This window comes from Perna viridis, chromosome 1 (genome assembly GCF_037379345.1).
Source record: "Perna viridis isolate PV_CMFRI_1.1 ecotype Kerala chromosome 1, ASM3737934v1, whole genome shotgun sequence".
NCBI lineage: Eukaryota > Metazoa > Mollusca > Bivalvia > Mytilida > Mytilidae > Perna > Perna viridis.
The window spans coordinates 25,524,641-25,763,687 of record NC_142445.1 but is presented as its reverse complement, the minus strand read 5'-3'; the positions used below and the strand labels follow the sequence as shown (position 1 = coordinate 25,763,687).

General features: G+C 34.7%; 5 protein-coding genes and 1 long non-coding RNA gene across 12 annotated transcripts; 2 read left to right on the top strand and 4 right to left on the bottom strand.

Moving 5' to 3' along the window:
* Positions 1–272: 272 nt before the first annotated feature.
* On the bottom strand, positions 273–6,020 carry LOC148627962 (uncharacterized). 3 transcript variants are annotated; one of them, XM_088582224.1, is made up of 3 exons: positions 5,917–6,020; positions 2,429–3,265; positions 273–692 (listed from the first exon to the last, which is right to left on the bottom strand). In XM_088582224.1, exons 2-3 carry the CDS (start codon positions 3,254–3,256, stop codon positions 471–473), a joined length of 1,050 nt encoding a protein of 349 aa, XP_088438350.1. In that variant the 5' UTR covers positions 3,257–3,265; positions 5,917–6,020; the 3' UTR covers positions 273–470. The 3 variants fall into 3 exon arrangements, with proteins under 3 accessions (XP_088438350.1, XP_088438357.1, XP_088438341.1); XM_088582231.1 differs by lacking the exon at positions 5,917–6,020 and adding an exon at positions 5,650–5,764; XM_088582215.1 differs by lacking the exon at positions 5,917–6,020 and adding an exon at positions 5,320–5,535.
* Positions 6,021–8,844: 2,824 nt separating this feature from the next.
* On the top strand, positions 8,845–25,026 carry LOC148627961 (uncharacterized). Of its 2 annotated transcripts, XM_088582297.1 has the most exons (17): positions 8,845–8,917; positions 9,671–9,757; positions 11,080–11,169; positions 11,533–11,631; positions 12,014–12,112; positions 12,613–12,714; positions 14,289–14,377; positions 14,624–14,963; positions 15,435–15,620; positions 16,135–16,421; positions 16,823–17,541; positions 18,018–18,166; positions 18,541–18,668; positions 19,528–19,613; positions 23,570–23,730; positions 24,108–24,232; positions 24,891–25,026. In XM_088582297.1, the coding sequence occupies exons 2-17, from the start codon at positions 9,713–9,715 to the stop codon at positions 24,970–24,972; spliced, it is 2,787 nt and encodes a 928-aa protein (XP_088438423.1). In that variant the 5' UTR covers positions 8,845–8,917; positions 9,671–9,712; the 3' UTR covers positions 24,973–25,026. The 2 variants fall into 2 exon arrangements, with proteins under 2 accessions (XP_088438423.1, XP_088438434.1); XM_088582308.1 differs by lacking the exon at positions 12,014–12,112.
* A 549-nt stretch (positions 25,027–25,575) lies between these two features.
* On the bottom strand, positions 25,576–34,246 carry LOC148627960 (uncharacterized). 2 transcript variants are annotated; one of them, XM_088582330.1, is made up of 3 exons: positions 34,183–34,232; positions 29,979–30,060; positions 25,576–29,364 (listed from the first exon to the last, which is right to left on the bottom strand). In XM_088582330.1, the coding sequence occupies exon 3, from the start codon at positions 29,353–29,355 to the stop codon at positions 27,316–27,318; it is 2,040 nt and encodes a 679-aa protein (XP_088438456.1). In that variant the 5' UTR covers positions 29,356–29,364; positions 29,979–30,060; positions 34,183–34,232; the 3' UTR covers positions 25,576–27,315. The 2 variants fall into 2 exon arrangements, with proteins under 2 accessions (XP_088438456.1, XP_088438446.1); XM_088582320.1 differs by lacking the exon at positions 29,979–30,060 and having other exon boundaries at positions 34,183–34,246.
* Positions 34,247–34,380: 134 nt separating this feature from the next.
* Positions 34,381–38,977, bottom strand: LOC148627959 (toll-like receptor 3). Of its 2 annotated transcripts, none has more exons than XM_088582349.1 (2): positions 38,498–38,977; positions 34,381–36,599 (listed from the first exon to the last, which is right to left on the bottom strand). In XM_088582349.1, the coding sequence occupies exons 1-2, from the start codon at positions 38,499–38,501 to the stop codon at positions 34,741–34,743; spliced, it is 1,863 nt and encodes a 620-aa protein (XP_088438475.1). In that variant the 5' UTR covers positions 38,502–38,977; the 3' UTR covers positions 34,381–34,740. The 2 variants fall into 2 exon arrangements, with proteins under 2 accessions (XP_088438475.1, XP_088438468.1); XM_088582342.1 differs by lacking the exon at positions 38,498–38,977 and adding an exon at positions 38,173–38,473.
* Positions 38,978–41,960: 2,983 nt separating this feature from the next.
* Positions 41,961–208,900, bottom strand: LOC148627958 (uncharacterized). The gene is made up of 109 exons (XM_088582284.1): positions 208,643–208,900; positions 191,898–192,302; positions 191,461–191,714; positions 190,602–190,770; positions 190,143–190,184; positions 186,422–186,559; positions 183,622–184,586; positions 182,233–183,265; positions 180,534–180,775; positions 179,987–180,170; positions 179,673–179,770; positions 178,220–178,280; positions 176,973–177,157; positions 173,589–173,808; positions 172,407–172,534; positions 171,466–171,679; positions 170,127–170,213; positions 169,416–169,573; positions 168,522–168,674; positions 167,953–168,158; positions 167,142–167,330; positions 166,459–166,654; positions 165,421–165,583; positions 164,800–165,074; positions 164,209–164,386; positions 163,602–163,745; positions 162,326–163,036; positions 158,210–161,986; positions 157,650–157,823; positions 156,906–157,058; positions 155,832–156,412; positions 154,829–155,046; positions 153,651–153,829; positions 152,505–152,653; positions 151,921–152,109; positions 151,503–151,647; positions 150,701–150,841; positions 150,209–150,373; positions 149,174–149,347; positions 148,411–148,831; positions 147,249–147,571; positions 145,488–145,694; positions 143,429–143,590; positions 142,357–142,822; positions 140,982–141,129; positions 139,890–140,057; positions 138,307–138,535; positions 136,880–137,070; positions 136,572–136,674; positions 135,701–136,129; positions 134,822–135,391; positions 134,267–134,524; positions 132,411–132,584; positions 131,146–131,309; positions 130,716–130,925; positions 125,950–126,207; positions 125,047–125,365; positions 124,207–124,590; positions 122,293–122,552; positions 120,876–121,374; positions 120,138–120,247; positions 119,480–119,638; positions 118,610–118,730; positions 117,185–118,184; positions 116,565–116,790; positions 116,033–116,252; positions 115,604–115,726; positions 114,689–114,879; positions 112,942–113,608; positions 111,946–112,138; positions 109,935–110,017; positions 109,205–109,404; positions 107,389–108,673; positions 106,291–106,983; positions 103,834–105,783; positions 102,416–102,756; positions 101,519–101,723; positions 100,483–100,666; positions 99,540–99,769; positions 95,173–99,182; positions 94,008–94,179; positions 92,928–93,161; positions 92,036–92,397; positions 91,086–91,443; positions 90,489–90,785; positions 83,907–90,131; positions 82,790–82,923; positions 81,420–81,570; positions 80,623–80,900; positions 78,591–80,193; positions 77,785–78,246; positions 77,209–77,499; positions 76,042–76,183; positions 74,777–75,438; positions 74,510–74,616; positions 72,993–73,161; positions 72,378–72,548; positions 69,443–71,185; positions 68,768–68,944; positions 67,350–67,598; positions 66,682–67,005; positions 66,344–66,457; positions 65,693–65,978; positions 64,732–64,849; positions 56,145–63,845; positions 54,337–55,457; positions 53,975–54,072; positions 52,896–53,142; positions 41,961–52,049 (listed from the first exon to the last, which is right to left on the bottom strand). The coding sequence occupies exons 3-109, from the start codon at positions 191,683–191,685 to the stop codon at positions 42,851–42,853; spliced, it is 63,738 nt and encodes a 21,245-aa protein (XP_088438410.1). The 5' UTR covers positions 191,686–191,714; positions 191,898–192,302; positions 208,643–208,900; the 3' UTR covers positions 41,961–42,850.
* Positions 208,901–212,736: 3,836 nt separating this feature from the next.
* LOC148627957 (uncharacterized) lies at positions 212,737–222,282 on the top strand. 2 transcript variants are annotated; one of them, XR_015922060.1, is made up of 6 exons: positions 212,737–212,997; positions 217,658–217,772; positions 217,965–219,708; positions 220,809–221,008; positions 221,326–221,416; positions 222,118–222,282. It is a non-coding gene; the product is annotated as an uncharacterized LOC148627957 (long non-coding RNA). The 2 variants fall into 2 exon arrangements; XR_015922062.1 differs by lacking the exon at positions 217,965–219,708 and having other exon boundaries at positions 212,775–212,997.
* The last annotated feature ends 16,765 nt before the right edge of the window (positions 222,283–239,047 follow it).

The following is a 239,047-nucleotide window of genomic DNA, read 5'->3' as shown; positions in this document are numbered from 1 at the left end:
GACCATAAAACTTCTGTAGTGATGACTTCAATCTTGTAGAAACATAACCCTGTTCCAGAAGCCTATTTGTTAGAGTTCTAGTGCGATACAAAAAGTCTGCGTAGTTTCGGCAAGCTCTGGCATAACGTAAGAGTTGTGATATGAACACTCCATACGCAGGTGCTGAAGGGATGTTGCCACAGATGAAAGGAAAGTTGACAATTCTGAATGAAAAGTCATCACGTTTGTCCTAAAGTTTGGTCAATAGTTTTCCTTTACCACAATAACAACAATTCACAATTAATGTATGTATTGTGCGATTTTACAATTTTAACAAAAATGTGAACCTAAGAAATGTGTGATCTACTTAATTCCATTCAATGTCGTTTGGAAAATTCAATTATAATTTAAACTCAATAAGTGGTACTCTCAGTTATTTTCGAAATAAAACAAATTTAGCAATTAAAAAAAGTAGAATAATTTGTGATGAGTCATCTCAAACATCCATGTCGAGCTCGACAAAGGCTGTGCGTTTGACATCTTTCACACAAATCCTTTCTATGTGGTCGATATTCTGAATCCGTTTCTATTGGGTCAGAATCACTACAGATACACTCTGGCACAGGATAACCACAGCGACTGCACTTGAGATATTCTGTTCTGTATGGAAACCTGTATATCATGCAATCTTGGCACTGCTGTCTAAAAACAACCTGAAAATTTCAGAAATTATTAACTTTGTATCCTATTATTATGTAAACGCAATATAAGTTTCTTCAACTCTTCTGACCTAGCATCCTCCCAAGTCAGGGTTTTGAGTCCACCTTCGCTCCTAGATGTTTCCACTTGTTACAGGTTTTTAGCCTTTTAAAGAAAGTATCATGGAATAACTAAGCATGTCTGTCTGTCCATACTCTATATGTTTGTATAGTACTCGAAACCGGCTCTGTAATGTTCAAGTGTGTTTTGGGCGGAATTGTGTCTTGTGGTATGAAGTTTCCTTTTTTAGTTCACCTGGCCGGCCCGTCGTCCTCGTTTACAATTGTAATTTATTCAAACATGTTATCCTCATAAACTGCAACACGAATTAGGACCAAACTTGGTTTGAATGTTTCCTTACGGTGTTCTGCATTGAACTGTTGTGGGGATTTTTTGATCCGTCGAAAATGACCGACATTACTAAAACTAGAACATAGGGGTCAGATTGAAGCTTTTTGCGTATATCTCCAAAATCATAACATTTAGTCAAATTCTGACAAGTTAAACATGTTTAGCACGATGAGAATTATCAGTGGTCAAGTTTTCGTGTAAGTTTGTTCAACAATGTTAGGATTATTTGCCTTTTCCCACCTTATTTCGCTATTTTCAATGTTATTTTCTTTTAATTTAAAATCTCTCCACTGACCCTACCTTATCAATTAGAACTAAGGTTGTCATGATATGAATGCTCCTTAGAGTGTTCTGCATAAAAATGATGACATTTGTAATGCGTCGAAAAACATGGCCGCCGTTACTAAAAATAAAACAAAGGGGTCAGTCAGAAGTTTTTCTCATACATGTATACATGTATCTCCAAAACCGTTAGGTTTAGCCAAATTCTTTCAATTGGTGAAATGATCCTCAGTATAAGGCCTACAAAAAATGCATTGGATCAAAATTGTTGGACGACTCATAGTTATCGCTATTGCCCTTGAAATGTGAAAAATGACAGTTTTCTGCCAATATCTTGAAAACTATGATAGATCGAAATGTTCAATTCATGGAACGATCCTTATGATAAGTCCTACCATAGCCTTCTTGAGTCAAAATTATTGGAACAAAAATAACCAGGTGGGCGATTCAGGCTCCTGTGAGCCTCATATATTTCTTCCTGTTTCGAGAATTGTCTTGTTCAGGGTTACAGAATTTTATTCATATAAAAACAAATTAATGTCTTTAATTAAGGGTATGAACAAAATTACCGAACTGATGAATTCAAGGAAATGGTTAAAAGGAATAGTAAAAAAGGAAAGTCCGTATAACAAATGGAAATGTCAAAACAAACAAAAAAACTGGTAAGTTGGAAACCTCTGCAATGGTCCTGACTTGGTACAGGCATTTCCGATGGAAATGGTTGTTGATAAACCAGGTTTCTTCCCACTTCTATTACGGTAACTAGAAATTATCTCTGGTGTTTAGTTTACTATGTCAACAAACAGACCGTACATGAGGTATTCGGTTGATGTTTACAAAAAACAGTAACGTTTAACACACGAATTCACCATGTTTTCAGAGTTAAAAACTGCTTTTTATATGTACTTTTCTTACTTCATTTAAAGACAAGACATGGCAATTTTCAAGTATGAAATTTCTAAATGAAACAACTAAAGATATATAATTTAATAAAATATTCTATCCTATTCACAATCTGAACACCATCGATACCATTGCATCAAACATGTGCACTTACCCTGGGAGTTCCTATAATACGCCAAATATAAGCACTTGCCCAGTCATTTCCACAGTTTCGACATTCAAAGTAACCAAAGCAGCGCTCAGTTCGCCTTTTCCGTCTTCGGCCAGTACCACCTCCTCCACCTCTGCCTCCACCACCGCCGCCGCCACCTCTGCCTCCACCACCACCACCACCACCACCACCACCAAAACCCCCTTTTCGTCTATTGCTACCTCGACCACTCCTACCACGTCCTCCACCACCTCCAATAGCATGCCTTCCATCGCCACCATTACCATTATCTAAGGTACAGGCACCACTCTCCTCCATATTTTCTCGGTAATTATCATTGTAACCATTATCCCTGTCCATTTTTTGTTCTCTATTCTGTTTCTCGCCTTTCTTCCCCTCCCCCTTCCCCTTGATTTTTTTACGTTTTTCAGCTTCACCAGAAGCTTTCTCTCCATGAAATGTTTTCATATCCGATTCGATAGATTTTATCTGTTCAGGATGATAGAATTGTTTCGGCGTTTCAGACAGTTCTGTAAATGAATTGTCTGTTTTCGGTTCAAATGGCGAACTTGCGTTCCTATCATATAGCACTGTTAAGGTTTTCCCACCTTCTTCAAGAGGTTTTTTTTTCTGTTCATGGAATGTTGAGGGAGAATATTGCGACCGACTGGACGTATTAACGTTACCGGTAGCATTGTTCTGTTCTGTGTTTGAGGAGCCCGTTTCCGATTGTATTTCCTCAACATTGTTCATCGAGTTGGATTTAGATTCAGTGGAATATCTTGTAGTTGGTTGTTGTTCCCTCTTATCCGGTGCGCTCTCTCTGTCCATTTACCCCTTCTATGGAAGAAAAAATAAGCAAGGTATGCTTTATGTATGATTCGTATCAAAACATTTTAGGTGATCTGTCAGTATAACTAAATGAAGTGTGTTTCCAATTACGATATTTCTAGGTGTATAGTATTTTGATAAAAAAGAAAGATAAAAAGATAAACTAATTTCAATTTGAAGTGCAAGTTATCGTTATGCAATTTATTTTTTATAGAGGCTTGAATTCAGTCCCAAACCCACGAGTTTTGTAGGCATTTAAAGAAATTGTGGTAATAAACGGTTATTTGTTTTGTTTTTAATTAAGCGTAATACATGGGACCTGAAGTGGTTTGAATAAAACCGAAGTCTCCTTACTTCCGTTACACAAGTGGGATTTCTCTTATCCGTTACTCCTCCTATACCACTGAGTTGAATTGAATGAAACTTTCACAGAATCTTTATTGCATGTCCCCATAATGCACATCTTATTTTAGATTTTGATCCGAATCAATATGGTTTCATAAAGCAAAACATGGACTTTGTCATTTGTGCATATGGGGACATGGAGTACCTCTTATTCGTTACTCCTCCTTTACCACTGAATTGAATTGAATGAAACTTTCACAGAATCTTTATTACATATTCCCATTGTGCCCCTTTAATTTTAGAATTTGATCCTAATTAAACTGGAAGTTTCACATAGAAAAACATGGCCTTGGTCATTTGTGCATATGGGGACATGGGATAATCTCTAATTTGTTACTCCTCCTATACCACTGAACTGAATTGATTTTTGAGCCAAATCAATATAGAGGTCGAAAAGTACATGTTATCAAACGAGCGACCGCGTTATTTGGCATTTCTTAGTTTTTCTAGTTTTAGTTAGTTGTTGTTTAATATAAGCAAATGTACTTCAATCTTTTCCAACAAAAGTGGGGTTCCGGGGTCGGAACCCTCCCCGGATCGTCAACTGCAATACCGGTTATTTCATTAAGTATCGTGTCATTCATCCGTTCTGAATGATCGAAACTTGAGTGAGTGTCGCAGATGAATTATCATAAGTTAAGCAATCTAAAATCAATCTTTAGATTCTTTGACCATCCCTCGTTTCTTTTCCAGGTACCTCATTACCCATTTTATCACCATATCAATAAATGACCTCACTTATCATTTTTTCTTGACTTATTTTAAGAAAACGTTGTATCACTCTCAAATCCAACTTTTTGGGTAGTAAAATGTAAAAAGGAATGACACCATCCCTCACTGGATGTCATGAAAATAGCATGATATCATGAGAACCACGAACCTTAAGCTATAGTCAGTATCTAGGACATTCCTTAATGAATTGTTTTCATTCACAGGGTAAATAATACATTAAATTTAGCCCTGAAACATTGCTAATTGCAACTTTATATGTATTTAACACGCAAGTGTTCCGAATAGACACCTGCTCCAAAGGGAGATAAATGTTGACAAAATGTTGGTCCGCAAGTCGGGAATATCTCAAAAATGACTACACTGACCAATCTTTTTTTTCTTCTCACATTGTTCTAGCATGAATGATCTTAACAAATTTCACTACCCATTGAAATCCTTGTTATTCTGAAATGGAGACGCGAACATCCTTGAAAACGTTTTGCTGAAAAATTTTTTTTTCAACTCAGCGGGTGTTTCTAGAAAAGCAGAGGACGCTTACCCTACAGGTGCACCTGGTCCATGCTCCCAGTTTGTAGTGGAGTCCGAGTTGCTCATCTGCTTTTGTGACCTTGTATGTATGGTTTTAGTTACTTTATGTTCTTTGTTGTGTATGTCTGTTTTCCATGTATGGTCTTTGTCCCTGGATTGCATTCTGTTGATTACCACTATAATCTTGGTACCCTTGATTACTCTTTGAAAACGTTTGCATTGATTATTAGTGCCCAGTCAATGTCGCAGCCATTTTTAACCTTTACTTTCATAATATTATGAGGCTCATCCATGAATGTACACTGGCAATTCGTTTATATATCTTTATTTCTCTCTTTACAAAAAAGTTATAACAGCACAGAAAAACACTTTGCAAACAGTAAAAAGCACAGAATTACCTTCAAAACATGACTGAAATTACATAATACACCTTCAAAACCACCAAATTCTCATTCACGACGTCGTATTACTTTCAAATCAGTGCTTCCTCAAAGCAGTTTTAGGCTAAACACTTCAAAATGGACTTCCTCGAAATACAGGAAATAAATTATGTAAAATCCGACTTTTAAAGTATATTAGACAGATTTTTTGGTCGTCAGAGAAATCCGGAAGTAAGAAATATAGTTACGATCACTGACTTGTCAAAATTCAATGCGTGGTAAACTTTTTGAAGTCAAGTGAATTAATGAAAGATTAAGATATTTATGATCAATAAAAACTAACAGTACCCATCATTGGAAATCCACAGCTTAACTTCACGGATGAGTAGACGCGGATGTTGATGACTGCCATGACAATTTTGTTATCAACAGACTCCCGTGATATCGTTCAAATGTCTGTCTCGTAATAAAGTAACACATTTTAACTGCGAATTGAAATTAAACAAATAATAAAAGAAAAACACAAACAAAAGAAAATGTTGACGTGGTATAAATATCGATCGAAAATATGAAAAACACTGTACAACCTCGAACTATATGATTATCATACTTTACCTGCAAGGTACATAAGCACAATTATTTCATATGATTTTTACATGGATTTCACACGGCTTCCACTTTTATCACATTTCGTATTTTATAGTTTTAATTTAAACAATGTATTTCTGACACACCTATATTTTGTGAAATTGCACGACTTACGTAAAACTTATCAGAATACTTGGTCAAACATCCAATAAGTATTTGCCTATTTTTTTTTTCATTTTTAAAAAGACACCCAAAACAAATACATATTAAAAAAAGCTGTTATACTTGACTCGACCACATTAAATGAAATGTATACCAAAATATTTGTAAAGTCATGATGAAGGGAACATCATTAACTGAGGGAAACATTCTTAAAATTTCTCCAGAGGAATGTATTTAAACCAATTATGGCAGCTCGTTCACCGACAGTTGACAGTCATGTTTCACGAAACACTTGAAAGAGATATGGACCTCGATCATGTCCGTAAAACATGGTATCGCATGCACAGTGAAATAAAATTTATAACAGAGTTAGCTTGAAATTCATGTGAATTGAGCCTTAACGTGGATTTCACGTTGAATCACATTAGTTTTATGTGAACAAAATTTCCAGGCGTATCAAAATCATACAATTGACTGAACTACTGATTGATCAATTATAAAAATAAAACAATTATTCTGATGAATAAACAAACGGAAACCAATTCTCCAAATTATTGGTGAGAACACCGTCAATATATCGATATGTGAAATTAAAAGATCTAGCCTTGTTAACCTTTTGTCATTTACAAGATTATGAAGGAACGCCGAAACATAAGAATTAAGAAACAGATCAGCTAGGAGAGGGGCCCAATTTGTACCCACTGGAATGCCAATACTTTGCTTAAAAATATCCATCCTAAAGTGACAGCTATGTTGTCGAGGAGAAACTCTAGCATACTGATCACCTGTTGCTCGGTATCGCAACTTCTTTTTGTTTGTGGTGGTAAAATATGTAGACCCGTAGTCTAAAACAACAAATTTCTTAGAATTACCATTCTTGCAATTAAATGCTTTGCGGATGATTTCTTTTAGACGGATAATTTCAGCGGAGGAGCGGGATTAAAGATTATTTAAAAGATTATCTAAAAGAGTGTTTTTTTTTTCGGAATCCACATAGAATTATGATTAATACCACTACGCGAGTAAACAGTTTTACAGTATTTTTGTTGTCCTTCCTTCACTGAGGACAAAGTCTTTGTGAGCCGTACAGATAGTTCTTTTGTTGAACAAGTAGATGAACCTGCTACAATGTACACATGTATACACCTTTGCTTGTACGGATTTTTATATTGCTTTGGAATCTACGTCCTTAAATACTGATTTAGGTAAATCATTTGTGAAATGTTTGAGATTTCATGTGAATGTAAAGTTGAACCAAAGACCTAAATGCTTTTACCCAAACTAATACTGGTAGTCAAATTCTGGTTTCTATTCATTTTTTTTCTCTTTATCCACTCTGATTGCGTCAATTACGATTTCAAAATTATGTTACCAGTTTACTTGAACTTCGGGCCGTGAGATATCACTTTCCGGAGATTCTCATTTTGAATAATGTTCAGATCAGGTGTAATACCACTATTAAGGGAAACCAGTCGCCTACACATACCAGAAAGTAGTCCGTAAAAAACAAAGTAGTTCTTAGGACGCATTGTATATTTTTTTGTGATTTAGCCAGTATATGCAAACTGGGTATCATCTGAAAGCTTATTATGTCAGGTACACACTGAATACAACAGTTTTGAACTCTGATGTAGAGAATAATTTGTCAGAGTCTAGATCTTAAGCTCATTGATTTGTCAAATTTCCAAAAGGAAAGTTGTATTTTTAGTACCCGTCTACTTTCACTTCACCGTTCTTTCTTAGAAGCCATTAAAGTTATGAGAGAGTCTTTAAGGGTCCCCTCTCTGATCAAACCTGTTAAAGTTCATTTTAACAAACTTTAAAAAATATTTGGACCTTGAAAATAGCTTTATTCAACATAGAAAGTAATGGGACTTTTAATAGTGGTTTTATACCATCACCATTGCTGACATGGTAAGAGAGGTTGCAAACAAAATAAGATTTGAAACAGTCACACGTCAGAGGGTTCTCAATATATGTCCTGCAACGCTTATTCATGTTTAAAAATTGATACAGGAGAATTCCAAACCCGGAACCCTCCCTCTGGATCCTACGTTGGTATGGCTGGCAATAAAATGATGCTGTTTGCATAAATCGGAACTCCTCATACTTTCTCGTTAACCTCGGATGCACTAGGCGGAACAATCTGTCCGGAATTTGACTGATCTGATTCTGAATTATAGTTAAACTGGTTGAATAATTTACCATTACTTTTTCTTAACCCCTCGCTTCGCGTCAAAATTTTTGAAAGTTGTTGTTCTTTATTTCTAGTGATTTCTAACAAATTTTAGTGCCACCTGGTGGATAGAGCTACATTGATTGGTGTATAACTACAATTCCGGCAATTAAAAAAAATTCATTCTGTATCCGAGGTTATTTTTTAGTGTAGCGGAAATGGCCGAGTAATTCCGATTTGCATATGTGACAGTCCGAGCCAAATTCATTTTCGTGTTATATACAGTAGTCGGGCTGCAGCAAAGTCTTTTTGTATGGTAGGAGCAAGCTCATTTGGCAAATACAGGCCACCTGTCAATTGATAAATCTTTAAAAATCCAAAAATTGTACCACAGTAATAAGATTTGCAGGTAATATCTAAACGAAAATGGTTAGTTGTGACAAAATCCTAAATCGTGACATGCTGGATTCGACCTTTATATTTAATCAACTTATCCAACCGTCATAATTTGTAAACTATTTTTACCACCTCGTTAAATTGTAAACAATAAGAAGCCGCTTAACACAAAGAGGTTGGAACAAATATATCACAATAAGCATTTAAATTTGGTATTGTTTGAACATTACCAGAAGATTTTTATCATAATGAATTGTGACGTCATTGACCATACCGATGGAGTACCCCGAGGAGGTTAGTATCATTTTAATTCTACCTTGTTTATGAATTTTATTTTTTTTTTAATTTTGTACGAATAATGTTTCGTTATCCAGATTTCATCTAAAGCGTGCCTCCCAAATGAAAAACAATACCATTTTATTCAAAGTGACACAATCATTACTCTCAATGAAAAAAAAAAGGTTTCATTGACGGGAAACATAAAACAGGATTTGTTTTGATTTCAATGCAGAAATTTAAACTACGGTTTCTGTGACTATTTGACACCGTCTAAAGTCAATGTAGGGTCAGTCGGGTTATCTTACTTTTTTCGCCGTCATTGCAAATTTTGGTCTTCCTTTTTTTATTTTATCAACTGTTTTCTGTACAGCAATTGCTCATCAATGTTTTTTTTGCCGACCCCCCCCCCCTCATTAAGTAGAATTAAGGTGACGGAAACTTGTGGCAAATACTGATGCAGGAATTAATTTTCCTAGGGGTAAAACTTAACAATTCCTCATATTCTTATTCTTAAAGACCAGAAGCAGACCTCCCAATGCTTTTGCAATTCTAAATACAATAAATATATTTTCAGTTGTAAATGACTGAATATACTAGGTTTGACCTCAAATGACACGAGAGTGATTAGAATCTATTTATAAAGATTTTCACAAAGATTTAAATAATTAATACGAGACATATGGCCACAACAATAATAGGGTGCAATATGGTAAGACATTTACAACAATTCTTATGATATTTACAATTTTCTTCCATGTCTAACAACAGCACATGGCCAATTCTGTATAAAACTGCAGTTTGATTACGACGATGGAGTCTGAACTGAAACAAGCAGGAGATGGCCTGAAGAAGTCAGTGAGTAACTGTAATCTTAAGGAGGTAGACCTAGGTTAAGGGACACAACCCTTACAAATCATCGGAACGTTTTATTACGCATTTTACATCAATGTCATGTAAGCATCAAAGTAACTTTGACTGATTTCATTCTGTGTCAAATGAAAGCTTGATAGCCTTTGGTGAAATTGAATATCATACAAACATATCACCGACTTCATGAATTATGTCCCTTACCCTAGGCATACCTCCTTATTAGGGTCGTTTGTTATTGCAATACGAACATTACTGAAAACGAATTTTATTTCGTTCTTATATGTGTAGACAATATTTTTCAAACTAATACTATTCTTGGCCTTAATGTAAACAAACTATATACTAGTAATCATGTTCTTTACTACATGGTATTATGACTATTCTTTGGATAAACTTGGTATAATATGACCTTGACAAATCGAAAACAAGAACTTTTATTATAAATGGAGGGCCTTATTTAGACATCGATAACAAAGAGAATATTTAGAGTAAATTCTGTTTGAAAAATAACAACACTGACATATTTGCAAAATTTCTCCCATTCAAAGACAAATGAAAGAAGTGGGCACAAACAGGATGTTTTTGCTCATTTCTCCTTCCAGATTAGGGCATGATTTATGGTTAGTCCTCCACGTGTATGCATTACATTGTCACTGTCATATCAACACTAATAAATCATTAATGCTTACCTATAACTCCATAATGTTTGCCACAATGGCTTGTACATGTATTAACTTTTGCAATAAAAATATACAGTGGATAAATACAGTGTTTTACTATTCCAATGGTTCCTAATCTAGTTTCGATGTGTAGCATTGCGATTTATTTTGAACAATCGTAGATATTTGATTTCCATTTAGTACCCTTCTTCCCATTGTGTCTTTAATGTTTATTGAATGGCGAACTCTAGTGAATACATTGGGAAGAACTCTGAACTTTTTTTTTTTTTTTGCACAGACTGCAGATGACAGTTTTATAAGTATTTTCATGTTTTTATCTGCGTTTACGTGTTGTATTAATCTATATTATAGTCATAGATCTTATTCAAAAGTTGTTTGTTTTTACATTTTTTTACATTCAGATTGCTTTAGACTTAACTTTCTCCATTTCATTATATACACTTTAATTGATTGTAATATTGCATACAACATTTGTATATTTTTTCCTACGTGAAATTTTTCTCATGTTATAAATCCCCTTGAAATAAAACCAATAAGCAAGTCCTGGATATTTCTGTATCAATATCATTTTTGGTCCTAAATTTCTATACTTTGGTATGTGAAAATAATATATGTTTTATTTCACAGCTCCTACAAGCGGCCAGAAAGTGTGATATGGGTACAATGTCTCGCCTATTGGATGAATGGAGGAATATAGACTTGTCGTTTAAAGATGAGGTGACACTCTTTCATTTGTTTTTATTTGAATATTTGTTTAGCATAATTTCCAATTTGTTTTGGGGATTCAACTTTAATATAAATTATCCAAGCGGCATATCAGTTCGAAATAAATTGACGTTAATTCCAATTAAGTCCTTTGTTGAACTCATTGGATTGAAATTTCTTTAAAATATTTTACCAGAAATAAGTACTTCCGGTTTAGAAATGGTAAATAGTAGGATAATTTCAAAACGTTTTGAATAGTATAATGGAAAGGTCAAGACAAAAGAAGAAAGTCTTACAAAATTTACTCATTGCCTTGCTATACATACAAACGGCCTTGAATGAATACGTTTGCCAACTATTAGATATTTTTTTAAGACAGGAAAGACTCTACTACACCATTGCACATCTGCAGGGGATAAAGAAAATTCACTTTTACTTCTAAAACGAGGCGCACCTACAAATCAATCCGATAATGTAAGTACACCTGGCATATTTGTTGCATGCCTTTAAGTTGTCTTCTTCACTTTACTACATGATGTAATCTTTTTGAACTTTAAGGTTAACATGAGCTTTGCCTGCTGTTTAAAACTTTTCAATTTATGGTGAATTAAATCTTTTTGAGCTCTTCTCAAGTTCTTAAATATTACTTTATACGGAATAAATGTCTTTTGAATATATGAACAGCAATATGCCAAAATGTTACAACAAATGAAAAAAAATCATTAAACTTGTAATTTCTTAGTACAAGTACTGTCATTTTCAACGACGTTTTGGTTTACAAGTGAAAGCAGCAAAATGAAATCAAATAACAAACAAATCGAACAAATCGCATATTACGAGATGAATGTTCTTATAGATGGGTTTGATGCCACTTCATTACGCAGCAAAGAAAGACTACACAGACATAGTGGAACATTTAGTTACACATGGAGCTTCTGTTAACTCTATTGAAACGGTAGGACAATCTTGCCGATGCTTTGTTTTGATAAAAGTTTACCTGACATATTTCCAGTATGTAAATGACTGGTATAACCAGCTCAAGAGGAAATTTTGTATGTTTAATGAAACTACGTAATGTAGGGAAGACATTCTGGTAGTTTCTTGCGCGGCCAAGGCATGAAAACTTTGTTTGGTGCTTATAGAAAAGCAGCTAGGTTTCACCATCTACATGTATGTGGGTCCATGTCTGGCATATCGAAATCATGATGGCTTATTTACTTTACTTCTTTTTGTGATTTCTTCGAATTTTTACATTTTGATATTATTTCTTTCGCTATTTCTTTGCTGAATCTTTCTCTCGAATTTCGGTTGCTGATCTATTCGTGCACAACTTTTCTATTACCAATTGATAAAAAACATAAACAAGTCTATGTCTTCCTTAAAAATAAAGACGCAACAAGAAGCTAGAGAAAAAAATGAACAACTATCAGCACTACATACATCTTTTTATTGCAGAAAACGGGACAAACAGCACTGCATATTACTGTGACAAAGAACTTTGTAACAACGGCTCAATTTTTGTTGTTCAGTGGATCTGATGCCTCTTTAAAAGACAAGGTATGGTCGTAGAATAATCTAATTAAAATATTTTTGTTTCACACAATTAATGAAGCATTTCTTTGTGAAATGTCGCATTACATGTTCGTTATGGTAATTGATTGACCAAAGATTGAAATCAAACCATATTATTTAATGTTTCTTTTATGTCCAGCCTTCCACGTGAGTGAGCTTATTGATAACAATGATTAACTAGTTATTCAGATATCTATCTCACGATATTTTAAACATGACACCCCAAATGCACCCAAAACAAGGCAATAGGCCAAGCAAAATACTAGCGATTTTATTTTTTATTTATAACAGTTGACCCAAGTCCTTTTTAAAGTTATTTAAACACACGAAACAAGGCCGAGAGTAACTGGAGATACGTATACTAACGGCGGTTTTTAACGTCATTGACTGCCCTGTCGAGTCTCGCACGGACTGTGGAGATACTTCTTACCTAACCTTAATTTACACCCTTATATGGTAAATGACTATGGGAACGCGTTTTAATTCGACTTGTTAACAGCAATGGTAAAACATACTTTTGAGACTAGAAAACGGAATTTGTAAACTTGATCTTCGTAGCGAATATGGTTGACATTTCAATAAATTTCGAAAGCGATGACGACTTCTCATTTCAAGTGAGTATGTTCCCTTTTATGGATTCACATATCGATATACATTGCAGATGTTTTTTAATCCAAATTTAAAATTCCAAATATTTTATTTAGTCGTGCAGAGCCTGAATATTGTCTCGGAGGAAAACCGTTGAATGAGAATATTTATACGTACGTGTGTCTTGTGTGAAGCTCGTCAAGTATCAGCATCAATTCTTTCATGTTTTGTGGGGTTTGTGTTTTAGATTTCTGTGCGTACTTTGTACGTACTTCATTTGTGTAGTGTGCAACTTGGTCTTTGCGTGTTGTGTTTCCCGACTGTCTTGGTCAAATCAAATCATGATAATCTCTATTCCTACCGTTTTCACTCTTTAAACGTAAACTTTATTTAGTCTTATACGCGATATGTAATCACGTATTATAATAAGTAAACAAGTTGCAGTGAAAAAGAATGTTTGTTGTTGGTCATTTAATTCAAACTTCTATCCTTACACAATGCCAAGTGAAAGGGCACTGACATTTTCCCATAATATGGTATTTCTTAAAGTCTATTGTAAAAGCTTACAGTTTAAGTATAAAATGTTCACAAGTATATAATAAAGTCTATCCATATTAATCGGAACAAAAGTGGATATACGTGTACAAGTATTTACACCCGGCTTTCGGAAAAATACATCTATGAAGTCCTACTCCACAAAAGCGTTACCTTGAAAATCGAATAAGTTTGTGTGCATGCTGGTGTTGCATTCATTTTTTTATTTCTATAAACAATATTTGCTTCAAAATTGGACAAATCATATTTACATTATAATGGATGACTTAGAATTCAATGATGAAGACATGGATGAGTTACTTCCGGTAAGAAATTTCCCTTTAGTTCCCGTTACTTCGAGCGGTTTAGTTCTAATTAATTCAATTTGGATAGTGCTGGCCCTAAATTTTCTCACTTAAAATTTATATATATTGCAGCAAGGAAAAACCCCGATAGCACTTTGTCGGTCGAAAGAAATGCGGAATATTTTGGCGGGATTTGCTCAGGGATCACAGGGAGGGCTTCGGTAAGTCAGTTTTCTAGTAGTGTTGCATAAGTTGATCATTATTATCATAATGTAATGCGTCAAAAACAATTTTAAATGCGAAAAATATTTTTATGCTGTAGGATATACACGTCAATCAGATTCACAAACTGATGATGATTCAAAAGCCTTACAAGTCAAATAATCAAATAGTTTTTTTAGCATTTATTCAAGTTGAACGAAACCAATGTAACCAATTTAAAGTATTAACAATAATCTCACATTTAGGGAGATACAATTGCAGACGGTTGAAATGAAAGGTGGCGCCAAAACTTACTGTGATCGCCTTGACCTCACTATCGATTATACGAATGGATCTCCTGAAGATATCTTCTCAGTTATGTGCCGAAAACAAGCGATTGACTATTCAGACGAAAACTTCGGACTGACAGACAGGGATGAAGTGTTCAGTGATGTCATAAATTACAGACTTGGGCGAAAGGGAAAGCAAACCACAGCTACCCTAACGATCCCAGTCTTTGGAGAACTCGAAGTTAAGGAAGAACTAATCTTAAAAGGAAATCGTGGTTTTACGTCTGCAACAGACTCCATGAAGAAAGACGGATCGGTAATAGATTACAAAAGTAAAACTTTAAGAAATGCCTACTGTGTAGATGTCTTGTTAAATTGTATCTCTCGACTACTTAGCAGTTTTTTCTTCGTGTTTTTTTCCTGAATATTATCCTGTTGAAGATTTAATGTGACATCTTTTCTGTGGTTTAATGTTCCCTATGGGACTTGTAAAATGTTTACTAAATATGACATTCATTGGACAGCATGGTGGACGTCTTTCAAGGTGCAGGAACTGCTCTCCTGCTGGAGCACCTGAGATATTTTTGGTGGGGTTCGTGCATTTCGTCTCGTTGATTTGTTTTATTATTCGTCTTTCTTTTTGTGGTCCTTGTCAGTTAATATGTTTTTGAATGTGTTTTGCCTATTTATTTACCCTTTATGATATCCCCCATTTTCATAGGCACTTTGGTATCTTCTATATACTTTACAAGAACATTTTAATGTATTATTGACATTTTTCTTTCAGAAATACTACTGCATTGCAACTATTGATATGTCTCTATTGGATGCGTTCGTTATAGTTAGTCGACCCGTCGTCGAAGTATTTAGTGTCGGTCCAGAACCAAAAACGATACAATCGACAGTAAAACCAGGTGTAGAACTGGTTATAAAAGATGACACATTTGAATTAGACTCCCATGTCAATGTAGAAGTAAGTTCAATGGTTACTTATTTTTTTTTCGGTTTGTTTAAATATCTGTCGAAATAATGCTGGTCATTGCTACTTGTAGACATGGCACAATGGAGCGTCTTGATGCCACTCCCCCTATTTGGCATAGGCAACCAATTTCGTATTTTCCGCCCGTTTTAGCCTTCTTTCTCTATGATTAAATTCACTCCAAATATAATTACAAATATCAAACTGCGTTTCCGAACAAAATTGGTTTTCTAGAACGTGTTTACCTTGGCCCTGTTCACAAGTACCTTTGGTGTGCGTTTTGGTGTGTTTGTCATGGGGACGGGGCAAGTAGGATGACAATTATGGTGGTTTTTTAGATTTGCCCTTTTGAAATATGTAATAATAATTCATACATTACAACGAAAATACGTTACTACTCCTACTTCATTCGCCAAAATTTGAATAAGCAAACTAAACAAAAATACTGAAAATTGCATACGTGTCATTTTAATACTGAATATTTGTACATCTTCGTTGAATTTTTCAGATTACAGACCCACCAGACCACGAACTTTTCACGTCAAACACAATGGAGGACCTTTACTCCTGTACGTGTTTTTGTTCCGTTTACTGTTCTGAACAAGCCGGACCCAAAGCAGACATATTGTACAGACTCCCGTTACCAGATGAATATGGCCAAGGTGGAGAATTATATGCCTTTGAATCGAATGTTTACGAAATAGGACAAGTGGGTGAAGCTAGCTGGACCCCACTTAATATCAAAGTGACTGTCTCTAATAAGCACGTTGAGTTTGTCTCGAGGACGTTTTCCGTGTAAGTTTTCGTACATGCAGGTTAAGACATAATGGAACATGTATACAATGCATAAGAGTAGTAATGTCCTTAATCTTGAATAATAAATGAGAGACAGATGCTTTATTATGATAGGTTATCAGGCACAGATCAAAAAGAAAGGATTGCTGGGCGTATGTCCCTCCCCTTACATTCTAAAAAATAAATAATTATGTTTAAATGAAATCTTCACTTTCCCAAACTTCACTTGGTCTTGAATTCTATTTACGACACTATAACCTTAAATCCTGGATTCTACCCTGGTTATGTTGTGAAAAAGTACATCATATATCATTTTTTTATGTTTGAATTTTCAAATTTCTTGTCTAATTGTTATACTTATTTGCATTAACACCTTCGAATAAAAGTGATTTTTTATTCAGGAAAACGTGTATCGAAACAAAGAAAGGAGTAAACCCGTCATCGTTAGCTGGTAAGGTACACTCTGCCTTTGAAAAGGCTCAGAAAAGACAATACACCGTAATGTTTCTCGTCATGTCGAAACGTATTGGTACTGGTAATACATTTACCGTGGTGGTTGAATGTGTCAAGGTAGAAAACGCAGAGAGTCGCAAGAGGTTTTGGATACAGGAAGGCTACCTCGACCAGAAACCAACCCAGTCAGCATGGTTTGACTCTTATTCTAGAAACAAGTATAGATGTAAATTGGGAAAGTCCTTAGCAAACCTTCAAGTTTCAGGAGACTCCGATGAAGTATTTTTACAGTTCCATGCTAGAAGAATCAATTATCAGTGCTTCACTCTACAAATTGCTGAGAATTTTGAGGAGGCTGCCGGTGATATACAAATATTTTCAGTGCCATTAAAAACTACGCGTGAGGAAAACAAAGACTTGTCTGTTCGCCCAGAGAAACCAGACAAATCAAAGCCTGAGAAACCTCTTGCAACGATATCGATACAGCTGTCGAAGGCAGACGTAATTACATCCAACATTCCACCACTTTCGCCGACTCTCTCCGATAGACTTTCACCTACAAAAACGAAAACTACGTTAACGACGGTCAACGTTAAACCAACCCCAACGAAGACGTCACAGAACATTAACTTTAAAGAAGAAGCTAAAGGGGATCCGAGTTGGAAAGGTAGTTATTCTAGTATGCATAAATCAGATATACTCCGAAGGCATTTATATGGTATAAACGATGTAATAATTGATAAAATATAGTCATGTATATATTTTCATACCTCGCCACATGAAGTAGCGAGGTATTTCGTAATGCCCCCCAAAAAGATGTGTGTCCGTCACACGACGGATTCAGACGATAACTAGAGAACGAATTCATGATTTTTTTAACTTTGCACAGTTAAGTACCATAAAAACAGATTAAGTTCAATTTTCAGCAAAATCCAAAATTTTCATTTTCGAGTTAAAAACATTTTGTTACCCCCTATAACCATGCATTACAGGGCGCGGTATCACTTTATGTTCCTTTTTTCCCATTTTGTAGATGCCTGAGTAAACTGCCATATGTTGTACAATATAGCTATAACAAACCAAGTTGTAGAACGTTTATTCTAAGGGACATTAATAATGTAAAGTTTTTTTGGCATTTTACAGGCTTTACAAATGATGCATTTTTACGAGGTATTTTGAACCAGTTAGACGAAGAATGGTATAGAGTCATGATTTTGAATGGTATGTCATTTCAAGACGTTGATACAGTGCTTCACATAGATGGCGCTACGCAAGACCAAAAGATATTTCATGTAAGAATCTAGGACTGTATGTTGTTCTTCTACAAGTCAATACATTCGAATTCAAACCAGCTTTTTCTTCATATAAATGCAAAAACCCTTTTTTGTACAAAAACAAAATAATTAAAAGTAAACGAATTTAGTTTGTACTGCACATGCAAATAAAACACAGTATGACCACGTGTTTGCAGCGGTACAAAATGTATGTCAATAGAAGTATTTTTTGTGTTCATAGTTCAAATTGAAATTTGAAAAATAAAATCCTTATAACAACATTTATAAAAGAATCTTTTTAGCAGACATCCATCTTGCTGAATGTTTTAACGTAATGCTACATTTGTATTTCCTTTTTTATATAAATATTTAAAAAAAGAACATTTTTGTAGTTTCTGTTACGATGGAGAGATAGCAGCCGAGCCAGAGACGACTTGGGAATGTCTAGTCTAATCACAGCTGTAACAAAAGGTGGACGTCGAGACATCTGTACTTCCATTCTTCTGGACATGAAACAGTGGTAAGTATAAACGGACCAAGGGGTCCTTAAGCTCGAAAAAATGATTCTATAGAAAAAAATGGAAATCACTAGAGTCCCCTTTTTGGAAACTACATATAGTAAGCAATTTTTACTAAAGCTGTCAACATGTGCCATATTCAGCAAGAGCCTGTGGGCACTCTTTAGCAGAATATCTGAGTTTAATACAGTGTATACCTAAAGGCCTTTCATCATCGTCGGAAACACGGTTGACTACGCTTCGGAAGTACGAATCCTAGTCAAACGTGGGTTTCCGACAATGGTCTTTCACAAGTTTTACTTCGATTTGATACATGGTTGGAGAAATAAGTATAGCACGACGTAGTAGTCATTAGAAAAAGTTACGAGTGTCTGATCCTCTCTTTTTCAGCCACTATACTAACAGTCTTTGTAAGAGCCGTAAGGGTCCCCTTTTACATAAAAGAATACAAATAAGTTTAGAATAGACTCGTTTGTGTTAATTGAGGGATAGTCTATGGGCATTTGTGAGATTTGTTTTCGAGAGGTAGCTTAATGGCTTGGGATGGAGCGAGAGAATTTTCCTCGCGAAGTGTGTATTGCTTCTCTTTTACTATTGAAAATGGATCAGACTTATGTGTTCCGTATCGACATCCTTTTGGCTTGCATGTAGAATTAGTGCTAACATAATTAAAAGTATGTACAATAAGAATACAAATTTTATTGATGCTGTTTGATTCTTGTTAACACTTTCAGATTATATATTAACTCTTATGTAGTAAGCAGCGATTAAGGTCGTTTTTGTAATTGAAAGAGAATTATCAATTTAGTAAAGTTATACTTGTTCATGGTTACATAGTACTTTCTAGTCTCTTCTATACAGGTTCATAAATGATGACAATAAGAAGTTCAAGTTCTGGCGTTGGGTGAACAAAGCTTTTACAGACTCTGACATATACAACCCTGGAGGTATGTTTGACTAGTATCTCTTAGATAACATTTACCAAACTGACAGGCAAACTATAAGCAAAAGTCAAAAGAAAATATTCAAAAGAAGGAAAGCTCATATAAAAGTATCAAGAAAAAAACAAGAAGTTTGAAACAACCTCAATGACCCTGACTTAGTACAGGCATTTCCAATGGAAATAGTGGTTTGTTCCAGGCTTAATACGGCGCTAAACCTCCCCTCCCGCTTCCATTAGTTTCCAGTATATAACAATACAAACAGGCAGCACGAAATTGCCATTGGGCAAAGTTGGTATTTAAATGCAAAGTTTGTCACCTCCTGAAGTGGTGGTGACGGAAAATCATTTCATAGCATTGAACATTCACATTTTAGAGTCGAGACGATAACACCGTCAAACTGGCGAACAAATAGCCAGCGAATAATAAGCCCGATCTAGCGAACAATAAGAAAGCGCGGGGAAACTCCAATGCCTGAAACCATATAACATAACAAACTCACAGGAATGTGCCAGTTTATTACATATCATTTATGTATCATGGAATAATTTCGTGGTAAATTTGTTGACAGTATGGTGTTTATGCACATATTTCTAATGCATTTCAAGATGCTTTATTGAAACTGAGATTGAAAAATTTTAAAAGAAAATTTTGAAAGCTATTTCTGGACTTAACATTGACGAGATCCAAAGAGGACAAAATGGCCAGCCTGCTTGTTATTATATTTTAAAAGTTATATTTTCTGAGCTAAAAGAGATTGGACAACTCGGCTCATTAAGATAAACATTAAACGTTCCTTTCATAGATGTAAGAAAGTCTGGGCTATTATATAGAGTTCAAACAAAAAATGAAACCCATCATCCAAGTCTTGCCCCCCCTAAACTCTCCTGCTATTGGAGTGGTTTTGATTACATTATTATAATAATTCATTTTTCATTGAACTTCTTGAAAATAATTAGTATTAAATACCTACAAATTTAGGTATCCTTATCATAATTTACTTGTTGGATTAATCCTTCACTAATCTAGTGTTTCGGCGGTAATTTATCAATGCTATTATTTACTAGTATGTCATTTGCATCAATTAATTTAATGCGCATATAGGCCCGCCATCATCAGGTATTGTTCTATATATTCTGAACACTCATTCTTTTAGTTTTGTTGATGTTAGCAGATCTGCTAAATGTCTCGTTAAAATGGAGAACTTTGCATTTGAAAAAAGCTGATATGTTGAATACAATGATATTTAAGTCAATAGTGTCAAACGTCTATTTTCATTGTTTATATGCTAAAAATAGTATTTTGGTTCATTGTTGTAATTATTCAAGGATGGAGAGGGGGCAATTTTCCTCTTATTGAACATGAAATAGTCCTATTATTTATTATTTTGGATCACTCCAAAGCTACGATACTCTACGAATGCAATGCATCTTGTACAACTTGCACGCGACAATAATCGGTGATATCGAAGAAAATTCAAAATTCTGAAAATTCACCTTTCTACAATTTTTATAAAAATGTAAACCAAAAGGAAAATCTAAGCACCTGTATTGTTAGATATGATTTGTCATTTTCTTATTCATGAATGCCTAAAATAGTTTTATAGTGTCGCAACATGTATGCTTTAAGTGTTATTTTTTGTTTCACACCCTGCAGACTTCATCATGACTTGTTTTCTAGGGGTAAGGATAATATTTCTAACTTTCTTTGAAGTTTCTTACATGAAAATTAGTTTTTGTCGGTTTTATGATGTAGGAAAGTGAACTATCTATATATCTTTACACCATTACCGTCATTACGAATATCTTAAATATGAGTTTTACAGTGTCGGTATGCTGTGAATGGAAACTTTAATTTGATACCGTGACCAGTTTTATAGGGGTAGGTGTAATATTTTCAACTTTCTTGGATAATTCATATATGAAAATGAGATGTTCTTTGTGTAGAATATAAAATTAATTATCTATCGAATGATATAAAATATGAAGAGTTTAGGTCATCAAGCAGTAAATTGTCGAAATTTTATGGAAAAATCGAAAACCCCATATTTAGCAATATTTGATTATTGTTTTGGGGAAGGGGTGCATGTTCTTTTTTTCCAGGCCGTATTTTATAACTTTTTGAGTTGTGTAAACCTGAGCGCATTACAGACCTGTCAATATTTATTGAGTTTGGGCCCGGCGCATTTCATTTTAATTTTTGCCTAAAAAATGTTCTTTCGTCTTTTTTTCGCAATAAAATGCATTTTACCCAAAAAATCAGTTAAGTAAAAATATCCACTGATGGTCCAGTTGATAATTATCTTCAAACGGGGCCCAGTCTATCCATTCGCCTATTTAAACTCATATTTTGCACAGAATTAACATAATTTTAAAACGAAAAAAATCAAGTCTGTCTGATCTTCTCTTCCTCTCTGTATCCGTATTTAGTACGGTCGGGAGCAGAATTATATCGTCATTTTATATGTTAGAATGGCAAATTAAAAACAAAATGGAATACTGCAATAGAGATCAACCAATAAATGAATAATCATAATTTATTTTGGTAATGTTACAGACTAAACATAATTCGATACTACAACAAAAAATATGATGCTGTAAACTTCAAGCAATATACGAATATGCATTTATTTTATAGAATACACCTCTGATTAGAGAGATTTACTAAAGAAACAAATGTTTGACTATTATGATTTTTGCCTTCGTATGAATCTAGTTTTGGGAATGCTACATACATGCATAATTGAATGTAAAAAACAATGGCTGGTATCATGAAAATGGGTGAATAATGCTTGGTGGCTTCACAACAGCTCGAAGAATGGCCATTTATTGTAACTGTAAAATGAATACAGTTTAACCCGTGAACACCTTCCTGTATTGTTCTGCTCTTTTCTTGGATATTAGTATTTCGATAAATTTTGGGAAATGCATTTTATGCATAGACAAACGTTAAAAATATAACATTACAATTATTGTTTTAAACCATTGCAATATCAATAAAACAAATTGAAAAACAAGACAACTTACTGAAATGTATATGACACTAAATAATTTATCACGAAAACAAGTAACAAATATGTATTGATAAAACGGCATAGTCCATTGTTAGTAGACTTTTTTTTTTTTTTTTTTGGTTTTTAGGTATGAAAGTTTTCCCGCGCTTTCTTCCTATTCACTGTGTTATTATTCGCTAGCTTGACCAAGCTTTTTGTTCCCTGGCTTGAGCTTGGTAAGACATTGCGCGTGCATGGTTCAAGCAATGTCTTTGAACTGAAAGCGAAAAAAATCTACTGATAGTTTTTATATCGGGGTTAAAATTTGTTTGTGCTTAATATGGAAATTACAACTTTAAACACAATAAAGATCGCTCTTTGGAACTCTTGTGTGACACAGGAAAAAATGCAAAATTTATGAAACATATGTTATCAATATGGAAATGTTTGCTTTTGTGCATATAAAATACATGAACACACAAATGCTCCAAAATACTAGTTTCATATTATTTGTGAAGTCATATAATTATCATACGAGTTTTGTTTACATTATTATGAATTAATAAGTCCTAAACATAAAATTATGCTCTACATGTTGGTCCTGAACAGTTTAGCATTTGGAACTTTTTTTCTTATTCAGTTAGATTCCTTTTACTTCAATATTTTCAAATTTTGGCAAAATCTGTAATAAAATCGTATTAATTTATTCCAATACACACGCCTATTCAGACAGAAATATTTCATATGTAAAAGTATTCCGATTAAAAGGCCGTGGTTTGAAGCTCATGACCATATTGATCAGGTGACAGGAAAACTTTGTATCCAAGATAAAATAAAAAACAATGGCATCTTTTATAACAATAAACATGGTCATATTAAATTATATTGATATCACATGGTCATATTGAATTACATGTATAATGATATCAAAGTTTAGTAAAAGTAAAATAAATGGAAAAATATCTTTCAGATTACCCTGTTCCAATGTCTGACGAGTTTTTAGTTTTAGCTACTGATGCTATAGAAAATGTCAATTATGAGGTAGCAGTATCCTTAGGATTGACGAGACCAGAGGCTAACAAGATTCAGCAAGACGAACTTCTAGCCACTGATCAGCACAAATTACTTGTGGTAATATTTTGTTACTGGTGTTTGGCATTGATAAAATTAATTCTGATCATCAATAAACTCAATAATTTGCACTTTATAATCTATAACTTGCATAATATTATTATGATATTAAAATGAGGTCATCGTGTGTATCGAACTCACACATGAGCTTTTATATTCTTACATTTTTGCTACTGCGAGCCTCGTCAAAAGAATACCAGGCACTGAAGATGATAAATTATTATTTTTCAGCAACTCTAAAATGCACTAGTATAACTGGAAGGTAATCTTGTGAAATTTTAGATATTAGCAGAAATTACAAAAATCGATTAGCACACATTACATAACATGCAACTTTTTGATGCACAGTGTTTGCAATTGGTAACTTATGTTTTAAGCTATTTGTGGAAGCAAGGGACAGAAAACCATCAAGAAGTGAAGCTCTCAGAGTTTTTATCAAAGCTATGGAAGAAGCAGAAATGCTCGAAGGAAAGAAATGGATTGTCATGGCATCGATCAACTGGTGAGCATATTATTTAACTTTTACATTATTTTGTTTAGATCATGCTTGTACAGTTGATTTGTATATGATTTTCTGTATTGTTTTCTCTGGTCAAGCTAGCTTCAAACCTATTTAAGGAGGTAGACCTATCGTAAGGGACACAACTCTCAGAAATCATTGGAACGTTTGTATTCATTATTTTACATCAATCTCATGTAAGCATCAAAGTGACTTGAACCGATTTCATTCTTTTTCAGAGAAAAGCTTGAGAGGCTTTGGTAAAATTGAATATGGTACAAACATATCACTGATTTCATGAGTTATGTCCCTTACCCTAGATCTACCTCCTTAAATATTGATATTTCATAGACGTTAGTATATTTTATATAAAAAAATCATTGTTTTAATTAATATGAGTAGAAGATTTATAGATTTTAAACAAATTGCCATTTATGTAAAATGTATCATGATTAACATTGTACGTGAGTTCTATGATTAAAACTTGTGTAAGTGTAAGGTAAAAACTAATGATTAAAGAGTTGATATAATTACAATATATCAAATATCTAAGCATTGCCCCAATAGAAGCAAAGAAATCTGTATCGGACGGACAAGGTGATTGCAATATAGCCCCACGCATTATGGTATAATACAGGCATGTTAACATTTCTATTTGTAGGCTCCAAAGCAACAAGAAAAGTGAGGACCCTTTTGTGAAGGAAGTAGAAGCTGTTCTCCGACCAATGAACTTGATTAGTTGATTTTGAAACTGATTTGTTTAAATTTTGTCAAAAATAAAAGATATACGCATTTAACTGACGCATATCTAAAAGAAATTTATTGTGCTAAATACAAAAATACCAGTCATGTAAAATATAACAAATTTCGGTACGTGTTTCATGAAGTAACCTTTCGTCAGCAGCATTAGAACCAATTATTTTTTAAGTTCACGATCCAAAAATAAAGGATATGAAAGGGGTAATCAAAATCCAAAATATTTTAAAATAGGAAGAAAGATCCAGGATTGAAAAGTTCTACCAAAGTACATGGAAGGAGCTGCATTACTGTAGCTATCATGTTTAGTACGTTTAGATCTTAGTGCTTCTGAAAATATTTGAAAATAATGATTCTATGATATACACGTATAAGTAGAAGCAGACAAGACTGAATACTCCCTAAACTGATGCTTCATTTTTTCTAAAAAGAATTCTGACATTATGTTTGTCAAAATAGATCATATATATAGAGGTCAAGGTTATATAATTTTATGATTGATTCAAGAGTGACATTTCATAACGTACTGCTGGCGTCCTAAAACTATACTGAAATACTACCACATGAAATGTCAGAGTAAACAACTGGTACTAATTGTAAACATGTATATTTATTTTAAACAATATAAACTTTTAGAAACATGATTAACTCATCAACACTGAAACTATGAAATAATATTAAATAGAAATAATTGACATAATAAAAATCTAAAATGAAAATTCAAGTTTTCAATGTTCCTTAGCAATATTCCACAAAACGGGCGAATCCAGAGATTTTGAGAAAAAGGGGGTCAAGAAAAATGTGGGTACCAAGCTATCATTTGCTCATCTGTTCCAAAATTTTGCATGAAAATAACAGTCTTCAAACAAAAGTGGTGGGACAAACCCCGGACTCCCTTGGACCCGCCACTGCAATATTTCTAGTGGAAATATCGATGATACATCTACCTTGGCCATTTCGGTTAAATTTTCTGCGGTGTAATATAAACAATCTGGTGAAAAGCTGGAGAGTTCGCCACGCCGAACCTCTCTTTTGAATAGTTACGGTCAACAATAAAAAAAGTCATGTTTAGAAGAGAAAAGTAGTAAAATAATGACTTGACTTGATTGCAAACGCTCAAGCGAAAGAGATACGAAAAATGTTCTGGATAATGTAAAAAAATCACTGCAAATGTTACGGGCGATTAAAGCTGCAGGAAAAAACCAACGAACTTACAATGTTTTTTTTTATCAATTTACCTTGATCATATTTTAACTAACTATAGCTTTTCTGCATGCATAACTGTACTTTGGAGGCAACGTTACATGCATCTTCCACTTAAATCAACAATTGTCAATTTCATGTAAAATCTATGTAGTTTTGAATACCGAATGGGTTTTGTCTTTGTTTTTGAACATTACAAAGTGAATTTGGAAGGTTTTTGACGTGCATGAATCACTCCCCGTCTGATTTTTAGAAAAAAAAATGCTACTTGATACTATCCGAGAGAACACATTTTAAAATGAAATACGCTTCCATGAATGGTGAAAAAAAGTTTTGTGTGTTCATTTGCACTTGAGTTTGCTTTTCAGTAGAGGGCTCAGTTTTCAACTTGATAGTTTCATGGCAAATATTTAGTAAGCTAACTAATCTGATGCTGATTTAACTTGAATTTCGATATTTCACAACGACTGAAAGTAAATGTCATTGCGGACAGGGAGTGTACTAATATTGATAAAAGTCCCTGATCTGGGTTAATGTTCACATTTTTAGTGAATATAATTATGTAAGCTAGGTGTGCACGCGATTTTTCAGCAATTTACGACAGGTACTTAAAATTTAATCTTGATTTCACGTAAATCAATGCAACTTGCTTTGAAACGTACAGCAAAATTGGAACATGATTATACCTGTACAATGGCATTCAAATATTAAATAGTAAACTAAACTACAATGTTACATCACACGTAGTTTAACTCCATTTCCTGAAAGCTAAATGTATATACCTTTAAATCCGAATAAAAAGGATAAAACTTTCCTGTTTTCTTCTTATATAAACAATAAAATAGGTAAGTAAAATTGTACAGCTATTTTGATTACCTTTAAAACATACTAACTACCATATCGAGTAAAGTAACCCCCCCCCAAAAAAAAAAATGGCTTTATTTGTAGCAAAATTTAGAAAGATATTACCATATAGACCACCATAGCAGTTTAATGTCTTTATTCAGCTTCCAACATATGCTGTAATAAACGGCTTTGACCTTTCATGCAAATGCGGACTTGAAAACCTTAAGGTCTTGAATTTAGCTTACATCCACACCTGTTTGATTGTCTAAAGACTAAACATTTTAACTTTCACTTGGTTTCTTCGCTTGTAGAGTACTGTCGCCATTAAAATCCGGATGACCCCTTCCGAGATCATACGTTCTACTTCTCAAGTTTCGGCGACCTCTTCTGATGAAAAATCCTATAACCAACCCGGCAAATACAGCAGCAATACTTCCAATCATGACATAAAAACCGTTTGATCCAACAAATGAATCCTGATCATCAATATCTTGAGCCTGTTCTGGTGTATTATGATTCATACCATACATAATCGTGGGGTAGACGAACATAGTTGAAGTCGGTAGGATTTCTGAAGACGCTTGGGATTCGTAAACGGTTGATGACACAATTCCTTGGTATTCGCTTGATAACAATGGAGTGCTCTTCATTACCGAAGAAGAGAAAAGTGTAGTCGTGGGTACCACAAGGCACTTTTCATCTAAGTTAAGATTTTTTAAAGGCATTCCTTTCATTTCTGGTGGTTCCTCACAATGACCGACTAGGTTTAACCTGGTACTCTGATTATTGAGTTCCATTAGTTCGCAATCACAATAAACAGGATTATTCCCCAAAGATACAAACTCCAAACGTCTGACGCCATCGAAAAGATAAGATGGTAACGTCTGAATATTATTGCCAGAAATATCCAACTTCCTTAGAAAGCGAGTGTTTCTAAACAAACCACGAGGAAGGTGTTTGAGCTTATTTCTTGCAACATTCATGTCCATTAGCCGTGATTGATTAGCTAAAGTATCCCGCGACAAGTGTACAAGTTCATTGTCACTCAACAGTATTTCGGTAAGCATGTGTTGGTACATAAGTGCATCCTTGTTGATGTTGTCAATATTGTTGTGGCTAAGATCCAATTTCTCTAGCGATTTCACACCTCCCAATGACCACTGCGTAATATTCTGTAGCTTGTTATAGCTAATGTTTAAAGCAGTTAGAGTGTTTACTGCTGGATCAAGCAATCCCCGAGGTAGATCCTCTAAATTATTGTGCGACAAGTCTAAAACTACTAACGATGAGAGCGAATGAAACGTTTCATTGTGCATGATAGCGAGATTGGTCCTGCTTAGATTTAAAAATCGCAAACTTCTAAAACCTTTCAAAAAATTTGACCCTGTTTTATATATACCACTTCCTGATAAATCGAGTGTCTCTACTTGCGATTCTGTACCAGATAGTACCAAGTCCTCAATATTGTTCAGTGATAAGAATTTCAAACTTTGTTGTTTGTCGAAAAGACTCCTCGGTAAAGATTTTACTCCATCTATAACCACAGAGTTTAAATTAACCGGCATGTCCCTGTTGTCAATTTTTCGGGCATGGAATATATACTGTGGTAGTGTATGCATATTTTTGGTCCTTATAACTAGAGATTTTAAGATGGTTAGTCCACTGAAAGTGTCTTCGTGTAGTGTAGTAACGTTTGGTACATTCAGATGAATTTCAAGTAAGGTGTCTGTCCCGAAACTAAATATCTTCGTGGGTATGGAAGTAGCAGTTGTGAATTCAAGATATAGAGTTTTTAACTTCAAAGACCTGAAAATGATTTCTGGGACTGTATGACTCTCAATAACAATTGATAGAAAGTCAAGACCTTTAAGATTATCGAAAGAATGGTCACCAAATTTATGTGATCTGATTCCATTGAGTTTTCTAAGCTGTTTTAGATGACCAAATGTTTCCTTTGTCACGTGGTCGATGATGTTGCCTTCCAACGACAGCTCGCGAAGTTCAGAAGTAGTCGAAAATGTTTTATCAGATACATGGGTGATGTTATTATAAGACAGTCTGAGATCTACTATGAAATCTTCAAATCCTAGAAGCTGTTCAATATCATCGCCATCAAGATAGTTATGTGATAAATCAAAAATCTCTACATCACGTGGCACTGTTTCCGGAATATCATACAGACTACGGTTTGAGCAATCGGCGAAACAGTAATACCTAGCTGAAATTTGTATTTTTCCACATTCACACGGTTGACAATTCGAACATTTCAAACTGAATACAACTGGGATGAGAGCTACAAAGACTACAACACAAAGGAACATGTTGATACCCTGAAAAGAGAAGAAATACATTATTTTAATTGTAGACACATTCTAATAATGGCAGAGATTGAGATATTAAAATATATGTAAATGGACTGCACGGCTCTAAAAGTATGTAAGCGAGGATCCAGATAAGGAGAAGGTGGTACATAAGATATTGTGATTTGTTCAATTTTGTCAAATTTTCCAAGAAGTGGCATTGCAACCCCGGACCTCTCGCGTTACGTTACTGCTTGAGTGTTGTAGAATCATCTCTGGTCGCGTTTTGCCGATGTAAAACATTTCCTACTGATTCAAGATGCTTACACGTGTCTACATATTACCACAAAAAAGAAACCCTACTAGTATATTTTTTTCTGGTAATTTACGATCTATTATAATTAGACATATCAATTATTCCGTTCAGTCATTACATGCAGTGACTGGATTGAGCAATTGATGAGTATTTTACAACCAGTTTCGACGACCTATAAGGTGTTAGATGTAATTATGTCGTTTCTTAAACAAAACGGACAAAGTCTAATTTTTGTTGGATTTAAAGATTCTAGTTAAAATTTGGTGGATATAGTGGATTCAAAGATTAGGGAGAATTACTGATGTGATATATTTGAAAGTAAACATGCATAAAGCTATCTCAATGTTTCAGTCTTCATCGACTTGGATTCTCTCCACACCAGGTAGCTTTTTTGCATCAAACTACGGAATCTAAAAGAACAAAAACAAAAATATAAGCATTTCCAATATCGGCCTTTTCAGTTACACTTGAACCTCTACGCATTTGTACTTCCTGTAGTAATTTGTTATGAGGTGTATGAGTTCCATATATTTTATGAAACTTACATGTAGTGTACATAATTTCTGTCACCTAAAGAGTCCTGTCATAAATCTCATTTTTATTCATTTTTGCATTTAAAAACCAAGAATTTCGATAAAAACTAATAGTTAAATATCTATAAACGTATGCACTTCCAATTTCCACAATTCAAGAATATCTAGTAAAGAAATCAATGGGTTTGCCTTTTTGGTTACCTAAAACTGTTTTTTTTAAAGAGACAATGACACAAAATTTCCAGAGTGTTAACTAATACTTAGTAATATCTCATGAATGTACTTAGTATTTAACTAATATGCACCGTACCAAAAGTTAATCCCATTTTGAAATCAAACAAAATATTGCCAGACACACAGTGTTTGTAAAAAGTAAATAGCAGCTGCTTATAAATATCAATAAAACTTCCTTAGTACAATGTAGTTGAAATTTAATTTTGCTCTGGACTTAATTACTGAAATGTTCCTGATACACTGCCTTTTAATGGGGTATCTATAAAATGCGAAACGAAATCTATAAATTTCGAAACGAAACTGAAAAATGTGAAACGAAACGGAACAGAGAAAATGAATATACGTGAATTGTAACTATATACACATATCTGCTTGAAATAAATCTTTAGATGTATACGGCGATAAAAAATCAAAAAAAAGTATTATCCAAGATTAACGTGTACATATATATATGTATGTATGTAAGTATGGACTACTCTTTTTCAAGACCATAGCAGAGTGAATGTCTTCTTCTCATTTACAGAATAAATATAATGTAGCACCCAGGACACAGCTAAAAGCCACATATTTACAACTTTAAAACCAAATATTTTTCTTTAATTACAGGTTAAAAACATGGCCACTTGCTGTCTATGGCTGGTGAGGCAGCTATGGTGTTGGTTAGCTGCCCCTTGAATGCCTCGATGGTACTAGCATGTTTGGCACTGTCTGGAAGGCTGTTCCAGTCCCTGGTGATTCTAGAAAGAACGAGAATTTGTAGGTGCCTCGGTTGGTGTGCAATTTTCTGTAGTTGCTGTTTCTTCGAGTTCTGGCACTACCTCAGTGTTGTTAGGTAGATGCAGCTGGTATATTTATCATGTCATGGTTGATTTTATACATCATGACTAGCATGGATCTTAGTCGGCATTCTTCTAGGTTTCCCATTGTAGCTCATTTAGCATTGATGTAACCTAGCCAGGAGTTCTGTCGTAGTAATTGCTCATGACGTATCTTGCTGCATTTCGTTGCACATTCCCTGGTGACTGCATGTGAGACTGTTAATAGGGATCCCAAATTGTGGCTGCATATTCAAGTTTGGGTCTAACCATGGTTCTGTAAGCAGAAGCTTTGATGTCTGGTTCAAATTCAGATATATTGCAGCGTAGGAACCATAGCCCTAATGCCATCCATAATTCTGGATGTTACATGTAAATATCCAAAACCGATGATATACAACTGACTGAGTATTCCTAGTGATGATGCCTCCTTTTTAAACTAGTACAACAAGCATATATATATATATATATATATATATATATATATATATATATATATATATATATATATATATATATATACTCGATACCATCAGAGGTTGTCCTGTTCAGTTACATATTGTGCTATTGTTCGTGCTCTAGATTTACTTACGAGGCAGTATCACTTGGTTAACGGAAGCTATATTTTTATTATAGCCAAGTTGGCCAAGTGGTCTAGAGCGTTGGACTTCGTGCAGACGGTGTTGCCATAGATGTCAGAGAAGAGAAGGGGTTCGAATCCCGCTGAGGGAATGACCAAATTTGCATCACAAATTTGCAACCTCGCATTGATTCTAGAGTTGGGGTGTAGTTTAGATATATATATCAGAATGTGACGACTCTATTCGCTACACTGCTCCATCGGATCAAATTGATACAGGTAAGATAACGTAAACTTATAGAAGGGTCTGAAAAATTCCCAACAATGTTAGAACTGTCAAATTTGCGAAGTCCAGAGCCCTAGACCACTCGGCCAGCTAGGCTATATAAAATATAGCTTTCGCTGACCGGCTCCAGGGTTCGACGTTAACTTTTATATTCACTTGTCCAGTCGGGCAAGTGACATATGTGATTCACTTGCCCGAAATATTGAAATACTTGCCCGGAACTTTGTGTCACTATATAGTGTTTACTCCCTCGACACTTGGGGAGAACTGATTAATTACAAGCCAAATAAATCGAAAAGCCGTCATATTTTTTGCGGGAATAAGGGGTAAAACAAGAAGCAAAGAAATTACAAGTATTCGTGTGAGGAGTTTTTATTTCACATCTTTAGTTTAACAAATGGACAACAATAACTATCTTCAATAGAATTTTATTTCTCTTTTTCTCTCATATTTTCGAAGTTTTCGATACAGATTTCTTACAGTTTTCCAAAGTAAGAAATACCATAAATAAATTGCGATATTCAATTGGATAACGAAAATAGATGTACAATTGGACGCATCCGATTGGTCGACATTAATATCATACGATTTATTTTTGGCAAAGGGAAAATCAGAAAACTATCCAATGATAATCTAGGTCAGCAAGGTCGGGAAGAACAGCGAACTATACAGATGTAATTTTCGATGTTTTAGAGCTGCGATGATCAGAAATAATGTAATTTGGGCACATATTTTTTTCACTTGCCCAGTCAGGCAACTTTGATGTCGTTTTTACTTGCCCCGGGCAATCGGGCAACCGTTAATGTCGAACCCTGGGCTCATTTCTCCTCGTAGAATTAATCTTGGACTGTAACTTAATACACTATGTATGGTACTACGGGACAGTTCATCTAGGTATTATTTTGTAGGATAGAGGATCAAATTAATGATGCATGTCACAACAAATCAATATTATACAACGTCTCAGAATGTGACATCTCTATTCACTACACTGCTTATTACAAAAATTATACGAAACACGTTTCAACTCTTACATGACAAAATGATGGTGACGAATGATTTTTTTTCTTCTTTTCGTTTCGTACTTTATAGTTTCGTTTCGCAATTTATATATTTCGTTTCCTTTCGCATTTTATAGGTACCCGGGGTACACGTTGTGTTTGAAAATGAAAGAATGTCCAGAAAAAAATAATTTCACAACAACAAGAATTTGTAATTAAACAAATCCACAAAAGTATATGTCACTAATAAATTAATTTAAAGCTTTCCTGAACCCTCATATTCGCAGTTTATAACATCTATAAGTACTTGAGGTCGGGATTTTTTTAACCTTCTTCCTGTATACCAGTCTCCCCTATGGTCTTTGAATATTTATCTCTTACAAAAATCAGGCCCCCAACTGCCTTGGTTTATGACAGTAAACAAGTGCCCTAATATGTTAACTTTGCCTATACGGAACTTTTTAAAGGAATGGTGTATGGAATTAAGAATCATTTATATATAATTTAGTTTTAATAACTGAAGAATGATTGTAACATATATGAAACTCATCCCATCTTCTCGGGAGACATCCGTGTATGTTTGCGTCCTTAGTGCCACAAGTTTTACATGTGCAACTTAACTCATCTGCTTAATAAAGTATAAAAACATCATAGGAAATACAAAATAAACTCTTTCTGGCTGTGTACGGACTTAGTTGCTATATCAGTAAATTCACGAAAAGGGGGTAAAAAATTTTCTTGCATATCAAGCATCTTTTTGACAATTTTTTATAGCTGCGAAATCGTACATACTGCCGGTAATATTTTTAATATTGTGTGATTTCGCAACTAGTAAATAACAAAAACATAATAGACGAGTGACCTTTTGGTCTCAAAGGCTATACATTCGCAGCTACTTTTTGCACGGTAATGAATATCAGATAATCAGTTGCAGTATGTGGCTATTGCTAAACATTCGTATATTATACAATGACAATAACGACACACGTGCCAAAAGTATCGGTCACACGTAAATCTACGAGATTCAAAGCCTTTCATCAGTAATGTTCACAAACAATGAGTTAAGAGCATTTATCTACAAACCATCATGACCTTTTACTCAACAAGTCAAGATTTTTTTCGTCTGCTTTTCTGCACCGGAAGTAATTAAGTGTGTAAATGAGAAAGGCAAACCGGTAAGAAGAAAAAAAAATCGGAATTAAATTACTTATCATTTTAAACACAACCCAGGAAATACAAAATGAACGCACCTCTTTTCTGTGTAAAAACCAGAGATTTCACTAGAAAAAAAGGTAACTATATTTTGTATATTAATTTAAATTCATATTGTTATCATTCCTTTTTGTAATGTAAGTGGAATGAAATAGTTATTTTTCGTTAATCTTTTACTTGTCCGTGTCTTCAATGATAAGCTAGTTTCATTGATAGCGGCAAAAAGTCCTTGAATGTAATAGCACTTTTTTCATCGTTTTGTTCTTTTCGTCTGACAGTTTTGTTCTTCGTTTTTCCTTAAGAATTTTTACACGGTGATTTCATATTAAACAATAAATCCTACAGTATACATAAAAATGATGTGACAAGACACGGGAGAGAAATAATCGAAGTAGGGTCACACTGGCAGTTTGTCTTCCGATGATTGCATTAAGATTCCTTATTAAAACTGAAAGAAAACGGTACTCGTTTGGGAGGAGGAAGAACATAGTCACCTCTTTGACGTAGTCTCCAAAGCATCCTACGAATCAGCATAAAAGTAGACACAATAACAGTAATCAATATTATAGTCAGAGATATATATAACAGGAAAACAAGTGTTTCGTTTTCTCTACATTCATTGTTGGTGTTTTCTTTCATAGGAACAGTGGAGTTAAAACAAGACGTAGCTTCTTCTTCCACGGGATTCTTAGTCGTAACTGCATCCAAGTTTTTTGCACATGTTTTAGGGTCCTGTTCGAAGTTACTGACAGATATCCCTTTGTACGCGGAAGGTCCACTACAAAGTCCGGTGATCTCTACGTACTTTCCAATTTGTTTTATCTGCGTGATGTTGCAATCGCAAAACAACGGATTATCTTCCAGATTTACATTTAGGAGGTGGCGTGAATGCTTGAATATGTTTCCCGGTATCTTACTAATTTTATTCTGATTAAGATTGATAGTTTTCAGAGAAAAGACGTTCTTAAATAGTGTTTCCGGTAGTAGCGTTATAGAATTTTCGGTCAATTTCAAATTGGTGAGCATGTTTAAATTTTCAAAGGCATTGTTGTCAATTGTTTCAATCATATTGAAACCAAGGTCTAGCACTTGCAGTGAACTGACGGAGCTAAAATACGACTTAGCTACGTTGGATATAATGTTATGACTTAAGTCTAGAACTTCAAGGCTATGAATGCATGATAGGAACAAACCATTCGGAAGAGATGATAATTTGTTTTTCGATAAATCAAGAAACGACAACGAGGACAGGCCATAGAAAGACATTTCTTCTAAAGTAGACAGAGAAGCATTGCTCAAGACCAGTTGCCGAAGATTACTAAGTTTTAAGTAAGTTTTGGGTGGTACCGAAAATACATTACTATCTCTAAAATCAAGACTGTCGAGCTGAGATGGTAAATTGAGAGGCGGCATATCCATAATATATTGTAACTTTGCGAGCCTTAGACTTTGTTGGTTTTTCAACAGATCTCGTGGGACGGAATGTATTCCTTTTAACGTTAGACTGTACAGATGTATCGGCATATTTTCAACAGATGGCTTGAAGAAGAGAGTGTCGGGAACCCAGCGAATGCTTTCACCATCAATATATAATGTTTTCAGCACCGACAATCCTTTGAAAATATCTCCAGGTAGTTCCAACAGGCTTGGGGCAATTATAGAGAGCGTTGTTAACGTATTTGAACCAAACTTGAATATTGAAGAAGGGAGTCGCTTCGCCGTAGTAAAACTTACACTTAGTTGAAACACTTGCAACTTGTCAAATATGTCTTTAGAAATAACATTGTTTCCATATGTAATTGAAAGAACTTCTAAGCCAACAAAACGATTACGATACGTTTTGGCGTGCATTCCAATCAGTTTTAACAAGTTTAATTTCTTGAAATCTTCTGCATCGACCGAGTTAAGTATGTTTCCCGATAAATCAAGTTCTTCTAAATCTCTAACGAAAGAGAAAATAGACGGATCTAATTGTGATATCTCATTATTAGCAAGAGACAGATAAAAGAGGCGGTCACCATATCTTTTTAAACCAACTAAATTCTGTGTGTTTCGAAGTTTATTTCCCGATAGGTCGAGGACATGAATTGTCGTTGGTAGGTTCTGTGGAATTAATGTCAAATCGAGGCTTGAGCAGTTGACCGTTTGCTCTGCTTTTCCATATTTGTCATTGTCTTGCTGGCAGAAGCACGGACCACATTTCCCATCTTTCCAACCAGATTCTATTGAAAAGGTCACTTTGAAAATGATTATCAATGAGCAAAAATGTCTCATCTTCAAACAAATATCTGCAATTTAAAATTCAGTATAAATAAGTACAACTATATTAAATGTGTTAAATTATTTTGTCCATTTACTGTTTTTATTTATTATTATTATTATTTTTATTTATTTTCTTATTTTTTCTTTGGGAGGGGGGGCAGGTTTCTGGGTTTTTTGTTGTTGTTTGTTTTTTGGTAAGTTTTTAGACTACATTGCACATGTCTAAAAGTCAATTGGTCTATATATTGTCTATAAACCCAACGTTAGGACCGCGATTACTTGGAATGTGCCGGGTACATAGCTTATGGAAGTAACAACCAGGTTGATTAAATATATACATATATAGCAAACTTCACAGAAAAACTTTCAGTCCGATTCCGTGTATAGTCAAATAACCCTCTAGGGTTATCAGTAAGGGGCCGATTGTAGGAGGGATCTGGGTGGTTAAGTTAGTGTTTCATTAAAAAAAAATCGGCGTCTATTGATCTGTTTAAGTTTCTTATTCAATTTTCGACTGGTGGCTGTCTTGGAATGGTGTCCATTCTGGATTTTTCAATATGGCAACTCAAAGCATTTGGATTTACCTGATTTGTACACAATATAAGGAAGCTGCACAATTCCCCCATTTTTTTTTTTAATTTATACCGACTTCAGACGATTGTCATCTTGGATTTCTTAACATGACAAACCACATTTTGAAATATGCAGTGGCGATGCCAAAAGTGGCACATAATGTCCTTGCATCCCTCTTTTTCGGAGGAACCTCGGATGGCACCCCCTTTTCAAAGTGTCTGGATTCGACCCGGCTGGCATTTTATATTGTTAGAAAATTATTCTTCAGCAGCAGTCAAAGCTGCTTTTTGGGAGGGAGGAATGGGGGAAATATTGAATTATTTATTTTCTGGCCATGGCTAAGTTAAAAAAAATTGTCAGCTCAATCTTGGAATAATTTTTTTTTCAAAATAATCCAAGCCCACCCCTTTTCCTCATTATAAAAAATGGCACTTAAAGTGACTATCGTACAGTTAGTTTCGTAAGTCGACAGTAAAAGTAGGTTACATCTTCGGTAAGATTTGCAGAATGTTTAAATTTCTTCATATTGGCTCTGAAATATGTCTAAAGACAGTTGTATTGCATTGGTCGAGCTGGGGCGTATACAGAAAATGAAGTACGGGTGGGCGTATCAACACTTCATATATAAAAAATACATTCTATGACACCTTTATTTATCACTCGTGTACAATAGACACAATTTTACTAGGTGCACAAATACTGCTAGAATTTTCAAGTTTTATATGATTGTCTCATAGAAATTTGTTCCAGAACGAAATTTATTCCAGAACTAGTTGCAATATCTGTTGAAATTGTCAAATTTGTGGTCGAATAACGAAAGCAAGTCACCGGAAGAAGAAAATAAATATTTAGCCTGGTCGTATTGTTTGGCATATTTGTTTTTTTCCATATTGAATCTCTTTATTTTCGTATTGCGAGTTTTTTCCCGTATCTTCCCACTTCTTGATTTTTATTGGTTCTTATCGTTCAGTATTGACAAATGCATAATACATATTTTCCACAACCGATTAATTTGTTACTGCTTACCTTTTATGACATTGAGAAATGCACCCATTATCACTGACTTCCGTATATCAATGTGAAATTCTGAATATCATGCTTTGCAAATACCTCGAGAACATTTTTACAACATGAAAGCTAGAATTTGCCCCCTCCCTGTTAATTGGATTAAAGCACAGCCAAAACTAAACCGAAACACAGCGAGAACAAGAAGTAAAAAAATAGGTAATAAAATTTACATCGGTTGACACTAAATTTCAACAAAAAAATAAAAAATAAATAAAAAAAATAAAATAAAAAAAAAATAAATAAAAACCGCATTTAAAAACAAAAATTAATAGATTATACTTACACATTGTTTATGTCTGTATGACAACTCTTTGTTTTAAAAAAAATGTTTGTTCTTCTGTCAAATGGTCTATATTTGGTTTTGTGCGACCACAGAGATCTAACAACGGAAAGGTCAAAATCAGACATGCCAGTCAAACGCACACAATCTGATTAGTCAGATGTCCCTTGTCAAACGCGGTTTAAAATATTTACACCACACAGTGACGGATCCAGGTGAGGGGTTCGATGATTGAATCTCCCCTCTTTGGAAAATTTGCTTCCTCTTACGCAAGAATGATTATGTACTAAGGCCGGTAATAATGCGTTCCAGTTCAGTTTGTTATTTTAAGCTATTTATAACATTTTTCTGTACCATATTTAAATTCAGTGGCCCTTTTCACAAAAATTTGTAAGAGTAAAATTAATCGTAAGTTATGACGTCACAATACTTTTATTTACTATGACGTCATAACTTACAACTAATTTTACTCTTACGATTTTTTTGTGAAAAGGACCACAGCACTTTTGTCACTTTTTATTTGACGAGTAATGCCAATGAACGAAGTGCAAAAGCACGCAAAGGTAAAAAAAGAAAGGGTGTTGGTAAGTATCAATCGTCTTTCTAAATAACTAAAATGTATGGGGTCGAATTTAATCGGATAAAAACAAATATGATTGAAGGATACATAGATGCAAAATGTTGATAAAACATAAAGCAAAAATGAAAAAAAAACGCTTTTGATTTGCTATATATCGTTCCTCCAGCTTATAGGCTCTGCTATACAAGAGTAAAGCTTTGAAACACCGAATATGGGAATATATTGCTAACTATACCTTGCTTTCTATGGATGAAATAAATTGCTTCACAATAATACATAATATAGCATGAACAGATTTTTAAAGAGGACTAAGTCCCAAAACGTTTTCTATATGAAATTAACCTTTCGCCGTGCTGCTCGTTTTAGGCATAAAGATCCAAGAGACACACAAGCTGGACTTGAATAACTCCAGATATTTTACAATTTTCCCTTCAATAAGTGTTGTTTTAATAACGAGAATGGATATAGCGGATTTGTTAAATGACAGCAACCCCACTGGGATGAAAAATGTCAGCCCAAGGCCACTCATGGATCTTCAATGAAGGACGAGGAAACCCTAAGACAGGCTGCAGCTGACCCCAAAACATTAAACACTGGTACAGCGAAATTGTTGCCCCCATATATACTCCAGTAACATAAAAAGTAAAATGAAAGTGGAAACGAAACAAGACATACAGAGGCCAGAAATTCCTGACTTTGGGACAGGCGCAAAAAATGCGGCGAGGTTAAAGTACTTTGGCGTGATCACTACCCTCCTTTTTTTAATTTGACCAACTGTGGTAAAAATTATACACAACTTAACACACCTAAAATCAGTTCAAAAAGGTCTGAGTCCATTGTTTAAACAGAAACAAAGAAACTGATTGTACGTTAAACAAATGCACAAACGAATGACTGCTAGTAGTTAACAGACATACCACCTTCGAACAAGTTAAAACCTACAAAAAGTTATGCCCTCACCGTATGTAATATCAATCCCTATGCTTCTCATGTGGGATTGAGAACCCAGGTACATCATAAGTTATGCAATAAGGACATAACTCGTGTCTTGCCAAAATTAGGAAATAAATCACGGATACTACATTTTATCATTGTTTTACCATGGGCTGGCTATTTAAGTCGCATTGTTTAAACCCGAGCGAAAGCGAGGGGTTAAATAACGACATAGATGGCCAGTCTGTGGTAAAACATCTTAAAAATTCGTAACGACGACGAACGCCAAGTGATGGCAATCCTTAGGGTCAGTTGAGCTACAATTAAATGCTATCTTCAATGATTTGACAACAGTATCACAACTATATTCATTACGAATTCAACGGTTTAGTATACTTATTGAGCCAATATAGAGCTTTCCGTGCTTTGTGAAGAATATTACCATAACATATAGGGTGGGAGTAAGTATTAATCGTTTATAAGTATATCTGTATTTCGGGAAAATGTTTGTGAATGTTTTATACGAGCTTGTGATATTGAAAACTTCTCGGTTATAATAGGATTTCTCTCATTAAAATCCGAAATATTGTTGCAGACACGAGCATATTGAACAAATTGTCAAGTATGTAAAATGGCAGAATGAAAAATCATCGTAAATTTTAGTGTTAATTTTACCATTATTAATAAAAACATTTTTTGTGTTTTATGAGATTATGTGAAAGTGTAGTGTATAGGGTAGAAAAATCAAAACTTAGATTCGAAAGATCTCATATGGGCATGTAATTTAATAAGCGAGTTTTCAACACTGGAAACATAGTTAATTCCACTATTTTCATAAGCGTTGTTTCAAAAAATTATAATTGGAGATTTTTATGTTATCAAGCGCACTAGTAATTAAAATAGTCTGGTTGTTGACCAATGACTTGAAAAGTGAAAATAGATATTCATTTATAAGGTCCTTTGCGAAGTTTAGGAAGCCAGTACACAGTGAGAACTTTCATGCTACTAGGCTCAGCATGAAAAGAGGTAGCAACCAGTTTGTGTTTGTTCACAATTTCACTTGCTGAAAATTTAGTCAGATGGAATGTATTAGTTGAAATTGAACTATAGCACAAATATAGAATGCAGATGTACACTCCATAACAACAATCCTACTAATGTCCAGCAGAAATTGCCAAGCAGTTTAAAGGGCATGAATCCATATGGTCATTATTTGAATAGTAAATGTCCCACAACTGTTACAAACTTTGTTGAATCAAAATTTACACATCTTCACTTTTTTCCGACGAAGTCGGTATAGTTTCGCTTTTTACCCTTTGTTCTTAAGGACGCTCTTCTACAGAAACGCAAGTCATCTGATGGCAATTCTGTTCCCGATTGGCCAAATACTGATAACTTAGTGGCGTTCAAAAGAACGGTATCGAAAATTTGAAACTCCGTTCGAAAAAACTGTATCGAAAATTTGAAATTGCGTGCCAAGTGCTATTTCCTTGAAAGAAATGTAGAAACTTAGAAATAAAATTTTACTGCATCGGCTATCTTTTTTTTTTTTTAAAGATAGTACTTGTTATTAATACAATAAACCTAATATGGAACGAACGTACCAAGGTGTGTTATCATATTATTATTGAGGTTCTTGAAAGGTCTTAAGTAAATAGTAAGCCCCATAACTCCTACAAAGCTAAACGAAAATGATAGGTTGTTTAGTACGCACATTTGCACTCCATTACATATATCCTATCAAATATGGAAATAACCCAACAAGCCGTTTCAAAAAAAAAAAAAAAAAAAAAAGAAAAAGAAAAGAAAAGACAAGTCCACAAAGTTACTGCATGTGACAGACGAACGCTGTACATTTCTATGCCCCGATGACGCTTTAACTGGGGTTTAGGGGGTGGGGCGAACAAGTCTCAAAGCCACAAGGTAGTTAAAATTAGGGCTTAAAACATAAAATATTCTATAAGTTTTTATAACATGAAAAGATATAAACAGAACAGTCATTAAGTACGAAGATAGATATAATAAAGAAAACGTTCTTACATTGTCGCGTTAGTAAAACATATATAATAAATAGAAAAAGTGATGGACGGAAATTATGGCACTTATCATTAGACTGAAAAAAAAATCACAGTAAAAAAATCAACAACGTAATTATTTCGTACAGATGAAAATTTTCATGTACAAAAAACATTCTAAATTAATTCAGGGAATTTTGTCACGAGGTCAAACAATCATTTTCAAAATTTTAGTTTTGATAAAAATAAAACTGATACTTAATGAGATGTTCCAAAAGTAAGGTTCCTATGCATAACGGTAATATTAAAGGTAAAATGATGAAAAAAAATATAAGAACATAGTAACATAAATAGAGCGTAAATCATTTTCAAATTATCTTATTCTTTAGGCATTATCATACAAAATAAAATGATATAAAAATACCGGTTGAAACTATATATCAATGTTTAAAAATAAGTATGAAAATTTATGAGAAATTAGTCTTTGAAAAAATCACCATATTTAAATGCCTGATCATAATTAATAAAATACATTAAAGGCTTAAAAATATTAATACGAATGTCTTTTTGTTGAGCTCATTTTTTTTTAAGAATTGTGATTTATGGAAATTGAATAAAGAGAGCTATGTAACGAATATAACCCAAACCTAATGACATGTGAAGGGAAAAAATCATAAACATAAAATGTATTAACTAATACAATTGAGGCTTGTTCATCAATTCCTAAACTGTCACAAATCAAATCACAAAATTAATCAATCGATCGTTTTGTTCTAAAGTATACATGTATTAAATTTGTATGTTTAATGTCATAATTAAACTCTTGTTCTACACTTCCCTGAGGTCATCTTCCCTAAGTAAAGTATCATCTGGTGGTGTTTGCATCAACAAGTCTTCTCCTTCTTTTCTTTTCGTACCAGCTGCTGCTAACATCATTGCCCCTAGTGGTCCAGGAGCTGTGGGAACAACATCAGAACTTTTCGTTGATTTGGCTTTCTTAGTTTGATTTTTGGTTTGCTGCGGCAAAGAGCCTGGCAATGGAACCAGCGGCTTTGTCTGACCTGTCAGTGGCTGAGAATGTTTATCTTTTGTCCCCATTAAATCATCCAAATCAATCAAAAGTCCAGGAGAGGGCGCCGAGTAAGATGGTGGCTTTATTATCACTTTATCTTCTTGATTAAGTAATGATTTATCTTGTGTACCTAATGTACCATGGACGGCATCGGAACTTCTTGATGAACGAGCAGAAGATTTCTTCAGTTTCTGAGGTTCACTACCACCAAAAGCGTTTCGTGGTAGGCCTGGTTTTCCATCAATTGTTGGTGGTCCATGAATTGCATTGGTAGCTCTAGACTTTCTTCCTGGATCGGATGGTTTTGATTTGAAAGTTTCCATTGATGGCACTTCAACTAGGACTGGCAATGGCTTATGATCTTTTGAGAAAACGGGTTCTGCATCTTTTAGGTCTGGCGAGTAGCCTCTGTTAACAACAGAAAAGGTAGATAACTCCTCTGGTTGGAAAGGACTGACTGTTCCGTCATCGCTGATGTTATTGTCATCTAATCCTGGAGTAACAAAAGGTGATCGTGATTTCGCCCTCGTTTCTGATGAGGCAGAATCAGGTCTTTCACTTTCATTAGGATTGTTGAATACTGGAGTGGCTGTCGGATTCTTTAAAAATGGCGCATGCGTTTTTTTACCGAAAACAGGTGTTGCATTGTCATGTCTGGTAAACGTTTTTGGTTGAGCAATTTGAACATTCACAGATTGATCGTCAATATTTGCGTCTTGCAGCCTAAAGTCAGCAGGAGCAGGATGATTTCCTTTTTTACCTTTCTTAACTTTCGGAATGATGCTTCCCAGTGTGGCCAGCAGTGATGATGTACTTCTAGGTCCACCTGATGACGGGGGTGGTGCTGGAGACGTTGGGCCAGGAGTGAATAGGGTACCGCGTGGTGGTGGTGGGGATACAAAATCGTCATCAAAGGTATCAAATAAAACTGGGAAATCCGATGCCGATAGTGCTGAACTACTTCGTCTAGACATCCCAGAATCAAGAGTACGGAAACCTGTTTCATCTCCAAATAACACATTTGCGTTGCGAGAGTTTATTCGATTTCTTGAATAAGCGACATCTGAATCTTCCTCGTACTCATAGTTGACAATAGCATCATTTTGATTGTCCTTTGTCTTTCCTGCTTTTATCCCAGGTTTACATTGTTTAAAGCAAAGGACGCCATGGAACCAGCAGCAACAACATATGATTAGTATGATGACCGGAATTATGCAACAGATTATAATGATGATCAACAAGATGCTACTTTCCGATGTTTCTTCGTCTTTGTCAGTACAGTAGTCGAAATATTCATTCAACTTACATTCATCTACATTGAAAGTTGCTTGACAGTAAAAGATAAGGTTGTGAACGATAAGTATATCAGTTGCGTTCTCTCCGATATTATCGTAATCAGCTAGACAGGCTTCAAGGAAAAATTCTGTGATATTGCTCACATCTTGACAGTACTGTTGTGTATCTGAATTATTCAGTGCTTCTATGCATTCGTCGAGGATAGTTTTATTTACCGATGCAGGCGATAAATCTTTTGGCATATACGATTTAGTAGTTGGGATATCCGACGGAATCCATAAATCGCCAGTCTCTGGTTCAGAAATTATTCCTGATATTGATTTTGTACCAGACAATGCTGAAGAATCTAGAATTGATATAAGTCCTGAACCTTCATCACACCCTATTAGCACAATAAGTTCTTTTTCTGACGCCAAATCATCCGCATATGATGCCATTTCCGCTAGCACTGTGTCCAATGATTTTGCTACCTTCCAAACTCGGACGTGATCAACTTCTAGCGGACTATTATCATTTCCTAAAATGAAAATCGATTCAATATTAAATGTGGATGATTCGTGAACTTTTTTGATGACCTTGTATTGGAGACGTCCATCTGTCATTAGGAAAAGTAACAATTCTCCGTCGGACGATTTCCAAGTCATAGCAGCGTAGATCCATGTGGTAAGTTTCAATTCTAGGGAAGTTGTCCATTTGGTTCCCCACTGTAATGTTATTTTACCGGTCTCAGCAGACAAAGTAAGGTTTTGACCATCTAACTGGTACACAATCAAAGGCTGGTGTATCAAATGAATTTGTATTCTCATCCAAAAACTGATGGTGAAAGCCGTTATGTCCTTTGTCATGTAAACACCAGAATACGTTACTGATTGCAAAGTTAAATGCAGGAGAAATCCTGCTGTCGTTAGGTTCTGCTGCCTATTTGCGTGCCAAGTATGGACCGTTGATAATGATGACCCAAATGCACTCTTTGTCCAGGAGCCAGTGTAAGATGCTGACAAGTTGTCAATTAATGAGGAGTTGGCACTGACCTTATCACTAGGAGATAACAAGTTCATCCACCATGGGTCATCCGTGTTACCTAACAACCCAGTGGCACCATGTCCACTGCTTGTTCCAATTTTAAATCTACATATCAATCCAGTATTGCTGTCCGATACCAGAACAGAAAATGAGCCGACGGTTATCCTGACATAGTTTTGAACTATCCACTTGACTTCGATATTAGAAATAGATTTGGTGACTGGATACACAAAATCGATGAGACCCCCAATATGCATTGGTTGTAAGGTATCATTGAATCTCAACACACTAACAGTTTGTGCACCACTGCTAACGGAAATTTCTTTCATCTGTCGGCAATATATATCATTACTACAAGGCCAGAATACAGCCTGAACAGACATGCCAGAAACTGAATAAACGTTGTATATTCCCGGAAGTATTAACCTATATGATGCACCACCTAATGTTGTTATGTAGGAAGCTAACATGAACCCAACAGCGTTTGACTGTCCGCTTTTGATTGCCTGGACAACGAAGTTACAATCGGCTCCGTGCCACCCTGAAGAACAATCTGTGCATGAGTAGGATGAGAGTGATATTTTGACACTTAATTGTGTTGAGAGCGATTTCCAGTAGTCCGACGCCTTCAATGTAACTCCGTTCCAGTGGGAGTTGCATTGGCATTCACCTGATGTAGAGTCGCAAGTACCATGTGCATTACATGCTCCTTGTGGTCCAAGTCTGCAAGATCCCGAACACGATGGGCCATAGTGGGAGGGATCGCAACTACAAACGCTGTTATAGACAGTACCAAAAACACATTCATTGCTACATGATCCACCATACCATGATACATATTTGTCATGAACATCGATTTGATTACAAAGAGCCTTAGCGGGCGATTCTGTCAAGTTTTTGGCATTTTGACAGTAGTCAGCAATACTCAACAATAACACTTCTGCCAAGTCAGAATTACCTGTTGTTTGAACGAGGGTAATACATTCGCCATGAAGGTCTGACAAAATATTTTCCAGTCCAGAACAACGACTGTCGAGTTCAGATGAATCCAAAAGGGCGTCACATTTAGATGTATCGACTGTTGTACTAAGTGGAGTCTTCGCTGTTATTTCCGGAAGCCTTAAATCGACCCCAGGACTCAAATCAAGGTCTGATGCAGCCCATGTTGGAGGATTAGCATAATTTACTGCAAACAGATGTTGGTTGTTCTTTAATTCCGACGCTACAAATCCAGTCCCTTCATTTAAAGACCATGCAGCATGAAGGTCAGGAGTTCTGTCTGTGACAGAGATTCTCCAATTCGTTCTTATGATAGATGGATTATTTGGTCTTGTCCATATTCTCAATTCGTCAATGTAACCATTGAATGTGCCTATAGGGAACAATGATATTACACCATCTCCAATTTGTCCAATTGTAAATGTTCCACCAGATTCAAATACATCAAAGGGACAAGCAATTTCTTTTACAGTCGTCGTGCCAGCATTTGATATTACGTACACCTCAAGCTGGTAATTTTGTTTGTTCCATACAAGATTTACTTGGTTCCATGTGTCCTGGTCTAACAGAATGTTAGTCTGGTATACTGTGTCATCTGCAATCACTACTATACCAGTTTTGTAGTTGACTATAATTATTTGATGTGTAGCAGTATGATACGTCATCATTGGTCCATTGACAGCGGTTGGTTTCACATGGAACTCAATGGCAAAGTTAGACGTTGGTAATTCTACTTTATCCACATACAATCCTGTCCCACTGAAGAGAAGACAAGCTGGTCCTGTTATTATGTACTGCCGTTCCAGCTTGGTATCAACTGTAATGTCGGTAAACACATGTTGCTGGAGGTATGCTTCGACAGCCGCTACATTTAATGTGCCCACACACGATCCTGCAGTTGTTGCATTGACAGATTTGTCACAAATACTTGTTCGTGGTACATTGCATTTGACCATTTGTATTGAGGTTTTAGTGTTACAGGATGTTAACAATCCACTGATGTATGAAGCATCATTTATAAACTTTGTATTGGGAAACGTCAGCGTCAATATTAATCCATTATCGATATAAACTAATTTAACGGACAAGTCAATGCCAATGAATGTGCATAAAATGGTGTTGGTTTGGATGATCGAAATTTCAATTTCACTTGTAATGAATTTGTCGTAGATAGTTATTTCATCTGAATTGGTATAAACTACAACTTTGTTATTTTGAAAGCTTGTCAAAGATCTTATGAAATAGAAAATTCCATTCACGTCAAGAACTAGATCTCTTAAACAATAATGCGTACGGAACGTATCGTTGCACGTTGATACATGGCCATATACTGACATTATCTGATTTGAATGGCCAAACAAGGTGTAAACATTCTTGAGGGTCAGATCGATGACAAACCCATCGAATGATATCATTTGTCCGTTTGTGGACACTTGAGCTACAAGTGTCGTCTGGTTAGCAAATTGTCCTGTCGCCATGACAACACAATCTTCCCCTTCCCATCCTGATTCGCAACTGTCACATGTTGATCCGGACCAGTGACCTTCACATTGACAGATACCGCTAGTGTCACAAACACCCTGGTTGTTGCATGGTGAAATAATTCCATTTGGACATATACTATCACAGTTTGTTCCGTAAAAACCATAGTAGCAGACACACGCTCCATTTGCTCCTTTGTAACCATATCCACAGTTATTGCAGACTTGTGAAACCCAGAACGGTATGGAAGTGTTCAGACTACACATATTGTTGTATAATGTGTCCTTTAACCCGCCAACAAGATCGCATATCGTTGTGAATGTTACCATTACCGAAACAACATCACTTATGTTTGTAGTTGAGCTGCCTATCAAAATACACTGGTTTTTGAACCAGATCTTACCATTCGGTGAAATACCGCTACATGAAGCTGACACAGCGTCGAAAAATGAGTTGCACAAATCTAGAGCACCTTGCTGAGTTTCAATGTCTGGGCTTGTTTCCTCGTTGATAACTTTCAAAGTTTTATCTGATACTTCCCAAAGAGGTGTCTGCCATGGGTGGCTAGGTAAATTCATTTTGTTGCCCATCACGTTGTCAAACGCAGTGTGTCCAACGCCCTCTGAGAACGACCAAAGAGATGTTACATTTTTTAGGAAACCGGACAATTTTACATTTAGGCTTTCGGCTTGGAATATCAAAGGGGCGGGTATTGGATCTTTCCAAACTGACACTTCTTCTATTTCTCCGTCAAACGTTTCTGTGTATGAATATTTCTCAGAATCGATTGATGGTATCCACTCTCCGAGCGATATTTTGCCTCCCTCTATAAATAAGTCAGAACAGAAGTCTTCGATTATCTGATATCGTATAGTAAGATTTGGTCCATAGTGGTAAAAATGGATTTTGTTGTTCGTTCTGTCGAATGTTGTGACAATCTGGTTCCACTGATTTTGATGAGTAGTCACATTAGTCGTTATGATCTTTGTACCGCATCGCATTATTATTGGATTTCTATTCAGTATGGAAAACGTCATGTTTTTACTGTAGGCTAGTAGGACTCCACCCTCGGTTTTAGGTTTGAAGTATAAGCTTAAACTAAAACTGTTGCTGTCCAGAGTATGGTTTTGTCTGTATGTAAGTGTATCTGTCAAAGACGACGTTTCATTGAACGATAAAGCAAATCCGGAGTCATGGCTTACATTACGTCCAAAAACTGCAAGCATTGTTTGAACTATTGGTCCATCTGCCGAACTATATGTGTTCGTAACGTACTGCATCAGGTTGTTTTGATTGTATGTAGTGTATGTTTCGCTGGTACCGCCACAATTTCCAACAATTCCAGTTGATGAGGAGCACACTGGTGATAGTATGTCCATTGATATGTCTATACCATTGTACTGGACCAAAAGTTTGATGGTACTCGATCCAACAGAAATTTCTATTTCTGTGAAAGACTTCATTTCCATTTTAAGGCCAGGTAACGTTGTAGTGGTCTCGTATTCAATCTTGACTAAATCCTTGTATACAAATGGAGGCATATCATTCTGTCCTGATGGCATGATAACAAGTTGGTTTGAAGAAGTTTTGATTGACACTCCTATTATGCAGGTACCATATATACAGCTTACTTGGAATACTTCAACTGCAAAATTGGAAGGTGAATTGAAAACTGTAAAAACTCCAGTTGCCTCATCTAAAGAAATTTGATAGCCATTGAAACCCATGTAATCACCCTTGCCGGTAACGTATGCTTTTGTCCCAAATGACGAGCCGTGGTAAAAAATTCTACAATCTGGTCCCATCAAACCTCCTGTACATGTTCCACATTCGGTATCACCATTCCAATTCCAGTTACAAGCGCACTGACCCAAGCTTGTACATTTCCCATGATTGTTACAGGGTGTGTCAGATCCTCCTGGACATATACCCGAACAGGTCGTGCCAAAATACCCAGATGTACATGAACATGACCCGTCGTTTTGCTTTTCACCAAATGAACACGTCTTAGTACATCCGCTGTTTTCACTTTCACTGCTGAGCAGACTGCTACATAAATTATTTGTTGGTGGAGAAGCAAGGTCTAAAGACAGCTTACAAATGCGCCCATAGCTCAAGATAACATTGTAAGCATTTGCTGAATCTTTGGTAGTACTGTACACTTGAAGGCAAGCTGAGTAAAATATTTGTTTTGTAGCAGTTGCCAGTCCAATACAGGATGATATAGTATTGTCCATTACTTGGCTACAAAGATTATCAGCTTCTTTTTTGACTGTTGAGCTGTCGAATTTAACGAACGTGACACCTGGATAATTATTTTTGACATAATACACATCTGAAGGAATCCACTCTGGTGGTATCCATGGTGATGAAGGTAGGTTTATGATGCTGCCTTTGAGTACGTCAGATGTAATAGACCCTTGACCTTCATCGAATTGCCAAAGGTGGTTCAGTAAGTGTTGTACATCTAGTGGGTCTATTTGAAAGATGTCCGTCACAATATTTGGCTCCAAGGATATTTTCCATACCAAGAAATTGTCAATGTATCCACTAAATGGGCGTGGAGCTGACATGACTTTACTGTTGTATGGTGGTTGCCAATGACCAATGGAAAGTGTTCCAGGATCGTTGAAAATATGAAGTGGTAATTCATAGCTTCTCCTTTCGATATATCCTACACTATTGAAGACATAGATGTCAAAATCTCCAATTTCACCATAGTACATCACTATGACTTTGTTCCATTCTCCTTTCTGAAGAGTGAGATTAGTTGAGTATGTCTGGTTTTCATATTCTATGTCAATTATTCCACTAGACACTTGGACAATGAAGAGCTTGGTGTTACTGAAGGAAAGCAGAACACCTCCATCATCAGACTTGTTGGCAATTTTAGTCAAGAATTCAAAAGTAATGTTGGGACCTACAGTTGTGTATAAGTCAACCTCTCCATATATTATAGATGAAGCAAAGTTCAAGCTGTATCCACCAACATTTTGTGTTTTGTAATAGATAAATGGGTAGTAGATGAACTCATCACAAGGTACGACAACAAATCTTGACCATTCAAAAGAATATGGCCGGGACATGTTTTTGTTTAGTGAGATGCCCCTAATTTGCAATGTGTATGCCTGGTATGTTGATTGTGGAGTCTGTGTTGGTCCTGTGTATACACATACATTTGGAGAGAAAACTTCTTTGTACAGTAATGAATTGATTTTCAATGTTGAGTTGCTGACTCCTGAACCTCCGAGTATTCCACTTGTGGTGCTGACATACTGATGACTCAATATAACTTCCATAACAAGGTATTGCCCTTGCAGCCTTACACCAACTTGAGCTTGGTCTTCAATCTTTATCTTCAATTCATCGATGTCAATCCTTTCTAAACTAAAACCCTTGAAGTACAATGGCTCATCAACTGTGGTTTCTTGGTCTTCAATGTAAACAATAGGTTTACTTGTTTTGAGTCTTGGAGTCTTGAATGTGATGGTTGAAAATCCTGCCGAAGTATCCCCAAGTCTCACCGATAAAAATGTGATGCATGTATAGTTCTGATGACACGCTACTAGTTTTCCCTGAATGGCAATGACATCACTTATGGTAAGCAATGAATACACTGCTGGTTCTCTGACGATAAAGCTCAAACCATCCAAATTTGTCATGTGACCTAATTGACTTGCCAGGGCAATGGACTGATTACCAGCGATGGTGTTTTCTGCTACAGCACAGTCAGGTCCGATCCAGCCATCAGTACAGACAGAACAATCATCTGCACCTTTTCTGTTGAGTGGACAGTCACATGATCCTGTTTGATCACATGTTCCATAGCCTGAGCATGGAGAGGCGGCTCCCCCAGGACATTCTGTGTCACATGTCGTATTCCAATATCCTTTGTTACAAACACATTCAGTGCCTCCATTTTTGGTTCCAAAATAGCAATGTGGATCACAATGGTCCCCAAACACTGAGTTGAACGCAGCATCATTTGTCATTTCAGTACATAGTGACAGTCCTGGCCAGGTGCTTAATTCAAGGATATATTGGCAATAGTCTGCATACTCCAAGATGGTATCTTCCAAGTCTTCAGGATCTTGTGCTTGTTCACATTCATACTTGTATTTCTGATTCAAACTACTTCCTGCTGGTGTACAGGTGCTGAAAATATAAGTAGTACAAATTTTAATCTTGTACAGATCCGTCCATGCGAGACCCGACAGGGTAGTTAAGGACGTTAAAACCCCTTTAGTATCTTGTACAGATTTTACAGGTTATGTACTTAATGTAAACATATGTCAGTCTTATTTGTTGGTTTGTAAGGTTGTTTAGAACTTTGTTTTGATTGCCATGTTTTCCATCTATAAATATTAAGAGAAAACAATGTAAAGGATCGAATTCTCTTAATTGGTTTTAAACATGTTTTGCCTATTACATTATATTGCTTTTCAATAAAAAAAAATCCTTATCATTATTCTAGTACTCTCTACGTGGTAATTTTGACCTTGCTCCTAATATTATGTTGTCTCATAAAAATCAGTGTATACCGAAATTTTTTGTTCCCGATTACACAAATACAAATTCGAAAATGTTAACGCAGGTTCAATATCAATGGTAAAAAAAAGTGTACAAAAATGACATAAATAACAATGAATCAATCACTCATATCATGCAAACGATCAGTTAAATGGATGAGCTATCAATGCTAATGATACACAGATTAATACCAAATTATTTTCATGAGAAGTTTCTAATTTTAACTGACAAATACTGTAACGTATTAATTTTTTGGGACATATTCGGGGGTATTAATTTTTCGCGATTTAAAAAAAATAATTAGTGTTGTATAGTGTTAAAGATAAATTTTGCAGATACAATTATTCGCAGTTTTCTGTCCACCGCGAAAAAAGCAAAATTTAGTACGTTTACAATACTTATTGAACAAATTAAATCAAAGCTTTAACGAATGTAACAAAGGGGCATCAATATTATGATAATTTTAGATACCTTGCAAAATTGCTCGAGCTGAAAACTTGTTCACAGAATGATGCAGTACTGATGGGTACATAAATGGTAGCCCTCTTCCTACGTTTTCCGATCTGTGATGAAACGAGTATATCCGACGGTGGGCTGACATCCACTGGAGACGCAACAAAGGGAATAGGAGCATCTGATAGCCTTACAACTCCTCCATTAAATGGACTAACTGGATTCCTTAAAACAATACCACTATTCTCTGCTGTCCATGTACCATCTACAATCATAAACATTTAAAATTTTATCAAATATATCACTTTTTATTAATATTACTACAACATTAAAAATATATGATAAACTTCAGAATTAAAGTTTAACTTAATGTTAGATAAATATGACTATTACAACACATCATCAAGATCTTAGCATTTACTATAGTCAAAGAACCAAAGAAAAGAACATATAATATAATTATTGGTTAAGAACTTAAAAACAAATAACTTAATTCTTCAAAGGCAAAGAATTAAGTATATTTAGAGGAAGATAAATCTGCATTTTGAAAGAGAAATCACAAGAAAACCAGTAATAAAAAAGAACATAATCCTGGGGTAACTACTAGACAACAAAAACTGATGTACACAACAAAAATGAACATGAGCTGAAATATCCGTTTTGTTTGTTTTGATACTCATGTTAAGTAGCACTCCAGCTAAGAATCATGCAAAATGTGATTCATGGGTAAAAAACCTACATATTTTTATTTTTGATATTTTGTTTGAATTTCCTTATACGTAGTGAACAGAAATTCACATTCAGTTTTTCATACATCCCGTGTTCTAAGGAGATAAAATTATATAGAATGCACTGTAGATTTCAAAATTAAGGGAGATAAATGACACTCAAATACAATAGAATCTACTGTATTTTCAATGTCGATTATCTCCTAAGAGTAGGCAGATTTGAATGAATAATTACATCTTTCATAGTATAGACCCATAAAACAACTTAATTACAAAAATAAAAATGTGTAGCCTTTTTTGGGGCGTATCACATTTTTCAGATTTTGCATGATTCTTACAAAGACAGCTACTTAAGTTCAAATGAAGTACCTAATTCCTCATTGAAGGTCCAGAGAGAGGACAACCCTTCATCATCAACAGTGTAGGTTCTATTCCAATGGTTTTTTATCTCCATTAAACCAAGGTACCTAAACAAAATATTACATAATTTCAGTAAGGAAAATTTGTTTCATTGACAAGCATTTAAAAGTTATCAGATTACAAAACTTCCAAGTTAAAATATAAATTCTATAACAATAAATAAAAATGAATATAAAGTAATATGCTTATTTGGTATGATTAATTCCTTAACATCTTTATATTTTAAAAGCGGCATATATAATACGTACCTTATTGATGTCATGTGTCCCTAATTTATTTGATAAGCAATATTAACCATATATAGAGCTCACCTGTTCCAAATTCTGAGTTCATCGATACATCCTTCAAATCCTTCATTCAATGGTTGATCTCCAGACCCACCTGGTGGCGGCTGCCATTTGCCTAACGCCAATCGTCCTTTACCACTGAATGGATGCGTACCATCAAGTTCTACCAGCTCTCGCCTGTACGTTCCAGAGTTATTAAAGACATAAACATAAAGATAGGTGCCTCCATCATAGATCAAACCTACTTGACTCCACTTATCGTTTTCCAGAATTAGACCGAGGTTAAAGGTTAACTCTCCATAGGTTATGACAAGCTTTCCATTCATGTTCTTCACGGCAAATGTCTTCACACTAGTGTATGACAATATGGTACCAAGACATCTGTCTTCATGGCAAGTCTTGACGAAAAACTCTATTGAAACATAATCGCTGTTGAAAATTTGTACTTGTTCAGTGATCATAGATGCATCATCATTGCAAACAGCATTACCCGGTCCTATCCCTGCTACAGATGTTTCATCTACCCCAGATTCTTCCAAAATAGAACTTCCAGGGGGCAGAGTGTTAGGATTGAATATATTTGTCACAGTGTCAGAGGCTTCAGTTGTAGTAGCAAATGTTCTTGAACCTGTCAAATCGATGCTACTATCATTCAAATAATTCATTGTTGTAGTTGGTGTCATTACTGTAGTTGGTGTCATTGTTGTAGTTGGTGTCATTGTTGTACTGGTGGTTGTTAGATCCATTGAACAAGGCATTGTAGGAGTATAAGATGAGCAGTCTTTACATCCTCCACATATTCCTCGGATAGGAGGAGAACTGCAACAAAAATCAGTTCCAATTTTAACTCTTACGACTGCTATAAACTTATCAAAGCGCACGTGTCGCCTAATTCGAACAACAAATCCTAATTCGTTCATGATGTATCTTGTAACTCTCTCCGAAGGTCTGTGAAGTTGGATTTTGCATCCACCTTCAACCTCTATTCTCTTACGTCTTTCTAGAGTAACTTGGACCTCTTTGCCATCAACCCAGATGGTGTCATTATGAGAGAGGTAGGTAACAGTTGTCTTGTGTATCTTGATAGACACAGCATCCATGCATACACTCTGTCCTCTTCGCCATTTACAAGATACTTGTCTTACCTTCAAAGAAGAATATGAACATGTCACAAGGCAGGCATTTTAACACATAAAACTTGATTTCATCTTAGTTGTTAAGTGTCAGTTCATGTAAGAATCACGCAGTCAGTGAAACATGGTATGAAAAATCCCATCATTTTGACAGTGTAATTTGACTATTTGCACCATCAGAATCAAGAAAACAGACAAGATTTTCCATATCATGTTGGGTCATTGACTTACAATTTCATTGAAATGCACTGAAAATGAACATTTCAACAGCAGATAAATCTGTCAAATACCTAATTTTTTTCTAAAATTCTACTGAAAAGTCAGTGATGCAGAGATCAAATAATGGTCTTTTCTAATAGAGGAAGTATCCTTGAGTGATATTACATTGTCAGATTGGCGGGGCTTTGACATGCATGTTTCTGATTTTTTCCATTTTGCCTCATTCTTACAAACACTTACACTTAAATGTTATAAATAAAAGTATACTTAACAGGGAAAGAGCCTTTTCTAGTGTGATTTAGGTACAATTTATCAGTGAAAAAGTATTAAAACTATTTTTTTATGTTATTGTCCATGGTAGAATTATACAAAAATTTAAAACTTAAGATTTTCAAAAGTTTGTTCTATAATTATTTGCATAGTTGAATAACTAAAAGTAAAATATTATATTGCTTTGCAATCTAAATAAGTCCTACCTACCTCTACTTTGAGGTTATTAAGCTCAGTCAGTAAGTAATTTCCTGGTTCTGCATAGCTAAATCTGTGTCCAGTAAAGTTGCCATAATTCCCATGTTTTCTTGCAAAGCATCCCATTGGTGCATTTGAAGGAAGTTCTGGTTCTGCTACATTACAATCAGTGCCAATATATCCCGTTGTACATGTTCCACAATTGTCATCTCCATTCCAGTTCTCTAGACATGAACATTTACCAGTATCCCTCTGACAAGTGCCATGACCGTTGCATGGATTAGATGCTCCACCTGGACAAACCTGGTCGCATTTCTCTCCCCAGTAACCACTATAACATTGACAATATGATGATTCTAGAATGAATTTTCCAAAAATACATTTAGCAGTGCAGTCTTGTCCTTTCCACACTGGGAATGTTCTAGTTTCGAAGTCATTACAAAGCGACTGATATGGCGGTGAGATGTCTTTCTCCACTTCACACATTGATCCAAATGCAATAGTGCTATCCATGCTAAAGTCCATTGTTCCTGTGACTGAAATGTCTTCAATGCACGCCATGATGTAAAATGATGAACTGACAGCCAGATCGTTGCACTTGCTAGAAATCGCAGAGCTGTTTAGCAGACTGTTGCATTTACTGTTTATTTCGGGTTCTGGGATACCAATGTTGACATCAATCTTTGGAGTGTTAGTTCTTGTATCAGGAAGATCAGTTGGTATCCATGTGCATCCCTTGTCGGATATTGTCAGTTTGTAGTTGTTAACTATGTCAGTTGATATTTTGCCGTTACCAACTTCTAAGTTCCAACCAGCTGCTAAGCCTGTTGTTATCTGTAAAATACTGGTTTTCCAATGGATAAATATTTGTGTTGGAATACAAGGTCTGTTCCATACAAGTACACGATCAATGACACCGATAAATATTCCAGGTGGAATGTCTCCTCCGCCTACAATTGGCGGCTGCCACTCTCCAACAACAAGAGTTCCTCTCGGTGGAAAAGCACCAATACCAAGATAAACTGATGTGAACTCAGTGATATCATTGCCATAAATGTAGTGGAAAGTTATCCAACCAGATAAGCTGTTGTAAACCAGTGTTATTTGTGTCCATTGATTAAGTCGAACTTGAATGCCAGTAGATACAACATATGATCCTAGAGACACCAAAAACTTTCCGTTTACTATGCAGACAGCAGTAGTGCTTCTCCAGCTGTATGACAAGACTGTGCCACCATCTCCCTTGCCATCTAGACTAGTAATTTTCAATCTAGTTTCAATTGTAGTTGATTCTCCGAGAAAGCCTTGCTCCCACGGAACTGTCTGAATCCATCCTGTATTGATAGCAACTCCTGTTGAAGGATTGAAGGTTGTTGCAATCTCGTTAAATATGCTCGATGTATATGTCTTGTGCCATATACTAGCATACTGCAGTATTGATGTTCCTGAAATAACATGACTGGCGCAGACACTAGCTAGACCTTCATATCGGATTAAGCATGGATAATCGTTGGAACTGCAAAAATGTGACTTTATAATACACCCACCCACAAGTCCTTCTGAGGCAGAACAATAAGCTGTGGTTATAGATAGCCTGATGTTGATGTAATCCTCCTGTACGTATACAATTAACTCAAATCCTGTTTTGTATATTTTGTACACCGAACTGTCTAATGGTCCCATCTGGAAGCTACTCCCAAGGTTGGCCACTGTTTCCAAGGATGTTACCTGACCATCTATTTCTACATGACCACCATTGATAGTACTGACTGTAACAATTTTTGAATCTATCTTTAAAGCTACTTCCTTGGCACATGTTTTGAAATATCGACAAGCTCCTGTTAGAATTTGAAGATTTATATTGCCCATTTGGTAAAATGTATGAATACCATGTTCTGGAAATCTAAAGCTTGCCCCATCTATGGTGGTTATATGCCCATTGCCAGAAAAGCCACAGAAATAGTTGGAAATACCTGGTAAAACTGGTTGAACTGTAACTGAACATTCTTCTCCATACCATCCAGGAGCACATGATGTGCAATTCGGAGCCGCCCAGTTCATTTGACATTTACAATCACCAGTAAACTGGTCACATTCTCCATGCCCGTTGCACATATTGTGAGTACCACCATGACATCTCTTGTTACAGGAAGGTCCCCAGTATCCTGTTTCACATGTACAAGAGTTTGATCCAATAGATTTATGAAAATCACATCTCTGTGAGCAATCATTACCAACCCATCCAGGATAGACAAGGGAGGCAAAATCATTACAGTAGTTTTTTCCGGGCCAGGCTGCTGTCCATTTAGATTTTACAAACAGATCTGCCAGGTTTATGACAATAGTCAGAGACATGTCAATTTTACCAGAGCTAGCAATATCACTTGTACACACAGCAAAGTAGAAGTTCAATGTTCCAGAACTTGGTCCTGTAGTTTTCCCAAGAACAGATTGGAAAATTAATGTTCTACATTTGGTATCCGCCTCTTGTTGTTTAGATAAGTCAGTATAGGTATGGAAATATGGCACTGTTGGTGAATTAATCTGAAGACTTGACACTCGCCATTTTATTTTCTGTCTTAGAACTCCATAATCAACTACTTCAATGTGGTGTTTACCTACCACATCATAGATAAGTGATGATCCATAATTATCAAACTTCCAATAGATTGCAAGAGAAGTAGTGGTCGTTTCAACTCGCTTCATCTGGTATTTGAGAACGTCATTGTACGACAAAGCTTTCTGCCACACTCGGACTTCGTCAATATCTCCAGTATAATATTTGTGGTATGCTTCATTATCGGATGGAAGAGGGGGCTGCGGTGGTTGACCAAAACCAAAGTAACCATAGGCCACGAACATGTCCTGATGATTTATGGTAAATGATATGAAGTTAAAGCTTCCAGTTTCTTTGAACATGTAGAAAACCATTTGTGATGATACGTGGCGCCATACAAGAGTTACATGATGCCACTTCTCAAGCGTTGCATTAATCCCTGTGTTATAAATGTTTTGACCGATTTTCAGTTTCAATGTGTTTTCTAAGTAAACAATGAAGGACAGCTTTGTATTGTAAGACATTATCACGCCTGTATTATCACCAGGTCTGAAGAAAAACTCAACAGAGAAGTCGTTTCCACTTCGGATAATGCCTGGAAGAAAATCGGTAGTTAAGACTGAGTCTTGAAAGTAAATGCAAAAGCCTGCTGTAGAGACTTGTCTCATTTCCATCAACTCATTGTTAGTGAACATCAATGTAAACAAACTGTCAGGTTCGGTGACAACCCAAGTATTTGAGTATGTGTCTGTGCTGGTTACAGATGGGTCACATGGGCCACAGAGGTAATCCTGTGTCTTACAGAATGGTGTTTCAGTTAGGACAATTATATTCAGTTGTTGCTCAAGTGATCTGACTGATATTGTTAGGTGGTTGCTAGACTTGGTTGTTATTTCGAATTCTGATGTGGTTGGATGATAAACAACTATGTCGGTCAGATGCCTTTCTAATTCTCCATCAAATGTGAATGGCTGTCCGTCAATCCAAATTAAGGTGTCTTGATTTGAATGATATCGTGCTCTGACAACGACAGTATTTGACTTGTACTTGATAGATACAGCTGCAATGCAAATCGAATCATCATAGCAGTAAGTATTTCTGATTTGAACTTCTGGGTATATGCTTGTGTCTGATGATTTGAAGATGTAAAACTCCCCTGTCTGTAAGAAGTTAAACTGTAACTCATTAAATGTGCGCAAATGACTGTTCCCAAATAGTGCACATGTGTAATTCTGTAAATTTGGAGTACCAGTTGGTGGGATTACATCTGGTATAATAACATCACAGTCATTTCCTGTCCATGGCTCAAGACATGTCGCACAGTCAGTTGTATTCGAGTATGACGGATAACAATAACATTCCCCAGTGGCTTTCACACAAAGTCCATTATTATTGCAAGGTGAAATTGTACCACCTGTACAAACGCCACTACAGTCATCGCCCCAGTAACCATGGTTACAATCACAAACCAAATCGTTGTTGATATGTCCATGTTTACATAAATGTGAACACAGCAGATTAAAGAATGGATTGGTACTGTCGGTACATAGTGATGGTCTAGGTGATATTGGTGGGTTGGCTATTTTTTCACAATATTCTATATATGAGTACACACTAAAAATATAGGCTTTCTCACTTGATGATGCAATAATATCTGCAATGCACGACTCATAATGGTACTGCAAGACTGCATCGCCAAGTTGTCCACAGACAGATGACAGAGCAGAGTCGAGCAAGTGTTCTTTACATATTTTTTTAGCAGTTGTTGTCAAGGTGTCGTTTGGTTTTGCTTTTGGTGATTCTCCATCGGTAACTACATCTGACTGCCACCAATATACATCATCGGATGGTAGAATAAGCTGATATTCTCCAATCACATCTCGAGCAACAAAGCCATGACCTTTGGTGAATATCCATAATGATGTCAAGTCTGTAAATTTCTTCGACAATAATCTTTTAGATGTAAACAGTATCTCATAAACATCTAGGGCAACTTTCCATGTTTCAATTTCAGCTATTTTACCATTGAAATGCTTGAATGATATAGGAGCATTGTCCTTCCAGTCACCAATTTTCAGAAAGCCACTGTTCTTGAGTGCTGTAGTTTGAACTGTCAACTGGTGCCACCATTGCATGCCAGATGATGTAAAAATGTAGATCTTCAAAGTTCTAGTGGCATGAGCAAATGACAGAGAAATTTGGTACCAGATATCAACTTCAGCTGCATAACCAGTATCTATCTTTTCATCACCCCAAAGTACATGTACCGTGCCATTTAAGTAAATGGATACTGAGGTTCCCTTGTAATATGCCATTATTAACCCTTCGTCTGATGTGGCAGCAAATTTGACTTGTATAGTTGCATCCCCAGATGATCCAAACAGATTTTCAAGCTGTGATGTATATGCTCCAGTCCCGTTGAATGCAAGGACATAGGTTTCTCCATTGACACTTTGCGGTTCTTCGATGCCACCAAACACATACTTAAAGCCAGACCCGACACTTGAATCAATCCTCCAATAGTCTGCATAGCGTGTGTTGATGATCTCCTTTGTGATGTCAGTCATTGCTACTGTAGATCCTGCTCCTATGGCAAAGTCATTGTTCTTGTTGCTATCACAAATACCACAGAGACCAGACATACCTGAAGTACATTGTGTTAGTGTTGCATATACTTCAAGAACTGAACTGTGATAGACGATTGTAATAACATTAGATCCATATTCTAAGTTGACTGACGTTTCCCCATTTTGGACTACCTTGACAGTTGATGTCAAACTGTGGTTGCTATCCAGAGTTATTTCTTGGTTGTTATGAAGCATAAGTACACCACTTTGTCCTGGTACTGCTGATACTATTGTAAAGTTTTCACCCTGAGTATGGATCCAAACTTGATTCACACATGATGCTCCATCTTGACCACATGGAATCTGTCTTATGTAGACAGCGACTGTGGTATCTTTGACAAAGACGAACTCTCCATTGGCTGTAAAATCGAACGTTTGACCATCAAACAAAGTATAATGGCCGTAGCCAAAGGCTGAACATACTTTAGCTGCAATACCTGATGATGGAATAACTGCTTGACTGACTGAGCAATCTTTTCCATACCATCCTGTTGCACAATTTTCACAATTACTACCAGTAAAATTTGGTAGACATTCACATGTACCATTAGAGTGGCAGGTTCCTCCACCACATGGCAAACCAGCAGAGTATGGACATATATTTTGACATGAAGTACCCCAAAATCCATCATGACAGTCACAGATTGTGTTCCAATCACCAGAGACACAGGATGTAGAGCAGGAATTTCCAGTCCACCTTGGAAACTGTCTAGTTTGGAAAGAATCACACCATGTCCTGGCTGGCCATGTAATAATTGATCTATCGGTTGAGCAGTGGTCTGATAATGTGATGATTGGTTCCATCGTCCAATCTTTGTCTGTCATGACATGGCCGTTGAAAACACACTGCTTGTACAAATAAAATTGAACTTGCAAACCATAACTTGAGCAAGAGTTATTGTATGCTGCAGACATAATTGTTGACAGGCATATGTCCTTTATGTCATTGTTCTTATCACTTATACTTCTGAAGATGTTGTAAATCTGCTTGTCTAGGGATGTCAAGGTGTAGTCTACCAAGTTCCATTTTGGATGCAGCCAAGGTGTTCCTACCATTGTAATTTTCAAGCCACCAATAGAGTCAACTAGTTGTCGACCATATCCTAGATTGAAGTTCCAATGGTTTACTAAACCTGTGTATGAATTTGTCAAATGAATGAAGGCATAAGTCCTTATTTGGTTCAATGTCAGCTGTTTCTTCCAGATTCTGAAGTCATCAAAAGTCCCAATAAAACCCCAATTCACTCCATCTCTTTCACTTATTGGATAATTCCACTGACCAATCATAAATGTTCCTCCAGGTTTAAATGGATTGGGGTCTGAAGCTGGAAAAACATGGACATCAGTGTTGATTTGTAAACTTTCCTGAATAAGATACAGGTTGATAATTCTAGTGTCTAGTCTCCATACAAAGGCAAAGTGGTACCATGTGTCTTTTTCAACTGTTAAAGATGCAAATGATATTTTCTTGTCCTGGTAATAGAGTGTCATTTTGCTGTCACAGATCACAGTGGTAAAAACAAGGTTGTCATTTTTATATGACCAGATTGTATAGCATCCTGGGCTTACAACTGATGATTTGAACTTTAGTTCTACTGTGGTGACAAATTCAGTGAATGTTGATATCGGTTCTGTGAGGCAATTTGAACCATTGGTAAAGAGACCAAAACCTCCACTGTTTTTGATAGATACTAGTCCATGAAATATTGAGTTTGACTCTAAAACAAGCCAGGACTGACCAAAGATATCATGAATAGAGTCTGTGTTCAGTGTTACAGTACTATTTAGAACTACACCCGTCTCTGTCTTGAAATCATCTTCATGGTTCAGATTACAACTGCTGAGTAAACCTGTTGTAGTACCACAGAAAGTTGAAACTGTTCCAATAAACACATCGAGGTGGTTCTCAAACAGATAGATATCCACTGTCAGATCACTTCCTACTATTTGGTAATGGTAACTGGAGACTTGTTTACATGTGACTCCAGAAACAGTGAATCCTGACCCAATTACAATCTTGTTTCCATCATACCAGGTAGAGACCACTTCATCTAACACAGATATCACTAGCTTGTGACTGTCGATCTGTATACCAACAGCTGCAGTTCCAACACTGGCGTAGTATTGTGACATGAGAACCTGAAGTATGTGAATTTTGATCTGAATTCCAGATAGCAGCTGGCCTGATACCAGCAAGTGTTCTCCAGGATAGTGATAGTTGTACGCAGCACCATCAAAAGTAATGAAGTGACCACTGTGGTAGCATTTTCCTTGGAACTTGTCTCCAGCTTTATTGTCATTGTTTACATGAACCACTGAGCAATCTTTTCCAAACCACCCCGCCTTACATTGCTCACAATTAGTTATTACTTCTGGACCAGCATAACAGGAGCAGGTACCAGCAGCAGGATCACAGACTCCATTGCCATAGCAAGCATTGTTAGCCCCACCTGGACATATGTTCTGGCATTCTGATCCCCAGTATCCTTCCTTGCACTTACAGTAACCAGTCTGGTCATTCAAAACAGGCTGAAAATAAAATTGATCTTTCTCATTATACTGTATATGGGAATAAAAAGTAGAGAATAACATACTTGCAATTTTTTTCCATTCAAATAAGTTTTGGTACTAACAGCATATGACCTTCAGCCCCCCAAAAAACCTGTTTTGTTTTATAAAATTGTTCTGGGTTGTTTTGCATTATAACTCTCTTTTTTTTCAAAATCCTCTGAGTAAACATACTTAATATTACTGGCATGCAGGGGCGTATTCAGAAACTTTGAAAAGGAGGGGTGACATCTGGGGTTCCTCAGAAAAAGAAGGGTGCTAAGACATTATTTGCCATTTTTTGCCAATTTTACACATGAAAATGACAAATTTTCAAATAAAAATGGGGTGCATCCCTCCTCTGGATCTGCCATTGGGCATGTGTCTGTTAATTGTGGCCGTTTTGTAGGACCAATTTATACCTTTCTAGTAAGCACATTTTGTTTAGTTCCAAATTTTTCTATGAATAGTGATTTTTCAATTGAGTTTTAGCGTTTAGTGGGTAATTTTGGCGGGTGAAAAATTAGGCAATTTTAAGGAAAAAGGTGAATGAAAAATTTTATCATTTCTTATTCTGGCGGATGCATAGTGGTATACTAGGTAACTAAGCTCAGAGTATGCAAATATTGGCGCCCAGTGAAAATTACGCCCTATACAGTATTTGTAGACAAGCCTGTCAAAACTAAACCTGGAATGAACAATTATCTGCCTAAAACAGACAACTTATGAAGTCCCTTCATATCAAATTCGATGCATTTTGAACTTGCGTAACCTGAACACCTGCCTAAGCTGAACAAATCTTTCAGTACAGAAAGGGTTTTATTTCAACAGGTTTGATTGTTCAGACAACACACCTTAAATTACATACCACAATAGGAACAGAGGGACACTTCATGGCAGGTGAAAGAGTAGCTGAAGCTGATATTATGGTGTTTGCATATGAGGAAGAGACAACCCATCTCACTATGGCAGTTCCTGACTCAGACCTACAAAATATAGAAAATGATTTATCAAAATGATCTATAGACATACTTATCTTTCTTGTACCCATTAAAACACACACACAAAAAAAAAAACATAAATGATTGTTCAAAGGGAACGCTTCACACTGCCATTTATTTTCTCATGGCAAACTCGTAATTTCTCTTATCATCAAATCGAGAGTTTGTTTACAAAACAGTAAAATCCATATTTGAAAAAAGAAAAAAAAAACATCTGTGAATGTGCAATTTATACCATGAATAATAGGATAATTAATTGGAAAGAGTGAATAACCAAAATATGATCACGAATGCCGAAGAATGCCTACATTTAACGAGTGTGCAGAACAAGTTCCGTGCAAGAGTTAATTGTTAATGTGTTCTTGGCACGAGATCATATTTTGGTAATTCACGATAACCAATTGATTATCCTATTTAATATATAGATTTCCTCCATTATTTATTGTTATTTTCAACACAAATTAAAAATTTTGTGAACGACGGATTGATATTCGTGTTGTGACGTTTTGGCAGGAGAAAGCACGAGAGTGAAATTATAGAATTTATTTCACAGTGTGAATTATAAAAAAAATTACACTGGGAACAATCTGTAAATCACTGCAATCTATATAATGAATTTACTTATCTACTTTAATTTAATGTATAAACGAATGTTGCATTAGAATAAGTAATATTCAATGCAGGTTTCAGTTTATTTATTGGTTACAAATGTATTCTTACATGAAACAAATTATTTAAAATAAGTTATGACATTGTCAATGTACTTTTGAAGTCCACTGAAATAAACATAATGACTCAGCAAAAACAGAGTAAATCGTGACTACTTACTTGACTGAGAGAGCATATCCTGTCCATCCTGAAGTGAACTTGGTGGGAGGGTATACTGAAGAACTAGACTGTGACACATAGTTCTCATAGGATGATGTAAGGTAAATATTGTGATCATTGGTGTTGTTGTACCCAAACCAAGCAGTATAGTTTCCATCAGATTCCTCAGTATAGCAGCGGAAAACTGGTTTAATGGGCTCTGTTTCACCAGTTCCGTCATTCTTGTCAGCATATTCACCTTGTCCGTTAGTACAGGGGATGGTACAATGTCCAGGTCCAACAAAGTCTACAATCAAATGATTTATTTTTTAGCACCTAAGAAAATAAACATAAATTAACTAAAAAAAAAACTGAAAAATAATGTCACAGCAAAGATTTCTGCAGGCAGTGGTCAAGTTTGAACTAATTCAACCTCAATGAACAAATGATCTTTTCCATTAATTTTCTCCTTAGCAATGTCAATCATATCATAATAAAACATCTACTTGTGGATCAATAAACAATGACAACATTTTGGAGATTGTATATTTCTCATTACAGATTTAAATAGTGAAAGAAAATGGTGTTGACGAAAAAAGCAGGATTTTATTAAAAGAAAACAATGTTGAAAAAAAGGATTTTATTACTACATTGGCAAACGTAAAAACTTACCTGGTGTACAGACAGTACAAGAAGGAAGATCCCATCCTGACACACACTCATCACAGGCACTACCAGTCCAGTGTCCATTTATATCATCATCATGGCACTGACATACATCTCCACCTGTAATCAAAGTTAATTTGGTCATTCAAAAATTTCACTAACATAGATATTTTTTTTTAAATTTCGTATTCATTTGGAAAGATTCAATGCCTTCTTCTACCTATATTTACATCAAAACTGTCTATAATTTTAATATGGTGTAAGTTTACTTATAAATAATATTGAAATGACAATAAGTAACTTTTCATTGTTTCCAAGACCATATAGAAAACTGATTATCATACCTAATTCTGTTGGATCTCCATGTATACAAAGCACACTACAAGTAGTATTATATCCAATGTAACCTGTTTCACATCTTTCACAACTAGTTCCCTCAAAGTGTGGTAGACAGTTATCACAGGCCATTCCACCAAATCCATGATCACAAAGACAGGCTGGGGCACTAGCTCCAGTGGCAAGGAGACACTGGCCATTTCCACTACATTTTGGAGTACCCGGGCAAATGAAATCTGAGCAGTCGTCACCATCAAATCCTCCATTACATACACATACTGAAGCATTGCCCTTCCTTACACACAGCCCATACGTACTACAGTCTGGTTCTCCTGCAAAAAAAAAATATGATTAACAGTGACTTTTCTTTGGTGGACAAGTTAACTAAGTTCAGTAATGTTATTTGTAGGTGCACTAAAATTGCTAACCAATTCACATCAAAACCTTAATTCTTACCAAATGAATTTCTGACAGAAGCACAATTGCAGACAACTAAATATTATTGTGAGACTTCCCACTTCAGAATGTGTTACTTATACAACTTTCTAGCAAAGTTAATATGTTAATCAAATAAAACTCTAATATGTATTCCTAAAGAACAATAATATAATTAAAATACATGTATAAACAACACTCAGATCATGTTCCTATTTTTTTTTAAATCATTAAATCCTACCTGGACAGTCTAGAAGTTCACAGTTATCTCCCTTGAAGCCTGGTTCACAGATACATGTCTCATTTGTACATTGTCCATGGTTGGAACACAGAGTTTGACAGCCAGAATCAGAGTAACATGTATCACACAGGCAGTTGGAGGAGAAAGGAGGATACTCTATACCATGGACACAGTCATAGTTACATGAGGGTCCCATAGAGTCAGTACAGTTAACACATGTGGGGTTACCATTCAGTAAGATACATTCTCCTGAAAAAAGTTAAAAAATGGCTGTGAATGGCTTATTATTTTACTAGATTAAAAAGTACACTACTACGCATAAACTAAATGATTCTTTAAAAAAATCAAGTGCTGTTCACAATGTTGTGGGTGGGAATCAATTTTCATGTTATATAAGTATTAAAATATAGAGGTCACACAGTATGCTATATGTTGCTTTCATTCGAGTATCTTAAGGAAGATTTGGTTTCAAATTTTATTCATAGTTCATTAAACTGAACCAAAAACACCACAAAAATTTTTACCAAAGAACTATAGTGCCTTTTTAGTGTTCATTTCTAGCATATTTTTCTCTCTTTTTAAAGCATTGAAAACTAATTCTATCATGTTTACATTTTATCATTGTAGGATTAAACAGCTATTTTGGGTTGTTCATGCATGTATGAATGGATCTCGGAGCTTCCAATCTCAATGAACAGCCGAAGGCAGTTCATGTCATGTTTGGGAGTGGAGAGATCCATTCATACATGCATGAACAACCAAAAATAGATGTTTAATCCTTATAATTCTATCCCAACATTTGGGATTTTTTTTTTTGGAAATGTGTTAAATCAGTAAATGTATTTATTAAATCTAGTTCTGGGACATTAATTTTAAGGTGAATTTACTGGTACATGCAGTTAGATTTTAAGTTTCTTTCCCAGAGCTAAAAATTACTCTCTGTAAACAAACTTGACTGGTAAAATCAATGTGGATGTAATAAACTATTCTTACAGCTATGTTATGCTGTGTATATAGTTCATTGCAAAACTCTTTCGAACTACATGGCCGCCATATTGATTTCAGGTTGAAAGGCGTTCATGCATGTATGAATGATCTGGCCAAGTTCATGCAAGTATGAACTTTCTGGCAAAGACATTCTCGACCAATCAAAAATGTCTATAAGCGTGATGAATCTCATGATTAGAATTAATTTAAATGGGAGCTAAATGTTGAATGTACAAATCCCTCAGTTCAATTATCTCCCTTTTGAGACTTCAAACAGTAATCATATGCACATCTACATACTGGTATAATACACAACTGCTACTTAATTTTAAAATAATTTGACCAATGAACAAAAGATAATTGTAGTATAGGGCCCCTCTTACAAGTCATTGTATAATTGACAGTTATCTGCTGAATTAGTATATTTTTACCTTTGTTACTACAGTCAGGATCTCCAGGACAGTCCGGTAGTTCACATCCATCACCCTGCCAGCCATAGAAACAGTCACATTTCTGATCAGCAAGAATGCAGGTTCCCTGTCCACTACAACTTCCTTTCTCTGGATGGTCTGGGTCACCAGGACAACCTCTCTCACTACAATCATCTCCTGAAACAATGAAAGATAATTAAAAAATCAAAATATTGACTTCAGTGTAAAAATCATGACCTTTTCCTAATCTGACTTGCGAAAAAAAAAAAAAAAATAAAAGGTAACATTATGTGCAGGTTGTTATTTTTGTGATTCAATTTTGGCAATATTTGCATTAAATCATCCATTTTTAGAACTTAATCACAACATCTTGTATTCACAAAAAAAAAAAAAACCCAAAAAAAACCAAAAACAAACAATATACAAAACAAAACACTAAAACCTCTTATTTTGCTTATACTGTACCATCCTAATGCTGCAATGGATTGTTTCAGTTAGTTCAATCATGAATTATTTAAGGGTTTGTAAATACTCTGAAAGACCCATATTTTGCTGGCCATGTAATGTGATTTTAATTGCTGTTCTCTCGAACAACAAAATAAAAAAAGACTAAAACAAATCTTTATCACATTTCTACATTCAATGACTTCGACAAATTTAATAAAGATGACTTACCCCACCATGCTACATCACAAACACATGTATTGTTATCACAACTTCCATGTCCACCACACAGAGAGTCACATCCAGTTCCTGAATAACATGAATCACACTGACAGGTAAAGTCTGGCTGTGGAGTACCAAACACACAAGGGAGTTCACAGGAATACCCAGTCCAGTTACCATTACATTCACATGTTGGGTAGACTGTGGCAGCACTGCAGTTTCCCCGATTGTTACAGTCTGGATCACCAGGACAGTCAGGAATGCTACAGTCATCACCAAACCATCCTGGGTTGCAGAAACATTCTTTGGTCACAACATTACAAGATCCATGTCCAGTACAAAGGGATCCAACTCCCAGGCATAGATGGTCTTCACATCTATCTCCCCAGTGACCTGGTTCACAAATACATGTGTTGTTGTCACATGTGCCAAAGCCACTACAGATGATATCACAGGAGTCACCTGAAGCACATGTGCTGTCACAGACACAGATTCCACTATCCATAGGCTCCTGGATGCCATTACAAACTTCATTACAGGATTCTCCCATCCAACCCTTCTCACAGCTGGTACATCTTGGTCTTGCTAGCGATACATTGCAGTATCCCCTGAAGTTACAATTATCAAGACAGTCAGATTGCTCACATCCATCACCCTTCCAACCTTCATAGCAGATACATTTACCCTGAGCACACTGACCATTGCCACTGCAATCAGTTCCATACCCAGGACATCCAGGTTGTTCACAGTAGTCACCCCGACCTCCATTGAATCCACAGTCACAGACATCACTAGTACAGTTGCCAGTTCCAGAACATTCTAGTTGACAAGTGTAGTCATTGTAGCAAGCATCACATTCACAAGTTCCATTGTTTACAGAGCCATGTTCACAGAAATGCTGACACATATAGCCAAAATATGAAGAGTGACACCTACAAGTTGGTTCATCATCCTCCACCACACAACTTCCATGACCATTACAGTCTGATGGACATTTAGGAACATGACAACCATTTCCTTCCCATCCTTCTTGACAGATGCACTGTCCTTTGGCAGCAATACAACTACCATGACCTGAACAATCTTCATTGTAACCAGGGCAACCACTTTTCTCACACCAGTCACCACGGTAACCATTGAAACCACAGTCACAAGTGTTGTTTTGGCAAGTACCATGACTGTTGCAGAGGGCATCACATTCTACACCACTGTAGCAAGGGTCACACATACAGTTCCAGTTACCATCAAGACTTCTCATGCCAATGCCATGAATACATCTGTATTCACAGGAATCACCGATGTAGGGGTACTGACAATCCAAACATCTGGGATTTCCTCCTTCAGGTCCAATAGCACATGTAGCATTGACACCATTGCAGTCTGGAGTTCCGGGGCAGTCAGGGATGTCACATGCTATACCTGTCCAGTAGAGGTCACACTCACAAGTTTCTGTTGCAAGATTACAAGTTCCATGACCAGCACACCTCTCTGGCCATCCTGGACAGCTGGGTTCATCACATCTCTCGCCCTCATATGTTCCATAATAGTTACAATCACACTTCCCATCATCATTACATGATCCATGACCATTACATTCAAGATGACAGCTTATTCCTGTGAAGCATGGAGGATCACAGATACAGAATCCATCAACATTAGTGCCATTCATACAGGCAATCTGACAATATTCTCCTGACCAGTCATCATTACAGCCACATTTGCCACCATCAGTACAGTTACCATGGTCTGGGCCTGGAAAAATGTTAAACAATAAATCTCTGAGTAATGGCTAAGCGTTAAAAACAGTACAACCCTGTTCCTTTTTCCTTTGATGCAGGGGTATAAAAAGTATGATAGAAAAAAGGACAGATATGGTGAAATGCAACAAATACACATGCATATAACCTAAGTACAAAATAGTAAATACTTTCTGAGATCACCAAAAGGCCTTCAACAAGTATAAACACACCTTTAAGTAAGCCCTGAAGGACACTGAGAACAAAATAAATAAAATCCATGGTGACAGAACAATGACAAATTCTTCAAAATCAGAAGTATATGACACTTTTTCCTTTTTATTGTTGATTTACACGGAACTAAAATTCTCATTTGTGTTGTAAATTTCTTGAACCAGTTTATATAGTAAACTTTGAACTGATTTCATACAGGTTAAATCTGATAACTGTTGAGGTCTATATCTTATTGTTCATGTAACAATAAACAGGTTTTAGGTTTCTTTTTAATTTATTTTCACATTGAGATAATTGAATCATTTGTGAGCAGCCTTTTCCAAAGCAAGACTGATGATATATTTGAACCACAGGCTTACTGTCATATAATTGTAACTACATAAATATCTTAAAAAAAATATGCATAAACAATAAGTAATTTAAAAAATTCTAGTTAGGTTACAAATTACATAAGTATGAACTTATGACAACATATACTGCTGGGAAATGGCTAAGTTTAAAAATTAAAATTTAATGTTAGTCAGATTTGTCCATAATAAGAAGGGCACATCTTCAATTTAGTTATACAAGAATTGTGCAAAGTTTAAATAATATTGGTTTAATACTTCTTGAGTAAAAGACCACACTAAGTAGGTACCCCCGCTTTCAATCATGATATAAAGAAAATAAACAAAGTCCTGGGTAAACAGGAATTTGTCAAATTTTTCCCAAAATGAATCCCACCATATGGCATACCTACAGGGAGAATGTGTTGAAATTTCAAGCTGCTGTGATGAGTAGTTACTGGGAAAATTGTGACCAAAAAAAATGTTACCCATGGAAAGCGACAATGGTAAAACAGCATACCATCTCTCCTTTGGAGCAGGTACGTTAAAAGGAGTTTTCCTCTCTTATTCATACACTAAACAACAGTAACACAGCCAACTGAACATTTGCCATCATCATATTTCATATCCAAACTCAACTCAACTCACCACTACATTCAGGAGTACCAGGACAACTTGGGGTTCCACAATCATCTCCTTTCCATCCAGGTTCACAAGTACACAATCCCAGGGCAGAGTTACAGCTACCATGTCCATTACAGGCCCCATCTTCTCCAGGACATCCTGATTCTTGACATTTATCTCCCACCCAGCTGTTTCCTGTAAATAGAAAGAGAAAATATTGGCTATGTTACAACCTGGAGAGAAGTGTTCATTTCACTTGTCTGAAGTGGGCCAATTTCAGGTAATTAACATCTTTTGTAAGAATTGATCATTCGAAGAAACAAGATAAGAATAAAACCTTTTACTTATTTTTTTCACTTTCTGCTCTCTAAGTAATAAAGAATAAAAAAAAAAGATAAAATTTGCCTATTGGTAAATCATCAATGCAGGGGGGATAACTCTGTCCAAAACACATTTTTCTAATAGTCTATCTTAAAGTTGTCCTGACTTAATGTAAATTTCAAACAGTGGTCTGTTTAAACTGGGAGGACTGCACTGAGTTGAAAAAAAATAATATATACAAGTGCACTCTATATGTAAAAATAGTTATTTTTATTCAAATTTTACTACATTTAATAACAATTTTACATTAATACTCACCAGGCTCTGTGGTGAAGCAGTCACAAGTTTCGTTGACACAAAGTCCATGGTCAGAACACTCCAGTTCACATCCTGCTCCAGTGAAACATGGATTACAGTGACAGAAATCATTGGCAGAGTTTACGTAACCATGGACACAAGGCTTGCTACAATCCTCGCTGTACCATCCCTATCATTAATAAAATTTTAAATGCAATTCTTGAGAACAAATATGTCGGCAAAGGGGTATAAGTGAAAAAACCAGTAAAGAGGTTCCAAGTCAACCACCAGATGATGCTACAAAATGCAATTCTTGAGAACAGATATAATGACAAAGGGGTATTAGTGAAAAAAACCAGTTAAGAGGTTCCAAGTCAACCATCATATGATGCCATATTAAGCCAATATCCAACATGTTACACTAATGTATTACAAGTATTTTTAATATTCTTGCTTATCATCATTTTAAGGGGAATCAAAGATGATTAATAGGATAATTTATTGGAAACATGAATAACTAAAATATTAACATGAGTGACAAAGAATGCCTAGATTTAACAAGTGTGCAGAACTTGTTTCGTGCACAAGTTCAATCCTCAAGCATTCTTGGCAAGAGTGATAATATTTCAGTTATTCACGACAACCAATTGATTATCCTATTTATTAAATATATTTTCTTCATAATTTATTGATATTTTCAATATGAATTTTACATTCTACCATTGGCCGATTGATATCAAAGTTGTGACATTTTTTCGGGAGAAAGTGCGAGAGTGAAATTACTGAATTTATTTCACAGTGTGAATTATTGAAATTTATTATACAGATAGGAGTGTTTTATCAAATGTTCCCAGTGAAAAAAATTTCGCTAATTCACACTGTAAAATAAATTCGGTAATTTCACTCTCAGACTTCCTCTTGCCAAAACTTTGAAATCAATCCACCGTTCACAAAATTTGAAATTTATGTTGAAAACAGCAACAAATAATCGGGAAATCTAAAAAAAATAAATAAGAAAATCAAGAACAAGTTCCATACACTCGTTAAATCTATGTGTTCTTCGGCACTCATGATCATATTTTAGTTATTCACTCATGCCAAGAATGCAGTAAGATTTAACTTGTGCGCGGAACAAGTTCTGCACACTTGTTAAATCTATGCAATCTTCGGCACTCGTGATCATATTTTGGTTATTCACTCCTTCCAATTAATTATCCTATTATTATTACACTAGGAACATTCCGTAAAACACTGCTATCTATATAGTGATATTTTAGATTGGATTATTTAAGTGATCATTTTCAGCTTCTACACTTGTTACTTCAAGCTCTTTTCTTCACTTGGTTTTTCTTCTTGATTTTATTGTTCCCATCTGTCCAAAAATGACTAAAATCTATTCAAATTATATTATATGTTGTTCATTATTGTGTTTAGTACCAAGTAATTTTCCAATAAAGTGGATACTGTTTATTAACTTCTATTATTAAACCCTATTAATTATCAATGCCTTCTCCATCTAGCAATTGATGCATACTTACAGGTTTACAGTCACATACTGGTATGTCTCTCCCTGTACCATTACAGATACCATTACCTACACATCCACCAGGGCAGTCTGGTATGTCACAGGCATCTCCTGTCCAACCTGCAAAAACACATTAAATCAAATTTGTGGTTTATCAAGCCTTTGAAAACCACGAAAAAATTATATCCCACCAACAATGACACTTTCACACTATGTGTTTTAGAATGTGATGAATATTTCACTTAAATTAGATATTTTCAGTAGCTTTGTACAATCTTACCTGGTATACATGTACATTGTTGTAGAGCAGTATTGCAGGTTCCATGTTGAGAGCAATCCTCTGTATCTCCTGGGCAACTCTGGACCTCACATTTAGATCCTCGCCAGGCTACATCACAAACACATGCATCATTAACACACTTCCCATGTCCATTACACTGTGCATTACAGCCAAGACCATTGTAACATGGGTGACATTGGCACTGTCCACTGTTAGGAGGTACCTGTGTACCATTCACACAAAGGTCATCACAAGCAGGTCCCATCCATCCAGGGATACAGTCCAGACAGATTGGGGGATCATGGGTAGAATTACAGGTTCCCCTGTTGTTGCAGTTCGGTTCACCAGGACAGTCAGGGATTTCACATCCTGAACCAGTCCATCCAGGGAAGCAGTCACAGTTGTGAGTGACAGAGTTACAGATTCCATGTTTGCTGCAGCTTTCCCCGATACCAGGACAACCAGGAGTGTCACATAGGTCTCCCCACCAGTTGACGTCACATTTACATTTCCCTCCAACAATTTTACCATGGTCAGAACATTCCGAGTCACAGTTGATTCCAGCCCAGCCAGGATGACATGTACAGTTGTTGACACCTGGGATGGTATCGCCATTAACACATGGTTCTTCACAGGCATGTCCATACCAGTCAGAATTACACCTTTAAAAATATAATGTATGTATTAAATAAAGCTTGGTTTATAGACACTCATCAGCAATATAAGAAGAAAAAATAGATAGGTCAGTATGCTTGTTTTTGAGATATAAGCATTTAAAATAGATTTCTCTATGTTTTTAGTACTGATTTTGTCTTAGTAGGTTTGATCTATTAAAAACAATGAAGAACAAGGATTTCATAAAAACTTCCCAAATATAGGTATGTTTAATAAAATTATGAAAAGAAAAGTGGGGGTTGCTAGGCAAAAAATATTAATGCTATACAATGGATAAAACCAGAGGAGTCCAAAAATCGCACAAAAATGTCTGAACATGACCAGCAAAAATCCTTAATATCAATATACATTTCTACAATGAATAATCACACACTTGTTCTACAAACTGTTCATATGACCAAATGATTAACGTAATTCATTTTTGAATTGAATAAAATGGAGCAGAATTTCAAGGACTAAAGCCACAATTTCAAACATGCAGTAATTTTAATTTTACATTTAATTTTGCAATAAACTTACACTGCTGTTTACAACTTAAATAAAATAATTTTCTTCAAAATACTTCAAAGAGTGATCATTAAAAATATTACCTGCAGACAGGTGGGTCTTCACCATCATCACACATACCATGATCATTACAGTCTGGGGTTCCAGCACAATCAGGATACTCACATCCAATCCCGGTCCACCCAGGTCTACATGTACATGTATGAGTAGCACTCTCACAACCACCTAGAAAAAGAACAAAGGTACTTAAAAAAGACTACCCATCATAGTTCTATAATCTGGGTATAGGCTACAGAATAATACATTAATTAAATTTGACCACTTGAAAAAAAAAAAAAAACCTTCGTCACTAACTGTAGACTTTCTTAATTTTGCTTTGATCATTTACCTATTAAGTACAGCCCTACCTTAAAACTCGGCAGAAGCATATAATTAGTGATTCAGGCATTTCTTAATATGATGAATAACCCCCTGGCTGGTTTTTAGACAGAACCATACTTAAAATGTTATTGAAATTGTAATAATCAACAATTTTTTGCATGATTTAGAACTCTAACAAATAGGCTTCTGGAACAGGGTTATGTTGCTACAAGATTGAAATCATCACTACATAAGTTTTATGGTTGTCATCATGAACTTGTGGATCGTTATGGTGTATCCATCTGCACCACGAAAACTGATTTATTCAACGGGTCATAGTTTTCCTTTCCTCGTTTGTCTACCCTGGACTTTTTATGAGCAACTCAGTGGGTGTTTCTAGAAAAGCAGAGGACGCTTAACCTACCGGTGCACCTGGTCCATGCTCCCATGAAGTTCGAGTTGCTCATTTGCTTTTGTTACTTTGTTAGTTACTTTATGTTCTTTGTTGTATATGTCTGTTGTCCATGTCTGGTCTTTGTCCCTGGATTACATTCTTTTGAATACCGCTATAACCTTGGTTTCCTTGATTACTCTCTTACTCATTAAATCTTAGAACTATCATTAAATTCCAATATTATTGAGGAATAACAGTTTATTTATTTTTTTTAATATTCTCAATGCTCATATTGCACTTGAAAATAATCCTGTACCACTTGATATAGGTGATCTCCTCATTGACAAAAAAGTAATTACAGTCATTCATAAATAAAATAGATTTTCATATCAATAAAATTGATGGTGACCTTTTGTCCTAATTTTTTTTTCAGGATATATCTTTCGGTCTTATTTTTTATTTAGTACTAAACATTATTATTGAAATCCTATTATACCTCTGTCAGAACAGTCTAGATTGAAGAGACCTGGACAACCTGGTATATCACATAGATCTCCCTTCCATCCTGTTACATAGTCGCATTTACATTTTCCACTTTCAATTTTACCATGCTCAGAACATTCAGAGTTACAGCCAAGTCCAGCAAAACCTGGATCACATTCACAGAGTCCAGAGTTGATAGGTGTCTCTGTTCCATTAACACAAGGGTCGTTACAGGCAGGTCCCATCCAATTACCAGTACAGTTTTGACAAAGTGGTGGGTCAAAGTTCCATTCATCACAAACCCCTAAAGTAAAGAAATATATCTATCTATTATTGTATAAATTTAAATATGAAAAAACGAAGCAAAAATGTGTAGCCCAAATTTCTGTTATGAGGGCCAATAAGAACGAGCGAATGATTTAATGTTACAGATTTTTAGATTTTCACACTAACATTTCAACTATTAGCAAGTAGATTTTTTTGTTTTTAACCCTCTTAATGCCACATTTTTTCCACCGGTTAGCGATGTATTTGTTTTGAATTCTTCATATATATTTTACCCATTGCAAACAATACTAATGCTACAAACCTCTATCATGACAGTTTGGTTCACCAGGACAGTCAGCAACATGGCATGCCACACCCATCCAACCAGCAAAGCACTCGCACATCATTTCTTCACTGTTACAATCACCATGGCCACTACACTCAATGTCAGTTGTAGGGTGACGAGGACATCCTGGCACTTCACAGTAAGTACCACTCCATCCCACCAAAGGATCACAGAAACACTTGTAGGCACTGTCACAAACACCATTTCCTGAACATTGAATGTTACATCCATCTCCATGGTAACAAGTCGTATTACATACACATTGTGTATTGTTTGCATTTGGGGCTCCATGAATACATGGGTCATTACATGCTGGTCCATACCAGCCAACATCACAGTTCATGCATTTTGGTGGAGAATATGTTGGATCGCAGTAACCTTGGTCATGACAGTTGGGTTCTCCTGGACAATCTGGGTCACCACATCCAGTCAGTTCATCTTAAATAACAATAATCAACTTTTTAGTGATGTTTGAAGACTTTCAAACATGTTCAAAATGAAATAAACAAAATTAGAGATTTCATTTTCTTTCAAGTTTTTAATGCCAATTACATTATATTTTTTGTACAATTGCTTACTTTGTCTTTTCAACAATCCTTTTTCAATCAAGTATCATTTTGTAGACATAAATCATGCTTTAAAATCTCTTCTTTAATTATTCTTTATCTGCATCATGTATCAATTCATTTTCCCATTGGTAGCAACAACCACAAAAAATCCCTTGGGTAAAATAACAATATCTTTTGATATAATTTGATATGCTTTCTAACTTTAAGATTTACCTGCCCATCCAGGTTCACAGTAACATTTCCCACTACCAGCCATACAGATACCATGGCCAGAACACTCATCAGATGTTTTAGATGGGCATCCAGGACGGGTACATTTATCTTCTTGCCAATTATCTGTACAGGTACATGTCCCAAGGGAGTTACAACTACCATGATCATTACATTCTGATTCACAGAACCTTCCAAGATGGCAGTCATCACATTGACATTCACCTCCTACACATTGACCTTGGCCATTGCATGTCTTTGAACAGTCATCTCCATGGTAACAGGGGTCACAAATACAGGTGCCTATAGATGTACAAGTCCCATGTCCGGAACAGGTTGTGTTGGCATGACATTGGCTGTCACATCTATGACCGACATAGTTACTATCACACTGACATGTGCCCCATTGAGAACATGTGCCATGGCCAGAACAGGTTGTAGTTGGATCACAATAATATTGACAATCACTGCCAACAAAACCAGAATTACATGTGCATGATCCTGATAAGAAAGTTCCACGACCATTGCAAAGGTTGGCACTAGCTTCACATAATGTACCGCTACTTCCATCTGTTGCTGGACTTATTCCATTTCCTCCAGATACAGACCGTTGGAATTTCAGAACCTTATGTGTATAGTTACCAGTGAAAGTCCTAATCCTACCCCCACCACCACCAGCCCTGTAATGCCTACGACAACAGTCAACGAAATAACAAGAACATGCACTTTCTGTTCCAGCACCATCACCTCCATCTGCATTTAAAATTCCCCATCCTTCAATAATTTCACTGTCCATCCACACAGAACCACCACTTCCTGCTCCTCCTGCTCCAGACCCTATACCTTTCATGTGAACCTGACCTTCCAAAAACATAGCATTTGAAGATACAACTCTGAATGCTGAACCTCCTGAGCCTGCATTACCATGTCTACAACTACCACCACCACTACCAGCAGTCCATGGAAGACATTTGTCATCATAAGTTGAGGAACTTCCAGTACAATAACTGCCGCATGAATTGTATCCATTTCCACCATGGCCTCCATGAGCAGCTCCACCCCCTGCATCATTACTGCATGTAGTACCTGCACCTGGTCCAGTTGCCTTTTCATACCCTTTTCCATCTCCAGTTATTATTCCAGCTTTTTCAACATCCATAATCCAGCTAACCAGAGACCCTGAATATGTAACCTCCACTGTACTGCTGTGCTGAACATGGAAATATTGAGTAAAAACATCAAGTCCTTCACTGGTAGTGTAATCATCATCAATCAGCTGAATTTTTCCTTGGTTCAGAACTGTCATGGTAGACAGATGGTATTTGCCGGGCAAAGGTGTGCCGATGTTGCCCATTGCAGAACCAGAATAATATAAGGCTGTTGTTCCTCTTGTGTACAAATGCTCCAGACCATACACATCTCCTTTAATGGTCATCACTTGTTCAACGTAGCTAGTAGGTGGGAAAATGACCTTTGACCCTTCTACTGTGTAAATGTTAGATCCTAGCCCATCACGAAGGCGATTATCGGCAATGTATAATGTGATACCATTACTAATGTAGAGCAGACCATTGGCTTCATGAATGTGGTCATAGTATATTGGAGTCTGTAAATACAAAAACTAAACATCATCAAGTTATGAAATGGAAAATATGTTGTAAAACTGGCACGTAATTAAATGATATTAATACGTCATGGCTAGCTGAACTAGAAAAAATGAAAAAAGCCCACTTTTATATACCCCCTCAACACCCCAGTTACATTATGGTAAAAATATATTAAAACAAAGCTGTGAAACGTTGATTCAATCTGAAATTAAATTCAACAATATGGCATTTTTAAGTTTCTGTCAAAATATCAAGTGGCTGTGATCACTACTTATAGTAAAAATTGTAAAGAAAAAGTTGTGGAGGGACAAAAGATAATTAGACAATTAGATGGACAGATAACAGTAATCACTAGATACATTTTGTCTAACCTACCACAAAACTAAACAGTTCGTTACCTATCAAGAAGAACTTGTTTTTGTTTTTACCTGTGTTGGAGCTGCACATGCCCTGTTGTTCAGGTGTATATTGTCAAGGTATACATTGTCTATATTTGTTCTGAATGAACATGTGTTGATGCTGCCTCTGTTCAGGTTGTCTATCCATAGCTCTCGCCATTCATCATCTCCTACGGTTAATTGAACATATACAGTGCCAGGACCACCAGGGTATGAGCCTCCCCCACCCGTCGCTATGACGTTTCCATTGAATAACATGTATTCTGATAGGTAGATTGATATTCTGCCTCCTGATCCTGCACCGTTTGCTGAAAAGTCAAATACCGTACGTTTCAGCATAATATAGTTGAAACTTAAAATGAGGGTCTGCCACAAGTAATGATAACTTAGATGACCTTCTCCCCCAAAACTTATTTATGATGTTATGCTAAGGATAACTTCACTCAATATATTCAATAAAATCTTTTTGTAGTGAAATAATGGGATGGTTAAAAAATTAATCAAAGTTGAATTCTATTGATTTTTTTTTAATACAGATCACTATATAACTAACCATCTAATTCTACTCTCCAGTTTTCAAACCTCTTTTATTTACATATTGGTTCTATAATCCTGAAAGGGGCATACTTTATATTTACAATATTTGGATATTTGATAAAAAGTTTATTCTAAGGTGAACTTGTTTATAACTAGCAATAACAAAGACATTAGTATTTACAGTACTTCATTTAGTTAATAAAATATCATAACATCAAATAATTTTATTTTTTTTTTGAAACAGTGAATATATTGACAAAAAAAGTAAAAACATTTGATCTCCTCCTTACATGAATGGCTTATGCCTCCATTAGCTGATGCTGTTCCATAACCTTTAAGATTTCCCAAGGTCATCATAATACTACCACCACTACCAGAACCACCATGGTAGGATGTCCCACTCAATCCTGTAGTTTTTATTGTACCATCAAGGCGTAATTCCTGTAATGTACAAATATATATCTTACAAAATACTATTTGGTCTCAGTCTTGTATTCTTTGCCCCCATAGGCTTCTATAGTATACCTTAAATTTTCATGATTTTTTAAAAAAATAGACAGGAGTTTTAATCTAACTCTTGACCATGTTTTTCAAATAAGGAAATGTCAAAAATAATTTTTAGGTCCATTTTAGAAAAAAAAGGGACAAACTTTGGTACACCAGGACAGGTCAAACTAAAAATAGACTTTTTTCTACTTTCACTTTTATTTTGAGTTCATAAAGTAGACCCCTTTTCTGAAGCATTATTTTTCATGAAAATACTGTTTCTTCTCAAAAACAATTTTTTTTTGTGTCATAGATTGATATTTACCCTGTACTTGTGATGACAAATGATAGTCATTTGGCAAGAAACAAAAACAGGAAAAGGCAAAAAAGAGGGCGCTATATTTTTTAGCTGCATGTTTTGACGTACATCCGCTCAGGAATATGTAATACAAGACTGATACCATTTAAGTTAGTAGACCTAGGGTAAGGGACACAACTCTTACAAATCATTGGAACGTTTGTATTTACCATTTTATACCAATCTAATGTAAGCATCAAAGTAGCCCGGACTGGTTTCATTCTGCTTCAAAGGGAAACTTGAAAGGCTTTGATGAAATTTTATATGATACAAACATTATAACTGATTTGAAGAGTTATGTCCCTTATGCCAGGTCTACCTTCTTAATTATCAAAATAACAAAGGTTAAGGAGGTAGACCTAGGGTAAGGGAAACAACTCATAAAAATCACTGGAACGTTTGTATTCAGCATTTTACATCAATCTTATGTAAGCATCTAATTAACTTGGATTCATTTTATTGTGCTTCAAATGAAAGCTTGAGAGGCTTAGGTGAAATTGTGTATGATGCAAACATATCACTGATTTCATGAGTTATGTCCCTTACCCTAGGTCTACCTCCTTAAAATAAAATTAAAATTAGAACATGTTAGTGAAAATGAACATAATATGGTCATTTCAAAACCAGATAAATGTTGCTGTTATCTTATCAATTACCCGGTAGGTAATAATTTTTAGCATAGTTCTCAGTAATATACTGAATAAAAGCATTTGTTTCTACATCTTGCTTCAGTGATTTTTTTTTTTAATCTTAATTGATAATTCATCAAAAAACAGCTTGAAGAAATGCAATGGCCAAACCATAAACCATAATCACCTCTGCAACGTTGATTGTAACATGACTGCCACCAGAGCCACCATACGATCCCCCACCTCCACTGCCTGGTTCTGTAGCCGACATAACACTGCCGTACTGACTTCCTGCTGTAGCACTGTCATGCCCATGGCCCCCTGTATGGTCAACAAAAACTGACAGTAGGTCAAGTGTTTCTCAAATATGCATGTTACAATTCAACTAAAACGTTATGCTGGTCATTTCCATGTGGACAACTTTTTTCCATTATGCTATGTGTAACTTCACCAAATTTTTTGTTGTCCTGTTGCATTCTATTCTATGTTTTGTCCCTTTGTTTGACTCATATTAATTCTGATATTTCTAGCCACAATAGTTCTAAGTCATCTCATTAAGTAGGATATAATTGAATTTATTTAGATCAGTCATGTGATCAGTTGCAGTATATATTTTTTTGCATGGCTTTGCAGTATCTGTAGATTTTAAATCTGTCTTAGTGAAACATATTATATAGTAAGCTTCCTTAGAATAATTTTTTTTCTACAGAAATGTATTGAATTAATATTTCATTTTTATATCAAAAGAAATAAATACAAATTGATTTCATTTACCTTATCCAAAATACAATCCCCAATTTATGCAGTAAGTTAACATGGGAGAGCAACTAAAATTGCTAAAAAGCTATGCCTCATCTATATGAAGCCACACACCAAATTTAAAATCAATCAATTCGGAACCAAGATTTTTGTGACGAAAAATTTCTCTATCATTCCATACAGTGAAAAATGGCTAAGACCCAGGAAACAGGATGTTGATATTGGTGAGCAACATATGCCCCATCTATATGAAGCCACACTCCAAATGTGAAACTAATCCATCCATTGGGATCCGAGATAATTGAGATGAAAATTTTACGGGACAGACAGAATGAAGGACAGACAAGGTAATTCCAATATACTACCTACTTGTTAAATAGGGTTATAACATGCCTTAAACAGACATTATATGTAGTCCCATCATACAATAAAAAATATATTGTGAACCTTTGTAAAGCAAATACCTGTCTTGACTAAACAAATCCATCAGTTCAAAAGGGTTGGTTTCGACAAGTTTTTATTGGATCAAAATAATTAGAACATACCTGCACTGCCATGTCCTGCTCCTGAAGCCCAGTCTGTTGAGTCACTACCTGTTCCTTGACCTTGACCTTTAGGATATCCATGTCCATCTCCTTGTACAGTTCCACCGTATTCAACAGTCATCCTAGTTGAATTCAACTTGACCTTTAAACTGTCAGTTTCCACAGTGCCACCATTTTTCACAGTAAATTTTCCTCCTGTTATGGTAGGGAAGAGAGGATCCATGGTAACCGTGATTAGACCTTTGTTATTAACAGTAATTGTTCCTATGGTTACAACCCCTGGAGTATAAGGATGTACTGATTTGTCTGTATACCACATGACCAATGATCTCAATTCACCTGTGTGAGCATGTTCAGAGAGAATAAGTTCTGCATTTCTCTCTATACAGATATTTTCTACTCCAACAAGTCTACCACTAAGAATGAACTTTTCAGTGGTAAGAATAAATTCAGTTGGTAATACAAGTTCTCCACCCACATCAACATGGAGACCACATGGAGCATCAAGGTAGGTGTGGGTTGATTCAACAAAGTGAACAATGACTTGTTGTCTGGACTGCACTCTGACCATTCCCTTTTTGTTCCCAGTAAGCTCATGAATCAAAACTGTCACATTATCTACACCATGTGGATGGTAGAAATGAATATATGAGTAGCCCTCTACTTCAACTTCATTGAATTCATAATAAATACTATTGTTTTCCATCACCATGGCTGGATTTATGGTGTTCAATGCTCCATTGTCCACAAGTAGTTTAGAATGTTCTGGTTCAATCATTGTCCTGTTGAGTCTGGGGTTGTATTTCAGTTCTCTGTACTGTGGTCCTCTCTGTGACTCATACTTGTAGATAGTACCTGGACCTCCAACTGATGACCCTGTACCACCATGTGATAGATACCTGCCTCCATACAAATTGAAAAATCCAACATGTAATGCAATACGGCCTCCACTACCTCCACCTCCTGAGCCAAAACCTTTCCCACCATTTACATTGATAGTTCCATGACCAGAAATGTTGTATGCTGTGATGAATATGCTCCCTCCACTACCGCCACCAGCAGAAGAGCTGGTAGCACTTGAACCCCCTGAACTGATCTCACCATCAATGTGGATATTTCTACCAACCATCATTTTGAGGAAACCTCCACCTGATCCACTGTTAGATCCAGCTCCTCCACTGCCAAGGTCCATAGGTGAAAACACAGATCCATATGGGTGAGAGTCATCAGACCCTCCTCCAACACCTCCATAACTACCGCCAGCATAGCCACTACCTACTCCTGGCCCTGTACTTGGGCCATGGCCTCTACCATCAAGGTTCAATTCTCCCTCTGGTTCAATGTCAAAGGCCCCTAGATCCATGTAACCATGATTCATAAGTACTGTTCCTTGGTATTTTACCTCCATAAAGGATGCTGTAATAGTGAAATCTGTCAAAATTTTTCTGAACTCTAAAGTTCCAAGTTTCTTGATGTTGATGGTTGGTAGTGCGAAATCGCCTTCCTCTGAGACAAAAACATATGTTCCATTATCAAGTAGTGCAGTTTGAGAGGTTGATGATACACTGACAACAGTGCCATCCTCAATGTAGAAATGGTGGACCCCTGTCATCAATCCATCTATTATTGTATTGATGCCCTGCATGTGAACTTCTGTTGGGAACACAATTTCACTTCCATAGTCAATAATGTAGCTCACTGGTGCCTCAGTGACATTTCTGATAGATTCAACATATTCAACAATCGCTTTTTGGTGACTTCTTAGATGCAGCTGTCCTGTACGATCACCAATAAACCTATGGATAATGATTTGAACAGGTTTATTAGGATGGTAAATTATTACTCTTGCAAATCCTGCTATTTCAACCTCATCAAATTCATAGTCAGTTGTTTCATTTACCATAATTACTGTTGGGACAGAGACCAAGTTACCATCATTGTCAATGTGAAGATAACGGTGATCAACTTGAAGGTAGGTATTATTTGTACCTTTCATGTACTTCAGTATTCTGTACTCTAAAGGTCTGAAGTTGTTTTCGACAAAAGTAGTTCCAGCTGCTCCACCATGAGTCAGTTCTGCTGCACTGCCACCATCACCACCATGGTTGGTGAACTTTCCTCCATAGCTGTACCTGTATCTACAGTGAACACCAATTCTGCCTCCTGAACCCCCTCCACCTGTTGAACCAGAACCATTTCCTCCTCTAACATTGATTTCCCCATGTCCTGTAAAGTTTGTGGTAAACATGTTGATACTTCCACCACTACCACCACCACTGTTGCCAGATTGCCCATTATTGCCTTGTAGAGCAAGTAAACCATTCAGTTCCATCCTTTGACTGATATTCCATAGAAGCAGCCCACCTCCATTGCCACCTACTCCACTCCCATTACCTCCACCACTGCCAAATATTGCAGGGTCATATACTGAATTGTAAGGTTCTGTTGGTAAGGATGGATTGGACCCACCACCATAACCACCATGGCTAGCACCATAACCTTGGCTACTTATAGTTCTTCCTGCACCTAATCCTTCCTCTGGCTTATGTCCATGACCATTCAGATGTAAAATTCCCCGACTCTCAATCCAAGCATAAGATGAATCTATGATGGCATCATTCATATACAGGTTGGCACCATACTTTACCCTAGTTTCACTGTTCCAAATGTGCATAGCTTTGGTGATTTTCAAAAAGCCAACAGTTCCTCCATTCTTAACTGTAAATGTGTCCCAAGCAAAGTTTCCTTCCTCTTTCACATTGTAGTATGTGCCATTTTCAACCAGTGCAGTGTATGCAGTTGAGTGGAATTCAATGTCTGTGGCATCTTCAACAAATAAATTGGCCACACCAGTTATCAAACCAGCAAATGTACTATCTGCTCCAAGCAAGTGGGTTTCTGCAGGCAAGTAAATCTCACCACCAGCTCTCAAGTCAAAACCACAAGGTGCTTCAGTTCTGTTGAATATAGCCTCTGTGATTTCAACAACCACATGTTGATCATTCTGAATTATTAGTACTCCGGTCTTGTCACCAATGAATCTTAGAATATCCACATCAACTCTGGTAGCATTGCTAGGATGGTAAATTTTAAGTCTAGTACTTCCTGTGAGCTCTGTTTCATTAAACACATAGTTGTATTTGTAATTCTCCATAATCAATGTTTCTGCTGGACTATACTTCCCACGATTGTCTGTATGCAAGTATTTATGATCAACATCAAAATAGGTCATGTTGTAAACTGAATTATATTTTTTCTTTCTGTAAGCAAGTGGTCGAGTATTCTCCTGTATGAATGTTGTTCCTGAAGCACCTACTTTAGCAGACTCGAATGTCCCACCACCATTTCCACCATAGTTATGGTATGTTCCTCCAAATGAATATCTCCATTCACAGTGAACACCAACTCTACCCCCAGAACCACCATAGCCATCACCAACACCATTACCACCAGCAACGTAGATGTCCCCATGTCCTGACATGTTAAGGGCAGTTATCAACAAACTACCTCCACTACCCCCACCAGCATGGCTTGACTGACCATCACCACCATTCAAAGTCAAGATTCCATTCAGTTCAAGAAGATCTCCAATTTCCCACACCAAGAATCCCCCTCCAGTCCCACCTGTACCCCCACCATTACCTCCACCACTGCCTGTGTACTCCATTGTGGGATAGGCTGTGCCATTTCCAGGTTTAAAGACAGAATTGTAAGGAACTCCACCAAAATCTGGGGATGGCCCACCACCCCAACCCCCATGACCTGCTCCACAACCCTTCCCTGAAACTGTCCAACCAGCACCACGACCGCTTTCAGCTGGATTACCAACAGCATCAAGGTTTAACTTTCCTTCAGCTTCCACACTACCATAGCTAGACCTAATAAGGGCAAGGTTCATCAACAGAAGCCCTTCATACTTGACATAGAATTTTGCAACTGTTATTGACAATGGATTAGTAATTTGAATAAAGTTAGCTATTGAATTTCTCATCACTTTCAAAATGGCCCACTCAAAATTTCCTTCTGTAGTCATTCTGTATCTTGTACCATTGGTAAGGAGAGCAGTATGGCCAGTAGAGAAGAATAAAACATCTGCACCTCTACGGATCAACAACTCTTCAATGCCTGTGATCAGACCGGCAAACCAATTTCTTCGACCAACCAGGTTTACAATTTCTGGGAACTGAACTTCAGACTTGGCATCAATTTTGAAACTGACAGGAGCATAAGTTTCATTTGAAACAGATTCGAATACTTCAACATAAAGGATTTGTTTCTGCCTTACATGAATCAATCCAGTCAAGTCACCCTGCATTTCATGGACAATAACTTCAACACCTTCACCAGACGGTGGGTAGTCAAAGATTACATTAGCATGGCCTCGAAGATCCATTTCATCAAAAGCATAATTAGTGGTAGCCCCTTCAGTAACACTTGAATACAGCCAAGGTTCTCCATGATTAACATAAAGATGTTTGTCAGTATGGTTGTTGTCAATCAAAATTCTACGATGATTACCAACCCTATTGGTCTCATTCAGTACTTTGTCATATTTGATATCCTCATAGTCTGGTCCCCTGTTTGTTTCTTCAATATACACAGTACCAGCAGCACCTGACTCCATTCCTCCTGATCCATGACCACCATAAGCATTCAAAAGGCCAGCAAATCTTCTGTCAAAGTGAATGAGAATGCCAATTCTACCTCCACTACCTCCTCCTCCCTTTCCTGTGCTTGATCCATTTCCTCCACTACAATCAACATGACCATATCCAGTGAAGTTTAGAGTCTCAATAACAATAGCACCACCGCTGCCACCACCAGCATTCAGACCTTGCCCATTCTCTCCCTGCATGGTTACCTCACCATCAATCCACAGATGAGTTCCGACCCTCCATACAAGATAACCTCCACCTCTGCCTCCTCTCCCTTTACCATTACCACCACCACTTCCTTCATGTTTAGGTACATAGACAGAATCATAGGGAATGCCACCAGTGTTTGGTTTGGGAGCTCCACCATGTCCACCATGGGCTGCTCCATAACCCAATGGTCCCTCTGTTGTTCCGTTTCCAGGTCCTGTTTCAGATCCATATCCCATGTAGTCTAGGTACAGAAAACCTTCACTTTCTACTACACCCTCTGCTGAGAAGATGGTACCATCAGTCATATAAACTCTGCCCTGGAACATAATATGGAACTTGATCAGCTGCAACACTAAATTTGCCTCTGTTTCTGTAAACCTAGCAACAGATCCTCTCTGGACTGTGAATATAGTCAGGCTGATGTTGCCTGGTTTTGTCATGTGTATGTATGATCCATTTTCTCTCAGTGCTGTTTGAGAAGTAGAATAAAATTCTACATCAGCACCCTCAGCAATGGTAAGATTTTGTACATTTGTCATTAGACCATGGAGTTCACTTCTGGTTCCTAGCATAATGACTGTGGATGGTAGGACAATTTCTGTTCCTTTCTCAACTTTATAGCTTACTGGAGCTACTGTATACCCTGTTGTAGATTCTTTGTATTCTACATGAATGACTTGTCCTTCCAATATATGCATCAGCCCAGTCCTATCTCCACTGAATTTATGTACCACAAGTTCTGATGATGATCCATATATCTGTAGCACAGCATGGTTGTTAGCCTCTAACTCATCAAACTCAAAGTCATGAATTCCATCATCAGTCATTATAATGGTTGGAGCTTTGTGATTTCTGTTGTCATTGTCAATGTACAACTTGACAAAACCATCTTTGTAAACTAGGCCTTCTGTTGTATTAACAAGTTCCTTTGCATTTAGACCTTGACTGTTGGAGTCGGTAAAATAGATAGTTCCTGCTGCACCATTTTTGTCATCATCAGTTCTTCCTGAACCACCATGGCCACCATAAGTCTTGTATTCTCCAGTATACTCTCTGAACCATGAAACGTGAGCAGCTATCCTGCCTCCACCTCCACCATGTCCAAGGTTGTGCCCATAGCCACCCTCTGTGGTTGCTAGACCATGTCCAGAGAAGTTTACAGCCACAATGTGAATGCTCCCACCGCTGCCACCACCACTGTTGTCATTTGTGGCATTGTTACCCAGACTCATCAGAATTCCATCCAGGTGAAGGTATCTAGCTACATCTATGTCAATAACACCTCCTCCTTGGCCTCCTGAGTTACCGCCTCCTTTACTGCCAGGATGTACAGGTTTCTTGTAGGATCCATAGCAACTGCCTGTATAAACAGAAGAGCAAAATTTTGCAAGTACCTTAAATGAAGAAGCATAAAACAAGAGAGTATGTAATTTAAAAAAAATCTTTAGGTTTTCAAATCTTTCAAATCGTCTAAAGTAATCAATTCAAACAGACTTTGTTTATCAAAGCTAAATTATGAAAATATTTTACCATATTCATTTTCCTCTATACTACAAACCAATTTGTTTTGACAGATACCTTTTTGTACTTGTTGAATATTGTCCAAGTTCATAGGCCCCTAAAGTTCATAAAAAAACTAGATTTGTGCTTACACCAGTAGTCATAAATAAGCTCAATCCTCTACAATTATTTTGTTTCCTCCTTTCCTTTTACATACTTGTAGAATAGTTAGTTTGAACATGACCACCACCATATCCACCATGGCTGCCTCCAACTCCTGCTCCACTACTGTCCACCACTCCATCCCCTGGTGATGCCCATACAACACTCCTTCCTGTTGTATTCAGTTTAGCCTCTCCTTCCATGTGTAATTTACCAGCTGCTATAGTGATGTTATCAGCAGTGATGTGGGAATCATACCTCATCATTAAATCAGAGACCTCTAGATCCAGGACTGTCTCATGGATGATTTCTGCCTTGGCTTCCATTGATAGATGACCAAATCCAAGGGTACCTAAAAGCAATATCCATATTTAACACCTAAAAAGCTATTACTGAAGTTCATGACAATCATTTTGTCATCTGATATATAATCCTGGTAAAATCTTTTAACGACACATAGCACAAATCATTTCTATCACAGGAATGGCTTTAAAAATATGAAGCATGTTACATTTAAAAAATAGAATATTTTTAATGCATTAGAAACATTGTAGACTTTCACAAAAGCTGAGAATAACAATAATACTTTTGAAGCCTCTATTGTAAGCTAGAAATGATTCCTCTCTGAAATACTTAAATCAATGAATTGTACCTCCAGGCAAGGTAACATACTGGCTTCCCATCCATCGACTGTTTGTAGCTGTCTCAGCTATATAAACAACCCTAGACTCATCCAGAGTCAGATTCATTACACCAGCAATGTGCCCATCCAGATCAAGAACCGGTATCTCATTTCCAATTAGTCTGAAGTCAGCTGATGCCCACAATTCACCTCCATACCTCACTATAAAGTTACATGGTGGGGAAGATCTCAAAACACCAAATTTATCAAACTCTACATAGAATTTCTGAAGATTCTGGATGTGGAGGTATCCAGACTTGTCTCCAAGGACAAGTCCAAGGTTTATCATATCTATAGTATCTCCTCCATCAGCTATTTCTAACATGACCTGTTGGAACACAAATTACAAAGTTAGAAATGAAGTATTTTTGATACCGCTATTCAAGTACACAATTCTTATACAAATGGTCCTATACTAACAGCCTCAAATTTATAACATCTCCTTGTAAATGGTAATCTGTACCTTTTTTCTTTAATCTTGTTGCCAGATATTTAAAAATATCCATCAAAACATTGGGAGTGATCGTGATATCACCAGGCCTTTGAATGAAAATGAAGTCACAAATCAATAGTTTGTGGTTGCACTACTTGATTTTTTGCTTTAAAATTTAAATAAAAGATTACCTATAAACAGAATAATACTAAATTTCAATTTTGAAATTTTTGAAAAGTCCCAAATGATATTGTCGTTAACAAAATTGAAAGTAACTATAATTCTATATTTACATGCATGACTTTAAGCCTAACACTTCACTTAATGTCTGTTCAGTGTTGATTTCTTATCAATTGTATAATTCAAAATTGGTAATTCTATTTTAAATGACACAATTCGTTCTAATATAGCTCTTGAAGTAACTATTTTCTAAGGCCATACGAATAAATCTGCTGATGATCAAATAATTTTGTTTTATTAACTCTACCTTATTGTTAAGCATCAGATGGTCAAAATTAAGATCAGCATCATTATCAATATCATCACCATTGGCAACTATCCTTGGATTTCTTTCATTCACAATCACAGGTTTTGGAGGGAACAAGTCCTTCCCGTCAAGGTATAGTCTACTCTGGTATGTAAAGAGGCCTGTTTTGTCCTCAACAAACACAGTCCCAGGACCACCCCTGTCTCCAGAAGTGGAGCCCTTTTCTCCATAAGCTAGTAATTGACCTCCATATTCATTGTCAAGTGAACTGTGAACAGCAATTCTACCTCCTGCTCCTCCTCCTGATGTATCATGTCCTTTACCACCAATAGCTGATAGTTTACCATGTCCTCTGAATGAACCTTAAAAAAACATATGTTACTGCTACATCAGTCTACCTTGTATATATTAAATTGCTTTAAATAAGTTTTGTTTTCTTTCATGTCAGTTTTGCATAACTATGAAAGCATACATTTCAAAAAACAAAAAATACATGATTACTTTTATCCTATGAATCTTTTTTACCACTAAAACTTTTTCATAAAGACACAATTTCAATGATTATAATTGTTATCAGCTGCATGATTTTTTTAAACACGCTTAGATATCATTTCAAGGTATGAAAACTTTAAGCACATTCTGAAATTCTTGTTTTACCAGCAAGTTATGATCTGTATAAAAATTCTCAGTTATTACAAGAGTTTCAATCAGCATTGGTTAGGCAATGTAACTTAACTTATCAAAGCCAAAATTTTTTTTTACCATTTCCAGATGACTTCAATGACATTTATTTCAACCATCATATAAATGCTTGCCAAATATAAAATAATACAAATAAGACAAAATATCATTGCAATTACAGCAAAAATAATGTAGGCAGAAATTTCAATACCTGTAATAATGCAGATGGAGCCACCACTACCACCACCAGCACCATTACTGGCATCTCCTCCATCAGCTTCAATTTTACCATCTGTAATCATTACAGCTCCCACTGTAATGTAAGCCTTGCCACCACCTCTACCTCCTGGATCACCACTAGTACTACTTCCTCCCTGACTTCCTGTCTCATTTGGTTTATACAATGATCCATAGGCGGCTCCACCATTACTTGATTGTCCTGGGGCTGTGAATGCAACCCATTTTTAATTTTCAAATTATTCACAATCAAATTTAGATAAAAATCCTCTATTTCAAATATAAATAACGATATCAAAAGGCAATTCAATATTGCTATTGTATCTCACAACTCCGAGGATAATGTAATCCATACTGAGGGTATTCTTTAAATACACTTCTTCCTTCTTTATTTCATTCTTTAAATCCATCTGCACCATGAAAACTGATTTATTCAACGGAGCATAGTTTTCCTTTCCTCGTTTGTCTACCCTGGACTTGACTTTTTATGAGCAACTCGGCAGGTGTTTCTAGAAAAGCAGCAGATGCTTACCCTACCGGTGCACCTAGTCCATGCTCCCAGTTTTTAGTGGAGTCCGAATTGCTCATTTGCTTGTGTTACTTTGTATGTATGATTTTAGTTACTTTATGTTCTTTGTTGTGTATGTCTGTTTTCCATGTCTGGTCTTTGTCCCTGGATTACATTCTTTTGATTACTGCTATAACTCGGTTCCCTTGATTACTCTTTTAAAGCACTGATTTTATCCGTTAATTTTTTGCCTGCCAAATAAGCTACAAAAAGTTCTCACAAAAATAAGTTGGATTACAGAATAAACACCAAGTTAACATAGTTTTTTTTTTTTTTCTGGTGGAGTTTGTGCTGCTTGTGTTTGAGTGTTTTTTAATTTGGTTGTCTGCAATTATGTGTTTTCTAACTTTTTTCCCTAGGATTTCTCCTATTTAATGCCACCTTTTCACTGACACTTGGATATTTTTCTAACCTACACATAAAACAATGTTAAGCACACAAGATAACCAACTTAACAGTAGACAATGTATCATTAATGGTACTTACAACCTCCACCAATAGTGGCATGTCCAGCTCCCGCAGCATTTACCAAAGGTGTCCCTGGACCACCCAGTGGTGCTGTGGCTATACACTGGAAGCTGGCTAATGGCTCAAGGTAGAAATCTGTTGCTTGTATCATAAATGTATCAGCTTTGAACAAAGCACTGTACTTTATGTCCTAAAATTGAAGACAATAAAACTTAAATAAATCTGTCATTTTATGTGCTTAATATTGAAACTTAAAAACAAATAATATTCCAAAGAAAGATTTTTTTATATAACTTTAAAAAGACAAGTAACTGATCTAGGAATTTAAGTACCATTCTGTGTATGAATCAGGCAATGAGTGGTACATCATTTTTCTCAATTTGGTCTTCTTTGCCTCAAACATATTTAAATACATCTAGAAAACAACTGAAAAGCTATTTAAATTTATCCTGAAGCATTAGTGACGTAGATATTTTTTGACTGCTTATATAAGGAAAAAGTTCAGGAAAATTTTCCTGCCATTTTTCCTTAGTGCATTTCAACTAAATTTGACCTATCAATATCCTAAAAAGGCAAACTTTACACTTTAACAGTAATTTCTTGAAGTTATGAGGTATAAGTACTTGGATAATGCAATAAAATCTCTGTGTATTTTTTCTTCATGTGCCACATTTTGTACACAAATTGCCAGATTATTGGAGAAGTACTTAAAAAATAAGTCAAGTAATTAGGTTTCATTTTCTTTATTTCCTAGTTCTTACTATTTTGTTCCAATCTGGTACCTGAATGTCACTAAATAAAGTAAAAAATCTGTAAGCAGAGCTCACTTAGTGATACCCCCTCTCCCTTCCCTAGAGACCATATAGGAAATCCCTTGAGTAATAAAATAAAAATTGGGAAAAAAATAGAAGGTGCACAATGGCATCATGTGATAAAAAATGTGTAAAAGTTTCATCAATTTCTACTAAGGAGCTTGAGAGGAGGTGAGGGATTAGAACAGGGGACAGATGAATAGGGTGGGGACAGCATGATCACTATATACCTCACACTTTGCAAGCAGGGGATATAATAACATTTATATGGAATGAATTAAGTTTCAGACCTTTCAACTTATGAACCTTTATTCACACTAAGAGACAGAACTAAAAACATATGTACACTTGTACTATTGAAAAAAACTTACCAGAAATCCAACAGTGAGCTTAAGCTCCATTGGAGATGGTAGTTCCATCACAGCCTCTGCCCCTTCTTCTAAGCTGGCAAATCTAAACCATCCAGCAATACCCTGTTTGTACACACCACTGTCCAGAAAACTGGTCCTAGCCATCTGTCCTATATTGATCTTCCTTCCTGGGACAATTCTCAAATGCCTGACACCAACAATCTCACCATACCATCTGAAAGCTATTTCACCTTGACCCAGAATATAGACAAGTGGTGACAAATAGACTACAGAACCTTCATCTATCCACAGATTAATTGGTGTTTTCATCAAACTCCTATACTCCTCTAAATAGGCAACATGATTTTTCCTTCCATGGTATCTGGCACTCTTATCACCTTCCACTTTGATGACAGTAAGTCTTCTGTTAATTCCATCTTCTTTAAGCTGTAGGGTGACATTTTTGAAAAGGTGTAATTCATCAAAGTAATAATCTGTTTTACCTTGCTCATCAAGAACTACATAGTGGTCCCATGTTCTCTTGTTATTGTCAAGGTGAAGTTGTTCATAGCTCCGTCCATTCCTAGTATCCTTGATGTAAACAGTGGCTGGTCCACCATCTGAGAGATATCCATTTCTTCCAGAGCCTCCAAGGTTGTCATAGCTACCATGAAAGTAAATTTCCGTCTCAAGATGGATGCTTATTCTACCTCCAGCTCCACCAGAGCCACCATTCCCTCCATTGACACTGACAACACCATGCCCCTCCAGATTGTAAGATTCTGTATAGATACTACCTCCACTTCCACCACCAGCCAAAGTTCCACCATCAGATCCATCTGATGATAATTCACCATCAACCAACAAATGTTTGGCCACCTTCAGGTCAATTACACCACCTCCTTTACCTCCTGGAGAATTCAAACTACTACCACCACGACTTCCTCTAAGATCTGGCATATACATACTTCCATAATAACCACCTCCTTCTCTAATTGAGGTCTTGTCAGCCTGGTTGTACAAAGCTCCACCTTTACTGGCATGACCACCACCTGTTGAAACATCAGATGTACTTACACTGAGTCCAGACCCATTTGCTTCATCAAGGGTATCCAATGGTCTATAATTAGCAGATGTAGTAACCTTTGACCCTGCTTCAATGTTGATGGTTGTTATGTTGAGGTAAATGCTTTCTGCAGAAATTGTAGCTTTATAGCGGCAATCAACTCTACCAATGTTGCTGAGCATTGGCTTATCCGGTGCATACAGTATAGTTGAAAATGCTCTTAGGTCAACTGTGCCAAAAGTTGTTGTACCATCATCATTTTTGTAAAAGTATGTTCTTCCCTTTTCAGTGTATGTTCCACTCCCTAGCATAGCAGTATGTCCATTTTGTCCGATATAAAGAAGTGTCTCAAATCCGAGGATTAAATCAGCAACACCAGTGAACCTGCCATAGATCTGAACAGACCGAGACTCTGTGTATCCTGTCATTGATACACCTTTACCATAGATGTAGGATATTGCAGGTAGGATAATTTCACCACCGTCATCAATGATGAAGTTGACTCCAGATGTTAGAGCTTGTCTTATTCCTTGCTCATATTCAACAATAAACTGGTGTTTGTTGTGTAGATGAAGCAGTCCACTCCTATCTCCATATAACTTTCTGATATCCATGAACATGTCAATGCCTTTGTCTCTAACTTGAAGAGATGCTTTTCTCATTATGTGAACCTCATCAAAATAAAATTCAGTTTGGGTAGCTTCATCTATAGTTGAATATTTTTCTAGAGGTCTATCAAAATTGTCAAGCATAAGTCTCCTGTAGGCAACACCTTTTCTGATGTCCTCTAAGTAAACTGTTCCTCCACCTGCACAGAGGAGATCAGAGCCAGCAGCACCTCCATAAACAAGATATTCACCCTCATACTCTATTACTTTGCTAGAGTTAACAGAAATACGGCCTGCTGAACCTGCTCCATAGGTTACACTTCCATCACCTCCAACAGTTGAAAAGACACCATATCCTTCAATGAAATATGTCTCAATCCAGATACTCCCACCGCTGCCACCACCAAGATTAGAACTGCTTCCATTTACAGATATTTCACCATCATTTATCACCGACAATGCTACTTTCAGATATACTTTGCCTCCACCTTTACCACCTGATGGGTTTGGTCTGCTTCCTGCATCAACTGGTTTGTACAATGAACCATAGGAGTCACCAGCAACTGACTGTGAACCTCCACCTACCCCTCCATGACCAGCACCTCCTTTGTCACCAATGGCTTTACCATTTTCAATATCTATTTTTTCTGATCCAGATCGGTCAGTACTGGCTGCAGACAATTTCGCTTCAAGTTCAACATTAAGGTGAGAACAAGCAATGTTGAAGTAGTCTGCAGTGATACTTGACTTGAATTTTGCATTGAGTGTTCCAACTAACATTTCAGCACCTGTGTTATCATCATAGTCTATAGAGCTTCCTGGGTCAAGCTGAAGGAGAGCAAAAGATACTCTGGCTTGTGACGAGAGCTCAGTTGCTTTCATTGGAATAATCCAGGCATTTGATCCAAATCTCATATGTCTTCCTGTGCCAAGTATAAGGTTCAGTGCTCCTCTCATAATTCCATCCAAGTCAAGAGCAGTTGTTCCTTTTCCCAAAATTGTTGTTGTTTCTGAGAGTATAAATTCCCCACCATTATGGAGCTCAAGATTAATTTCAAGTTTAGAGATTAAAACATCTACAGAGAATCGTTCAAGTGTTCCAGTTTGATTCTGTCTCATCCTAATTAAACCAGTTCCATCTCCATTAACACTCTTCACATTTAGATATCGATTCTTTCCATCATCAATCACTTGTAACTTGGCATAGCTCTCAATGTTTAGAAGGTCAAAAAGTATAGCAGTTTCATTTTCATTTAATGTCAGATAATGCACTGTCTGTTCATTCTCATTATCTACAGTGAGAGTTTCATATTCATTTTTTCTACTGCCTGTCTTTGTATAAATTGAACCAGGGCCACCTCGGCCATTAGTTGCTGGTGATGCACCACCTTTAGCTCTGTATGTTCCTACACCAGTAAATAGATCTTCCTCAGCATAGACTGCTATCCTTCCACCGCTACCTCCTCCAGCTAAGAAACTACTTGTGTCACCTCCACTGCTTTCCATCTGTCCAAACCCTTTCAACAGATCAGTGCAGGATACATAAACACTCCCACCACTGCCACCACCACCACTGGTAGATGAGGATCCACTGGCCCTAAGTATTCCATCAAGAGTAAAAGTTCCTGTCTGTACAGAGATATAGCCTCCACCTTGACCTCCATTTCCTCCTTTAGATCCTCGTAGAACAGAATTATATATTGAACCATAAGGCATTGAGGTTGTGTCCATGTTATGGTTATTACCAACACCTCCCTCACTGGCGAAAGAACCACCATTGTTATAGGCACCATGTGCAGAAGATGGAGCTTCACTCTCTAATGCTTTGCCCACTACATTCAATTCTGCTCCTCTTTCCATGGTAAAAGTGGCTATTTTCAGATCTACAAAATCTGAATAAAGGACAATGTATCTCTTTATATCCATGGTAACCACTATCAGCTGGAGCCCACCTGAGGGAGAAAAAGTTGAACCATACTTCAGACCGACATATCCAAGAGAGTAAACTCCTGCTTGTGAAGCACTTGTGTCATATACTCCACCAGAATACTTGGCAGTCATTGATGTTGGTTCCAGGATAACTCTACCCCCGTTTTCCACAATAAGATTATTGAAGGTGACCTTGCCTTTAAGGTTGACTGTACAGCCACTAACTGTCATGTTGAGGGGTACATGTAGTGTAGCATCCTCACCTAAGTCAATATTGATATTAGTAATGAAGTGTCTCTGTTCACCCTCAAACACCTCCGCTTTAAGGATCTGATTGTGCTGCATGTATATCCAAGCTGTATCATCCCCATCTACTTCATCTATACGCAGAGTTGTGTCACTGCCTTCTACATCTGATTGGGAATAACCTGAAAAGAAAGATAAAAACTTTTTTGACTATTTGAAGAAAAAAGACTTTGACAGTACCGGTAGGTTTTTTTTTCAAGACACACGGCCAATTTGAGAAAAAATATTGATTGTAGTTGCTGTAACTATCGGTACAAAAACAATGAAATTCCACTGTAAGTTCTATACATCTTGAGCAAGGTTTCTTTTTCTTTCACCTTGTAGGAGATTACCACATAATAAACTTGAGACTAAATAAATATCTCTTTTGCATTCTAGGCTTCAGCTATGTACCCTTAAACATGCAGTTCAGATACATTCTCGAGGAGGTCCAACTATTACCTGAAAACTAACCAAAGAATTAAAAAAAAATAGGATACCTTTGAGTGACAGCAGATTATAGTAGAAATCATCAGCTGTAGTTCCTGAGATACGTGCATGGGTCTGTTTCTGTATTGGAGATTCTGTATTACCAATGATCCATAATCTGTTCATTTGACTGATACCAGGGCCATCTTGTATGTATATTGTACCAGGTCCTGCTTTAACAGTGTTAAGGTTGTCATCATTCCCACCCCCATAGGCGGTAATGGTACCAGAAAATGCATAGCTAAAATTAAAAATAACAAGAATTCTAAAAGAGGAACACTGTCAATGATTTTTTTTAAAACTAACATTTATACAAACATGTAAATTCAGTAAGTAATTTCAAAAGGAATTCAATCAAAGATACCCCCACTCCCACCCCAGATATCATATGATCAAAGTATTTCAAAATTCATCAAACAGGAAGTTCAAGTTGCACAAGTCTTAAATCATATTCCCCTCTATAGCATACATGTAATAAGCTTCTGTCCAAATATCAAGTAGCTGTGATAAGAAGTTGCAGAGAAACATAACAAAATATGTGGACAAACAAATGGTCTCTTTAAAAGCAGGAGGTATAATAAATGATCAAGATGCAATAAATGGTAAAACAATATGCTAACATTGATTTAATATGTATACATTAAAATGAAAAGTATCTCTATGACAAAATTAAAATTTTGGGGCCAGTTTCATAAAACATCTCAAACTGAGATTTTCCTCAAATCCTTCCTCAACTAAAATTTCGACCAATCAAATTGCTTGAAATTGAAAATTTGAGGAAAACTGAAGAATTTTAGGAAAATCTCAATTTGAGATTGTTTTATGAATCCGGGTGCAGATCAATTAATATTGTTACATTGGGAAAAAAGGGCAGAATCATTTCAAAGAAGATAAAAACACTGTAAGAAAAAATTAGACACGTTCAAACAAATTATTGTAATTCATATAAAATACCTTTCTTTAAGGATAAGTTTCATTCTCCCACCAGATCCACCTCCTCCTTGACCTGATCCTTTGCCACCATTGACAGATAGGCTTCCATCTCCAATTAAACCTCTACAATTCAAGAATATGGTCCCACCACTGCCACCACCAGCCCCACTTCCAGATCCATCAGACCCATCAACCTTTATTGCACCTATAATGATCCTTTATTTCTTTAATAACCATAACTAATAACAATATTTAAGTAATAACTTCTCAAATAGATTTTAAAACATTGTAATTCAAGATCTAACACATGCCCTTCATTTTGTGTAATATACAGTTCCATAGACACAAAGTCACGATATGTTGGAATTACATATTTGAACCCTTGCTATGAAAAGACAACTTGTCTTGCATACTAAACTAAGATGCTTCAGTCTAATTAAAATAAGTCTGCTAATTTAAACTAGTTTGGCTGTAAAAAAAGAGTAAAAAAAATTTATGGTCTACTGATAATTTTAATAAGACAGTGGCTACTTAAATTTTCTGTAAATATATCATAATAACCTTGAAGTTGCACATATTTTCGTATTTGGCATACCCCCACTCATACAGGAACTTGATATCAAAGAGCAACAAAATTACTCACTATGTATGCCACATCTATATTAAGCCACACATTGAATTTGAAGTCAATCCAATTATTGGGAACCAAGATATTTGTAACCAAAGCCAAGGTCCTCATTAGAGATTCAATGTAATTTATTCAATGCCCAAGAGTTTAAAATGGCCTACCAATCCATATAGTGAAAGAGAAATCTAGGGGACCAAGGATCTAGTGGAAATCAAAAGAACGTAATCCAAGGACAAAGACCAGACATGGAAAAAAAACACACACAACAAAGAACATAAAATAACCAAAATAATACATTCAAAGTAACAAACACCCAAAAGCACCCAAACAGACTAAGTCATTCCAATATATCACCCACCTTTTGAGTGGGGGTATAATATTATCATTTTTTTTTCATACAAGAGTAACTTTTTACTAGAGTGTCTTTACCATAGTTCGTAAGGTCATAGAAAGTTTCAATCTTCAGATAACCACCTCCAGCTCCACCAACTCCTGATATAGAGTTACCTCCCCCACTTCCTTCTTCTCCAGGTATTCTGGTCAGATTGTAGATGGAGCCACCAGAGTTTGATTCTGATGGAGATCCACCGAGACTTGCATATCCTGCTCCTGTTGCAAGGTCATGACTACTTATCTGTAAAAATCAAAAAGCTTTCTTCAATTGCCATTATTTTTTTTTACACCAAAGATGTATAAAATACTATCACATTAATGATCAGATATAATTTCAGATACTGAATTGAATTATTGACTTGGTCTATGATTTGATTTGGAACATTGCTAAATGAGATAATCAAACCAGCATCTCAGGGGAGATAATTTGTTAAATGCACTATCAGGTAGAGAAAACTGAAAGGGCTAGCAAATATGACCAAAAAGGTATTTGGACTAAATAACTATGGTATGGACCGTACATAAATAATGGTACATACCGTAAACATATTAATTTTCGTGGTTGCTAATTTTCACGGATTCTGTCAAGAGAACATATTTGCAGATATCAATTTTCATGGCTTCAAAAAAATGATTAGTGTTATATAGTGTTAAAAATCAATTTCGCATGTACATGTACTATTTTTCTCGGTTCTCTGTTTACCGTGAAAATAGTGAATTAGTATGTTTACAGTAACTGACCAATACCTGAAACTCATTCCTGTATAAATATGAAATAAAACCACTTTATATACACAAGCGATTGACCAGATCAACTTTACTTTTTCATCAGCATGACCACCACTAATTAGATCTATAATAGGACCAGGCTGAAGCATGATCTAATTACTCCATAGAAGTATGAGACCCCTATTATTTATACAATGGACTTACCTGAGCACCTTTACCAGGTCCATTCTCAGCAGCATGACCACCACCAGATAGATCTATAGTAGAACCAGGTTGTAGTGTTATCTCATTACTCTGTAGTAGTATCCTCTCTCCCTTCAGGGTTGACCCATAGTGCAGTTCCAATATTGTCAGCTGTAAGACCTTCCCAGTGGTCTCAAATGTCACAGTGGCATAGTCCTTGATTGTGAAACTGGCAAATCTGTATGCTCCTGCCTCCTGGGCAGTAAACACTCCATTGTTGTAGGTAGCTGTTCTGGTGACAGAGGAAAATGTGGCCTTTTGTCCTGATGAAACTATCAGGGAGTTAATGTTTGTCAGAGTTCCTGTAAAGCACATTATAGAAAGAATAGAGTTCATCTCTTGGTATGCAAGGGTAAAGTAAACATAACTTTAGAATAATAAAACTATAACACATACATAAAACCTTAAGATAGGGGAAATGATGCTTTTTTGAGACCATGGCTAATTCTGACTCATTACGTCACATTTTATCAACAACAAAAAATACTCATAGACATTCACCCATCTATAAGGCCAAATAATGGAATTGTTGTCCCTACTACTCTGATCCCATGCACAACACTACAGAGTGTGTTTTATCTAATGTATATCTGTCATCATTTTCTATTATGTTGTGTTGACACTAAATCTTAGTTTTCTTTATTTCTCAAGTTCATTTTCATATATAATACATCTTTAAGGAGGTAGACCTAAAGTAAGGGACACAACCCTTACAAAGCATTGGAACGTTTGTACTCAGCATTTTACGTCAATGTCATGTAAGCATCAAAGCAACTTAGATTTGATTTCATTCTGTGTCAAATGAAAGCTTGGTAAGCTTTGGTAAAATTGAATATGATACAAACATATCACTGACTTCATGGGTTATGTCCCTTACCCTAGGTCTACCTCCTCAAAAGGTGTCAAAATAATAATAACTAGGAGGTTAAAAGTAAACAAGATATTGGAGTGTTTAATAACTTTTATATGCATGCTTTGAATAATATGTTTCTTCTATTGTAAAGCATTTCATATTTTTGCATTCTTATTTTTGGCATTTTAGGATATCAATCAAATTTTACTTATGTTTGTTATCAAGATTAACACTATATACTCAAAATGTATTCCATAACAAAAGAATTTATTTGTGGACATTTATTTTTGTGACTATTTGTTAGCACAACAAATTGCTCTGACACCAAAATAATTTAGTTTCAATATCATAAAGAGATAAAACCTCACCTTTGAACTCATAAGCATAACAAATTGTTCTGACACGAAAATAATTTAGTTTCAATATCATAAAGAGATAAAACCTCACCTTTGAACTCATAAGCATAACAAATTGTTCTGACAAAAAAATAATTTAGTTTCAATATCATAAAGAGATAAAGCCTCACCTTTGAACTCATTATTAGCACCTAGTAACTCAACTGTCTTTGGTAACCTTGCCTCCCCATGTTCATCGATGTGTAAACTGCAGGTTAGTTTGCTGTATGAGCTCTCAACATCAGCACTGAATATCACATTATCCTGTACATTAAGGAGGGAATCTGCACCACATACCAAGGTGGATGCTATCACATGAAGACCCGCTGTTGTAACTTTTATTGTTGTCTTGTCTCCAACCTCCATCTCATCAAGTTCAACTAGAGGGGTACCAGGTGTATCAAAATAAGTAGCGGCGACAGTACGTCCTGTGACCATTGAGTTGGAAGTAAAAAGTTTACGGAACTGGATATTGCTGTAAGGATATTGGAGGTATGCTGTACCAGAACCACCAGCTTGACCTGTGTCTGAGTTACCTCCTTTTAGTTTGTAGACACCAGTATAGTTATAATCACCAGTACACATGAGGTAAATCCTACCACCACCTCCACCACCACCACCACCGATAGCATTCCCACCAACAACAGAAACTGATCCTGCTCCTAACATGTCTACAATTTCAATAGAAACAGACCCACCACTCCCTCCTCCACCACCATTCATACCACTGTTACCATGGGAACTAATCACTCCATCCAAGGTCAGTTGTTTTGTGACCTTCAATTTTACCATGCCACCTCCAGGTCCGCCTACACCTGATAAAGACTTGTTACCACCAGTGGATCCAAAGGCATCAGCAGTGAATAGACTTCCTGTGTATTGTTTGACTATTGTCCCACCAGAGCTGGAAGTGCCTCCAGAACCACCATGACTTCCTCCAGAGCCATCTTGACCAGCCCCAGTCCCAAGGTTACCATTGCTTCCATCAACACTTAACAAGCCATCATATGCAACCTGCATTGTTGGAACTTGGATGAATAAGTTTCTTGCACTAATTTCTCCTCCATACTTGATATTCAATTCATCCAGTACATCTAACGTATATTTACTAGTTGAGTCCTGAGACACTTCAAGCTTTCCACCAGTTGTTACTTCCAGTTGAGTTAGCGAGAATGTTCCAACATCAGAGGGTTGTGTTGTTGTTAGACCACTGCGAGCACTGTAACTTAAGTAAGCCTTAGAATTCACTCCCACAACAAGATTTCTCAGTGCGATCACATTTCCTTGTACATCTAGGTTATATTCATCATCATCTGTGTCATCCTCCAGTAATAATTGAGCAGGCAGGGTGGCATATCCTCCACCTTCAACAACTATTTTACATGGCAGAGAAAAGGCATACTGTGTTCCATAGCTAGTGGCAATGACAAAGTACTGCCCTGACTGAATTGTCAGTAAACCCGTTTTATCTCCTTCCACTAGCTCTATCTCTACATTTGGAGAACCACTGGTGTCAAAGATAAGCTTAGACTTTCCTGTTATTTCAAGTTCTGACACTTTTATGACACCATTAACAATTGTCCGAGAATCTGTAACTAGGCCATCATTGTAAATAACCAATGCAGATTTTGATGCACCACCTGTGATTTGGTACAACTTATAAACAGTCCCAGCAGCCCCACTGCTTTTCCCACCTCTTCCGCCTTTTGCTTCAAGGCCACCATAAAATGAGGTCACCACCTTGACATCTAGAGCAAGACAACCTCCACCTCCACCTCCCTTGTTGGTACTACTTCCTCCATTTACAGAAATAATTCCATGACCTTCAAGACTGTCACCTGTGACCTTAATACTGCCTCCACTGCCTGCACCAGTTGAGAAGCTACTCTCACCATCAGCTGATATGACACCATCGATGGATAATGTTGTAGCCTTGATTGATATTACACCACCACCACGAACTGTTGAACACCCACTGCCAACATCTGTTGGTGAAGTTGTTGAACCATATGTAGTGCCTTGATTGTCTCCCCCTTCTCCACCATGGCTGGCTCCTTTCTCTGCATCACCTGCTCCCAAACCTAAAATAATCAACACAGTGGAAAGTTTCAATGGTGCCATACTCTTGTTAATAATTTCTGCATAAACAACATACTACACTACTGAACAATTTACACAAACAGATAAATTCAATCAATTCTTAAAATCCCAATTTTTTTTTCGAACTTATGTTATTTTTTTAAGGCCTTGCTAATCTAATTATTTCATTGAAATCTGCAATACCATAACCCATCATAACAATATACTGTTACCATACCTGTTAACCCTCCCACAGTAAGGGGAATTCCCACATTATCAATGAAAAAAATTAGAATTTCCAACATAAAAATGTTAGATTTGTGGGAGGTTTTTGGCAAAACTTACCAAGTTTTCTGTGGAAATTTACGAAGTAATTGAATTTTGAAATAAACAATTTATGTTTATGCAAAAATCCCCCACATGAGTCTGTGTCAATGGGGGAGTCTCCCACATGGACTGTTCCAAAGGTTAACAGGTATGCTGTTACTAAAAAATATTGCCTTACTTACCTGTTAATGACCCACTACCAGAAACAGACAATACAGCATCATCCTCAATAATAACATTAGTGGCTTCAAGGTTTATAGTCTTAGTGGCTGATCTAATATCTAATGTTGATTTGACCTTCATGTGGAACAAGGTCAAGGTCAAACTTAAAGGGTCATCATACACTACTAATGTGGAATTATATCCCAGTGTAAGTGATTGAGCATTACTGTATATAGCTCCTGGTTTCAAATCTAATGTTGAATATTCATGTAGAGTCAGAGAGTTGACTTGTAGGTTTCCAGTATTTTGGACTGTCACAGTTCCATGGTCCCAGATTCTGAATGTATTCGCTATTAAAGACCCTGCAAGATTTAGAGTTGGATTGTTTCCTGTGAAGTCAAAATCAGTGTTAACCTGGAGTGTTGATCCAGCTTTAATGTCAAAGTTACACTGACAACCATGATTAAGGTCATCAAATGAGGATATTGACAGTTTAGAATTGTCAGACAATGTGACAGTTCCTGATCCATCTGACATCAGTTTACTGACAGCTAGGTCTGTTGTAAGTGACAAAGAAGTTCCATTGGTCAGCTGGACTTCATTCAGTGAGCTTGGAAGTGAAAGTCCATCCATCAAGTCTATAGTACCAGCCTGGTTCAGCAACAGTGTGGTATATGCTGACCCAGAAACTGTCTTAGAAACATACACAGTGCCTGAAAATTGAATTGCAAATATTAACGACTATGCATTTAGAGTTTATAACCTTCAACTCCATAATTAAACTTGCTTAAACTGTCAAGTTACCCCCCACAAGAATTTCAATAGATGAACTTACAAACTATTTAAAACTTGTTTCAAAATGCTTGTGATAAGCACAGTTAATTTGAAGTAAACTTAGATTAACAAACAATCTAAAGTATCTCTTAAGAACTTACAGGCTTAAGTGAGTTTTAAACATAGTTCAGTTGTATAAATAAAACATTCAATCACATGATTTCAGTTTTTCAAAAATGTTCATTCATGCTGTCAAAGAATGAAAATTTATTCTTAAAATAAGAAAATAAAACAAACTTATGGATCAATTATTCATCATTCCAGAGTTGATAATATTAACTAACCAGGTGATGCACCATTGCCAGATGCTGACATTAATCCACCATAGCGGTAAGCCTCTGACACAGTCACAGATATCCTTCCACCTCCACCTCCCCCTGACCCACCATTGGCTGACAATGTACCAGTACCGGTCATATCCTTAGTGGTAACTAGTATGCTCCCACCGCTGCCACCAGAGGTTGATGAATCAAATCCACTCACATCAATATCACCATTCAATGTGAACTTATTGATAACTACAAGTTCAATTTGGCCTCCACCAGTTCCTAAAAATGATGATGCACCATGACCATTACTTCCATAAGCCTTTGGAGAGACAATATTTCCATAAATTTTTCCTACTGGATTAGCAATATTCTTGCCTGCACCACCATGACTCGCACCAGATGAACTAACACTAGGCTCACCTGGACCTCCAGAAACATAACCTTTACCCTTTCCATCTATGACCCCACCATACTTAATTTCGAGGTTGGTGACTGTGATTTTGGTGAAATTTTTACCTTCTGGGTCTCCTGTTAGGATAAGCTTACCACCAGCTTCTATGACAATGCTGTTATATGAGTAGGCCTTGGCAGCCAGTTCACATTGTGTATCTCTGTAGATGAGGAGATCTGTTGTGCTATCACAAGTTGCATTCAACAGTGGACTAATCTCACTGGTGTGTAAAGCTTTCACACGAATTGACTTAAAATTGATAGTGTAGCCAGCTGACACATTTAAATGGTCTAACAGTAAAATTGTAGACTGATCAGAACTCATGCATTCGGATGTGTGTTCAAACTTCCCATTGTAATCTATCACTAATGATTTCCACATCAGTGGATTATGGGTGTTAGTACCAGCATAATAGCTGTTTGTCTGGGCTGGATTTCCTATTTTTACAATACCAGAATCTCTAACAAATACATTGTTTGTCTTAAACATCAACGTACCACAAATCTCCAGAATGTGACCTCTTTCAACAATGACATTTTCAGGTAGCTCTAATTTACCATAATTACTAATGTGAATGGATGATTTAATTGAAAGCTCTGATACGGCTGATGGATATTTGGTTGAAATGTAGACTTCATTAAATTTGTCTACGGTGAAGTTTGACTGCGTTGTACCAGTTATGTCCCCTACTGTAACACTGAGAGCAGCGCCAATATCTGGTCTGGTAGTAAAGGCTACGTTATCGTCAGTCTGGATGTCAATTTGGTCAATTTCAACAGAAAATTCTGTAGATGGTACAGGAATTCTACTAAAAGCATCAGTTGGTACGTCATTGTTGTTAATTATAACCTATTAATGGATAAATGCTCTGTTTTATATTTTTGGTCATAAAACATTTGGCAACTTTTTATGTTTAAAAATCCATTTAAGTATTACATGTACAAAAATAAATTGCTGTTTTAAAAGTTTGTCTTTTGAAATATTTGTGTGGTAGCTTAATATTTTCATAATACAGACATTTCTAAATATTTGTTTGCATATAACAAAGTAAAACATTTAAAAAAAAAAAATGTCTTCATAAAGCTACTGTCAACCATGATAATCCTGAAGTTCACAAAAACTCATTTTCAAGGAAATTTAATCAAGCCCCTCTCAATCTCATTTATTAGTGGTAGATTTCTTTTTTGTCTCAAATAACAATTAACAAAATGTTGAAATCATTGTAACCTTTTATTTTTGCCAAAATTGAAATTATAAAATACATTAATTCAAACTTGCATTTTGGTCTTTAATTGTAAAATTGTAATGATAAATGCATTTAAATATATTGATTTATAAAATTTCTGTAAACTTTATACATGTATATCACTGAAGACTAACCTTTCTATCTGGTGAAAGGGAGTTAATATCCTTGGCAAGGTAGATAACTCCAGCTGCACCATGTTGCCCATTGCCATTGCCATGACCTCCATAGGCCATGAGGTTACCTTTAATGTTGCCATTGGTGTATTCAAGGGAGATAATTCCACCACCCCCGCCTCCACCATCAATACCATTACCGCCATTAACACTTATTTTCCCTATAATTATATAATACTAATGATGAAATAATTTAATTGTCATGTGAAAATGTTAAATATACAATGAGCAACTAAAGCCTGAGAAATACCAAGCTCTATGAAGTTCCCAAAATACTGTCTCTTTTTCAAACTATTTCTTGATTTTTTTTCTGAACCCCTCCACTTTGAAAGTGTAATTTGACTAGTGCAATTTGAAACAAGGAAATAGGAGAAGATTTTCCATATGTTGGTAAAACTGAGTTATGATTTCATTGAAATACACTGAAAATGAACATTTCATGGGGCAGATAATTCTGTCAAATACCTCATTTTTCTATAAACATTCTGATGAAAAATTTCTGAGCAAATCCAGTGATACAGAGATTAAACAATGGCCTTTTCAAATAAACAAAGTATCTTTGAGTAAAATTATATTGTAAGATAGGTGGTGTTTTGACAGGCATGTTTCAGAATTTCCATTTTGCCTGATTCTTACAAAAACTTACACATAAACCGACCAATATGATACCCCTTCTTTCAAGATTTTTTACCTGTAACATCAATACTTGTTGCTGCTGAGATCCATACTCCACCACCAGAACCTCCTCCACTGGCTGATGTAGCACTCTCACCACTGAAAAAAAAACAGTATTGTTAAAAGAGACATGACACAAATTTTTTTTTTTTCAATTCTTGGTTTATTGGATTTATTACACCAAATATAAATCATAAAAATGTCCCTTGTAGTCACATACGTCATTTAAATAATTAATTAAAGATAAATTCAAAATCGACGATGAACCAAGCCATACAAATTTGAATTAGCCATGTGGTCACATGAACATACTACATCATTGGTTCTCAATTCATAGATCGAGTAGTTGAAATGCGTGGGGCTCCTGCACTTTTTACATGATTTCAACAACTGAGAGGGAAAATATTGAAAGTTTATATACTTACAGTTGTATCAATTTAAACCACTTCGAGAAGAAAATGATAAACAATGACAGAAATATTTAACTATTACAAGTATGAAGACTAGAATCCACAGAGAGACGACACCACTTCTTTTCGAAGACTACATAGAAATATTTCATTATTTTCTGTCATGTTCAATTGAACTTTTTACATCAAGTAAATAAAATTCCCATTCTAAGATTCAAACTTCCGATCTCAATCTTCAATGAAAATATTGATTTCACCCCTTTTAACGGAATATTACTCCTGACAAGTGTACCTGTATCCAGCAATTACAGCAACAGAATAATATTGACATGTTTATTTTTCATTGGTTTATTTGAGAACCCATAAGAGTTTTGTGCCAAAGCTTCCTCATGTTCTAAATTTTTTTTGTGCTAAAATTAAATATTTTAACTGACCTATAAAAAAATATTGCTCACTTAAACTTACATAGAGTCACCTATTATATACTGTGTATCATGTCAAATTCTCTATGTGAATTGTTTTATTTCAAAATTTGTAAGACAAAAGAAATGCAATTATTTTTCAATTATCCAAGTTATACACCTGTGTCGATACCTGTGTCACGAGGTGCCAAACCATGTTAAGATAAAAGAAGCCGCCTACACTTTCTCTTTGCCATAATTAAGCCTACCGGGCTTGCTAATTGATATAACCTAGCGTCAAAGAAAGAACGATACACAGAATGTCATTATTTTAGTTGTACCCTCCTGTTCAAGTCCTAAAATAGTGTGCAAAGTAGTTGCATTTTCGCCAGGCGGGAATGTATGCCTAAAAAAATGAAAAGCTGACGGAAAACAAGAACTTTAGTCTTCTTACTTTTTACACATGAATATTACACTCATACACAGATCACTAGACCACTCTGCATCATATATGCAAGCTATTTTCAAAGATTTATTAATTTTTTCGGGCATGTGTATATATTTTCGATGCACTCAAATGGAGATTGAGAACCAATGACATAGCACTTCCATGTATGGTAAGTGAGTGTTATTAACTTCCGGATTTCATTTATGCATATTAATTAGATCGTCGTAATAACACAAATAAATCATTCTAACTTTACTTAGCCCTAACCTGATGAAAAAACGTTTGTTACACTCCTATCTAAACATACTATAGTTTTCATAAATATAAATGTTTAAAAAATGATATTTTTGCATCACGTCTCCTTTAAGAGACACAAATATCACATTTTCTGTCCTTTTTAGCCATGAAAAATTTTCTCCAATCTTGATTATCTGAAACTCTCCACATATTATGGGTAAAAAGTGAGATACTGTATTACAAATAAATTCCACATTGAATCAATCAAGTCATATTCTACAATTCTACATTTTCCTAAAGTCCACTAATTCAAAGAGAAACAATGTCCAACTTCATAAAACTTAATTTGAAGTAATCCCTAAGTCTTTCTTCCACTCAATTTTCAACCAATCAGCTTGCTTATTTATTGAAATTAGAGAAAAAAACTCAAGGATTTGAGGACTATATCAATTTAAGTTTCTTTCATGATACCCGAACATTGAAAGGAATGATAAAGCCAGAAACCTAACACTAAATATATATCCTACTTACTCTGCTGTTATGTCCCCTTTATGAACAACATTGGCAGCTTGGATATGGAGTAATCCTCCTCCTTTAGTGTTATCGCCACCAGATCCCATGTACATAGGTTTCTGGTAGGAATCGTAAGCAGCTCCACCAGAGTAATCACTTATACCCCCTCCTTCACCAGCATGGCTAGCTCCAGCATGGTTCTTACCTGCACCTTTAATTTAGATTTTTAAAATTACAACATGAAGATGCACATATTATAGTGCTAGGTATACCCAACTTGTACAGCCATCCCACAAGACAGGAAGTCGATACATGTATTGGAAAGACCAAATTTGCTCACAACTTATGCACCATCTATATCAAATTTGAAATAATGTATGCCCAATAGTGCAACAATTTTTCTGAATCGATAATGGCTGGCTCAGAAAATGATTTAAAAGTTCCCTAAGAAATCAACCAAATTTTGCACCAATTGAAAGAGTTATTTCCCTTTTCAATATTTATGAGCAACTCGGCGGGTGTTTTCTAGAAAAGCTGAGGACGCTTACCCTGCCGGTGCACCTGGTCCATGCTCCCAGTTTTTAGTGGAGTCCAAGTTGCTCATTTACTTTTGTTACTTTGTATGTATGATTTTAGTTACTTTATGTTCTTTGTTGTGAATGTCTGTTTTCCATGTCTGGTCTTTGTCCCAGGATTACATTCTTTTGATTACCGCTATAACCTTGGTTCCCTTGATTACTCTTTCAATGAATTTCAATGCTTTCTATGTTATTTATTTCTCTTTAACCATTGCAGTTAATCAAAAATCAACATTCAACTTTGAGAAAGGATGCATTTGGGATATGAAATAAATGAGAAAAAACTTTTTGCCTGGTTTTTGCACGGACGCCCTCTTAATTCTTATACATTATGCAGTACTAAGCACATACAATTTATTCATGAAGAATTCAAAATAAGTGTGCAGATGAAATAAATTAGAAATTAATTTTAATCCTTAAGTAATATTTTTCTTACCATCTCCACCATTGATGTCAGATCTAGCATTAAGATTCACTATGCCACCTTCTTCAGATTCAAACTTGGATGAAACTTCCATTGATAGTTTTGCTGCTGAAATTTCACAAGATGCTCCTAAAAATAGCTCAGACAATGCAAAGTTATACTGGACATCATCAAACAGTATCAATTTACTTCCTTGTTGTAGTTTCAAACTGGAAAGCTGGAATGCAGCTGCTGTTCCATGTGATTTGCCAGTTTTTTTAATGTCTGTTGTTGTTCTTATCATAGTTAGATACTGTAGGCCACCTAGTTTACCATGGACCAAGTTGTTAGTGCCATACCATTTCACCTCTGACGGGAGAGTCAAGGTTCCATCAGTGTAGACCTTAGCATGAGCTGGGAAATACAGTGATACTTGCCGAATGGTTATTACTTGATGAATACCAACATGAATGGTTCCAATCTTATCAATGTTGGTAACAAAGTCACTGTCCCCAGAGAAACTCTGAACTGTCAGAGTATGGATTTCAGAAGTGCTGGTACTAGGTTCCAATGCTAAATGTGCTCCATTTCGCAAGTGAAGCTCACTGACTTCCAGGGTGTTTGAGGAGTCTAAGGGTATCCAGGTTCTACTGCTATCACTTCTGGAGATTGTGTCAGAATTCATATTGTCAATCAATTCCTACAATTTTTTTTAATTTACCTATTACCTAATAGTGACTTTTTCTCAAAAATGTACAAGTGATACTGTGTTTGCAAGCAAAACACAAAAGTCGCCAAAACTGGCAAATGGTCAGGTTTAGTCAAAATCTGATGCTGCCACTGAATTTGGAATGTAATGTTTATCTTATAAATCAGTTTTCATTGAAATCCAACTATGTTGACATTTTGCCAATTTTGGTGGCCATTTAAAAAAAAAATAGCAGCTTTCTGACAAAATCTGAAAGTGCCATTGAATTTAGAATGTCATGTTTACTCTAGATATCAATTTTCATTGAAATCAAACAATGTTGAAATTTTGCCAATTTTGGCAGTCTTTCTAAAAAAACTTTTTTTATGCCTTTGATGTCAGCAAGCTAAGATATTTTCATATAATTAATGAGTTCCACTAATTTTATAGAATTTGTTTGTCATTTTTCTGGGTTTTGTTTTGGTGGCCATTTTGAAATTCCGGAAGTTGTTTGCACATCCCCTGAGCATGCTTGATTTTTGAGCCAAGTTTGGTATGCATCCAATAAACAGTATCTGAGTATTTGTCTGGACATCTTTACATTCAGAAGAAGAGAAAAGCAAAAACAAATAAGTCGCAAAACTTCGTTTTGGCAACTTAATAATAGACTAATTTCAAAATCAGGAATTTTTTATGTCCTTTTCTAGTATTGAGTTACTATAACACACAAATCTTTCATTTCCTGGAGACCAAAACAATGTCTTTTTCTCTGACACTGATATGGTTATGGATTTAAAACATATCTGTACTTCAAATGGACAAAATTAGGCTAACAAATATCTGGTAAGAAATGAAAAATAAAATCTTCCCACCCGCCCCATATTTTTTGTAAAGGATGAATGAGAATCTACCATTTAAGTTTACTTAGCCTAACATAACAACTCTTATACTTCAGTCTAGCTGTGAAATTGTAGCTCTTGATTTTTTTTTTTTATTTTGTGATCTAACGTTTCAAAAACACAAAAAAAAAATAGTTAGAGCTACTTTTCGCAGCCAACTTCAGTCATGTGTATTCCATTAAGAGATACTCACAGCAACAGAATGGACCTCATTGTTGTTTACAATGAGTTTAGTTTTGGACCCTGTATCAACATAGATGGTTCCTGCTCCACCATAACCAGCTGATGACGGACCACCATGAGCTTGGAATTGACCTGTGAACTCTGATGATGTGTAGTACACAGATAGACGACCACCAGCTCCACCTCCTGAACTACTGCTGCCTAGAATTACAGATCAATTAGATTCAATTTAAAAGATTGATTTTTTTTAATTCCATCAAAAATTTACTTTAAATAAAAATACTATTTATCAGTGGCCAGTAAATTATTGTAGTAATTGGATTATTATTGTGCAGATATTGTATTTTTTTCAGGTATTCAATTACTGTGAAAGTATTATTGTTCATGGGGTACCAATTTTGTGGTTGTCGTGGGTAGGCTAAACCACTAATTTGGTTCCCAACGAAAAGGAGAATCCCTCTGATGTGTATACTGAAAACCTCAAAACCACGAATTCAAGAATTCAATAACTATTGTTTCTTCCCTAAACCATGAAAATTGGTATCCACGAATTAAAGTACTTTCCAGTAATAAAATTCTAATAACCATAATTTTTCGCAGTTACTTCACATTTTTTAAAACAAAAATTCAATTTGATCCATCCAAAGCAAAATGAACAAATAAAAAAAAAATCCCCAGAATGTTAGACCACACCAACAATTACAAATAATGTGTTTTACAAGTTGTGTCATTCAATCCAATTATCAGAATTCTTCAAATAGAATTTAGGAAATATCTAAAACTATAATAATAACACCATTGTTGCCGAAACAACTAATGAAAACAAAGGGAGATAATGTATATACAGTAATTGAAATAGATGTCAGGTAAAAAAGGAAATAAGATAAAGTTTACTCTAACAATATACCAATTATCCTCTTCATACCTTTGCCACCTGTAACTTGAAGTTTCCCTTTACCATACAGGGCACCAGTTTGTAACTTTACACTCCCCCCACTTGCTCCTCCTGTACCAGATTTACTCTCCTCTCCATTACAACTTATAATACCTGTGAAACAAAAAAAAGTAGTAGTTTACCTTTTCTAATGCTTGAGAAAAAACTAAATATGACTACGCTTCATCTGTCTTAAGCACTTAAAATTCCCTAATTCCATTTGGTTGAAATGTGACATCTTTGAATAAATCAATTGTTAAAGTTTTTTTTTCTATCAATTGTTCCATATTTGTGGGTTTTTTATTGTTGATATTCTTCTGATTCTGTTGATGCTTAATTCAATTCAAAATTTATTTCTAAATAAGAAAAAACAGTTTGTAAACATCATCACAGCAAAAAAGAAATCCATTATATACTTGCCATCAATACTAGCTGATACACTGGCAGCAATGTTGATAATTCCACCTCCATAGGCTTCATTTGATCCATATTTTGCATTACTACCAAAATGGCGGGGAGATTTGACATCTCCATAGAAATAGCCACCAGAGTGTGCCGTTGTACCTTTTCCACCCATACCACCATGGCCTGCACCTGCCTGGTCATCAGCTACACCAATTCCACCGCCAAACAATGAAGCCTAAAGACAGCCAGAATTATTAATAATATATTACATGAAGGTAAAGTATGAGGAGTATGTATAACTTTTTTAGCAAGTGTACAGACCTATATCTTTCAACTTTGTCCAAGGGAAAGGAACTGTTTTGCATTCATTTAAAATCTAACAATATTGATGTCACTTTTAATTATTCCTTTTAACTTCTACATGTACAAGCACTACATTCACATGAAAAATACCTTTGAAAACTGTAATGAAATACTTCATCTTACAAAACCCTGAATTTGTACACAAACAATCAAGAAACACACACACAAAGTAGTAAATAATTACCTTATAATTGGCGTGTATGGTTGCAGAGTCGTCTACAATCAGCTCATCTACAACAATATCGAGGAAGTCAGATACAATGATACCACCGCTCTCTACATGTATCTTGGTACCAATCAACTTCATCCCATCACCTCCACTATCTATCTCTAGTATACCACCTCCCTGAACAACAACTTCTGTAAACCTGATCTCCTTCTTTGCTCCTGTAGTAGAGTTTCCATATGGCCTGAAACAATGTAAACATGTAAACTAGAGTTCTTCCCAAATCAATACAGAACCATGCTTTGCAGCAATATGATTTTTAGCATATGATTTCTGAAATAAATCTTCTGCACTTTGGCAATATGCTATGGTTTTTTGGGAAAAGCAAAGAGAGTTGCACAAAGTACTTCTATGGACAGAAGGGAAAACAATTGCAATTCTAGTTTTCAAATCAGCATAAATAGTTTCATTACAGTACTTAAGTTTTCTTATGTAGTGTTTCTATATCAATATCATGTTAGTGAAATACCTCAGTTTGTTAGTTACAGATATATAGTTTTTTTAACCTACTGAATTTTAAGTTTTACCAAATACAAACAATCAATAAATTACACCTGAAACAATCATATACAACTTACTTGATGATAACATTTCCACCAGGCCCAATCCTGAGGTTCTCTACACCATTCAGAATCCCTTCCAGTTCTATTGTTATATTGTTAACAACAAAATCTTTGGCTGTCTGCAGCACACCATCAGGGTAGATAATCAAACCATACTCCAGTTCTGGACTATCATGAGGTAGATCTGCCGTTAGCTCTTGGTGGGGTCCAACATGAAATGTACCAGTTTTATCACCAGAGGTTTTGTAGATGGTAATGAATTGTGAGTGTGTGTCAATATTTCTTCTATGAACTGCTAGGTGTGCCTTGCCTTGAACAGTAACCTCTTTAAATGCATGGGAGCATCCAACATTATGGACACAGTCTTCATGGTCAAATATCCATGTATGGAAACTATATTCCTTTCTCCCAATGTCTGACAGCTTATTGAAGTTAATGTTTGGATTCAGCGGTTCACAGATATGGTTGTTATCAACCAAGAGAGTATCAGAGTTGTCAGCAAGTTCTCTGAACAAGATGGTCCCTGCACCTCCACATTCATGTCCTTCACCCCCAAAGGCAACTTTTTCCCCTGTGTAAGAATAATTGTGGTAATGAATGGCAATTCTACCACCAGCACCACCTCCACCAAGACAAGTTGTACTTCCTTTTGCATTACCTCCCTTGACCAAAAGCTTCCCAGTTCCTGTCATGTGACCTGCTTTTATGAATATGCTCCCTCCAGCTCCTCCACCACCCCGAGGACCAGAACCTGATTCGCCATTGCACAGAACTTCTCCGTCAAGCAACAGATCCTCAGCTACATCCATTTTCACAACTCCTCCTCCCCTTCCACCAGAGTTCAAACCATGTGGACTACAATGGGCATCAGCTGATGAACTTGCCCCTCCCCCAGAGCCACCATTTCCACCGTATTCACTGGGTTCATACATTGAGCCATAATTTGGAGGTGGGCCAACATAAGTCTGGAAACGACCTTGACCTCCAGCCGCACCATTACCACCACCAGAACCACCTGGAAGACAAGAGTAAAAAAACTTATTTTTTCCATTTCACAATATAAATGAATGACTGCAATGAACAGATGATATTCCTGTTCCTAAACATGATGTTTTAAAAATTCTTACAACTCAGCACAGGAAAAATAGGAATACAATGAAAGTTATTTAATCCCCTGCAGAAATATGTGTGATGCTAAAATTCATGTCACCAAGTCATTTGCAAAACTGGTCAAAATGGAAATTCCTGATAAATGCATATCATACACAGCACTAAGTTTCATGAGAACAAAATCAAGAATAAAGAAAGAGTTGTTGTTAACTTTATAATATGACAGGAAGATACACAGACAGATATTCATATACTCTTGCAGCTATGATAAAGTGAATAGGACAAAATGATTCCCAAGTTTTTATATGAAAAAATTGTGTCATTACATACCTCCATCAGGTCGGTTCTGAGCATCCTGCTCTACAAGGGTGTCAGGTGCTGTCCCATTAGTGTCTATAACACCAGCTACATCTATCTGCACTCTCTTGGCTGTCACATTTAACCATGGGGTCTAATGAAAATACACAAGGTAAAGCTTTACATAACATATTGATATTTAAGCGAATTTAAACTCTAGAAAGGAAACAAGACTTAAATAGCAAGCAATCTAGTAGATTGATAGCTAATACAGGCAACCAAAAGGGTATTAAACATGTGTTAAAATTTAGCAAAAAACATATTATGAAAAAATATTTTGCAATCTTTTCTATGACATATATATATATTCATAAAGCTGGAAACTGGACCCCCAACCTCCCCCCCCCCCCAAAAAAAAAGGTTCCAAATTCAATAATATAGCATACTAAATTGAATTCAAAGCATCTATAAAAAAACAAATTAACAACACTAAAGTAGTTTATTTTTAGACTGCAAAGTTTCATATCATTCAATTGAGCTGATTACATCACCTTATTTACCCTATCGGTACACCTGGTCCATGCTCCGTTTTTAGTGGAGTCAGAGTTGCTCATTTGCTTTTGTTACTTTGTATGTATAATTTTAGTTACTTTATGTTCTTTGTTGTGTATGTCTGTTTTCCATGTCTGGTCTTCATCCCTGGATTACATTCTTCTGCTTGGTTCCCTTGATTAATCTTGCACCAGAAGTTGAAAAAACATCAGATCCATTCATAAAACAATACTCTTTCAAGGAAAAAATGAGCTGGAACCGTCCTTTCAGTGATTCTTTTTAGGTAAGATAATTATTTCAAATATATTTTTTGCATTATACATGATTTGGTAAATGTAACATGTGACTAACCTCTATTCTCCCTCCAGCATGTATCCTGAGGAGATTAGTCAGTTTAAGACTCAGTGACATATCATGTTCCTTAACATAAGTACAGGTAACCTTACCATCAGCTTTGATTTCTAGCTCACTGAACACAAACATTCTATCTGGCTCTCCAATGGTATGAGCCTACAAAGGTTAATAAAATATAAGTAGACAACCATCTGATTCTGAATCCTGAAGGGGCAGGAACATTTTGTGGGGTTGGAATATTTATTTTCAATCACTCAGGGCAAGATTATTTATTTCCATTTCACTATATGAAGTATCTGGACTGAGGTCAGAATATTTATGTATTTATTTTCTAGGAAGTATAGGCCAAAATATTTATTTTTTTCAGGGCCAAAATATCTATTTCCAAAATCTGCTAGGCCACACTTACGAATCAGATTGCTGTCCCCTTAATAAGTAACAATAACAAACCTGTGTACCATGCTACTTGGAAAGAAACATAAATGTTTAAGGTATATACATACTGTATTCTTGGTTATTAAGAAAAAGGATGTTTAAAAATTAGATTTCAACTTAAATATATATCCATTTAGAATTGTCCAAGTGCACAATGAGTAAAATATTTTAATGTTTCATACATTTTTAAGTTCTAAAAGAAAGCATAGTTCAATTTTACCTTCTCTCCAACCAGCATGTTGACACCCTGTCCAATGATGACATTCTTGGCTCCTGATAGTACACCATCAATGTAGATAGACTTGTATTCTAAATTGATGAGGTAAACATCTGAAGAAAAAAAACAAGAATGCAATATTTAGAGCTCATTTTCTGAAACAAAAACAAGAATGCAATAGTCATAGCTCATTTTCTGGAAAAAAAACAAGAATGCAATAGTCAGAGCTCATTTTTGTAGACTGCACTTATAAAATTTCAATTCATATTTTTTTGCAAATTGAGAATCAATAATTTCACAGCACTAAATTATACAGTGAAACCTGAGTAAATCTAATACCTTCTGGATATCAAAAATTGGTTCGGTTTAGATAAATGTTTAGCTTACCAAGGTTTAAAATTTAAGTGAGTAAATATAATACCTTATGGATATCAAAAATTGGATCAGTCTTGAAAAATGTTCAGCTTACCAAGGTTTAAAATTTAAGTGACTTTAAAAGTGTCTGGTTAAAACAGATTATTCAGGATTCGAAATACACAGGTTTCACTGGAATTTTTTTTTATTGTTGAAAATTAAAAAAATCACATCCTGTTCAAACATCCAAAGGAAAATAGGAATAAGGACAAAAAGATCAGGATTATGGGAATTGTAACCAAACTGAATCAATACCAATATATCATGTTAACATACATTGATTATAAGGAATTAAGTTGAAACTAAAAAGGAAAAAAATTAGCATACTTTCAGGCATGTTAAATTCAGCATTTTCATATATCCTGAAGGATGATGGGAAGGGTGAATCATTATCCTCAACTGTGATTGGCTGTTCTTTAGTCACATGGAGCATTCCACTTGCATCACCATGGAGATAACCGATTGTAACAGGAGGAGCATTTGATGTTGTATTCAGGAAGACAAGATGGGCAGCATTATTGATGTGGACATGGTCAAACCTAATTGGATCAGTAGGATCAGCTGCTGTTGTAATGATATATGTTTTTCCTGTATCCTGAGCTTTATCCATGACATATGTAGTCTTTGGCTTATAGTCTCTATTGTCTATGTACAAAGTTGTTTCAGCCATCCCTGTGGCTGAGTTTGGTGCCTGTACAAACACAGTTCCTGATCCACCTTGCTCGACAAAGCTCTTTCCACCATAAGTTCGGTAGCTACCGCGGAAGGTGTCAGATTGGTTGGCATGGATGGCTATTCTACCACCACCTCCACCACCACCTGTTGCCTGAAATTAAATTTTAATTTACTTGACTTGATTGAATAATCACTACATTAAGGAGGTAGACATAGGGCAAGGGACACTACCTTTGAAATCAATTATGTTTGTATCATATTCAATTTCACCAAAGCCTTTCAAGCTTTCCTTCAAAACAGAATAACATGAGATTGATGTAAAATGGTAAATATAAACATTCCAATGATTTGTAAGAGTTGTGTCTCTTACCCTAGGTCTACTTTCTTAAAGTATGATAAAACTACAGGGCAATCAAAAACTATTCTGAAACACATGGTATTCATGCTCTCCTTTTTTTGGTCACGGCATGGAGCTGATGCACAAGAAATAAAAAAAGGTCAACAAATTTGTGTGCCAATGCCAGTTAATGGTTTGCCCCAATCCCAACTATAATATATGATGAATATTGAGTAATAAAACAAGAATATGAAATTCCAAATGTGACACGTCTACATAAAGTTTGTAACAAAATACCAAATGACTATGACAAATTTGATGGGAAAATTGTGGCAAAAAATTGTGACAAACAGATTGACAGACAGAGGGATGGACAATAAGGGTAAAACAGTATACACCCCTGTTTGGAGCATGAAATGGGGTATACAAACAAAATCTCCCTTCTATAAGACAAAGGTAGTGGAAAAACAAAATATAAACATACCTCAAAGAACTTTAAGGAATCTTATAACTTATGGAAGGTTACAAGAAAGGGGAACATGAAAAAGTACATGTAGGTCACAAAACTGGTGTTCTCATTTTTTCTGGCATATTTTATCAATATTTCAGATAAACAAGGTTGAATAAAAATATCTAAGCCTTAGAGCCTACAAAAATATTTCTGAAACAATCAACATTCCTACATATAAAAAAGAAAATCAAACAGTAGTTAGAGTGTTTTAGAATACTTACAATAGTCTGTATATTAGTCTCTCCTCTGCAGTAACCACGGTGACACCAATGTTTGGACCAAAAAAGACTCGAATAACATGAATTCATAATACCATTAATGTAACAGCAGTTATTGTTAGGGTTCTGACAGGTGAGAACACAGTTATAACCAACCCAGAAGTAGCCACTATCACATTCTAAACATCGACGTTCAGCATCATACCGGCTACAATGGGCTACATAAGCCCCATCTCCTCCATTTGCCCATACAGTTCCTGTGCCTATGTTGGAACAAAGAAATATTTGTCATTTAGACTAGAGATGTGATTTAAAATTATGAAGTTTCATGTTATCAGGTATTCAGTAATATTATAATTTTGATGTTAGAAGTCTAAATTATACATGTAACTATTACAACTTTTAATTCATTTGCTTTAAGTTATTGTCTTGTTAACCATTTTTTGTGACTTGGGATATCTTTTCAATTTTACTGCTATATAATTTCCCATCCTTCACTCTCTTCTAAAAAATGTCTTCAATTAAAAAAAAAAAAGACTTCATTCACTGCCATTTATTTTCACTATTTTTAATTGTGCATGAAAATAACAAAAATTAATTGCTCACAAAACAAGAGGCTCCAAGTAGCTTTAATTGCTCACCTGGTTAAATTTTTTGCTTTTCAAAGGCAATAAATTTAACAAGAAGCTGACATGGCTAAACAGATTAAAATGAAATTTGAACAATAAAAGATCTCATCATGCTGAACAATTTAATTCGCATATGAATTAGGCTTAACCTAATGGTTTTGGAAATATATGCAAAAAACTTCTGTCTGACCCTTTGTTCTATTTTTAGTAACGACAGCAATGTGTTTCAACAGATCAAAAATCCTCACATTAGTTCTACGCAGAATACCCTAAGAAACATTCATACCAAATTCAGTTTAAGATGGTCAAGTGATGTCAGAGAAGATTTTTGAAAGAAATAACTTTAAAAGGAGCAAAAAAATATCGAAAAGGTGCATTAACCCCAACATGGCTTACAGATTTAAAAGAGAACTTTGACCACATCTCATCATACTGAACACTTTTATCTTATCAGAAGTTTGCTAAACCTAACTTTTTGTAAGATATACCGGTATGTAAAAAACTTCTGTCTGACCTCTATGTTCTATTTTTAGTAACAGTGGCAATTTCTTTTAATGGATCAAAAACTCCCCACAACAGTTCTATGCAGGATAACCCGAAGTACACTCATACCAAGTTTGTTTCTAATTGGTCAAGTAGTGTCAGAAGAGAAGAGTTTTGAAAAATTCTTTAGGGCGATGGACGACGACAACGGATGACAAGTGATGGCAACAGCTCACATGGTCTTTAGCCAGGTGAGCTAAAAAAGTAAATTCACAGTATTTAGTATACACAGTCCTGTGCGGGTCTAGGTGTCAAAAGAATATGCCTTCAGTAGCATTAAGCTTGTTGTAAAAGGCAACTAAATATTACTCAGAATCCTGGTCGAGGGCTAGGGCACTCTGCCCACAGCGCAACTGGGTTGCGTGCCCCAGGTGGTGGAATGGGGTACCCCTTGCAAAATACAGAAAACCTGACTGCAAATCATAGTGGTGCAATGTGTTTGGGAAAATGCCACATTCCTCACACGTTAAGGAACCTTTCTGTGGTATTCTATCAGAGTAGGAACCATTAGGCTCCTCACAGGAGATTAAATTGCTCAACCCCTACCCACCTCTCCCTAATTTCAGTGGAAAACAAAATTTGCCAACCCCATTATCCTTGTGACCCGTCCCATTTCTATTTCATCATTTCATGTTAATTTTATCATTCATTTCATGTTCACTGCCTGGATACAGTTGAAATATTGCTGCTCGGGCGTTAAACCCTAACAATCAATCAAGTATACACAAAACTATTTAATACAAACCAGTGAAATGTTGAGTGTTGAGGATAATGCTACCACCAGATCCTCCCCCTGCTGTTGGTGTCTTAGCTGAGTTTCCATCTGCCTTGATATCTCCATCAATCTCCATGTTGTGTAAAGCTTTGAGATAGATAATACCCCCGCCATCACCTCCATCGGGAGGACCTATCCCGGTTGATCCACCACTACCATACTGGTCAGGCTGACCAACACTGCTGTAAGCTTGTGAAGATTGAGTGTTGCCATTTCCTTTACCTCCAAGACCCCCATGGGAACCACCTGAGCCTCCATTTGGGTCTGGGAATCCTGGTGCAGTTCCTTTTCCAAGGGCAAAGCCTCTTCCTGTGGCATCCAACAATCCTTCAGTGTCTATAGTTATGTTAACAGCTGAAAAATATACCAAAGTCCATATATACTGAAAAATGTGCTTTTCAGTAAATGTTTCAATGATCTTATTAAAAAAGGGTTTGTTTTCTATAACCATTATGCTCATTAAAAAAATCCTAGATTCTCATCCAACATTTTTTAAAATTATGGGTGGGTGGGAGAATTTTGTTTTTTTATTTTTTATCAAATTAAGTGAAAAATACTGTCAATTTGAAAGAAATTGACCTCAATTGGGAAAAAAATCAAAATGAAATATTTTTGGGAGGGTGAAAAAAACTGGGTCAGGAGGGATGAGAAGCTAGGATATTTTTTGTTTTGGCCTTATGTTTAGAAATACATTTCCTAACTTGCTTTTAATCTAAACATTTATACAGCTTTGTAAATTTCTGTTAGAAAAAGTATAATAGGACATTGCAATGATATTGCATTCAGATTACAATGTACTTAATCACTGACCTTCGAGATAGAGGTTGTTGACCTTGAATATTCCTCCTCCTCTGATATGAAGACCTCCATCAAGATGGATGTTCAGTTTGTTGTCATGTTCTGCATCTCCTTTGTAATCAAACAGACCCCCATCAAGAATGGTTATACTGTTCAATGAGAAAGAACTCTCCTCTGTCACACTGGTAGCATTGTGTTTCACAGAAGGATACACAGTGAAGGCACCATCTAGAGATATGTTGAGGGTCTCTACTCCTCTAAGCAAACCACCATACAAAGTTACACGACAATCTTTCAAATAGGTGTCAAAGGGCAAATTGACTGTGCCACCCTAGAAAAGAGAAACAGATATTTGGATAACTAATACTTTCGTACGTAGAAAATGTAACAAGATCCAAACAATGTGATCAAGATAACATTTCTCTCTTCAAATTAAATTCTCAGAGAGGATATACTTTCCATCTCAATGGATTGTAGGACCCCTGGGGGATTTAGAATCAGGTTTAATCTGACCCTGAGTATCATAGAATCAGGTTTAAGCTGACCCTGAGTATCATAGAATCCTGTTTAAATTGATAATTTCTGGTTCTAATTTAACAATTTCAATTGTTTTAAAGCTGCATTATACAATCAATATAAACTGACAATATTTTCTGCTCCAAAGGGGTGTCAAACCCTATGGATTCCATTGTATTTGCAAAATGAATTAAACAGAGACATACATTTTTCGATTACCAGTAATGTGTTCCTACATTTATGCTATTTTACCCTTCAAAACACATTTTATTAGTATGTATCTCCCTGTACGAGTGCCACTATATACATCAACCCATAATTAAACTTGACCTTAAAAAAATACTGAGTTCTTCAAAATAAGAAATGTAATTTCCAAGAGAATACTACATGTAAACCTACCTCATATAGAGTTACATCAAATGACATGACAGTTGTAGCATTGAAGTCAATATTGAGCCACATATTATTCTCTACATGTATTCCAGCTGTGTTATCACCAGCAACAGTTGTCAGTGTAAGTTTCCGCGATCCACTGGTGACATAACCATCATCATCAGTTGCCATCAGCCCTACTTCAGCATGATCACCAAGATCTAATATGTCAAGTTCATGCTCTTCTCCTTTATTGTCTGGGATGGTGATCTTTGTCAAACGATTCTACAAAAAAAAAATTGACATTTAGATTCTGCCATGTATTGTAAGACAACAAATATACCAACACAAGATATATCAAGGAGAAGTTGCTTCTCCATGCCAGAGAAACAGGAAGAAGTGACATCATATTAGGGAGAAGTGAGGGAGAAGTGAATTTTCATATACAAGAAATTCTTATGTGATATTTTTAGAATTATGTAAATATAGTTACAGTTATGTAGCTACTATCATAGCACATACATATACATGTATAGCTACAGCACAGTGAAGAACCCCATTATTTTAGCATCAACAGACAAATTTTCTATTTTGTTTTTCAATGTTAATCAGTATAGGGTAATCAAAAATTTGATATAAACAAGAAAGGAATAAGTTCGGTAAGGACTCCTTTTGGCCTCATAATTTGGGCATTTTTGAAAATTTTGATTAAAGCTGATTTCTAGGTAGTAGTAGAATAGTAAAATGGTCACAAACACTGAATAAAAGATGTTTTTGATGAGATTTATGACGTTATTCAAGAAATAGCAGTATGCATTTATGTAAATTTTACAAAAACCTTTAATTTCTGCAATTTTTAAGATGGTTTTTGTTTGGAACGGAAGAGGCTACACATCTGTTGACTGAAGATATTTTTACACAAGTTGTAACTGACAATTATACACAAAATATATGAAGCACGAGAGTTGACACGCCTTTGGCAATTGTTAAAAGAGTGACAAATTTTGTGTTTTCCAGTCTTTTAACAGATTTTCCCTATCTCAGCCAAGTTTGAAGGGCATATATGACCATATATATTCAAATGATTACCATAAATCAATCAAATCAACTATAAAACACAGTAACGGGCTGGAGAAATAAAATTTTCTTCATCTAGACTTTGTTTTTGAGGCGAAACTTCTTTGTGAGCTTTTGCCCACCAAGAATATATCGGGACCAACACTCCAACAACAGAAAATGATACAAACCTAGTTTTCACAGATCCAACAGAAAAGTGGTAATCAGTGCATACAACACTTAAAGATACTTTACAGTAAAATCTAAATGAAAAAAAAAGTGGACTTCCCTTTTAAAGAGAAATAAGGTCATGTTGGTCATAAATTATTTCTGTCGACCCCAAGCTGGAAATTAAATCTAATGAAAGTTATACTGTTAGCTGTCTGTTTTTTACTGATGTCTTTTAGTTTTGTTTTCAAGCCTGTTAATTATTATGTCATTTACATCAGATAATTTTTACTGCTATGTTTGTTTTGTATTTAAAAATGTTTCCAAATGTACAAGTGTTAGTTTTGTTTTGTATTTTTTGTGGTTTTTCTGCCACTTTGTTGTCCAGTAAAAAGCTGTTGGTAAATGTACCTGAATATACAGTGGTTAGTGCATTCAAGACGATTACTGGTGAAATATTTCAGTACCATTAGTTTGTATATTCTAACAAGGCAATGTAAAGACTTCATAATAGGGAGAAGGATTAGAATTTTCTTGATTTCATGGTGTTTTCTGAAGAAATCAACTATAACCTTATAGAATGTACCTTTCCTTAAGTTTTTATACATCCAGATCACCTGGTGACTTGGAATGTAATAACTATATACAAAGCAGATGATAGTCTCAGGTAACAGCTGAAACACATGCTTGAACCATAGAAAGGCAATTATGTGTGTAGGGATGTGTCCAAGCATGAGACAACTAGACCTATTTACTTTTAGTCCTAAACAAATAAATAAAAAATACAAGAAAGGCACCATTACTTTCAACCAGGAGTATAACTTGCAATTAACCATAAATTTAAATTAGCCTCTATAAAAAAAAAAAATTAAAAGTTGTAGATATGTCAATATGAAATTTATCCATAAAACACTGTGAATTCTGAACTGTGACAGAGCAAGACAAGATTGAAGCACAGAGAAAAGTAAATAAGGTACGTTAAACCAACAGGAAGACCTTGAATGAATATGTAAAGAAACCTGAATGAAGCTGACTGATTGATTGAATATGGTTTAACATCTTAATGCAGCATCTCATGCATTTCAGGACAAGAATGACTGACCAATCAAACAGGTCCTGCATTGTACAAGTCTGACTGCCCGAGCTGAATTTTAATGTGCTGGCTCACTGAAGCAACCACCTGCAGGTAGACATGCTACCCCACTCCCATTATTCTGACTTCGAGCTAACCAGTCGTTACTCTAACTCCTTAAATACTGCATGCTTAGCGGAGAAGCAGTCACTACCAATATTTAATTCTTTGGTTTGACTTGACTAAAACCTACAACCTCCCACTTACGAGGTAGGCATGCTTCTCTTAAAACAACCGAGGTGGTTTGAGTCAAATGGGAAACAACTAGAGAAGACTTGTGGGCTCCATACACACCATAAGTGGGTACATGCATAAGTCAGGTTAGTAAGTAATAGTGCAACATTCATAAAATCTTAAATGTCTACTAACAGATAATTCCTAAAAGTAGTGTTGCAATATCATTAAAATTGTTATAAAATAATAATGAATGTCTTAAAAAATTACTGGTATTTAAGTAGCAGTCTTTGTAAGAATCATGTAATTTCTGTAATATTTGATACACCCCCCCAAAAAGGCTACATATTTTTATTTGTTTTATTAAATTGCTTTATAGGTCTATATGATGAAATGTATAATCATTCATTTCAATCTGTCTGTTCTTAGGAGATAATTCACATTGGAAATCCAATGGTTTCTATTGAATTTTAGCGTCATTTAGAGAGCTATTTCCCTTAATTTCAAATTCTACAGTGTATTCTTTACAACTTTTATCTCCTGAGAACACAGTTTCTATTATAAGCTAAATAATATTTTCTGTTTACTAAAGCATTTTAATTAGAATATCAAAAATAAAAATATGCAGGCTTTCCAACCTTGTATCACATTTTGCATGATTCTTAGCTGGAGTGCTACTTAAGTTCCACAACAATATGAAACCCTTTAAAAAAATGTGGACTGTTTAATCTTAACAAGAGGCTCCCAGGCACCTGAATCACTCACCTGGTTGAATTTTCCTTTTCAGAGGCAATACATTTAACAACAAGTCGTCCAACTCAGTCGTTGACTCAAGAAATCTTCGGTAGCATTTATCATAAGGATCATTTCAACAACTGAAAGTTTCTTTTAATCTATCATAGTTTTCAAGATATTGACTGAAAACTGTGAAAAAAAAGTCATTTTTCCCCTTTCAAGGGCAATAACTCTTACAAGGAGTCATCTGACAACTTTCATCCCTGAAGACTTTTGTAGTCCTAATATTAAAGATCATTTCAGCAACTGAAAGAATTTATCTAAATCTAACGGTTTTGGAGATATATGCAAAAAACTACTGTCTGACCCCTATGTTCTATTTTTAGTAATGGCCGCCATGTTTTTGACTGATCAAAAATCCCCACATCATTTCTATGCGGGATGACCCAAGGAACATTTATACCATGTTTAGTTTCAATTGGTTGAGTAGTGTCAGAGAAGAAGATTTTTGAAAGAAATAACATTCAAAATAGAAAAAATCGTTGAAAAAAGGCAAAAACTCCAACATGGCTTGACGGATGAAAACTAAAATTTAACCAGAGATAGATCTCATCATGTTTAACACTTTAACCCTGTCAGAATTTAGCGAAATCTAACTGTTTGGGAGGTATACACAAAAAAAACTGTCTGACCCCTGTGTTCTATTTTTATTAATGGAGGCCATGTTCCTCGACGAATAAAAATTCCCCACATTAGTTCTATGCAAGATACCCCAAGGAACAATCATACAAAGTTTGGTTCTAATTTGTCAAGCAGTTTCAGAGGAGAAGAGTTTTGTATAACTGTTAACAACGACTACGTATGATGATGACAGATGATCTTTGGCAAGGTGAGCAAAAAAAAAAAAAGCAACAATTTTAACAAATAAACAGAAAATGAATGAAAATAGTTCTAGTTAAAGTAGCTTTATCTCTCACAAAATTTCTTGAAAATAAAACCAAATTTTTTTCAAATAAAAAAACGAGTATCACATTATTTTAATCTTTTTTAACAAGAGGCTTCCAAGAGCCTGAATCGCTTACCTGGTTAAAGTTTGTCTTTCAAGGGCAATAAATTTAACAAGAAGTTGTCCAAAAATTTGGACTCAAGAAGACTGGTAGGACTGTCAACGAATCAAAAATCCCCACAACAGTTCTATGCACAATACCCCAAGGAACATTCATACCAAGTTTAATTCCAATTGGTCAAGTGGTGTCAGAGGAGAAGATTTTTGAAAGAAATAACATTCAAAATAGCAAAAAAAACGTCAAAAAGGGCAATAACTCCAACATGGCTTAACATATCAAAATGAAAATTTGACCACAGATAGATCTCATCATGTAAAAACTGTTACCCCGTCAAAGTTTGGTTAAACCTAACAGTTTTTGAGATATATGCGAAAAACTACTGTCTGACACCTATGTTCTATTTTTAGTAATGGCGGCCATGTGCACTAAAAATGTAAAAAATCAAGATTATCTGCTCTTACCCCTGTTCCATCTCTGTTGTAAATCTGTATTTTTGTAGCAGCAGGTGAAGCTCCAATATCCCTAAGATAGACAGTACCAGCAGCCCCAATCTCTCCACCTAATGTTGCGGTACCACCGTAGGAATGGTATTCTCCAATGTAATGGTTCTTGGTGTAGATAACAGACATCCTTCCACCACCTCCTCCATTGTAACCATTACCACCTGTTACCTTAAAAGAAATCAAAGTGTTCCATTTCATTTAAAGGTTCTTTCTTTCAAGAAAGAATGGTGAGCAATAGGTGAACTTCTGTTTAAAACAAGTTCACCTTTTGCTTACCAATCTTGGTACATTTTATGGCTTCTGGTTTCTTAAAAAATCATTCAATTCATAAGATCAGTTGCTTTTGTTCATTCTTAGTATTTAACAGATAAAGATGGGAAATCTATACCTCTATAGAGCCAGTTCCGTCAAATAGTTGTGTAGTGATGAGGATGCTGCCTCCAGACCCTCCTCCTCTTCTGGTTGACCCTGCCTGACCATTAGAGCTCAGTGTTCCATCTATCTTAGCTTCCTTGGTCAGGTTAAAGAAGAGTATACCACCACCACAACCACCTATCATAAAAATGCACATAATTTAATATCTGCACTATTTAAGAAATAAAAGAACAGTGTTCCAATGTCCCTTGCATAAAAAGATACATTTCAAACTTTAAATTCACTGAAATTTTCTGTCCAAGGGTCGTCTGAATATAGCTGAAATATTGCTGCTCGGACGTTAAACCCCAACAAACAAACAAACAAAACTGTCCAAGGGCCATAACTTTTGTAAAAATCATTCAATCATAACCAGAGTCAAACTTAATCTGTAACTTTTCATAGTGAGACTACATACAAAAGATTAAAAAATTGGTAAAAGCATTACCAAAAAAAGAGTGAGGAAAACTTTAAATTCACTGAAATTTTGTTAGTCCAAGGGCCATAACTTCTGTAAAAATCATTCAACCATAACCAAAGTGAAACTTAATCTGTAACTCTTCATAATAAGGCTACATACCAAAAACAAACTTATTTGGTTGGAGCATTACAAAACAAATGTGGAAAACTCAGACAGAGGCCTGGCAATTCCACGTCCCCTCCCACATGTCACAGTGGACAATAACCATAAAACAACACAAACATGAACAGTAAAAAGCTTCATTAATCCAGATCAGGGACTTTATATTACACGCCCTGTCTAGTTAAAGTCACTTGACTTTGTGTCTTCTACAAATGCTGTAAAATATTTTTTCATTATCTTGTAAAATCACCATGTTGTAAAATTCAAACTCATCAGCTACCTGTTTGTCTCCAGGTAAATTGGCAGGATGTAAAATACACTAAAGCTCATTAAGAGGTGTCAGTTAGGTAAGTTTGTTTATTGAGTAGTAATGTGAAATTGCCACACCATTCAATTTTACAGAACCAGATGAAAGGTTAAAGAGCTTGATAAAATAAATTATCAAGCTTTTTTGTAGGAATCATGGGTAATTTTACTTTTATATTAGAAAACAGAAATAAAATAATTTCCATGAGATTATAAATAGAATTTTTATTGGTTTTTCAAAATTCAATTAAAAATAAACATATTAGATTTTTAAAACCGGATTGAGGATTATGTCGGGTTTTAAGTTAAGATAGGATTCAATTTATTAAAAATACAACAAAAAAGAGTACCTGAATTTCCTCCACCACTTCCAAACAGTGCAGGTCTATTAAAGGATCCATAGGCATAGGGTGAAGACCTAGAACTGGTTCCAGCACCACCTTCCCCACCATAGCTGGCTCCTGTACCATAGTTGTAAGTGTGACCTGATTCTGTTCCTTCGTACAATGTACCTTTGCCAGCACCTGATAACATTATAAGTGAGAAGAAACATGAAAATTGCTGGAATACAAGAAAAAAATTTCAATATTTTGATAGAGTCAGAATATATCAACCTTGGCTATTCAGTGGTTGTTTAATGCATATATATTCAAAATTCATCAATTGTTAAACCATTAATCTTTGAAGAAGGAACACTATTGAGGGGCTGCTCTGGCTTTCAAAATTCTGTCGCCAGAACAATCGCCAGCTGTCAATTTTTGTCACCAATTTTCAAAAATTAAAGCCAAAATGAGTGTTAAAATCTTTTTTTTTCTATTTTTTTTTTTAAATCTAACAGTATCAAGACCAGTGATGAGTTATCAATTCATCAAAATGACCCCTTCATTCATGACATACATGCATCCAAGATTAACTCTTGATGCATGTATAAAGCAGGTTTTTAGCTCGAACCAGTCTTAGTCAGGATATAATACCATTAGTCACTTTTTAGTTTTTATATGCAAAATAATAAAGTACTACTCCAGAAAAAAGGTGTTTAACTTCTATCAAGGACTTTATATTACTATGCTCATATAGTCCCTAATTTTAAAACATGTTCATTGTTGACCTTTGTCCTTTGTGGTCTAATTAAGTTTATCTTAAAATATAATTTTGTTTTTTATTTATAGATTTTCAACAAACTTGATCCTATTTTCAGGTGATAAAATTTCTAACAAACTACCATTGACCATTAATTGCGTCCCTTTTCAATTATCTTGAATTCTATTTATCTGAATATGATCAGAATTTTGGAATCCCATCTATTTGTTTACCAATTTTCCCCCCAAAAAAGGCCCATGACAAAAGTGTAAACAAATGTCATCCATTTTCTTTTATCAATTCTTGCTTTTCAAAGTTTTAGACACTTCTTGATGGGATAATCATTGTTAATTGGATTTAATTTATTCTGTTATAAGGTAAATCTGTTTCTGAATGTATCACATGGTTTAACAGGACTGTGAAGCTTGTATGTAGCCATGTGCACATGGCCATGATTGTGTTTACCTTTGACCAGATGATAATAGTTTTGATTGGCTCAATAATATATTTACATCTGACTGACACCTCCAAGGAAAATATTGTGAGTCAAGGTCAACTGGTCTTATTACTTTTGATTGGCGTCAGTTGTAAATTGGTTATGGTCAATTAACTTCGACCAGGTGTCAACACAATTGTTTTTTTTGAGATAATATTTGTTGCTGACAAACTTTATGTCAATTTTAACATACAAAACCTAGGCACCAAGAAAATCGCCAACTGGTTATTTTTGTTGCAAGATCAAATAAAAAATCGCAAATTGCAACATTAGTGAAGCCCAGCGCGATCCCTGACTACTGACAACATTCAAGCCAATAAAGCATTATGACATTCCTCTCAGGAACAATTATCTACCACCATCACACCCCCTAAAAAATCACAATACCCCTTTCAACAGACATCATATTGAAATGAAACATAATACAGATTGCCTTAACAATCAGTTAGACTTTATAAAGATTTACATGAATTTCTGATTACAATAACATTCACCTGGATTTTCATAGAAATTTTTTATATATCATTTGAAATTCATGATTTATAAGAACAACAAAAACCATAAAAATTGTACCAACAAACACGGCTTCTGGCAAAGTCTTTTATGATAGTTTTGCTTTATCAACCATACCTCCATTACAGAAGCCATTATAGTCAGTCCGAACTTCACCCATCACATCTACAATAACTGTATCTGCATTGATCTGTAGGTTCTTGGCATTCAGTAGACCACCAGGGAACACTCTAACCTCCTCTCCTGTCAGGATATGTTTCTCTAGGTTGTTATTCATTACCATTGTACCACGATTCCTAATGTTGAAGGCCTTGAAGAGGATTTCATCAACTCTCTGATTGGAGGTATCCCACATTTCATTGATTCTCAGATTTCCTGTGAAATTTGAATCATTATACGAAATTGTATTAAAGGTAGTTTTGAACCAATGATCAATCCAATATATTTTTTAAGACTAAATGATATAATTCTAATTGTGTGTGTAGTGAAATCTGCAACAAAATACAAGTTAAGTAGCGGTTTTTGTAGGCCTGTAAGAATCATGCAAAATCTGAAAAATGTGATACACCCTAAAAAAGGCTACATATTTTTATTTTTGTAATTAAGTTGTTTTATGAATATAGAAAAAAATAATTTACATGAGAACAATTTCCCTATTAAACAAACAAATACCTTCATCAACAACAGTAAGGTTCTCCACATTCTTAATCACTCCCTCTATCATAACATTGACACCAGCCACACGAAGTTCTCCCTGCAGAGTTACCTCCCCTCCATGATACACAGACAGATGATTGGGGAGTTTACCTGTACCAATATAAAGGGACTGGTTAAAACCTATGTGTACATGTCCTGTTCTGTCACCATCAATAGCATCTACTAGCAGATCAATCCGTGATTTGGTATTTGATGGTAATAGCAGTGCCATTTGAGCCTGTCTATAGATTTGGAGCTCCTCAAGAATTATTTGGATATCATTTTTTGTTTCAATTACAAAATCTGGGTATTCTGATGGGATGATCCATGCCACAGCACTTCCTTTAGTGTAGTCATTGTAAAACTCTGTGAGGCTTTTCAATGGATCCTTTGGTCCCCTGCCATGGTTGTCTAAAAACAAGGTTCTGTTTGATACAAACTTGGCAAGGTTTTCATTTTCTTTTGGTAATTTGTGGACATATATTGTTCCTGGACCTCCATTTTCGGCAGAGTTTCCACCAGCACCACCTGTTGACTTGAAAGTTCCTGTAAAATAAAAAATAAAAAATGCATCACTTCGTGACTGTCAGCATTTTAAAAATTTGATTCTTATAGACAGAAATCTTAGACAACATAAAAAATATCAAAAAGGATTGTATAAAGAATAGATCTATCTCACTACTTGATAAAACAGACTCTGAATAAATATTCGAATATTTTTTCCACTATAAAGCAAAACAAAAGATTGGGTAAAAAAATGTAAAAAATCAACAAACTGTACAAGATACTAGATACCTGAAAATCAAAGAAGAAAAAATTTTGAGACTAAAATGAATTACAAAATACTTGACTTACCAACAAAGAAGTCATATACATAGTACAGAGCAACACGACCTCCACCTCCACCTCCTCCATCACTGCCAGTCCCTTCATAACCATCTCCTCCAGAGGCATCTATAGTTCCATCCCCATCTATTGTCCATGTCTTGATGAAAATACTCCCACCACTGCCACCACCAGCACTGTTGGATTTTGGATTACCTCCCTTAGAAGTAAGGTAGCCATCAACAGTAAGTGTATGACTAACATTGATTTCCAGTCTACCACCTCCTCTACCTCCAACATGAGGGAACTTAGAGTGTCCTCCATCTTTACCAAAAGACGTTGGTTGGAGATATGATCCATGACCTGCACCAACAACTGTCTGACCTTGACCTTGACCTCCATTTCCACCATGACCTGCACCTGAGCTTCCAGATGAATGAGATGATCCAGTTCCAATTCCTGTTATAGAATAAATGAGATAAAGTATATGAATCTTTACTTTTTTATTTGTTCATTTCTCAAATATACAATATGAAAAGTAATAATTATCTGAAGCTAAAACTTATTTCATGAAAGATTAGATTATTTGAGATAAATTATTCTTAGCAATAATTTCAAGCAAACATAAACAGTACTGTAAGTAAATATAATTCTATAACAGACAAAAAAAACCAATAACATACTGTGGAGCAACTATAATATTGTTTATTGCATACTCATTTTCAAAGTTTCTAATAACTACAAAATATTAAGTTTTTTCACTTTAAGTCTATGCAGTTCTAATTCATGAGCAATTGAAAACTTCAGAAACAAGAATACAAAGAAAAAAAAAACCCAAATTATACACTTTCCTTCAAAGATCTTCATATTGTAAAACATACAAAATAAAACCAATGTGTACCTGTTTCTCTCTCTAATTCAGGAACTCCCTCATCAACCATAACTTCTCCATATGGTTCTATTGTTATGTTGTAATATGTTAATTTCAGGTCATTAGAATAAAGCTGAAAAAAGTATTAGAAATAGAAATATTTACACTTTTGAACACAATTATTTTATGTATGGTAATACAATTTACTAATGCTTTAATATGGAAATCTTCAACTAAAAGATAAATGAAATTACAATGTAAAATTACATTGTTTCTTTAAAGTCTAAAGACCGCTAGGATTCAAAGCAAAATGACAAGTATGAATTCAGAATAGTCACCTTAGCACCACTTCTGGTTGTAAGTGTGGTGCCTTCTAGTGTTGTTAAAGCTTCCCTGTCAGTAACGACGTTGACTTCACCAAATGTTTTGATATCCAGATGAACAATTACATTGGTTGTTGGTTGGTAATGGTCTATAGTCAAACTACAGTAGGCGTTCACTGTCACATTGTCCATAGCCTCAAAATATCCTACAGTTGAAATACCATACAAGGTTAGAGGCTATTGCTATGGTATACTGTAAACGTTTAATTTAAGCGGATTCTGCCAAGTGAACATATTCACGGATATCAATTTTTCGCAGTTTCAAAAACATGAGTAATGTCAAATAGTTTAAAAAATTAATTTTAAACATACTAGTTTTCTTGGCTTTTTGTCCTTGCAAAAATAATGAATATTAGTACACCTTGAAATAAGTATGTTTACAGCAATCTTTACGAGAAATTTATAGTGACAAAAATAAAATATGCAGTATATCTAATGATGAATTTCAAAAAAAGGATAAGATAATCTTCTGAGTCATACTATTAACCCACTTGCTGCCAGATTAAAATTTATGATAATCAAAGTTGTGTATATTACAATAACTTAGCAATACAAAAATACTTTCGCTATCATTTTTGGATCAAGTGCAATACCAGTTTAGATTTTAGGGATAAATTTTAAGTGCATAGATTTTTGAATCACGGACTTAACAACTCTATCATACAAACTAATGGGAAAATTTCTTTTCGTTAGGAACTGAGCTTTGTGATTTACCAAATCAACTAAAACCCCAAAAATTTGTCCCCAACAAACAATAATACTTTTACAGTACTTTAATTGATACTGAATATGCCAGTGTCAGTAGTTTTGAAGTTGTGCAATGCTAAATCATGCCATAATCAGAGAAAAGACAATCATTTCAAGTTGAAAGGCTTATCAGAAACAATGTTTGGATTATTCAGGTCTGAAATACTGTATATACAGATTCTCCTTTAGTAACGAGTGGTTTAAATTAATTCTCCATTCGAGATGGTAAAATTAAAATAAATTCAACGTACAAGCCTTAGCAGGCATGATAAAATCTTATTTTTACCATAGAGAGTGGAGAAAGAACTTAAAACAAGAATAGGCTGAAGGAGAATTGGTTTCTCTCATGAAATCTGTATAAAACTTTGAAATGTAAAATGGCGGGAAAACTCTCGCAGAAACTTCATCAACACCCAGTGGTTAAAAAGTCAGATGCATTTCTAATCACTTGCTTAAGAAGGTAGACCTAGGATAAGGGAGATAACTCTTGATATCAGCAATATGTTTGTATCATATTCAATTTCACCCAAGCCTCTGAAGCTTTTGTTTGAAGCAGAATAAAATCAATCCAAGTTGTGTTCCTTACCCTAGGTCTAACTCCTTAAAATGGGAGAAAAAGTATTCCATTTCAGTACCTTTGATGTATAGATCAATATGTCTACAGTCTATAGAAGGAGAAAGCTGTAACTCAGAATTTCTCTGAGTCAGGACACTGAACTCCATCAGCGCTCGTTTTAGATCAGTATGGAACTTCTGTTGTGGTCGAACAGTTACGCGTCCAGTGTTGTCACCATCTATGTCATGTACAAATAGGTCAGCATTGCTGTCTGACATCTCTAATGCACCACCACCTTTTACTGTTAGCTGCAATCAAATAAATTGTTACGGTACATGTACATGTATGGTGTATTTTTTTTTTCAATCATATATGGTAAATGTGAACCATGGAGAATGGTGTATCATATAGTAGTAAATGGTCATTAGTATATTGAAATCTAGCAAAAAATACAATCCTTAAGTTTTAATATATCTCCTGTTATCCCTGACTCCCACAAAAACAATGAAAAACCTACAAAAATATTTAGGAGAATTGTGAGAAGTTTTTGGTATGAATTTCAATAACTTTCTGTGAAAATTCGAAAAAATGGAATAATGAAATTTTTACATAAAAATTTGCTTTTACATAAAAATCTTCCACATAAGAAAATGTCAATTGGAGAATCTCCCAGTGAACTGTTCCAAAGGTTAACAAATATGGTTAAATTGTTTTTTTTCTAAAATGTGCATTGCTACATGGGTGTTTTCAATTAAGTAGCAGTCTTTGTACGAATCATGCAAATTCTGTAATATGTGATACACCCCAAAAAAGGCTACACATTTTTGTTTTAGTTATTAAGTTTCTTTATAGGTCTATGTGATGAAATGTATAATTATTCATTCCAATCTGTTGGTTTTTAGGAGATAATTCACATTGAAAATCCAATTGTTTCTCTTGTATTTCAGGGTATTTTACAGAGTTGTCACCCTTAATTTTGAATTCTACAGTACATTCTATATATTTTTTATCCCCTAAGAACACAGGTTATATGAAAAGCCACATGTTAATTTCTGTTTACTATAACATTTAAAACAAAATATCAAAAATAAAAATATGTAGGCTTTTTAACCATGAACCACATTTTGCATGATTCTTACCTTGAGTACTGCATTGTATTTAACTAACAAGGAGAACAAATGTATTAAACAAAAAAGCAAACATGAATGAAACTCACGAATAAGCTCACAAAGAATTCCAATCTCTGTAAGAATCAGGCAGTGGGTGAAATATGGTATGAAAAAAGCCATCATTTTGATAGTGTAATTTGACTATTTGCATTATCAGAATCAAGGAAAAAAGACAATATTTTCCATATCATGCTGGACCATAGAGTTACAATTTCATTGAAATGCACTGAAAATGAACATTTCAAGGACACATAGTTGTCAAAAACCTCATTTTTCTAACATTCTGTTGAAAATTTCTGAGCAAAGCCAGTGATGCAGAGATTAAAAAATGGTCTATTCAAATAGAGAAAGTATCCTTGAATGATATTACATTGTCAGATCGGTGGGATTTTGACATACATGTTTCTGATTTCCCTGATTCTTACAAACACTTACACTTAATACTTATCACAAAATAAGGAGCACATGGTTTTATTTATGGCTTTGAAAATACCTTCTCAAACTCATAGACTAGTTTCTGGTCCTCACTATGGATAATATAACCAGCTCCTGGAGCATTGGAGTACACATCCTGCTGATTTGAGGCAGGATTTTCACTTAAAAATACTTCTAACTCGGCAAGTGATGAATATGTAGAAGTTGCCTTTAGGTCAATGAAAATCTAAAATGAAAAAAAGTTTTGGAATACAGGTATATTGTCAAAGCTTAAAAGGGTCAAGATAACAGACATGATTTTACAAGGTCTACAAAAAAACCGGATATTGGCAAAATTGGAAGAAAATATACAGTAAAAAAAAGAATCGTAACAGTAAAATATAGATTTGAAATAGCAGAATTCCACTAAAAAGCGGAAATAAATCATTTCATATATAAAGGTCTCAGAATATGTCGACTCTATTTGCTACACTGCTCCATCAGATCAAATTGATACAGGGAAGATAACATAAGCATAGAAGGGTCTGAAAAATTCCCAACAATGTTAGAACTGTCAAATTTGCGAAAATTTGGTGATTTTGACATAAAGAGATATACAAAAAATTTTGGTGTTTCTAATTCTGCTAGATGATAAGTCACGCACTAAGTAGTTAAGCCCAAAGTAGATATTTGGCAGAATTATTTAGGCGTTATTAGACAGACCGCTAAAAAACATCAAAATTAGTACCCTGCTAAAATTACCCGCTATATAGTTATTACATTAAAATTAACAATTTGAGATAATGTTTCTCTATTGAAAATCTGACAACATGCGCATTGTTAGCTCATACTCTAAAAACATATTCTAATTTAAACCCAACAGTCTAAAACATATTTCACAAATAGTCTAATATGGTTAAGCAACAAACATCAGGTATACCAACCCAAAAATTATTGTGGGAGTATAACAAATAATTTGAGAGATAAAAACATCCTAGTAATATCCATATCCTTAATACAAACTAAGATTTGAGGTCTTGACAAAAAGAGGACTGACAAATGGACCAACAGATGGACAGACAGACATTTCAGAAACATTATATGCTCTGAAACTTCATTGAATTATGTATAATAAAATGTCTCAGTAAGAGACAGCATGTTGTCCCTTTACCTTGTCTACATAATCCTGAATTACAACTTTGCCAAAGTGGTCAGCATTATTCTGTGTATCACAGCCTATGGTATCTATAAATCCACTAGTATGAATAGTTTCTCCGGTACCATTCATGGTCCTCACTCTAAAATCACTCCTCATACTACTGTAATGAAAAAATAAACAGCACTTTTTCAAATGGAATTTAAAAAAAATGTATCAATGTATAATAAAGGCACTAAATAAAATATTGATAAACTAAAAAAGCTGACTACTGTAAATTAAAGTGCCTTAACATCATTTCTTAATAAGAGTAATCAAGGGGACCAAGGTTAAAGCGGAAATCAAACGAATGTAAAGAAAAAGATATGAACATCATTTATGGCAACTTCTAACAGCCCTGAATCTTTTCAATCATGTGACCTTGACCTTTGACTTATGACAGGGTTTTAACTTTCCCTCAGATTAAGTTTAGCTCACTAAATCGATACCTCCAATTCCCCAATTGATAACATGCACCTATTTGGATCAAAACCTAAAATAGGAGATGCACAAGGAACATGTAATGAAATTCTGTGAAAGTTTCATTATGTTCCATTCTATGGTGTAGGGGAATTAAAAGGTATCCCTGTGTCCCCATTTCATATATGACAAAGTCCATATTTTGCTAATATGAAACCTTCATATTTATTTGGATCAAAATCTAGAATTAGAAGGATTAACAGATAAGTGATAGGTACCCCCTGTGTCTCCATTTCAAAAATGACAGTCAGATATGATGAATCACCTTGCCTGGTTTTAGGCAAAACCGTACTTAAGAGTCTTCCATATGCATATTATACACTTTAGCAGGTTAAAACACTACTGTGTGGATTAATTTACATAGTAATATATTCATGACAGCAAATAATGAAATAAATGGCTATATTCAACAAGCTAAAAATGTAGAGAGAAAACTAATCAATTTGGCAATAATAAGAGGTGCACATCTTTAGTATGTATATAAATATTGTGCAAAGATAAGATCAAATTTGATTAATACTTTTTGAGTTAATGATGACACAAAGTAGATACCATCCACAACATAAACTGATGCAACTATGCTAAGTTGAAAGTGCTAAAAATGTACATAATAGGAGGTACAAATTGCAAATCTTCAATATGTATATACACACTGTGCAAACTTTGAATAATATTGGTTTCATACTTTATTGAGCTGTAGATTACACAAAGTAGGTATCTCTAACCATGACAGACAAACGGATGAAGTTGAGTGACTATTAGACCTGCTTCCAAACCAATGGTTAAGCAGGAGAAGCATGGAATGAGGCAGAAGGAGTATATTTTGACCATCCAAGTACTGGAATATAAACATACAAAGAAAATAACAAACCTGATACAATTAGGATAGACTTTTACATGGTCCACAAACAGTGTATGCTGGAATTCTAATGTGATGGTTAAACTAGATGAAGTGCTGATAAAACTTGAGCTTAGACTCCCATCAGTCACACTGGACAAGTAGTAGGTAGTGGAATATGTGTGATAAGTAGAACCATCTGTTGACATCTTGACATAGTTATAGGTGTAGAAATTACTACTTGCACCATTTGCGCTCTGTAAATTCAATTGTTCCACCTCTTTAATTTGTTCAGATCCAGTGTAACCATAATTGTCTATTATGAGTTCTCTGTAAAGGTAAGTCCCGTTTGTTTGGTCTTCCAGGTAAACAGTTCCTGAACTACCATAACCTGACCTCCCATAGCCACCATGGACAATGTACTCTCCAGTATAATGGTTCTTTCCACTGTGGTATATTGCCATTCGACCTCCTCCACCACCACCAAAGTTGTTACTTCCTACATGTGAAAGAACGATATTAAAATAACTGTGCTAAAGTTTAAAATAATATGCTTGGCATTGAGTAGAAGCATAAAATATTGGAAACTGTTAATATGTTCAACACCTTATCAGTGAAATATATCAGCAAATTTGAAATAGTTTCTAATAAGGACAAGTGTCAGCAACATTCTATATATGTATGAATGTCTCAAAATCGTTCTCTATGAAGTGACACAATTTTGGAATGGGGTATGCAATTAAGAAGTGATTATTTGAACTTATAATGCAGACCAACAACATGGCAAAAAAAACATGTCACATATTCCCATCTATCAAAGCCTAAAATCATACTACTGATATAAGATTAACCTTTTTAATTAGATACATTTCGTAATCAATTGTTTAAAGAAATGTCCAACAAAAGGGTAAGGAGAATACAGGATATCAAATATCCAAATCAAAAACTATGATCTTAAACTTGAAATCTTGATCCTTTATACCTAAAGATCTAAAATAAATTGTTTATGATTTATCTAAACTAGAAAAAATGAACTTGTAAATTGAATACATATGTATGATTAACAGAGAAAAATTGGTATAACTCATAAATTCTGAACCCTTACCTGCCCCACCAACTGTTTCAATGCTTCCAGCTCCATCGAGGTGACTCACAACAACATAGATACTGCCCCCAGCTCCAGCTCCTCCTGCAGATCCACCTTCACCATTTGAGTGGAGTCTCCCTTCTACTCTAAGCTCATCAGAGATGTACATATGGATGATACCTGCAAAGGAAGGGAAATATAGTACCACTACATGTAAGCAACATGTAAATTAAGAATATGAATTTATGATATTCTATTATAAGGCCATTGTTAGGTCTTAAACCAGAATTGATATGTGATATAATAAACCTCATTAGACATATGTCTTTACAATATCATAAAAATAGGATTGATACTATTAGAATAAAAATAAAGAAATTTGCAGAGTGCAGCATGATAGGACCTTAGCATGTTAACTGCTCACTTGAGGCAAGTGTGAACGCAATATTAGTTTTTAACATGCTTATACATAGGGACTTACAGCTTAGTATGGACACAACAACTGGTTTGAACACAATATAGCACAAAGTTTGAAATTCCATTAAAGGTGAAAACAAATTGTACTTTGCAGATTCCTTTACCTACAATTCCTATAACTGAAAATCTGAATAATGCAGGTAGAAATTTTATAAGGAGTCCAATAAAAAAAAAATTGAAATCAGACCAAAAATAAAACAAGAGGCTCCCAGGAGCCTGAATCGCTCATCTAGTTGAATTTTGTCTTTCAAGGGCAATAAATTTAACAAGAAGTTGTCCAACAATTTTGACTCAAGAAGACTTTGGTAAGACTTATTATAAGGATCATTTCTGCAATTGAAAGTTTCTTTCTATCTATCATAGTTTTCAAGATATTGGCTGAAAACAGTTAAAAAAAACTGTCATTTTTCCCCTTTCAAGGGCAATAACTCTTACAAGGAGTCAACTGACAACTTTTATGCCTGAAGACTTTCGTAGTCCTAATAATAAGGATCATTTCAGCTATCAAAAGATTTTGGCCTAACGATTTTGGAGATATATGCAAAAAACTACTGCCTGACCCCTATGTTTTATTTTTAGTAACGACGGCCATATTTTTCGACAAATCAAAAATCCTCACATCGGTACTAATCAGGACACCCCTCAGAACATTCATACCAAGTTTGGTTTCAATTAATAAAGAAGTGTCAGTGGAGAAGATTTTTGAAAGAAATAACATTAAAAATAGCAAAAAAAGTTGAAAAAGGGCAATAACTCCAATAGGGCTTAACAGATTAAGACCAAAATTTGACCAGAGATAGATCTCATCATGCTGAACACTTTTACTCAGCAATTTAGCTAAACCTAACAGTTTAGGAGATATCTACGAAAAAACTGCTGTCTGACCCCTATGTTCTATTTTTAGTAACAGCGACCATGTTTCTCAACAAATCAATAATCCCCACAACAGTTCTAAGCAGGATACCCCAAGGAACATTCATACCAAGTTTTGTTTCAATTGGTAGAGTAGTGTCAGAGGGGAGATTTTTGGAAGAAATAACATTAAAAATAGCAAAAAATGTTGAAAAAGGGCAATAACTCCAACATGGCTTAACGGATTAAAACAAAAATTTAACCGCAGATAGATCTCATCATGCTAAACACTTTTACCACATCAGAATTTATCTAAACCTAACGTTTTGGAGATACATGCAAAAAACTACTGCCTGATCCCTATGTTCTATTTATAGTAACAGTGGACATGTTTTACGACAGATCAAAACTCCCCACATCAGTTCACTGCAGGATACCCCAAGGAACATTCATGCCAAGTTTAGTTCCAATTGGTCATGTAGTATCAGAGGAGAAGACTTTTGAAAAATTGTTAACGATGACGGACGCCAAGTGATGACAATAGCTCACATGGCCAGGTGAGCTAAAAAGATGATATTTTTGGTGTAGGATTCATCTGGCCCCTTCTAACACAAAAACTGAGAGAATTTATTTAATAGTGCTGAAAATTCAATTTACAGGTAGATTTTTTGCACATTTAATCTAGTTTCATAAATAGTAAAAATCAGTACTTTTACAGCAAATAGAGCATAAAGAAATACCACCATACCTCCTCCTCTGCCAGAAGCTACATTAGATTCTGCCCCTCCTCCACTACCCATCTGACTGGGTTTGTACGTGGAGTCATAGGCCAGACCAGATGAGTAGCCCAGGTAAGATCTTCCTCCACGACCACCGTGACCACCACCAGAGTACAATACACCTGATCCTGGACCACTGTTTGCAGGGTGACCAGTAAAATCAGCATGGAAGTCCCCTGAAAAAGAAAAAAGTCAGTTGACCTTTGTTAAAAATATTCAAAATTACTAACACAACAGTTTCATCACTGGGTATTCCAGCTAATGTGCCAAAAAAGTGTGCATTAATACATCCTTTCTGTGCATGTGAATCCATTTGAAGACAAAAGCTGATTTTATTGACAATATTGTGTGTATGCAATGATTACGTAAATGGGTAATTCACTTGTTCTCCACAAATGAAGTTAAGCTGTTTGTTTGAGAATTGAAGAGTAAATAACAGAGTTAAAACGTATTCATCCAGTACATAGTTTTAATCTATCACAAATTAATCTAACAAGTGACTGCAAATTAACACAGGGATCGCGCTGGGCTTGGCATATGTCACAATTTGCAATCTTTTATTTCATCTGGCGACAAAAATAACGAGTTGGCGATTTTTCTTGGCGCCTAGGTTTTGTATATTAAAACTGACATAAATTTTGTCAGCAACGAATATTCTTTCCAATTAAACAATTGTGTTGACACCTGGTCAAAAATAATTGACCATAACCAATTTACCACTGAAGCCAATCAAAGGTAATTAGACCATGTGACCGTGACTCGCAATATCCTCCTGGGAGGTGTCAATCAGATGTAATATTGAGCCAATCAAAACTCTCACAATCTGGTCAAAGGTAAACACAATCACGGCCACATGCACATGGCTACATACAAGCTTCACAGCTGTTATACCATATGATACATTCAGAAACAGATTTACCTTATAACAGAATAAATTAAATCTAATTAATAATGATTATCCCATCAAGAAGTGTCTTAAACACTTAAAAATGCAAGAAATGACAAAAGAAAATGGATGACATTTGTTAACACTTTAAAAAAAAATAAAATTGTATTTTAAGATAAACTTAATTAGACCACAAAAGACCAAGGTTAACATGTTTTAAAACCAGGGACTATATGACCATAGTAATATAAAGTCCTTGATAGAAACAAAACACCTATATCTGGAGAAGTACGTCATAATTTTGCATATAAAATGTAACTAATGGTTTTAGATCCTGGCCAAGACTAGAGCTAGAGCTAAAAGCCTGCTTTATAACGGGAGAGCATGATTTGACTCACAAAATTATACTCCGCCACCAAGGATCGAACCCTAGACTGCTCGGTGACAACCCAGCGACAAACCGATTCGGCTAAAGAATTAATCCTTTCGCCAAGTCAATTAACTGGCTATTTAACTCTCACTACCTACTACAACGCAGGTAGGCCGTCCTGCCATGCATGCATCAAGAGGGAATCTTGGATACATGTATGTCATGAATGAAGGGTTTGTTTTGATGAATTGACAAAGATGACTCATCACTGGACTTAATACTGTCATATTTTAGAAAATTAGAAAAACAATTTTTGGCACCCATTTTGGCTCTAATTTCTGAAAATTGGTGACAAAAATTGGCAGCTGGCGATTTTTCTGGCAACAGAATTTTGAAAGCTAGAGCAGACCCTGTAACAATGAGGGAAAGGAAGGCACTCCTATCCAGTTCTGTATTGATTGGAAATTTACTCACCAGACAAATCTATGGTAACATTAATGGCATGAAGTTCAAGGTGATTTGTCCTGACATAACCGTTTCCATTGACAATGACCCTGGTGACATTAATAGTCATGACTTTCTCAGCTGTCAAGGGTTCAAACTTTCCACCAGCCCTGACAGATATATTGGTCAGTCTGAGTTGCCCTTCTGGTAGCCCTTCCGTGTTGGCATAAGACCAGATATAAAGTTTGCCCTCGTTCTCAACAGACATGTCATCTAACCCTATGATGGTACCATTGATTTCTGCCCACACCTCTCTCATAGCAATCCTCTCTGGAATTTCTAGGAAACTGTATCTATAATAGGCATTAGTCAAAGAAAATACATCAGTTTACAGTAAAATTCTCTTTATCAAACACAAGTTGTTTCAAAACTGCTAATTCAATAACAAATAATATATCTGCAAAATTAGTCAGGGGGCTTAGTGGAAGTGAGAGATATATATTTATAGACAATATACTGCATTAAAACAAAATTTTTTTTAAGGAATGTTTCTAATTTTGAGCAGGTAATATGAAATATTAATAATAGTATAACCTGTTCAAAAATTAGAAACATTCCTGATGATTTAATTTCTTAAGGATAACAGTCCAAAAATTAATGACTGATTTGTAATCAAAACGTTATTGTGTTTGGGATTATTTGAATCCCAGAGTGCTGACCAATGGATGTTATAATGTCATAGTACCAAGCTAGGATATACAAAATAACGTGGCTTGCTCATAGAGAACCATCCAATCAGAAAGCTTGGTACAAATTAAATTAAATTATGCATGGTCAAAACATCACTCCAATTGCAATAAGTGTAAATATTTCATTCTTAGTGTATAAAAGAAAAATACCTCAGCTAATGTCTTGAATGAAACCAAAACACTGTAGGTATTTTAATCAATAAGTGACTAACCAACTGTAACTATTTTTTTGTGAAAGGATGAACATATCAGGGAATATACCAGTACATGTATAGACCAGGTCTTCTGCTTGGGAATTTTTATTTAAATTTCAGTTTATAATGTATGAGAAATCATTCTAAGCATGAGTTTTCAGTTTTTAGCTCCAGAGACACATTCTTTGTATAGGATTGTGCTTATATGCTATCGCATATTGCATGAAGTTTAATAGGATATTTATATACCTGTAACACATAATGTTAATTGGCATGTAAGTATCAACATTAATAAATCCAAAAGTCTGTCTCCTCCCAGCATGCAACACTCCAGTTGTATCTCCCATTAGCCTTTGAACCCTGATATCAATATCTTGTGATGATGTGTCACTAAGAATGGCTGCATGTGCATTTCCCTTGAGGTCAACAATGTCAAACTTGTACTGTGGGTCATTATGGTAAAGCCAAGTAATTCCACCAGACTCACTGATGTCATCATAAACACCATTCAACAAGTTATGGCGATCACCATGAGCAACATTGGCTGCTTTTGGATAATCATGGCCATTATTGTCCACTGTTAATTTCTTGTTTATTGGGAGTTTGGATGTATCATTGTACAATTCAATGTAAGCAGTGCCTGCTCCTCCAGATTCAAAGTTGCTAATACCTATATATATATATATATATATATATATATATATATATATATATATAACACATGATTAGTTAAATTCATTTCCCTAAAAGGACAACAGTTTTGACATACCAGTAAAGGTTAATGTAATATGTCTTTCTTATTTCATAAAAAAAAACTACCAAACTTTAAAAAGTCTTTTATCAGCATGAGTGAATTCCTAAATTGTTACTTAAATAAAGTTAATATCCTGCATAGATAACCTTAGGATCTCCTTATGTTTATTTCTTTTTTAAATATAAGGAGAATTTAAACTTCACTTCAATAGTCCTGTTAGAATGAACTTTCCCATAAAGTACTTTCCATTCAACCCACCTCCATGAGCCTTGAGGGTGATATTAAATTTATTGGTATTGCTTGCTTGGATAGATATTCTCCCTCCAGCTCCACCTCCTCCAATACCATTCCCATTAGCTCCATTGGCTGTGATAAGACCATGTCCAACAATCTCCTCACAATGGATCCATACACTACCACCTGATCCTCCACCTGCACACAGGTTAAATTGCAAAGAAAATTGGTAAAATATGGTTCAAGCAAATAAAAAGGAAGAAATTTCAATTGTAGATCAAAATCAGATTTTTCAAAGATATAACTAGCACATTTAACAGAACTATGCACATCACAGGTCTTTAAATTCAAGAATTTTCCTGAAACCATGGGGAGACACACAATGATCTGCATTCACTTTAGATTTATTTCATTTTATATTTGGGTCTTCGCGGGCTTATTCATATTTTGATTTATCTTTGGTAAAACATTAGGTTGCACCTGTAGTCAAGCTAGGTATACCGCCACCTGGATAGGAAAGTTGATACTGTAAATTGGGAAATTTTGGCTGTACTTTCTCTCTTAAAAGTGCCTAAATTGAACACACAAAATTTTTTTTTTTGGGAAAATATAGGCAGCCAATATATATTTATATCAGTGTATTGGTATGTTAAATTGACCCTTTGTTTTACCTGGTAATAGATGTGACACTGGTAATGTTAGATTTGTTTTAGAATAATAAAAGATAGTTAGATTCAACCGCAAAATTAAAACACTTGTCATTCTGAATGCACCAAAATTAAACATGCCAAAATTAAACTTGCACTTTTTTAACAGAAAACCACCAAAATAAACCAATGCCAAAATATCCCGATATACGGTATCGAACAGAAACCAAAATCTCAAAATTTGCATTACCGATCTATGAATCTGTCAATCTGTCCATTGGAAGCCAAGATAACTGCCATGAAGTTTGGACAGATGGGCAAGGGGATTCCAGTATACATTTATCACCCACTCATTGAGTAGAGATTGATATTTAATAAATAACTTTGCCCAATATCATTCAACAACACAAACCTGCATCTTGCCCAAGATGATTTTCAGGCGATAAACCATCAGCAGTTATCTCCCCATCAATATCAACATGTCTTCCTGTCAGATAGATCCTACCACCACCTATACCACCGATATGGCCTCGAACAAGTGTGTTACGATGAGTATTGTCACCAAAGTAAAGGAAGTCTAAAATATACAAATTATATTATGAAATATGAATTTTGACAAGAATTTATCATTGCTACACTCTGATTTAATATACATGTATTGGCAGTCTGATATAATCTGTTTAGCAATTATGGAGCATATTTACGAAAAGGACAGCATATGCAAAACCAATCTTGCTTTCAAGTTTAAGTCTAAAGAGTCCCCTCTGGTAGTAATTTCTATCATTTTCATTTTGTAAAATAATATAAAAATATCTCTTACTACCTATTTTTTAAAATTCAGATCAGTAACCAAAACAATTACTCCTATTCATTAACATTTTTTCTCCAAAATAAAATAACTCACCTCTGTATTTACCAAAACCTCCAGGACTGCCATAGTGAACTGGAGTATAGATGGAGTCATATCCCTGACCAACAGTGTAAACACCTTCTCCCCTCCCACCGCTGCCACCATGGCCCCCACCACTACCTCCTGTCAAAGAACCTATAACACAAAAACAATAAATATTTTTACTGTTTGCCCCGATTAGGTAAACAAATGTACACAAGCATATGTAGCCTGATAAATATGTAAATATCAAGGCACAGTTACTGAAACAAGCAGTTGACTTATAGCCTTAGTATATCAAAATATCCGACAGCCTATGAAGAAATTTATAATGTAATGATGAAGACTTACAGAAAATTTAGAAAATTGTCAAGAAGGGCTATGGTACTGATAATATCAGTTTCACGCATGACAGGATAAGTGGTAGGAACATGATCTTCATCTCCATAGAGATGCACATCATACAATAACAGTGCATTCTTTTGTCTATTTGATAAATTGAAAACTCCGTTGTTAAAGAATCATATTCTCATATTTTTACTGTAGTATTTTATTAAACTGACAAGGGCAGTGCAAATATCTGACACTCTCACTTTGACCTTTGACCTTGAACACCAGTAGTTTCCAAGGTTTTCATTGAGACTAATTATGTAAGTTTGTTTAATAATCATAGAAAGATGTCGATGTTAGAGTGTTAACAGAGGTGATACAAACAGATGGACAGACACATAGAAAGGTGGCGTTACTAAACTCATCCTTTTGCAACTTAGTTGGCAAGAAGATAAAAACTGTACACAGTAATACAGACTACTTATACCAATGCCATATCCTGAGTCTACATCTTCTGGCTGAGAGAATCCCTGTCCATCCAGATCTATTAGCCCTCCTGAATAGATGGCCATTAAATGGTGTGTAGTCATGTTTAGTCCAGTGTTAATCTTGAAATGTCCACCTCCATAAATCTAAAAATAGATACAAGATCAGCATAAAAAGACATGTCGGACTTTAGTTTAATTGAAGGATGGCTGTTGTATGAATGGAACAATTCATAATAAATCACTAATTTATTGGCAAAATTAAAGTTATGTACTATTTCTACTTTTTTAATTCAAATTTATTTTCATCAAACCAGAGTGGTTTTCCTATTTAAAAAGTAGCAAGGTTGTTCCATGGAGCAATTTTTTTTTTTTTTCAACCATCGTGCTTTGGATATTAATGAATACCATTTAACTTACAGTAACATTGGTAGAGTCCATTAAAAACATATCATCTTTGGTGTAGGAGTCCATTTGAAAGGTACCCTTGTCCTGTACATGGAGTGACTTGAGTGAGACCCTGGCTGGTGTTGTCATACCAATACTACCATTAGTGTCCACTGTAACACTACCTCCATCAAATACATACAGGTCTTCTATTCCTTGGATCTATTGGCAGAATGGTTGTAACATGAAAATTAATAAGAAGAGTACTGGGTAATATTATGGTGATTTCTTAGCTTTTTAATAAAATTGTCTTAATGTCTTGAATAATTGAACCTTTCTTCTAACAGCTAAGTAAAACCTATCTCTATTTTTGTGAAGTCTACCAATCTAGAGTAGAAACATGATCTGGAAATATGTTTCTATGTCATATTGATTCATACCTAAAGAACCTATGTCTAAATCAATTTATGTACACTTACCTCCCCTGATGAATATAGATGGATCAAATCTGCCAAAAGTATGCATGTGAAAAGGACATGTTTTTGATATATCCTCATAGTTATAAAATGGAAAATTTCTATAAATGTTTGTAACTCTTAAAAAAAAAACAGACTTACCTCCCCTGATGTATGCAAATGAGTCTGGTAGAAGAATGGCCTTGGAGGATAAGTTGCTTTTCCATTTTCATATACATGGGTGTTAAATGGTATGTCTGAATTTGTGTCATTGATCAAAAGTTCCTGATTGTATCCAATGTGTATATAACCTGAAAGAGAACAAGACAAAAAAAAATATTGTTCCCTACACTTGAATTACAGTTAAACCTGTCTTAAAGACCACTTATATTCAGCAGTCTTTTAAACTATCATTATAATACTGTGTATGGGAAATTTTCATGAGGTTTAAGAAATGGTGAAAATAAAAGCTTGCCAAATTTAATTCCAGATATTTTAAATACAACTCCCACTCTATTAAATCTGAAAACATGAAAAATAAAGACTGGCGAAATTCCTCACCCCAATTCATAGAAGATTGATTGATTGACTGTTGGGGTTTAATGTCTGAGCAGCAATATTTCAGCTATATTCAGACGATAAACATGAAATGGATGATAAAATGAACATGAAATGAAAAATGGGATGGGACACAAGGATGATAGGGTTGACAAATTTTGATTGCCAAAAGTCAAAAGGGAGGGATTGGTAGGGTCGAACAATTTAGCCTCCTGTGGCGGAGCTCAAAGGTTCCTGCTCCTATCGGATACCACAGCAGGGTTTTTTAACGTGCGAGGAACGTGGCAACTTTCCCAACAGGGTGCACCACTATGGTTTGCGGTCAGGTTTTGCGTATTATAGCCTGACAACCCAAGCATGTAACATGCCAGGGGTACCCCATTCCACCACCTGGGGCACACATCACAGTTGCTCTATGGGCAGAGCGCCTAGCTCCCGGCTAGGTTTCTGAGCACTATTTAGTCGCCTTTTATGACAAGCTTAGCGCTGCTGCAGGCATATTCTTTTGACACCCGGACCTGCACAGGGGAATTCATAGAAGAAATCTTGAAATTTGGCACCATGAAAATTACCTGATGTATAATATCCCTATGTAGTATAAGAACCACCTAATTTATGTGACTATGGTTTTGCTTTCCCTTAGAAGTCACCTAAGACAGGTTTGACTGTAGCTTCATATCATAGAAAAATATTTATGACTAAATTTTGTACTTTCAGTAGTTTTCATTGGGGAGGAATAACTATATATACCAGTTCTGTCTCCATAAAACACTCCTACATTGACATTGAGAGGTGAGGTCAGACTGACAGATGAATTAAAGGCCAGATGACCTCCTCCTTGTACTGTTAACTCGTTGAAATCAAACACCTCATTATTCTGTGAGGCATAGATCCATGTGGTAGCTCCATCAATGTCTGTATACTTGTACCTGTTAAATACATAGAATACATGCAGGTTTTTCTCAAAGGATAAATTACATTTTTTTCTTAAAATTTAAATTACTGTGAAAGTACTTTTATTTGTGGATAGTAATTTTCGTGGATTAGGGAAGAAACGCATGTTCGTGTATTCTTGAATTCATGGTTTTTAGGTTTTTAGTATACACATCCATGGAAATCTTCTTTTTGTTTGGAACCAAATTTCATGGTTTGGACTACCAATGAAAACCACGAAAATTGGTACCCAATGAACAATAGTACTTTCACAGTATATGTTATGAGGAAAGTTCATATATTTAGAGAAAAATAAATTATTTCTTAAAATATACATTATAGGGATGACTTTCGAAAGACCTGTATCAATTTCCTTACAAATTATATCATTAGTTTATGCCTAAACACTAAAGTATAAGTTTGGAGTCATCTCCCTAAACTTCTTGGCCATTTTTATCTTCCCTCTGAAACCTTCTACCGCAATTAAATTTGACACAAACCAACACATTTATATGTATTACATATGAGAATAAATAGCCATGCTAAAGCTTTTAATACACATGTGCCTTGTTTTGGCATTTACAAAAATAGGACATCAAATGGAACATTAAATGATACCCTGCCATGTTGCAAAACATTTTGATGGTAAAAAACAACTTTTAAAAAAAAAAATGGCCAAACCTCTTGTGTAAATTATCTGATCAAACTGAAATTCGATCTTGATCGTTTTTTTATGTTACTCAATAATTATACAAAGTTTGAAAAAGATCCTTCAATATCTTTTAAAGATAATATCTGGAAACTGTCGGGAGAGGGAGAGAAAGGCATCATACATTTTCTTCAGACACTTCATAGAATCCCTTTATATCAGTTTCAAATGTATTTTATACCTGGGAAAACCAAGCACATGTAACATATTTTGTACCTGGGGAAACCAAACACGTCTAAACAGAACAAATTATACAGTTTGGTTTAGACAAGTTTAAATGTAATACCTGTCATAGATATTTTGAGCATCAGCAAACACTTCAATCTCTGTCAATGAAGCTCTACCGTAACATAAGGAAGATAATGTAGACACTACTACAAACTCAAACTTTGTGGCAGTCTGCATGACTGGGATCTCCAGGTAAGATCCTGGGATGATGGGGCTTCTAGGTTCAACATAGGTTGTTGTCACTACAAAGGAATCTGCCCCATTGTAACCAGTCACCTGAAAAGAAAAGAGTTTAAACTCAATCATATTCAGGTTAAAAAGATGATCTATTGAAAATTCAAATATTATTGCATGCATTACAGCTAGTTGAAATAGACCAGTTCCAATTTCAATGCAAATCTAGCGTGGCTTGTGAGTAATTCAAATAGCTACTTACCTACCACAGAACACCTGTGTGATCTTTTAGACACAGTCTTTTAATTCTGAATAGCTGTCAATTATGATGACCTTAACCATTAAATTTGCCTTCCACTATCACAACTGACAGCTATTCAAACTTAAAAGTCAGTGTCCAAAAGATCACAAAAGTGTTCTTTGGTAGTTAAGTAGGACACATTAGTATAATGTAGGGCAGATTTCTACCTGAAGAGCTATTTAAATTACTCACTAGCCTACCTAAATCTGTAATGAAATTGGAACTGGTCTATTTCAACTAACTGTAACTATTGCAAGTATGTAAGTCAAAAATATTATTTTGACTTTAGTGATTTTTGAGAAAAATCCAAAACTAGCTATGTTAAAAATTCTGCAATGGGATGTCAACCTTTGCATCTTCAAGTAAATCGTATTTTTGCAATAATTTCTGAAGGTACATTAATCATACATATCAGTTTTAATGGCTTGATGAAATTAGTTCTTGGATTTATAAATTTGTGGATTTCATAAACCAGTAACCACTCGTGAAAAGGTTTACATAGTGAAGACAAGATTTTTCAACCTAGCAAAAATATCAGTAAAATAAATAAAGTAGGAAAAACTTTAAATACTAGACTTAAATATACCTTGAATTTGGAAGGAAATATTTTAGTTGGGTACACTTTCAGTTTGGTCACAAAAGCTGATCCATCTAATTGTAAAGTTATAGTTGTTGTACTAGAACTGGCCACATAGTACTGCCCAACCTCATTGTCTAAGGTCTGGTCAAATAGGTACATCAAGTAAAAGTTACCACTGAAGCACCAAGGTGTGTAAGTATAGGTGTTGGACGAGGATGATACAGTATGACCCTTGGTGGCAGTATAAGATTTAGATGTGGAGAAGCTAGCTTCAGGAATACTGAAGTCCAGCCTGTATCCTTCATTTAAGAGAGCAGAATGTTCATCCCTCGGCATCTGGCCATGGTTGTCCACCAACAACTTGGAATATCCTGTTCCTGTATTCTTTATATAAGCAGCACCAGAAGCCCCAGCCTCAGCACCTGTGTTGTCATTGCCTCGTCCACCAAAGATATCAAAGAAACCTCGGTAAGGAGGTATAGTATGGTGAGAGTTCTGGTAAAGGGCAATTCTACCTCCTGATCCACCCCCTCCTGTTGATAGATCAGCTACACCTCCTAAGGACTGAATATGTCCAGTGTGACTACCTACAGAGTAAATGTTTGTCTATCAATAAAAAAAACCTTCTATGCAATTTACCAGTAATTTAAAGTTATGCTTATTTCCAATGTCAGCTAGGTATGAAATTGTATGATTAAAAGTCTGCCAAATCTTTTTGTAAGACTACTTTATCACTTTACATTTATCCATAAATGGCTATTCCTTTTTTCATTTGCAACCAGAAGTCAGATGTTCCATTTTATTGCTTTTGTCCTATTACTTTGAAAGCATTTTTATTTCCAGGTTTTTCGTCATTTAGGAAAAAGACATCAGTTCATCCATCCTTGAAATCTCTATCATACAAATTAATAGGAAATTCCTTTTCCTTAGGAACTTAATTTCATGGTTTGCAAACATCCCCACTCAAAAAAAACAAACAAAAAAAAACAAGAAAATTGGTACTCCACAAACAATTATACTTTCACAGAATTAATTTTCCAAGCCTTTAATAGATATGTAATGTACATAAAGACCATTTACCTGTGAAGTTGACAGTGTTGATTATTATACTCCCACCGCTACCACCACTAGCCCCATGCCATGATGAGACACTGACGACATCATCACTATTTGACATCACATATCCATCAACTGTCAAAGTATGGGCAACTTCTATCTCTAGTTTTCCTCCACCTGTTAACCGAAAAAACTTGTCATAAAACACACTAAATGCAAAGTCTAACATATATTAAATTGAAAACAAGCCCGAGCTATAGATAAAATTGATGACAAACATAACCACTGCATTTTACTAATTTCAATCAAGAGAAAACCAAGAGGCAATAATTAGGTTAACTCCCAAATATCTCATTTCTCTATCACTGTAACTCTTATAGTCTATCATAAAGAGAAATATAAAAAAAAAAACAAAATTCTAAACGCCTCTAATCATTTGCTTTACCAGATAAAACTGCCAATTGATGCCAGCAGCTATCCTGAGGGAAACTTCAGAGGGAACCAGCTACATGATTCTTTTGTCTTATATTAAGGAGGTAAACTTAGGGTAAGGGACATTAACTGTTGAAATCAGTCATATGTTTGTATCATATTCAATTTCGCCAAAGCCAGTCAAGCTTCCATTTGAAACAGAATGAAATCAGTTACTTTGATGCTTACATAAAATTGATGAACATGCTGAATACAAATGTTCCAATGATTTGTAAGAGTTGTGTCCCTTACCCTAGGTCTACCTTCTTAAGTCTGTAAAAAAAAGAAAGTAAATACCAGATCCTCCTCTCGCACCGGAACCACCACTCCCATACTCCATAGGTTGATATAGGTCACCATAAGCTTTACTACGGGAAAGTTTACACGATAGGTGGTTACTACAAGCACCCTGTCCTCCTGTCCCACCATGGGAAGCACCACTAGCTCCATACCTGTGCCACTGTCCAACTCCTAAAAACATAGGTGCCAACTCAAATGAATATTTAAATAATTTAATGATGTGTATATATGTTTTTGGTATGACCTAAATCTTGACATGATTTTTCATTCTGAGGGGTCGACAACTTTGTAATAAAATGGAATGAAGTCTTTTATTTCAGATACAAGTGGATGACATGTATCAATACAAAATAATCTAAAAATGAGCCTACCATCACAATTTGAGAAATATGTGTATTGACTGAAATTTGGTATGTTGTATTTGAAATTCAGCTAAGATATTTTTATTCATCACTTCAAAGAAGTAATTGAGTCATAAACAGGAGTTGCATTTTGACCTTTTAAAAATTAAACAATAAACAACTGGTTCAGCTGAAAATCAGAATACCATAACATACCTGGACCTTGATCTGGGGAATGTCCACCATTGTTTACACTGACAATTCCACCATCATCTACCCACATATCTGTAGCTTCAATTCTCATGAAAGAACCATTGATGGCACCTCCTCCTTCAACACGGAGGTAGTTAAACACAAGCTGATACTGGTCGTCATGAGCCCTAGGATTGGAGCAGTTAATATAGGATCTTGCCTTGATAACAGTGGTACCATTGATGTGATAATTCAGTCTATCTCTTCTGTTTGTCGATCCTGTTAAATGCAGGCGTAATGATCCACCATCAATTAATGTCATGTTGATCACATGGTCCATGGTGCCTTCAAGTCTGACAAACACTCTCTCTAAGTTGGTATCAGGAGCAAGACCCAAATATCCTCCATTATAAACATAAGCGTTAAATGGGGTGTCTATAAACTTCCTTCTCAGGTCCATACTTTGGTAGTTTCCAATATGTACATAGCCTGTTCTATCTCCAATCATGTGCCGGAAATGTAACTTTATACCAGCATTAAATGGTTCAGGCAAGAGGGCAAGATGTGCATTGCCATATATCTGCAGCTCTTCAAACTGGAAGTCATGATTACCATGGGCAAGCCAATGTTTTCCAGCATTAGGCAGAATCCAAGCTTTAAAGCTATCTTCACTGAGGTCAGTATAATCCTTTATCATTCCAACATCACTCCAGAGTCCATCATTGTTAATGTATAAAATTTCATGGTCATGTTCCTCATGGTATAATAGAACAGTACCTGGACCTCCAGGCTGGGCAGAGCCTGTAAATGTTTTACCTCCATGTGACTCATAATCACCCAGGTAAGTATTGTTGATCCATAGATAGACAGCTATCCTACCACCAGCACCTCCTCCCCCACTTGAACCTGAGCCTAGGTATTGGTCTCCACCATTGGCTGCAATAACACCTAATCCTCTGAAAACTCTACAGTTGACCCAGATACTACCTCCAGAGCCACCACCACCAGCTGCTCCTGTTGCATTCCCACCACTTGCACTTAAACGGCCGTCTATCTCAATCATGTTGGTGGCATTAAGCCATAGCATACCACCTCCTTGCCCTCCATCTCCTCCTCCAGCACTTCCATGGACAAAAGGTTGGTAAAGATGTCCATAGGGTTGTCCAGTTAGATTTGTTTCTGCCCCTCTACCACTGGTTCCACCATGACCAGCTCCAGACGAGCCTAAGGAATGTGTTGCACCTTTGCCAAAGTTAACTTCACCTTGTTTAGTGTCAGATGGTCTGTACCCTAAACTGTCAGAGTGTAATGCTCCTCCATCATCAATTGTAATATTTATAGCTTCAATGCTAGCATTGGTAGCTACAAAGGTACCACCACCTTCAACAAACATGCTGAAATGGACAAGGAGATCAATACCAGGTTCAGAAACAGGATCAGTCAGGGCTCTGATTGTAGCATTCTCTTGGATTCTAACCCAGTTGAATTCATAATGATCTGGTTCCAAATCTTTTGTAAAGCCTCCACTTTCTAATGACAAAAGTCCATTGTGATGTAGTGTTATATTCTCAATATTTGCAAGTTCTCCATGCATCCAGATTGTGACACCATGGACAATTGTCATTGGTGCCAGACCTAGGTATGACCCTGCATAGGCTCTCACACTAAAGGGCAAATCAATTTCTTCCCTGTTTAAGTCCATCACTTGTTTGTTTCCTAAATGAACAGTGCCTGACCTATCACCAATCATATAAAGAAAATACACATCTACTTCATGGTTTAAGGGTTCTGGTAGGAAAGCTAAATGAGCAGCACCATACATTTGAAACTCTTGGAAATGATATTTGTATCCACCTCCAGCAAAGAAATGGTCACCAGACTCAGGTAAAATCCATGTCCTACAACTGTCTGAAGACAAGTCAGAATAATCAGTGATCACATTTTCTTTGTCCCATGGCTCATGACCTCCATTGTCTATTATCAGAGTCTTGTGATTTTCAATCATGTGGTAGACAAAGACAGTCCCAGCTCCACCATTTTCACCAGAACTACCACCTTTACCACCAATGGCTTGAAATCTGAATGAATTCATGGTCTCATTTCTGTTAAAATAAACAGCCACTCTTCCACCAGCACCACCACCCCCATTTGTTGCATCTCCACCATGGGCTGTGATTTTCCCATAGCCTTTAATAAGTTCACAGTACATCCAGACACTCCCACCGCTGCCACCAGCATATCCATCCCCACCACGAGAACTAACTTCACCATCAATGTAAATTGTGTCTGTTACATTCATCCATATTGTTCCACCACCTGCACCACCTGATGAATGGCTAGGTGAACTTCCATGTTTTATAGGTTCAAATATATTTCCATAAGCAAATCCAGCTCTAGCCTGATTTGCCCCTTCACCGCCGCTGCCACCATGACCAGCCCCACCATAACTTGATTGTGCCTTGCCAGGGTTTACATGCCCATGGGCTGAGATACTGAAATGTGCATCATTGTTATGAGTAGGCCCATAACCCTTTCCTTCAGTTGTAATGTTACCTCCAGAATCCACAGTCACATTAGCCACATTGAATGTCATATGAGTTCCATGAATTATTCCTCCACCTTCAACTGTAACTTGTTTCAGAAAGAAGGTAATTCCAATATCAGTCACAGCATCTGTAGTGCAGTCAATCTTTCCTTTATCCTGGACAAGAACATAATCAAATGTATAGCTACTGTGGGGATTACCCAGAGTTCTTCCACCATTCTTAAGCCATAAATATCCACCGTGATGAAGGGTGACATTAACAATATTGGCCAAGACACCAGCTAGATGAATTTCTACACCATGTACATAGGTCATCGGAGCAAGCCCTAGAAACCCATCAAAATATACATAACAGTTAAATGGTAGGTCTATTTCTTCTCTATTCAAGTCTATAACTTGTTTATCAGCCACATGAACAGTGCCAGATCTGTCTCCAATCATATATTTGAAATGGACTGTAACATTGAAGTTATCAACAGCTCCAGAGACTTGGGCATCAATAACTGAAATTTCAGTAGGATTTAGTACAGCAAGATGACCATTGCCATAAATTTGAATCTCCTCAAATTTAAAAATGTATTGTCCTGCAGCAAAATCATGGACACCAGACTGGGGCAGGATCCAGGCTCGCCCTCCATCTTGTGTGAGATCATTCCAGTTTACATACTTTTCAAGTGGATTCGGTGCTCCATTGTTATCAATTATCAATGTTCTGTGGTCTTCAATCATGTGGTAGAGATATATTGTTCCTGGACCACCTACTTCAGCATCTGTGTTCTCCTTTCCAGGCAAGCCACCATTTGCTAGGTACCTAAATTCACTAAAGGTGTCATTTTTCTGGAAGTACATAGCTATTCTGCCTCCCGCTCCACCGCCTCCACCATATGTCTCGGGATGGTAAATGGTGTGGCCATTAGAAACAGAAGTGTAACGATATGTTCCTAAAGACCCGTTTCCGGCACGGGCTAGAATGGTACCATACCCAGTAATTCTGTAACAATGGAGCCATATGCTCCCACCACTGCCACCACCAGATGGTAAGTCAGTTACCCATCCTGTGGTCTGAAGAGACTGATAGTTAATCTGTGTTTCTCCACTTAATCCACTAGCTGTGAGTAGACCATCAATCATTATTGTGTTGGTAACATTTAACCAGATGCGTCCACCACCAGCGCCACCTCTAGGGCCTCCACCAGAGCTTCCAAATAGAGTTGGTTCATACAAGTCTCCATATGGTTCACCACCTTTTGTATTGACTGAAATAAGTTATAAATGTTTTTAGGTCACCATGTAAGATGCAAATGTGGGTTTTAAATGTTTTCAGATAAATACAGACTTATCATTAATCCTAAAGCAACAAAACACAACTAGGAAGAAGTACTTATAGTAAATACTCAAATATATGTATTAAAATATAAAAAAAATACATGCATTACAGAAAGTAAGTGGCAAAATATTGTTAATAAATGATTATGCATGAAAACCAGAATACCATTGGTGGAAACTTAAAAACTGTCTTGAAATTGATAATTGGAAGTTAATCCATAAACAGTAATATTGTTCTATCAAGTCCTTGTTCTTAAATTTAGACTTACAATGGCCTCTTCCACCACTACCTCCATGCCCAGCTCCTGATGCACCATGGGAACTAGTATAACCCAATCCAGGGTTAATCACACCATGTAGACCTTTCCTAACATTCCCATTACTGTCTGTCGTCTCCCCGTCAGCCAACTCATAACCTAATCCATCAGCTGACAAAACTCCTCCAGCATCAATAGTAATGTTAAGAGAATTATAAACAACATATGTCCCTCTGACCAACCCACCTCCGTCAATGTTTAAGGCGATTGTTGTGAATGATATACTGGGTTCTTTGACTGGGTCACTAATCATGTGGATGTATCCTGTGTTCTTAACATGGACAAACTGAAACTCATACGTACTAGCATCAAGACCTTTGGTTCTACCATCAATGTTCATCCAAAGTTTGCCTTCATGGTGTAGTGTCAAGTTCTCAACGTTTGCAAGTGTCCCGTTGAGGAATATGTCAACACCATGTATGAACGTGTCTGGAGCAAGACCCAGATAGCCTCCGTCATACACATGTACACTGAAGGGTAAGTCTATCTTTTGTCTTTCCAGATCCATAACTGTTCCTTTCCCTACATGTATGGCACCAGTCCTGTCTCCGATCATATTCTCAAAGTATATAGTGGCATTAGTTTCTACAGGATTGGTAAGGACTGCTAACTGAGCTCTTCCGTAAATTTGTAGCTCATCAAAGTAGTAACTAGAATTAGTCCCTGAAAAATATAAAAGTAAAAGTATAGGTCATACATGAAAGACACAAAATAAGCTTTCATTTAGAAAGTTGATCTTATATTTTAAATCCATGACTAATACTTAGCAACAAAATGACAGGATAAAAAGTTCTTTAACCAAGACAATTATTTAAGGCACACAATTTTAGTACATTAAGGAAGTGATATTCTACAAATTGGCAAAATATATATGTGTTTAAAGAAAATATTAAGTTAAATTAATGTATATTTCCCATGTTTTCTAGGAAAGCAGAGGACACTAACCCTACCGGTGCACCTGGTCCATACTCCATTTTTGGTGGAGTCTGTGTTGTTTGTTTACTTTTGTTGCTTTCTACGTATTATTTTGGTTATTTTATATTCTTTGTTGTGTGTGTCTGTTTTCCATGTCTGGTCTGTGTCCCTTGATTACATTCTTTTGATTTCCACTAGAATCTATTCCCTTGATTGTTCATCTAGTAAGCTTGGAGAATAAGGAACATTATTACCTGCAAAAGTATGCTTCCCATGTTTTCTAGAAAGCTTGAAGAATGGGGAACTCTATTACCTGCAAATGTATGCTTCCCATGTTCAGGTAAGAACCATGCCTTCAGCTGATCTGTTTCTAGGTTATGATAGTCCTCAATAGTGTTGGTATCACCTGCTGGTCCTCTGTTGTAGTTGTTTAACAACAGTGTTGTATGGGAGTGAACTGAAAATTAAATGTTTTAGACATGGTCAAATTGTATAACACCCCATTCTGTGTGAGAAATGTTATACGGGATCAGGCCCAAGATATAAGTTAAATCCAATTTAGTTGACAGAGCTTTATGTATAATTTACCTTTTTGAGTATAGATTATTTTGTTAATGTTGAAGGACAACCAAATTTAAAAGTGTTTGAAAATTGATGAGGCCTTAACATGTGGGGTGTTTTCCATCACACAGTTTGCTTCAATTGAAACACATTGTTCCATTATTTGTCCTCTACCACAAAATTCTTTAAAAATTGTATAACAGACCAACAGGAGGTAGAATTATTGAAAAAAGCTGTACTGAGTATTAGAAACCAAGCTCATTCTTAGGTTCTTACAAACAGCAGTGTCAGGCCTTGTGAATTAGTTTCAAAAAGCCTTAAGAACTGTGCAGTTATGACACATATTTCTTATTGTATACCTTTATGAAAGAAGAATGAAGTTCCAGGACTGCCATTGTTATATCCTAGACCACCATATGTATCCCATGATCCTGTATAGGTTTTGTTGTCATGGAAATCCATAGAAATTCTCCCTCCAGATCCAGCTCCACCATTACCAACACCATCTCCTCCTACAGCTTGGAATTTCCCATAGCCCTAAAATATAATTTTTTAAAATTCTATCAGATTAGAAATATTTTATCCCTGTTTACATGCTTATATATACACATCAATTTGGCAGAATCATTAGTAAAAAAAAAGGGATTCAATAAAACAACAATAAAGCAAAGTGAAGTCATTATTGCAGGCAAAAATTTATAAAAAGAATATTACACCTGTCTACAATTATGGTCTGTATACTTCTAAGGTCTTGAAGTCAATATCTTCTACAATGAATAATTATATTTGTATCATGCCCTTGTACAGATAAACTTCAGAAGTCATTTTACTTCAATAAAAATTTGAAAAAAAGACTTTTCTTCTTTGTGACAAATTTATTTATATTTCACTGAAGCTGAGTTGAAAAGCTTTCAAAAACATTAAAACATTAATACATAAGCTTAGTGTACCTTGATATTGTCAATGTCCAAATCAATAGACCCACCGCTACCACCACCAGCATTACTTGATCGTCCATTTTCTCCATTACATCTGATCTCACCGTCATTCTGCAGAGTTCCTGTGACCTTTAAATAGATGACTCCACCACCTCTACCTCCTGTGTCACCAGAGGCATCACTCCCTCCTTTACACCCTCTATCTTTGGCATCAAACACTTGTCCATAGGGAGCCCCTGTTTTATGTTGACCATTACCTCTACCACCTCTACCACCATGCCCAGCACCTATCAGAAGGTAACAGGGGGAAAAAGAAATAATATAGCATTGTCCACAAATTATTTTTCAGTGTACACATTTTCTGTGTTTTTTTAATTTCTGTGTGTTGTAAAAACTTAAAAATGATCTCCACTAGAACCAATTATCATTAAACAATGATCTATCTCCTCCAAAAACCATCAAATTTAATACTTGGGAATATGTCAATTTCACAAACTCTTTCAACTGTGAAATGTTTATATAAAAAGTAAATATATATAAATATTAAACTTATAACAAGTTTACAACCAATAAAATGGCTTTAAAATGGTAATTATGTTTTCAAATTAAAGCCTTTACTTTATTTCACATTACCTGATCCTCCAGAAGTAGAACTGAAGCCATTCCCAGTAGTACATGGTGCATCATGGATATCACCAACAATCAGTCCTAAATCATCCACTATCAGGTCCTTAGCCTCCATGTCAACATGAACTGCATGTACATGGCCTCCTCCTTGTACCCAAAGTTTATTGGCCTTAAATTTATAAAATGGTAATCAATGACAATGTGTTTTTATTTTATAAAATACATAATTATCTCCCCTGAAATAAATCAAACACATCAAAATTGGAATTTTTAGTGATGCACATTTAATAATAAAAGTTTCAAAAATTCTTTCAAACTCTATTAAAGATGTTCACTGCTTATGTTGAGTCATTTCTTTCATATTTTCAGAGTTCTCTGGTTTTATCATTTTCATTTCATAAATATTGTTTGCCCAGTGACCCCTACTGTTCTTTTCATAACTTCATTAAATACAACTTAAAATGCTGTGTGAGAAGTTTTCATGAAATCCTTGTTAATTCATCCATATTTTTGATAGATAAAACTTAATAAAACAATACCTATGGAAAATCAAGAAAAAACAATACCTATGGAAAATCAAGAAAATACTTTTCCCTGCTAAAATTTCAAATGCTTATATCTCAAAATCAAGCACGACCCATCAACTTTTATCTAATTATAGTAAACTGTGTTCTAGCCTGAAATATCTTAAAAGATTTACAACATAAAATGGCCAAAACTTTTGTGTAAAAAATCAAATAAAAATGAGATTCGATCTTGATCTGTATTTTATAATACTCAATAACTATGCAAAGCTTGAAAAAGATCCTTCAATATCTTCTTATGTTATCATCTGGAAACCTTGGGGTACAAACAGACGGACAGACATATGGATTGACATGCAACTTTTGGGAGGGTATCACATAATAACCCACCACTTCGTGTGGTGGGGTTTTAAAAGTATTTTTATTGATTTGGTAATAAAATAGGCAATGAGACCTTGGGGCTTTCATAAAAGATAAAGGATGGCCTGCAAACCAACCAATTATTCATAGCTGGTCGTACCTTAACAGACATACTGCTGGTGACATCTACAAGATCATAAGTGACAGTGACTTCCCCTCCTGCCTTCACTGTCAGTATGTTAAAGTCAAACACACCAGTAGTGCTGACTGTAGATAGACCTTGGGTGTTTCCTGTTGCACCAAGATGAAGACTACATCCATTTCCTACTGTCATATCCACTACTCCAAGTGTTCCCCTGAGTAATAACAAAATTACCAATTCCTCAAGCTTTTAACATTGAGTGAAATAGTTAATCTGACAAGACTTATGCAAACAGCTTTGTATATCTTAGAAAGTTACAGTAATTACACCAATTTAAAAACATTTACTTTAGGCTATTAATAGTTAATTTCTAGGTTTACTTGACCATTTTCACAAAAACCAATAATATAGGAAGGCATTTTTTACTGTTTTAATTCACTAAAAAAGATTCAAACATAAATCATCAAGCCTAGAAATTATACATAGTTAATCACAGATTAAGTTAGCATTTGCTACAGTTTGATTTAAAAACCAAAGTCTGCAGTGTACTCACTAGACAAAAAAGTTTACTCCATAACAAACAAAGTCTGAAGTGTACTCACTAGACAAAAAAGTCTACTCCATAGCAATCAAAGTCTGCAGTGTACTCACCAGACAAAAAAAGTCTACTCCATAACAACCAAAGTCGGCAGTGTACTCACCAAACAAAAAAGTTTACTCCATAACAATCAAAGTCAGTTGGCAGTATGAGAGTGCCTCCATGGTATATATAAATATTGACAAGGAACTCTAGATCATCTGGGTGTGGTACAAGTATAGTCTGTCCTGGTCCTACATGGAGAACACCAGTCCTGTCTCCTTCAAATTTGAAGGACTTCAAACGAAAAGGTCTGGTGGAAAGGAAATTATAAATTGTAAATATGACCAAAAAATATTTCAAAGTGAAATACATCATATCTTTCCATTTTCACAATCTTATTTTGTAATTTTCTCCATCCTCTAACAGTATCACTTTCAATTTTCATTTAGCCTACAACATACACCTAATAAATTTTATGAAGTATTGTGACTATTCATAGTATAAATCAAATTATCTCCCCTTAGAATTGTTGGAATAAAATAAAATTTTCTCCATCAAACCATATGATAGAATAATGCCCATGTTATTACATAACAATCTTAATATGAGACAGGTGAAAACTGAAACATTGCCATGTCATAAAATTGCAAGAGCTGGAGTAAATTCATGTGCTATCAACCCCATTTCAGCCATATTCCAGATTTTTTTTACCCATAGTATATTAGATCCCTAATTTTCATTTTACCATTCTTGGATTTCACTACCATTTTAGGTATCTTGAGTAGCATATAAATTACAACTTACAAACATTTGAATATAGAAAAAACAATGGACAATGTTATTCTCATGAATTTCTCCAACAATACCTCCCCCCCACCCCCACCCCCCAAAAAAATAGTGATAAAAAATAATGCTAATTGAATTCCACATACTCAATAAGCGTTGGATGTACAGCCAGATTAGCTTTGCCTAAGATCCTCAGATTTTCAAACTCTCCAGTAGCATTATCAGATATCCATGTTCTGCCAGGATCTGCTTCGTATGCAGCTAGGTTGTAGGCAAGCACCTCTGCCTGGGCTATTGAGCTACCTCCATTGTCAATGATTAAAGTTCTATTCAATACACCTGTAATTGTGTCCTGGCAGAGGATAAAAAAAATTGGTATGATTGGGAGATATTCAAAAATAAGCAATGATAATAAAAATCAAACATATGATTAAAAACATGCTGATTCTATATAACAGCATGATAAATCTAGAAAAAATGTTTTCATTTTCTATCGGAATATATGTACAATATATCACATTTCAAATGATAAATGCAGTTTAGCTTCAAAATTCAATTAACTCAATTAGGAGCAATCTTATTCTTTCAAAAGCATTTTTTGAAATCTACTAGTACAACATGAAGGCAGTGTAAAACACAATTTTATGAATTCAATTGAAGAAAGTGCCCCATGACAATATCTCAATCATAAAACCTATTTCAAAAGTAAACTCACCTCCAAGTAGATTGTACCAGCTCCACCATTACCTCCAGCTGATCCTCCATAAGCTGTCCACTTCCCTTGCCAAAATTTGGTATCTTTGTAGTGAATCATCATCCTTCCACCACCACCACCTGCTCCAATTGTCCCACCACTGCCACCATTCACCTCAAATAAAACATCATTACATCATATTTTTATTGTTATCATTAAGTGTAAATAGAAGAATCTTTAAGACTTCAAAATGAAAATGCAGTCTTGAAGAGAAAAAGAAACATAAATTTATTTTTAAATAATTTGAAAATTATTAAGAATCCTGCAACATTATGTTTACAGTTTTATTCAAATTCATTCCTGACACTTAATTCTTATAATAGAGATGGCATTATTAAAATATTAAATTTAAAGTTGATATTTCACACTTGAAATAATTCTTTTAATTTACTCTTGAACCTTGTCACACTAAAACCTCAGTATTCATTGCTATTGTGAAATACATGTCATTTGACATTACTGAGTTTTGTGAAGTTCTTATGCACTCATAAAATCAAATCATATAATAAGATGATGCCCAAGCAGCAGTCATGAACAACCAAAATACTTCGTGCAGAGGTTAAAATTTACTAATTAGAGGTGGAAGGTCCAGGACCTTTTAAAACTTTAAATGAAATTTCAAAGCCAAAGGTCTTTAATACAGCTAAATGTAAATTATAGAAAGTTCAGGATCTAGATAAATGAAATTTTAAATGTTTTGACTCAGATATTGAGTGTTTAGACCTAGGACCTACACTAATTTGAAACCCTGTCATTGTGAGAACACTACATGATTTTCTGGCATCAATTGCCACTCATGATCATCTCTTTCTAATGAATTATCCTATCATTCATTCATCTCCCAAACAAGCATACCTTTATGGTACCCTTTCCCTCTATGGTATCAGTGGTTATGTAAATACATCCTCCACTACCACCAGCTATTGTGTTTGATGAGCCACCATTGCCATCTGACTGCAGATTTCCTTCAACTATAAGTCTCTCTGTTGTTGTAATAACTATTATTCCTCCACCTAAAAAAAAGACAACAAGTAGCATTCAACATTATTTTTCAGAGTTTTGTTTTTCCAGGATGATATGAAATAAAAAAACAGCTTCATGAAAGCAGAAGAAATGCCTTGACTACTTTGTTGTTGTTTTCGTGTTCTTTAACATGATCAAACAAAAAATGAAAAATAGGATCCTTTAGGTACAAAATTCTACTTACAAGTTATTAAATACGTACCTCAAGTTTTTTTTTTAATTTCTATATTTACTGGCACAATGAAATGGAGGGCAACTTAAGTTTGGATTCTTATCAGCAACTTTATAATTATTTTTTTTTCATAATTTTCTTAGTACCTGATATTTCAGGCTTCTACTGCTGTACTTATTCCAAAAAAATTTGACAATTTCTTATGACAATGTTTCATCAAATCAACACAATTGTCACCAATAATCAGACTCACAACTAATTTAACATTTTAATACTAAACTACCTCTGTTCTATTTTCATCTGCACATAGGGACAAACAGAAGTCTGACCATGCATTGCAAAGAAACATTATAATTATCAGATTTTTTTACCTGCAGAAGTCCCAGAGCTACTGTGTCCACCACTTCCAAAATGACATGGCCCATATATAGATCCATATTCTTGTCCAGGTGTAAATCCTTAAGAAATTTATAAAAAGAAAAGCAGAATAATTCACAAATAATGGTAGAATTAATGTGACATTATGAACAAAGATAAGTTGGGTATATCAAAGTATGTCTCAGCAAATTTATCAGAGTTTCTTTTTAAAACTAAGTACAAACACTTTAGCAACATACCATCAAACTTGTCTTAGTGAATACCTGTATTCAGCAAAAACCTGTCTTAAGAGACAAATGATTAAAATATCCCTATGTAGTGCATTCTATCAAAAAAGTCTTTAAATTAAGACCACCTGTCTTGTATGACTATAACTTTGCTCTCCCTTGGAAGGTCACTTAAAGAGGTAGACCTAAGATAAGGGACACAACTCTTACAAATCACTGGAATGTTTGTATTCATTATTTTAGATCAATCTCATGTCAGCATCAAAGTAACTTGGATTGATTTCATTCTGTTTCAAATGAAGGCTTGATAGGCTTTGGTGCAATTGAATATGATATAAACATATCACTGATTTCAAGAGTTATGTCCCTTACCCTAATTCTACCTCCTTAAGACAGGTTTCACTGTAACACATCTAGTTAATTCTTGCTAGTAAAGAAATATGCAACTGCTTGAACATGATCATATATTGCATAATGCTCTGCTTCCTTTCATACAGCCCAATAATTTTCATCTTAGTTTTGTAGTGTTGAGGATATATGCTATGCCACTAACAAAGTAGTACATAATGTTAACTGAACGTGAATTACCTAATACAGAAAAAAATCAGTAATTTTTTTCATTTTATGTCATTGATGTGTCATTATAAAAGTTGCAGTTGTGGTAATGGATTATAAATTGTAAGTTTTACTGATATCCCTTCACAACAGCAGATATGCCCAGGCCAGATCACATACATTTAAATACCAGTTTTATGATACTGTCAAAATAACAATATGCACAAGGTGAAGAATGATAACAATTAATATCATATTGCAATCCAAAATCAACAAATATTCCTGCTTGTCCTATCTTTATCCTTGATTTTAGTATTTTGTAAATACATGACTGCATTATGTTTTTTTTCTTCTATTTTCATAATTTTGTTAACTTTGGAACAGTAGCTTTCAATAAAAATTTCAATTTAGAGTGAGTCCTACATCAGGCTGAAGGCCTATACTGACAGTGTCCTTTTGTATTTCTACCAGAGGTTTACTGCAGGATTATTTGACCAATGAATATTTTACTCCATATCCACATCTTATCTTAAACATTCCAGAATCTTACCAGTGGCTGATGTGGCCCCACCCCTTCCACCGTAACCTCCACCAGATGAGCTTCCTCCAGACCCCAACCCATTACTGGTAAAGCCTTTTCCATTGGCTGAAAAACTTCCACCATCATGAATATTCAGTATATCAGTATGCAAATTTAGGTTCCTGACTATTAACTGTCCATTTCCTTGTACTGTAACAATCCCAGTGTGACCATTTCTCTGAACCTGTAACAAGAAAACAGGACTAAATGATAAGTTTACAATGTTAATTGATTGATTGTTGTTTTTGTAAAAAAAAAAGCCATTTCAGCAATCTGGGCCATATCATGGTGAGAACATGTAATAACCATGAAACACTCATTTGCAGTGTTTAACCAATGTTAACTTAAGTCCAATTAAACTCTTGGTCATCATTTTCCTTCAAATCAATCTTCGGTAAATCAGTTCTATAGACAACTTTCACATTTGCCATTTATGTCCAACCTGGTGGAAACTAGTTTAGGATTTTAAACAAAGGAAGGATTTGTGATTTGAAGGAAACAAGACCAGAAACAGTTATGTTGAAATATTTCTCTGAACATTAAAATATCTGAAACTCTTATACAATAATGTATCATTCAAAAATTCTAAGTAGTAATCATTTCAAAGTTCTAATCCCTTGACTCCCATCGAAATGTTTCTAATCTTACATTTTTTATCCCAGTTGACCATGATATAAATTAAGAAATTTTCTGGAATGGAAGTGAATGAGGAAGTTGTCTATAGAAATTACTGGTACTGATATAATGGTCCTTTAACTGGATCAAAATGTTTCACAGGTACTCATATACTTGATTATATTTTCACAATGGAAAATTTTTAAAATTCTCCATTCTTGTAAGAAATTAGAGAGAAGTTTGATAGCAGAATAATAAGAATCTAAAATTACAGATATCTGTTCACTTTTATTTACCTGCAGTTCATAAAGATCATTTTCATCCCCAAACACACTGCTAAGTTCCAATTTACCACCATCTTGTACAGTTACATTTGAAAATGTCAACTGCCTAGTGGCCGATTCCTCAAATTCTAATCTAGCTTCTGTTGAAAATTAATTAAGCACTAGAAATACAGTTAACTGACTCACAAAGAAAATTACCCTCATCTTCCATGAACTGAAATTATGTTAAGTTCTTATGTTGCACGAACTCCTTTTGCAATATTTATCTTCTTTTATACACATCAATTGGTAAATATATATATATATCCTAACATTCTTAGAAAATTTAATCAAAATTCATTCAGCCGATAAAAAACCTTTTATTGGATTAACTCCCTTTGCATGCAATAATATGGTCCTTCATGCATATCTACATGCATTGCTTCAATAATAAAAGGTTTCATAACAATTTTCAAAAGTATCACCACCAGCCTGACACTAGGACAGACCTGTACATAACAAAAAAGAAAGGCCCTGCAAATTTCCAGCTGTACAATTTTCACAATTTCAAATATTTTGTCATATTTATTGAAATACTAAAATATTATATGTACTTGATATTAACACACTAATATTGAAGGAATGTGTGCTTCTGTTCTGGCAATAAAGGATTCTATCAAAAGAAGTTGAAGATAAAATCTGGGTTTGGTTACTTATAAAATGAGTGATTATGAAAAAACAGAATCACCAACTGCTTAAGAAAGACATTTTCATTTTTTCCTAGGAAAAGAACAGATTGCATCAATTCTTGGCGAAATTGTTTCATTTTTCATTCTTGAATGAGAATGTATATTTTTGAGAAATAAAAACTAGAAATTTGAAAATCTTTATTTTCATATAATTTAAAGCAATGGATTCACTGACAAGGTGTCAAATTTTCAGTTCATTTCAGTTATTATTAAAAGTACGTCCATCTGGATTTTAAAAACACATGAAAACAAATGTAAGAGTAATCAAGGGAACCAAGATTTTAGTGCAAATCAAAACAAAGAACATAAAATAACTAAAATAATACATGCAAAGTAACAAAAGTAAATAAGCAACTCAGACTCCACTAAAAATTGGGAGCATGGACTAGGTGCACTGGTAGGGTAAGCTCTCTCTGCTTTTCTAGAAACACAGAGGTGGTCTGTTTCTTTTGTTTAGTATATTTACCAGTTGATACAAAAAGATGTGCTAAGTTCCCTATGACAGTTCCCCAAATTTTGACTGTGTTGCTGTTGAGATAGGTAGAAGAACAGGCCAATGAACTCATTCCTTTGCCATGTTCATCCAAGGACTGACGGAACTCAACTGTAGCCTCTGGTAAAATCCATGTGGCATCTTTGTATATAAACGGGTGGTAAGTAACATTGGCTCTTCTATATTTTGAGGACTGTGAATGAAAAAGAATACATTCTAACATGACTTGCTTCAAAGTTTTTTAGACAACAGCCAAGGTTAAAATGTGATAAACATACGACCAACGTGATAGGCCTATGGTGGTCTTTTTTGTGGTGTCATAGATAAATTTTATCCAATTTTACAGACAACACAACAGAATTTTACTCCAAAGCAGTCATCATTTTGTGCAGATCTGGATACAAAAAGGACTGTTGTTACTTGAAAATATAGTATATGAAAACCAAAAAATCATTGTATGTTTGGTGTTTTTTCTACACCATGAACCACCTCTAACCATAGGCAATGTCTGAATTTTATATGGATTGATACTTAAGTACAAATATATCTGTCCCCTTAAGAATCATGCAGAATAAGTGAATCATTTGAAAAAAAATGGCACACATTATCATTTTTAATGTAAGGTAGCTTAGAAAGGAATTATTTTTAGAATGAATATACGAAAGCCTTCTATTAAAAGTTGTTTTAGGAGAAAGCTTTGATAGAGTATGTTTACAGTATAAGAGCAATTCCCATTAAATGCCTTGTACTACGCATGGTATATTTACTCAGTGCTGTATTTGAATTCCCATTTCAATAATTTTGGTTTAAATCCAATTATTTTTTGGATCTTGAACACCTGAAGTACTTGATTCTAATGCCGATGATGAGAAGTTACTCCTTTAAACATTTGTTGGGCATACTGAAATTTGAAAGTACTTTTATTTGTAGCTAATAATTTTTATGGTTTAGAATCTCCATCATACAAATGAATGGTAAACTTCGCTCTTAATTGAGGACCAAATTTTGTGGTTTGCCAAACCCACAAAAACCCGCAAAAATTGGTACCAAACACACAATAATACTTCCATATTTAACAGATTAGTTTTTATGTAATAGAAGAAAATGACAAGTGCATTTCATTGAATTTTGTTCCCCACTTGTAAGTTTAATGTAAGTTTACCCAAATAAATTTAAGCTCAGAAGTATTTTAAAATTGAAAATACTTAGACCCATCAATCAAACTTTACTTTTAAGTACCATTCAGTGTAAGAATCCAGCAATGGGTGGCACATCATATTTCTTAATTTGGTCTTTTTGCCACAAATATACTCAATAGTCAATACATCTAGAAAACAATTGAAAAGCTATTTAAGTTTATCTTGAAGCAACTGTGCAACTGTGACATAGATATTTTTTACTGCTTATTTAAGGAAAAAGTGCGGGAAAATTTTCCCACCATTTTTCCATAGTGCATTTCAACTAAATTTGACCTATCAATATCTTAAAAAGGCAAATTTGACTTTGATTGTTATTTCTGGAGGTTATCAGGTATAAATACTTGGTTAATGCAATAAAATCTCTATGTTTTTTCCTTCATGTGCCATACCTTATACAGATTTTGCCTGATTCTTAGGCGGAGAAGTACTTGATTACACAGTAATCTGATCACATTTTTACATGGTGCATATAAACAGGTTTATAATTCAAGTTCAAGTAGAATGCAAATTTACTATTTACACATCATTACCATGACTATCAATTATGCAAGGTAAGTAGTATACAGGTAGCTATTTATAGTGGATATATTGAAGACATATATACAATTAGGCATTATATGTATGTATTTTAAATGGACAAAAATGGGACTTTGACAGATTTATAAATATCAATATATTTTTTTCCGAAGTAAGCAATAAATGAAATTTAAAAAGCAAATATTTTAATTCTATTCTATACAAAAAAAAGATCTAAAATTTTTTTAAAAATTGCAATTGAAACCTTAAAATCAAACAAAAATGTGGACAAATTTTGTACAAGCTCTATTTAATTTTAAGACAGACTCTGTTACTTCATTATCAAGATAATAATACATCTTACATGTGATTGAACTAAAACATTACATAATTGTGTGTAATTACATGCAATCTTATTCAAGTACAGACTTAGATCAATTACAAAAAGTTTCATATGATCAAAGTTTCATTCCGACATTATTAGCTCAAGTACAGAATCAACATGGTTTTTAAATTCTACCTTGTAACATTTATTGGTGTATACCATGAAAAAAAGATGGGTATTGGCAACTAAAACTAATGTCTTGGTTATCAGTCCCTACCACAGATCTCCTTGAGGAGCCTCACTTCCCCTTTTTATCACCAGAGTGTAACGATATATTATAATCACCCCTCTAGATCCTCAGTACACAGAGACAGTGTGTTTAGATCTTGATAAGTGGTATGTGCGATTGATGTAACAAGCAATCATTTTGATATATAAACGTGTGTGCCAATGTCATTGTTTTCACTTAAGCCTCATATTCTAAGTCGTCTTGGGTAATTTTTAATTAACAAAGACGATACACAGAGCACTATACATATATATTTCTTTAAATGCACTTTCTTCCACATTTTTCTGCCTATGAAGGATATTAAAAGTACAAATCAGTCTTTGGAAGCAGTGAAGGGTAAACTTCCCCCTCACTGGTTTTCATGAAAACCCAGGACAACATGAGCAGACAGTACATTCTATAATTTATCCTTAGATAAAAAAGTTAAAAAAATAAGAAAATGCATTAATCTTTTGCTGAATTTAGCTCTGTTAAGCAAAACTATATATTTCATGCTCATATATCCTTATCTAATAACCAAAATGCTTTGATGGAAACTTCAATGCTAGCTGGGAAGAACAGAAGGCTACACAAATTTAATATAATTTAGTTTTTGTTTATATACATAAGTGGCCAATCCAAGAATTTCTCAGGGGTGTCACCATTTAAAAACTACAATATCTGTGAGCCATACCCCGCTACCTCCGAAGAACCATAAAGTAAACCCTATAAGTCATTCTGATGTAAATTCCATCGAGAGGTTTAGAGAGGTTGCAGAATAGAATGTCCCGGACCCCTCGGCTACATCAATGACAGAGTCCATGTTTTGCATTAGGAAACCCCGAAAGTCATTCAGATGGACAAACAAAATAGGAGATAAACAATGGCATCATGAAATTAAGATTTTGTGAAACTTTTATTGAATTCTATTCAGCACTTTCAGCAGATTAGAACTGGTGACAGATGGACAGACAGCATGGTCACTACATACCTCATGGTTGTTTTTAAGTAGTTAGGTATATTGAGTATTATGTAACATAACTATGTACCTCAATCAACTCCAGTGTATGGTGAGGAGGTATATGAAGATGCCCAGTATCATCTCCCACTACTTTAATGGACTTGACATGAATGTTTGACCCATTTACTGTCAAGTGAGCTCCACCATAGATCTCAACCAATGTAAAATCATAAATGTGTCCATCATTTGTTGGTAATAAAAATGCTACAGCACCTGTTCAAATGCAGGAATATTATTGTAATGAATACTTTCTTTCCATTTCCTATTTCAGGGGTTGCATATACCTGTAGTTTAAAATTTTGTAGCGAAAATTTTATATTTTCTTTAAATCCATAAACAATGGAGAAATTTATCAAAATTAAGTTATATTTATATTTTCATTACCATGACCAATGTAAACAAGCCTACATTTTCTTTTGCAGTTTAAGAAGAAGGTTTATAATATTAATTGTAAGAGGTTCATAGTAAGAAAGCTGTGTTCTATATGTTCTAGACTTAGAACTTAAATAACTGTCTTAAATTTAGACAAATAAAGTGACTAATCAGTGGTATACAGAAGCTAAAGTTAAAGTAATATAAATTATCAAAAAAGGTCAGCTATAGGCTGTAAAGTGTCTAGTTCAGAAAAAAATCAAAGTAAACTTTACACAAAAGACCTTGAATTATTTTAAGTATCAGCCTAAGAATCAGGCAGTGTGTGAAATATGTACGAAAAAAAACTACCATTTTAAAAGTAAATTTTGACTGTATGTACTGTCAGAATCAAGGAAAAAAGACAAAACTTTCCATATCACTTTGGTAAATTGAGTTATAATTTCATTGCAATGCACTAAAAATGAACATTCTCTGTCAAAAGCCTCATTTTTCTAACATTCTAATGAAAAATTTCTGAGCAAATCCAGTGATGCAGAGATCAAATATTGCTTTTTTCAAATAAAGAAAATATCCTCAAGTTAAATCATATTGTCAGATCTGTGGGTTTTTCATATACATGTTTCGGATTTTTTTCCAATTTTGCCTGATTCTTACAAAAACTTATAATTAAGGTATAACTTAGTCAAAAGTTCCCAAGAAACCAAGTTCCATGCCAAGTTTCATAAAATATTTCATTTGAGACTATTTTTATAATAAGATCACTGAGGATTCACCAAATCATTGAGTTGTCAACATAAGAGATCAGAATTAATTTGAGAAAATCTTTGATGTTTTTCATGAACCAGGGCCATACAACAGGGTTACGGAGTACATGTATTATGAAAATTTCATAAAACTTACCTGTAGATGTGTAAGTATTGAAGTGACTAATATCAGCTATTGTACCAGAGGGTTCTGTTACCTACAAAATAGTAAACATATCTTATAGCATAACTTTCAGCACAATTTAGCTAATCATTTGAAACCAAAAAAACAGTATCAATTTATCTATAGAATAGGCCTTACTTGATTTATACTACATGAATATTGACTTCAGATATGCTCACTTATACAGCAGCTTTAAAGTCAAGACAGAAATTATCACAGCAAGCCAGTGAAGGTGGTGATCTCTCGATACATTTAAAACTGACAATATTCTGGTTTAAGGCAATGTTATAGTCAATTTGACATTATGTTATTGGAAATTGCCATTTTTATTTTCTTATCATAGTATCATGGCAGTATACATAGCCTGAGACAGTAAGAAAAATAGATATAACAAATGACAAACCCCAGCCATTTTATAATTCTTACCCACTGTAACTCTTTCAATATCTGAAAGCTAAAGCAACACCAGTAATTTCAATTTCAAAATTTCCAACCAATAACCTTTAATATTTAAGATACTTCATGATAACCATGATGATAGGCAGGAAAAATCAGGCTTTAAAATTCAATGTTGCTTTTGGGATAAACATTTAAGTACCAGTCCTTATAAAATTCAGACACTGCCAAAGGTAGAGTGATTCATGGTGTAGAAAAACTCACCGAACCAATCATCCTCCTCAGTCTATACACTATATATTTTTACAAATCAACAGACCTTTCTGGATTCAGATCTGTAATTTTGAGAAAACCATCATTTCATCTCCAACTAAAAATCATCCAAAGCAAATCAAGAATGCTAACTCTTGCAAAGTGTTAAGTAGCCGCCTTTGTAATAATCATGCAAAATCTGAAAAATGTGATACACCCAAAAAAAGGCTACATATTTTTATTTTTGTAATTAAGTTGTTTTATGGGTCTATACTATGAAATGTGTAATTATTCATTCAAATCTGCCTGCTCTTAGGAGATAATCCGCATTGAAAATCCAGTAGATTCTATTGTATTTGAGTGCCATTTACAGAGTTATCTCCCTTAATTTTGAAATCTACAGTGCATTCTATATAATTTTTATCGCCTAAGAGCACGGGTTATATGAAAAACCACGTTAATTTCTGTTTACTATGACATTTCAAACAAAATATCAAAAATAAAAAAATGTAGGCTTTTTACCCATGAATCACATTTTGCATGATCCTTAGCTGGAGTGCTAGTTAATTTCATACACAATCTATATAATTTTTATCTCAAAAGTGCAGCATCTGGATGACAAACTAAGACTGGCAATATGATGTGTATCTGTTTCTGAATTAGAAATAAAAGTGAATTCAGTGGGATTTTGACATGCATGAATCACCCATTGCCTGATATTCAGAAAGACTGCTACTTAATGGCTTTTATCACTATCCTTAAATAAAGGAATACTTACTGATGGTTTCTGGCATTTATTGTCTACTCTGAGATTTCTACTGGTGTCACTATGGAAATACATCATTCCTGGACCTCCAGGTTCATGACCAGAACCCCCTATAATAGTCAATATAATTTTTTTTTCATTATTATAACTTTAACAGTTCTATTCATTATAACATTTTAAGTGTATGCGGTGATCAAATTTTTGCTATTTAGACTATTTATAAGCATAAACAATTGAATCAATATAATTTCTACATTTCATTCCAAAATATATTTTTAAAAAATTCACTTAGCTCATTTAAAAAAATAACTACAAGTAACACAAACCTTTTGTGATAATATGTCCACTTTCATAAACTCCATGCTTAAAGAAGAAGTTTATACGCCCACCAGAGCCACCACCACCATTACTATTTCCATTACCACCATTGCAGTATAAATATCCTGTCATAGAAATGGTACCACTTCGAACATAGATAGAGCCACCAGACCCACCACCTGCATGGGAGCCCTGAAAAAGCGAAAAATGTACAGTTATGAGATATGATAGATTTCAAGATTTGGGAGATTATACAAAGCAAACTACTTAGGACAGCAAGTAAATAGAAATTGCCCAACATTAGCAACATCCCAGCCATTGATTCAGACTTCTCTTTTATCAATGGAAATTAATATAATTTCATGAATTTGCTTTAACCAAGAAACCCACGAAATCAAAGTCTTAATCTATGTATAAAAATAAAACCAGGGTGAACCAAACTACACAAGTATAAAATTTTTCTTATTGCTCTTGAAGTACTTTGGGTACAAACAAGTCTTTCACAAAGTATACGCTTTCAATTTCTAATTTTTATATCTTCATAACTATACCAACCACAGCATTGTCACCATTGGCCCTCATTGATCCGGTCAACTGGAACTCAGTAACCACCTCAGCATGAAATCTACCTCCACCTCGCCCACCTCTACCATTACTCGATGTACCACCTCCACTACCCCATGTTCCCACAGTGTAGATACTACCATATGGCATCACAGCATGGGGCCCAGAGCCACGCCCACCTCTGGCTCCATAGCTACCTCCACTGGCCCCTGATGAATAGGATACTCCAGCTCCTATAAACAAATTATGAAAATTCACTACTTTGTTGAATAGAAATGACTGTATATCTCTTTCTTTTTGTTTCAGATTTGATTGTGTTTTTGGCCTTGAAATTGAAATTTTAACCATGCAATCAAGCCCATTTAACTTTCAGCCAATGAGAAGTTGGTAATTTTTAATCTGGAATTCATAATTTTTTTACATGGAATTGGAAGGAAGAACAAAATAAAACCATAATCTCAACTCTTGGCTTTTTGACAAAATGCAAGTACATGTAATGTGACGATTATGGCATAAAAGGTAATAAACACCATCACTCAACATTTCATTAAATTGGACACAGGTCAATTTGTCCCAATTCCAATTTGTAATACAAAAAAGTAAAGAACTAACCTTTCAGCTGCCAGTAAGCTAGTTCAATTTTAAATACGATACAAAGTACAACTTATCGTTTGATTCTGTTGTAATGAAATGCACACGGATTCTAAACAGCGAGGTGAATGGAAATTTGATATATCCCGCATTACTCTATGTATCAGAACATCTGGTATTAATCACTGTGTTTAATTTGTGTATTTTATTTGTATACATGTTATGAAAACATGTCTTAAATGATATGTGACAGAAACATTTTCAAGTATGCAAAAATGATCATATGAAAAAACAATGCATACTTCACTTAATAATATCTGATCAAGTATTCTTGTCTGCGTAATTTCAAATGTTCATATTATTAAAAAAAACACAAATTGAGCCAAGTCAGTTTGAAGTGGTAATTTAACAAGTTTACTGTTAGTCTTTGAAATTAGAATCCATAAATAATCATGTCAAGATTTATGTAGCAATTTTTGAATAGGACATTGGCATGGTGTGGTCTACCCAACATCATACCAACCATTGATATATATATAATTGACAGACCAACATAGACAATTTAACTTGTTGGGCAGGTGTCGATGGGCCAACACTGGCCCAATAATATACAGCCAACAGTTGGTGAACACACGTTGGCCCAATGATGGCATGCCAACGCCAACAAGTTGCCAACCGTGCCAACAACATGATACATTTTCCTGACATGTACATGCTTTCTGGGACCTTTTTGTTAAAAGTTAAGCAAAAATGAGTGATAAATATTAGCCTGGAACAGGGAGTGTAGTCTTCTTTATATAACTTATCAAGGTGTCTTATACAAAATTATCTTATCATTTCACTTCATATAATTAGAAATAAAACGATTCAAATTGTCCAAAATTGGGACAAATTGACCAGACACCGATTGATTGATTGACTCATTGACTGATTGATCGATTGATTGATTGATTGTTACTGGTTTCCTGTTCTCATTTATTAAGTAAAATTACTTACTTGATGATATAAGACACATGCAAATTTTCTATAAACAAATATAGGCTAACAGGCACATTTTCTTACTTTTTACAGCAAACAAATATATTCAAATAAGACAAACCTGGTCCTTCATCATTAAGATATCCACCACCAGAAATATCAAGTGTGCCTGAAACTGCCATCTGATTGGTCTCAACATACAGTGATCCTGCCTGGAAAGTTCCGCTGACTGTAATGTTGTCAGACACAAGTATGTTTGATTGAGTATTTCCTTCATTTGTATTGGTTGGCCACCTCCTGAAATCAATATCCAGTAAACCAGCCACAACCAGACTGGTATCCTCAAGAGTCACCGGTGTTGTAATGTTGACCTTGCCAGTAGATGTCACTGTGAAATACTTAATTTTAATGTTTGATTTAGGCTGTGCTGTTAGTGTTCCACTGATTGTAGCATCATGGATATCAAAATTAGTGTCTCCTGCCTCAAATAAACTACCAGCATGTGTGTATAGATGGTCAGCATGGATGGAAGAGTTAGATGCAAATGGACCAATAGGGTGAGAGGATTCAGAATCAAAAGTCACATGACCAGCCAAACCAACAGAAATGGTTAAACCTTTGACAGAAGTTGGTGGTCTCATCACAACAGATTTATATGAGTTGAATGTTCCATTGATATCTGCTGTTTCAATCAATAGAGGGTACTCAGTCTCAAATTCTAAAGTTGATGATCCATTGTGAAGGTACATGTAGTTCCAACCATCATCTGTTTCATTTTCATAACTGTTCAATATTTTACCAGCTTTCATTAGACCATTAATGTACAGGTAATGAAATGGCATTTCTGAAATACCTGTCCATGATCTACTGGATTGGGCACTGTTGTCAAGGATAACAGTCCCTGCTTCACCAATAGTTAGGATTTCAACTTTCTTCAACCTTTGACCCCTGAAAATTACTGGTGAGTAGGATTTGAACATTCCATAAACAGCCAATTCATGGACTAGGAATTCATCAAATGCAGTAAAAAGAAAGTTTCCAGCGCCACCTACAACAATCTTGTCAATTCCAGGGTCTGTACTTAGGAGCTTGGCATCCAGGTTACCATTCACAATTAAGTACCTGGCTCTAATGTTGCTAAATGGTGTAGAAACCTAGGAATAATGGAAAAACACAATAATACCATATTACAAGCCATGCCTAAACAATAGCTTAAAATCTTACCAATAATAAGTAAAATTTATGTGTGTGAACAACTAATTGTATAATTTTAAGATAAATGAAATGAACTTGATGAAACTTCAGAAAATACATCTTTTTTCTATAATATATATGTTCAGTGATTTTTTTTTAAACTGAAGTGCTAGGAAGAAAAAAATCAAACCATAATCTCAGCTCATAGATTTTTGACAAAATGTAAGTATGAGATAATAGTACCCTTTTCCATCAAAAGTCAAAACGGCAATTACTTAACTCAAAAGATAATTAATTATATGTATGTAAATGATACCTCTTTTCCATCGACAAGTTTTGGTGATGACTGATGATTAAGGTATAAATGTCCTCCATCATCCAGAACAAATACCTCAATTCGTAGGTCAGAACTGTTCAATGACTTAAATTCGACAATGTTGTCAATCTTAGTTGTTCCATCTGCCCAAAAAGAGTTGGTCAAAATAGGGCCATCAGCAGTAAACTCAAAATCACCATAGTAACCAACTTTCAGTATCTCAGCTCCACTTCCAAAGTTTATTGTACCTGGTTTGAAGTAGCCATTGATGTAAACAAATTCACATTCAACAGTAATGTTACCTTTGTCATTCCAAACAAGTCTTGAACCAGAGCCAGTTATTTGGAAAGACTGACATGGATGAACGATAGAAACTTCCTGGCTACTTAAATTCACTGATCCATGAATGGAAACAATCTTACCAATGTACATATCTGCTGAAACTGGAGTCATTTCAACAGTTCCATCTTTTCCAACTGTGAATTCATCAATTCCTGTTATGTTAATGACATCACTTTTAAACTGACCATACACACGGAAAATTTCAGTGTCCAAAGGAAAAATGCCTCCTCCTGAGAGTGGGATGGTGGTCATAATACCAGTTGTTCCAACCAAGAGTTCCCTCGATGTAAAATTTTGTATCCCCATCGTCATGTTCCCGTTTATAATAAACTTTTCGCCATTGCTGAAAGTAATATTACCTAGAAGGTAAAGCCACTGGTTGATAATGATTTCAGATCCTGAGGCTGGTTCAATTATAGCTCCTGATTCAACAAAACATGGGGTGGTAAGAGTATCACCTAGTTTCAGGATGGCTTTTGGCAAAATATGAACAACTGATCTATTTGTGGCATCCGTAAGTATCTGAGATACAGTTGTATGGTTGGATATGACCACATGAGCTCCAAATGTAAGAATGATTTCGTAGATTTTAGTTGAGTCATCATTGATCCAAGCTGCAGCTCCTACAGAAAAATATCAATAGGTTAAAAAAAATCATTTTATTAAGTGTCAGTCACTGTAAGAATCAGGCAGTGGGTGAAACATGGTATGAAAAAAAAACACCATTTTGGTAGTGGAATTTGACTAGTTGCAACATCAAGGAAAACTGACAAGATTTTCCATATCATGTTGGTGAATTGAGTTATAATTTCATTGAAATGCACTGAAAAAGAACATTTCAAGGGCAGATAACTCTGTCAAAAACCACATTTTCTTATGAAAAATTTCTGCACAAAGTCAGTGATACAGAGATCAAATAATGGTCTTTTCAAATAGAGAAAGTATCTTTGAGTGATATTACATTGTCAGATCAGTGGGGGTTTAGACATGAATATTTCAGATTTTTCACATTTTGCCTGATTCTTACAAATACTTACACTTAATTCTTTTCCTTGTAGAGGGAAATATATTTATCTATTTATCTATCATATTTCCCTGAGCATTCCAATTATAAAAAGGTATGTGTATACTTAAAAAATGAAGAAACTTCAGTATTTATAATATCATAGTAATCTGTATGTTAATAAAGAAAAGAACAAACATTACTAATTATACTGTACATAGTGCAATTGACTGCCTTAAATGCTTGTCCTACAAAAGAGTTACTTACCTTTAAGAAGTAAAAATAAAAAAAAAAACAAATATGATTTGATAACCCTAACTTGACAAATTGCCTATTGCATGCCTGTTTGGATTTTTTGTGTTTTTACACTAACACAGGGTCAGAATTTAATTTTTTTTTAATTCAGTCATGTCATCTATTAGAAAAGCTGTTTGATACTTTAATTTTTTACATTCTTTTGTACTGTAGTGAAGTCTGGGGTATAGATATTGATACATGTACTTTTAATAACTCAGTTGTAGAAATTCATCAAGGAAATTCTTGATGTACATTGCAAAGCTACAAATGCTGCATGTCGTTCTGAACTTGGACGACTCCCACTTCACTCAAAAATTATGTTTTCCTGTGTTAAATTTTTAAATCATCTTCTTTCCTCAGAAAACACTTTGGCTTTCAAAATATTTCAAGCTACAGAAAACAATAACACTTGGACAAAGAGAATGTATTCTATTATCAATAAACTTGGTTTTTCACACATAATCTATCAAAAATGTAGCTTTAAACCTATTTTATCAAATATAAAACAATGAATAACCGATCAATTTATGCAAGAGCAACATTCCCAAATCCAAAATTCAAATAAACTAACATTTTATCGAAATGTACACATTGGATACAAACGAGCAAGCTTTGTTGATATTTTACAAAAAAGATCAGAAAGATCCTCTCTTTGCAGTATTAGAATCAGTAGCCATAATTTGGAAATAGAAAAAGGCCATCATCTATCAATTCCTGCAAACGAGAGATTATGTAAAGTTTGCAACTCTGGGGAGGTTGAAGATGAATTACATTTTTTGCTAAAATGTGAAAAATACTCCAAAGTTAGAAGTCAATTTATGTCCAAATTATCAAATATCCTCAAAAAAGATATTGATTCAATTAATTACTACACACTGAAACAATGTATATTCAGTGATTCATATACTATACTAAAGATTATCACTAATTTTTTAGATATTATTTTTTCTATCAGAAAATTTTTTTTATTTCATAACAAATATCTCTTAACATTTGATTAATATTCTATTTACATGTATACTGCTACTATATATGTTACTCTTTCATATATCAATTATATGGGCATTTCCCAATTATTGTAATTGTGTTTGTGCCAATAAAGAATATTATTATTATTATTATTATTATTATTATTATTATTATAACTTCATTACTTACCAGACTCTTTGACATCAAATTGTGAACAGTCCTTAATTTTCTTGATTTTTGGATCTTTTCCTCTAGCATCAACAACTAAAGATCCTACACCAGCATCAGATTGGGCCAAGAGTACTGTGCCTGGTCCTCCTGGGCCAGCTATAAGGTAATAAATAGTCCCAGATGAGAAACTAACAAATTAAGAAGTCATGGATAGGGACGGCTATACATGTATATCACTTGGCATATTGAACAGAATTCATTTGAATATTGAGTGACTTGAGGATAGGCGAAATGTTGCAGAAAGGCTTAAAAAGCAGCTGTACTATATAGAAGAATTTAGACCAAAAAAGAGTATAAACCAGAGACTGACAGAATTTGTTTTGTTTTTTGTTGCTGTTTTTTTTTTTATATTTTTGTTTGTTGATGCACAGTATCAGACGACGACTACATACGTTAACTAATAGCCGAAACATAAGGAGTGCAGAAATTTAATTGGCACTCAAACTATTCCCAAAGGCCTGATTAGTTTGTTACACTTTTCCAAAAGTCCCCCTCCGGATAGAATTGGAAAGACAAAAAAAAGACCCATAAGAGAACCAGAAAAGCTAGGGGAAACTGTGAACTTTTGGTATTTTGCACGTTTCTGAGGACAAAATGAAAAACAGTTTTGTTTCCTGCAACCAACAAGAAAAAATAGAGTAGGTAGGTAGGGAAATTATTTAATTTTTTTTTTTGCATGGAGTTCATGGGGAAACAAACTAGTCTTTAACAGTGCTTGAGACAAAATGGCCATAAAATATTTAGGGTAGGCACAAAAAAGGGTAGGCAGGTTAGTGGGATACAGACATTTTATTTTTTTGGTCTGAAATAATTTTACAGGGGGAAACAATCAGTATTTGGAGGTAAACTCAAGGTAACAAAGTTATTATTTGTTAAACTTTCAAATAAAACAAGATTTCACTCACATGGCCTTGCTCCCTGGCGCGGATCTGAGGACTGGTGTTCCGGGCATACGCCCCCCTAAATCGGTAAGAAAAAAGTTTGTCTCCACAAGTTTCACCCCATAATATTTTTGCCTTGCTTTACACGGCATTTAATTCAATTAACACCCCCCTAAACTCAAATCCTGGATCTGCCCCTGGATCACACTATCAAATTGGCAGCCCTACCGGTATATAACCACTATTGGGACTGTATATTTGATAGTGTGGATGAATATTAGAATGGAAGCAAGCGTTTGTGGTTCCAATCCCAAGAATGACCCCCCATGGACCCACCACTGCAAATACTCATTTATAGGCAGCTCGAGATAGGCAGTGTCTGCTACATATTATAGTACTTCAGAAAAAATCTAATATGATACATTATCCATTGCATAAAATTTCACCCAGATAATATTAATATTACATGTAGATGCGCCGTTCAAGATAGTATTCTTTGTTTCAATTCTACAGACAAAATTTTCAGGCCCCTGTGATGCACACGACATTTACACTTGTGGTCTCAGTAATAGACAGTATCGTATTAATTTTCCCCATAGACTTCTATAGTGAAGTGCATATTTTTAGGATTTTTAAAAAAATATGTAAATTGATTCAATAAAACTTTCACTTACGTAGCATTTCTAAGGACATGTGAAAAATAATTTCCCGCAAAGAAAATAGGGTGAGTCCACCAAGATCGGACAGAAAAGTAGCCTTGAACTAAAAATAGCCATTTTCCCTACTTTCACTTTCGTTTTGCACTCACCAAATCAACCTTTTCAGTGGAACATTTTTATGTTATTATGTTAGATTTTCTTTTAAAAAAAGTTCTTCATCTTACAGTGTGATGTTTGGTCTATTTCAAAAGTGATTATTCATATCTTTTGACGAAACATTAGTTTGTAGAGAGGCGAAAAGAAAATGCACTATATTTTTATAGCATCCATGTTTTAACGTACACCGCTCAGGGATATGCAATACGATACTGGTACCTTGTATGTAATATGGAACAATTTTAGACAAGGGAGTATAACGCATTATGGTGTTCATGATCAATCCTCGCATTGTCCGTACTGTGATACTTCATACATCAAAACAAATATTGTTTAACAACTTATCTCCAAGTCTCCCGTGCACTGGTAAATGGGCAACCGACTACAGTATATCTGGGCTGACAGGACTAATTTCACGGGAGGGGTGGGGGCGGAGCACTCACTTCTTATATATAGATATATATGATACTACCGGAAATGTTCCGATTAACGAGCCGGATTTTCAGCTGAATAGAGGTTACAGACCACCAATTTAACCAATGAGCATTTGGAACGTACGCAAAAAATAGTCCTACGCAGAAATTACCCCTGTTCCTCGTAGTGGTGTGAAAAAAGTTCTCATCTTATTTAAAAAATTTAAACAGTTTCTGAAAGGAAAAACATTTCTGTACATTTTATAGGTGCATTTTGCTTCTTGTGATGTGAAGCCTAATCTCCATTATGATTTCTAAATATACCCCTATCTTGTGAAAACACTGGGATTTCCCATGCTATTTATAGACCCTTCACTTCTGGTGACCAGTACTGCACTGCAAGTCTGCTAACCCCACATGCCATTCTGAGAATTGTGAGCTGACATATGTAGAATCATGCTGATATATTGTCCTCTGCAGGTTAAAGTTAAGGTAAAGTCCAGAGAAGCCATTGAATATTGTGAAATTAGCATAGAGGCCTATGGGGAGTGGAATTGGTTGTTTCTAGCCTATATGGGGTCAGATTTGACTGTCTAGAATTGTCAAAAAGGGGTATTCCTTAAGAACATCGGCATGCCTGTCAAGTCTCACGCAAGTTGATTTTGCGGCATTTTCCTTTAATCCATGGTGTTTTTTCACTTTAGAACTTTTAAACTTTTGCCAAATCTCACGCATTTGCATCTTGAAAGCTTGACAGCTCTGTACCTGGAATGGGATGCTCTTTTTTATGTAAGCAAGAAAAAGATTTATTGCAAGATTGCGAGATTTAATATCACACGTTAATCTATGTATCATAGGAATGTTTCTCTGGCAAGTGGTCTGTATTTGTCTACCATGGGGTATGTAGATCCATAAAACATTGTCTGAAATGGGGTCAGGGTTTTGAACAACCAGAATAACACCCTCACAATTTCAGACCATGCACCCTCTCCCCGTCGCAAAGAAAAAGGACTTTCTTATTTGATACTTTAATCAATGGTGTATATATATCCATTGTACACACTCAAGAATAAACAAGAAAGACGTGTAACCATGGTGACAAGAACTTGCTCCTTATATCAAATTTGCAGTCAGACTACAGTGTAAGATTAATAGTTGAGCCGAACTTACATATAGAAGTACTTCTAAGACAGTTAGAGTGGGGAAACACAGCATCCCAACCGCTAGTAAAACATACTCTGACCGAAGGCTGGGCTCCGCTACCAACACCAGTTGGTTCTACTAACCCACTTACATCGACCGTGAGACTTCTATTGGTATTCAAGGTCGTTAACCCCCCCCCCCCCCCACAAAAAAAAGCATCACATACTCAATGCACATTGTAAACAAAAACAAAAATGTCCCGAATCTCTTGAGATGTTTTTTGGGTGAATTCGTGGATTATATTTCTTTCTGAATTGAACTCCCCCACACTGCCCTCCCCTTTAGCATAATAATGGGGTAAGATTCAAAAATTCAATTTCTAGCTTTTCTATGGAAATTAGCCAACATTACTTAATACATTCTTTACCTTGGCTGTCACTACATGAGCTTGGTGGAACAGACTCTGTCCCTGAAAACAATATAGGTTATTGGTTAATACATCTTAATTATGTTTAATTATGTTTTAGTCAAGTCATTTTTTTTTCAGAGACAACAATACATGACAACTAAACATGACGCCGCTGTTACAAATCCATCTTCTGTAGTAAGTCGATGTCTCCCATCATAAGTTTTGAGCCACGATCAAGATTATACCTAAGAAATATAGGCTGCAAGAGTTTATTTATTTGTAATGCCGAGTTTTGTTTGTTTTTTTAGGGAGTCAAGAATCGCAACTATGAGCTGTTGTAATCAAAGTCGCGAGTTTATGCATGAAACTATATGTAGAATACATATCGAAACTTCATAATAAGTGCGGAATTTGCGTTTACACAATACAGGGAAGTTTATATCGAGCATGTAAATTGATACAATACGCATAACTCACCACAATTATCATAGCCATACAAAGCCACTGACAAACTAATGCCATTGTGCCACGTCAATGGATGGAATCTAAGTTTGGATGTGTAGATTGGTGCATACAAGTCGTTCGTCACTATTCCATTGGCATTAGTATTACCTTCAAATCCTTCGAACGGAAATGGTAGTGCAGCCTACATGAATGAATGAAAAACATAGCATATCCAAAATTCATTAACATCATTCAGTATCTACTAAAGACGTTTTAAGTGTATTCTTTCTTGTTTGTATATGTCATTGGTTATAATTTGTTTTTGTCGCATTTTCGCTTGACTGTGTCTCTGTTAAAATTAAACTTTACATAGAGTTCTACTTCAATGTACTCAATGTACCAAACGGAAGATGTTCACTGTCCTAGTTAGAATGATAATGGCCTGAGATGCCGAAATTATTTACCGTCAGTGGATGTCTGAAGATCAAACAAGTGTTTTTTTTTTTTCAACTTCGCTGGTCGAATTATTTATTGCTATGTTAATAAAAGGCAAAATTTTATGGTAAGAATTGTTAGAATCTGGACGGCCAAAATAAGTATATGCACCGTTTTAGTTTTTGTCTTTATTAGGTAAAGATATATACATGTAATTCCGGACTTTTTAGCAAAAATACTTTCAGAAAGAACTACCACTCATTATCAAAACAAAGTGTACTAAATGATTTCCAAATGTACAATTGTACATGATCTCTATTTTTAGCAACTGCATTTTATACGATCACTCGATCATCTATTGTCACTATCAAAAATAGAATTTGTGCTTCATGGTGAAGAAATAGACCATTAGTAAGCATCAAACAATCGTACTCAACGAGTACCGACCCCTACTTACCCAGTTACCACCAGTGTCGTTGTAGTAAGTAATTCTGTAAGTTTTCACCCACATACTCCAACTCGGATCTGATCTAGTGGCTACCCTGGTAATCCAAGCTGCAGTTGACATTCTAGCCTCTAGGTATTGGTCTGTATTGTAATTTTTAGCACGCCACGCATAAGAAGAGTGTTTTGACATATCTCCGTATGTTGACTGGTAATAACTGTAGGAAGTTGCAGTCATTGATTGAAGGGACCGTCGTAAGATGTTATCTAAAATAAAAGCATATACAAAATTTTATTTCTTATAACCTTTACCAAGTTATTTTATTTTTCTTATTAAAAGAATATTTTTCCTCAGTGAGCAAGTGGATTTAGATGTGAATGTGAACCTTTAAGGTTAATAAATAGATGATGGAAAAAATTCTTTCATATTACAAACAGTCAAATTCTTACCAACGATGTCACCACCATCTGCAATTATACCTCCGTCAAAACCATCTGACACCCTATGGGCAATCGAAATACGTCCTCCTCCACCCCCTCCACCAGTTCCGCTCCCGGCTCCTCCACGGGCAGTAATTAAACCTCCTCCTTTGAAGTAATCAGTTTCGATGTAAATGCTCCCACCGCTTCCCCCTCCACAGTCCCCCGTGTCATCGCCACCATTCGCGGAAACAAGACCTTCAATATGCACCGTGTCGTTTGCCTTTAGTGTAATAACACCTCCTCCTATACCGCCTGTTGAACAACCCCCACCGCTCCCATGGTGACGTGGGGCTTCTATTCCTCCGTATGTAATGGCTTGGTTTGAACTGAGGTAGGTTCCTAAACTGGACCCTCCACGCCCACCGTGAGAACCTGTCATGAACAGATTTGAGTTATTAAGTGAAAAACATAAATATAACGAACCCGATAAGCACCCAAAATATGAAGCATGGAATGAGTTGTATAGGAACTTTGGTAGATACAAAAAAAAACAAATATTCAGTTTAATTTTTAATATTAAGAAAGTGTTTTGTGATATAAGAAATCTAATTTGTAATATTAAAAAAATATTTTTTAATATTAGAAAGAATTTAATGCTCATTTTTGTCCACTTTGGCTTGCCATAGTGGGCAGTAATTTTGTTCTAAAGGTTTAATTATGGAGCTTACCTCAGAGGAGAGAAGTTTTAATAACTTAAACAAGCTAACCCATTTATGGCTAAGAATTTCTTTAAACAAACATACTGCAATACCGAGTTATGAATTCAGTAAAATTTTCCATTTTCAATAAAGCATTGGTACCATCAAAAATAAGGGTCCTTTTCCTAGAAGATTGCCGAGTAAAATATTTTAACGTTCAAAACGCAAGGACGGATAGACAAACAGGTTACGAACTAGAATGATTTATTTCAACCGTGTGATTATTAAATCATTTTGTGAAAATAATTAGGACTTTCTGATGATGAGTGTAATGCAAGAATATTTGTTGTCAGGCGAAATAAGCAACTAACACGCATGCAACAAGCAACGAACAGTACTGGATATAACTTTAAAATATCGGTGAACGTAGGTGATCTCTTCCGGGTACGCCGACGTGACTGAAACGCGTGAATGAGTATTTTGTACTTGAGTAGAAAATTTTAAATGAAGTTATTGTTAAATGTTTGACATGTATATGTAAAATTTTATTGAATCCCGTAAAATTGGTACTTCAATTACCATTCATTTACAGAGAGTTATTCAGATAATTATCTCTCAAAATTTAGAAATTTACATCCCTCCTTTGAAAAAAACAAACGCGTTTTGACATGTTTGAAATTGACCTTGAATAAATATTTAAAAATAGGAAAAATAAAACGTAGTTTGAAATGCGAAGTCGTTAACACTTCGTAAATATCTATAGTACGGAACTTCTTCCTGTTTCCATCTTTGAATTTGATGATATTTTTTTTTTTAAATTTGCGGTCCGTTAAAAACATAACACAAGGTGGTATAAATGGGAGGTGTTCCAATGAAAAGTCATCACGTTTGTCGTAAAGTTTGGTCAATAGTTTTCCTTTACCATCGATTTCTAAGTGTAGGTCAAGATATGAGGCTGACTTCACAGTCTCTGTAGTATCCTTTATTTGAAGTTCTTTGGGGTAGATGCGATGTATATATATATATATATATATATACATCGCATCTGTTGTTTAAATATTCTTACAACTTCTAATTTATGTAGTTCTAACTTTTAAATGAACATTGTTAACCCATATAATTTGGTTATACGTTGTTGTATTCGAGTAAACTATGATTAATATAAATATACATTATTTAAGAAATAAATCACGGAAAATCCATTTTATCATTGTTTTACCATGGGCATAAATGGTCAGTCCGTGGTAAAACAATGATAAAATGGAGTTTCCGTAATTTATTTCGATTCTAATAAGACAATGACGGTACTTTTTGTCAAGGAAGGCTATTTATAGCCTGAACTTGACATAGAGATCGTCGGCAAGTGGGTTTCAACCGGATGTGGGATATTGCCACATGGAACCGCCTAAATATCCCGCGGTCTGTTCTCTTTACCCTCCCCCTTTTCCACATTGAAAATGTACGTTAGTATATCGCTCCGCCACCGATCAATATGTAATGCTTTATTTTTCGTAATGGGAGTATTATGACATCAAAGCTTTTTGTAAAATTTGTTGAATTGCAATTTTTCTATGATTATGTGCTTATTTTAAACTATTTGAATTTTGTCTTCGCGAGCAGGACTATTTTTCTACTTGACCTGACGCAGGTCAAACACGGTACCTCCAATAACCGAAAACAATATGGTGTCGGTAGGACAAGTGACTAATTTCAAATTACTGACGCCATATTGATTATTACAGACTTAGGTTAGGTATCTAGAAAGTGCTGGAATACTATTAAAAAAATATTTGCAATGTGTTTAAATAACACAGTGAGCAATTATACCGCCCAAAACGTGTTTTACTGAGGTTTTCGGATTTTCGATTAACACCGAGGTTTTTGGTTATTCGAGCAACCCGGTTAAACATTCGCAAGAAGATGTCGGAAGTTTTTAATGACGGATTTTTTGGACCTGCAATGTACACTCTTGGACTTTTTAGTATACTGTTAAGATGGGTCCTGTAGGTTTAAAAGTGTTAATTTTTTTGTCTTACCATGTAATTCAATATAGACTACTATCATGACTATAAAAATCTATTGAGAATGTCGAGAGCTTCTAATAACGGTTTTTCGGAGCTGCAATGTACGCTTTTTCATGTACAAAAAACGTAAATATAGTATTAATGTTTATGATTATAGTGAGGGTGCGGGGGGGGGCATCCCTTCTTTTCATAGGAAAATTAAAATTTTTGATGTGTAAAATTGACAAAAATGGCAAATATTGTCCTAGCACCCCCTTCTTCTGAGGAACCCAAGCTGCCAACCCTCATTTTCAAAGTGTGTGGTTCCGCCTGTGCCAGATCCTGAAGGTTTGAAAGTGTTCTATGTATAGTGTTTATAAATTACAGGTATTTTTGTGAACAATTTTGATAAAAAATATTTTTACATATGCTAAAAGTTTTCAAGTTGTTATATATTTGATACAGTGTGTTTGATTTGATCCCAGGAATTTAAAATGCAAGCAATGTGTACATGTACATGAATAAACATACAAATGTACATGTAGCAAACAGTATGAAGTATTTAAACTAGAAAATAATCATTCGAATCAAGGAATTGTTAAATTAATATGATTTCAACACAGAAACATTAACAAAATGTATGTTTCAAAAGTAAGAATGAAAGACAATATGATTAAATTTAGATCTTAATTGCTCCCCCTTTTTTCTATGTCACATGAAGTCATGCGACAAATAAAAAAGGGGGAGCAATTAAAATCTAATCTGAATTAGATTGGGATGAAATGAGGCTATGTGGCATATTTATCACATTCAGTAGTTGATCTTGATCTATCAAAAAGAGGGATATCTAGTAGAAATTAGGTATTTATATGTAGCCAAACAAACTTTAAGAGCATAAAGAGTCCACGCTTATCACATTCCTGCTGAAAATTTTCCTAAATATGTTAAAAATGATTTGATTACATTTTGATTGTATAAGAAATTGCCCCATTCTCAAATTTTTAATCATCATCATTTCGGCTGACCTGTGATTTAAATACTCTATATTGCACTCCTAGGCCTAGACCTATATCGCATACTATATATCACACCATTAGCCCTATATTGCATATCCTATATCATACCCTAAATACAAGCCTAGACCTATATTACATGCTGTACAAATGTATATCACACCCCTGGACCTATATGGCATACTGTATATCACACCCTTAGACCTACATGTATATCACATACACTATATCACATCGCTGGACTATATCGCACCCTTAGTCATACATGATGATATGCGCATCATATACTGCATATACTCCCCTAGACCTACACATATATATCATACCCTATATCACACCCTTAGACCTATATGGCATACCATATATCACACCCTTAGATCATATTACACACCCTATATCACATCTCTAGACCTACATTGAATACCCTATATCACACCCCTAGACCTATGTATATTGCATACCTTATATATATATGTCACATTCTACACAGAACACACTTGAAGTATAATTAAAATATATGTTTTAATGAACATGACATGCAATCTGTATCTGATGCGGTATCAATCCTCGACCTATATCACCCCGCGACCAATAGCCGTAAGTGGGTTGACATAGGAGTCTGGTGTTGATACTGCATGTGATACAGATTTTGGCATGTAATATTCAGTATGGAATGTATATATGTATTATATCCATATATATGTAAGTCATAATTGATTATCAATATGGTTCTTTTTTAGTGTATTGTCAAGATATACATTTAGAATGCAGATCTTAAAGTTAGATGCAGGATTTTCATGACACATGAAAGACACAGTCAATTAGGTTAGAAATTCTATGTCCATGAAAGTGGATTGAAAATATGATGAATATCAATATCAAAGTAGACCTTTCCTAGGATCTGATTTTCAGGGACATTCATACATGTACAATGTATTAGGTAAGTGAAGATATACATAGGTTTGTTCATATACTTCCAATGTACACAATGATTTAAAATTTTCAGAACTGGTGATAGGTTTACTGTAAACATTGCTAGTGTAGAACAGTTGTCATATGTCTTAGCAAAATTTGCAGTTTACATTTGTGTGTCTGTGAACAGGAAATTTATACTGAAAACTACAAAAAATACATGTGCATGTACTTTAACTATGGTTACTGGCATATGCAGCACAGTATTAATTAAAGATTTCTTACATGAAATTATGATATTTGTAATATAGTAATACATGTATCAAATTTGTTATATACTTTACAGTGTGACATTCATTAATTGCTCATAAATAAATCAACATACAGGGATGGATCCAGATATTTTGAAATGGAGGTCCAGACATCATTATAAATCATCAGGTAACTAGAAACCATACATGGGAGAAGCTCTAAAGCAATATCATTAGTAAACTTTCCAGTTTCTGTATTTAGAAGTTATGTCCAGTACATGAAATGACTTTAATTTATTGTTTGAAACTCAACACTTCAAACCACTTTAATGATATTCCTGGTTATGAGGGGATGTTTTAACAATGACCACCTGTCAGTCGGGTGAAAAATAACCTATTCTACTCTTACTTTTACCTGTTATTAACAGATATTGAAACAAAGATGTGCTTATGAAGTACACTGTACTACATTTTTGTAAAATTTGTTATGTTTTATTAAAGATAAATTTGAATTGTTTTAGAGATTAAGACAGCTGATAGAGATATTTTAAGAATAACATTTTAGAACACTAAAATATAATATATATTTATTGTATTAACTTTTATAATGTAAGGCAGAAATACTGTTTGCAAAATTTCATTCAACCAGTACTGACTAGGTGGCTTAAAAACCAGTAAAAACCTGGGACGGTGATAACCACCCAACCTCTATTTTTGCCTGATTTTGCGCACAATTATATGTACATGTAAGAATATTTCTCATCAAGAGGAGCTTTATGTACTTCCATACGATGTGGCTAAAATACATGTATATTTTCATGCATTTACATAATGTAACATATTGCAATTATCAAAGGCATTGTTATCATTTTTTCCTTGATTTCTTTTCAGTGGTAACCCCTTTTAAAGTTTCACTAGATGTAGCGAGAAGAAAGCAAAAGCAAAATTGACTATTTTTGTGCTGGGACACTATTTAGGCATGAAACAAAGTTCATGATTCTCAAGTGCTGGTACATGTCAATATCTCTTAATAAAAACTACAAATATGAAGTCTGATTTCGTTACACTTATTTGAAGGTAAAACATAAGAGTTACTTGTATTTTAATGTAATACATATTGGTAAAACAATCATGGAGAAAAAACATGAAAGAAATGCACAAGTATAAAACACTCTGCTTAAGCGCAATAATGATTCATCATAAAAAGTGGTACACATGGGGTACGGGTTCACTAGTAACCTTTTTGTTTCGGAAAGTAGAAAAGATGGATTTATATTCAAAGTGCATTTGTTATCAAGAAAAACATAATATTTCTTGTATTCACTACATCTCTTTATCCTTGATTTTCCACCTTGATTGGAATCTTAAATTGCTAAAATATATGAGGTTCAAACAAAAGATTTTTTTAGTTTAAAGATCTTTAAACTGCATAGTAGTTTTGATAACAAGAGTTTGTATCCTTGTTTGAATTGAAAAATTCTTAGAGAAAGGTAATTATTTATTGTACAAAAATATATAGGTTTGACATTTCCAACTCAGTGCCTAATCTAGACAACAATGACAAGGACAAGCTTTAGTAAATTCTGTTTGAAAACTAACAATATTGACATATTTGTTCATTTAATCTATTATAAATCACTGTCAAAGAGAGCACAAATAAGGATAAGTTTTTTTGCTCATCTCCAACCCGAAATGTCAAAGTGAGGATTTTTTATTACTTGGAAATTCCAACTTATATTGATAGTCAGTGATTCACAGTGGATATAATATTTTTGAAGAAATGCTGGTCTAGGTGTAAAGTGTCATGAAATTTGAGGACATAAACGTACAAAGCCAGAAATATTCAAAACAATAATAAAAAAAAGAAGATCCATAAATACATTAATAAACAAGCAGTATTGATATTCATTTCATTAAAACAGATGGTTCTCTCTAAAATAACTAAGTTTTTGATTGGTTTATTTAGCTTGCAATTTGGTTACATGAATATTTATGAGGTCTTCCTTGACTCAGTGTCTCAGCACTTTGATTTTACATTTTCGTGTCCTATTACGGGTACCATAGATGCATGCGCCATATTTGTCCATATTTGGCTGTACACTTTACGCTAGCTTTATATGTCATTGAAATGGTCGCTTGTGAAACTTTGCTTTGTATTTTATATAACGAAGGAAAGGGCGAACTAAGTAGAATGATGTTGGATATGGCAATTGTTGTTTGCATTATTAGGTCACAGTGTTCATTTATGGACAGGTACAATGTTTCATTCATTGACGATTGTTATTGTTTGGTTTCATACATGATGGCGCCCGTGGCCGGTGACGAATGCCACCGATTGTATGTGTAATTGATTTTGTGGAATAAACTAAAACTTTTCTAAAAAAATAACATAGATATTTTTATTAAATATAAAATTGATGTTCATTCACGCCACTGAAATGAATGAAAACAGCTGACACACATCGGAATGTTATGTGTTTTTGTTTACATTATTGAGGTGGGCTATGGCAAGTGGACAAAAATCAATATTTTGTAATATTAGAAAATGAATTTTTAATATCACAAAATCATTATTGAAATATTAGAAATTCACTTCGTAATATTAAAAATTCATTTTCCAATATTACAAATTCCTGATTTAGCAATATTATAAAAAATCACACATTTTTTAATATTACAAATTGAATTTGTAATATTAGGAAATGAATTTGTTATATTAAAAAATCACTTTGCAATATTGCAAAATCAGTCACATTTTTTTATTATTACAAAATCGTAACTTAATACGACAAGACCATTTTCTAATATTAGAAAATCAATTTCTAACATTAAAAAAACATTTTTTTTTATTAATGTTAGAAATTCAATTGAATTTTTAATTTTAAAAAAGTGTTTTGTGATATAAGAAATCTAATTTGTAATATTAGAAAATGAATTTGTAGTATTAAAAAATCATTTTTTTCATATTAGAAAACACTTACTTTCTAATATTTAAAATTCATTTTGTAATATTACAAATTCCTGATTTAGTAATATTATAAAATATCACACACATTGTAATATAACAAATTGAATTTGTAATATTAGAAAATCACTTTGCAATATTGCAAAATCACTCACATTTTTTAATATTACAAGATGATTTTCTAATATTAATAAATCGTAATTGGATAGGACAAATCCATTTTCTAATATTAGCAAATCAATTTCTAATGTTAAAAAATATTTTTGTTTTAATATTAGATATTCAGTTGAATTCTTAATATTAAGAAAGTGTTTTGTGATATAAGAAATCTACTTTGTAATATTAAAAAAATATTTTTTAATATTAGAAAGAATTTAATGCTCATTTTTGTCCACTTTGGCTTGCCATAGTGGGCAGTAATTTTGTTCTAAAGGTTTAATTATGGAGTTTACCTCAGAGGAGAGAAGTTTTAATAACTTAAACAAGCTAACCCATTTATGGCTAAGAATTTCTTTAAACAAACATACTGCAATACCGAGTTATGAATTCAGTAAAATTTTCCATTTTCAATAAAGCATTGGTACCATCAAAAATAAGGGTCCTTTTCCTAGAAGATTGCCGAGTAAAATATTTTAACGTTCAAAACGCAAGGACGGATAGACAAACAGGTTACGAACTAGAATGATTTATTTCAACCGTGTGATTATTAAATCATTTTGTGAAAATAATTAGGACTTTCTGATGATGAGTGTAATGCAAGAATATTTGTTGTCAGGCGAAATAAGCAACTAACACGCATGCAACAAGCAACGAACAGTACTGGATATAACTTTAAAATATCGGTGAACGTAGGTGATCTCTTCCGGGTACGCCGACGTGACTGAAACGCGTGAATGAGTATTTTGTACTTGAGTAGAAAATTTTAAATGAAGTTATTGTTAAATGTTTGACATGTATATGTAAAATTTTATTGAATCCCGTAAAATTGGTACTTCAATTACCATTCATTTACAGAGAGTTATTCAGATAATTATCTCTCAAAATTTAGAAATTTACATCCCTCCTTTGAAAAAAACAAACGCGTTTTGACATGTTTGAAGTTGACCTTGAATAAATATTTAAAAATAGGAAAAATAAAACGTATAGTCGGCGTCACATAAATAACATACTGTTAAAATTTGAATAAAAATATTTTCTACGACTTTATTGACACCAACCGTCGTTTAAATTGTCTTAAATGACTTGCTCATTCGTTTAGCCAAACAGCTTCTCAAAAACAAGTCGCTTATTAGCTTAAATCATGCGTAACAAATCCTTACGGGAAAATCCCATACTAATATCCGCCATGTTGGTTTTTACGGGACGATTTGTTTACAAACGAAGTTCGTAAGTTCCCGTCGAACTCCGGTGACAATCGTCTGCTTGATCAACTTCTCGGTATTGTACGTTGTTCGCGTAAAATAAATCCGAGATATCCGAAATAACGCCGAAGTGCATTCTGGGTTCTTCGGTTTTTGGACAAACCATTTAAACGTAAACAACATCTCCTAGCAACCCGATCACTGTAAACATGGCCGACTTTTTACAATGTAAATATTGCCACCTAGAATTAAAATCTGACCGGAATTTAACGATTTAATGTTTAGGGAGAAGCCGTTTGGCTAAACGAATGAGCAAGTCATTTAAGACAATTTAAACGACGGTTGGTGTCAATAAAGTCGTAGAAAATATTTTTATTCAAATTTTAACAGTATGTTATTTATGTGACGCCGAGTATAGTTTGTAATGCGAAGTCGTTAACACTTCGTAAATATCTATAGTACGGAACTTCTTCCTGTTTCCATCTTTGAATTTGATGATATTTTTTTTTTAAATTTGCGGTCCGTTAAAAATATAACACAGGGTGGTATAAATGGGAGGTGTTCCAATGAAAAGTCATCACGTTTGTCGTAAAGTTTGGTCAATAGTTTTCCTTTACCATCGATTTCTAAGTGTAGGTCAAGATATGAGGCTGACTTCACAGTCTCTGTAGTATCCTTTATCTGAAGTTCTTTGGGGTAGATGCGATGTATATATATATATATATATATATATATATATATATATATATATATATATATATATATATATATATATATATGCTGTACACCGATCTGTTGTTTAAATATTCTTACAACTTCTAATTTATGTAGTTCTAACTTTTAAATGAACATTGTTAACCCATATAATTTGGTTATACGTTGTTGTATTCGAGTAAACTATGATTAATATAAATATACATTATTTAAGAAATAAATCACGGAAAATCCATTTTATCATTGTTTTACCATGGGCATAAATGGTCAGTCCGTGGTAAAACAATGATAAAATGGAGTTTCCGTAATTTATTTCGATTCTAATAAGACAATGACGGTACTTTTTGTCAAGGAAGGCTATTTATAGCCTGAACTTGACATAGAGATCGTCGGCAAGTGGGTTTCAACTGGATGTGGGATATTGCCACATGGAACCGCCTAAATATCCCGCGGTCTGTTCTCTTTACCCTCCCCCTTTTCCACATTGAAAATGTACGTTAGTATATCGCTCCGCCACCGATCAATATGTGATGCTTTATTTTTCGTAATGGGAGTATTATGACATCAAAGCTTTTTGTAAAATTTGTTGAATTGCAATTTTTCTATGATTATGTGCTTATTTTAAACTATTTGAATTTTGTCTTCGCGAGCAGGACTATTTTTCTACTTGACCTGACGCAGGTCAAACACGGTACCTCCAATAACCGAAAACAATATCGTGTCGGTAGGACAAGTGACTAATTTCAAATTACTGACGCCATATTGATTATTACAGACTTAGGTTAGGTATCTAGAAAGTGCTGGAATACTATTAAAAAAAATATTTGCAATGTGTTTAAATAACACAGTGAGCAATTATACCGCCCAAAACGTGTTTTACTGAGGTTTTCGGATTTTCGATCTGATTTTCGGTTAACACCGAGGTTTTTGGTTATTCGAGCAACCCGGTTAAACATTCGCAAGAAGATGTCGGAAGTTTTTAATGACGGATTTTTTGGACCTGCAATGTACACTCTTGGACTTTTTAGTATACTGTTAAGATGGGTCCTGTAGGTTTAAAAGTGTTAATTTTTTTGTCTTACCATGTAATTCAATATAGACTACTATCATGACTATAAAAATCTATTGAGAATGTCGAGAGCTTCTAATAACGGTTTTTCGGAGCTGCAATGTACGCTTTTTCATGTACAAAAAACGTAAATATAGTTTTAATGTTTATGATTATAGTGAGGGTGCGGGGGGGGGGCATCCCTTCTTTTCATAGGAAAATTATAATTTTTATGTGTAAAATTGACAAAAATGGCAAATATTGTCCTAGCACCCCCTTCTTCTGAGGAACCCAAGCTGCCAACCCTCATTTTCAAAGTGTGTGGTTCCGCCTGTGCCAGATCCTGAAGGTTTGAAAGTGTTCTATGTATAGTGTTTATAAAGTACAGGTATTTTTGTGAACAATTTTGATAAAAAATATTTTTACATATGCTAAAAGTTTTCAAGTTGTTATATATTTGATACAGTGTGTTTGATTTGATCCCAGGAATTTAAAATGCAAGCAATGTGTACATGTACATGAATAAACATACAAATGTACATGTAGCAAACAGTATGAAGTATTTAAACTAGAAAATAAACATTCGAATCATGGAATTGTTAAATTAATATGATTTCAACACAGAAACATTAACAAAATGTATGTTTCAAAAGTAAGAATGAAAGACTATGATTAAAATTAGATCTTAATTGCTCCCCCTTTTTTCTATGTCACATGAAGTCATGCGACAAATAAAAAAGGGGGAGCAATTAAAATCTAATCTGAATTAGATTGGGATGAAATGAGGCTATGTGGCATATTTATCACATTCAGTAGTTGATCTTGATCTATCAAAAAGAGGGATATCTAGTAGAAATTAGGTATTTATATGTAGCCAAACAAACTTTAAGAGCATAAAGAGTCCACGCTTATCACATTCCTGCTGAAAATTTTCCTAAAAATGTTAAAAATGATTTGATTACATTTTGATTGTATAAGAAATTGCCCATCATCATTTCGGCTGACCTGTGATTTAAATACTCTATATTGCACTCCTAGGCCTAGACCTATATCGCATACTATATATCACACCATTAGCCCTATATTGCATATCCTATATCATACCATAAATACAAGCCTAGACCTATTATGCGTACCCCTAGACCTATATTACATGCTGTACAAATGTATATCACACCCCTAGACCTATATGGCATACTGTATATCACACCCTTAGACCTACATGTATATCACATACACTATATCACATTGCTGGACTATATCGCACCCTTAGTCATACATGATGATATGCGCATCATATACTGCATATACTCCCCTAGACCTACACATATATGTCATACCCTATATCACACCCTTAGACATATATTACACACCCTATATCACATCTCTAGACCTACATTGCATACCCTATATCACACCCCTAGACCTATGTATATTGCATACCTCATATATATGTCACATTCTACACAGAACACACTTGAAGTATAATTAAAATATATGTTTTAATGAACATGACATAGAATCTGTATCTGATGCGGTATCAATCCTCGACCTATATCACTTTAATGCAGATCTTAAAGTTAGATGCAGGATTTTCATGACACATGAAAGACACAGTCAATTAGGTTAGAAATTCTATGTCCATGAAAGTGGATTGAAAATATGATGAATATCAATATCAAAGTAGACCTTTCCTAGGATCTGATTTTCAGGGACATTCATACATGTTCAATGTATTAGGTAAGTGAAGATATACATAAGTTTGTTCGTATACTTTCAATGTACACAATGATTTAAAATTTTCAGAACTGGTGATAGGTTTACTGTAAACATTGCTAGTGTAGAACAGTTGTCATATGTCTTAGCAAAATTTGCAGTTTACATTTGTTTGTCTGTGAACAGGAAATTTATACTGAAAACTACAAAAGTACATGTGCATGTACTTTAAAATGATGAAAAGTAACCTATTCTACTCTTACTTTTACTTTTAACAGTTATTGAAACAAAGATGTGCTTATGAAGTACACTGTACTACATTTTTGTAAAATTTGTTATGTTTTATTAAAGATAAATTTGAATTGTTTTAGAGATTAAGACAGCTGATAGAGATATTTTAAGAATAACATTTCAGAACACTAAAGTATAATATATATTTATTGTATTAACTTTTTATAATGTAAGGCAGAAATACTGTTTGCAAAATTTCATTCAACCAGTACTGACTAGGTGGCTTAAAAACCAGTAAAAACCTGGGACAGGGATAACCACCCAACCTCTATTTTTGCCTGATTTTGCGCACAATTATATGTACATGTAAGAATATTTCTCATCAAGAGGAGCTTTATGTACTTCAATACGATGTGGCTAAAATACATGTATATTTTCATGCATTTACATAATGTAACATATTGCAATTATCAAAGGCATTGTTATTATTTTTTCCTTGATTTCTTTTCAGTGGTAACCCCTTGTAAAGTTTCTCTAGATGTAGCAAGAAGAAAGCAAAAGCAAAATTGACTATTTTTGTGCTGGGACACTATTTAGGCATGAAACAAAGTTCATGATTCTCAAGTGCTGGTACATGTCAAAATCTCTTAATAAAAACTACAAATATGAAGTCTGATTTCGTTACACTTATTTGTTGGCAAAACATAAGAGTTACTTGTATTTTAATGTAATACATATTGGTAAAACAATCATGAAGAAAAAAATGAAAGAAATGCACAAGTATAAAACACTCTGCTTAAGCGCAATAATGGTTCATCATAAAAAGTGGTACACATGGGGTACGGGTTCACTAGTAACCTTTTTGTTTCGGAAAGTAGAAAAGATGGATTTATATTCAAAGTGCATTTGTTATAAAGAAAGACATAATATTTCTTGTATTCACTACATCTCTTTATCCTTGATTTTCCACCTTGATTGGAATCTTAAATTGCTAAAATATATGAGGTTCAAACAAAGGATTTTTTTAGTTTAAAGATCTTTAAACTGCATAGTAGTTTTGATAACAAGAGTTTGTATCCTTGTTTGAATTGAAAAATTCTTAGAGAAAGGTAATTATTTATTGTACAAAAATATATAGGTTTGACATTTCCAACTCAGTGCCTAATCTAGACAACAATGACAAGGACAAGCTTTAGTAAATTCTGTTTGAAAACTAACAATATTGACATATTTGTTCATTTAATCTATTATAAATCACTGTCAAAGAGAGCAAAAATAAGGAAAAGTTTTTTGCTCATTTCTCCCTTTCAGATTAGGTCCTGGGTCAACCTAGCTCACCTAATCCACAGGATTCATTTCTACTTCATGCATCTCCAACCCGAAATTTCAAAGTGAGGATTTTTTATTACTTGGAAATTCCAACTTATATTGATAGTCAGTGATTCACAGTGGATATAATATTTTTGAAGAAATGCTGGTCTAGGTGTAAAGTGTCAAGAAATTTGAGGACATAAACGTACAAAGCCAGAAATATCCAAAACAATAATAAAAAAGAAGATCCAAAAATACATTAATAAACAAGCAGTATTAATATTCATTTCATTAAAACAGATGGTTCTCTATAAAATAACTTAGTTTTTGATTGGTTTATTTAGCTTGCAATTTGGTTACATGAATATTTATGAGGTCTTCCTTGACTCAGTGTCTCAGCACTTTGATTTTACATTTTCGTGTCCTATTACGGTTACCATAGATGCATGCGCCATATTTGTCCATATTTGGCTGTACACTTAAGCCAGCACTCCACAGTTTAGTTTAGTTTCGCACTTTTGGCTAGAGATGAAAAATGACAGAAATGGAAACCGGTGGTTGCTATAGTGATTAAAAATGAAGAATCTATTGTTGATAAAACATTTTCTGAAAAAGGGACTTTTAAAAGTATTTTGCAATGTTTTATATATTTTCAATGTTGAAGGGGCTTTTTTTCAATGACAATTTGACTTCATTGTGAAAGTGAAAGTAAGTCAATTTTTTACCATGCTAAATTTAATAAGTGGATTACAAAGTGAAATAGCTCAAAATCTAACCGGCGATGCCCATATGAGGAAGGGGTTTTTGAAGGGAAAAGTTTGAACAGTTTCAGGGATTGAAATAAAAATTTCAGATATTTTGCGGGAAATTTGATATTTTTAAACCTGATTTTATGAACTTTTTTGCAAATTTTCGCATATTTTTGCATGGTTTCTATGGTAACCCTATATGCTGTGGGTAATTTTTTTCCAGAAAATTTTTACTGCATCCTGAAGGCCTTGGCTTGAGCTATTTCTAGATATATAGATTTACAGATGCTTGACAATTTTTTAAAGTGATAAATGTTACAAAGCATCAGATTACAAGACCAAAATTAGGCAGTTCTACAATACTGTGGAGTGCTGGCTTACGCTAGCTTTATATGTCAGTTGAAATGGTCGCTGGTGAAACTTTGCTTTGTATTTTATATAACGAAGGAAAGGGCGAATTAAGTAGAATGATGTTGAATATGGCAATAGTTGTTTGCATTATTAGGTCACAGTATTCACTTATGGACAGGTACAATGTTTCATTCATTGACGATTGTTATTGTTTGGTTTCATACATGATGGCGCCCGTGGCCGGTGACGAATGCCACCGATTGTATGTGTAATTGATTTTGTGGAATAAACTAAAACTTTTCTAAAAAAATAACATAGATATTTTTATTAAATATAAAATTGATGTTCATTCACGCCACTGAAATGAATGAAAACAGCTGACACACATCGGAATGTTATGTGTTTTTGTTTACATTATTGAGGTGGGCTATGGCAAGTGGACAAAAATCAATATTTTGTAATATTAGAATATGAATTTTTAATATCACAAAATCATTTTTGAAATATTAGAAATTCACTTCGTAATATTAAAAATTCATTTTCCAATATTACAAATTCCTGATTTAGCAATATTATAAAAAATCACACATTTTTTAATATTACAAATTGAATTTGTAATATTAGAAAATGAATTTGTAATATTAAAAAATCACTTTGCAATATTGCAAAATCAGTCACATTTTTTAGCTATATTTTATAGCCGAGCTGGCCGAGTGGTCTAGGGCGCGCGACTTTGTGCAGGCGGTGTTGCCGTAGATGTCACAGCGGTACGAGTTCGAGTCCCGCGGAGGGAACGACCAAAAATTTGCATCGCAAATTTGACAGTTCTAACATCGTTGGGGATTTTTCAGACTTTTCTATACGTTTACATATCTTCCCTGTATCAATTTGATCCGATGGAGCAGTGTATCGAATAGAGTCGTCACATTCTGAGACGTTTGTATATATATATATAAAATTTGATACTTTGCCTGTTATGATCTTTTTACACTGTTCCATAGAACAAGGAATACTAATTTGCTTCGATTACAAGATTTATCAAGGGAACCAACATTCTAGCGGAAATCAAAAGAATGTGATCCAAGGACAAGGACCAGACATAGAAAACAGACACACAAAATAATACATGCAAAGTAACTGATGTGAATGAGAAACTCAAACTTCACTAATACTAGGAGCATTGAACAGGTGCACCGGTAGGGTAAGCGTCCTCAGCTTTTCTAGAAACACCCGCCGAGTTGCTCATAAAAAGTTTGAGGAATCTTCACCAAGAACTACATATTGGCATCTAGATGTACCGCCTTTTTTGGATGTATAATATTTTTGAGTCGGGATTTTAACTTATTATGAGGAATATGAGAATAGGTGGCGATTCTTTGGTTTAGTAAGACTTAACCATTAACAGTTACCGTAATTTTAGTAAATATTTTGCGATAATGAAACGCTTACCTCCAGAGCCCGAGGGGGATCCCTTCCCGGGACCATGAGCTGCCGGGTACCCGTTTTCATTGGCAAGAATCCTCCCATTAGAGTATACGTATATATTTGTTGCCTCTAGAGATGGTGGGGTAGTCCCAGGTGTCCCTTTGAAATATATCGTTCCATAGACTTTTATTTCGGTAAGTCCTTTTAGCGGTGCCGTAATATCACAAGATGCACCCGCATTTACTTGCAAAGTACCACTTGAAGCGACGCAAGTTGCCGCTTCTGTATTTGCTCATTTCTCCCTTTCAGATTAGGTCCTGGGTCAACCTAGCTCACCTAATCCACAGGATTCATTTCTACTTCATGCATCTCCAACCCGAAATTTCAAAGTGAGGATTTTTTATTACTTGGAAATTCCAACTTATATTGATAGTCAGTGATTCACAGTGGATATAATATTTTTGAAGAAATGCTGGTCTAGGTGTAAAGTGTCAAGAAATTTGAGGACATAAACGTACAAAGCCAGAAATATCCAAAACAATAATAAAAAAGAAGATCCAAAAATACATTAATAAACAAGCAGTATTAATATTCATTTCATTAAAACAGATGGTTCTCTATAAAATAACTTAGTTTTTGATTGGTTTATTTAGCTTGCAATTTGGTTACATGAATATTTATGAGGTCTTCCTTGACTCAGTGTCTCAGCACTTTGATTTTACATTTTCGTGTCCTATTACGGTTACCATAGATGCATGCGCCATATTTGTCCATATTTGGCTGTACACTTAAGCCAGCACTCCACAGTTTAGTTTAGTTTCGCACTTTTGGCTAGAGATGAAAAATGACAGAAATGGAAACCGGTGGTTGCTATAGTGATTAAAAATGAAGAATCTATTGTTGATAAAACATTTTCTGAAAAAGGGACTTTTAAAAGTATTTTGCAATGTTTTATATATTTTCAATGTTGAAGGGGCTTTTTTTCAATGACAATTTGACTTCATTGTGAAAGTGAAAGTAAGTCAATTTTTTACCATGCTAAATTTAATAAGTGGATTACAAAGTGAAATAGCTCAAAATCTAACCGGCGATGCCCATATGAGGAAGGGGTTTTTGAAGGGAAAAGTTTGAACAGTTTCAGGGATTGAAATAAAAATTTCAGATATTTTGCGGGAAATTTGATATTTTTAAACCTGATTTTATGAACTTTTTTGCAAATTTTCGCATATTTTTGCATGGTTTCTATGGTAACCCTATATGCTGTGGGTAATTTTTTTCCAGAAAATTTTTACTGCATCCTGAAGGCCTTGGCTTGAGCTATTTCTAGATATATAGATTTACAGATGCTTGACAATTTTTTAAAGTGATAAATGTTACAAAACATCAGATTACAAGACCAAAATTAGGCAGTTCTACAATACTGTGGAGTGCTGGCTTACGCTAGCTTTATATGTCAGTTGAAATGGTCGCTGGTGAAACTTTGCTTTGTATTTTATATAACGAAGGAAAGGGCGAATTAAGTAGAATGATGTTGAATATGGCAATAGTTGTTTGCATTATTAGGTCACAGTATTCACTTATGGACAGGTACAATGTTTCATTCATTGACGATTGTTATTGTTTGGTTTCATACATGATGGCGCCCGTGGCCGGTGACGAATGCCACCGATTGTATGTGTAATTGATTTTGTGGAATAAACTAAAACTTTTCTAAAAAAATAACATAGATATTTTTATTAAATATAAAATTGATGTTCATTCACGCCACTGAAATGAATGAAAACAGCTGACACACATCGGAATGTTATGTGTTTTTGTTTACATTATTGAGGTGGGCTATGGCAAGTGGACAAAAATCAATATTTTGTAATATTAGAATATGAATTTTTAATATCACAAAATCATTTTTGAAATATTAGAAATTCACTTCGTAATATTAAAAATTCATTTTCCAATATTACAAATTCCTGATTTAGCAATATTATAAAAAATCACACATTTTTTAATATTACAAATTGAATTTGTAATATTAGAAAATGAATTTGTAATATTAAAAAATCACTTTGCAATATTGCAAAATCAGTCACATTTTTTAGCTATATTTTATAGCCGAGCTGGCCGAGTGGTCTAGGGCGCGCGACTTTGTGCAGGCGGTGTTGCCGTAGATGTCACAGCGGTACGAGTTCGAGTCCCGCGGAGGGAACGACCAAAAATTTGCATCGCAAATTTGACAGTTCTAACATCGTTGGGGATTTTTCAGACTTTTCTATACGTTTACATATCTTCCCTGTATCAATTTGATCCGATGGAGCAGTGTATCGAATAGAGTCGTCACATTCTGAGACGTTTGTATATATATATATAAAATTTGATACTTTGCCTGTTATGATCTTTTTACACTGTTCCATAGAACAAGGAATACTAATTTGCTTCGATTACAAGATTTATCAAGGGAACCAACATTCTAGCGGAAATCAAAAGAATGTGATCCAAGGACAAGGACCAGACATAGAAAACAGACACACAAAATAATACATGCAAAGTAACTGATGTGAATGAGAAACTCAAACTTCACTAATACTAGGAGCATTGAACAGGTGCACCGGTAGGGTAAGCGTCCTCAGCTTTTCTAGAAACACCCGCCGAGTTGCTCATAAAAAGTTTGAGGAATCTTCACCAAGAACTACATATTGGCATCTAGATGTACCGCCTTTTTTGGATGTATAATATTTTTGAGTCGGGATTTTAACTTATTATGAGGAATATGAGAATAGGTGGCGATTCTTTGGTTTAGTAAGACTTAACCATTAACAGTTACCGTAATTTTAGTAAATATTTTGCGATAATGAAACGCTTACCTCCAGAGCCCGAGGGGGATCCCTTCCCGGGACCATGAGCTGCCGGGTACCCGTTTTCATTGGCAAGAATCCTCCCATTAGAGTATACGTATATATTTGTTGCCTCTAGAGATGGTGGGGTAGTCCCAGGTGTCCCTTTGAAATATATCGTTCCATAGACTTTTATTTCGGTAAGTCCTTTTAGCGGTGCCGTAATATCACAAGATGCACCCGCATTTACTTGCAAAGTACCACTTGAAGCGACGCAAGTTGCCGCTTCTGTATATCGCAACCCAACAAAGAGCAGTGATAAGAGGGCTAAAAGGCGCCTCATTTTGGTAACACTGCCATTTACTAAATAAATTTACGGTGGTTTTAAAACGAAATATATAGGAACGTGTAAATCCAATGTAGCCAATCGAAAAAAAGTACGGTAATTTAAGTTTACTGAACACTAAATTAAGAATTTAAATGTCTTAGTTAAAAAGAGTAGTTTCAGGAAGTGATTTTTAAAGTATTTTCATCAATATTGGCAATGATTTAGTTTGAGTACATGAAGAGGTCTCATAAAGTAGATAATTAGGCATTTCGACTTTCAGCTTTCCAATTTAAAACCTTTGTTCTAAAGGTTTAAATATGGAGCTTATCTCAGTGGAGAGAAGTTTTAATAACTTAAACAAGCTAACCCATTTATGGCTAAGAATTTCTTTAAACAAACATACTGCAATACCGAGTTCTGAATTCAGTAAAATTTTCCATTTTCAATAAAGCATTGGTACCATCAAAAATAAGGGTCCTTTTCCTAGAAGATTGCCGAGTAAAATATTTTAACGTTCAAAACGCAAAGACGGATAGACAAACAGATTACGAACTAGAATGATTTATTTCAACCGTGTGATTATCAAATCATTTTGTGGACTTTCTGATGATGAGTGTAATGCAAGAATATTTGTTGTCAGGCGAAATAAGCAACTAACACGCATGCAATAAGCAACGAACAGTGCTGGATATAACTTTAAAATATCGGTGAACGTAGGTGATCTCTTCCGGGTACGCCGACGTGACTGAAACGCGTGAATGAGTATTTTGTATTTAAGTAGAAAATTTTAAATGAAGTTATTGTTAAATGTTTGACATGTATATGTAAAATATTATCGAACCCCGTAACATTGGTACTTAAAGTACCATTAATTTACAGAGAGTTATTCAGATAACTATATCTCAAAATTAAGAAATTTACATCCCTCCTTTGAAAAAAAACGCGTATTGATATGTATGAAATTGACGTTGAATAAATATTTAAAAATAGCAAAAATAAAACGCAGTTTGAAATGCGAGGCCGTTAACACTTATAGTAAATATCTATAGTGCGGATCTTCTTCCTGTTTCCATTTTTGAATTTGATGATATTTTTTTTTAAATTTGCGGTCCGTTAAAAATATAACACAGAGTGGTATAAATGGGAGGTGTTCCAACCGCCGGAACCCAACACCTATGTCAAGGAAATTTGAGTAATTTTGCGTAAAATTTGAACAAAAAAAGGTAAGCAATTGATAGTCCCCTTTTATTTTTTTATAGGACCCCTTTTTCAGTCGCTAATAATATTAGCGACTTCTTGCACTCGTAATAGGAAAGCAGTACAACCTACAGAAATATTAGCACTGAAGAAGAAAGTCAACACCCAAATCATACAATTGGGAAATGAAAAGAAAAATTGAAGAGAAAGGTTTTAAAACTAAAGAAAGTAACTAAAGAACTAGATTTTTTAAAACTAAAAAATATTACCAAAAAGATGAAAACCACATCAACACAAATCAGTGAAAAAGGCACCATCACAAGAAGAAAGAGGAACTCAATGCAATACTTTTAGAAATTTAGTAAACTCGTTAAAAGATGAAATTAGTTATTGGCAAATTTTTATGATAATGAAAAGGAAGACATGGACATATTGATTAATGAAATTAAAGCAGAGAATTTTGAACCACTGAAAGAAAATAAACCAGGAAATCCATATTCTGTAAAAATTCGTGAATGTGTTATGAGCTGCTTGTCTCACAATGTACCCATCCAAAACATATCATCAATCATCAGTTCAATAATCCAGATTTTCACCGGCCATACCATTTATCCTTTACCATCCATTTCATCCATTCATAACATGATGAGGGAAGCAAAGATAGTGTGTGATATGCAGATAGAGGAAGTCATAGATGAGAATGAAAATATAACCCTTCTCAAAGATGCCACAACCAAGCAAGGCCATCATTATTATGGTGCGAAGATTAATACTAGCAATGGAGAATATACATTTGGTAATATTTCTTTTGGAATTATCAAAACATTTGAAAAGTTTAAAGGTGTTCCTTGAGGTTAAGGGTATACAAAGAGAGACTATACAAAGATAGACCAGGTAAATGACAAAAATCCAAAAATAAGTTTTTGAAAAATACTCTGAGAAATATTGGTTTAAAAATACCTAAGTGTCAACATTTAGACAATTCAGTTGTTTCAAAATCCAAAAAAAATGATTGACATGTGAAAACAAAGATGTTTTACATACACAATGTAGACATCAGATGCTCCGGAAGTGTAAGCATGTCCTGCTCTGCCAGTGTTTTTTTGGTATGTGGGTTAACTTAAACAGTGATTATTTGAGTCAGGGTTACTGTTTTGCAGTTAGTGAATGTTTTATGAGCTGCTTGTCTCACAATGTACCCATCCAAAATATATTATCAAGTTTATTTAATTATACAATATCCTGTGATATATAAATTGATTTTCACAGGAATTAAGGAAATAGCTAGTTGATCTGCTGAAAACTATGTAGGTGCTACTGTTGATATGGTCAATGATAAAGAAAAGTTTTTATCGAAAATCACTAATTGTATGACTGATAGAAGTAACACCGAACTAAAGGCTAATAGACTTATTTATGAAATGAAAAATGAGAATATAGATGATGAATTAGCACTGGACCTAAATCAATTTCAATGTTCAATACATGTACTGATTCAATTTTATGAAATTGCTGAAAAAAATTCAAGAAACATTGAGCAAAAACATAATTTGAAATTTCCAGGTTTACTCAATAAGCAAGGAGAATCTTTTACCAAGAACTTATTAGTATGCGTTTCAAAACTTTTATATAATGAAAAGGTAGGGGAACCTGTTTTGTTTCAACAGTTTATGGTGGAGAGTGGAATTTCCAATATACCTATAATGAATTTGAAGGGAAACCGTTTTAATGCATTTTTTAACAATGCTTGTGGAGTTTATTACTTGAGGGAGAATATAAAAAGTTTTATTACCGGCTACTCATGTGGATCAAAACCAAATTTGTTGAAACAGTCCATACTTCAACTTCTAGAAAATGATATTATCAACTCCATTCTTTTGGCACTGGGAATTATTAATACTAAAATTACAGCTCCTTATTTTTCAATGGCATCAAAGGATTTACCCATACTTGAAATGGGTCCTATATTTAATACATTTGTTGAAGAATTGGAAAAAATTACTAAAAGTCCAGAAATTATTTTGAACAATGATTATGATTTATTTAATGATGAGAAATATGATACACCAGTATATCAGATGGCATTTTTAAAGGAAGAATGCAGCTCAATTGTTTTTGAAGTCATTAAAGATGTTACTGCAGCTATGTTGTTAAAATGTCGGAAGTTTTTTTTCAAATTTTTGGAAAATATTATCAACCAACCCTGAAAAAATTACAGGAAAGTGAAAGCTGCTTTGCAACTAACATAACCATGGAAAGGATGTTTGGACAACTCGATAGACAAAAAACTGTTTCCACCAATATCAATGTAACATCTATAAATGCCAAACTTATGCTGCGTAATAATAAAACTTTAGAGTGGTTAGAGACAAAACATGACAAAGCAAAAATTATAGAAACAGCAAGAAGAAATGGTGAAAAATTGAGGCAAAAAGATATAAGGGAATTTTTTACCTTACAGTTAGAGAGGGGTTCAATTTTGAAAAAGAGAATTGAGGAAAAAGAAGCCAAATTAAAAAAAAAAATAATGTCCAAACTTGTTTACTCAATCAGGCAATTTCAAAAATGGGTGGCAAATGGAAGTCAGAAAGAGAAGTAGAAGATTTTTTGAATACATTAACTTATAAAAAGGACAAAATTTTAGCTGTTAAACAACAAATTACTTACAGAAAAGACATAGAGAAGACATAGAGAAGACATAGAGAAGACATAGAGAAGACATAGAGAAGCAAAAAGTCGACAAACTCATTTTTCGAAAAGGGGCTGATTTAAACCAATTGGTAAAAAATGTAAAAGAGCTAATTTTACTTGAAAACTCAGAACTCAACATAAATAACAATTGTCAGTCAAGTGAATTAATGGAGATACAACCACATGTTCCATCACATCATTCATTAAAAATATCATGCAATTCATCATCAGCTTCAGATTATCCACCATCATCAATAGAACCTCCATCAAAACCATTGGCTCATCCTGTATCAGAACCATCTTCCTCAGACTCTGCTTCAGATTATCCACCATCATCAATAGAACCTCCATCAAAACCATTGGCTCATCCTGTATCAGAACCATCTTCCTCAGACTCTGTAAACCAACATAAACCACCTACTTTTTACAAGGAAAATATATTATACATGTACGGGATGATGAGGAAAATAACCCAATTGTTTACCACGGAAAAGTATTACAGTACCTGAAATCTCGGAAGATATTCAGGGTAAAAACTACCACTCCTTGATTCTATGGTGTGCATGTTGGTCCAAACCATTCTAACAACTATACATTTTAGTGAAGGTTTTTTTTCATTTCTGTCAAAGTAAACCTTTCCATAACATGAAGTATGTACATGAATTTCACTTATATTTCATATAATTTGTATTGAAACCAAATTTGAAGGAATTAAATATAATCAAATAAGTTTGACTGCTAGGATGTGCAATAATTGTTTTTTAACAGCACTATTTTAGGTTTCATAATGACTGAAAATTTTAATATTGCAAAATATCAACTGAAAATTAATTTCAACATCATTATGAGGTAGTCATGGCCAGTTTGTTATGATTTTGAAATAATTAATTAAATAAAGATGTTTTCAATATTTGAGTTTCACAAGTTATAAACTTTTTTTCTCTATGATTTTTGTTAATTAATATTTTTTTCTGTTTGGCTTTGGTTGGAATTATAGAATCCAATTTTACACGCAAACATACAAAAGTAAAAACATGGCTTTCAAGTGAATCATATTTTGTTAACGATGAGACCAAATCAAAACAGGAATTTCATCTGAATAAAATTGTCAATTGTGTGGTACATATGTTGCACAAGACATCACTAAATCATAGAGAATCTTCATTTCATCCTTCAACACTTTTGAGAATGACTGTCCTTATATTAAATATTGCAAAATATCAACTGAAAATTAATTTCAACATCATTATGAGGTAGTCATGGCCAGTTTGTTATGATTTTGAAATAATTAATTAAATAAAGATGTTTTCAATATTTGAGTTTCACAAGTTATAAACTTTTTTTCTCTATGATTTTTGTTAATTAATATTTTTTTCTGTTTGGCTTTGGTTGGAATTATAGAATCCAATTTTACACGCAAACATACAAAAGTAAAAACATGGCTTTCAAGTGAATCATATTTTGTTAACGATGAGACCAAATCAAAACAGGAATTTCATCTGAATAAAATTGTCAATTGTGTGGTACATATGTTGCACAAGACATCACTAAATCATAGAGAATCTTCATTTCATCCTTCAACACTTTTGAGAATGACTGTCCTTGGTGTTGTTAATGCCACTAAATGTGACAACAATAATATTTAAACTACTGAAGATATAAAAAACTTTTAACAATAAATACATGTGGAATTAAAGACTTTATTCTTTATTTAAAAGTTTGCTTATTTATTAACACTAAGCTATATATTTTGCTTTAACCTAATGGGGGGAGCATTATTATAAACTTTTGTGTGCTTTTTCAATTATTTCAGAATGGATTTGGTTAAAGCATTGTTTTAGTTGTATTTTATGCTTTTAATTTTTGTTTAGTATTTTAAGTTATTTTAGAATCGCTTTTGTTGGTACATTATATCAGTTGCATTTTATGTTTTTAATTTTTCATTCAATAATTATAAATATAGTACTTAATACATGTTAAATTACTATTTTACAGATTTTATATTGGAATCCTAAAACTGGAGGAAAATAAAATAAAAGTTTGGACAAATATGAACTCACAGTTGACGAATTTAATAATGATCTTCTGGAAGGCACTCTTAAACTGAAATGTAAGCAATATATATTTAAAGAAGAATTTTTTTTAATGCATATGTCTGTTTTTAACTTCTACAGAAATTTGTTTTAAGAAAATTAAAATTAAGTATGACCTAATACTTTGTTTGTATTTTTTTTTAAATTTTATTTATTTAAAATCAAATAATTATGCTTCTTAAGTGTTTATTTTTTTCTTTTTTTTTCAGAAATAATTGATTTGGTGAAACAGACTTGAGTTCATTGATTTTGAATAAACCACAATAAGTTCCTTGAAATAAGTTTGACTTATCCATCTTCGTTAGTAATTTCAAAATCTATGTCTTTGGAAAACTTTATATGTTGCTATAATTAGAAATGGGGATATCTGTTTATTGAAAGTAACCAATAAAATATGGTTATGTGGTTTTGAAAGGTCAAGGACTTCTATAAAGGAAGTTACATATAAATTCGGAATTTTATTGGATATTTTTTTTCCTGAATTAACTATTGTTATATATTTGATACACATTGTACTGTTAAATACAAGTAAATCCTATATATATATCATGTGTGTTTGATTTGATCCCAGGAATTTAAAATGCAAGCAATGTGTACATGTACATGAATAAACATACAAATGTACATGTAGCAAACAGTATGAAGTATTTAAACTATAAAATAAACATTCGAATCATGGAATTAATAAATTAATATGATTTCAACACAGAAACATAAACAAAATGTATGTTTCAAAGGTAAGAATGAAAGGCAATATGATTAAAATTAGATCTTAATTGCTCCCCCTTTTTTCTATGTCACATGAAGTCATGCGACAAATAAAAAAGGGGGAGCAATTAAAATCTAATCTGAATTAGATTGGGATGAAATGAGGCTATGTGGCATATTTATCACATTCAGTAGTTGATCTTGATCTATCAAAAAGAGGGATATCTAGTAGAAATTAGGTATTTATATGTAGCCAAACAAACTTTAAGAGCATAAAGAGTCCACGCTTATCACATTCCTGCTGAAAATTTTCCTAAATATGTTAAAAATGATTTGATTACATTTTGATTGTATTAGAAATTGCCCCATTCTCAAATTTTCAATCATCATCATTTCGGCTGACCTGTGATTTAAATACTCTATATTGCACTCCTAGGCCTAGACCTATATCGCATACTGTATATCACATCATTAGCCCTATATTGCATATCCTATATCATACCCTAAATACAAGCCTAGACCTATATTAGCAATATATATTTAAAGAAGAATTTTTTTTAATGCATATGTCTGTTTTTAACTTCTACAGAAATTTGTTTTAAGAAAATTAAAATTAAGTATGACCTAATACTTTGTTTGTATTTTTTTTTAAATTTTATTTATTTAAAATCAAATAATTATGCTTCTTAAGTGTTTATTTTTTTCTTTTTTTTTCAGAAATAATTGATTTGGTGAAACAGACTTGAGTTCATTGATTTTGAATAAACCACAATAAGTTCCTTGAAATAAGTTTGACTTATCCATCTTCGTTAGTAATTTCAAAATCTATGTCTTTGGAAAACTTTATATGTTGCTATAATTAGAAATGGGGATATCTGTTTATTGAAAGTAACCAATAAAATATGGTTATGTGGTTTTGAAAGGTCAAGGACTTCTATAAAGGAAGTTACATATAAATTCGGAATTTTATTGGATATTTTTTTTCCTGAATTAACTATTGTTATATATTTGATACACATTGTACTGTTAAATACAAGTAAATCCTATATATATATCATGTGTGTTTGATTTGATCCCAGGAATTTAAAATGCAAGCAATGTGTACATGTACATGAATAAACATACAAATGTACATGTAGCAAACAGTATGAAGTATTTAAACTATAAAATAAACATTCGAATCATGGAATTAATAAATTAATATGATTTCAACACAGAAACATAAACAAAATGTATGTTTCAAAGGTAAGAATGAAAGGCAATATGATTAAAATTAGATCTTAATTGCTCCCCCTTTTTTCTATGTCACATGAAGTCATGCGACAAATAAAAAAGGGGGAGCAATTAAAATCTAATCTGAATTAGATTGGGATGAAATGAGGCTATGTGGCATATTTATCACATTCAGTAGTTGATCTTGATCTATCAAAAAGAGGGATATCTAGTAGAAATTAGGTATTTATATGTAGCCAAACAAACTTTAAGAGCATAAAGAGTCCACGCTTATCACATTCCTGCTGAAAATTTTCCTAAATATGTTAAAAATGATTTGATTACATTTTGATTGTATTAGAAATTGCCCCATTCTCAAATTTTCAATCATCATCATTTCGGCTGACCTGTGATTTAAATACTCTATATTGCACTCCTAGGCCTAGACCTATATCGCATACTGTATATCACATCATTAGCCCTATATTGCATATCCTATATCATACCCTAAATACAAGCCTAGACCTATATTATATGCTGTACAAATGTATATCACACCCCTAGACCTATATGGCATACTGTATATCACACCCTTAGACCTACATGTATATCACATACACTATATCACATCGCTGGACTATATCGCACCCTTAGTCATACATGATGATATGCGCATCATATACTGCATATACTCTCCTAGACCTACACATATATGTCATACCCTATATCCCACCCTTAGACCTATATGGCATACCATATATCACACCCTTAGACCTATATTACACACCCTATATCACATCTCTAGACCTACATTGCATACCCTATATCACACCCCTAGACCTATGTATATTGCATACCTTATTTATATGTCACATTCTACACAGAACACACTTGAAGTATAATTAAAATATATGTTTTAATGAACATGACATGCAATCTGTATCTGATGCGGTATCAATCCTCGACCTAAATCACCCCGCGACCAATAGCCGTAAGTGGGTTGACATAGGAGTCTGGTGTTGATACTGCATGTGATACAGATGTTGGCATGTAATATTCAGTATGGAATGTATATATGTATTATATCCATATATATGTAAGTCATAATTGATTATCAATATGGTTCTTTTTAGTGTATTGTCAAGATATACATTTAGAATGCAGATCTTAAAGTTAGATGCAGGATTTTCATGACACATGAAGGACACAGTCAATTAGGTTAGAAATTCTATGTCCATGAAAGTGGATTGAAAATATGATGAATATCAATATCAAAGTAGACCTTTCCTAGGATCTGATTTTCAGGGACATTCATACATGTACAATGTATTAGGTAAGTGAAGATATACATAAGTTTGTTCATATACTTCCAATGTACACAATGATTTAAAATTTTCAGAACTGGTGATAGGTTTACTGTAAACATTGCTAGTGTAGAACAGTTGTCATATGTTTTAGCAAAATTTGCAGTTTACATTTGTGTGTCTGTGAACAGGAAATTTATACTGAAAACTACAAAAATACATGTGCATGTACTTTAACTATGGTTACTGGCATATGCAGCACAGTATTAATTAAAGATTTCATACATGAAATTATGATATTTGTAATATAGTAATACATGTATCAAATTTGTTATATACTTTACAGTGTGACATTAATTGCTCATAAATAAATCAACATACAGGGATGGATCCAGATATTTTGAAATGGGGGTCCAGACATCATTATAAATCATCAGGTAACTAGAAACCATACATGGGAGAAGCTCTAAAGCAATATCATTAGTAAACTTTCCAGTTTCTGTTTTTAGAAGTTTTGTCCAGTACATGAAATGACTTTAATTTATTGTTTGAAACTCAACACTTCAAACCACTTTAATGATATTCCTGGTTATGAGGGGATGTTTTAACAATGACCACCTGTCAGCCGGGTGAAAAGTAACCTATTCTACTCTTACTTTTACCTGTTATTAACAGTTATTGAAACAAAGATGTGCTTATGAAGTACACTGTACTACATTTTTGTAAAATTTGTTATGTTTTATTAAAGATAAATTTGAATTGTTTTAGAGATTAAGACAGCTGATAGAGATATTTTAAGAATAACATTTCAGAACACTAAAATATAATATATATTTATTGTATTAACTTTTTATAATGTAAGGCAGAAATACTGTTTGCAAAATTTCATTCAACCAGTACTGACTAGGTGGCTTAAAAACCAGTAAAAACCTGGGACAGGGATAACCACCCAACCTCTATTTTTGCCTGATTTTGCGCACAATTATATGTACATGTAAGAATATTTCTCATCAAGAGGAGCTTTATGTACTTCCATACGATGTGGCTAAAATACATGTATATTTTCATGCATTTACATAATGTAACATATTGCAATTATCAAAGGCATTGTTATCATTTTTCCTTGATTTCTTTTCAGTGGTAACCCCTTTTAAAGTTTCACTAGATGTAGCGAGAAGAAAGCAAAAGCAAAATTGACTATTTTTGTGCTGGGACACTATTTAGGCATGAAACAAAGTTCATGGTTCTCAAGTGCTGGTACATGTCAATATCTCTTAATAAAAACTACAAATATGAAGTCTGATTTCGGTACACTTATTTGAAGGTAACACATAAGAGTTACTTGTATTTTAATGTAATACATATTGGTAAAACAATCATGAAGAAAAAAATGAAAGAAATGCACAAGTATAAAACACTCTGCTTAAGCGCAATAATGATTCATCATAAAAAGTGGTACACATGGGGTACGGGTTCACTAGTAACCTTTTTGTTTCGGAAAGTAGAAAAGATGGATTTATATTCAAAGTGCATTTGCTATAAAGAAAAACATAATACTTCTTGTATTCACTACATCTCCTTATCCTTGATTTTCCACCTTGATTGGAATCTTAAATTGCTAAAATATATGATGTACAAACAAAAGATTTTTTTAGTTTAAAGATCTTTAAACTGCATAGTAGTTTTGATAACAAGAGTTTGTATCCTTGTTTGAATTGAAAATTCTTAGAGAAAGGTAATTATTTATTGTACAAAAGTGTATAGGTTTGACATTTCCAACTCAGGGCCTAATCTAGACAACAATGACAAGGACAAGCTTTAGTAAATTCTGTTTGAAAACTAACAATATTGACATATTTGTTCATTTAATCTATTATAAATCACTGTCAAAGAGAGCACAACTAAGGATAAGTTTTTTGCTCATTTCTCCCTTTCAGATTAGGTTCTTGGTCAACCTAGCTCACCTAATCCACAGGATTCATTTCTACTTCATGCATCTCCAACCCGAAATTTCAAAGTGAGGATTTTTTATTACTTGGAAATTCCAACATATTGATAGTCAGTGATTCACAGTGGAGATAATATTTTTGAAGAAATGCTGGTCTAGGTGTAAAGTGTCAAGAAATTTGAGGACATAAACGTACAAAGCCAGAAGTATCCAAAACAATAAAAAAAAGAAGATCCATGAATACATTAATAAACAAGCAGTATTGATATTCATCTCATTAAAACAGATGGTTCTCTCTAAAATAACTAAGTTTTTGATTGGTTATTTAGCTTGCAATTTGGTTACATGAATATTTATGAGGTCTTCCTTGACTCAGTGTCTCAGCACTTTGATTTTACATTTTCGTGTCCTATTACGGTTACCATAGATGCATGCGCCATATTTGTCCATATCTGGCTGTACACTTTACGCTAGCTATATATGTCATTGAAATGGTCGCTGGTGAAACTTTGCTTTGTATTTTATATAACGAAGGAAAGGGCGAATTAAGTAGAATGATGTTGGATGTGGCAATTGTTGTTTGCATTATTAGGTCACAGTATTCACTTATGGACAGGTACAATGTTTCATTCATTGACGATTGTTATTGTTTGGTTTCATACATGATGGCGCCCGTGGCCGGTGACGAATGCCACCGATTGTATGTGTAATTGATTTTGTGGAATAAACTAAAACTTTTCTAAAACATAACATAGATATTTTTATTAAATATAAAATTGATGTTCATTCACGCCACTGAAATGAATGAAAACAGCTGACACACATCGGAATGTTATGTGTTTTTGTTTACATTATTGAGGTGGGCTATGGCAAGTGGACAAAAATCAATATTTTGTAATATTAGAAAATGAATTTTTAATATCACAAAATCATTTTTGAAATATTAGAAATTCACTTCGTAATATTAAAAATTCATTTTCCAATGACTTTCTAATATTAAAAAATCGTAACTGAATACGACAAGTCCATTTTCTAATATTAGAAAATCAATTTCTAACATTAAAAAAACATTTTTTATTAATGTTAGAAATTCAATTGAATTTTTAATTTAAAAAAAGTGTTTTGTGATATAAGAAATCTAATTTGTATATTAGAAAATGAATTTGTAGTATTAAAAAATCATTTTTTAATATTAGAAAACACTTATTTTTCTAATATTTAAAATTCATTTTGTAATATTACAAATTCCTGATTTAGTAATATTATAAAATATCACACATTTTGTAATATTACAAATTGAATTTGTAATTGCAATATTGCAAAATCACTCACATTTTTTAATATTACAAGATGATTTTCTAATATTAATAAATCGTAATTGGATAGGACAAATCCATTTTCTAATATTAGCAAATCAATTTCTAATATTAAAAAATATTTTTGTTTTAATATTAGATATTCAGTTGAATTCTTAATATTAAGAAAGTGTTTTGTGATATAAGAAATCTACTTTGTAATATTAAAAAAATATTTATTTTAATATTAGAAAGAATTTAATGCTCATTTTTGTCCACTTTGGCTTGCCATAGTGGGCAGTAATTTACGCACACACAAGACAGGCCCAATAAGTCGCGTGCTGCTCATATATAGCAATCGAAAATCTACCACAGTTGTGATCTCAAACCCTTTTAAGGACGTCATGTCCCAATAAGTCGCGTGCTGCTCATATGACAATCGAAAATCGATCAGTTGTGGTCTCAAAGCCTGTTAAGGACTTCATATTCTCGGGGTAAAATATTGCGGCATAAATGGTCAGCTCGTGGTAAAACAATGATAAAATGGAGTTTCCGTGATTTATTTCTTAAATAAAATTATTATAAGTATATATGTTGACCAGTTAGGTGTGCGGCTCGTTCGCATTGTTATCGGGGGAGGATTCAGAAAGGGACTGGATACTTTTTCTGGTTATTTTTAAATTCTATGTACCAGAAATTGAATTAAACAACAACAAGCAAGATTAATCCTACGAGGAGGAATGACCCGGCCAGCGAAAGCTATATTTTATAGCCTAGCTGGCCGAGTGGTCTAGGGCGCTGGACTTTGTGCAGGCGGTGTTGCCGTAGATGTCACAGCGGTACGAGTTCGAGTCCCGCGGAGGGACCGACCGAAAATTTGCATCGCAAATTTGACAGTTCTAACATCGTTGGGAATTTTTCAGACCTTTCTATACGTTTACATAGCTTCCCTGTATCAATTTGATCCGATGGAGCAGTGTAGCGAATAGGGTCGTCACATTCTGAGACGTTTGTGTATATATATATATATACTTATATATACTTTGCCTGTTATGATCTTTTTACACTGTTCCATAGAACAAGGAATACTAGTTTGCTTCGATTACAAGATTTATCAAGATTCTAGCGGAAATCAAAAGAATGTGATCCAATGACAAGGACCAGACATGGAAAACAGACACACAAAATAATACATGCAAAGTAACTGATGTGAATGAGAAACTCAAACTTCACTAATACTAGGAGCATGGAACAGGTGCACCGGTAGGGTAAGCGTCCTCAGCTTTTCTAGAAACACCCGCCGAGTTGCTCATAAAAAAGTTTGAGGAATCTTCACCAAGAACTACATATTGGCATCTAGATGTACCGCCTTTTTTGGAGTAACAACGATGTATAATATTTTTGAGTCGGGATTTTAACTTATTATGAGGAATAGAAGTATAAAAAGTTGAAAAATCATAGGTTTTAATGCTATTGTATTTTGATAATAATTTTGAATTGAGGGTTTCCAGAAGATCTTCTGAATTTTTCAGGATCCATATTGAATTAGTACAACTACGGGAGTAATAAGTATTGTGGTGGTAGGACTGCAGACCCTTTTTGACAGCTGTGAGTATAGATGTTTAAAGTTTTGAAGGAGGTCTGGTGGTACATTTTGCAGCTTCAGCTATATATGTAGCGTAGTTTGTATGAATTCTTGTGGAGTTTAAGAATCCAGTACATAGACGGTAGATCACAATCATCGTCTCCGGCAGAGACCTAAAGATAACTTATATTGTTTTCCAATATATGTTCTTTGGAGGATATGGTATTTGTATAGGTTTTTTTCTACATCTACCTCTGATAACAAACAATGGATGTAATACGTTTCACCGCAAAAAAAAAATGTTGTTTTGGGCTTTGTCTAATGATACGATAACATATTTGTCATGTATAATGGACAAAGCTTTTAAAAACTGTAGCATTGACACTCATTAACCTATTTAAAACTTTCATACGTTTCAAAATTAAAGAACTCATAGCCTTTATCCACTCTGACGTGAATCAATGCAATCTTGATCTTGTTTTATCCATTTTCTTACGTGTCCTCCTAAAAGTGTGAAATTCTTAGCCAATGTCAAAATGTTGGCAACAGTAACGAGTATGTAACCAATCAATTACATGCTTCTCATGCACCACTGCTATCTAGTTCCTCATTTATAATACATGTGTATAATGAATCACACTTTAAAACAGGGTAAGAAATAGATGTATTTAACTTAACTACCCCAAAGAACGTGAGATAAAAGGACACCACAGACACTTTGAACTCAGCCTCATAGATATCTTGACATACACTTGGAGATCGACGGAAAAGGAAAACTCATTTCATTGTAAGTTCGCACTATTTGATGACTTGTTTCATTGGACTGTTTGATCACGTGGTGACAGCTGAACTGTCGCCAGGCATCCCATGCGTTTTAATTTCTCTCGAAACCTTAGGAGAAAAGTTGTTGAAGGCTGAAGGGGCATCCTCCCAAGTCAGGGTTTTGAGTCCACCCTCGCTCCCTCAAACCCCTGACATCACTCATTCATATTTAGCGGGTATCGTCCAGCGCCATCTAGTGAGTAACTTAAATTTAACCCGGATCCAAAATCCAATCAAATCACTCCTAATAGAAACTCTTCGATACAACTTGCATAGTGGCTACACATAACGTCATTTTTTTTCCAGTAAAGACTCTAAACAGAATCAACAGTTATCATTTTTGCACATATTGCATCATTTGTGACATCATACAACTTCCAGTTACTATATCGGATCGTCCATTACCTCGTATTATTGTTTACCTTTCCACAGACATTTTATGTTAAATCGATTTTCATTGTTGCTTCTCACCCGGAGAAGCAACCAATCAGAATTGGCAGGACGATACCCGCTAAATATGAATGAGTGATGTCAGGGGTATTAGGGAGCGAGGGTGGACTCAAAACCTTGACTTGGGAGGATGCTGAAGGGGAAGCCATTTGGGAAACAGTTTTACTAATTTTGAACGGTTGGTAACGACACAAAAGTATCCCCTAGTGTAGACATCATTCTTCCTTCATAAATCCTGAGTTACGATAAAGTTTTGATTGTCTTAAGCAAGACACACACACACACACACACACACACACATATATATATATATATATATATATATATATATATATATATATATATATATATATATATATATGGCAAGCCAAAGTGGACAAAAATGAGTATTTTCTAATATTACAAATTAATTATATTTCTTATATCACAAAGACTTTTTTAATATTAAAATATCATTTTTAATATTAAAAATTCAATTGAATTTCTAATATTAAAAAAAAAAACGATTTTTTAATATTAGAAGTTGATTTTCTAATGGTGGAAAATGGATTTGTTGTATTCAATTACGATTTTTTAATATTAGAAAATCATTTTGTAATATTAAAAAATGTGACTGATTTTGCAGTATTGCAAAGTGATTTTCTAATATTACAAATTCATTATCTAATATTATAAATTCATTTACTAATATTACAAATTCAATGTGTAATATTACAAAATGTGTGATGTTTTATAATATTACTAAATCAGGAATTCGTAATATTAGAAAATTAATTTTTAATATCACAAAATGAATTTCTAATATTAAAAGATCTTTACTAATATTTAAAAAAAATGATTTTGTAATATTAAAAATTAATTTTCTAATATTACGAAATATTGACTTTTGTCCGCTTTGGCTTGCCATATATGTAGGTCTTTGTCATAAGTTTTTTTCCTGCACCTGTTGTCCTCGATCGTTAGTACATTCCGTCACCCATCACCAGATGAGTATCATGTCAAATTTTGATATACTTTTTAATATGCCTGATTATTTCAAGATATAGTTGTTAAATAGCCTTAATTATTATTTAAGAGAGAAAGATTCTTATGCAGAAACGTAACATTATTTCTGTGAAAATGTAATGCCAAATTGCGGAAATATGATGCAGCATATATGAATATAACAGGGTTTGTATTATAAAATATCCTTAAAATAATTGTCTATTTCTGTAAAAAAATGTCTAATTTACCAAATATTACTGATATTAATAATGTGATCTGTTATTTGATACTTTTGAACAAAATATGCAATAGTACGCGGACTGAGATAACCCCACTCACTCATAAAACAAAATAGGATTTTAAGGTACCCTTATACATATCATTTAAGAATCTTTTTGTCACCAAAAAATAAACCGTAGCATTTTTATATTCTTTAGTCACTTTTTATACCGCAGTGAGGCAAAAGTCAACTTTTTTTATTTTTTCTTTCTTCAGACTTCATAATTCACTAGAAAAATATTTGTCAACAACCAAAGGCATTATCAAGTAACCAAATGTTTTAGCTTTGAAGGGTACCAAGGAGATTGCGTTTATTTAAAGTAGTTTTGTAGTTTTATACAAAATATGTACCCCATACCATAATGAATTAGCTAAAAATGACACATTTATCGATGTCAACACCCCAAATCACACATGAATCTTTAAGAATGCATTAAGGTGGTATTTCTATTCAATAGAATCATATTTTATATATTTAGAATTAATATAAAGACTTATGTCGATTTCCATGGTCAGAATTGTAAATAATTTACCTAAAATGGATTTTCGTTTTTTCATTTTTACTAATTTAAAGAAAATTCACACCACAAGTCGTTGCACGCTAAACGCCTCTATATTCTGGTATCATTTGAAAGGTAATACTATTTTCTACTAAATATAACCATAAAATACCTGTTTCTATGCAAAGAAAATTACAGGTAACAAAAAAAATACTCCTATCCCTGAAAAAATGTGCTTAGAATAGACCTTAGTGGGCATTTTTTTTACTTTAAAATATAACAAGTACTGACAGGAGATACGGAACAAAGACCTGTTTAGTTCACGCTCTTAGTTCTTAAGTTTGAGGGAAGAGTATAAAAAATGACAAAACGGGGAAATTTAAGATATTTCAATTTCATGAATTAATTCCGTTGTTGGTCTCAATTTGATATAAAACTATTACAACAGTAATCGCGGACTGATATCAATGCAGTTTTCTTACTTTAGTCAATGATTAAAAAATTATCAAAAGCCCCTCTTGATTCATAGGAGCTACTCATCAGAGTCGTCGTCGGTATCCTCTTCATCGTCACTTTCTCCTACATCATCATTCAAAATATCCTCATTCTTTACTATGACATCGATTAAGGATTGAGGAATGTCACCGCTAAACCACAATGGTTCTAAAACACCATCTACATGGTGCCACCCATTATCGTCTGTAGGATCTGGGGTTTCTGGTGAAGGGATGTGTGCATTCCTCCAAATACCGACTTGGAAATTGACATTTTTAATTTGCTCATCAAGACTCCTTCTACAAGGTGGTAGGCTGCTGATATCAAATTTCTACGCTGGGTCATAAGATTTTCCAGGTGTTAAACAACATTTGGCAGGAAGTTTTGTATAGCGCATGAGGTTTACATCCGTATGTTGTTTCCCACCGTAGATTAAGCAGGTGAAAGCCTCTGGTTGTTTATACAGTTTATCGGGAAGAGCAAAAGATGAACCCAAAGATGAAAAAGCCATGATCAAATCCTGACGGTTTTTCTGAAGAATGGTAAGAGGCTAGCTTCATCTTACCAATATCTTTAAAAGCACCAGTGCTGTCACAACGTGTAAAGGTGTGCAGTCCTAAAAGAGCACTACAGAAATCCTGATCATATTCATCAGACAACTTTGTGATATTAATCAACTTCATATTCCCTATTCCAGTATCAAATAAAACATTTACTTCTTTTAAAGACAGGGCATAGAAAAAAAGAATACAAATATATTAGTGTCTGGACTGCGGACACGGAAATATTTGCAACCTTTTTCAATTCCAAAGATAGAAGCAGTATAGAATTACCCTCGTGTCTATTTCCTCCTGTGAAGATCGCAAAATGATTTCTATTTCTTTTTGCTCAACTCGTCCTTCCTGGGATGCTTAGAGGAAAACCTTTCCTTTAAAGACAGCTATTACCTTCTTGTCGCTAAGTTTATCACTGTAGCTGTCATTTTCCCTAGCCCTACAAACCATTTTTATTAATTGTACCTTGTTTTCATCGTTGCTGAGGAACTTCTTCCAATCAAATGATTTTTTTGGTGTTCTCTCCTCTAAGAATCAACTTCTCTCCTTCATTTCTTTCCATTCCTTTCACAGAGTTTACTGTATACATATCTGTTCTGAAAATTGTGTCAGACCTCTTCACTGCAAGATCGAAGACTTTACTGCAAATATCATTAAATGTAGCAGGACGTTCTTTCAAATAATAAAAAATGGCATTGCCATCCTCTATCACCCGGGTTTCATGGTTAGGTGGCGCAGAACATTTGGATTAAACGATGGAAGCCTTTAGATTTGTCAGTTTTATTGAGAAAATCATCTACTGTTCCAATACTGTAAGGCACAGGTGTTAAAGGATAACACATAAGTCCTCAATGTTGGCAAGGAAAACGGAAAAGTATGTAAGATAACAAGCGTAATTCTGACCCCAAAAACTGAAAAATTACACATAAGGAAAAGAACTTCTCATTCAGAAACAGAGTATGGTGGACATTTTCCAGGGCTAACATAACAATCAGGAAGGGAAGTTTGAGTCACTATTTGAAGAGACCTGCTACCTGTCTTTTCATAAGTTGGAAAAGTTGGTGCAAATCCTCCAACGGCCTGTTCTGCAGGGCAATCAAAGTCCTACAACATAATTCCATGTGATGAATGTACAGATACCATGCCACATATATCGATTAAAAGCAGGTCATAGTTGTCGAAGTCAGAATGAAAATTAAATGGAACGTCGGCATGGCGTGCAATTTGAGGCGACAGTACAATCTATGTGCTTTCTACTGCTACAGCAATGGTTGTTTCCAATTCTAAGAAAAAAGAGTAGGTCTCACAGTGACCTAGTCCTTTAAGAAGAGTAGTGAGTTCTGCACTTCGAAACCAATGTCTAAAAGCTATAAAACGAAAAATAATGCTTCGGTAGTTTCCAACGTCCATTAGTAATAGCTCTGCAAATATCTTGTACAACTGAATCAATAAAAATACGGGACTTGGTTTTGTTTGTCAGTAACAAGGACACTACAACCTCACACAAATTCTTTGGCAAAACAACTGTGCTATTCTCAACATATTGAGCAGTAGGTGGCCATTCTAATTCCTAATCGACATCAAATGCATTGAATATTTCTTCGCGTATCGACAAATTTGTTTACCTGTCCTAGCACCGAGGTTTTAATGACGGCATTACTAAATTTGAAGTTGAGCTAAATACTAAGTTCGAGAGGTATTTCCTTGACTTTTTCGTGTCAATAAAACAAATTTTGGTACCATACTTCTTCTGTAAGGTCAATTTAAGGTTTCAGCTCTATAATTTGGGTTACCAATCTTCGTCTTGCTTAGTTCTGAAACATAAATATCACGAAGGAAGCTGAGATTTACGACCTCGTTCTTAAAAAAATCATTTTCAATTACTTCCTCAGGTTTGAAAAAAAGAGGTCCTATGAACAGCCTCTAACTAAGATTGGTGCTGTCGTCTCTCATCATCTTGACTTCTCCATCGTAATGGATTGCTAATATACTTACTTCAACAGCTTTTATGGTACTGAGCTCCACAGGCAAACAAGTCTACACCCCTTATTCGCGTCAACAAAGCGTCGTCCATCTACTGTGCAGCTGCCTTGAACACAGTAATTGCACCACTGGAATCGAACCTGGATAGCTTTCCTTCAACCAAACACCTTTTCTTCTAACAGACTTCTGAATTTTCCCACAGCAAATACATTCCAGTGAAAACAGAACACATTCTGGCTCCTTTGAAAGCATCATTCGTTTGTTCACAGAGCCATCGAAAGATGACCTGGCGTCTGTTTTCAAAGCCCCCAGTCTATCAGTGTGTGCTGTAAACTTTTTGTAACAAAATCTTTGGTAACTACAGTCATCATAATATGATTCAGGAAAGGAACAACGTAGTAACATAAAATCCATGAACAGAGTCAATAGGTTCGAACAGACGTTTATTTATATCTTCTAATTTCATAAAAGCCTCATAAGAACATGAAACGATATCTTCGTCTCCAGACTGAGAACTCCTTCCTGCTGTCTTTAAGTTATTAAGTTTTCTTTTTCTTGACATATTGATTAAACTCAATCACAATATCAAAATATAAACAAAAGGAAGTCTTACAAAACACACATATGAATCAAAACTTCAATCAAATACAATTTCCAACATCGAAGTTTCATTGGAAAGTTCAAGATCATTTTCACAGAAATATATATCATAAATATATGATAAAGTAATCGTATCAAGTCGAAAAGCACAACAGGAGTTCAATTTTACTTCGAATTCGATGTTGATCGCGTTAAAGATTACAATTTCCAAGATCGAAGTTTTATTGGAAAATTCAAGATAATTTAAAAAAAAATGACTGGTCTTTTTTTTCGGGTCAACAGTTTTTTACGTTGTTATGTATTTGAAATAATTAATAACGATATATGGATCGAAAGGCCAGAAATTCGTCTATCTAATGGCACCAAATTCAATGCCATATGTTAATCGACATAAAAAAAGATATAGCTTAAATTCATGGCAGTTAAGATAAGAAAAAGGGCGGGAGAAATGGAATATTTCACAACATTGCATTTAATTAGAATGGGACTTGCTAATTCTCTGGTTTAGTGATCGAACAAGTATACGGAATCCAAAAGTACTGAAGGCTAAAAACCACTAATTCCACTTTCCATAGGCTTCTATGCTAATTTCACAATATTCAATGGCTTCTCTGGACTTTACCTTAACTTTAACCTCCAGAGGACTATATATCAGCATGATTCTACATATGTCAGCTCACAATCCTCAGAATGGCATGTGGGGTTAGCAGACTTGCAGTGCAGTACTGGTCACCGGAAGTGAAGTGTCTATAAATAGCATGGGAAATCCCAGTGTTTTCACAAGATAGGGGTATACTTAAAAATCATTATGGAGATTAGGCTTCACATCACAAGAAGCAAAATGCACCTATAAAATGTACAGAAATGTTTTTCCTTTCAGAAATTTTTTAAATAAGGTGAAAACTTTTTTTCACAGCACTATGAGGAACAGGGGTAATTTCTGCGTAGGACTATTTTTGCGCACGTTCCAAATGCTCATTGGTTGAATTGGTGGTCTGTAACCTGAAAGATACAAGTTGTTTGAATACCCTTATGAGTCTCTCAGGACTACTCCTTATTGGTAGTCTATTAGAAGTTGTATTTAGTATCGTAGAAGTGACAGAACTCTGAATATGTCCTACTACTGCTTGGGCTGCTGTGTTGGTGCTCTGGCCTGATTGTATGGTCACATAACTCACATTGATGATAATTAGACAGCAAATAAAAAAAAAAACAAATTTACATGCTTCGACTGTGGTTTATTTGTGTACAAAAGCCTACAATGCACTTATATGACTTTGAGAGAACCCAAATTTTAAGGCTTTTAAGACATATATGTGAAAATATTTGGTTCAATCCTATGTGATGCAGAAGCAAATGCTATTCATTGAAATTGGTGAAACGGACAAAAATCACGGGAGATTGATTTATCATGTATATTTTTAAATGTGGATCATCAAATCTATATGTCTGAAAAGTTGAAAAAAGTTGTGGTTTTCAACCACGATGTAAAGAAAATAAACAAAGTCCTCGGTAGACAGGAAGTTGCCGATTTATTTTTTTACTTCAAAAATGGATCCCACTATATGGCATACGTATAGAGGGAATGTTTTAAAATTTCAAACAGTTGTAATGAGGATAGTATAGTTGTTTAAAAAAGTGTGACGAAAATTGAGGCTTACAAAAACATAAAGTCAAAAGAATAAAACAAACTCCCCGGTAAACAGGAAGTTGTTGTCCAATTTTCCAAAAATGGATTACACTATATAGCATATCTACGAGAAAAGTGTGTTAAAATTTCAAGCCACTGTGATGAGTAGTTGCTGAGAAAAGTATGACGAAAATTTCAACTGGCAAAATATAATGTCAAAAATAAAGTCCCCGGTAACAGGAAGTTGTCGAATTTAAAAAAATGGATCCCAATATGTAGCATAACTACAGGAAAAACGTGTTAAAATTTCAAGCCATTGTGATGAGTAGTTGCTGAGAAATGTGTGACGACATTTAAACTTGCAAAATGTCAAAAATAAACAAAGTCCTCGGTAATCAGACAATTGTTGTCGAATATTTTCAAAAATGAATCCCACTATGTGGCATAACTACGGGAAGAATCGTTTAAAATGTCAAGCCGCTGTGATAAGCAGTTGCTTTGAAAACTGTGGCGGAAAAAAGTGTTACGGAAACATGGAAACACGGGCAAGGGAAAAACCGTAAACCCATTCTCCATCGAAACGGGGGTTTAGAAATAACTTTCCCAATTTAAATATCATACTATCCATTTTTTATAATTTGAAGTGTGGACGGAGTAAACCTTGAAGGCATTCATTGACTCAGTACTTGAGTACTTTGATTAAATATTCGCTGCATTCGCGACAAACGCACACATCTGTAAAATTTATACATGTATTTTTTTTCTGTAAAATTTACACTTTTTCCTGAAATTTTACAATTTTTCTGTAAAATGTACATTTTTTTCTGTAAATTTTACACTTTTTTTCTGTTAAATTTGCACTTTTTGTACATGATTTAAAGTTAAAATGTTTTGACGGAAGCTTGTCCGAGAACAAAGTCGATATTTTTTTATGATAATGCCTTTTCATCAACTAGAACTTATTTTTCTTCATTATTTGACAAATCTTTACGCGAGCTATAAACATTTAATGTTGTTAAAAAGATCGTAGCTTTTTATCACACTTGGTATCCTGTCAGACTGAAATATCTAATTCGTATTGACTACTTAGTCCTCTATATTTTTACAATCCACTATATCCTTAATAATAGAGACCAATGCAGAGGAAGACTACGGAAGCGTATTAGGGCCATCTTTTTTTTTATTTTTTTCTCCAAATTGTCGACTTTAATCTTGGAATTATCAACATTATAAACTTATTTCCAACTAGCGTCGGACGAATGAGTGTCGGACTTATGACATTATCTCGGTTTCCAATACTTTATATCAATTGATCTAAAAATAGAAAGAATAAATAATTATAATAAATCGACCGTAAAAATATTGATAACTTAAAACACATTAAAATCTGCATGCCATTTGGTACATCTGTTATAAAAAGAAAATGAAGTATGATTGCCTGCAAAACGTTTTTTCGTGCTAGGTTTCGTAGTGAAGATTTTGATGTGATATATAGTTTTTTCATGACGAGTTTGAATTTTGTTCCGGTTTGAAGAAGTTATGGATAACATCGATAGTCCGACATCCAAAATGACCGCAGCATCAATGCCCACAATTGGTTGTTTCAATATTTATGTTGTTTATACTGTAAAAGAGTTTTTTTTAAATAGAAACATTTTTTTCGGTGAAATTCTCCCAACTCTTCAACCACGCGGCCAGGAATAGTTTCTGGGTCAAAATGGTAGAATAGCTAGAATAGAGCCTCGATGGTCGAAAACGCATTATGGTGTTAAATTTAGACTATATTAAATTGCAATTTGTCTTGTTGCATCGGCTTTAGAACATGCGTTTCGTGCATAAGGGGATTTCCGAAAAATATTTATAGAATACACATTGCATATAGAAAAGCTATTCATATTATCAAACGAATGCTTCCTATAAAAAAAAGCAACGAAAATGCCGAAATGGAAGCCAGGCTCATTTTGTTTAGCCAAAAGTTTACTTTGCCTATATGGATGAATATGGAGGAAATTCGGAACAAATAGCCAGGCCCAGCGCATGAATATACTACTCCTGCAATGCTACAGGTTGTCTGGCAAGCTATTTTCTGACTTAGTGCCAAAGTTACCTCTAGCACCTGACATGTTGAAAGCCACCGCAAAGTGAATTAGCTAAACGTGTGTTTTAAAATATTTTAAGTCTTTTATTTACATAAAAGAAGTTTAAACTACCGGAAATCAAGCGATAAAAATCCTATTTTTTTTTTATTAAATTCGTGATGAAGACAGTTCAGTTGTCAAAGTGACCAGCCATATTGAATTAGGTCACTAATTTTAAGGAATACAATATATTTTTGACAAAACGAACTAAAAGTTGGTAGAGGCAATTCGTTGGTTAATTTAATTTGTTCGTTTCGCAAATTTTGAAATCCGTAATTTTATCAACCGGAATTACGCATTCAAAAAGCTAAAAACCAAATGTGAAATTCATTTAAACTGCTTTTACAAAGGATTTCCAGGATTGCTGGATTTTCTCATCAGATAGGTCATTTGTTTTTCTTCAATTTACTTTCTCCCGTGTTATGGTAAATAAACTGTTTAAAACGTTTTAAATGGTAGATATTTTACTACAATTCGGCCGATTTCAAAGAACGTCGGAACGAGCGGTATGCAATATGGCGCTCGGAAGTAACTAACAATCATCTTTGGTGTAAAAGGCCATGAACAGAAAAAGTATTTCACTCCTTGTTTTCATGCCGATAAGTGCTAGCTACCAAATATTTTTTAAGCAAGGGCATACAAATTACCTAAATGCCCCCCGCCATGATTATATAACAATCACCATGAAGCTTTGGTATATAAAAAAAATAGCGGCCGCTAAATAGGTTCTTGCTTGTCATCGATTCAAAATGCTCTACTTGTAAAAAGTTTAGGGAGAGAACTCACTGCTACGTATATTTCAAATAAATATTAAAAGTTATAAGAAACTTAATCAAATTTAAATAAACACGCGGAGAATATTTTACTTTATTTGCTCAAACTTCATAAGTGTTCAAAACACAACCTTTATTTTGTTTCAATTGTTAATGAATGTGTTTGGTAATAATCAATGAGCATGGAGATGTAGGTGTAGTAACGCAATATAAAACGGGGGGAAAACTAGCGGTAGAGATTAAAACAAAAAACACAATCATAAATTAAATATTCTATTGAATATGATTAACTGCAATAGTTCCAAAATATACTACAATGTGGTATCCACAAAATTACATTATCGGCAGTCGGAATTTCAGTAAAATAGCATACAATATTATAATTCAAGTTCACATATACATATGGTTTTCCATACAAACCCAACGGAAATATACAGAAGTTTTATGGTCGTCATCATGAACTCGTGGATCGTTATGGTGTATCCATCAGCACCATGAAAACTGATTTATTCAACGGGTCATAGTTTTCCTTTCCTCGTTTGTCTACCCCGGACTTGACTTTTTATGAGCAACTCGGCGGGTGTTTCTAGAAAAGCAGAGGACGCTTACCCTACCGGTGCACCTGGTCCATGCTCCAAGTTTTTAGTGGAGTCCGAGTTGCTCATTTACTTTTGTTACTTTGTATGTATGATTTTAGTTACCTTATGTTCTTTGTTGTGTATGTCTGTTTTCCATGTCTGGTCTTTGTCCCTGGATTACATTCTTTTGATTACCGCTATAACCTTGGTTCCCTTGATTACTCTTCCAACTGAAAGTCTGGCAAGTACAATACGGCGTCCGTACCTTAGCTATCGGATTTCCGATATAACTGTCCCTTATTACAATTTGTAAACAAAACTCTGTTTTGTCAGATATGTGACCATGCCAACTTATAGGATTACAAAATACAGTGAATTACATAATTGTTCAAATATCAACAAAGATGGAAGGAAAAGGGGATTAACTGCTCTCAGAATTTCATAATAACACTAATAATCCGTCGACGGATCGTTTTAAAAATTTCGACATGGGTCTGTCTTATCATGCTGAACAACTTCACCCCCTACCAGATTTTAGCTAAACCCTACAGTTTTTGAGTTACTTGCAAAGTTTTGCAATTTGACCTGTCTATGACCTATTTTTAGTAATGGTGGCCATGTTTTTGTTATATATATATATATATATATATATATATATATATATATATATATATATATATATATATATATCAAAAGAGATAATGTTCGAAAAAGTTAATGGACGGCGACAACGGAGGACAACGACGACGAATGAAGGACACATTTAATACCTTAAGGGGGTTAGAAACTAGTTGTCCTGAATTGAAAAACTATATGCCTCGATCACTTTGTTGGAAGCATAATTAAACTAGATGTGTCGGTACAAAACGAATGCCTCCGCCTGCAGTACAATCAGTAATCCATCAAAAATCACCAAAGCAGAACAGAACTCAACCTATGTACGTAACTCATCAATAAATACCTGCATATCAAACATCAGATCAATAATTCAAGGCATTTAGAAAAAAAAGTGAGTGAAAACAAAAATGAACCAGGAATTTTTGTAAGGGAAAAAAAATCAAAATAAATCTGAAATTTAAAAGAAAATATTTTTAGGGTGATGATCCATTTTGATCCTAATTTGACCTGAAAATAATAAATTATCAAAAACGTACTTCACCAGAATAATTAACTAGAGACCAGATTGAAAATAATTAGCTTCCATTACGAATAGAAATCAATATATTCGGTGCGCTGAAACTTTTTCGCACGAAAATGGAAATTTAAATTTATATCAACGATCAACAAAATCATCAGTATTTATGCTAGTATACTATAAGTCACAATTTAAATCAAACAGTATATACGGTTGCCGATAGAACACAGTACATTAGAGGACTCTAGTCATTATTATAGAAAAATACAATATATGTCACCAACATAAATCATATCTCATATGCACGATACGAAAAATT

Coding starts and splice junctions, on each gene's coding strand:
- LOC148627961 (XM_088582297.1), top strand. CDS start 9,713: ATGGAGTCTGAACTGAAACAAGCAGGAGATGGCCTGAAGAAGTCA. Junction 16,422..16,822: donor GTCTCGAGGACGTTTTCCGT/GTAAGTTTTCGT, acceptor TTTTTTATTCAG/GAAAACGTGTATCGAAACAA. Junction 19,614..23,569: donor TGACATATACAACCCTGGAG/GTATGTTTGACT, acceptor AATATCTTTCAG/ATTACCCTGTTCCAATGTCT.
- LOC148627958 (XM_088582284.1), bottom strand. CDS start 191,685: ATGACTGCAACTTCCTACAGTTATTACCAGTCAACATACGGAGATATG. Junction 163,037..163,601: donor TGGGAAGCATACATTTGCAG/GTAATAGAGTTC, acceptor TATATTTTTCAG/GGACTAATTCTAGTTACTAC. Junction 156,413..156,905: donor CAACACTGTCAACTTCACAG/GTAAATGGTCTT, acceptor TTTACTCTGTAG/GTAGTCACACTGGACATATT.
- LOC148627962 (XM_088582224.1), bottom strand. CDS start 3,256: ATGGACAGAGAGAGCGCACCGGATAAGAGGGAACAACAACCAACTACA. Junction 693..2,428: donor GTATTATAGGAACTCCCAGG/GTAAGTGCACAT, acceptor TGAAATTTTCAG/GTTGTTTTTAGACAGCAGTG.
- LOC148627959 (XM_088582342.1), bottom strand. CDS start 38,200: ATGGGTGCATTTCTCAATGTCATAAAAG. Junction 36,600..38,172: donor ATTTCTCAATGTCATAAAAG/GTAAGCAGTAAC, acceptor TTTAAATTGCAG/ATATTTGTTTGAAGATGAGA.